Source organism: Ricinus communis, chromosome 3 (genome assembly GCF_019578655.1).
Source record: "Ricinus communis isolate WT05 ecotype wild-type chromosome 3, ASM1957865v1, whole genome shotgun sequence".
NCBI lineage: Eukaryota > Viridiplantae > Streptophyta > Magnoliopsida > Malpighiales > Euphorbiaceae > Ricinus > Ricinus communis.
The window spans coordinates 30,716,409-30,955,276 of NC_063258.1; the positions used below are offsets into that span (position 1 = coordinate 30,716,409).

The window sequence follows — 238,868 nt, forward strand, 5'->3', positions numbered from 1 at the left end:
AAAAGAATTAGAAATTAAAAAATAAATAAAATCCATGCGCATGCTATTAGTTAAGGTAAGGATACATTGTTGCTACACATAAATGGAAAATGACATCCTGAAAGTAATTTCGTCTGCTGCACCTCAGTTTTCTCTTTATTGAATTTTGCTTCATTGGCCAACACTTTTTTTCTTGATTCAAAGTAATTCAGGTACCTGTCTAATCTCTCAACATAAACTTTGCACTCGTAACACTAGTTCTTGTTCCATTCTTGCATCTACTTTTTCAACTTCAGGCAATATCATGGTCCCACTTAACTCCCAAAATCAAACTGCAGCTGCTAACTATGATATAAAAACAAGTATCGGATGCCATTTCTTTTAACTTTAATTTTGTTATGGCTTTTGGCAACATCGGTCTTTCCTAATGCTTTTCCTTAATTAAAATGCACCCTTTTTTGGATTACTTTTCTGAACCATGAACTATGCACTATCAAGTATTCAATTGCTGTGTTCCCCAGTGAATTACCAATCTCATAATGTACTCTACTAAGTGGGTCAGGTCATATCTTTTAGGATAAATGTCTGAAAAAAAAAAAGGTTCTATTATTTATCATGCATTAATCAGAAAATAAATAAACAAAATCTTAAAATTAATAAAATAAACTAAAGGGGAAGATTTATGAAGATCTTGATCCAATGGCAATGTTCTAATAGTTGCTACGATCTGTTTCTGGTGTAATCCAAAAGAGCTAACTCAGCTAATTTAAAGATCCAAAAGAGTAGAAAGACCCCCATGGCAAGATGCCGCTTGTGTCTTAACTTGAGGATCTGTCCATGCTTTGAGTTTACAGCATGAGGATTATGCCATGAACAGCTCTCGGCTCCCATTTGGTATTGCTGTGGAGGAAATTATGATAATATTATTGACTGTCCAAAACTATTCAAAATGGGTAAAAAGAAATTATATAGGTAGAAGATTTACTCTCTCGAGCCAGCAGTAAGCTTCAAAAAATCATTCCTTTTTTTCCCAAGTCAAGAAATGAGTAGTTAGTGTTGCGAAGCCATTGCTAATGGCCGATTGCTGTAAACTTTTTAGCCCCAAGTGCCTGCAGCTCTGTTGTTTCCCTTACTTTCCTGGTACTGGAAAGTAATTCTCACATGTAATTAATTTCTATGCTTTTATTTTAAAATTATATCTTTATCATTATTTTAAGTAAAAGAAATAATAAAAAGGTAAAGATGAAATTATTTAATTCACTTATAAAGTAGTATTAAATTGGAAGTGAAAGAGTATTAAATATTTCCAGATATTATCATGCAATTACTCAGTTGTCAAATCCTCTTTTTGGTCAATCCGAATGAACCAGATATTAATGAAAAGATTTTCTTCATTTTTTGTTTCATCAAATTACTATCATTTCCAAGAGTATTTTTTTTGTTTATAGGAAGAAATAATTAATATTATCACTGTCAGTCGATATAAATTTGCAATCTCGAACAAAGTCATGAATCAGCCAATCGCAATATGATTTTTGCTCATATCAAAGGAAATAAATATACTTATGTGGACGTTTCATCTGGAAAAAAGAAAAAAGAAAAAGAAAGTATATAATTATATGGACGTGGTGCAATATAAGACCATATACTATCCCCACTTTGCCAAGCTAAGATTTCCACAGTAGGTTTTAACTGTATATAATTAATATATAGTATTTTGACTAATTTTTTATTTATATATTATTTTATTAAATTTATATATAATTTTTCTAATTATTTATATAAATTTTATAATTGTTAGTTACCACTAATTAAATTTTAAAAATAAAATAAAAAGTTATTAAATGCTTAAACACGTTTCTCTTCTAGCCTTTATTGCATTATGAAATGTAACACTTATTAAGTTCAATTATTGTGAATGGATGCACCTACTAAATTGAGCTAATAAGTAAAACGTATGGAAGCAAATAAGCTAAAAAAGTGAATAGTAATTTAAAGAGTGGAGAATAATAATACAAACTACCTCCTTAATTAATTAATTAAACTACCTGTATATATATGGGTTAAAAGATTTATTGCTAGAGAAAGCAGTGGCTACTTCTTACCTTCCTAATTCTAAATTTGATTACACTATGAAATTGTGTCTTATAATATACCAAATTTTTTAAAAGGTTAGAAAGGCCAATTGGTTCATTCATTATTTAATTAAAAAATAACTTTATAATAAAAAATATTTCCAAAATACTTTACTATATAACAAGCTAAGATTTTTAATCAGAATCATAAATGATTAGTAACTTAGAAAAATGTAGTACAAATATTGCTCATCGTATGACATTGTAAGACAATAATTTAATTATATTTTAGATATATAGCTTGGTCATTAAATATTCGGATATGGAAAAAGTGTAGATGCTAAATAATATACATTTTCTTTCCTTTTGTTTTTTGGGTGGAATAGAGAAGATAAGAGGCGTATAAATTTATTTTTCTTCTAATGCATAGAGGAGTATGATTAGTAACCAATCAACTTTAAGCGATAGAATAAAAGTCAAAATAGTAGGCAAGAAAATTGAAAATTGATGAAGATGGTCACCCTCAAGTTTTAGACGTAATAACCGATGTCGTTTTGTGGGGACTGAAAGCAACGTGCAATTTAAATTAAATGGATAATTACAAATTTGGTGTATGACTTTTTAATTTTTTTTTATTTTGGTTTTATATAAATTTTTTTATTCAATTAAATGCTTAAATGAGATAAATATATATTAATATGGTATATCTCTCCGGTTTTTAGTTGTCTCAGTGCTGACCTGGCTCTATACGAGTGTATCTCTCATAATGGAATAATAATGTAAACAATGTGTTTAACAAAGGCCTAGATAAAATTTAGTTTTCTTGATGGCGGTGCTTTTGTTGGATTTTATTATTCATGTTGTTAGGTTTTGTTATTGTTATTGTTGTTGCTATTGATAGTATTGTTGTTGTTGATGATGCTATTGTTAGTAGGGTAATGATAGTGTTAACCGGATAATGCATTATTAAATATGGAGGTGTTAATTGGCATAACGTGATGGTATTGGTGAGTGATGTTTTATTATTTATTTATTTATAATGAAGACACATTTACTAGTTTGTTAAATTTAATTAATCTTTGTTGTTTTTTTTGTTGTATACCAAGAAAATAAAAAAAGAACTAAATGAGTCAAACTTATAAAGTTGTGTGCTAAATTAGTCTAAAAAGGTCAAAACGGGTGATTTAAACTTTGGCGATAAGTTTTGGGGGCAAATTGAATCTTATTCCCAATAATTATTATGATGTATATTTTTGCGCTTTGTCTTAAAATGCCGGATAGGGACGCACCTTTTTGACGATTGCATCAAAGCTTGCATTGATTCGTCTTTTCCTTTATGTACTTGGCTTGGCTCAGCTTAGAATAAGAAAAAAAGTGTGCGCCATTTATATTTATTAGTTATTTTCCTAGCTACGAAAGAAATGTCCCTCAACATTTAAATGGGTCTTGGAGATGTACTCTACCCTATTCTTATACGAATTCCACTTTGTATTTTATATAAAATCAGTACATTATCAAATTGTTAGACATATTCCATCAAGATTTCTATAAAACATAGTTTTCAGAGAATGATAACACTTGTATTCAATTAAAAGAAGAAATTATCTTGATATGTGTTGATAGTATATATATACAAAAATATACTATCTAAGAATCATGCCTAGTCACTATCAGTATACACCTTAAGCTGTAAAGTTGACTTAGTAGATATAAATATACTTTGTCTAGGTGTTGTCTTCAAATATCTTAGGACTCTCATAGTTGCTTCCATGTGACTCTCAGCTAGTTTATCCATTGTGTTAACACATGTACTACGTAACATATGTCACGCGTGGTAAGTGTAAGATAAACCAATCTTCCAACTAGTTGTCTATAATCATGAGCATCTTTAAGCTTATTTTGTTCTGTATGAACAAGTTTATGCTTCACTTCTATGGGAATTGAATAAGGTTTTGATCCAATTGAACCATACTCTTCTAGCATATCAAGTGTGTACCTTCTCTGACATATAGAAATTCCTCATGAATTTCTTTCTATCTCAAGCCCTATGAAATACTCCAAAACTCCCAAATCCCTAAGCTTGAATCTGTTACTTAGCAATTCTTCAAATTTTTTTATAGCCTGATGATATGAACTTGCAATTAGAATATCATTAACATATACAACTAATGCAATAAAGACTTGTACAGATTATTTTGTGAATAAAGAATAATCTGCCTTAGTAATCATAACTTCTGTAAATTTTGCATTCCATTACTTTGATGCTTGCTTTAGTCCATATAAAGACTTTTGCAGCTCATATACCATTTTCTGCGCTTGATGATTAAAAGCTTCAATATCTTGCATCTTCCCCTGAAGCTTGTAACCTTGAGGAAGCTCCATATATTCTAACAGATCTTTATTTAAAAAGGCATTGCTCTCATCTAATTGTATTAATTCCCATCCTTGAATAACAGCCAAAAAGAGGAAGAGCCTTTCTGTAGTATGTTTTGCTACAAGACTGAAGGTATCCTAATAATCAAATCCAGCCTTCTGACTGCACCCATTGACCATAAGTTTAGACTTATTTCTATGGAACCATCAGACATAAATTTAACCTTAAAAATCCATTTGGATCCTGTAATATGCTGAGCTAGAGGAAGTGGAATAACTTTCCAAGTCTTGTTTGCAACTAAAGAATCAAGTTCAATCCTCATAGAATCTTTCTAGTAATCAATATCAATAGCTTGAGCAAAATGAGTTGGTTCGAAAGTAGTAGAAATAGAAAAGGCAAATTTTTTATGAGGTGAAAGGAAGTTTGTTATAGGATAGATAATGTTGAATAGGGTAAGAAGTAGAACAAAAGAATAATACATTAGAAGCATGAGATAGTGTTTTAAGAGAATGATGATAGTCTCTGAGATATCGAGGTAATCTAGTAACTCTTGTACTTGTTCTTATAGGGATAAATGTTTGTGAATGGGGATGTGATGATATATGATGCAATGATGCAGAATCTTGAAAAGTATTGCTTGCATGAGGGGAAGAAATAGGCGAAGGTGGGTCATTAGAAGGTAATGATAAAATAGAATCAGAGGAAGGTTAAGGAAATGAAATGTTTGGAATAGAAAAATCAGAAAATGAAGGAAGAATAAGAGAAAAAGATCTAGAAGTATGTCCATTATGATAAGGAAAAATTGACACACAAAACTTGACATGTCTAGCAATGAAAGTTGAGTGATTATATAAATCATACAACTTAAACCTTTAGTAGCAGTAGGATATCCAAGAAATATACAAGCTTTAGACCTAGGAACAAATTTCTTCTTATGAGGAGTAGTGTTAACAACATAACAAAGAATGTCGAAGATTCGAAGATGAGTGTAATCAGGTGGACGATGAAAAAGTTTCTCATAAGGTGTAAGGTTATCAAGAAGGGGTGTTAGAGTTCTATTAATTAAAAATGTGGCAGTTAAGATAGCATCACCCCAGAATTTTATTGGAAGTTCAGCTTGGAAAAATAAAGTTCGAGCAACATCAATTAAATGTTAATGCTTTCTCTCCATAATATGTCATCAGTTGTGGAGTATGGGAGCAAGTAGTTTGATGAATGTTACCAAACTTAGCATAAAAGGAAGGCATAAGAAACTCAAGATTATTATCTGATCTAATGATTTTGATGTTGAAATGAAACTGATTTAAAATGAGCTGATAGAACTGTTGGAGTAATTGGGAAGTCTGAGATTTATTATGCATCAAAAATACCCAAGTTACTCTAGTGAAATCATCAACTATAGAAAGAAAGTATCTATGGCCTGCACGATCAAATTGAGAATAAGGCCCTCAAATATCAACATGGATCAAATTAAAAGGTGCTTGTATTGATAGTGCTTTGGAAATACAAGTCTTTTTTGTTTTGCTCTTTGACAAACATCACAAGTAGAAAAATTACAATTGTCTAGAACAGTAGACAAAAGAGGAATGTGTTTCAACTTTCCAATTGATGGATGACCTAATTTTGAATGCCAAATGTTTGCATCAATGGCACAAACAATAGTAGCTTTATTTTGAAGAAAGTCAGAATTAAACATGAAAGAAGAGACATAATCATTTTTAACATCTTTTTATAAATAAAAGAGTCCAACACATTGTTTAGCCAGTCCAATCATCATTTAGGAGAACATACCCTGGATAAAGCAATGATTATGAATAAAAGTGAGTGATAATTGGTGAGAGGAGATCAACTTATTAACTAAGAGTAAATTGAAAGCAAATGATGGCACAAGCAATACATTTTGGATAAGAAGAGAGGGCAAGATTCTGACATTGCCAATATGAGATTGGTGCTTTAATCCTATTAGGTAACATGACAAATGAATTCTTAACAGCAATACAATGTTGAAAGTGTACTGGTGAATAGATAATATGATATGTTACACCAATGTCAATAATCCAAGAATGTAGATGTTTAATAGAGGATTCACTAAAAAGTTGCACATAAGCATTAAAAACAATAGGAGTAAAGTGTGTACCAGATATATAAGAAAAGTTTGGAGTTGAATTGTATTAAGAATAGGTAATTAAGTTTACAGAAGGCATGACAAGCTCATGAGATCAATTTTGATCACTGATAAGCTGCAACAACTTTTGAACCTGATTGGTAGTTAACAAACTTAACTATGAAAGAGTTATACCTACCTCTGCAGTAGCAATGTCATTAGAATCTAGATGAGATACTTGATTAGCATACGGAGTCTTAGGTTGTATAGAATATGCATAAGTATTTGGTATTCCAAAGTTTGAGTAAGATGTAGTAGCTTGCTGAAAATTGGATGCTCTTGGCTTTATAAACTTGAAATCTAGAGGATATCCGATGAGTTTATAACATTTATCTTTGGTATGTCCTGGCTTCTTGCAATAAGCACATATCATATCAGGTGAAGGTCCTTATTTTAACAGCCTTAGCTGCTGTAGAGGTAAAATTGACAGTGTGAAGCTAAATGTTTCTTTATGTTTCTTCATGGAGAATCATGTTGTAGGCTTGACCAGTTGAAGGAAAAGGTTTGTGCATAATGATTTGTGATCTTACAGACTGAAAGTTTTCATTAAGCCATTAAGAAAATGAAACACCATATCCTTCTACTGAATGTTAGAAAAGTATTGAAAACACTCAGTCTTGCATAAACCACACAAGCAATATGGTAATGGTCTAAAATTACGCAGTTCGAGTTAAGCTCTATAAAATAAGCATCCACACTATTGGTTCCTTGTGAAACGGAGCAAAGCAAATGTTGCAACTGACAGATGCGTGAATCATCAGGTTGTAAAAATCTTCTACTCAATGTTGACCAAATCTTAGCTGCTGAATCCAAGTAAAAAATTGTTCATGCAATCGGTTGAGAAATTGATCGTAACAACTATGAAACAATTAAATCATTGCATATGGACCAAGTAGAAAAAAGAGGATCGTTGATATATGGTTTGTTAATTGTTCCATCAAGAAAACCTTTCTTATTTCTAATAAACACAGCAAGAAAAAAAGATTTTTGCTAGGAAGCATAATTTGTAAGATGCCAGTTCAGGAAATACAATAACAGAACCATGATTTTTTAAGTGATGGAGATAATAAGGAGAAGTTAGATCTTCATAAGGAAGAACTCTAGAAGAAACTCATGAAACTGTCATGGTTAAAAAAAAGAGGATTTTTTAACTCGAAAAATATAAATTTAGAAATAAAGAAAGCTCTTAGGAAATGGTATAATTGTTTGGCTAATGAGAAAGTTTAAGAAAGATCTAATACCATTCTATAAAACATAAATTTCAAAGAATGATAAAACTTATATTCAACCAAAAAAAAAGAAATTATCTTGACACCTGCACTGTATGTGTTGATAGTATATATATACTAACATAGCTAACTAATTAACAAGTACATTTACTAAGCTACCCTTATATAAACATCAACTAGTTTCACAAAGATTGTGTTAGTTAGGTTGGTTCACCCTAATTTAGTTAACATAATTTATATTTTAAAAGTTCAATGCAATCTATATGATATGACATGCTTACTAAATAAAATTTTAAAAATTTTATATATAGTTTGAGTAAATCAAAACACGATAAAATCAACTCTTAAGTATTATAATTAAAATTATTTATTATATTAAAACTTTAATTTAATATGCAAAAATATATTAAAAACTATGTTTAATTTGAGTTTATTTTCATCATTTTTTTTTTCTTTTTGATCCAAAGTTTATTTTCATCGTTTATCTTTCAAAATAAGTGATATTCTATTATTAAAGAAGAAATCAATTATTTTATTTAATTCAATTTTGAACCTTTTCACATTGCTTCCGATGCTTAAATATTTTAGTTGGTCAATGCATACTCTGTCCAAGCGAAGCTGTCTATCTCGCTCAACCACAGCCCTCACCTTCCAACGCCTTTCTTAGCCACCAATTACCCTGTAACAATCCCATGCAGGTGAACCTACACTGCAACCCATACAATCCCATCATCACCGTCCTACCAAAAAAGCTCCAACCAATAACGTTCAGCAATTAAAATCACGTCACTTCATCAACCGTCATTCAGTTAACACTTTACTGTATCAGCATCTCAGCTACCATATATGTTAATCTTCTTAGTCCGTTATCTCTCTCTCTCTCCATTCCTATAAATACCCTCCCTCGCTAATCGCCCCGAATCTCTCTCCTCCATTTCTCTCTCTCTCTCTTTTCTTTTTTCCTATTTCGCTTCTCAGTTTCATTTCTCAAATTTGTTTTCCATCTAAGCCGCCGATTATATCATCGGCGGACATGGAGCCGTTAACATCAGGAGCGAGCAATCGGATAATTCCGATACTCAAAACCCTAAGAACATTCATTGTTTTTCTCCAAACTATTTTTCTGTCTCTAATTTTACTTCTCCTCCCTCGCCGCTCTCAGCCGTCTACGTCGGTGGAGTCGGCGCCACCTATGAAGAGGCGGTCTTTGTGGAGACTTGAAGAGGAGGATACGTTGAGAAGAAGAGCACTTGCTGAGGATATTGATATGTTGACCGGCGACGTGGACTATCAGTGTGAATGGAATACTTATTTGTTCTTTGGTGTCAGACGTAACGCTCTCTTTTGTCGGTCTTGGGTACCGGTCGACGGGAAATTGAAGTAAGTTCTTTGTTGTTTATTTATTTATTCATTGGAAAATTTTTCTGCAATATTTTAGTTAATTTATTCTCCATTTTGCAAAAGAATATTCGAAAGAATGGACTTTAGACTGGCCTTTTATTATTTGATTAAGTTTTTTTTTTTTGAATTTTTTTTTCTGTGGGTTAATTTGAGCTAAATGATTATCTGTGTATTCGTGAACATATTTTAAATCGCACAATTTGATTATGTAGGTGTGCAGAGAGGATTATTTAAGCGCAAAGTGTTATTGTTGTTTGTTTAAATAGTGAATATGTTTTTAATTTGGTAATGGAAGAGGATTATATTGTTTTTTAATAATGGTTTGCACACAAGCAATACATTATTAAACCAAAACATAGAGTGATTATCCGGAAGAAATCAAGTGAATGAATTGAATTTTTGCAAAATCATGTCAACTCTTTTGTCATGATTTCATCTGTTTCATGATGCTTTGTTTCGTTTAGCTGCTATAGACTGTTCAAGCATGAGATTGGACTATTGAATTATTGCATTTTTAGACTATCCAAATAAGGGGGTATAGTTTTGCTTTCTTCATAGTTTCTTGACTAAATTCATTACTGAAACCTGAGGATAATTGATTTGTGATTTCAGGGGCATTTTGATTATCATTCATGGGCTTAATGAGCACAGGTAACATTTGAGTGCTTTCATTTTCGTATTTCATCTTTTTTTTGTTTGTGATCATATAAGGGGAATACCCAAAGTTAGTTTAGTTTAGTAATAATGTTTTCTTCGCTATCTGAAGTCTTTCATGTTTAACTTTATTGTAAGATAAAGATTTTTGACATTTCCTTTGCTTGTTTTGATTTTTTAGTGGAAGATATGCTCAGTTTGCAAAACAATTGACCTCATGCAACTTTGGAGTCTATGCAATGGATTGGATAGGTACCTAAATTTTATAAAATATATATAGTTTTATGGCCTCTTAACTTATTGGTGGATCATGTTTGTTATTGATCCTGACACCACTAAGTCAAGAGTTTATGATTTTTAATTCTTTTTGACATTTATTATATGCTATTAATTTCTCTCCCATCTTTACGGTATAGGCCATGGTGGGAGTGATGGATTGCATGGATATGTTCCTTCACTAGACCATGTTGTTGCGGACACTGTAAGTACAGTTGTGCTTTTCATTTTCTTCCGTTGCTGTGCCACTTAATACCAAGTTTAAGTTCATACAATGTCTTGCTTGTGAAACAACATTAGTATGCTATATGAAACAGGGGGCTCTTAGCTTTCTTCTTCAATCGTGTTATATTTTTCCAATAAAGCTGGTAGGATGAACTTATAGCTGCTATTTGAAACAGGGGGCCTTCTTGGAAAAGATAAAGTCAGAACACCCTGGGGTTCCCTGCTTCCTTTTTGGTCACTCCACAGGAGGGGCTGTAGTTTTAAAGGTAAGACACGGGTATGCAAAAAGTAGCATGTTTTTGCAGTTCACTATTTTATATATATATATGAAGATTTTAAATCATAGGTCACATCATTATGCAGGCAGCCACACATCCTCGCATAGAAGACATGCTGGAGGGAATTGTATTAACCTCACCAGCTTTGCGTGTTAAGCCAGCACATCCTATTGTAGGGGTAAGTGTTTTTAGTCATAGATCATACACGCAGCATGGTGATAAAGATACTGAACTATAGTAGATTGTGCTCCTTGCTCTTTCTTTTTGTTAGATTTGTTGAACTTAGAAATTGCTTTAAACACTAAATAAGGTTAGCCTATCAGGAGATCGTCAATATTTGAAGCATTTTGTTCTTAATGCTCTGTTGTATGGAGACATGACCAGAATTATATTTTAAGTCTGTAATGATAACTTTTCCATTTGGATTCTTTTTGAATATTTCACCGGCTCTAGTGCTTTTATTAAAGGAATATCTTAATGTCCTTATGCAGGCTGTGGCTCCTATTTTTTCTCTGGTTGTCCCAAGGTTCCAATTTAAAGGAGCAAACAAACGGGGCATTCCAGTTTCCAGGGATCCTGCAGCACTTATGGCCAAGTACTCTGATCCATTGGTCTATACAGGGCCTATAAGGGTTCGAACAGGCCATGAGATACTGCGTATATCCTCTTACTTGATACGTAACTTCAAGTCTGTGACTGTACCATTCTTTGTTCTTCATGGAACTGCGGATAAAGTGACAGACCCGCTAGCATCTCAGGATTTGTACTGTCAGGCAGCCTCAAAGTTCAAAGACATAAAGCTATACAACGGATTCTTGCATGACCTCCTCTTTGAGCCTGAACGTGAAGAGATCGGGCAGGATATCATCAGCTGGATGGAGAAGAGACTAGGTGCCTAGTCTGAAATTGCCTACAGTCAGTGGTAGATTATCTGTGGCAGGGAATATCTGATGGACAGGGAAGGGATTAAGTGCCAAGTCTGAAGATGTCTATAGTTGCTTGTAGGTTATCAAGTAAAATAGGAATCTCAGGGTTCAATTATTCACCCACGTTCTGCATTGCATACATGCAGCTTGTAATTATACGATAATGCTCTTAAGTATAGGTTTTCTTTTTATGTGTTCGTACGTTATTTTATCTATTTTTTTAAAATTTTACGAGTAAAGATCCATTTTCATTATCTGAAGAAATATATATGTGATGAGGCATCCGAAGCCACTAGGGTCGGAATAGAGCTAGGCACAAAAGTGGACCACTTGCAGTTAATACCAGATATTTTAGTAAATTTGGCCACGCAATAGCTACTTTATTTGCCTGCCAGAGACCAAACAAGAACAACAAAAGGTCATCCTGAACTAGCAAGTTGGCTGATTTCTAAAGCGACAACCTCGATTTTCCCAAGGAATTTTAATATCACCATTGGTTACTTGAATCCTGGGAATCTGATTCTGCGTTCTCCTTACCAAGGCTACTGCAAAAGCTTCTGCTGGTAAGAGGGATAGGAAGTACCTCAAAAAGGAACAGTAATTCAATCCCTTCTATTACGACAAATATATAATATGGATTGGAGAATGCAGAAAGCAACGGCTGTGTCGAAGCCTCGTTAATCGTGAATCTCTTTAGGTATGTGTTGAGAACTTGAGATGTCAGTCTTTTAACAGAAATCTGAAAATGGGTTCTGTTGAATTATTACTGTTTCTCATTTTAGGTTCGAAAAGTGTGCCAAAGACCTGGCTCAGTTATACATGTACTTCCCCATATCGAGTTCCGCCAACTCTAGTCCAGTATCAATGTGTTACATGAACTGTATGTACAGTAGTTGTAATTCTCTATCAGGATGGGAGAAGTACTGCAGACATGTATTAATCACCGAGCTCTCTCAATAAACAAAACCTCTGTACTCATCTAGTTTTTTCGATTGAACATAATTAGATTAGCATTTACTAAATAGGCAATAACAAAGTTGCAAGAGCAAACCATGACTCAGGCTAAGCAAACAAAATAACAGCCAAACTACGACACAACAGTAAGTTTCAGGCAGAGACAGAGGAGACAGCATCTTCAATCTTCTTTGCCATGAACTGAAGACATGAATTAGCATATGTTACAAAATCCTGAAAACTCCACGCTTCAACCGGATCCGAAACAAATGACCATTCAATCTTGCACCCATGTTGAGCATCGCCATTCACTTGCAAGAGTCTGAAAGTTGCCGCATATGATTCGAATCCCATACTACTGTCAACGACCTCATAGCTCAAACATCGTTCGTCGGGATTAATCATTACAAGCTTCTCCTTAACCCAGCTAAACGTGGTCTCACCCGAACCATCCGAGGATGGTTGCGGCACAGATGCACAGTATCGGACCAGGCCAGGCTGGCCTAGTTGACCCTCCACTTGGTAACAAGTATCAAGATTTGGGAACCACTTGTGTAGATTGCAGAAGTCCGCTACAAAAGGCCATACTTGATCTGCTGTTAGGCCTTTCAGCTCCACTGTGGCCTTGCCGTCCCATTTGCGCTCTGATATTTCTGCCATGTAAGAGAGAGGAGGGAGGGAGAGAATATTTCAGTTTCTTTTCTTTTCTCTGGTTTGTGTTTGGATTCTCTTACTTCACTGAACTATGCTACTTTATCATTATTGTTTATGTTTCATTTTTATTTCAATACCTCACAGATGTCTTTAAATAAAAGGCTAACAGAAAAATATTTTAATTTATTAATAACGGAATTTGTCTTTATATAAAAAATTGTATCCATAAAATTTAAATTCAAAGTTTGGAAGATATTATATTTTAATTGATTAATATATTAAATCAACAGAGCTAATTTTGGAATGCTGAATGTAATTTATACTTTTTTTTTAATGTTTGTAGAACTAATAAAATATTTTTTAAAAAATAATGACTGTTAATAAAATACATAAATAAAAGAATTGATGGAGAAAAATATAAAATAAAGACGAACATAAATAGATTAATAAAAGTTCAATATGTTTATAAAGAAAAAAAGAGATTCTAAAATTATAAGAATATCATGAAATTGCCATTTTATATATCATATTTAATAAATATAAATTACTTGTAAAGTATTTTATCCGTTAGAAAAATAGGCAAAATTTTAATTTACAAACGAATAACAAAATGTAAGTTTTTCTTTAGTTAACGTTATCAAATTTTTATCATTATTAAGATTTTTAAAACAGTTGTAATATTAAAAAATAAAATGTGAAAATTAATTATATATGATAATATCTAATAAGAAATATTAAATCAATAATTGAAAATAAATTATAAATTAGAAGAGACAAACAAAAATCTTTTAAAATGAAAAGGTGTAATCTGATATCTTATTTTAAAGAGAAGCTAATAAAGAAAGGTTCTCAACAGGCTTGGCAGAGATAGAGAGTATTATTTTGTGGGGGTGGTATTGCCGGCAAGAGTTTGCATAATCAAGTGAAACACTTCATTCATTAGTCCTAAATCAACCCAGTAGTCAATTTTATAGTGGAAATGTGTACCCTCAATCTTCCAAAGTGGCCTCTTTCATGATTTATTGGGCATGAAGTACAGAACAGAGTAGTCATTTTACACTTGCTTTAGAGACAAAACTATATGTAATATGAGAAAAAAAAAAATCTAAACTTAAAACCTATTATTTCTGAGAGCATTTGCTCTTACCACATAACTAAAATTCAAGAGTAAAAGTGGACCCTTTTAATTTGTTGAAATGAGGATATGGAAATGCTTTAATGATGTTTTTCTGCCAAATGGTCGCTGAAAACACGAATTACTAAAGTTTTAAGACAAACCTGTCAGCAGGAGTGGCTTTGAAACATCAAAACTATCCTCCATCCTCTTACCAATAACCTGTAAAGCCCGTTCATACTTCTTGATCAAATCATCCAAAACGTACCCTTTTACAGGATCAACCTGAAACGACCACTCAATAACACATCCATTGCCCACACCGGCGGGAACGATCTTGACCGTTGAAACATACGACTTAAACCCAATATTGCTATCGACAATCTCGTATGTCAGACAGCGTTCAACGTGATCAACGGCTACTAATCTCTCCTTAGACCAGCTACTATTATGATTAAGGTGGCTCTTGTCCGTAACTTCGGGCGGGATTGAGAAGCCTGCGCAGTAGCGTACGCAGCCGCGCTCACCGTTGGTGCCGCAGATGCCATAACAGGTGCGTAAAGTAGGCAACCATTTATGGATGTTAAAGAAGTCGGTGAATAGAGGCCATATTTGTTCTGCTTTGGCTTTTGGCAGTCCTGTGCTCACCTTTCCTTCCCATTTTTGCTGCTGCTGTTGAGTTTGGTGTTGGTCCATCGGAAATTGGTGGGAGGAGGAATGGAATTTTCCTTGTTGGGTTTGTGGGCTCGAATATTTAGTGCTCACAGCTGTATGCTTTTTGGACACATTACTAGATTCTTACAATTCGTGTGTTGCCCTTTCACATGTCTAATGTGCTATTCTTTCTCCGAATGGAATGGAAGTGCAATGAGCTCAACGAGTAATCATCTTTTGCATTTGTTTTGAAAATAATTATTTACTGAAGAATAATTAATTTTTTTTATTTCTTAAGAGCAAACATTTTTATTACTTATAATAGATTTCAGTTGTAATAATATATAATACTTGATTTACATACCATAGAACAAATAAAATTACAACCAATCCTATTAATTAAATATAAAAAGAAAAGAATTATAAGTATATGCATGAATTTAATTTTTCTTTTTAATAATAAAATGAATCAGCTTAAAGTGCTCAATGGAATTGTAAATACACATATAATATTAATTAAAATATTAGAATTTAATTTTTTTGACAAACTCGTGCTTGTCAAAAGTTTTATAAAACAAACACATATGTGAATATTTACAAAAAATATAAAATATTTAATAAAATTATTCCCATTAAATGCATTTTCAATGAACCATGCCATGTAATTCTTGGGGAAAATATAGTGATGTCTTGCTATCTTCATATATTAAGTTATAATAATTCACTTTTAGCATATGAGAAATTATCCTGGAAATGAATTATATCAGTAAGCTTTAATATTCGAAAATACATAAATTATATGAATAACATAAATTTCTAAGCCAAGAGAATGTAAAATACAATAACATGCCAAGCAAATGGTGCTTGAGAAGCAAGTAGTAACGACAGTGATTTTATTCAGGCAGAGGCAAAGATAACAGCTTCTTCATTCTTCAGAAGATGATTGGGTCTGGTGTTGGGACTTTTGGCTCCACCATGGCCTTGCCGTCCCCTACAGGTTTTGAATTTTCTGTCATGTGAAAGTGAATAGATAAGCAGAAATTTGAGGGAGAGATATGAAATAAGCAGTAAACCGTTCACTATCGACAAAGATGGTCAGGGGTGATATGAAATAATTAAGGACAAATACTTAGGCTCATATTATTTCTAAGAAATAATTTGTTTTAAAACTTTTTTTTTTCTAAAATAACAGCTTCTTTTTTTATTGTTTAGTTATATATTAAAAATTCACTTGAAAGCTATTTATATAATATTCAAAATATTTTAAAAAATATTAGTTAACATGTTATTTAAAACTTATCAAATTTTTATATTCCATTTTGATACTACAAGGAGAAAAAAAAAAAAATAGGTCATCCAAGGTGATTATCCGCGATTAATATATTAATATATATATATTTATGTTATTTTTAATGAATCGTTTTCCAAGTTGTTAAAAGTTTTATGACTGAAAAATGGTTTTCTATTTAAAATGAAATGTTGTTTTTCTTAAAAACTGTTTCATTTTCTCTTTAATTAGTAAACTATTTAAAAAAAATTACGAAAAGTTATTATGATGTGTTTAAAAGCGAACCTTAAGTTCTTTTGTGGTTCTTTAAATTCTTTAATAGTATCATTTCGCAGAGTTTTTCAAAGAAAAAAATTAAAATTAAATGAATATTCTTTTTCGAATAATGCTACAAGTCTACCATTTTTTTTATCTTAGATCGTTCCTACCTAATATGATATTTATTTCTTTTACAAAAATGTAATTTAATATTTTAAAATTAAAAAATAATTTTATAGAAATAATAAATATCAAGTTAGGGAGACGAGAATGTTATAACAAATGATAAGATATTTATTTGTAGAGAAAACTTTTTATTTTTATTTTTTAAATTTTTAAGAAAATAAAAGTTTGTTATTTTCATAAAAAAAGTTTGTTAAAATTGAAAATACTTTTATTTTACAAAAAATTTCTTTTCTATTTAAGTAATATTTTAAATATAAATAGTAGATTTGAAATAAATGAAGTGAAAATTCATAGGTTTTTATTTGAAAACAAAATGACTTTTTATATAAATAGTATATAAAACAATAGTATATTAATTATACTTTAATAGTATATTAATTAATAAATAGCTTTTTAATCAGATAATGATATTAATTTTATTATAAAAAATAGTATATTAATTATATTTTAATATTATATTAACTAATAAATTAATTTTATAATTAGATAACAATTCTAATTTTAAAAAATAACATCTTAAACTATATTTTAATATTATATTCAATAATAAATTAATTCTTAATTCTAAAAAAAATTATAATATCAGTTATATTGATATATTAATTTATATAATATTAAAACTAATCAATAAATTATATTAAAATAACTCTTATATCATTACATTAATAAAGCTTTAAAATTTTATAAAAATTAAAAATATTTAAAAATAGTTAGTTTGCTATATTTATCAATTAATATAAAATTTTAAATTTTTTATTAAATAATAATAATAATAATAATAATAACGACCAACGGTTAAATTATGATTTTAAGAACATAAAAACCTATTTTATATTTATAACATAATTAAACATAAAATTATATTTTTTTATTTTTATTTGGGAAATTTTCTATAAAACTAACATACTTTTCAGTAAATAAACAGTTCCTTAGCATTTTCATTTTCTTTAATAGTTAAAACTTAGTATTTGCAAAAAAATAGGGAAGTAATCGAAAGGAGAAACATGTATGGAGCTAGGTAGCTAGTTGAAATAAATAAGATAAGATAAGATGAACACGCATGCATGCATGCATGCATGGAGAAGTATATAATTGTTGGACACAAACCATGGGAAAGTGGTTGTTGTTCTGAAACCTTTTTAGCTTCGTCCTCCATCCTGTCTGCTACAATCTGTATAGCCATATCCCACGTACTCACAATATCATCGAACACGCACCCTTCTACAGGATTAACCGTAAATGACCATTCAATCACACAGCCGCCGCCCTCCTCTTCTTTTGCGGGAACAATCTTGACCACCGCAACATATGACTTGTACCCGATGTTGCTGTCGATAATCTCATAACTGAGACACCGTTCAGCGTGTTCAATGGCGATCAGTTTCTCCTTGGACCAGCTAACAACAGGGAGATTGCTGTCGTTCTGGTGTTGTTCGGTGGGGTCTGATGGGATTGAGAAGCCACCGCAGTAGCGTATGCAACCCAGTTCCCCATTAGTGCCGTGGATGCCGTAGCAAGTTGGTATGCTGGGAAACCATCTGTTTAGGTTGAAGAAGTCTGTGAATAAAGGCCATATTTGCTCTGCTTTGGCTTTTGTTAATCTTTTTGTGAATTTTGCTTCCCATTTTGGCTGTTGATTTTGCTCCATTTTAAGTAAAACCAAGAAGTTTTTCTTTTCCTTTTTCAAACAAGAAATCTGTGAAAGCTTAATAATTTGTTTGTCGATCAACCAGATGTATATAGAGGTTTTTGAACATGCATATTATAGATTTCTCGCGTTTGACGAGTAAACAATATCATTTAATTAAAGCATCCATATTTAGTTAGAAGACTTCCGTCCCAAATTCAAATTTTGTATAGCCATCACAATGAAAAGAAAAGAAAACATGCAGCCATCAAATAAAAAATAACAAAAAGAAAAAATCCTCATTCAATTCTTCATTTTTTAGTTTTTTTTTTTTTTATATATATATACTTTTAATTCAACTGTCATCTATGAGTATTATTCGCATAATTTAAAAATGTAACTTTTCCTTCCTAATTTCCTCAATTTTTAGGCACACGTATAATATTAGAAAATGAAGTCAATTCAACAAAAAAGTAATGAGAATAAATAGAGTGTTTATAGTTATAATTCCCACTTATAAGCATAGATATCATTCCTACAAACAAAAAAAAAAAAAAACAAATGGTACTTCAGCAGAATATTGTTAATTATAAACTAATTGCAATGTTAATGTCAATAATTATAAGAGGTGAAGAAGAACATTCAACTACACTTGCAAAAATCAGAAGGATTTTATCTAATACTAATTCCCATTAATTTAAATCTCAAAGTCAAATCAACTTTTTCTTTGCATGACTATTTTATACATAGCGTAACGTAAATGAATGCAAGAAGATATGAATAAAATTAATTATATAAAGTCCAAAATGAGTTTATTTTTATTTTTATTTTATTTTTTGAAGTGAATTCAATAACACATATTATTTTGTTTTTTCAGTTCATACGATATAGGCTGCCAGGCTAATGGCACTGCTCACTATCACATGGCCTAGCTTACATGATTTGTCTCAAAGTCAAGATTGAGCTCCATGGTGTGACAGCTGGCTCTCAACCAACGCCACATCCTTTGTTTAATTTTCTTTTTAATTTCTTGCTTTACTAAATTTGGTAGCTCTACTGCTGATTGAGGATGCTTCTGCCACTTCATAGTAATGAATTTGTTCCTTACACTGTTTAGAAAGAAAAAAAAAAATAAAGAGAGAGAAGAAAATCAACATATCTGTTATTTATTATTATTTCTTTTGAAAGTTTAATTGATCAACGTGGGGACGTGACGTCAAGTCAAAATTTGAAATATTTACGCGACAATATATTATTTACACACTTAAATTTTAATTATTTATTCATTTTAACACTTTAATTTTTAATTTAATTTAACAAACATTTAATTTTTATTTTAAAATCTATTAACACTTTTAGTTTTTATTTTGACCTAACAGACGACTGAACTTAATTTAATAGTAATATTTATGTATAATATATATGAACATCAAAAATATTTAATTATTATTACAAATATAAAATTAAGATATTAAATTAAATTAAAATATTAAAATAAATAATTCGTTGAAATCAGTGTCTAAGTATACATTTGACCAAATATTTATATTGTAAATACCAACCCTATGAAAATAATGGCAATAACAATATTATGTAGTTGGAATAAGTAATAAAAACATATTTATTATTCAATTGTTTGGTTTGACTATAACAGTAGCATTAAATTTCCATGATTTCACTGAAATTTGGAATTAAAAATCGCAGGACATATTTGAATATCAATAAAACATTTTACTAAAACTTTTAATAAGTAACGCGTTTTTTTTTTCTTTTATAGATAACTTAAAAATTTACATAAATTAAAATGTATATCTATGTAAAACTAAATCCGAAATTATAGATTTATACTTTTTCCTTTATTTTATTATTTCTTTTATCAAAGTCTTATTATTGTTAATCCACTCCATATTTTCTTTTAGATTGATAATGATATCATTCTATTTAAATTTTGATAAATACATATTCTTTAAATTGGATTTTTTAAATATTACAGATTTATTAATATTTTATAGAATTTATGATAATAACTTTTATAGTACATGATATTTCTTTATAGATGTATTTAAAGAACTTAATAAATCTGAAACATTAATAGTGAGATATATTTTTAATTTGATAATATCTTTTTAATTAATTCATTTAAAAATTAAAAAAATAATTTATAAAAATAACGAATAAATAAAATGCACTAATTAACGTAATTAGAAAAATGAGTATATATTAATTTTATATGCTTTTTATTTATATCTATATATATTTAATTATTAATTAAAGTACAAAACTATTTCTATTGAATAAAAGATCCATAATTCAGCATAGGAAAAAAGACATATAAGAAATTGAAAAAAACCTCTGAGAAACTACTGAGAAATGTTAACCGATGCAAATATTTTGGCCATCCGAAAGTGGTAATCACATCCCATTTTGCCTTCTAGAATCAAGGAACCATCCGTTACAGGTCAATCATCGTTCATTAGTCTTAAGATTTTTCAGTTGCCTTTATCTACGGACAACTCATTTGTCAGCGCCTGTTCATAGAATATTATATAAAATATAATAGAATATAGAATATTTTTAAAAATATATTAATTAAAAAATTAAATTATTTATTTAAAAATTTATTCTTAATAATTTTTTAATAGTCTAATTAAAAATTCAACACCGCATATGTATTTTCTATCTTTCTATTATTAATACTATTATTATATTATAATATTATATAAATTTTCTCTCCTTTTTTCCTTTCTAGAAAATTTTACTTAAACCACCTTATTTAATAGAAACGCGATATTTTTTAATTTAAATATTAAATAATTAATATATATTTTATTATCTAAAATTATTAAATATATATAATATATACTTTTTTCTAATATTAATATATAATTTTCTTTACATTTATAATAATTTAAACTTTTTATAAAAAAAATTAATTTTTACGAGCGTTTTTAATTGTCTCATACCTTTAAGAATATAAAAACTTTCTTATATATATAAAATATAGTAAGACCTCATATATATATACACATAATCCTACAAAATGAATAGAAAAATTAAATATATAAAAAAATTATTTATACCGGTTGCAAAAATAATCTCTTATATACGTAATAAATATATTTTATTATTTATGTATACATAAGGCCTAAAAAAATAAACAGGAGCATCTTTTCTTTTTCTATAAAAAAAAAAAGATCACAAATGTGTCATTAATCGTTAAAAAGAGATGGATGAGAGTCGTTGATAGCAAGGGATTCCAAATTTAGGAGCAAAGAGTACATTCAATCCAGAGGACAAGAGAGATTTAAAGTAGCTTTTGCAATCCGATTCCAGCCTCTTTGTGAAAACTGAAAGAGAAGGAATAAGGGTGCTGTAAGCGAAGACACTTCTAAACAACAACATTAATTTCCCACGGAGAAATTATTATATGAATTGCAATTTTCCTTGGAGACAATATTGGATCAAGATCCAGGAATCTAACTCGATAGAGCAGTGAACCATGTCCGGAGAAATGGGTAGCAAACACCGCTTCTATAATGGCAAAGGCTTCAGCACTTAGGGCGAGGAGCAACTCACAATGCAACTTTTACGAGCAAAAAATTTTCTCAGATACATACCTGCCAACAACCCTTAAACCTTGCTCTACCACCCTTTAAGCCCTAAAAATGACCAGTCATTACACGTATATATAATAAGTAATTTACACAAATGCACTAAAAGATAATAATTACTTTAGTGCATCTTTTCACAAATAAAACTGTTTCCATTGGCAGATAGTATAATTACACTCTTTAGTAGGTATTTTGCGACAAATTGTCGTGCTCTCGTTTCTCCCTCTTCGTTATCACAGATCAGGCCTTATTGCAATAAGATGATCACCATTTTCGTGCTTCCTTTCAACTTTGAAATGGTGGCCATAAATCTATAACTAGCTTATTCAATCTTTTTGTTGATAGCATTAGCAGCAAAAGAACAAGCCAGGATCCACATTCGTCTGTAAAAAGATAAAAGTCGGCTGAACGGATCAAAGTCGCAACATCCATAGGCCGAAGTTCCAAGAGTCCAAATCCCATTTATTTTTTTCTCAAATTCAATAAAAGGGCTTTGCTTCAAATTCCTGTTACATTGGCGGTACACCTAATAAGTCATTCCAAAATTCAATAGATACCCAAACCCAAACCCATGACCAGGTTTAGTTAGCTTACAAAAAAATAGGACATAAGCAATTATTTATGACTTAGGACGTGGGGTTGCACTCAAAACAGTCCTACAGAAGGTTAAATCTTTCTAAACAACAGCCAAAGGGAAAAACAGTGATATCTTGCTTAATCAGCAGCACTTATTTAAAGTATGGAAAGGGAAGAAAGCATAATAATATGGAGATTGATGATGAAAAAATTCGATAAATAGTCGCAATTTCTCAGCTAACTAACAGTTGTTTTAGTTATCTTACAACTGACCGTGGCAGCTGGGACCTTAATAAAAGTGAATGGCACGGCAACTATATATTACCGGTGTTTACATATGACCGTCAGGCATCATCAATCTCCCATACAACAAGACATCATGCAATACAATAGTTAAACAAAACAATATTGATACAATGGCAGATGATTTCAGCTGAAAAATTAACAATAATTTTGGCTTTAGACCTAATAGAAACCAACACTGAGGATGACCATTCATCTTTAAAGAAAAAAAAAAAAAACTTTGGATCCAATAGAAAATCAAAATAGGCCCCACTAACATGTCTAAATTAACAGTTGAGGATCATGATCCAGAATTTTAGGAATCACATAGGACATCCCTTCCTCCCTTGAATAGGTATATAATGATGATGATGACAAAGTCTTTTTTTCTCTTTTTATTACTACAATGGCTGCTTAGTTTACCATGAATATGAGGAGGAAGTTCCATCAATTCCTCTTTCAAATAAGCAAAGAACCTGCGGAAGGTGCAATGTAAAATAAATATTAAGCTTTAGTTCTTAACTGATGTTGACTTGATGACCAAATTAAGCATAGAGCTGGGAACCCCATCCCAATTTTTTTTTTTCTCTCTTATAAATATTAGCAGACTAGGTCGATCACTTCTGTACCAAACAGCAATTTTCGAGCATTTTCAATATTTCTAGCTGGTCTCAAATATTAACAAGATACAGTCTTCTCAAGTCAAGCACTAAAATCTGTTTTCCCTTCTCCCCACTTAAAATATTCAAAATTTTGGCAATCTTGAATTTAATTTTCTAAGAATTGAGAATGAAAATTATGGTGGAGAAATATGAAAAGAAAAAGTATTTGAAGAATGTGTAGGACAAGGATAAGTTTGAATCGAGTACTCTTGTACCTTTTCTTTTCTCTTTTTTCTAATTGGGCAATTGAACTTCTTTAAACATTTTCTAGACACTGATACTTGAAATTTTTGGTATGATTAATTAATCTCTCCACTCATCTGACATTAGTCCACTAATTATGGGTTAAAACGACTTTGGATTCGAGATTCTGTCATAATTACGAAATCCACTACATATATAAACTAACAATTTCTTTTTAGCTGTGTGTATTTTTCAGTTTGAAAAGCGTTGGCTAATGTAGGGCTAAAGGAAGGGTTATACCTAACATAAGCAAGCAAAAAATACCCTTTGTAATTTCTTAAAAATTTCTTTACTAATGGCTCCACCATATGTTTAGTTAATCATTTAATAGCTTTTTCTTGCTTTATACTTGATTAATCTTCTAGTTCAATCCTTTAAAACAAAACCAAACCCCTTTACTGCTTGCAAGCAATTTTAAGTGGGGTCATGAACTTAATATGTTCACTAATTAACCCTTTGGACGGCTGAGATTTGAAGCCACTAGATTGGGATTCAAATCTACGGTCAGAGATTTGTGGGCAGCCACGTGGCGGTGGGTTGTTGGTTAAATTCATTGCCGCCAACCTTATCAAGCTGGCCTAAACGGTTCATATATCTATGTCAACTAAACAAAGGTGCACTTAATTTTTCAAATTTTATGAAGGAAAAAGTGAGGACATAAAAGATGAAAGAGAATTGACATATGTTATGTAATATCCAAATGGCAAAATCATCCCTTCATTATTGCTAATGTTTGAAAAGGAGAAAAAGAAAAAAGGAAATAACCCAAGTTAGTCATTAGAGGGGGGTTATCGTTTTCATTAACAAATTACTATATGATGTTGATACTAATTAACAAATAATGCAATAACAAATGAAAAGAGATATGATTACAAATGCAAAAGTGGTCATTCCAGCCAAAGCAAACACCGCGCTTTAAAAATTTTGAGTTAATATTATGTAAGTTTTGAAAAGGATGGATGGGGTGATTAATAAATTTGGTAGAGTATATAGTACATTAATAATAATAATACATATTAATGAGAAATTGTGTCATATTAGGTTTAATTTAACTATTCAAAATTATTATAATTAATTATTTTGGCAGTAGGCCTTTACTATAACTCTTTTACAAAACTAAACTATAGACTTTATATGATTTTATATTAAGTTGTAAAGAAAGTAATGATATAGTTAGAATGTAGATTTAGCTTATATTGAATTTGAATTTAATTATTGTCAAAATAACTAAAACTAATTATTTTAGTGGTTGGCATTTACCATTTGTAATTCTTTTTAACATTTCAGCAATATATAATTCCTTAAATGTAAACTTTATTATACATAAAGACTTTTAGATTGAGACCTTCTAAATTCATATGAATATGATGGATCATTCTTTATTATCTCTATTCTTGATTCTTAATTGAAATTTTACTAAAAAAAATCATATATAATAAATATTTATTCATTAAATAATAAAATCTCAATAAATAAATTAAATTATTAAAGTTGTACCAATATAAACTATGGCTTCTTTTAGAGCATGAAAGGATATCAACCTTATTTCTTATATTATTAGATAAGTGTTTTTCTCTCCATTACGAATCTCTTAACTTCTACAGGAAGACTTTGTCTTTCACCAAAGAAAGAGATTAACTTGGTATGACACTTGAAATCTGATCCATCACATATCCACTAACTGTTAAATAAATAAAATATAAGATTAAAATACATTTAAAAAATAAAAGAAAGATGAGAAATACATAATAATAAAAAAATAATAATAACAAACAAAAAGAAAATGTTAACCCCAGTCTCTTTTTTCTGTTTTTCTTCTTCTATTATACCCCACAGTCAGTCTTCTTTAAGAAAAGGCACACAGCACAAAACAAAACAATGATTAAAGGAGTTTGTTGTTCTTAATCAGAAACAGTAAAATAGAATTAAAAAGTTTGTTTTTATTCCTCCATTGGTCGACCTTATCCTCCCTTTAAATACCCTCTTATCTCCCTCTTTAGAGAGAACCAGTGACCATTTATAGTTTCTGCTTATCTCCTTCCATCTCTGAAGAAGATCAAAACACCCTTAGTTTCCTTATAGTCATATAGAGAAAACATTAATGGAACCAAGTCCGACACCATTGTTAACCAAGAAACTATGTAACATGATACGCATAGCTTTCTTCACAGTTCAAAAAGGTGTTTCCAAGAGTAAGTTCATGGTTGATCTTCACCTCATGATGAAACGAGGCAAGATCTTAAAAAAAGCCATGAACGACCTCATGCTCGAACACCAAGCCTCTCTGAGTTGTCGGTCAGACAACATGGACATGTCATTTGTGTCCCCAATGAGTTGTCGGTCACATGACGTGCATCTGTCGTTTGTATCACCCCATGAGTACGAGTTCAGCTGCAGTAGCAGCTGTTCGAGCTACAGACCCTATAACCCACGTCTCCACTCCAACAGACGCAGAAGTACTAGACATTATTTGCGGAAACACCAAGTGAGCTACCAGCGGACGACGCCATACATATGGGCCGATGATGATATGGCGTCAGAGGGTAGTGGCGGCGAGAGTCAGGGGTTCGGGTGGAGCCCACTAGTGAGACAGGTGAGGATAACAGACTCACCATTCACAGTGAGGGACGGTGGTGATAATGAAGATAGCATGAAGGTAGATATGGAGGCAGAGAAATTTATAGATAGGTTTTATAGAGAATTGAGGTTGCAGAAATGGATGGCTGCACATGAAGCAGCAGACAACTATGGCTGGCGAGCATGAACATTAACTATGTCTGTCTGTCTGAATTGCCTTATAATTTTTCTTTTTCTTCTCTTTTGTAACTCGAAGGTTTTCTTTTTCCTTTCTTTTTTTTCCTTTTCAAATGGTGTGTGTTATTTAGCTACTTATTATATGTGCATATTCAACAATGAAGAAGATGAGACTATAAATGCTTATGTTAAATTAATGGGGTGGTTTACAGTATTAACCTAGCTACATATATAAAAGAAACTATTAAGCCTGTCAAGTTATAAAAATTAGGCTTACAAAGAAAAGAAAAAAAAAAAACAACTTTTAGTTATATCCTGTTAGATGCATATTCATTACTCATCATGGCTTTGCATTTCCACAGTTTTGTTCTCTACTTAACAATTCTTTTTCTATGAAAATTATTAACTTTTTTAATAATCGTTATTAATAAAATAAAAAAAAATGAGTAAAATACTCTCGGTACTGTGCAAAGCGATCACTTTAAGGCCTGCGAAATAAAATCATATATTAGCCAAATTAATTAATTAACATGATTGCCGAGGGTTACCAACTTTAGCTTATTTAGTTATTTGTTTATTAATTGATAATCTATATTTTCATTGATTTCCGATTGGCCAACAAAAAATTTCGAGTCAGGCAATTAATATTTATACTTAGACCAAAATTCTTCGGCTCTCCCAAAAAGTCACAGAGGTTTGATTTGGACTTTTCTGAATAATTGAATTATTGTGTGTGCCATATAATTATATGTTTTGGTATTGTTTCAATCAAGTAAATATAGGTTATCAACAAAAAAACACAAACCATATTTTCTTTGGAAATCATTCAATACAATTTGACATATACAATACAACCCTATCAATGGGGTTTTTAGATGAAATGTCCATATCCTTTGCCGCTTAGACGTAACTTTACTTAAATGAATCAATGGATAATATATATATAGTTCAAAATGATATTTTGATTACGTGTTACCTATAATATGAGATGAGATAATTGAAATCAGAAGCAAATAGAAAAGTCATTTCTTATTTTTGGTACACATTATAGCTGGGAATAATTCATATTTATACATATTAAATGTTAATTCCACCAAATAGGATGCTGAATTACATTTTCTATATGTAGAACTTACAACTTTATAAAGGTACAATTCCCGCACTTAACATCTATTTTTTGAGATAAAAATTGTTCTTCTAAGACTGCACTTATATATGCAGTCTCAAGTCAAAATCTCAAATTAGATGTTAGAGTACGTATATATCACATTGAGAATAAATATATTTTTTTTTTTTTTAAAAAAAAGAACATTGAAAAACTGATATTATCTCAAAAAATTATTTTACCCAAAAGCTTAAATTATTAAGGGAATATTTTTATTTTTAACGTGCGAATACCCGTTAGGTTTAAACTATTAAGGGTATTTCATAATAGTTTTTATCTCCAACAATATCCAAATTTTAGACCTGCATACCAAAAATGAACTTGAAACAAAAGTGAAAAAATCAGCATCATACTAAATTGGCATGGACCCATTGTATATGAATTATTTGCACATACAATGGAACATCGGGTCCTGGCCGGCCACAAAACCTGGTAATTAAAAGTGAATGGACATTGTATATCAGTGAGAGACAAAAGTAAACCTCGAAAATAACCTAATTGAATGCGAAAGAACAAGGGAAAGAAACTCTAAGATTAATTTGCTTGATAAACAAGTAACTTACTCGAGTGAAACGAGCTTGTTCCTCATCATTTTGACTATATTTCGACTCCTGAATCAAACTACAAGGACTAAATTTTTATTTCTTTATGTGGATTCTTCATTTCTGTGTAAAATAATCATTTGGCTTTACCATATAAAAAGTAAATAAAAAAAGGGGTAAATAGAGAAAAGACAATGATGCATGGTTAGTTATGGAACGTCCCCACATTATTGACATATATGCTTCTGATCGAGACCCAGCAGTGAGATGCTTTCATTCGAATTGCACTTTAATTGAGTTCAAGTTTATCCTATTTTATTATCTAAATCACCTAACCACTGTGTGGCCTTCCTCACCCGTGACCCTTTTATTTTATTTTATTTTATTATTTTTGCTTCTTTCTTTTGGCCTTCCACATTGATGATTGATGATTTGGTTCGAACCATTATCTAGAATTCGATTTTTAGTTGGTTATGCCCCTTAGTAAAAGATGTTATTTTGTGCAAGTAATCATTATCCCAGAGTGCGATAGTCTCCCATGTTATTTCGTGTATGTTACCCATAATAAGAAGTGATTGTTATGTATTAATATAATGGATGTCGGACTATTTTTTTTAACGACAATCATTGCATTAAATATATTTTTCAATTTTTATTATTTTTCATGTTAAAAGCTCACAACTAACTATAATTATTACGGTATGATGTTTTCCAATCAGTTTATGTAAAAAAAATCAATTGTGTCATGTGATCCAATGAGCAAAACCATTCATGAGCTATTTAAAAATCAATTAGATATCAATTTATTTAATAAAATTATATAATAAAACGAGGTGATTATAAATAAGTAAAACTTACATAATAGTATGTAAGTAAATTAACTTGTATATATGTAAGCTTGTAAACTAATTTGAAAATTAATATATCAATAACTTAAAATTAATACATTTTCCATCATATTCAAATTCTCCTCAAAAAGAGCATAGCAAAGCGAGAATACTTATCGTCAATACAAATAAAATGTCAGAATCGGCGACTAAGCAAACCATGCCAGGAAACAAAAGCCTTTCGGCCTTTTTCCTGTAGCAAAATATCAATGGGCCCCGAAACTAAAACTTCTCCAAAATTCCAGGCTGAAATCGATACAAACAGTGCCCTGAAGCCCAAAACAAATTGTCGTTTTATTTGGTTTAGACATTTCATAGACTGGGTTGCCACAATAAGAACCATGAACTGGGCCAGGCTGATTAAGACGTAAATTGGCAGTTTTGTTATCATATTCAACACCCTCCCATCCCCTGAGCATTTATTTGTGAGCCATAATACACCCACAAATAAATGCTGTCCTTGCTCATTATAAAATTTGAAAAGTTCAAATTTAAAATAAAAAATATTTCCCATACTAGCTGAGTTTTGACCTGCGGGGGAGTACCAAGAAAAAAGGCTAAAGACACAGATGTGGGAAATTCTCATAGATTGTTGATTCTGATTCTTGCTTGCTTGATTCAGGATATTGCTCAGGCTCTTTTAAATTCAATGGTCCAGCAACCTCACTTCATTCATTCTATTACTTTTCTGTTTTTTTTCTTCTTCTTATATATTGTGAAAAATAAACCCGTTTGAAAATTCAAACATTAGCCCCAACCTCCTCCTTTAGCAAAAAAAGAAAAAAAGTCTATTTTCGTGCATATATTAGTCGATTTTTACAAACAGTTCATAACTAGTTCGAACCTAGACTTTAAATCATTAAGCATCTTGTGAGCTATTCAGAGCTCGGATCGATAAAAAGCTTGTCGATGTCGTTTATTAATTTAAGCAAACCGAGCTCAAATTCAATAATTTTATTAAAGTCAGCCTCTGTTAATTTATAAAAAAAAATAAACAGCTTCGGTTCCATTACAATTCAAGCATGTGATGTGGAAGTGTCCGGGCTCTGAAACTATTTCCTTTGCTTGGTACTTTTTTCTCTTTTTCTTTTGGTTTTCAGTTTAGAAAGAAAGAAAGGAGAAAAGGGGTAAAATGAAGTTTGCATTATACAACCAAGAGACAACTACTCATCCTACAATCATGCGATTTATTTGTCTGCTCTTTTCATGCAACGCACGTGGATTACATGTTTCCTCAATCCCACCCTCCACACTGCTTTCATATTATTTTTAGTCCAATGTTCTTCCTAATAATTAAGGGAAAATACGTAAGATCAAGTTTTCCAGTTTTTTCTTCTCTTTTTCTTTTTCCAACTATAAATTTCATTGCATTAGTACAAGGAAATCGCGGGAATACGAATTTTTTCTTTTTCATTATGTAAGTTCTATATATCATGAAATAAATATTATAAATAGTTATTAATATATATATGTTTTTAATTATTGAATGTTTAATGGATAACTAATTATACAAAATAGACAATCATCTTATTATATATCACCCGCTTTATTAATAATTGAAAAATATGAGCCTCAAACTCAAAAATTTTAAATTTTTATAAATAAAAATATTCTAAGCCATTATTTCTTCTTTAATTTACTGCATTTTAAGAAGCGATTCAATAGTTGAACATTTATTTATTAACTTTTTAAAATGTCGTATTCATTAATTTAATAGATAGTTAGATTTTATTTCTCATGTCTCTCTCTATTTATATTAAATCAAAAAACTAAAACATTATATTAAAAATATTTTTGATAAAAGGTAGCACAATGAAAATATTCACGAGCCTTCTCCTTTATTTGATTATTTAGGTCTAATGCATATATTGACACCTATAATAAATTCACTCAAATGATAAAGGACTTTTTTTTGGTAACAAATGTTAAAGGATTTAAATTAAAAAAATTATTTGAGTTGGAATAAACATATTGTCAGACTGAATATATGGATGCAATTTTATTACAATTTAAATAATAAATTTGTATATTTATCACTCAATTATTTTACAGTAATTAAATTTGTTTTTCCTGTACATGTTTTATTGTTGCCCAATTTAGAAAAGTTAAATTTGTAGAATACTGTAGTTTTTAGAATTTTTATAAACTTTTTAATACCTCCACTTTTTCTTAGTATTGCAATTTCTACAAAAAATAAAATAAAATTACACCTTTGGAATTAATAAATTTATTTAGATCCATAATAGTTAAATAAATTTATAAATGATTTTGTTATAAATCTTAAAACTCTGTAATTTAAAACGCATGCTAACATTTATTTATCTATAAATAAAATAAATGTGTTATTCTATGAATTTAATCTGACCCTCCGGACCGTATATTATTATTTATAATTATAATTTATCATATTATTATATTTTAGTGGTATTATTTCATAATTACTCATGGCCTAATAATTTAATTTATAAAATATCTACTGTAACATAAGATGTTAAACAATATCACTATTGGTAAAAGAAATTATTAGACATTGTAAATATATAAAATTTCTGATACATTATAATAATTACGATTATATGAAATTTTAATTTATTATACTATTTTATTTTGAGTAATAACAATTAAAGACTTTAAAAAAAAGTAAAATAATTTGTTTATATAAATTAAGCCGAAGAGAATGTTTTACATTTTTGTGTAAATATGATATAGAGGTGGGTCGATTACTGGCTATCTAAGATGCTTTCCTTCACTTAAAAAGAATCAGATAAAATTGAAATCATAATAAGTTAATACATTATTTTGCTTAATTAATTAAAAAAAACTCTTATATAGACTTTGTAATTATTTAACAATAATCCTGCAGTGAACAACTTGAGCTAATCAGCAAGTAATGTTATATCTTTAATATTTATGAGAAATTAAGAAGGAAAATATGTGAATTAAGTATTGTTAAAGACAAAGCTGTTCTCTTTGATTAATCAGCAATAACCCAATACTCAACATAAGTTCTCCAAAGAGCTAAACAAATAAAAAAATAATAATTAAATCTCTTTTTCTTTCTATTAACAATAGGGCTTAAACTGAGACACTTTAAAAAGATATTAATATATTTTCTGGAGAAAACTTTTTAGGGTCTAATATGACTTTTGAATAAACACTCTGGTCAAAATCTAGTCATTTTCTTATATAGCAATTTAGTATACCCATGTTAATTAAGAAAAATTATTATCTATAATTGATGTATATATTATAATAAATAGGAAAGTGACACATATTATAAGTATTTTACACTTTGATATTGAATGTTTGACATATATTCTATCATTTAAATTGATAAATATGCGTGGAATCATTTATCAATTTGCCAAGCATTGAAAAAGATTTTTACATTAATAAATTTTAATAATTGCAAAAAACTTTTTTTTTTTAGTTATGAAAGAATTTAAATCTCAGACTTATAAGTTTATTTGTTATTTCATATAATTTTAATTTATCTAGTTTTTATCTTTTCTTAACATGCTATTAAGTAATTTTAAAAATAACTTTAAAAAATAGTGTGATTGATAAGCATATTATTTGATGGTTTTGTTTTGTTTCTTCTTTTACTAAGGTTAGACTATTAAGATGCATACTTCATCTATACAATAATTCTATAACTCATTTGGTTTTTTATTTTTTGAAAACTACTCATTTGGAGTTAATTCACGAGTTTTAAGTTAATCAGGAAGATCATAATCTATAATATTTATAAAAGGAAGATCATATTTTTCTTCGAAACTCTACTTGGTAACATTTTATAGAACCACGTTGCGGAATTTCAATAAAAAAAATTGACTTTTATGTGGCCATAAAATAATTTATTATATTATTAAATATTTTTCAAATAAAATAAAAATATTAAACGCATTCAAATAAAATAAAATAATTAAATATTCATTAAAATAAAATAATAGCTAAATATAATATAAAAAATTACTGATTATATCACACCACTAATTTACTTATATATATACTTTTTATTAAATTTAAATTTATTAAAAAATAGTTGTAATATCAAATATTTATTAAAATAAAATATAGTTGATTACATCTTATAATATAATATATTTATAGTTAAAATATTTAAACTAAAAATTTAAATCTCTGTGCATTACAATAAATAAATAAAATGATAATACTAAATACTTATTAAAATAGAATGGTAGCTAAATATAATAACAAATTAGTGATTATATAGTGGCGTTAATTTACTATATATTTATTATAATTTTTTCAATTATTTTTTGACTTAATTGCTAAAAAAAATTTAAATTTTGCACTTGTTATCAAATATAGCATGTAATTTTTAAGTTTTTAATTTCAATACCACATTTTAATATTAATTTCAATTTTAGCATTTAAATTATCTATTAAATATGCTAGCTTGACGTGGACTCTGACAACAACAAAAAGAAATCGAGTCAACATTAAAATTGTTGATTTTTCCCATTACTAAAATATTATCATTTAAGTAAAAAAATTAAATTTTTCATATTTTCTTAACTTTAGAGTTTTATTAATTTTATGTGCTTAAATGACAACATTTTAATAGTGAGAGTACTGACTGAATTCCTCATTTTTATTATTGTTGTCGGAATTCAGGCAATGTCAATAAATTTTATTGATAATTTCACCGAAAGTTAAAATAAAATAATAACTAAATAAAATTATTTTTTATAATGTAATATCTTTTATTAAAATGAGATATTTCAAACTAAAATTTATATCACTGCAAAATCTACATATAAATTTCACTTTGTAATTAAATTAAACTCGGTTCCCTCGTAATTAGATTTAATCACTTAAATAGTTGAGGATGGAATTTGATTATAAAAAGAGAACTATATTTTCTTTGTCACGAGATTTGATTATATTAAATTTTTATTTATTTATTTGAAAATCAAATATTCCTAAACGTTGATTATGGTCTATTAAATTAGGGGTTTGTCAACAGTTGAAGAATTTAATTGATAAAATAAAAATTATTTTGATTATTCACAACAATTTTAATTTTTTATCAAAATATTATATAAAATAAAAATATTTTTTATTTATATAAAACTCAATGGACGGTGAATTAGATAACATGAATTATAGTAGGCCTAAAATATAATAGAAAAAATAATTTACAATCCAAAACCAAACTATTTTGATAATAAAATTCTAGCTCTGAGCTACGAGAGAATTCCAAGTTTTTCAGGCGGGAAAAAAAAGAACTTTCTGGTGTTGTATTTTTCCTTTATGGTACATTATAACACTAATACGCAGGGCAGAAATTGGTCATTATTAACAAATTTTCTATATTTTTCCTTAATCGGTAATTGTTATTTGATTGCTAATTTTTTCAAATTAAGTAATTTTCTATTAATATTATATATTATATATATTTAACACTACCGAAGTTCATTGCAGAATGATGGTAAAATAAATGGAAACAAACGCAAAACGGGGTGGATTGGATCAGCTTCAGTACAGGAATCTTAGTTAATCTAGTCCAGGATTTTAAAATCACAGCTAATCTATTTACTACTTTATATATATTATATACAGCATTTTATTGAAATCAAACTATATCATAAAACAAAAGTTCAATATATTACTTATTTTATAAATCTAAAATAAAAATTAATTTAGCTCTTTATACCATCTTTGTCTTTTTAATTAATTTTAACATCTTCAATTAATATGCTTTTTTTTTATATATATACATATATAATATTTTTTTATATTTTTAAATAATAAAACTACCATTGAGGTGCTTTAAATTGTTAACTATTAGTTCAAATGTCTTAAATATATTATTTTTATTAAAGTTGTTGCATATCTTTTCAATGCGTCGCTATATCTTATTTTACAGCTTTTTTCTTCTCTTTTTATTTTTATTTTTATGATAAATGGAATAAGACATTAATATTGTCTTTCCTTTTATAAATAGCGCACATCAAGCCGACTTACATATAACATTTAAAATTTTAAATCAAATAAAAGAGACATCAAAATATTTAAATTTTAAAATCACATTTCTTTTTATAGATAAAAACACCTAGCAACAATTATATAATAATAAAATTTAAATTATTTCATTAGAGAAGTAGTATAATATAATAATTAGTAAGTTTGAATCCTAAAGATATTTTTACTATATTATTAGAATAAAGTACTGAATTATTTAATTTTATTTATCGATTAAATCAAATAAAGTAGGAGAGTAATTAAAATAAAATAGAATAAACACATAAAAAACTAATTGCTAGGTCAGAGTGAAAATCTTTTACATTTTTTTGAAAAAATGAGAAACTAATATTTTTATAATGTATGAAACGGGTGAAATTAAAGGTATTTGCGGTAGTGTCTGAAATGGAATTTGGAGGCTGACCACTCTTATCCAAAGACTCGATTTATTATCACTCAGTTATTTTATTTATTAGCAGCAAATTAAATAATTAAGTTTAAGAAATTTTAACCCTTTTGCCTATGGATTAGATCCAAAAAAATAAAAAAATAATATTGTTGATTAACTTTGGTTCTGCTGATATTAATAATAGAATTACAGTTTAATTGTAAAAAGAAAAAAATAAGAGAGAGACAGAAAAAAGAAAAAAATCAGGAAGCAACAAAAGCTCTATTTCTCTCTCTCTGAGTACTAAATAGAAGAGAAGAGAAGAGAAGAGAATCCTTTTCTTTCCATTTACGTCCACAGATCTCCATATTCCTACACACCAAACCCTAGTTTTCTCTCTCTACAGCTATCTATTCCTTTCTTTATCTCTCTGAATTTTTAAAAGCCTTTCGATCGAATTTTTTAATATATAAGAATATATATTTTTTTAAAATTTGTATTTGATGATTCTAGAAGAACCTCAATGAATCTATCCACCTTCATGGACCGCCACCGCCACCGCCGCCGCCGCCGTCCATCTTACGATGCCTGAGCTGCGCCAGAGAAGAAATCGGACGCTTAAGAAACCTAGCCTGAACCCGAATCAGAATCCGATTAAGCGCACTGTACAGACTCGACAACAAAGAAAAGAGAAATCGGTCGCTGTTGATGATAAAAACAAAATTAACAATAATATTCTGAAACTTGATACAACGACACCGTTTAAGGATTTTAAAGAGGAGGTTGCAGAGAAGTCCATGGATGAGTACGATAGCGGCGGTCGCAGCGGCGATAAAGGCGCCGGCGCTGAAGATGAAGGAAGTACCGCTCCACTTCCTGAGAAGGTGAGAGAATACTTTTTTTTTTTTTTGTTATCTTTATGGTTTTCTGTGTGGATGATGAGAAATGTTTACTACGAGGAAGGGAGAAATGAAAGGAAGTACGAAAAATTCTGTTGGAAGTTTTTGGATTTTGGTGTCATTTGAGGTATTTCAATGGAAGTCTTTTCTGGTTTGATGTTAGAATGTGTTGAAGGAAAACGAAATGGAATTTAGTTCGTTTTTTCATTTATCAGCTAACTTGTAATTTAGACTGAGAATAACTGGTGGTGGTGTGATTACTGCCAAAGGAAATGCAACATTTACCTGTTTTGGTTTGTTTAAACAGGTTCAAGTTGGGGGCTCCCCGTTATACAAAATAGACAGAAAACTGGGTAAAGGAGGTTTTGGACAAGTATATGTTGGCCGCCGCATTAGTCCCACAGCTTCTGGAGCTGCTTTGGTCTGTCTTCTCATATTGTGCCACTGCTTGATAACCTATAATGCTTGATCATATTATATAAATGCTAACTGGGCAATGCATATAGGTAGCACTGAAATTTGAGCACAGAAGTAGCAAAGGATGCAATTATGGACCACCCTATGAGTGGCAAGTTTACAAGTGAGAATCCTTTATTGTTGTGTGTTATAAATTAATTTCATATTGGTACTGCATGTTCATGAAATAAGCGTCTTTGTGAAGTTATGACCTTAGGCTTTATGATTGTTTATATAGTGCACTTGGAGGAAGCCATGGTGTACCACGAGTTCATTACAAAGGCCGACAAGGTGACTACTATGTCATGGTATGCATTGTTAGATTTGGCACCTTTTTTTTTTGGGTCTTATGGTCGTTAATTTAGTCACATTTTTTTTTTTTTAAAGTTATTGTCTTAGTTGCATGACGAAGTGATACTATTAATGCAGGTAATGGATATGCTTGGACCTAGTTTATGGGATGTTTGGAATAACAATTCCCACACGTAAGTTCCTTAAATTTGGCTGTTAATTAACCGTATCAATATTTATGCGCACATCTGGCATTAACTTGTTATTTTGCAATTTCAGGATGTCCATTGAAATGGTTGCTTGCATTGCCATTGAAGCAATATCTATACTTGAGAAGATGCACTCGAAAGGGTATTTCATTTAATGATATTTATGCTGTTAATGCTATATATATGAAACTTTTTTGATTGCTGGTCTGAATGTACTTATTTACTCATATATCGCTAAGATTTCAGATTCTGAGAGTGCTCATATGATTAAATGTTTTGATGCACTGCTTGAGGTTCTTTTGTCCATATCAGCCTTATGCTTTGTTAATTACCGTGTAATTGGTGGCCTAATAACATGCAGTCCTTGATTTTTCTTGCGCTTTAAGATAGAAAGTCCTATTACCATTAGCTGGATGAATGACTTTTAGTCATTAATTCTAGATTAACTACATTGGTTCTTCCTCTCTCTCTCTCTCTCTCTCTCTCTCTGTCTCTGTCTCTCCCTCCTTGTTTCCCCATTTAGGGAGTGTGCTGTAATATAGCTGCTCATTTTCTCACAGATATGTACATGGGGATGTAAAACCTGAAAATTTTTTGCTTGGCCCCCCTGGAACTCCAGAAGAAAAAAAGCTGTTTCTTGTTGATCTTGGATTAGGTAAATTGTTAAGTGTCTTTTTACTCGTATTTTTGTCCTGAGTGATGAAAGATGACTGATATTTACTAGTTTTATCACCTGTTTGGATCTGCAGCAACCAGATGGCGAGATAGTTCAACTGGCCTGCACGTGGAATATGATCAACGTCCAGATGTTTTTAGGTAAAATGAATGTTGTGTATTTGTTCGGATGTCAGCTTGAGATTCTGTTAAGAAACTTGTATGCCCTTGTTCTCTTTTTCAATTTTAACTTACTGGTCTTGCTGCGATGAATAAACTGCGGTGCAGGGGAACAGTGCGGTATGCCAGTGTTCATGCTCATCTTGGTAGAACTGGTAGCAGGAGAGATGACTTAGAGTCTCTTGCCTACACACTCATTTTTCTTCTCCGTGGTCGACTGCCCTGGCAAGGATATCAGGTTCGCAGATTGTTTAATCCGTGGATTTGTCATTATATTTAATTCTTTAGCCAGCCTGAAAATTTTTTTTGAATAAAATTCTAGGGGGAAAATAAAGGATTCCTAGTTTGTAAGAAGAAGATGGCCACTTCCCCAGAAACTTTGTGTTGCTTCTGTCCTCAACCTTTCCGACAGTTTGTTGAGTACGTGGTAAATTTGAAGTTCGACGAGGAACCGAATTATGCAAAATATATATCTCTTTTTGACGGGATTGTAGGTCCAAATCCAGATATTCGGCCAATAAACACTGATGGGGCTCAGAAGGTAGCTTTGGTTTATGCATCTAGAAATTATTGTCGATCCAAGCCAAACATTTCTCTGCCTCATCATCTGGAGGTTGTGTTAACTCTTACATCTTTTGTTATGAAGCTCATATATCAGGTTGGACATAAGAGGGGACGATTGACAATGGAGGAGGAAGAAGATGAACAACCAAAGAAAAAGGTACGGATGGGAATGCCTGCAACTCAATGGATCAGTGTTTACAATGCTCGTCGTCCAATGAAGCAGAGGTATGCATTTAAAGTTACACACTGAGCTCTGTCTTTTTTTTTTTTTTAAAGGGTAGAAGATTTATCTTTTGACTTTCCATTGTAGATATCACTACAATGTGGCTGATATGAGGCTCTCACAACACATAGAGAAAGGAAACGAAGATGGGTTATTTATCAGCAGTGTGGCTTCTTGCTCAAACTTATGGGCCTTAATTATGGATGCGGGAACTGGCTTCACTGCTCAAGTGTATGAGCTTTCACCTTACTTCCTGCACAAGGTTGGTTTTGTTCCTCGAATAATTGACAGTTATTTACCATCAGCCTGTGAAATGGAAAATCGCACTTCGTTAAATATGAACTTCAAAATTATATTTCATCATCTCTTCTGGATGTTTAAAGCCATGTTTTTATCCTTTAATTTGTGAGTCAACAAAGTTAATTGGGCCTGTTTTCTTCTCTATGTTTGAAGGAATGGATAATGGAACAGTGGGAGAAGAATTTCTACATCAGTGCTATAGCTGGAGCTAATAATGGGAGCTCATTAGTTGTGATGTCTAAAGGTTAAATTGCATTTCCTTAGGGATTAGAGAAGCGGTTTTGTGGTATTTACTTAGTGCAATAACTTTTTGCTTTATTGGATTTCAGGAACCCAGTATCTACAGCAGTCCTATAAAGTTAGTGACTCATTCCCTTTCAAGTGGATTAATAAGAAATGGAGAGAGGGTTTTTATGTCACTGCTATGGCCACTGCTGGAAGTAGATGGGCAATTGTTATGTCTCGTGGGGCTGGATTTTCTGACCAGGTATCATTGACTTTTAATTCTTTTTTCAATTTTTTTTCTGGTAACCTAGATACTTTGTATAACATGTATCTCTGGTTAAACCACCAATTTAGGTTGTGGAGCTTGATTTCTTATATCCTAGTGAAGGAATTCATAGAAGGTGGGATAGTGGTTACCGCATTACTTCAACTGCTGCAACTTGGGATCAGGCTGCTTTTGTTCTTAGCGTGCCCCGAAGAAAACCGGCAGATGAAACCCAAGAGACACTTCGAACTTCTGCTTTTCCTAGCACACATGTCAAGGTTCATTTTTCAGTTTCTGTTTTTGATTTATATGTCCATATCTTCCTTTTATAAACATAAGTATAGCATCTCTCTTTTTTTTTTGACATTTATTTTTGTTTCCCCAGGAGAAATGGGCAAAGAATCTTTACATTGCATCTGTTTGCTATGGTCGAACTGTCTCATGAACAGCTGAAATTTTGGACGGCCTTGGTGCTATCATGACCATGCCTGTGTACTGCTTAGAAGAGAATTCTCTCCACTTATGGCCCTTCTCTGAGAGTCAAGCATCTGCACAAGTCAAATTGATGCATCACGGCATTTTGGAGTCTATGTATGAAAAATTCTTCTTTATGATCGTCAACACATAGCACCTGTTACAAATAACTGTGCACTGTCTTTCAATTGCATTGGAAATGCTTATGAACCAACTGAGATCTTTTGTCACTAGGATGGGTTTATTTACCCTTTTGCAAAAGAACATTGTATAGTTATGAATAGTGGTCATTTGGTTGAAGGTCTGTGCAGAGGTCGTGTTGTCATTGTTATTGGTACTCTCAACTCTCAAGAGTGTGCTATCATGATTTTGCGATGGCGCTAGGCATTCAATCATTGAGTCTGTACTTATCTTTTTCTTATCCTTTTTTTTTTAGACTTACTGATCCTTATGATCTTTCACCCACGTACTCAAGAAATGTCTGAATTTGACCTAAAAGTCGGGGGATGTGTACCTATTTTGTATACTTGGAAGTAACAGTTTGTAATTTCTTTTCTTTATTATATTAATATTCTTATGCTTATAATCCTATGTTAGGGTCTGTAAGTGTACTTTATCATTGTTAATTTGAGCTGCACTACCCATACCTTCTTTTCTGTCTGTTTCATGTTTTAGGTTTGGTTTCTCCTATTGAATGTATCTGACAATCTGCTAGATATGACCAGACTGGGCCTTATATTTTTGGCATTGTAACTGAATACAGCCAAAAAGTAGATTAACTTTTGAAATTTAGCAAGTCTTACGAGTTAACATCTTCATTTTCAGGATATAGTGTTATGCCTACTGATTAATCACATAGTTATTATGTTTGAATGGTGGGAGCATACGACTATTTGCTGGTGGCATAATCGGCTGCTATGATGATTATGAGATTATTCTAAATTGTCCCCTTAGCTTAATCCATTCATCATTAGTCAGTGTTGCCACATTGTTTTCGAGAACTCATTCTGCTTTTGGATGCATATCGCTCGATAAGATGAGCATATTAGAAGTTGGTGTATGACAGAGATCCACTGTTAAATTGTTAGTATTTGTGATCAAGATTGAGGCTGAAATTTTGTTGGCATGCCTCTTTGGTCGACAACTTTGTCAATACCAAGGAACCAAGGTATTTCTTTTACTCTGCAAGTCCTCCTGCATGAAGTTGTTCAATTCTTTTTCTTGTGCTGTTTTCATCCAGAGTCACCGGTTCATTGAATTGATTATCTATTTCTTATACTTTCAGGACCGTTTCACATTCAGCCTGTGTTTCTAGTTTCTAGAGCATTTAACCGGTAACGTTGCTAATTTTTCTTTGTTGGCTTGGTATTTGTACTTGGCCTGCTTGGTATTAATTTTGGATCTGATATGCAATTTAATTGCTTAACTGTCGAGTTATATGTGTTGAAACTGCGTGCTTGGTTTAGTGAGTAGTCTTCATACTGATGGTATCACATTCTTTATCTTTCATTCTGTTGGGAAGATCTGATGGCATGATGGCCACTGGTTTTGGTTTCTGTGCAGTCATGAAGGTCCCAATTAGCTGTAATATGAGCCATTCAACGAGCCTTAAAAATAATATGAGCATTTGTGGGTTTGGAGCAATGATTGCACAAACTGAGACATCCACTTTCTTAAGATTAGCACTTTGGTCATTGAAAAGGCTGGTGCATTTGACGTCACAAAGCTCATACTGTAATGCTCATACTACAACTGCTTGGGAGCTTTGTAGCTTTGCAGAAACCATAACTAATCACCATTAGTTTTTTAATTTTTAATTTTAATTTTTTTTTAAAGACCTTAAGCAATTAAGGAGTTCTGGTATAAAAATGGTTTATCAGGTGAGCCATGGACTGATATTATGAGTGAGCCATCTTGTTAAATGCTTTCCTGAGTGGCTAGTGTGGTTCTCTTAACAGTATTTTACCTTTATTTGCTTGCTTACGCCACTGGAGTATGTATTATTGTCATGCTGTAGAGACAGAATAGAGGTGGATGTGGGGTGTGGTCTCAGTTTTGGTCTGCAAAGATGTGGACTTCATTAAGCTTGCAGCTATTGCTCACATGCTCAGGTTCGTCAGGCCTTGGGGTTATGTATCAATACAGGTGCAAGCCTAGCTTTGCTGAGTAAAAGTAATGGTACTTGCAGAAATGAAGGGGCTGAGATGGATCTCTAGTCGGTTCACTCAAAAAGCAGCAATAAATTTTTTAAAGTTGGTCTGGTTTTATTAGCAGTTATCTAGTTTCAAAATTTGTAAAGTTGGCCTATGTGAGCACTAACTATCCTGTAATCTGTCATTTCACAGGGTTTCTCCCTCCCCCACCCCCTTATCATTTGGCTCATTTTGGCCAAATGGCTTCTGGTTCTACTTATCAAATAAATCGAACTCAGAAATTTGAATTTAAACTTAAACGTTTGAGGATAAGCTGATTTTAAGTTCTAAGCAAGTTTAAGTTTCAATTTTAGCTAATTTGGCAATGATTCTGGAGTTACTATGTTGCATTCACCGGCTCCTAAGCTATGCGCAAATTATAAGATGTATTTTATTCCATATATCTTTGTGGATTCAGGGGTCTATCAGGTGAAAATTTGGGTCAGACGCTAACGCAATATGTTTTTTTAAATAATAATTTATATGGTGTTAGATGTTGGACGCAAGGCGTTAACGTAATATTTTTTTTAAATAATTTATGTTCATTGATTTTATAATAAATATTTATTAATTTATGTTCATTTAATACGTGTTGAATGTTTATTGTTATAATATAACTATTTGCAGTATAATTTTAGTTTGATAAATATCTAGTGACTAATTAATAAATATTATATTTATAAATAATAAATAATTATTATTTAATCGTAAATTGTTTTAATATTTATTATAAAAATAATAATAAAAATTATAAATAATTAATATTTTTATTTGAGAATATTGATGAATATTATATATATAGACAATGAACATTGATGAATAATATAGTAAACAAGATGAACATAAACATTAATCATAATGAATAAAAAAATTAATAATTATAGAATGTTACATCTAATGGATATTATACATATAGAAAAAAATATTTTAGTATATGTAAATGAACAAAAAATATTCATATATATATATATATATTAATCTAGTAAAGTTTTTTTGACATGTGTTATTATATTTTAATATATATGAATTTTAATTTTAACATATATACTTATTATTGACACGTAAAATTTTAGTTTATGAATAATTTCTAATATAATATTAACTTTTATAAGTTTATTTTATTATAATTTAAAAAATAATGAAAAATGAAAACAAAAAATTCTTGTGTTATACACTTTAAAAGTAGAATGCACCATACATCTTAGAATGAAAATGCATCACACGTGTGTTATGGACCTCGGTCCATGAATTTATATGGACCAGGATCCATATTATAATACTTAAATTTGTATGCAAATTATAAGTTGGACTCCCGTCCATGTAGTACTATGAACCTAGAGGTCCATTTGGCATCATTTTACTTATACAAAATTCTACGTTTTTAAATTTTACATGTGTGTCAGATACTGACGCGACTCTTTTTTGAAAAATAATTTATATTCATTTTATTAATTTAATTTTGTTGAAAACATTAAATGCTCATTATTTATTAACTTAATTTTATTGAAATAATATATACCACTATAAATATTGGTAGTATAACTTTAGTCTGATATTTTTTTGATTTACCAATTATGTAAGAATGATTTATGTTATGTTTATATTATATATGTTCATTTGAATGAATTAGTGGGTATGATTTTCATCAATGACGATATCCATTGATAAACTAATAAATATTATTGCCTATAAATAATAAATATTTATATCAATCATAAAATATTTTCAATATGCATCACAAAAACAATAAGAACTTTTATAATTAATCAATATTTTTATTTGAGAATATTGACAAATATTATATATATAGACAATGTACATTGTAGTAGCAGATAATAAACAACAATATTAACATTGATAAATAATACATCAAACAAAATGAATATGAACATTAATCATAACGAATATTAAATTCACATATATGAATATTTTAATACAAAAAAAATAATTTTTATAAAATATTACATCTAATGGACGTTATACATATAGAAAATAAATATTTTAATACATGTAAATGAACAAAAAATATTAATATGGAAGTGGTCTAATAAGATTATTTTGACATTTTGGGACAATTCAGCACGGAATCTTACTTTTTATTTAGTTCAAATAATTTCATTTGAATGATAGAATGTGCAACTCACCTTTCATAAAAGATAATATAATATAAAATTTAGTTATTAAGTTGAATAAAAAATAATTATAATAATTTTTAAAATTATTTATTCAATTTATAAGATAGTTTTTTTTTTATAAAATTAGTAAATTATTTTTTTATTTTATTTCAAAAAATATTTATCACTTTTTATTTCGCATTGAAAGTGACTCTTACTCTCATATATAAAGACTAATTTAAACTATAATAGCAAAGTTTTAGTTAAAATTGACCTAAAAAGTCAAAAGAGCCAAATTAATATATATATTAATTTAATATCGTTATAACATATAACAAAACTTTTTTTAAGTTTAATATAAATTAATTAATAAAAATATTTATACTTCTATTTTATAAATTAATTATTTTTTAATTATATATATGATAAATATCTAAAATATATGACTTTATATAAATATTGATAATAATGCATATATTAATAATTATAAATTAATTTAGGTATAATATTTCAATAATTTAAACATTAAGCTCGGTTAGAGTCGAACATTGAAAGTACTCAAGCTTGTTAATTTGACTCAAAGTCGAGTTTGAGTTTTTCTAAAACTCAACTTGAGCACAGACTTGTCTATTTGAATTTGAGCTCGAATTCCTTAAAACTCAACTTGACTCAACTTATTTATACTCTATATCATGATAAAAAAAAGAAAAAAGAAAAAAAATACTTTACAATTTTTTATTATTTCAATATCTTATGTTTAGCTTCAAACTATTATTCAAGTCTCCATTGCCTAATTAGATGTCAGTAATTTGTGTCTAAAATATGCTAGAAAGGAAAAAAAGAAAAAGCAAGAGCAAATTGAAGTTCTTATTTTGGTGATGGTGGATGCTCATGTGCGAAGGGACATCTATGTAGTGGTGCCGACGCTCGAAACACGAATAATCCCAACCACCTTGATTAGAGCAGTTTAGGCATAGTTTCATAATCAAAATCAAGTCATTAAACTTCATTCGACTTCAACGAAAACCAAGTCACTAAAGTTGGTTATTTGAGAAGTTTGTAAATGGACAATTCCAACGTATTATCCTACAGATACTTCACAAAGTTGACAAATAAAATTTAAAGCTACATCAAAAAATAGATACCCACATATATATATATATATTAGTAGAAGATTTAACAAAAGGATACAAGGTCCTTGCCTTTCTTTTAAGAAATATGGAAGTCATAGCCACAGAGCTTAGAAAAATACTTCTGCTGTCCAGTGGTCGCAATACGTTGCCCCTTTAAGAGCTGAATTCATTAAAAGAATTTTTATCACTAACAATTTCAATTTTGAATCTTGAGGGGTTGAGTTAAAAGAAGAAAAGAAAAATTGTATCAGGAAAATTGCCTTAATGAGTCTGACATATCAACGATGAACATCAACACGTGTTTAACAAAGTAAACCGGCCGATGCTTCTTACTGTATCCTTGTGTTGAATGCCCCTTTAGGTTATCAATTCAAAACCACCACAGCCTAGAATATCTATGGTTTGAAGGTAAGGAAAACAATAATTGGACTATCAGAAGATCGAACTAATATGTCGGTCTGCGACATAATCTCCTCAATCGGACTCTTTCCTGGCAGAGATAACCAATAAATAACAGAGAAGAATTCATTTCAGTACCAAGCAGGAGAACAAAGAAAAATAAATGTGCCATGTTGCTGATATGCAAATGATACTTGCCTCAGTATTGTCGTGATCATATCGAATCAAGAAAAGACACCTGCAGCCTCTTATGTCATGCATTTTCTTTTGAATACCTATGACATGAGCATCATAGTATATAGCCTGATCTCTCCTCTCCTAATTAAATAAAAAAGCAGCTAAGATAAGCTCTACTCTCAAACATATAGATAATTTCTAGGACGGGCATGGAATTAAATTCACCTGGAAGCAGCATAAGAGATCTCCAACTTGCACCTTATGGCATTCTGAATGCTCAAGCGGGACAGAGCGCTCGCGCACATCTTTTTTTATGTTGACCCACTCGTCCTCCTCAGCTCCAAATCCAACAAATCTTACAAGAACTTCCTTTAATAAATGACACAAAAATCAAATGATTTATCAGGCAATAATGCAAGATAATTGGCTTCTAAACATATTCTCATTTTAAGAATTCAAGTGCTTTTCTGCTTTAAAATATCGTGATTGTATCACTGTATTCAAATGACTTTAGTGAGTTATATATCTGTTTAATATGCAGCATTATTTAAATACTTACAGCTTCACCAGATGGAAGATATCTGTGGCATAGGAACATATCAACATCATACCTGCAGAGCCAGAAGAAAATGCTAGACATGAGCTTTGGACATCCACTTACAGTTGATGAAGCAATAAATCTATCGAAGACATTGGCATTAAAGGTGATTATATAATGCATACTCCAATAATCTTAAAACATAAGCCAAACCAGAACAAAGTCCATCATCTCTGGGACTGATTGCAGTTCTTATATACTTTTAACACTAACAACACTAGAACTGAAAGCATACGGTACAAGCCAGGTGTTCAAAAGTTTCTTAGGCTTTATTTAATTTGGATTTTCCATGATATCAAAACATTAAATAGCAGGGTCCAACAATACTAGTATGTATGTTTACCATGCCCCATCTTTTGATGACCTAGCTTCGAATTCCATCTCAGATAAATTGAAGGCTTTCTCTCCTGTTTTGAAGAAACAATGTTTGTTAGCAAAAGATCACTGTTTCTGAAAAATGACTCCTGAACATTAAATAATGAGCAGCTTTTCAGGGTTTGCAGCAGTAATTTCATATGAAAATTTTGGAGAGAAAAGAACACCTTTAGGCATTTGAGAACTTTCTTTTGCCTCATCTGAAGGAGCACTTTTTGGGCAAGGAACACCTTTTGAAGCATCAGTTGTAGAAGCCACCCTGGATGGGCAATCCCTTTGCCTATTTTGGAACCAACTTTCTACCTAACAAAAAATTACAAGAGTAGATGAGTTATAAGATGGATACAAACTACAAAGGACATCTTGCAGGACTGAATTGAAAATAACAGCAAAGACCATAGTATAAAGAAGGAAAGAGTAATGTGAAAATGCAAAACCTCGGTCCATTTAACAATAGGTTTCCCAGCACGGGCAGAAGAGTAACTGCAAGGCAATGACACGTAAATAATAAGACAACTTAAAGCCCAAAACAGTGGTTTTCATTCAAGAGTGTACATGTCTAAGTTGTGCAGCATGTTCTACAATTTGATCCAAAGAACAGAAGGAAATTGATGCAAACTGGTGGTAGGTTTTGTACTTTCCTGATGTGAATCTATATATACATATAGCTGCCCATATACACAAAGACATATTAAAACTAAGTGGTCCAAGTGTTATAAAGTATAGCAAACAATGCCGTGCACTTGGGATTTGGGAGATAATGAGAGTCTGTGCACTGGCGAATTTGAATCCTAAGTTTGCCTAGAATAATGCAAGACAACTGCAACTGGAATTTTCTTCTTAGTTTTGGATAGAAACTGTAACTTATGTTCGAAATTTATTAAGAGCAGCACCCCAAATTTCATAACATGACTAATATAATAAAACTAATATAAGTAAGATAAGATTGCAAAACTTAGTATGGTAAATCAAAATACCATAAAACAGATAGCATGATCCAGAGAAAGCCAAATGACCTATTTATAATTACATAAGATGCAGATGAAAGCGACTCACTTAAAACTTCTTGCAATTTTTTGGAAAAATTCCTTGTTGATAGGTTGCCTTGATTCTTTATGCATTTGCTCCATCTTTTCAATCTGGCTTGGATGAAGGAAGAATAAAGCATGATTCCATAGCATGAAAATGAAATATTAGCAAAAATGTCAAAGGCAATCATGTCAGCAGAATAGATTGTCAGAGCTCCCAGAAGAAACATGTAACCTTGCCAATAGCAGAGTGAACAGACTTTGCATCACCCAAAGAGAACATTTACAATGTTACAAAGTCCAACAAACTAAGTTTCTTCAATCAGTATATAGTGCATCATAGAAACAACAAAATAAATTAATCTAACATGTACTCTCCACTCACAATTAGGAAGAACTCAAAGAAGTGAACCAACACTATGCAAACATTTCATGTTTGGAAACAGTTATAGAATCCCCAGTTTTTCTGTTGATCAGGATGTTCAGTTTCTGGAACTACAATCGACAAACCAAGAAAAACTTTCCACATTAAATGCCTTACAATCTGATAATCCTATTGAATACTACCAAAACGTGGCTGAAATTAACATCTCAACTTTCAATTTCTATACCATAAAATTGTTTTAAGTGTCCTATCAGAACCAAACACAAAACCACATCATCAAAAAAAAGACAGACAAAAGAGGAAATATAAATGTAAAAATCAGAACATTACAATAGACAATGCAAAAACCTAATAGTATCGGATGCAAAATTAAGTGCTATATCATCTATCACAGTTGTGTATTGATTGGAAAAGTTAATAAAATACCGGCATAAAGAAACGAAATATAGATAAGAAAAAGAAAAAAGCTTTGTTGTTTACCTCAGTCTTGGAGAAGCCAGAGAACACCTGTCTCTGTCTAGGACGGAGACGATCCATGAAATTAAACACACGCCTTCTATATGTACATAAAAGAAGAACTGATTTACCCTTTTACAGTTTTAAATTGAGTAACTGAAATCTGATTGGATTTTAGAAACCATATGACCAAACCGATAATAGAGAAACAAGCAAGAAAAGAGCTTTGTGGGTTAGCTTCACAGGTAACAATGCCTCTTTTAGCTTTTGTGCTTGTTGAGCGCCTTTTTTTTTTTTTAGTTTCTTTTTTTAATTTTTTTTCTTCTATATGTTTATTTTACATATATTAAAAAAAACCCCTAAAATAGGGAAAATAGATTACAACTGACAACATGCTGTTTGGTTGGACCCAGTTCCAATGTTCTTGATAAAAAACATGCCTGCATTTCTAATGGCTGTTTACAACTGCTGCTTCTGCTCAGTTGCAACTTCACTTCCCATATCTTCTCAGGAAAAAGAACTTGATTTCAAATATGAAAGGTTAACTGATTCTCTTCTTTTTTTTTTTTGGTTTGATTTTATTTTTTATTTTTGTTAAAATATTAGATTTTTAAATTTTAATAATCTCATTGTCTTGATGCAAATGATTTGTCTTTCACTGAAACCATGCCATTAGAAACTATGGAGTTAAAATTCTTGCTTCAATTTGATAAAAGAACGCAACTTTTGTTAAGTTTGATATTTAATATTTGAATTGTTCGTTTTTTTTCTAAAATCAAATCTTTTTAAGTAGATTGACTAACAGCAGAATGTAGTAACAGAAAAATAAAAGTGTTGATGGAATCAAAATTTACTGATATTATAATTCAGTTTTTTTTTTAAATTAAAAAAACAAAAAATATTTATATAATCAAAACTCAAGAGATTAGAGTAACTCATGTCATTTATAAAATTTACTTATAGATAGTTCAAAAAGAAGATAAACAAAATCAGCCTTATAAAAAGAACGTCATTTAATTTGTAATACAGAGATATACCTTCGAATAATCTGGCTTGATACTTTTCTTTTGAGCTAATGCTAAATGTTAATCTTGCAATCTCAAAAGACAATGAAGGTGCTTACTTGTTCTGAAAGAGTTTAGCTGAACCAGAAGCAAAGCTGCTGCTGCAACTGGCATTTATCGCCTCATGACAGAAACTGATAGCCTGTGAAACCGGTGTGGCAAGAGAGTCCAGCAACCGTTCGCTCAAGATTTACTGGCAAGTGTAATTATCGTTACCAATGTTTATAGAAAGGCTAATTTTGTTGCCGAAGGATTATCCTCTTTTCTGAACTGCTGCTCGATAAACAAGACATTTCATAGCAAGAAAACAATGTTTAAGAGAACCAATCATTATATATATATATATAGGCTAATTATATGTATAATTAAGAACTAATTATCCCATTATATATGATTTGTTGACTATATGCCTATATATATATATATGTAGGCTAATTATTGGGTGACTGCAGACCCAACCTGTATTAACAAACTTAAATTCCATTCTATCATATCAAATCACAATCCCGCGAGTGTCAATGTCATTCCCACCCAAAAAACATTCCCTTCAATAACTAAGCGCATGTGTCACATTTTATTATGCTAAAACCAGAAACCAAAGAAACATTATAAAGCTGGAAAATTGTAAAAGTCAAGCGTAAATGAATTCATCTTACTGCTAACGAGGCCAGTCTACATTCCTTTACATATAGATGATCTAAGGTTTCTTAATCTCCTTCCAAATCCAAATCATATACATGTTATGACTATGATATCTTACACAGCTACTAGTTTCTTTATTTTAAAAGAAGGAAATTAAACACCATCTAAAGCATCTAAGACCAAATTAATAGAATGCACCATCAAAAGGTTAATAATAAATATACTATAATTTCCACAATTCGCAATCCTCACATAGTCATGCAACCATGTAATAAGTGCTTAAGAAAGCATCAACGGTCTCGGTTCAGGAATTTATTTAATATATTTTGATCCAACACACCAGGAGCATAATTCAGAGTGTCCCTCCCAGAACTCCACATTCATTTGCATTAATTCTTAATGTAAGCATGCTGCAGCACAATCAATTGATAACATTAAATTTTCCAAGGCACATGGTCATGGGAAATATTCAGAAAAAATTACTATTGTCCCTTGAGGGTTGCCATAATTTACAAGTTCAACCCTGCATTTTTCAAAAGTGAATTAATAACCCCTTGATGTTTGTTTTCGTCAATTATTATTCAGTCGAAGGACTTATTTGATAACTAAAACTTTCAAGTTAGTCCTTAAACTTATTATTAAATATTAATTTTATTCAAAGTTTAATTTTAACCAATTAAGTTTATTTTTAAAATGATTAAATTTTAGTTTCTAGAAAAATAATTAAGATTTATATTTTTAGGCTCTTTAATTTAATTACAAAAAAAATCAAATCTACTAAAATCTAATGCTATTAGTGATGGAAACTGAGTGACGTTGTTGTTGACAATCGAACGACCTTATTTGATTTGCATTTTATAGAATGATGTAGTTTTATTGTTGTCATAATTATTGTGTTCTTTTTTGTTTAGTTGTATTTTTTTTCACTAAGAAAATATGAGAAAATAATTATAAAAAATAACGTAAGAAAAAGAAAATGAATTAAACAATAAGTTGGGAAATTCTTTTTTTCCTTAAACACAAATAAAATATTAGAGAGTCTTTACTTAGTAACTAGAGTTAAAAAATTGGAAATTTTTTTTAAACACCAAATAAAATATTAGAAAGTTTTACTTAGTAACTAGAGTTAAAAATTTTAATTTAATTATTTTTTATTAAAAACTACGATGAAACTATTCTAGAACTAAATTTATTTTTATTCAAATTTGACAAAAGTTTAATTTTAGATGAACTTAATACTTAATAATAAATTTAAGGACTAAATTGAGGTTTTTTATTATAAATTAAATCCTTTGACTGTTAAGGGTTATTAATTTATTTTAAAAAATACAGAATTAGACTTATAAATTATGGAAATTCTTAGGGAATAATAGTAATTTTCTCAAATATTTATTTCAAACTTTCTCAAAAAATTTCAACAATTTAATTCATTTGCATTTGCACTTTAACAAATAGAAGTAATTTAGATATCCATAGGCATATAATTAAACTATCAACAAGACATTCTTCAAGATAGATTTGATGCCTGCAGAATGGCCTCCATCAAATTCAATATCCACATTGTACACCTAGTACTATAATTCAAAACTTTCTTAGACCCCAAGAGAAACTAATTAAATAGTGCATTGTTGATAGGTCTAAATTATATATATATATATAAATATTTAAGATATTTTAAAGTTTTAATAATATGATGTATGTGTTTTTACTTTATTTAAGCCTAATTGTCTATTTTCAGATAATATTAGCCAAGAGAGAAAAATATGGAGCTAAATATTCAAAAAGAAGCTGAATTAGACATTTTCGTATCAATGCCTAAAATTAAGACGCATAAATTGCTATTTGCAAGGCCTGGAAAAAAATTACAAGGCACAAGGGACATTTTAGTTATTTTGTATAATTATTATGATTTATATTAAGAGTTATTTATGAGATAGTATTTGGTGGATATAAGAATACCTATATTCTTATCTATCATATAGACTTATATTAGTATACTTATTTTTAGGAAGACTTACTTAGAGGAAGACTCTTCTCTATATATATCTCTACAAACCTAGTTCTAGGAGGAGGATGAGAGTTTTCTTCTATATGCTTTCTGTATCTGTCCACCATTATTTTCTCCACAGTTCTTCCATAAACATTTTAGTTTAATTTTTATTACTCTTTTTTTTAAGATCTAAAGAGCTTTTCAAGAAGTGGAGAGTGAAGATCGATCATCTTCCTACTTGAAGAAATTATGGATCTAGAGGAAGTTTTACTTTATTGTTTTATGTCTTTCTATTTAATACCATGATCATTGGGTTAAATTTGTTAGGTTAGTTTCCATAAGTGTTTAATTTAGAATTTTTACTTTTATATGAATCTTGTCATTTATTTATTTAATGAATAATTTCTTTACCTTCATATCTTTATTAGTTTTAGTTATTATTGTTAGTTAACCATCATATTGATTTAGCAATAGTAATTGTTATGAACATAGTTAGATTGAATGTATTAGAGATACCAACTTTGCTTCAATCTATATAGGTATAAGAAACTTTAATTGTATAATTAGTTTGAGTGACTAAAGAAAAAGGTACATCATCATCTCATTCATTAGATCCAGACTTAAAGTAAAATAAAAGGATTACTAAGTAAATGACTAGGCTAAATACTGTATTTAGCATATAGTTTTCATGCATCACATTATTATATATTTACTTTATAGTTTATTTAATTTGTTTTATGAATAATATTCTTTCAAAAATACTGGTTTAGAGCTTTTAAATTTACTTTTATTGTTTTGTGATGATAATTAGTTTTTATAATAAGTGGCCTTATATTTCCTTGAGAGATCGACCTCTAGGTATATTTACCGCTTTACTATAGGAATAGTTTGTGCACTTGCGAGTACTAACTTAGACACATTAATTGCCTGATCATATATGAATTTTAAACTAAATTTTCAAAGAATCAGAAAAACAAACCGAAACCAAACAATTAAACTAACAGATCATCTAATGATTACCTGCCAATTACTCATCAGAAATCTAAATATATTAATAGAATTGGACAAGTAGACAGCTGAATTAATTTGGAAACATCAAGTGGTATCAACTTTTACAATACTTTTCATGTATTGGCAGTTGCTATTAGAAAAGGCTTTCGATACAACAATACCAAACGCCATAACTCATAAAATCAGAACTACAAACAAGAGTCGTTGCAATTCGCATTAGAGGACCCAACCCCTATTTCATACTAGCCTCTCATGAGCCATCCAGATCTCTCGACTATCATCATTCTCTCTTAAACATTAGCCCCAACAGAGAAAATAGTAAGAAGTTGTAGTACAAACTAAAAGATAAGAAGTCAGTCCCTAAAAACCGAAGCAACACCATCATCATTTGTGGGGTAAAGACATAAATACAGAGTGTAACTTAAAGAGTTCATAAGATAAAAATCATTTAAGCATTTTAAATTGAAACCATAATACTCAGGAATCCAGAGAGGTATGCTATGCATACTCGAATTGTAGCAAAAAGCATACAAAGGAGGAAAAAACTACATATAAATAATTTCCTACATGTAAAATACATTACAGAGGATTAAAAAATAACAGCAATCAAACACGAAATTATGGCTTATATAAATCAATAATCCATATTTACTGAATAAACTAATTGCAAAAACATTAGAAGAATAGGCAAAGAGTGAAATAGTATGATCCAATACAAATAATAGCAACTTTGCCAAAATTTATATTTCAGACAGGAAGTATTCATCTTCAAGACGTATAAAAGAGAGGGAGAACAATCAGGCTTCAAAGGAACTAATTACCATCTTTTGCGGCTCTGGCCTAAACAAGTACACTTTACCAGCATCCGAATAATAAAATCGTGTTTGATAAGGTTTGATTTCTCCTTCAAAATAATTGCAAATACCCGATATATTTGCCATTACAATTTCTACAAATTCCAGTTGTTCAAGAGAGATATGTAAATATAATAATTAATTGAGTATGACGTACTAATTCAGTTAAAATATGCAGTGTAGCTCAATTTGGCCTTTTCTTAACGTTTTGGGACAATTTAGCCCAAAACCTTACTCTCTTTTTTAAGTTCAAATCACTCCATTTGAATGATATAAAAGATAATATAATATAAAACTTAGCTATTAAATAATTGAGTAAACGAAGAAGAAGTAAGTAGCATATCGAGTATTTGACTCTTTTTAAATTCTATTTCTGTAGAATGTTTATTTTTTTATAATCTTTTAAATATTTCACACATTTCTCACTTTAAATTTATATTTTTGACATAATAATTATAAATAAGTTCCATTTTTTTTATATCAAAAGAATAAATAATAGCGAGAAAATTGAAAAATATATTGTTTACTTTTTTGTCTTATAGTCTCAAAAGTTTATCTTTTATATAAATAAAAAAAAGATCTTCAAAAGAAAATAATATTGGATTATTACTTCAATAGTAATCCAATTTTACATTTTATTTTAAATTATTAAATTTTAATTTAAATACTAAATTAATAAAAATTAAATCTGATATTAAAATAATTATTTAAGCAATTAATTTAATAATAAATGTTTTACAATGTAAAATGCAGTATAATGTTTTATTCAGTTTATGAAAGAAGGGTGGACGTTAAAGAAGAGCTTTTGAAAGATTGCATGGGGACTTGATCTCGGAAGTCTTAAAAAGTCCTTTCTTCAAAGCTTCGAGAAAGACGCCCAAAGACTCGTCCTCGTAGAGTCGCCGCGTATGTGTGAACAAAGATTTCAAAATTGAAAGATTAAGTGAGAACAGTGTTATAATATAAACTATACCTGCTACCAACTACTAACTCACAATCTCTGTTTCTTACCAAACTCTACTATTCACATGTAATTATTTGTAATCTTTTCATTAAAATCCACGTAGAAATCAAAATTTGACCAACTCAAATAGCAAACATATCAATTACCCTTAATTGACTCCCTATTTTGCTGGCCGTCCAAGTAAAAGATTATTAAAAATGTTTTTTTTTTTTCTCTTTTTTCAAAACAATACAATACAATACAAGCACCTCGAAACTCATGTATATACATATTAAAAATCTATGGAGTAGTATAATAAAAGTAATTAATCTATTTTTTAAATTAAATAAATTTTAATTAAGATTAAAACTTGATAAGCCATCGCATTATATATATATATATATATATGTGAAACTCTTATTATAAATAAAATTATTTATATCCTAAAAGGTTTTTTTTTAATAGAAAAGCTTTTAATTAAATTCACCAGATATCGTTTCTAATTATGCGATAATGGTGCAAAGTTGAATCTTTAATTAATCCTAATTTTGTTGTTGATTACTTGTAAAAGAGATTAGTGTGTTTTGAAGTCAGTGCATGGGTTCAAAATTAATCCAGTTAAAAGACGCGTGGATTCCACAATCTTGCTGCCGTTAATGACCTGAGCGTTGTGCTATCTTATTCAAACGAACGCCATTATTCTTGCTTTTAGCAACAATACTTTGGCAACACATCCCTTTCACCACTCTTTTTTATTATTATTATTTTTTAGCATATCTTAGTGAAAATATTACTAATCCATCTTTTTATTTCAAAAGAAAAGTATGTGCATATTATGAATAGAGATGTGAGAAGAAAAGAAATATAATTAATTATTATTTGTATATGTATATTTTTTAATTAATAGACATAATTAATGCACCGAGTGATGTCATAATTTGTCATTTCAACATTAATATCAAGTCATAAAATGAGGTTAATTTCTGTCCATTTCATATTCATTGATGAAGTGACATTATTTTGTCAAGGCCTTTGATGTGAAAAGACAATTCCATATGAACTGTATGCAACGTTTGATTATATTTCCTTAAGATTTTTCTTAATATCAATGTCTTGTCCATGTTATTACACGACTGACAATTGAGGGTTTGGAATTGGTCTTTTTCAAATTACAATGCAATGCCATCTTTTACTTCTCAAGTTTGATAGGAAACACTTCAAGGTGGTGCCAGAATATAGACAATTCATAATTTATATTTGATATTCGATTTGTGTTTTTTAAGTCATTTTTAAGATGCCTTAAGCTTCTGTTAATTAAATATTCAATTAATTATAATAATTAATTTATCGGAATAATATTAAAATAGATGTTTAGCTAACACAATTAATTTGTGATATCGTTCTAAATTAAAAGTACATAAGTAATGTGAAACAATGAATCAGAAGCACTTTAAATGAAGGCCAAAAGGTATAAATACACTTTTAAATTTTGGACCAAAACTGAATTAAGTTCTTAAATTTAAAATTGGAACAATTAAGCCCTTAAACTATATAGAATATAATTAAGCTCCTTCTTGTAATCCTTAACTATTTTAGTAAAAGGTATGGATAACTCTTAAAATTTTAAATAAATATTCAATAGCCCTTAAACTATAAATTAAAATAATTACGCCTTCAAACTAAATAATACGTAACAATTAAATCCCTCTATGTAATTTCATTATCACTCCAGATAAATTATCTTTATTGATAATGACAAATAAAATGACCAGCAATAGCTTAAATATACCTAGATTATCAATTTTATTCTTTATATTTTTAAAATATAATATAAAATTAAAATAATACAAAAATTAAAATAATTATTTAAAAGAAAGAAGATAAAACATCGTGTGAAAAAATAAAAAGAGTTAAGATGAAATTTAGGAGTGAAAAATAAAAAGGATTTTTTTGTTGAAATAATAATCTTTGAGTTTAAGAGCTTAATTGTCCTATCTTATAGTTTAAGAGTTTAATTGAGATTTAATTAAAAATTTAAGAGGTTATTCTTATTTTTTACCAAAATAGTTAATACTAAAAGTAACAAAATTGTATAAAAAGTACTTAATTATTTCATATTATTTAGTTTAAGAGTTTAACTATTCTAATTTAAAATTCAAAGACTTAATTGAAATTCCACTACAAATTTGAGGGATGATCCGTATCTTTTCCCTTAAATGAATAAATAAAGCAGTAAATTTAACGAACAAAACTAACACTTTCATCTCTATATGTTCCTTTCTTTCTCTTCCTTTCTGTACCAAAACGCGCAATAAAGACTCTCTCTCTACAGAAAACGCGCAGAAGAATTATCTCACACACATACACACCCTCTCTCTCTCTCTCCCTCTAAACATTTCCCAGTTCCTTGCACGTTCCTGCAATATGATTGCACTAAAGAGACATGCTTTTCTGGTACACATTATTCATTAATTTAATCATAAAAGCCCGTTCATAATACTAATACTTATATTAATGGCATTTTTCAACTCTATAATGGAAATTTTGAAAATTAAAATAAAAATACAAAAGTTTCATTTTCTTTTTTGAATCAAATTGTCCACGTGGGTTCTTTATTTAGTCTACGTTCTTCCATTTGACATTGAAAGTTGACACCAACCAGCCTACCTTAATATTCAATTTTCGTAAATAATAATTATTTCAAACTTGTAATAAGGAAATCTTGTGTTTTAGTTGCCTATAAAAAGTGGGCTCTTGCTGTTTTCTTACATCAAACAAAGTGCGTGTCTCGTGTCTTGTTGCGTTGTTTCTGTTTCAGCTTTCTTTAGTACCTGCAGAGAGTTTTTCTGGGCAGAGGAGTAAGAGAAAGAAAGGCTTTTGCTTTAATGGAAAGCACAATGATGAATGGTGGTGATTCATTGCTCGAGAAAAAGAATGTTGCTGTTGGTGGTGGTGTTGAGGACGTGTACGGTGAGGATTTTGCCACGGAGGATCAGCTTATCACTCCATGGGCTGCCTCTATCGCTAGGTGAGAGGATTATAACTAATTCTGATTATTAAAATTTAAGTAAACTCAACCTGTCTTTTAATTTCTGTTGTGTTTTGTTTATGTTTCTTTTTAGACACATTCTGTGTCTTTTAGATTTTCTTGACGTGGGTTTGTTTGGTCTTGTCTAAAGTTCTGATCATTTTGCTCTTAACGTTTCTAATTTTGCTCTAATTTATTGTTTTATTTCAAATTTACTTAATGTTAATTTTCTGCGTTTATGTTTGAGCATTATGTAGATCCTGAATCTAATTTATTTTTACCATATTGTTTTTAAGTTAAAAAAAGGCAAGTCACTAAAACTGAAATAACTATACTACTTGCATTGCTTATGCCTGCTTTTGATGATTTAAGTTTTTCATTCAGGCTCATTTCTGTTAGATCTCTGGTTAGTCCACGCCACAACAAAGGTCTTATAAATCTAAGAATTTGTATTTGTTACTAAGCCTCATAAATTTTTCTTCTGTTACAGTGGATACACTTTGTTGAGGGATCCACGCCACAACAAAGGGCTTGCTTTCAATGAGAAAGAGAGGGATGCTCATTACTTGCGAGGCCTTTTGCCCCCAGCTATCCTGTCTCAGGAGCACCAGGTTAGCTTAAATGGCATTGTTTTTTGTTCAAAGGCTATAAATCTAATGTTCTTATTCCCGAGATTAGATGTTTTCCTTCCTTATTTCTGTATGACATGGATTATCAGGAGAAGAGGTTGATGCACAATCTTCGCCAATACCAAGTACCCCTGCAACGATACATGGCCATGATGGATCTTCAGGTACTTTTACATTGAGCACTGTTATTTACCGTAGTTCAGTTGTTCTTTTTTCTTTTCCTTATCAGTGGAAGTGAATGAAATGATATGTGACTGAGCCTTTGTATGTTTTACAGGAAAGGAATGAACGACTATTTTATAAACTTTTGATTGATAATGTTGAGGAACTTCTGCCAGTTGTATACACTCCCACCGTTGGTGAGGCTTGCCAGAAATATGGAAGCATTTTCAGGCGACCTCAGGGTCTATACATCAGCTTGAAAGAGAAGTATGGCTATTTAACGGTTTCTATTTTTCATGTTTTAGATTGCATTATATACAGGAAGATACTGAGTATTGGTATTTCTTTTAGGGGCAAGATTCTTGAAGTATTGAAGAATTGGCCAGAGAGAAACATACAAGTTATTGTTGTTACTGATGGTGAGCGTATTTTGGGACTTGGAGATCTTGGCTGCCAGGTAATGATGCCCCGAGGCCTGATCCTTTCACTTTGTCTTGATCAATTTGCAATTCATTCATGAATTAAATGCAGAAGCCTCTCTCTGTATCTCATAAGAGCTGAATTTGGTGTCATAATTTTAACTTATAATTTTTCTCACTTTTTCAGGGAATGGGGATTCCTGTAGGAAAACTCTCTTTATACACTGCATTGGGAGGAATACGTCCCTCGGCAGTAAGCTTTACTATATTTATAAAAACTTACTATTGTTATATTCTTCTTGTTAAGAAAAAATCCATGAGTTTGCTAAATTGCACCCATTTGTTAACAACTATTCCTAACTTATTGATTGATTTCCTAAAAATTGATGCCTCAAATAGTTGAAACCACATTGGACTTTAATGAGTTTGTTACATTCTGCAATTGCAGCATAGAATTTTTTTTCTTCCCCATTTTAATCATTGAAATGTACCACTTATTCAATGTTTGCAGTGTTTACCTGTCACCATTGATGTGGGCACAAACAATGAGCAGTTGTTGAACGATGAGTTCTATATTGGTCTTAGACAAAGGAGGGCAACTGGACAGGTTTGCCAATATTACTTTTTTCATCTCTCTGAACTTGTGTTATTTTCTCTTAGTGCGTAATGTTTAATTCTGAAAGGTTCTTGGGGATTCTTTTCTGTGGTTCAGGAATACGCTGAACTTCTAGAAGAATTCATGACTGCAGCTAAGCAGAACTATGGGGAGAAAGTCCTTGTTCAGGTAAGTTACCAATAGTAATTTTCTAGTTCTAAGTTAGCTTTTATGTTTTGAGAATCTGAATCTGATCTTTGCACAATGTAACTGTTCTTTTCAGTTTGAAGATTTTGCAAATCACAATGCTTTTGAGCTACTAGCAAAATATAGCTCAAGTCATCTTGTTTTTAATGATGATATTCAGGTAAAGTGATGTAAAAGCTATGTCTTTTTTTCTTCAGGAATCCACTCTACCCTCAATGAAATTTATCTTACTCAAATGATCTCATATATTGCAGGGTACAGCATCCGTTGTATTAGCAGGACTTCTCGCAGCTTTGAAATTAGTTGGCGGAACCTTGTCTAATCATAAATTCTTGTTCCTGGGTGCTGGAGAGGTGATCTTCAAACACCATATTCCCCGACAGTTTTCTGCTCCTTCAATCTTTCATTTATTATGTCCTTGTTAACCTATCAAATATTTGGTTCTCTTGTTTCTCATTTTCATCATTTTGGTGTTGCAGGCTGGAACAGGTATAGCTGAGCTTATAGCACGCGAGATATCAAAACAGGTAATTGAGTTACTAGTTTCATCTAAACATGTTGCAATTCTTTTCTTTATGCTAGTATTGATGACTAATTCCATATTGTTTCTTCAGACAAAAGCTCCAATTGAAGAGACCCGAAAGAAGATTTGGCTTGTGGATTCCAAGGTAGCATAGATGTGGTCTAAAGTCCTTGCTAATTTGACAAGTATTTACATTTTGCTGAACATTCAAAGGAAAATGCTAAAATATGATGTTTTTGCTGCAGGGATTGATTGTTAGCTCTCGTAAAGAGTCACTTCAACACTTCAAGAAGCCATGGGCTCATGAGCATGAACCTGTCAAGGGGCTCTTGGATGCTGTTAAGGTGTGAAAGTTGTCTTATGCTATGAATTACCTATTTGGCATCATGGAAAAATTATTTCAAAGGATTTTCTAAAAATCTTGCATTATGGTTCTGAATTCACAGGCACTCAAGCCAACAGTTTTGATTGGATCATCTGGAGTAGGAAAAACATTCACAAAGGAGGTGGTTCAGGCGATGGCGTCCTTCAACGAGGTGTTTTCTCCCTCCCTCTCTCTCTCTCTCTCTCTCTCTCTTTCTCTCTCTCTCTCTCATTAACCTAAATAAAGTCAATTTTATCTGACCATCTTGTGATTGGTCTGATTATGCAGAAACCACTAATTCTTGCTCTCTCCAATCCTACTTCACAATCTGAGTGTACAGCTGAAGAAGCTTATACATGGAGTGAGGTAAAACAATTTCTTTTCCTTAAATCTTTCTTAAGCTGAGATGTCGAGGATCATGTGTGCTCCATTAAGCCAATCTTGCTCGACAAGCTGGCTAGCTTTTTCCATCACCTTGATCTTATTCTTTCAATCTGCAGGGCCGTGCTATCTATGCTAGTGGAAGTCCATTTGACCCTGTTGAATATAATGGGAAAGTTTTTGTGTCCGGCCAGGTATTTACCATTTCCTGGAACAAATATGTACATGAAATTCACTGCATTCAGTGGCTTACTGCATATATTATATTATTCAGGCAAACAACGCTTACATATTCCCTGGATTTGGTTTGGGTTTGATTATGTCGGGTGCAATTCGGGTGCACGAGGACATGCTTTTGGCAGCCTGTAAGTACAAAGTTTATTGAAACTACTTCTTATGTTCTCAGAATATCAAATGCTATTGTGGAATTCATCTGATCTCCAAGTCATTATTGGATTTGTCCAATTTCCTTGAATCATATCTCCATAACTAATGAGTTAATAAGCTGGTGATAACACCAAAACACTAAAACTGATACACCACATTGGCCCCTCCCAAACATTTGCACAACTACATTGTTATTACTAGAAACGAAATGATCTTTACTTTACATTTCTTCTGTCTCCCCAACTACGATATTGACGACTTCAATTTCTTCTTACAACAGCGGAAGCATTAGCTGAACAAGTAAAGCAAGAACACTTTGACAAGGGACTGATCTACCCTCCGTTTTCCAACATCCGGAAGATATCAGCCCACATTGCTGCTAAAGTTGCTGCTAAAGCATATGAACTTGGTGAGCTTATTTACTTATTTAATATGTTTCTCTAGTTTCTGTCTGTCTATATGATATGGTTTATTCAATTTGCTAACCTTTACCCTGCTTAATGCCTTTACAGGTCTGGCATCTCGCCTCCCACGTCCTAAGGATCTTGTCCAGCATGCAGAGAGCTGCATGTACAGTCCAATCTACCGAAGTTATCGGTAAACTTGCCGTGTAGTTATGCACACTTTGTAGCCACTAATGGCCATAAGCCTTTATTACACTTTTCATTCTGTTTGTATTTCTTTCTTTCTTTTTTCCCTTTTTTCTTTAAAAAGGAAAATTCTTTTCTTTGTAATGACTGGGTTGTGTTTATCCAGTCTTCTACCAATTATTAGTTTCTCAGCCAGTGCCAGTATGGTCTCTAGTATTCCTATCAGAGCTTGCGGCTTCCATTCCCTAATCACTTATTTCTGAGAATGTATTTTAATTATTTTTCCACATTTAATGAATTACAATTTTTTTCTATCAGAAGATTGTTGTAGTGAGATGTGATTAAAGACTCTGTTTAGAGTATACTTGGGTTTCTGGGCTCTTCATAGTCATTCCTAATTGAATTACAATATTACAGCCATCACCTTCTCCAACATCATCAGTATCCTTGTATCTGTTACTGGCATTTCTCATCAGTGGTAAATTCAAGCTTATGTGAACTAAATTTACATATACAGACGCATGAGACATGTCGGGCAGATTCACCAAAAATCCACTATCCATATATGTAACAATGAACCACTTATCTCTCTCTCTAAAATTTCTCTACCTTCTCTCTAGAACCTCATCAATTCCAAACCCCCCCTTTTTTTTGCTACCGTCGCTGGCTTCTTTAGCCGGTGACAGTGACGGCAGCCTCTATGTTTTCTTTGTAAAGATTTTGCTGATAGCACCTGTCTCCAGCCTCTTGATTTTCTCTGTAAAGATTTCGCTATCGGTGCCCGTCTCTGGGCTCTTGACCTTCTCTATTCCTATGGTTCTGTTGTATTTTTGGCTCAGTAGCTGGGTTTTGTCTTGCATTTTTAAGGCAGACTCTTGGATTTTCTATTGGTCTTGTGTTCTTAGCCACCCTTCTCCAATATTTTCTTGAATCTTTCATGGTAGCTTAAAGTTCGAGAGTCCCTTTCTGTTTTTATGATTAATGTCCAGATCTTTCCATGATTAGTCTCCGAATATTTCTAGAGCTCAAATCCATAATAGTGGTGCTTATCTCTGTGAAAAGACTGAATAATTTTGATCTCTTCGTTAATTGTCTTCCATCCTGACCTTGCAATTTGAGTTCTTCATATGACAATCTTAACAGAAATGAAAGGAAGCTAGCTTTGGTGGAGAAGAAAGGCGGCAGCCATGGAAAAAATGGCTGCAGCCCCTCTTCTTTTTGTTAGGCTGTGATCTTGATTTTATATTTGGGCTTAAATTGTAAGGTCTTAGTTTGTTGTGTACTTTATTTGCATATATATATATATATTGAATCTGCAGTCTCCCAATTATGGGTCCAGATTTGTTTGACCCTATGAACTAATTGGCTGCAACAGATTAGATAACGATTTAATTACTTATATTTTTTATCAATTTTATTAAATTATTTTAAAATTTTAAAGTAAATATTATTATTTTTAATTTAATTTTAAAAACACTTTTCAATAATAATTTTAAAATTTTAAAATAAAAAACAACCGATAAATTAATTCTACTTTCTAGTTAAAAATTAATAAATAAATAAAAATATTTTATATTTAAATATAAATTATATAAAAAATACACTTTAAAATTTTTAATACTCATATTATTAAATCTAAAATAAATTATTTTTATTAATTTATAATTATTTTTTTAATAAACTCAATCGACTTTCCAGGTCATTAAAATTTTTACTAAAAAATATTTTTAAAATTAAATTAAAAAATAAATATTTATTTTAAAATCTTAAAATAATTAAATAAAATTACTAAAAAATATAAAATATAGAATTTAATTTGTAATTAGAATTTAATTTATAATGAAGCCTTAGATAAATCGTAAGTTATACTCAAAATGACTATCACACTCAGATCCTACATACAATAAATGTTAGAAGCTGACAAATCCCATTATCATGTGTCCCGCAATTTCTTGCATGTCCAGCATTTTATAGCTTCCTAGAGTACTACTAATGCTTTGAAATGCTAGCAAATACACCACACGCGGAAGAAATACTAGTCTACGGCCAGAGTAGGAAATTTCACCCTTTCTTTTCAGAAGCTCACACAAACAGAAAAAAGAAAAGGGCTAGTACTATATACAGATTAGACTCATTACTTTGACAAAAACATAATTTGGAACAGTAAGGAAAAAACTTATTAGGGAGTATCATCAGCAACCTGGGCACTTCGGATTGCCCAAAATGATCGAGGCTGCAACTTCTTCTTCGTGGCCGTAAAAAGCCACCCCATCTGCGATTCACAGTTTGCGCAGCTTGTTATCGTCCACGCATACCTGCAAAATATGGCAAATTACCAAACTTAACCTCAGATAATGACTACATTAACATATCAAGTTTATCATTAACATTAAATTAGAAAAGAGCAGCAAAAGTGCGAGATCCAGGAAAAATACCACATTGAAATCTAGTACACATTAAAAGCTAGTTTGATTTCTCTTCACTAAGTCCATATTACCTATGTGTTATCCTTCTCATCCTTAGTTATCAACTTCCAAAGTCACTAATCTCAAGAAAAGACCTAGTTAGACTCTCTTCCCCAGTGGCTGTAAAGCTAGCCAAATTATAACACATTGATACAAACAAATTTATTCATGCTATTTCACATACATTATTTAAGTGACAGAAAGAGGCTTCAACAATAGAGAAAAAATTTGTGCAATAGACTCTTCAACAGAACTAGTTCCTGGAATCAGAAAATAAGAAACAGCGCAATGGTAAGGTTGCTTCATTGCTGACTAATGGTTTGGTTATCGGTTCAACTCATTGAAATAGCCTCCATGCAATTAGGGAGAAGGATGTACAACCCTCCCCCATCTAGACAAGGCAGAAAGCGGTTGTGTACTTAGGACACTTTATAAAATCAGAATATGAATTTCATACCCAGGAAACCAACTGTATTCTTTAACTGCTCGGCCATGGAGTGCTAAGTCATTTGCTTTATAGAAGGTCATTATTTCGTGAACAAAACCATGAGGATTCACATAAGCTCCAAGAGGACCTTCACTAGACATTACCAACATATCACTCCGCCTGGCAATCACAGACTGCATGGAGAAAAGAACATAAATTAACAAGAGCATGTGCAATATGCCAATATGCTAACAGCTTCAAGTCTAATAAAAAACCCCCCTTTTACTTGTATTTTGCTAGGTGCAGTCGGATTGGAGGAGGCATGCATGTGAGTCTATTACTGCAGTTACCAATAGATAAAGATACAGGTATGCACATGCGCACTCATCTATAAAGCTTTGGGTTTAGAAGACTGCTTAGTACCTGACATTTTTTACATCGAACAAGATCAAAACTCTTTAATAAATCAATTTCGCGGTGCAGGCGGTATGAAATGCCATCAATCTCCAGAAGCTCCTGCCTTGTGGATTCAGAAACAGGGATTTTACTGGCAATATAAAATGATAAAAGATCAGGTTTTTTCACAAGACTGTCTACATTCGGTGCCCCAACTATCTGTCTCCACATATCTGCAAAATGTTCAAAATAAGACCATTTATGACATTGGAGATGAAAGACAATTGCTGATTAAGTCTATACATAATTAAGCCATAAGATGAAGTGGAAACTCGAAAGTGAGAATCTCAATCCCTTATAAATAACAACATAAAAACTAAATACTGAAGAATATGATCTAAGTAAATTTCTCCAACTGTATGTTTTTGTAGGTGATACTCCATAGATCCACTAAACTAACTCTGGATTCTCTGAAATGTTTAAATCGTTTCTACATACACAAACTTGCTTTATGAGAATTTAAGATTTATGCTGACAACTGGATCAAACATCACAAGTGAAATTACAAAACATAATAGATCCTTTTCAACTACTTTCACATCATTATTCTTGTTTTTGATGAGCAAAGCACAAGTGAGTGATTTAGACCAGCATCATAAACTGAAGAGTTTGCAAGTGAGTAAGTTTATGGTGAATACTACGTCAGCCATGAAGTAAAAACCGCCAGGGATCAAAAGTACCTGCAGCCCTTTCAGCAAGGCAATAGGAGTCATACATACGGTACACCCAGAAGGGCCAGAATGCTGTTGGAACTCTACGAAACTGGCTTAAGTCTGTATTTTTCCAGCAGCTTTTGGACCCTTCCCCTTTGTGACATTGCTTTTTTGGTGTGAAATACACAGTTGCTAAGACGGTCTTGTCCATTTCTCGTTCATGGTTCAAATGCAATGACTCATTGGAGTCAGAATCAGCTAAATGGGATCTGGTGACTTTGATTTGTGAGTCGAACTTCCCATCATCACTGCTTGCTAAGTCATCCATCATATCATGGCTACAACATGAACTGATTGCAGATTGATGGATTCTCCTTTCAGCTGGCGAAAGCTCACTTTCAAAGCTTTCCTCTGAATTTGCCTCTGAATCATTGTCATCATCTCCATGTGCATCTGATGATATATTTGAAGGCACCGTGTACGAGGCACTTGAAGGCACTGCATCTGAGACATTACGGCTATCAAGAGTACGTAATGGTTTTATTTTTCCAAATGCACCCTGTGGTGACCTTAATGGAAGGTCTTCTTGGATAATTTGAACCTTCCCGCATGGCTAAACAGATGAAAAATTTAGACTCGATTAGTCATTAATTATAAAGGTAACTAATAGAAAGCGGGAACAACATGATAGCATAACATAGTCTAACCACTCCTTCCACATCAATCCAGCGGCGTCTTAAACGGAAGCGCTGCTGGCCACGAGTAACCACATTCAGTGACCCATCCTCTAATCTCCTATATTGTCGAATCTGTAAGTTGAACATAATAAGTTTCATAAGCTATTTTATTAACATGATACCACATAAAGTAAAGCAATTACCATTAAATCTAAAAAACAAGCCAAAAATCATTGGTTCCCTGATTGGAAAAATAGCAGAACAAAGAGCCTATAAAGCAATTTGGTTAGCAAGAAAATAATGGACAAATACATTAACAATACAACACAATAATATTGTTATAACTGTTAGTTGAACAATATCATCATATCCTTTTCTTTAAAGCAAGTCCATTATATAAAATTACTTGACAACTGCTTGACAAGTTTGCTAGTTGGGAAATCTCAGAGAGAATTTTCCATTGCTTACATTAGGAATGCATTTTGTCAGAGACCTAGGTAATTACATAGAGATCATTCATCACACCTTGACATCCATTGCTAAATAAAATAGGTTTGCTGTACGAAATGACGATTAAAGAAAAAATTCATTCATCCAGCTTTGCACTTATTCTGGTCATCCATCAATGTACAAAGCCACATGTTTGTCGACATGCATCTTTAACATATGATTGCACTTAGTCTTTGACACTTTCTAACAGTATAAATGTTCAAAGAGAAGGCATAATTGCACACAAATCATAAGTAGTCCTACTAACTACTAAGAGACATGGTAGAATCCTAATATCATAAATATGAATAAGCAAATGTAGGATTCAGTTATACCTCCGCAGTCGTGCCAATTGTGGCAAACCTTAATCTTCCGTTATCACGATCCCTATAAGCACGAACCTGTACAAAGTTATAAATATGTTAGATAAGCTCGTAAGGAAAAAGTTTTATAGAGAGACGTCCCACATACAGAATAAGCCTAATAACAAGTTTCAGATTGCATTCACCTACCACACCTATAGTATGAGGAGCATCAACTTGGGTCAATGCCCTCTCAACAGCAGATATAAAATTCGGTTGAATGACTCTAAGAGGAAGGATGGCCCCTGGGAAAAGAACAACTCCTGAAAGATATCAAGCATCAAGATTAGGATACTCTAATTCAGGAAAAGTAATGAAAATGGAACAAGGCATCCGTAAGAGCTCCAACACCAATACAGCTGAACATAACATTCTGAATCTCACTGATGCTCGTCTATATGCAAGGTCATTGGGCCTCAAAACTTGCAAGGTTATGGAATACTTACTACATCAAAATGTTTTAAAGCTCAGTTATTGCATCTTTTTGGGAAACATTTGATATAAGATAATTGCATAGATAAATACAATTTCAATCACCAGTTGCAAGCGTCCACAATGAAACAAAACATAAAAATTAATGCCTGTACCTTCAAGATAGAATAATGGGAGAGTTAACACAGCACCACCCTCTAAGAAAGAAAATCTACGGTGAGTGTCTTCAACCTCTGCAATATGCAAGTGCTATTGTAAGTGTCTCACATAAGGTGAATGCAACAAACTTCTTAACTACCTGCCCACACACATCAGAAAGAAAAGAAAAACAAGTGCATCAATATGTGTGCTTACCACCAAGATAGGTGTGTAATGGAGCCAGGCAAGTGTTAAATGCAAATTCACCAGATGAAGTTGCACCACTGTACTCAGGGAGACCAAAAGTAACAAAGTCAGACTATAATAATAACATAGATTGTAGTATCATAAAAATCATAAGCATGAAATAAAACTGATAAGCAGTTAAAGAATTGATGGCATTTGATTCAATGATTCATTTCTCTTTTCACTTTTTGCTAATATCATCCTTTATTTCAATCCCAATTAACCTTGATGCTAGAAAAAGATAATGAGTGAACTTATTAAGTTTGTTCTGTTCTACAAAATAACATATTTCCTTAATTAGAAAATTTCAATAGTTAACTGATTATATTCCCAGGAAATTTATTATGGGATAAAAGCAATGCAAATACCATCTAATATGACTTTTACATGTTAATAGTCCGTCCCAAGCTATACATGGGATCCCTCTCTTGGCAGCCAAAACCCAGTATTAAGTGAAATCAGATATCATTATCAGCCAATTAACTAACATTTGACTCCTCCATCATCATCCTGACTAGTTAACAGGTAGTCAAGTAGTACATTAGGTGACCAAAACTCATTGTTAAATGGAAAAGCTTATGATATCAACAGTTTCTTTTAAAAATTAATGAAAATGGAACAAGGCTTTCATTCAAATTAAAAATATAACATTCCAAAAACACTTCAGAGTCGCTCGTAACTAATTATTTCTCATCAACTTTATATTTCCCATCAAAATTAAAACCATATCGATCTAACAATTCCGGTAGTAATCATGAACTATAAATGGCTCGGTCACTACTGCTACTACTACTACTACTAGGAGCTCGAGTTCCAAACCCAAAGGTCCAAAAACCCTAACCCCCTAAACTACAAAGAGAGAGTGACTAAAATCATGAAGTCGATTTCATAATAAAATTAAAACCCGAAACAACTATTAAACAAAAAGAAAAAGGAAAAAACAAAGACATGAAGGTAATTGATATACATGGCGTTAAGTTCATCGTCTGATGACGAGTTGTCGTCATCCTCGACTTCCTCGACCTGTAATTCTTCGAATTCAAGCTCTCTAATCTGAGCGATCTGGTACCTCTCTGCCTCCATCATTCCGTCTTCGTCCATTTTTAGAGTGCTTTTTGTAGTATTTGTTAGGGTTTGTGTTCGATACTGGAGATTGGAATTATTTGACTTTTCTTAATAATTTACCTGAGGATATACTCGCCATTGTATTGAGCTCCGCAGCAAAGTTTTCAGACAAAATTTTCACCGTCTCATTCTCCCCTCTCTGCTCTCTTTAGAAAATAAAAATTGATTTTGGTCAGCTAGATCTTCAGAAATAAAAAAAGATAAAATAAATTCTTTTTGGCTCTAATGTCAAATTGCCGCCTAATTTTGTGAGTAATGGACAATTAACTCCAACTTTCGCTCTGTCAAAATTACTCCCTGAAAAACAATGCTCAATTAAATCGAGTTGTTTTCTTTAGGGAATTAAATTATACGTGTTCCAACAAAATTAAGCCTAAACTAACGTGGCCAACTTTTGGATTAATGTCCATCGATAATTAAAAAATGGTAATATTTTATTAGCTACTATTAAGATGGGACAACTGGGAATTAATATTTAAAAATATTGCTTCAAATTTTAATTCAAATATAATAAAAATGAAAGTGAACTATTACCCTTTTTACCTATTATTTTTCTGTCTTACCAAATCATGAAGCATAATATAGAAAAGCTTAAATAGCTTTACATTCATTAACATTACTCTTTTTAAAACTATTATATGAGATAAATGATATTTAACTCAAGAAAAAGTCAATACTATGTTTGGTTAAAATTTATTAAAAAATTTATTTTATTTAAAAAAATGTAAAAAAATAAAATTGAAGGACATAATTTGTTGTTATTAAATACATTGATAAATAAATGTAGAATTTATTTGAGAATTTTTATATACTTATTAAAATTTAATTTAGTTAATCAATTCTATACAAATTTAAATATGTAGAATTATAAATTAATTTTCACTTCATTTAAAGCACATAAATTTTAAATTTATAAATAAATTTTATAAATTTTAACCAAATACAATCTAGAATATAATTTTAGTTAAATCTACTTAAATCTTACTTTTACGTTTATTTACTACTTTTTCCATTCATTATTGTAAGTTTATTGTGCAATGCACAAATCAATTGATAATTATCCACTTACTTATAAATAATTAGCTATATAATTTTGTTTTGAATAAAAAGAAAAATAACATAATATTTAATTCATGATTACTATGTTTACAGTAATTTTTTTTATCCATTCAATTCATGCTCTATTATCTTATATAATCCTTACTACTGATTATGATTAAAAGCATAATTACATTATGAAAAAGGAAATATTATTCCAATTAACTTAATGGAACATTTCATCAATTCAAATTTTCAAGTTCTTAATAATGATGGGCACCTCTTTATATATATATATTTGTAAATTGTTTTAGTCTAAAATATAAGGACTAAAATTATATACATAATCAATATTATTTTAAAAGAAATTTATTGTTTATTTATAATTGGTATCTTTGTCAAGCATATAAAATGGCTTTTAAATGTCTAATTGGAGATGAACTTGTAGGCAATGTCAGTAACTCTAAAATAAAACTTTGTGGTCCAACAACAAATTGAGCCCAATTGATGTAATTAGCCCTGTCATGGAAGTTGTGAGCTAATTGGGAAAAAAACATTAAGTTTTGAGCAAATTGTATATCTGTCACAAACTCAAGGGGTAAAAAGAAAATTGTTACTTTAACACCATATGCAAATACAAAATTAACGGAATCAACGGCTGTATCTGTTAGCCGCTAAATCTGTTCTAATGTACTAGCGACGCCGCAATGAAACAAATCTGAGTTATCAGTTTCTCAACAGCCTCCTCAAAAAAGCTAACCTCCTCAAAATCTCTTATCCAATTAAGCCTCTTTCAACAGCCGACAACAAAAACGACGACAATGGGACGCGCACTCCTTTCTCAGTTTCTCCTCTCCAATTCCCCTACATGCCTTGCGTCCACTTCACTGTAACTATCTCTCTCGCAACTCAGTTAATCTCTTAGCTAGTCAATTGTTAATTTCAGTTCAAAAAATTCACATTCTATTTATTTTGCTAAATATCTCGAGCAGGTCACTCAATGGACTTCGACGACAGTATCTTAAAAGTCCGAGGCTAATTAGTCAGAATGCACGGCACGCCGCTGCTTTCCGTTGCCATTGCAGTGTCTCCGCTGCTCAACCTGACGCTCCGGCGAGCTCTTCTAGCGCTGTGAAGTAATTTTTCTCTATTATTATGTTTGAGATTGATTGTATATGAGAATGAGATTAGAGTTTACTGCCGTAAAATTTTGATTCAATTATTTTACTGGATGATTTAATTTACAGGAAGAGGATAGTGTCAGGAGTCCAGCCAACAGGATCTATTCACCTTGGAAATTATCTCGGTGCTATAAAAAATTGGATAGCTCTGCAGGTATTTTTTTGGTTGCGATATTTCAGGATTAATTGCTTTAAAAATTGTCAGAAATAATATTACTGTTATGTTCCTATAGGTGATTGGTTAAGATATGTTGCTTTGCAATTTTTTGCAGAATACATATGAGACTTTATTCTTCATTGTGGACCTCCATGCGGTATGTTTTTCAATTTTTAGGATATTCAATACCTTTTTAGATTACATGTATTGCTTTGAGACCAAATAAAGACCACTCTCCTGTGGTCCATGTATTGGATTTTTTTTTATTTGAACTTCATTTTATCTGTCAATATAATTTGAATCTTTCGTCATTGTTGTTCTGAAATCTCAAATTTTTGGTCATCTTTTCGGTTTCAATAACATGTCAACTAAATTTGTTTCGATATGTAGCAGTTATAATGTTTAGTTTTATGAGAAACTAAAAAGAGTCTGGGGAATAACGAGGCAATATGCAGTAAAACTCAAAGTTGATCGAATATTGTTGCCTAACTCAAAGTTGTTTTTCTGGCCGCTTTAGTCAAAGAAATATGTGATTTATGATGAGCCTTAGTCGAAATGCATTAAGCAACAACTTCTTGAAAATATACCAAGGGAAGGAGATTATTCACTTAACGAATGTCAAAATAAATATCCATTTCCTCGACCTAAAAATCATAGGAAAAGATGGTGATTTGATTTCAGGCTTTCAGCATCAGGCTGTTGTTAGTGCTTGTTGTTGTTGATTTATGCATCAGTTTAGTCTTTTCTCCTGAAATTTGGTTTAACTTGCTTTGCAAAGTAGTTCCGTGTTGTCAACTTTAAGCAAGAACTCTTGCTAACTCTTGCTATTTTAAAGAATTTAATGCTAGTAAATTTCTGGATGACCAACTTAGCAATCTTAAGTAACTCTTATTCGAAGGACTAGAATAAGCAGTTCAATGCATTCATAGTTCTTGTTAGGAACTGCGGAACAAGTATGACTGTCATTGGAGCATATTTTCTAATCTTTGGACTGCAAATGACAACTATCTTCAGTTTAAGAAGCAGGATGAATGTGAGTTTAAAATCAATTGTCTTGTTTAGTTAGCTATTGCTTCTGGATCAAAGCAAGGGAAAAGAAGAGTAGATGGAGGCTGTAATTTCTTGTTGATCTCTTTTACACTAAAATACTATCTTATTGCAATTTTTTCTTGTTTTCTCAGGCTATCTTAATCACTGCAGTTCTTCTTCTTTTTTTTTTCAACTTACAGATTACATTACCATATGATACACCACAATTATCTAAGGCTACAAGGAATACGGCTGCAATTTATTTGGCCTGTGGTGTTGACAATTCCAGGGTCATGCAGCTTTTGGTTATTTTTTTATTCTGCTTAGAATTATGCATCTACATGAACCTTTGGTTGGTGTTATTATATATCTAATCGTTTGATTACACTGATTTGTACATCCAGGCCTCTGTATTTGTGCAGTCTCACGTACGTGCACATGTAGAACTAATGTGGCTTCTAAGTTCTGCCACACCAATTGGTTGGTTGAATAGAATGATTCAGTTCAAAGAGAAATCTCGCAAGGCGGTATGTTCATAGTGTGTGACACTCAAAATCAACCACTCAGATGGATTTGTATTGTGACTTGTGTCTCTTTTAATGCTCTGCAATTTTGATGCTTGAGAATCTTGTTGATGCTGCATTTGCTTTATGTATTATTCTATCTTCTCATCAGCTTATTTCAATTGTATGCCTTGGTTTTCTACTTCTTGCAGGGGGATGAAAATGTTGGGGTTGCTCTTTTGACTTATCCTGTTCTAATGGCTTCTGATATTCTTTTGTATCAGGTGGGTTTTTTCAAAATATGCAAAATGTTTGTAATGCTAATGAGAAGAATTTTCATATCTCTTGGAAGTTGTTATATTAAAACGTAGATTTTTAATATGATTAATGTCTGTCTGCAAAAAATTAAAAAAGCTGGGTTTTCCATTGGGTTGGGGAAAGGTTGGGGGTGGGGATGCAGATTTCTGAAATTTTTCAGCCGGGGTCATTGTGATTAAAAGTTGACTCTAACTAGATTGAGATTAAATCTAGCTGAGTTGAGTAACAGTAATTATTAGTGATTTGATCACAAAAGCACACACGTTCCTTTCCGCATAGTCCTGTGTATTGATAAATGATGATAAAATGGTAATCAAATATGCACAATCCTTATAATTTGCAGCATGCCTCTGTAGTCCGACTTTGTCCCAGTTGGTGAGGATCAAAAGCAGCATCTGGAGCTGACCCGTGAGTTGGCTGAGCGTGTTAATTATTTATATGGAGGAAGAAAGTGGAAAAAGTTAGGCGGGTAAGAATTTTAAATATTTTGTTGAACATGATACAAATTTCGTTGCAAATATTTTCTGTTATCCATGAGTTCAACTTTTTTGGCTGTTGTATTGAGATTTTTGTACACATGATCACAGGCGAGGAGGTGCTATATTTAAGGTGGATTATTCTTCCTGATTTTTGACAGTCTTCACATGGGATGATAAAGTAGCAAGTGATAGGAATTACTATATCCTTAATGCTTGTCCTGATGTAGGTTCCTGAGCCCCTTATACCACCAGCTGGTGCCCGAGTTATGTCTCTCACTGATGGTCTTGCCAAGGTGATCGGCATTAATGGTTTTTTATTTTTCAATTCAATCTAAATTGGATAATACTTTCTTTGTGAATCTCACCTCATTGGCCATTTGTTTGTAATCTTGACTTTATTCTTTAGTTCATGTGTGTAGTATTCTTCTTGTATCTGCTGACAATTTCCTATCATTTAATCTTATTTAGATGTCAAAATCTGCACCTTCTGACCAATCTCGGATCAATCTTCTTGACCCAAAGGATGTGAGTTGTCACCATTTGCCTTTCTTTTATTTAGAGCTTTGTTTTGTTAAATGTAATTAACCATTAGTAAGATTCACGCTGTCCAATTTGATATTTGCTTCCTGGGAGAGTTGAAGTAATAGTGGTCTGTTTGTCTAGTTGGGTAAAATTTGCTGAACTTAATGGTTGAGTTATAAGTTACTTGGCCAGTTGTTGTAGCTTTCATTTCTGATATGATGCAAATCTCGACGTCGGCTGCATAATTCTTCAAGTAATTTCTGTGTACTTTATTAGTGAAGATTGTATGTCGATAGAAGGTAGACTATGATTTTCTAAATCTATGGCTATCTGAAAGTGTGTTTGAAGGTCTCATTGTGTGGTTGTACAATAAAATACAAAGTGAACTTGAAAGGAATTGTTAGGCAGCACTAAAACCTCACGCCTTTTGATCTTTTGCAGGTGATTGCAAACAAGATAAAGCGATGCAAAACTGATTCATTTCCAGGGTTAGTTCTTCCTTTCTCTTGTAAATGAGAAGAATGCTTTCCTCTTCTCAAGTTGTTCATTCCAAAGATGTTTCTACTGCATAGTATCTTACAAGTTACATTGTGGTGTGTGCGTGTGCAATTTTCCTGTAACTCATACAGCCTTGAATTTGACAACCCTGAAAGACCTGAATGCAACAATCTCCTTTCAGTGTATCAACTTGTTTCTGGCAAGACAAAAGAGGTAACTCCATGTCTAGTTTACTTTGGTCGGGAGCCCCACTATGATACCCCAGTTATCAGCTTTGATAGTCCAGTGATTACTCTAGTTGATACTTTGATTACTGTTGCAGGAGGTTGCGCAGGAATGTCAAGATATGAATTGGGGCACGTTCAAACCTCTCCTAACAGATGCCTTGATTGGTCATCTACATCCCATCCAGGTTTCTACCTATGCATATTTGTTCTGCTTTACTAGGCACAATATATTTACTAGCCATGCTCAACTGCATTCAGCTTTTATTTTTTCCTAGTGCTTTTATTTTATAGTTTTCAACCTCTATTCATTCATAATATATATAAATATATATATTCAATCATAGACTATACATATATATATATATATATATATATAGAGAGAGAGAGAGAGAGAGAGAGAGAGAGGACCCTCCATTGTTATGTAGGTCAACTGTTGTCCATTAGAAAGAGTTTCCTGTAGCCAATTTGGAAGGGTGATGACCTGCTCATAACTGGCCATATTTGTTTTTTATCCTGGAATATATGGGACCTGTTTTTCTTTGTGCTTCACCCATCAATTAAGGTCTTAAGGAGAACATTTTGTGCTTCCCCCAGCAGTTATGGCCGTCAGGAGATTTCTCTGTCCATATACCAGTATGGTGCAAGCACACCATTTTAACCATCTGACTTAATTGACTGCTAAATACATTCTGCCTATGTAATTAATGGAGTAACCTCTGCATATATGTAGACATTTTGCTTGTAATTGCCATATCTACTCTTTCGTTACAGGGGCTGCCCTCTTTTGCTGACACATGTGAAGACTGTTGTTTTTTCTGTTAAAAGATATCACTTTTCATTCCATTGTTCTTGAAATTGACTTATATGATGTCCCTATTATTTCTTCTAATTTCCAGGTTCAATATGAGGAAATAATATCTGATTCAGCTTATTTGGATAGAGTCTTGGAGGAAGGTGCAGCTAATGCTGCAGAGATAGCGGATGCTACTCTCAATAATGTATACCAGGCAATGGGATTTTTGCGGAGATGAGTAGAATCAATGCTTGGGGAAGAATTGTGGGAAAAGACCTGTCAGACAGCAACCTTAAAGTTAACTTTCTGATGATCTATCATTGCCCACAATTATTTGGATTAGACCCATGAGCATATATTTGGTGAGTGAATGAGATAATTTATTGGGATTGCCCCACAATTTTGTTTTAATGCAGCTAGCTCTACCTCTATCATCAAGACAGGTGCCTCTTTTATTCTCTGTTAATTTGGGAACTCTATGTGACATGTTTTTCTTCACAATGTTTAAGCGCATTTGATCTACTGGTAATCTTATGTTGATTTTTGGTTTTCTCCTGTGTCCTTGATGTGGCCATATTGAGTTATTAATGAAATATTTACCATTTTGCTTTATTTATTTTCTCCAACTTCACTCTAAATAGAACTAATTTGTTAATTGTTATAAACCAAAATGAATGTCAGAAAATAAGGGAAATTTGGATGATCGAGAAGGTGCACGAATAAGAATTTGATAAATTTGTATCCTTTGACATGGTTTTAGTAACAATATGTCTGTATACATGGGTAGAATACTTGAGATTATCATGCTTGAAGCATTAGATTTTTAATTCCATGCCCATCCTCTGATCTTTATATGTTATTGTACTTGACCTTCTTGAAAGCTAATCTATCTGTAATAGAAGCCAAACATGATATTTCATGTAGCATCTATCCTGTTTCTGGTGGCATTCTTATCGGCATAAGGGAGTGATGGCAAGAGGGAATATTGATTCTCCAATCAAAGCAAAAAACACCAACCTTATTCCCTTCCCATTCCATCCACTCACAGCTTGTCCTTCTTTTTGCAAAGGAGAGGATGTGACCACGCATAGAGAGGTACATAGATGTCAATTACATTGCAAAACTTCCTCTTTCTTTCTCTCTTTAGTGGGTACCAAGCGAATAAAGGGAGCATGCCTGGCTCCTCTCTAACTCCTTTCTACTTTAATATTTTTGTGGAGAACTGCATATAGGAAATGATTCGCTTGTTTGCTTATCATTGAGTTTCATCACTGAATGTCCTCCGTTTTGTTATTCGTTGATTTTGACAGTCTGCTGATTGCTAATATTAATTGCCCATTTAAATGCGATTATGAAACATGTGTAGACATCATTTATCATGCAGCATAACGTTTAATTACCACAAAGAAAAGGCATTAGGTGCCATAGAAGAATGTGTTATAGCTTTTCTCAACTGTTGAATTTCTGGTGCTGGATAAAATCAGAGTCTAACCTATCAATTGCCCCTTTGTAATTTTCTATTAGTATTATCCTGTGTATAAATTCTGATATGTTTTTCTTTACTGCTGATGTATATCAAGCAAAAGAAAGTACCCGAAAAGGAAATCTTTTATCACATAACTGTATTTTTCTTGTAGCTGCACAGAAAGTGTGCCTCTATTGGAAATCTGTGTTGGTTATGCGCCATACTCTCAATTTTAGAAGGCAAATTAGAAGGAAAAGGAGATGCCAAGGGAACTAATTTTTTTTCTTTTTTGTTGGATTCTGAGAATGAGATAATGTGTACTTGTTAACACGCGTAGCAACCTGGAACGCTTAGCGAGCAATGCTTAAAAAAGGCAAAGATATTTGAGGAATTTGCTCCACGAGTAAGATTCATTGGTCATTTCCAGGGACTCTAGCCGTATGTGCGCCCTTGTTGGGCTATCGTCTGTCTGCCACATGCCGGCAGGTGCTTATCAAAAGAACTAACTTCATTTTTATCACTAATTTCAGAGATTTTATATACGAGTTCTAGATTCTTACTCTTTTACATAGAATTTACAGAAATCTACTGGTGTTCTCGTAAAAGTTAGTTCTAAAGCCGAGAGAAATCATTTATAGAAAAAAAAAAAAATCACTAATTCTATTGCTCTTCCTCTGTTCAGAGCTATCAAACAGCAAAGTTAAATTCTTTTCTAGAACATGATGTGTGCTTGGTTCCTTGTGAAGTCAGGGTTCCGTAAACTATACCATTTTCTAGTTCCTAAATTTATCCAGCTATTTTCATATATTTAACCGTTTTCTGAGAGTAGCTATAAATAATCTAGTAAATAAAATAAACTTGACCTATGTTTGATGTTGAAACATTTTTCTCTTGCAACTATGATTAATTAATAATTCATAGACTCTCTCATATATGGTTGTCCAAAAAATGATCTTACTTAATAATGCCAGCAACGAGGACATTGACTTGTCAAACAAATAAAATTCGTGAAGATATATTGAGAAGTGAAAATATGATATAACTCATGAGCTACACAAATGGAACTCATTTATTTTACTTAGGGCAGCTTATGGTATTACATCACAACTGTGAATATTCTGGGATTTCAGAAGTTAAATTCCAATGACTGTGGAGATGAGAATCATCAGGGTCTGATTTACTAAACTACTAAAACAAGCAAAAGCAGGAAACCACATAAAACCCACATACGTGGACCAATGGTGTTAGGAGTACTGTGACCATAACGATTCACTTTTTTTTACCTTAACGATCAAAGTAACACGTGTCCCTCCTGATATTTTTTTTCTCACTTCTTTCCAATCATTTTTCTCTCTCTAGGGTACACTATATATAGATGGTAGAACTTAGCTTTGTCCATTAAACCACATCAATTATTTTCTCTGTTGTTGTAGTAGCACGAGAGTTCTCCCTTTAAAGTTTGTACATCCCATTTAATTTTGCTGCTACTGAAAAAAAAAAAATGGATAGAAAGCACTTGCATCACCAGATTGGCTACATGAGGAAATCCCTCTTTGATCAGGTTCCCCACATAATTTCTAACATTTTTATACACTCTTGTTATAATTTTATTTTTTATTTTTTATTTTTTGGTTTTTTAGGTGCTAGAAATCATCTTGAGAATCCATAAAAATTGGGTTATGTTTGAAATTTAAATTTTTTTACCGTAGGACTCGAGCTACAAACCGCTTTTTTTTTTTTTTATCTCTTATTTTATACATCATTAAAAGTACTTTAAAAAATAGGAAAAAGGAAAACGATGCCAACAAAATTGTTGCCATTATAGTTCCTTGACAATGAAATTAAATTTTAAAGCTTATTGCTCTACTATTTGCTCGAATATTCAATACAAAAAGCCGATTATGATTTTTGAAAGGGAACAAAAATTTAAAACGATGAAGTGAATCGATGCTCATGCGGCTACTATAAAGCAAGAAAAGACTGACAGAGTTAGTCACCTTTTCTTCTTTCCTTTTTTTTTTTTAAAAAAAAAAAATTTGGAATTTAATGTTCTCATCTTTTCAACATTACATGTGGTTTATTTTTAAGAACGCCAAAAGTTACTTATGGTTGTTTAACATAACAAAAATTAAGGTGATCTAAATGATGGGTTTTTATAGGGCTACCTTGATGATCAATTCATGCAACTTGAGGATTTGCAAGATGATGCAAACCCTAATTTTGTTGAAGAAATTGTGACGTCCTTTTATGGTGATTCAGCTAGACTAATTCAGAACATAGAACAGGCACTGTAAGTAATGTCTTTTGCAGCGATCATTATATGCAAATGTGATACTGGCTGAGACAGTACCATATGAATAAAAATAACTTTTGTTGTAACTATTTTCTTTTACCTGCATTGGTCAATTTGCAGAGTCAACAGGCCTGTTGATTTTGGTAAGCTAGATGATTACATGCACCAGTTCAAAGGCAGCAGCTCAAGGTAATCTGCAGTTTAAACAAATTTTATATATGCTCCATTATCTATCAAAACCAGGGTTCAGTCAAGAAAAAATATGCCATCTGCCACACATCAATTTTAACTTTATTTAGCCATATACTGTAATTTGTTTTCTTACTAAAAAAAAAATGTTCCTTTTTCTCTGACAGCATTGGAGCTAAAAAGGTGAAGATGGAATGCACGCAGTTTAGGGAATACTGTTGCGCTGGAAATATTGAAGGGTAATCAACCTTTTACACATTTAACAATATTTTGAAAATTCTTAGGAAGGGAACTGTTAGGACCCTGGACTTGATCACTGGACATCACTACCCATTAATTATTATTTAGGTTGATTAATTTTGATAGAGGCAAATTAATTAATAATGGTTGATTTTGCAGATGCATTAGGACTTTCAAACAACTGAAGCAAGAACATGCTACTTTGAGGAGGAAGCTTGAAACATATTTTCAGGTTATTGTGTGTTCCTTCTCAGTGGTTACGAAACGTGCTGAAGTTTTCTGCACTAACTTCTTTCCGATTGTACTTACAGATCATGCATGTTTTTTTTTTTTTTTAATGATATTTTCAGTTGGTAAGACAAGCTGGATATGCTAAGACTGCCTGAAGTGGCTAACTAACTAAGCCAAATATATGATTGTGACATGCATAAGGAATCCTGACTAGCATTTTCTGGACTTTCACTGTATAATGTACAGTGTCACCCACTACCCATCAAAATTATATATGTATACATATGGAGGGTTTCAAGAATTTGTCTTTGGCTGTCTAATGAGATATATATATATGTTGTATATGTTGCTCGTATTAAACTAATCTTATTACTAGAGAGTTAAATACTTTATTTCTATGGGTATTATACAGGTTTCTTTATCTTCCAGTTAATCACATTATTAACATATATGGAGTATGGTTGCAACTTACTACAGGATAACCAGTCATGTCTAATATATAACATACGCCTTCATGGGTGTTCTTAAACACCAGAATGACCTTGTTTGGGCTTCCATTTCTGAGGAGATTTGCTGTCTATTTGAACATGCTAACAAAGAAATCCAATTTCATTTCTTCACATCACAGCCCATTTACAAAAAGAAAGATTTGCTTCATGCACCGAACAGATCAAATCAAAATGATGGGTAGACGTCCACTTGTGTATTTGTTAGGTTAAAACTTAGCCACAAAATTGTTATTGCTTATAGATAATTATATAAAAATATAGTAAATTGCCATGTTAAGCTAATTAATAATTCATTAATTCAATATACACGATAAAATTCTGATAAAGTATCCTTTTATTTTTTCTATAAAATTCTGATATAAAATTAAATGTGTCGTACTGAATAATTAGATGAGGGTTAGATTTTTTTCCTGTTAACTAAGAAAAGAATTTGTCAAGCAAATACAACACATGATTATCAAGAACATGATTAGGATGTGAGGCCAGATGGATTCATGGAACAACCCTATTTATGGGTGACTTATGATGTGAATTTACATAGGCAGCATAAACAAAATCATATCAAACTAAAGCTCTATTAAATTAGTACAAATCAATGTTGGGTGTGATTTGATGCTTGAAAATTATGCTTTTCACAGGCTCATGCTAATCACAGTTATCATAAGCCGCTAATTATCACCATCACCAACGTATCTTTCTGCTCTTTTTAAAAGATATTTCCTTGTAACTTTAGAAAAACAGGTACATGAACAAGAGATAACACCAGCTTAATTAATTTCTTGTTATTTTAAACTATAATCATAGCCGCCAAAATCAAGCATGCCATTGATATGAGTGATTGGAGATTGCCCCGGCTGGTTAGCAGGCAAATGTATAATGATAAAACCATTCACCAAGTGATAGGAAACAGAAAAAAAAAAAAAAAGGATAAAAGCGTAAGAAAAAGCTTAGAAAAAGAAAAGGGTCCAAAAGCGCAAACCCTAAAGTGAAGTTGGAAATCATTATGAATGCAGCTTTGTATCATATCATATCATAATAAGTGGAATGTAGGGGTCCGCCACTAGTAGGTACAGAGATGTTAATTTGGGTGTGTAAAAAGTGTTTCTGAACCTAATGATGAAGAGAATGACTTGGGTTGTTTTTTTGTTCCAGTATTCATTGAACACTTCCATTGCCTCCTTTGAAAAGAACAAATCATATATATATGATATATCACAACTTAGGAAAGCAGGCTTTGCCTTTCCCTCTCCACTTACTTACCCCACGAAAACTTTGGTTGTTTTGGCATCCTAGCACATGATAAGTGTCACATTTTCTTTTACTAAATATTTAGTTTCTATTTCATAATTCAAAGGGTTATTTTAAGAAACAGATAGTTACGGTAATCTATTACTTTATAAAAATAGACCTTCAATCAATCACTGAACTGTTACTACAAAATCAACAACGGACATGAAAGGAAAAGGAAATAGCTCAAAATTTTTGGCACTGATAAGTGGGAAATGTGTAGCATACATGTGAAGATAGTGAATGTGCCGAGACATTTTTAGTAGTAATAGCTACCTGCAGCCAAGTGGGTTTTACTTGGTAGTCTAGTGGTCCATTAACAGTTTAAGTCGTCGCTGAAGGAGTCAAATAAGTAAAACCCTACACGTTTCCTATATTTGTCTGAATCAAACTCAATCAGGTTAAAGCCAATTTGATACTTATACTCATTTTTCGATCTCTCTAATCCTCTATTCCCGTAATTAATAACAAAAAATAGAAATTTTTCACATTTAATGTATATACCATAATAAATAGATGAATAACACATAGTATAAATATTTTATATTTTGATATCAGATACATACGCTATTATTTAAAATTAATAAACACGTATCAATCATTTACCGGTTTCGTATATAGCAAGTGCGTCACCTATATTTCCTATATATACATGGTTGGTTTAATCTTATCTTATATCTGCAACTTTTGAAGTATCGTCATTACATGAGGAGATTTGACTTTAATTTGTAGTTGGAGAAATAATATAATGAAAATGCTTTCCATATAAAGTGCCTGACTCAGAATAATAAGTCAATAATAATATAATTTATTAAAATAAATAAGAAATATAAGAAAAAAGAAAGTCGCAGCCAAACACCCGAAATACAGTATTTTCTTCCTTCACATGTCATTTTCACATTGGATTATGGCTTCATATATAATATTTACATGGGATAGTAGATTCAGAACCTGAATTTCTCATGTAGAGAGACTTGTTTCCTTCAACATTTTGCCTCAAAAAACCGAGCTCATCAATACCTTAAACAAAGGCACAGACCAGACCAGTGAGTTTTGAGTTATAGAACAGTGTTAGTTTCACAGTTGTTAAGTTTTTAATTCGATAAGTTGTTGAACTCGGCGAATTATAAACAAAATATTATGGTGGAATTGGCTTAATTTTTGATATTATAATACGAAATTTAAATTAAAAAATGTATTATAAGAATAAAACCTAAAGAAAAAGAAAGATTTTCTTTAATTTAGGTGACTTCTTATCTTATAAATAAATAAAAACGAATCATCTGTTTTATCCACTACACATTTAAAAAATAATTTGAACAATTAGAATTAATATTAAAAAACAAGTGAACTTAAACATGGTTATACCTCATTTGGAAACCCCATGCCAATTTTTTCAATAATAATTTTGTTTCTGAAAGCAAAATTACGTAGGAAGACAATTAGGAAATGCACAGGTTCTTGCAACATCTGTCTCAACTATGAGGATACTATGTAGAGAAACCTTGAAGAAGTTTTTTATTCTGAAGGGAATATATATAGTTGATTAGTTGACCTAGCTAAATGGATAGACTCAAGCTAAAAAATAATGGAAAAGTAAGTATATATTAATACAATATATGATTGATATATATTTATTAATTTTAAAAATAATCGGTCCGGATTCGAAACATAGGCAATTAGCTTGTACATATTGAATAAAATAGCAACAATTGATTAAATGTTATTATATTAGGGCGTGTGTCATGTGTATGTCAAGTCTGTAGTGGTAGTGACCACAGGTCTCATATATTGTATGGTTGCTTGCGCGAGTAAGTGTGTAACCTCTGCATTTTCCCTTTTGTAGTGAAGTTAGGAGCCCAGGAATCTTATATAGAATTTCACCTCTTGCTTCTTTATACATACATATCGTTCCTTTTTGTTGAAACTAATTGTTAAACAAAGTCAAAAACCCACTTCTTTTATAACCCCACTATCCATTTTTGCCATATGATCTATACTGTGTTTCTTTTAGTATTGCTGATATTTCGTGTTTAATTTTTAATTTCTTTTCTCCCTCCAAGGAAACCAACTACTGGCAGAGGAAGATGGAGGAATATACTGAGTTTTCCAATCTGATACCTGAGGAAGGAAAATGGCAAAATAGCCACAAGGCAACAGAGGAGAAAAAGCTTGAGCTGAGGCTAGGTCCTCCAGGAGAATTCCTCGGTTTTCACAAAGTCACTAGCCTTACTAGTGGAAGCAAAAGAGTTCTTGATGATCAAGACAGTTTTGAAGGAAAGACAGGAGAGAAAAACTGGTTGAGTAATAGGCATGAAATGCAATGCAAGAAGTTTTCATGGTCGTCGTCGTCGTCGTCATCATCATGTGCCTGCTCTTTACGTTCTTCAACTTTCCAAAGAGAGGGAAAGAATAAGGAGATACAAGAACAACCAAAGGGTACTTCTTCTTCTTCTTCTTCTTATCTTCAATGCTCTACAGTTGTAGAGTTACACTGCCCAGATAAGAAGAAGGCATGTTCTGGTCATCCTAGTGCTTCATTTCCTGCTGCTGCTGCTGCTTCTACCAGAGATGGGACCAGTGGCTCCCATGAAAGGTTATCTTGCCTTTTCTTTTCTTCTTTTTTCTTGCTTTTCTTGCTTTTGGCAGGAAATCATCATGATCGTTTTCTTGAAGTGTTGCTTTCTGTTTCTTGTAAATAAAAACAAACTAGGGATAGGACATGCCTTCTTATCTTGATCTTTGAAATTCAAAGGATTAAAAGAGAGGAGGAAAGGAAGAAGGAAAACATGGTAGACATGTATTTTCCAAAATAAATAAGACCCAAGTTAGTTTCAGGGTGGTAAAAATTATTCCTAAGATCACCTATAGGTTAAACTGTTTTAAGTAAATGTAAAATAAAGATTTTCAAAGATTAATTGCAGTCCAGGATTCAATTACTCACTAATTAACCATCCATTTGGACTTCAAATTTTTTGGATTTTATATGGATGTGAAACCAATCATATTCTTTTCTTTATCAATTAGTTATCGATATTGTTCAAACTTTCTTCTACCCCCATATTTAATTTTGTTTATTAGACTCTATAGAAGAAATTAGCATAATGTCCCCAGATTAGCGTGGATCCTTGTCTATTCTCTCTGTACGGCCAATTGGTCCCCCTTTTGTCAAAATTTTTCTCCTGTACTATTAACCATGTTGCCTGTAAATCTTCTCCTGTATATAAAATCTGCAAATTGACTCTTTGATGCTATACACAATAAAAAGAAAGAAGAAATTAAAGTTTCTCCAAGTTCACAAATCTTAAATCTTAAAATGTTGAATTCTATCTTTCTGATTCTGCAATTTTTGCTCTAAAACAAAGCAGAGTTGCACCTTCAGCTGCACCATTGGTTGGATGGCCTCCAATCCGGTCATTCAGGAAACACCTTGGAAGCAGTAACAACTCGAAGCTGGCATCTGATTTACCAGATAAAAATCCAACAGGAGGGTTCAATTTAAAACCTGAAAGTTTCAGAAATGGTTTATTTGTAAAGATTAATATGGAAGGAATCCCCATTGGAAGAAAAATAAATCTCAATGCCTACGACAGCTATGAAAAACTATCCATTGCTATTGATGAGCTCTTCAGTGGACTGCTTGCAGGTTATTAAAGGAACTCGTTTCCACTTTTTTTTTTTTTGTTGCAATATAATTTGCTATAGTTATTTATTTGTGGGTGTTTTTTTTTTCTTTTTTGGTTTCAATTTTAGCTCAAAGGGAAACTTCTGCTGCTAGAAATATAAACAGGATTGATGAAGCAAAAGCAGCTGCAGGTTCATCATCAGGAGTTGGAAATGGAGAATATACGCTAGTGTACGAGGATAGTGAAGGCGACAGGATACTTGTTGGAGATGTCCCCTGGCAGTAAGCTTCTGTTCTCGTTTTCTTTTCTTCTTTCTTTCTGAAGTATTTCTGAAAGAACATTCAGTCTGTTGTCAGCATTGCACTCAATTATGAGATAACATTGAGTAACTGTGAGCCTGACAAGTACATGAAGCAAAAAAAATGTACCAACTTAATTATTACAGTGAATATTACTGTAATTACTAATTAGATGATCATTTATCTATATAATGTCTTATCGTTTCAGGTATATCAGTTTCTATGAATACTATTCACGTACCATTTATTTATTTATTTATTTTTATTTGCTACAGCATGTTTGTATCAACAGCAAAGAGGCTGCGCGTGCTGAAGAGCTCTGAACTTTCCAGTTCAAGAAGTGAGTGTACTTTCTTGTCGTAAAGTTGATAAGATTCCAGTTTGAGCTTGACAAGTAATGATAATGAATTTTAAAACATAATTAATCAATCACAGTTGCAGTTGGCAGCGGAGAGGAAGACAAGGCAGACAAGACACCACTTAACTCTGTAGTGGAGATTGAAAGAAGAAGAAGAAGAAGAAGAGGATGAAGTGGAGAATAAAGTTCTTCATTGAGTGGATTGATGTCTACATAGCATAAAGCCCCCTATCCTCCACTTATTAATTAATTAGTTTTCCTAATCCTTCTTCTTTTTCTTTCATGACAACAAAATTTCTTCATGGTGAAGAAGAAGCAGAAAAACTTCGTCTTCTTTTTGTCTCTGTTTTTCTTTTTGAGTTTGTAAAATAAGTTTCTTGATGCGTAAATGCATCTTCGATTTGGCCTGCCAATGTGCATGCCTAATCACTATTTCCTCGTTCTACCATCGCTAAATAAAAAAATAAAAAAATAAATAAAATTTCAAACAATTAATCAGAAATATATATTTTCCGAATTAGTCTCAACATAAATAAATATATATTTCAATTTCAACTGTATCTTATATTAATTTTTATTTAAATTTATAATTTAAAAAGACAACTAATTAATATTTTTATCACAAATTTAATCTAAGATAAAAAATAATTTCTTTTAAGTATTACCTTTATTTACTTTATTATTTTTTTTTTGTAAATTTTTTTATTTTTATTTTAATAATTATCTTTTTGTTAAATCTTTATCTCTATTTTGTATCTCAATAATATTTTTTTTATATTTTTTTTTCTTTCTTTTTCGTCTCTACTGCCGTGTGAACTTGATTATGCTTATTAAAAGAATAATAGTTATGAATAAATAAAAATATTTTATTTTAGAATTAATAATATGACATTAAAAATCTCACCTATACGTATTCTTTCACATATTTTATATCTAAATATAAAAAAAATTATTAACTCACTAATTTTAATGTTAGTAAGCAGAATATATTTGTAATGTTGATTTTCTCATTATAAAATTTTAAAAATCGTTATTCAAAAATACTTTTGAAAACAAATTAAAAATATGAATATTTATTTCAAAATTTTAAAATAATTAGATAAATTATTAAAAAAATACAAAATTTAGGATTTAATTAATAACTAGAATTTTAAAATAAAATAAATTTATTATATATAATATTAAAATAAAAAATATTATAATAATATATCATTTAAAATAGTAAATTTTGGATTTGAAAATTCTAAAAAATGAGAGATTCATAGAATGTTTACTTTTGAAAGGATAGGTAAATCAATAAAATCCCAAATCTGCAATCTTTCAATTCAAACCATCCTATATATATTTGCACCATCCTAATTAATAAAATAAATAGTAATTAATTTTTCACCTCAAACGTTAAATTAATACATTTTGTTCCCCGTCTTCTTATGTTTGTAAAAAAAACTTTTGGTCCTTTCAAATTATGCAATTTGTCATCCGTATAGTGAGATCAATAATGCTAATTTTGAAGTAATAGTTACCGAAATACATATTATTTTTATTACATATTAGAATTACATAATGCTAATTAACTTTAAACTTTACTGTAAGTTAAAGATATGTTATTATCGATAAGTTATATAATATATAATAAAAAATACTGTATTTTTTATTTTTTTTCAAAAATATGGTGTGATAATTTTTTAGTTATTTTATTAAAAAACAACTAAAACTGTAATTTTTTATAAGAAAAATAAAAAATTGTATTTTTATATTTTCATACAGTGAAAATAAAAAGAATTATATACAATATTTTTTATAAAAGATAAGAAAAACATGAATATTTTTATTATTTTTTCAAAGAAAAAGGTTACTGGGCCTGAGCCATACAACATAGAGCAGGCTGAAGGAGGCCCATTTGACGGAGCAAAAGCTTCATAGGTATCTTATTCTGTATTGAGAAGATAAGAAAAAACGGTTTCATTTCCATTTATCAATTTGATATTCAGCATAAGCCCCCATAATTATTCAAGATTGAAAAACTTGAGTTTTATTTGAGCATTTCCTTCTCTCTTTTTTCTATTCATTAGCCGCGGCTCAATGAATTGTAGCTATAAAAGAGATATTTTCTTTAATGTTTACCATAAAAATAATAAAATTTTATTATTATAGATAGAAAGTAGCCGTAAAATAGAGTTTAGGTGTTTATTAGATTAAATTGAAAATTAAGATGTTCAAATGACTAACGCTATGTTGGTTGAAACCCATAAAAAAATTAATTTTATTTGGAAAAAAAAACATGAGAAAGAAAATAAAATAGAAATAATAAAATTAAAAGAGATATTTTGATGTTATAGAATGTAGTGATTTAATAATGTGGAATTTATTTAAAAATTTTATTTATTTTGTTATGATTTAGTTTAATTATAATTAATTCTATATAAATTTGATTATGTAGAATCTTAAATTAATTTTCAAATTATTCAAAGCATATAAATTTTTTATTTATAAATAAATTTTAAAAATTTTATGAATTTCAACTAAATATAATATAAGTGTTTAAAACTTAGGTGTTTACATATGTATTTTGCTAAAACAAATGTATATATAAGTGAATTAAAAGATAATGTTTTTTCTTAAATGCAAAAAAAAAAAAAAGATAATGCTGCTCTCATTTAAGAAATAAAAGAAAGACGTCCGACAACAATGCATAGAGTTTTGTTATTCATAATTAAATTGGGAGATTGCGATCCCTCATAGCATTTCATATTCCTATCTTTATTAATTACTACATATTCGCTCTGTACTTTATCTCGTGTTTTGGAGGATTTAGCAATCTTTGCAGAATCCAAAAGATTGATGTTTCTTTATGCCCTTTTTCTTGGCATCTTGATATATAATTATATATATATTTTACATTCATTTTATTTGGCTTTGGCATCTTATTAATATATTACATTATGCTTTTGGATTTGGCACCAGTCTTATAGCCACCTTCGGTTTCCTTCTGACACTCCATACTCTATGATATGCATAATTAGATTTATTAAGGAATAAAGAGCCGAGCCTCTCTTTGAGACTACATTTTTCAATATTTATAAATATAATAAGAACATTTATTCTAAAAAAAGAAACAAAAACGAAGAATGTTATGAGCTTTTCTAAGTATCATAACTATTCTTTTGCAAGATATGATCAATAATATCATTACCTCAGTAAGGTTTAACCAATAACTTAATTACCCTCCATCACTCTCTCCTTCACACCCCTCTCTTCTCTTTAGTAGCTAGGGCAGCTTTACAAAACACAACCATGTGCTTACATCTAGTATGGTAATTGAAATTGTTATAAGTTATCTCACATCTAAAAAGGAGCATATTAAAATGACATGTAAGATATGAAAATCACCCAAATGATTAATTTTAGTTATTATAGTTGAACAATAGTTTAAAAAAGAGTCAAATTTCTGCTTATATTATTGACTTTTCTACGCTCTACCTATTATTATCCCACTTTTTTTTTTTAATTCAATTAAACCAAGTTTCTAATATAATAATTAAGAAAAACAAGCATATTGCATGGCCTAAAATTAAAGGTGCTTAGAATTTAATGCAATGCAGTAATAAATAATGTTTCCGAGCAAAGGAGAGTCCCATTTGGATATATAATGGAGAAGACTACGTGCTTTAAGGGCATCTTTGAATCATTTCCAATCATGTTAAGCCACGTATTAACTAAAAACAATTAGAGAGGCATATATAACAGTGTTCTTACATTTATAGACCACTATCTGCTCATGCATATATCATTCTCTACTTGCATGTTAATTTCTTTGTAAAATAGAATTTGATTCTTGGAAAGGGAGAGAGAGAGAGAGAGAGAGAGAGAGAGAGAGAGAGAGAGAATGGTGAGTTTGGTAGAGGAGGGATTTGAAGGAGAGTTTTGTGAGGGTGTTGGTAGTACTCTTGCTTCTGGCAAACTCAGTGATAATGGCGAGCTGGATGATGATGGCAAACCCAGACGGACTGGTAACTATACATACATATCCTATATTTCTTGCTTCCACAACAGTTCTCCAATTAAATTCTGCAACCATTTTTTAAATTTAAAGCATCTTAAATTGTGAAGATATTCGTTTGAAGAGCCACATTTTGACAATCAAACTCTTTAAAATTCTTAACCACGTTTTCTTAAATTTCAAAAAGAAATTCTATTTATTTTTATTTAATTTAAAACTTTTAGAATATATATTATTTACTTCTTATTTTTCTTATATGGATATAGAAGTAAATTCTTTTTATTTTTTTATTTTAATTTATAATGAATAATTTTATTTGTTTATTTTTATTTTCATTCAAAGACATTATTGATAATGATCAGTTTATCAGTTATATCATGTTGTTAATAAAATATTTATAGAATTAATATTTATAATATAATTTATGTCTGTAAATATAAAATTCATAAATATTTTTTTCAATGTTTTCTTGTCCTATCTTTTAAGAAATTCTGAATTCATACCGTATTACATGTCGTCTTGTTTTTCCTTTATGTTGTCATGCAATCTAAGAAGCATCATCTATTTAGATTCGAAGTAGTATAACTATTTTAAGCTTTGAATATTATTAACTTAATAAACCAATACTTTCGATTGACGTTTAATAATTTTTCAATCAATTAAGAATATATTACTTATTAGAGAATCAACTATAATTATATTTATACTATTTAAACATAATTCAAAGAGAAAATTTAAGATTTAGAATTATATTTTTTATTCTTTCCCATGTAAAAGAAAATAGTTACTAACAATAAGAACTGATGTTCAACTTCTATTCATACCATAAATGGAAGATCCTATTATTTCCAAAAATTATTTAAATTAACTCATTGATTTTTCCATTACCATTCTTTTTATCACAAAAATAAAGGAACTAAAACAAAGTAGAAATGTGCGGTAAATGGTAATTTTTTAAGCTATGCATTTACTAATTAAAAGGGTGTAGTTAGAAGCAGGGTTAACTGCGAGGTCAAGTAAAAAACGGTGTCGCTTCAGACGCGTCCTTCAATATCATTACAACCTGGCCTCTATTTAGATTTTAAGAATAAAACTTTGTCAACCTCAGCCAAATGCTTGCACGATAGCTTTGGACAATCCTCTGTTAATGTTTAGGTACTAAGTAGAGCTCATTAATGAGATTTTTGTAGTGTTTTTCTGGTAGATTTGGTGAATTAGTGAGTCTAAAAAATACGGAAAGCTGTTATAAACCAATTAAAAAAAGAAAGATGCAAAAAATTTAAAGATGGTGAGAGCTAATATAAAAATAGGGTGATGAAACTAATGCAGGGACTGTGTGGACTGCGAGTGCACATATAATAACAGCAATCATTGGGTCTGGAGTTCTTTCACTTGCCTGGGCAATGGCACAAATGGGATGGATTGCTGGCATCGCCACCCTCTTAATTTTCTCATTCATTACGCTTTATACTTCTGGCTTCTTAGCCGACTCCTACAGGTCTCCTGATCCAGTAACTGGCAAGAGAAATTATACATACATGGAAGCTGTCAAAGCCAATCTAGGTAATATCAAATTCGTTTTAGCATGCAGACTTTGTAAGTTTTAGAATTAAGCAGCCATTTTTCGGGGTAAATAATTTTATTTACACTTACATTACTGGAAAATGAATCAGGTGGAAATATGTATAAGCTTTGTGGTTTAGTCCAGTATACTTACATGGGTGGATTGGCAGTGGGCTACACTATCACTTCTGCTATATGCATTGTGTAAGTCTACAGCTATATGTTTGTTTTTTTTTTTTTTTTTCAAAAAAGAGAAAAAAGAAAGATTGTATATGCAGGTGTTACTGACTAATACTGGATTCATTCAGGACATTTTTGTTTAATCTGTGTGCTATCTTAAATAGGGCCTTGCTTAAATCAAATTGTTTCTACAAGAGAGGTCATGGAGCTCCATGCAAGTATTCCAGTAATCCGTACATGATTGGAATGGGAGTTGTAGAGATTGTACTGTCTCAAATCCCTAACCTCCATGAGATGTCATGGCTCTCCTTTCTTGCATCACTCATGTCCTTTGGGTATGCATCCATTGGAATAGGACTCGCCCTTGCAAAGATCATTTCAGGTAATTAGCTTCTTTATATGAATAAAATCACCCATAGTAGCACACAATTTCTTTTTCCATTGATGATATTGATCGATTAGTCCGCGTTTGGATGTAATGGATAGAGGTTTTGCACAGGGAAACGAGAAAGAAGTACGCTGACTGGAGTGGAAATTGGGGTGGACTTGAGCCAGGCTGATAAAATTTGGACGATGTTGAGAGCAATCGGTGATATGGCATTTGCTTGCTCATATGCTGGGGTCCTGATAGAAATCCAAGTATCATTCAAATCTCGTTAAGAAACATTCAATAAGAGATTTCATTCTTATCTGACACCCCAGTTAAGTAATAATCCGTCTCACTTGTCTCATCCAATTATTGCTTGGAATTGAATTTCAGGACACACTAAAATCATCACCGCCTGAAAACAAAGTGATGAAGAAGGCTAACACGATAGCGATTCTAACTTCAACAGCTTTCTATGTAATGTGCGGTTGCCTTGGCTATGCTGCATTAGGGAACCGTGCACCCGGCAACTTGCTGACGGACTTCGGCTTTTCTGAACCCTTTTGGTTAATTGACATTGCTAATATTTTCGTGGTGCTGCATCTAATAGGAGCATATCAGGTATAGGCTATAGCTAGACTGGATTTTCCTCTTACATAGAACAATCTAATCAGTGACTGTCTACCTCGTAGCATTTAGCTGTTACATTTTTAGATTCTCTTTCTTAATTCATTTTCAATTACACTGCTAGAGCCCATTTAAGTAATCCAAATCAATCTTAATATGGACAGGTATTATCCCAACCAGTCTTAAATGTCGTTGAGACATGGGCTATCGCAAGGTGGCCAAAATCAAAGTTCGTAACTAATGAGTACCCAATAAGTATTGGCAAGCAGAAGTTGAACATCAGTGTGAACCTGTTGAGATTAACCTGGAGATCAGCGTACGTTGTGATAGTAACTGTCATTGCCATGGTATTGCCCTTCTTCAACGACATACTTGCGCTGCTGGGAGCCATCGGATATTGGCCAATGGCGGTATATTTCCCGGTGGAGATGCACATTGCTCAAAAGAAGATTCAGAGGCAAACGGTCAAGTGGTTCTGTCTCCAGCTAATGAACTTGATTTGCTTAATTGTTTCCATTGCTGCAGCTTGTGGTGCCATTCAAGGACTTGATCATTCTCTCCAGACTCATAAACTTTTCAAGTTTTAAGCCCTATCCAAATTCAACACAAGTATATAGAAAATGATCATCTCACTTATTAGCTTACTTTCCATTCTCTATGCAAGCAAGTGTAAACATAGATAATGTTTTTTTTTCCCTTATTAATGAAATTTTTAGAGTTTCTTTTTTAAAGGAATTGTTATTTATAGTGAACAAAAAAGTTGAAGTTTTATTCCAAACGATCACTTAATTCTACAGTTATTTAAGTTTAATCACTAAATCTTAATTTTCTCCGCTTCAATTGGATAATAATTTAATCATCTATTTAATTAAACATTGACACATTACAACAACAATACTATAAAAAATGACTAGGAGAAAATGTTAATTTTTTAATTTAAGATGATTAAACTACAATAAAAATAAAAATTAAATGATTAAAATTTATCTATGAATAAATTAAAATTAAGTTCGAAAGTTAATATCATAAATATAATCTTAAATTTTCAGGAAAAATTTCAAATTTGAAATTTACAAAAAATTAAAACTATTGAGAGATCATATAAAAGATTCAATCCAGATAAAGTTTTCATGGTAAATTTAGTTTTCCTTTTGTTAATAAGAGAAAAAGAAAAGAAGGATATGTTTAGACTTTAAACCGATATATTTATTTAACTAGCTAAACATTAAGAAGCAAATATATAAAGAACAGAGGTAGAATCAAATCCATAAAGTTGGAAGATGTACCCATCCCATGTACTTATTCATAGATTGCATTTCTTTATGTTTAATGCAGAATCCATCTCACTTATTACCCATTAGTTATTATAAAGACAAAAGAAAGCTTCATGCTTAATATTTGACCTTTGTGAGTGGACTAACTGAATAAAAACCTGTGGTTTTTCAATAAGAGGTCTCCCCACTTTTGATATTTTATGTAAGAAGGGGAGTTTGGCCTCATGGGTTGAGAAGGGACACCCTATAAGGACTGCCCAAAGAATCAATGGGTGGATTTTTTTTATTTTTTTTTTACCAACTTCCTTCTACTTCTCCAACTTGTGGCTTTGTTTATGATTCTTTTCAGAACAAAATTCTTGTAAATAATGATTAATTTCAAGTTGGATATGTTTAGAATGATTTGTTTGACTAAATGTTAAAAAGTAACCAATCATTGATCTCTATCACATTCTTCTTCTTCTTAGTTATGCTAAGTATTCCTAGGAAAATATTTTACATCAGCCAACTTACTGAAATCCCAAATGGGATTAATGTTAGGTGCATGTCATCACATTCTCATCAGAATAAATGGGAAAAAGGACTCAGCATTCTACCATTCTACATATCAGGCTTTCTTTTGCTCTCTCATATATATATATATATAATCATTTTACATCTGCCGTTAATTTAAATATGATGATGCGTACCGAAATGTCATAAATATTATCACGCATTTGACTATAGCAAGAAAAATTAAAATCAAAATCTTTTTCCGAGCAAACCTCTCTATCAATGCTTTTGGCATCTCCCAGGCAAGAATTTGATCCTATTATTAACTGAGGAAACTCATTTTTATTAAATGAAAATATGGTAAGTAGAGTTTATTTAAGAAATTTATAGGGTAATAAGTTATTATAGAGTTAATGATAATTAATTATGCAAGTGATAATGTTTTATATTTTATTTCAATTGATTGCAACTTGTAACCTGGTAGTAGTGAATCGATCATAATGCAATTGATTAAACTTGGTAAATAATTGCATTTCCTGTGAGAATCCAAAGCTATCTTTCTTTGTTCTGTAGCCTTCAGCTACCTCCACTTACAGTTACACCAACCCACCCAACAAAATTTATATATATATAAAATAAAAAAAGTGAAAGGGAAAACAGTTTTAATTTTTAAAGAACAAAAGAAGAAAAGAAACCTCCCCACCAAATATAAAAGAGCAAGAAAAAGCTAGCCAAATGCAAATAAACAAAACAAAGAAAAAAAATTAAATGCATATTTGTATTACATAAAGATATATAAATATTATAAAAAATATGTTAAATCAAATTAAAACTTATAGATATTTAATTATTAAAAAAATAAAATTAATATGTCTATTAAATTAAATCAGAAATTAAAATATTAAATTTACTAATTGATACAAATTGAATGCTATAAATATGTATTTAATAAGAAAAAAAAATTGCAAGAACCTCAGCACGAAGGACCACTGAAATCAGTAAAGAGAAAGACTACACAGACAAACATCTCGCCTATTTATAGATGAAGTTGCTTATCATTGAGCCTCGTGCAAATTAAACACACACTTCGATTCATTTTAGCAAACTTTTTTTTTTTTAAAAAAAAAGTGAGAAGAATGAGGGGAAGTGTGATGGATCAAGAATTCCAAGTTCAAGAAATTTGCGAATCTATTATTGTTACTTGCAATGATGCAGGTGAAGAGCTAGATGATGATGGCAAACCCAGAAGAACCGGTATTATAAAATGATACCCCTTTATTCTCTCTCTCCCTCTCTCTCTCTCTCTCTATATATATATATATATATATATATATATTATAGCTAGGACTCTGGAATGTTTATAAGGTTCATGCACAGATGATAACCCACAATGTTGAATTAGTGAAACCCCAATTAAATTCTGAATTAGTTAGTGTTCAAATGCAGGGAATAAGTGGACTGCAAGTGCACATATAATAACAGCAATAATAGGGTCAGGAGTACTGTCACTAGCTTGGAGTATGGCACAACTTGGATGGATCATTGGAGTAGGCACTCTCTTATCTTTCTCTTGCATTACCTATTACACCTCCGCTCTCCTCGCAGATTGTTACAGATGCCCAAATTCCCTAACCGGGAAAAGAAACTACACTTACAAGGACTCTGTTCGCTCCTACTTGGGTAATTAATTTACAACTTTTTCCTAAAAGATACTTCTTGTCTAAGAATAAAATGATTAATTATCGATTGATCTTCAATAATCATTCAGGTGAAAATATGCACAAGGCTTGTGGGTTTGTTCAATGTATATTCCTAAGTGGGTCTACAATTGGTTATACAATTACAGCATCTATAAGTATGGTGTAAGTTGGCACCTTATGAATTCTTTTAATTTAAGTTCAGATTTGTTACTTATGTTAGGGTTTCTTTTTCTGCAGGGCTATAAGGGAATCAAATTGTTATCATAAGCAAGGACATGAAGCTTCTTGCAAGTATTCAAGTAACTGGTACATACTTGGAGTGGGGATTGCTGAGATATTCGTGTCTCAAATCCCAAATTTTCACAAGCTTTCGTGGCTTTCCATGGTTGCTGCTCTTATGTCTTTTACTTATGCATCTATTGGGCTTGCACTTGCATTCACCAAGGTTATCTCAGGTAAAGTAAATTTAAATATTATATATATATATATATATATGTATTAAATTTAGATTCGTCTGAATTCAAATCAGAAAAGAAAAATTATTTTTCTAATGCAGTGTCAAATACTCCCTAGCACAAATTATAAGAAAAGAATGTTATCCAAAAAAAAAAGAAAAAGAAAAGAAAATAGTATTACCAAAAGAATTTTGGGTATTAGAATAATGTTGGATTCTGAAACTGCTAGTTGGAACTTGGAATCCAGTCATGGGATGAGATTATACGTTTGAAATTAAACTTCATTTGTGTAGCCCAAGTCTGTCTACTCCAACCATTTAAGGACAATACAACTTGTAGTAAGTGAATATAATATGGGAGTTTATGATTTTTTTTATCTTTTTTTATTTTTACTGTTTTAAAATATCAAAATTACGGTTTCTTAAATTTACGGTTTTAGTTAATTTTTGGCTTTCATTTGATTGTTTTTAGATAAAACAACTAAAAAATAATTGACAACAACTACATTATAAATTTTAAAATAAAAAATAGAAAATATATCTTTTTTTTTAAAAAATTATGTAGTAAAAATAATTTTTTTTTATATTGATTTTAGGATATTTTTGAAAATTTTTATTATCTAGGCTGACATTTTTGGATGATTACTTTCACTAACCTTGTTGCTTTTATTTTTACTATTTGTTTTTAGTTTCTGTATTTCAAATTCAAACGTTTTTTTTTTTTCAAATAAGAAAAAAACATTAACTTCTATGATTTTTCTGAGTTGGAAGAACCTATTTTCCTGTCTTAAAGAAAGTAAAATAGTAAAAACAAGAATATCTTTAATATATTTTACTTGAAAAGTAACTGAAAAGTAAAAAAAGTAGACAGAAAACTAATACTAATGGATAATCATAGAAAAAGCTTGCCGATTTATTTTTAACGCAATTATAAAGAATGAGCCTCCACAAATACATATTTCAACTTCAATAAAACCTAGAATTCGAGTTTTCATCTCATGTTTATATTATTTGTAAATTGAAACTGTAAAGAAACTGATATTTGTATGGTGTGGCAGGAGAAGGAGGAAGAACAAGTTTGACAGGAACAGAAATCGGGTTGGATTTAACAAAAACAGATAAGATTTGGAGCATGTTTAGAGCAATCGGTGATATGGCATTTGCCTGTGCATACTCTCCCATTCTGATTGAAATCCAAGTAAGAAAACTAATTAATATAATGTTCTATAAACTTTTTTTTAATATAAAAAAAAAAAATGCTTCTGATACTGGTAAGTGTTTCAAAAATTATAAGGATACACTAAGGTCGTCACCACCAGAAAATAAAGTGATGAAGAAAGCTAATGGAATAGCTGTATTGACATCAACAAGTTTCTATTTGATGTGCGGTTGCTTTGGCTATGCTGCTTTTGGTAACAATGCACCAGGCAACTTGCTTACTGGCTTTGGATTTTACGAACCCTTCTGGTTGATTGACTTGGCCAATCTTTGCATTGTGGTTCACCTTTTGGGTGCCTACCAGGTACTTCCTCCCTCCCTACCGCACATCTCCATTATCTTTCTCGACACCCAATTCTTTAATGCACTTTCATACACTGAATATATAATAGTACAAACCTGTGTTGCGCTGGATGTAATTTGATTCAGTTAATATTAAGTTTTATTCTTTTCAAATGGTATGTAAAATAATTATATTGAGATATCCTATTATATAGATGCAAATTTTTGAAGTCCCTAAATCTCAAATATCATAAAAGAAAAAACCACTTTAAATTTTGTATGGGTCAACAAAATTATTAATAAATAACAAAATAATTAAGAATTTTGATAAAGTTTATGCACATTGAATAAATATAATAATTAAGAATCTAATACCTCCGTAAAAATATTTGTATAATGAATATGGAGGTAATATAAAATGAGATAAAAAGCTAATACTTATAGATAGATATGTAAGAAGAATACTAAAAAAATCTAAAGAAACACGACATAAAATTTATCAAATTGTCATTCTTTAAATGGGGGAGTCACGGCATAAGAGCATTCTAATATAATATAATATAATATAATTAGATCACATTGTAATTGTCCCAAAAAATACTTATGAAATCTTTTCATAAAGAAAAAATTTAGTTTAAAATAATTTATATAGATTTCTTTTGACAGGTACTATCCCAGCCTGTATTCAGCACAGTCGAGACATGGATCAGAACAAAGTGGCCCAAATCCAAATTTGTAATGGAGGAGTACCCACTAAGTATTGGGAAGAGAAATCTCAATTTCAAAGTCAACTTGTTAAGGGTATGTTGGAGAACAGGATTTGTAGTGGTGGCAACTCTGCTTGCAATGGCATTACCTTTCTTCAATGACATACTAGCACTCCTTGGAGCCCTTGCCTACTGGCCCATGACTGTTTTCTTCCCTTTAGAGATGTACATTTCTCAAAACCAAATTAAACGACATAGCGTTAGGTGGTTCTGGCTTGAGCTTTTGAATTTGGTTTGCTTCCTTGTTACTATAGGTGTGGCATGTAGTGCTATCCAAGGTCTAAATCAAGGTCTCAGAACCTACAAGCCTTTCAAGTTTTAAAATTTGCAACCCATATCCTTGCTATTAGTTGTATAACTAAATTTGTAATCTCTATCTCTTTAAAAGGTTGGAAGAGATTAATAAGTAGAGGCTATAGCAAATGCCAGGCACACACCCTTTTTTGTTTTCCTTCTCCTGTGTCTTCTGATTATATGATATCATGATGCATGTTTCCCTATCTCTCAATTCTTTTATATCTTTAACAGGGGCCAACATGTTGTTTTCATCACCTTAGACTTCTCTTTCTCTCCGTCCTTTCATTTTTCCTTTTTTAATTTTACAGCAGTTAAGTTTTGAACCAAAATCCAACTTTAACGTAACTTTAAGCATAAAAAACGTGTGCACACACTCATGTTTTTCATAATGTTCATCTTTTTGTCTTCTATTGCTGCTTTGTGATTCTAACTTCCTTGTAAGACAACACAAAGCTGCTTTTATAGTGTCTATGGGTTTGATTAAATAACATGAGCATATTTTTCAAGCAAAAGGTCCACAACTAGGAAAAGGGGCTTTTGGTTTTAAATCTTAAAATTAAAAACACTTTAATTTTTCTTAAAATATATATATAAACCAAAACTGTGAAAGCCTAAAAATATATATATCCAATTGAGATGTGATATGATTATATCGCGATGCCTCAAGACTAGAGGCATTTTCTCTACCCCTTCTTGCCCTGAAAAAGCAGGGACACCGTGCGTCAAAGAAGTTGGTGACCTAATGACAGGGGAGCCGGCGACCGAAGCCCCGGTGAACGGCCGGTTAATCGAAACAACAATTTATTTTGATTCAATCACCCAGTTTTCTCGATTCCTCTTTTTGCTTTTCAGCCTACGGGGTATTAGCAGCCATTTCCAGCTATTGTTACCTAGCGATAAACTCCTATCTTCCTTTCATTACAGTATTTCTAAACAAGTTCATAGATAACAAGCCAAACCAGGGAGAAAAGATAGAATGAGCATGAGGTAATAATTCCATATTGATTCGAACAAATCTATACGCCCCCATTTTTAATAAGATTTCAGCTAGAAGCATACAAGTACTGTAATGTGCTTTCCTATGGGTGCCTGGTAACCATATATGTAAGAGTATAATCGGTAATTTGACAGCAAAAACAATAAGAAATCCAATATAAAAAAATATTTCGAGCGCCACAAAATATGATTGATTGGCTGATGTTTCAAAATTGAATCTTGGTTCATTGGAACCATATAAAGTAATATATATATATATATATATATATATATATATATATATATATATATATATATATATATATATATATATATATATATATATATATATACTTGAGAAATTTTTAATAAATAAATGATTGGATGGACTAAACATTATTCAAATTTAGTAATTTAAAAGCATGTGTACTTAGTATGTGCATTTAGATTGTGTAAAGAGTCATTTTCTTCTGGATTATAGATTGGTCCGAGACACGATGGCTTTCCAAGTCTTCTCTTGCTTTCGAATTGTCTTGTAGTAGACAAGTAACAAGATCTGGTAAAGTTGGTAAGTGATCAGATTGCCTACCATTTTCAAGCTAAAATAGATTATGGACTCTTACTAGTCCACTTCTGCTTCTCCTATTATTTACCCTATAATATATAGGTGCAAGTTAGACTAGCAATGCAACATCCATAACTTTTTCTCTAGATATACATATATTTAGAGCGAGTTCGGTAAATACTTTAAGGTAGTAAAAATATTATTTTAAAAATTTTAACGTATATATATATTTAAAATTTAAATTTAAAATTTTAGTTAAACTAGAAGAGTCAGTAATTTAATTTTACCCTCAATTTAATATTTTCTCTTTTTATATATTATTTAATGGATACAAACTATTTATTCATGGCAACATGTTCCCCGCATTTCTAATTAAAATTATTTAATGCATCGCAACATTCTTTCTTTTTTATTTCTGACGACCACGCATAGTAATTAGCTAGAATTATTTAATAACATCAAAAGTAATTTTTATTTATATTATATGTATATGTAGCAATGAATAAGAGAATGTGATTTATATTTTGAGATAGGATGGTTAATATATTCAATTATTTAAAACCAATATATTTATATCAATCATTTATCAGTTTGATCTGTAAGTGAAATATACACCATAATTTACCAAGAATTTTCTATACATTACATAGTGTCAAAAAGCACTTGGACAAAGAACCATTAATCTAGCCTTAACCTAAATAGAGATTAATAAGCGATTTAGTTAGTATTTTTATTTGATGGGAATTGCCGAGATTTTTAGGTTAGATTTTTTTGATAAAAAATCCTTTTTTATTATTATTAAATTCAAACGGAAAAAAAAAAAACATGTTATTGGAAGGTAAACCACTCGAGCTAGTAGACTTCCTAATGCGCCCAAAACTGAAATCCTAAGCATCCCAACAATGAGTGAAAATCCCCACAACAACAACAACACTACGAAGAAACAAAATCAAAATTAGTATTTCAACGTAGCAGCCTAAGCATATATATATATATATATATAAGTACCACAAAAACTTCTGCACGGCAACTTCATATGCAACACATATATTTATAACCTAATATCAACGGTTTGTTTATCTTAATTCTCATTTTTTGTTCCATTCTTGAATTTATTTCTTCCTTCGTATATAAATAAATTTTCTATCTTTTTCTTCTTAGTTTATACTAATTAGTTTTAATAAATAAGTATTAATTTATTTTGTACAGTAGTTTTATGATTTTTTGTTATAAAATTTTTAAATTCTCTTTTATGAAAGTAATGAAAAAAAAAAAATCAAATCTGACGTTTAAATAATCGAATTTATCAAGAAACATTTATAAAATCGATATATGACTCAATACCATCGAGTGGAGCTTCCTACAATATTACAATCTGATTTTCCATCAACACGATTTTAATAATTATTATGAGTATATTTTTTTTAATAACTATTTTTATTTTTATATTTTATATTTTATATCAAAGTATACTTATTAGTCTTTATTAATACAATACCCATATTCCTTCGGAAAAAAAGAAGAAGTAAAGTTAGATATTCATGTTACCCATTTTCTCCTTTCCTTGCACTCAACCTTGCATTTGTTTCAATATAAAGGAAGTATAGCTTACTCACGCTATCCCCTTATCGATGTTGATCGGTCAGAATTTCTTAATACATATTAGAAAATGATGGTGATTAGGTTGTTCTCTTGGGCAGCCAATGGACATATACAAATCACAAATTAATTATCAACATACAACTATATACTTATTCTGAAAAAAAAAAATATTATTCATATGACTAATGCAATTGATTATCTAATGACAAGGATAATTTCTCAATAAACATATTAATGTGGTCAACTGCATTACATTATAATTATTCATAATTCATTAGAGATTTAATAAATCACAGACTATACAATAAAGATTAGACATTCTTGTATTTATTATAAATGGGATAAATACCCATTTAATAAATCGTAATAAGAAAACTCAAATTCAAAATTTTCTCAATTTTTATGATATATTTTTGCCGTGCACAATTGAAAGTATAAGATAGCAAAAGGCCAGCAAACAATATGAAGATATATAAATAGCGAAGGAATAACATTTATTAGGCACGTGATCAAAATCCAGATGTCGACCATTTTCCCTACAGAAAAATATATATACAGTATCAGTGTTCTTCAAATAATTATCATTTTCCAAATATATATGACATCATCAGCATAGATAAAAAGAAAAGAATAAGTTAAATACAGTTTGGAAAATAATTAATATGCTATATATTTTGGTAAATTTACCATATTAGACTTTGGGGTTCAGTATATTTTTAACCAAGAAAAAGCATATGATTAATTAGCTTTGTGATATTAAATTTATTGGTAATAATTATTTTAAATAATTTAGATTTACAATGTAATGATATTAAAATGAAGCAAAAGAATTCTTAATTATTTAGATAATCAAATAGGGGAAAATTCAACTGTGAAGCAACATGCAATTGGGTGGGTTGAGAGGAAAAAGAGGGAAACAAGCAAGAAAAGTCAAAGGTGCAATGAATGAAAAGTAGCCTCTTTCTACTTCTAGATGAAGAAAAAAAGAACAAATAATAAGAAAAAGATAAGGCAGCCATTGGATGTAATAGAGAGAGAGGAAAAATCTTTTTGAAGTTTGACCATAGAATTTTATATGGAATAGTCAAAATTGAACAACTATAATGAAGTGGATGGTAGAATGTGTGGGAAAATGAAGCTTCCTTTGATGGGGACTCAAGAAAACAAAAGTTAATGACTCAATCTTGGGGTATTTATACATTTTTATATTGTATTTTGTAATTTTCAGAGCTAATTCTTTTTCTTTTTTTTTTTTAAATTAAGTATATGAGACTAAATTTAATTAAGAATGTGGTGATTAAAACTAAAATATAAGAAATGTAATAATTAAAAAAGATATAAAGTAACATGGAGACTGAGATTATAATATAAAGAGTTTTATGAAAAAAGCCCCCTGCTACACTGTGTTCAAGCCTAAGTGAGGGGCTTTGGGTAATATCCTTCCACTTCAGTCAACATTACCTCTTTCTTTGCAATGTGATGTGATATGTCTATTTCACGTCTGTCGTAATTAGGTGTCACCACTACACTTCACAAAGTGCTTTTACACTTGGAATCCCAACTAATTGGCTGCTCAATTGTTTTTCTATGGAAAATCTATAATCTTTCTTATTAGCTCATGATTATAGTGAAAACTACATATTTGCCCTTAAAGATTGCAAGAAATTAAGAAAGTAGTAAAAAGAAAGAAAAAGAAGCAGCAAGAGTAGGTCTATTAGGGTCAAGACGAGATGATTAATGGTAATAGTAGAACATCATTTACCATCAGCACTAAGGTAATGGTTAGACCTAAATGGTTGAATTTAGAGGAATCAACGAACCCATAATTAGTTATCTTATTGTTGCGTAGAGTCCGGTTTTCAAAACAAAACCCACAACATCACAAAACATGGGATATATAAGTCCATAGAATTGACCCCTATTATACCTTGTGAAGAATATGTACTTCATCATTACAAATGAAAAGGGAATTTGTTGGATTAGCTTAATGGTTAAATCTACAAGTTTAAATGGAGTCACTGATGGAATCTTTTGTTCAAAATGTATAAAGTGAATGAAATGGTAGAATTTAGTTGGTTTTTTGTGTTGGAACAAACAAATTTCTAGCCGTGGACTCACTCACTCACTCACTCACTTACCCAAAGACTTTGAGCAGTGGGTAATGTAATAATTGCCACTGTTGGTGTCATTTTGCCCAACTTGAAACATACATATACCCCATCCCCACTCCTTAACCCAACTAAAACTGGTTTCCCCCCTCCTCCTCCTGGAAAAACGAAACCCAAAACGGACCGACTAACATAAAATAACTAAAACCCTTCTAAAATGTCCAAACTACCCCTCCCGTTTCAAAAATTCTCGCTCTACCTCTCCTTACTCTTCCTGACATCCACACCCTTCAATGTAATTTCACAGATCACCAACACCCAAGAGCAATCCATTCTCTTGAACATCAAGCAGCAACTAGGCAATCCACCTTCCCTCCAATCCTGGACCACCTCAACTTCGCCTTGCACTTGGCCGGAGATTAGCTGCAGCGACGACGGTTCGGTCACAGCACTTGGCCTTCGTGACAAGAATATCACAGTTGCAATTCCAGCAAGAATCTGTGACCTCAAGAACCTCACTGTTCTCGACTTGGCATACAACTACATTCCTGGTGGATTCCCAACCTTTCTCTACAATTGCTCATCTCTCGAAAGATTAGATCTTTCTCAAAATTATTTTGTGGGTACGGTCCCTGATGATATTGATCGACTTTCAAATCTCAAGTCCATTGACCTTAGTGCTAATAACTTCTCCGGTGACATTCCTCCGGCGATTGGCAACTTGCGAGAGTTGCAAACATTGTTTCTTCATCAAAACGAGTTCAATGGAACGTTTCCTAAGGAGATCGGTAACTTGGCTAATCTTGAACAATTAAGATTGGCCTTTAATGGTTTTGTACCTTCAAGAATTCCTGTGGAGTTTGGTAATCTTACCAAGTTGACATTTTTGTGGATCAGAGATGCAAATTTGATCGGTTCAATACCGGAAAGTTTAGCTAATCTTTCAAGTCTTGAGACGTTGGATTTATCAATAAATAAACTTGAAGGTAGTATTCCGGATGGGTTGTTTTTGTTAAAGAATCTGACATATTTGTATTTGTTTCACAATCAATTGTCTGGAGATATGCCTAAGAAAGTAGAAGCATTGAATTTGGTTGAAGTTGATCTTGGTATAAACAACTTGATCGGTTCGATATCGGAAGACTTCGGCAAGTTAAAGAATTTGGAACGTCTGCATCTATATAGTAATCAATTATCTGGTGAGTTACCCCAAACTATAGGCCTTCTTCCTGCACTAAAGTCTTTTCGGGTGTTTACCAACAACTTGAGTGGAGTCCTGCCAACAGAAATAGGCTTGCATTCGAAGCTCCAATATTTTGAGGTTTCAACAAATCATTTCAGTGGCAAACTACCTGAAAATCTCTGTGCTGGAGGTGTTCTGGAGGGTGTTGTTGCATTTTCAAACAACCTGACAGGAGAGGTGCCTCAATCGCTTGGAAAATGCAATAGTTTGAAGACGGTTCAGCTTTATAATAACAGGTTTTCTGGTGAGATCCCTTCAGGTATTTGGACAGTCATCAATATGACATACTTGATGCTAAGTAACAATTCTTTTTCAGGCAAACTTCCAAGCTCGCTGGCTTGGAATTTGTCAAGGTTGGAGCTTAGCAACAATAAATTTTCAGGTCCAATCCCCACTGGGATCTCTAGCTGGGTGAATTTAGTTGTTTTTGAGGCAAGCAATAATCTTTTATCAGGTGAAATTCCCGTGGAAGTGACCAGCCTCTCTCATCTTAACACTCTCTTGCTTGATGGAAATCAACTTTTAGGTCAACTTCCATCCAAGATAATCTCCTGGAAGACTTTGAATACCCTAAATCTTTCAAGAAATGCACTTTCTGGCCAAATCCCAGCAGCGATAGGATCTTTACCTGACCTTCTTTATTTAGATTTATCTCAAAACCATCTCTCCGGCCAAATCCCATCTGAGTTTGGCCAATTGAACCTTATATCCCTCAACTTGTCATCCAATCAATTTTCTGGTCAAATCCCAGATAAGTTTGATAACCTTGCCTATGAGAACAGCTTTCTCAACAACTCTAATCTCTGTGCTGTGAATCCTATTCTAGACCTTCCTAATTGCTACACCAGATCTCGCAATTCAGATAAACTGTCCTCTAAATTTCTTGCCATGATTCTCATTTTCACCGTAACTGCCTTCATAATTACTATCGTATTAACCTTGTTTGCTGTTAGAGACTACTTGAGAAAGAAGCATAAGCGCGAGCTAGCAGCATGGAAATTGACATCATTTCAAAGAGTAGATTTCACACAAGCAAACATTTTGGCAAGTTTGACAGAAAGTAATCTGATTGGAAGTGGAGGGTCAGGGAAAGTATACCGAGTTGCTGTAAACCGTGCAGGAGAATTGGTTGCTGTTAAAAGAATTTGGACTAACAGACAATTTGATGAGAAGCTTGAAAAGGAATTCCTCGCAGAGGTTGAAATTCTCGGGGCGATTAGGCATTCAAATATAGTGAAGCTGTTATGCTGCATTTCGAGTGAGGAGTCGAAGCTTCTCGTCTACGAGTACATGGAGAACCAAAGTCTCGATAGGTGGCTTCATGGGAAGAAGAGAAACTCGTCATTGGCCGGGACAAACTCCGTCCAGGATATCGTCTTGAATTGGCCTAGGAGATTGCAGATTGCTGTTGGAGCTGCACAGGGGCTATGCTATATGCACCATGATTGCTCCCCACCTATCATCCATCGAGACGTGAAGTCTAGTAATATCTTGTTGGATTCTGAATTTAAAGCAAGAATTGCAGATTTTGGACTAGCCAAAATCTTGGTCAAGGAAGGAGAAGCTCGCACAATGTCTGCTGTAGCAGGCTCATTTGGTTACATAGCCCCAGGTAAGAGCATAAGCCACCTTTAAAATGCTTTATTAAGTCATTGGATCAGAAAGCTCTGTGACTAAAAGATAAAGAAAATACGATCTTGATTTAACATGTTTTTGTTGCTTTGCATTGCAGAGTATGCTTATACAATAAAAGTGAATGAGAAGATTGACGTTTACAGCTTCGGAGTTGTTCTACTGGAACTGGTGACAGGAAGGGAACCCAACAATGGAGATGAAAATTCCAGCCTTGCAGAATGGGCATGGAGGCAAAATGCAGAGGGAACGCCTATTATTGATTGCTTCGACGAGGAAATTAGACAACCATGTTATCTGGAAGAGATGACCGCTGTGTTTAATCTAGGGCTCTTTTGTACTAGCAATATGCCTAATCAAAGGCCTTCCATGAAGGATGTTTTGCAGGTTCTACGCCGATATTCTCCCACATCTTACAAAGAGAATATGGGAAGTGAATTTGACGTTGCCCCTCTTCTGGCCAGTGCAACTTATCTTTCTAGCTACAAACACAGCAAAAGAGTATCGGATGAATATGATTGCAGCTTGGTTTACAGCGTATGATGTCCGACAGTTTCTTTTTCTTCTTCCCATTTTTTTTTTCCTCTTCTCCCCTTTGTGGGGTGTAATATATGCTGTAGTGATGAAAATTAATCCAAATGGCCTACTTACAGAGTGGAAACTACATTTTGTAGCCGAAGTCCCAAAGGCTGAATCACCCTGTTAAGGTCCTCTGTTTTTCAATCCTCTTATGCTTCTTCCTGAGCAGTTGGAAGCATTACTTCTATTCACTTTCAGGCAAGTAGCCCAAAAGCAGTCGCAGCCAGAAGTTGCAGAAAATTATACTCATGCATCAATTTGTTTGCTTTTTCACACATTCAGAGGAAAAGAAAAAGCTCATCATACTTATATTACAAGGGTAGTGTACAGTGGCCTAAAAAGACGCAGAAAAGGCCTAAACACACGGAAGTATGCAAATCCCCTTTAAAACAAGAAGCTGAACTTGATCTTGTTTCATTTACACATCCTTTGATTTAAAGGACGGGAATTACCCATAACCGCAAGAAAGATGAAAAAGGGCCCTAAGAAATACCCCAGACCAACAAGGACAAGTGAATCATCTAAAACAGCAGAGAATGTCGTCAAGCACCAGTGAGTTCAATGGCTCCTTCAGAAATCAAGCTTTCGCTTTCGGCAGCACAACATAAAACACCAAGCCCCACGCAGTTGATGCCCTCGCCCACTCCATAAGATAGAGCCCGCGCAGAAACCTGGTATACTGATGGGAAACCAGCAATAAATGTTTGCACTTACCAAATTGCTGGTTCTCTCCCTCTGACAACAGTGAATCTTCGAATAATTGATCCCAAGTGTTGAGCTGTTGACTTCACATCAGGCCCAACCTGCTAAACCAGAGCCATACAAACAAACAAACAGGACAGCATAAAGATACCTTAATTTAGAACAAAAAACTTAGGGTCAAAATGCATGCCTTATCACTGGCTTCTGCAAAGATTCTGACCTAGCACCATCTTGAGAATTTACAACCTTCACCATTTCAGTATTTGGCTAGACAATAAAAAAGAGCAAAACGAAAAAAAACGAAAAAAAAGTTAGCTTTGATACAAGGTACTCGAGGTGAAATTCAAGGAAAGGTCATGTGTGAAGGTATCTTTCTGAGCCTTAGACATAAAAACATGGACAGGTTCTTAAGCACATTTACTGGAAACAAAGCACGTATAGTGGTGCAGGACCTGTTACCACATATGCACCAGTTAGGAAATCATCTATGCAAAACAATTAGTATGGTAAATCAACAAACTGAGTTCCAAAATAAAAAATTTACTGAAATTGAACAAAAAATAGAAACCTAGGAAATGAAGTAGAAAATACATGTTCAAATCCAATTGCTAATTTTAATCTTTCAATATACAGATCTTAACCCATCAAAGCTCCTAATATTCAGCCCCATCTTACTTGAAAGTTTTGTAGCATTGAAGTTTATAGTAGAGCCCAAAACCAAAGCTCTCCACCAGCAGATTTACAGACAAGCTGGATCACCACTATGACCCAAACTCCATACAGAGAGCACAATAAAATAAATAAATAAACGAGTAGGCCAAGAAAAAATGTGACTGGATAACATGAAGTAGTTGAGCAAAAATAAACTGAGATCAGCAATTTAGATATGAAACCTCTAAATTTTCGAGCAAGCCACTTTGCGATAATCTGCTCACATCTAAACAATCAGTCTCCAGCAGTGAATCTGAATCAGCAGCAAGTATATCACCCTGCAAACATTCCCACTCTCACTATTTCCTCCAGAACTTCGAGTATTGTCACTGCCATCTGCTACAATCTTTAACCCAAAATCTTCAAACAGAATAACTCACCTCACAATTGAGGTTCTGACTGCTGGAATTTGAACCTTTAACACTTTCAGCAAGTTCTACAACCGCAGTCTGATTACATGGTTTGACTAGCTCTCCATCAACCTCCATAGCACCCCTTCCCCAACTTAACAATCTCTTGGAAGATCCATTATCCTCATTCTGCAAGGAAGCTGACACCAGATCCCCAATTCTGTCTTCACCCATGGTCTTAGGTGCTTCCCCATTTATAGAATTTGATGTTGCATATGGATCAAGCAACTCTTGCTTGGGGTCTGGGTTCATGATTTTGCATTCAGCTTCTTCTACCTTACTCAGATATATTGGAATATCATCCAAATCCATAGAAGTCTGTGCACTTATCCTAGGATCATGATTAATAGTTTCAGTCACCTGCACAACACCCCTGAAGGTAACTTTTCCATTGTCTGAATGCCCTCTATCTAATTTTCCCTCAGAATTGCTATCAACATCTGCAACGGTTGAAGACTCTAGTGGCACCCCTTCACAAAAGCTAACCAGTGATGTTCTGCCAGAGCTAATAGTATTACTTTCTGGAGAAACAGACTGCAGCCTTTGTGGGCTTACAGAAGCCCGTTTCTCTGGTTTATCTGGTCTCACGTCAACCACTTCATGATCATTTTTTCTCTTAAGATGTCCCTCAACAGACCCAGCCCGGGATGTTGCAGAAACATCACTAGGTTTGCCAGCCTGCTGGTTCGGATGCCTCGATGTGCGAGACCTTTTATACCCATCAGGGAAAACAAACGCCGGAAGCTGCCTCCTACGAGCATGGGAAACATAAACATCCATTCCTGGTTTCCAAAACATATACATGTTTATCTCTTGCCTAAACTCCTCAACTGTTCCGCGTATATCAAATTGCTGGCCTTCTTGACCGCTTACTCCCTTTCTCCTCTGTAAGCCCATGAAGAAAGCACAATGAGGACATTGCTTGGATGTGTCTATGTACTCATTTGGATAAGGATGGCACTGCAGCATCCCAATTGTATCTCTTTCTATCTGCATATTGACATACAAGAGCACAGTAAAAGAAAAAAATAACCATACTTGAATTATCTTGGCAAATCATAACAAATAAGGGACAGGGAACACACAACTAGAAAACAAAGCAGGCAAAGCCCTTGCCTTCAAGGTAAGTTGTCTAAGCCGAGACTCCACCCAGCCTTTCCAAGCCAGCAAATCATCAGCGTCTGCGGCAATAATGTCTATCTGAAGGTAGTTTTTGTATGCCTCAAAGAAAAGATAAGGCTCAAACAGAGCACTCCATTGAGCCTTGTTCAGCTCAATCTCCTGCATGGGAGAGAAAATGATCAAAGAGAATGCATCAATAGTACAATGTAGGCAGCTAAAGCAAAAGGTTAAAACTTATGCTCTCACCTCACAGATCTTATTACCATACTGAAATTGCTCCATCATTACTCGAAGAGTACTTATTGAAACATTATAGCTAGAATTCATGCAAGGATATGCAGGTGTTATTATTGGCATATGATGAAATCGGTCCCGTGGGTTTCTACGAGGATCCCATACAGGAAAGCCAAGTTCATCTTCTTCAATTGCACATAACATCACAGGGTTTGGCCAGCGCCATTGCGTATAGACTCTGAAAAATCGAGAAACTAGCATACTAGGAATTGCATTGGGATAAAGCTGGCACAACCGTGCAACTAAAAGAGCCCAATTTACACCACCGAGAAATCCAGTAACCTACACACAGTTTCAGAACAAATGAAAGACTCTGATATTGAGGGAAAATGTCAATGACACAGAGACTGTGCTCATCTTACATTTGAATACACTCCACGTCTTTTAGCCCAGAACTTCAAACATCTAAGCGTTGTTCGAAAGTGCTACAATTTTGTCAAGGATTAAAGGACTGTTAAATAAAAAAAAAAAAAGATTAAATAAGCCAGGAAAGAGCACACAATATGTTCACCTCAACATTTGGCACAAGTTTAAGAATTTGGTCAGCAACCCTACACCCATTAAGACTTCGAACAGTTTGCTCATCAACGTCATACAGCACAGACCCATGGGAGATGTCCAGGTCCTGTTGATAAGTTAGCTCCAGATCAACTTCGAGAAGAAAAGTTCTAATTTCAATTTGCAATAAATATAATTCAAATCATAAAAGCACTAACTTTATAGTACAGATTTGGCTACTCAAGTTGGTGAAAAAGAGCAGAAAATTCTAAAAACTACCAGGACCTAATCAAGTAACTAACATTATTGCACACTGACATGACTTAAATTGTTCAATAAAGCAAAAGATTCCAAACATCAAAGCATCAAATGCACAAACAAAATTTTATATGAAATCAAATGGTCTATCTAAAAAAACAAAAGAAGAAATTCAACAAAGATTGCATCTGACTCTTGTAATAGTTAGTCTCATACATGGCTTAAAAGAATTTGCTCCAACTGATTAAAAGAATAGGTGGTCTAGGTTTCAGGTTCAAAACTTAACCATGAAAAGAGAAAGGGCGGTGTTTCTGTGTGTGAGTGAGAGAAAGAATCTTTATTTTTTCAAAGACCAGCAGCCTAAGACAATTAGAAAGATCTCAAATCATAAGGGCATACACTTTCTTCCCAGACAAGCTACTGAGCTTACAATAGCAAAAGACAATTAACTCATAAAAATAAAATATATATTTGACCTAATCAACTAAGAAATACTTGACATACCTACATCTGAATCCTACTGACCTACATGCTTCCGAAAGAGGGACATATTCAAGAATATATAAGAGTACAGAATACTTACTTCAGGAACAACCGGAAGTGAAATACTTGCATAAAGAAGATCAATTGATATTCCCTGGAACTTGAATTTCATAACTGGGACATGAGCATCTGGAACTGGTTGAAGCTCAGTAATTTCATCCATTTCAGCCAGAATGTCATGCAAAAGAATGAAGAAATCTTCCTGACAAAATACACTCAGTAATGTTAGTCAAAGCCCTACAAAGAACTCCCTCCAGATTCCTGATACAAATAAGTCATGTTTACAAGTTACCTCTCGATTCACATAAGATGGTCCAACACATAAGGTGTCTATGTCAGCTCCAGGACCATGTACCTGTTAAAATAGCAATTTATTGTTACATCACCATAAAGAGGATGTACAACATAATAAACTGCATAACATGACTAAAACTGTACACCCTTGTTAAAAAATAAAACAGGTAAAAAATCCATCTACTTTTGACTGCAAACTAACTGAGTTCACAAATTATCTATCAAGTCAGACCCAGAATGGAGTGAGGCAGGACAAACACTTCTCCGCTAGATCACCCATAAGGAGATCACTGAGGATTTATTTTCAGCAAAATGAGTGCTACTGTCAGGCATGTGTGTGATAATGTTAAACTTCTAGGTTATTAAGTATGAGCCCAAGGATCACCAAATTTAGGATCAAAAAATTTTCCAACTTCAACTTCAATCCATTCTTAAAACTACTCCAAGAAAGAATGACAGTGCAAAATGACGAAAACAGAAACTGGTAGTAAGTGCAATTTGGTTTCTAACCCTCCAAAAGCACCAACTACTTAAAACACATTAAACAATAATTCAGAACGCTAGCTTGCAGTAAAGCTCAATTGTGCAATTGACAAAAATAAGCAGTAAGATAAAAGAGAAGAGAGTGGTCTCATACGTCACAGCATGGGAAAACATATTAAAAATTACAGCGAGGGGCAGTGGTGCGTGAACGTAGGATAACATAATAAAGAGATACACTTACCCCCAGACGGTAAGACCCAAAAGTAAAAATGACAGCATTTGCTTCGTCCACCATCTGATCTGAGTAGCCTCTTTGGCGTGTCAATTGCTTAATCCAATCTTTTACAATCTACAACCAAAGTTGATTTCATCATAATCACTAGATCAACATAATAAAAACTGCTTGATCCAATAAGAGACAAAATGGGAAGTGCATGACACACTGGTGCTGATAGTTGAGAAGCAGTAATGAAAATCTAGAGTCTAGATACATAAAATCAGTTAAACAATTGAGCTAAAGGAAAATAAACTACAAAATTATCTTTCAGTTTCTTGTTGAGTTAAAATGCATCTACTAATACACTGAAGTGGTGGCAGTAGAGCATATGCGTATAAGGAAATTTGAACAGTTACCTGATCGATACGGCAAAGAACTTCTTCTCTCTTCAAATTCTCTTCTTTGCTCTCGTATAGCCCCGAATCAACCAAAAACTTGCAATACAAAAAAGCAGTAAAATTAAACAATATCACTTGCTGCTAAAATCAACAACAATTTATTAAAATTTTAAAATAAGAAAAATGAGAATATTACCTTGACCAAATCAGCATTTCGAAGAAGATCAGCCTCAGAAGGGCCTGCAAGTGATATTGGTTTAGTGATACCGTACCTCTTATTAGTAGTAGAAGTAGTAGTTTGCGATTGTAGCGGAGACGTAGCTCCATTTGGACTCGGAGAATCCACCATCTCCCAATAACAAAACAAACCCACCAAAAACCTAATAAAAATGATTCGAGAAACTGAAAAATAGAGAGTATCAAATCAACATGACAAAAGAAACAAAAAGTGTGAAAGCACGCCAATTGAAGGTAAAATCGGCGGATCGAAGAGGAGAGGAGTCAAAAAATTTAAATAAGGTCAAAACACCGGTTTTCTTTTAAAGAAGAGAAATCTAGATTTGGAATATCAGCAAAATATTAAAAATTTATGAAATATAAAATTAGAATTAAAAAAAAAAAAGAGAAAAAAGAAGAAGGGAAAGATCGAGCAAAGAGAGATATTGGAGGAATTGGGAGGTTTCTCGTTCCGGTGGGTTTAACGGAGTGTGTTTGGGAATGAGGAGGAGATTAACGGAGTTGATGCAGAGTTAACAGCTTGGCACGCGCTTTCTCCGTCTGTCTTTGCAAATAAGAGACCGGATCTTAATTACCTGGCACAATCTGCTGATGTGGCATACGATATGTTTGCATATGCCAGCTGGCGCTATAATTGCCACGTGACGAAGATAGTTAGGTACGTGGCACTTTTTGTAGACGTAGTATGTACGATATGTCATACAATGTGCCTACTGGCTCTGTGATTGACAATTTCTTAAGAGGATCAGATAATTGGCAGGATTGAGCTGCTTTTATGGTCTAGGCATGATAATTTGTCCTGTTATGCTATTTTTATTTTTAAATTTTATTGAAATTTTTATATGCAATAAATAATATTTTATTAAATAAAAAATCAATTATTACATTTAAATTTAATAGTTAAAATTGAACCAATATGATTTATTATTTAATAAAAATATTTGAACATATTTATTCAATTTAATTGTCATGTGTGATGTGATAATTATAGAATAATTTTAAATAAATTCAGTCTATTTTATTGATAAAATTATTTTATCTTAATATGGATCTTATTTAATATATTATTAAAATTAATAATATATTTTTATATATTAATTAGATAAATTACTTGCAACGTTGTTGCGAGTTTAACTAATAATAATTTTTATTTTTATTACTATCTAGTGATATTAGAATATCATAATCTAGGACCAATTCATATAAATCAAAGGTTATTCGATAAAAGAAATTAAGAATAAAAATAAAAAAAATAAATCAGAATTAAAGGTTCATTCAACAAAAAATATTAATAATAAAAAAAATCATATTGTATGAAATTATAATAAGAAAAACTTAGTAATAGTTACAGTTTGACAATAAGAGAACAAAAGACAGTTACAATACACCTTTGGTGAATATCGAAAGAGGCGTATCAAAATGAATGGGTCGATAAAAAATTAGCGGTACAATAATAGTTTTTGTGAAATAAAGAGTAAATGGTATATATATTTATATCGGTATTCTTTTGAAATGACTGTTTTTTATAAAATGTGATATAAAATATGGATTTAAGTAATTGTATACTTCTAAGCATGAAATGACTATAAAGCCACTTAAAATCCCACAAATTTGTTTTATATCCTGGCATACACAAAAGGCACAATCGTAATTGTAGAAAAATGAAAAATGAGCCCATTACATGTGCTATCATTTGCTAAGGATTGTACATACAATGTTAAACTATCATAAGCTGTGTTTTCTATACTATAGTTATAATGTAAACAGAGAGGGCGTTAAAGTAATTTATGCGCCTCTTTTGTGTGAAAAGACGAAAACGTCTACAGGAATACTACGCCGTTTTTAACGCGATTATGGACAGGATAAACGGTGCAACGGTAATTCCAGACTTGACAGATTCCATAACAATTGAATACTTTTCTAAATTAAACTGTTTTAGTGAGTTAACGAAGAGGACGAGATCCGAATTTCATAACTATAAAATCAATTTAAAGTTACCGTTATTAAGACTTTATAATTATACAATTGATATGCAATTGATTTTTTTACTTATAAATATTTATAAATTAATATTTTACAAATATATGCCATATGTCGTTTTTTCATTGAAAATATTATGATATAGCTTTATAAAATTTTATTACATAGAAACTCACGAAAGATTTAATATTTTTTTATAATATATCTTATAAATTTTATTTTTTTAATTCTTATTTTCATATTTTATTTATTAATTTTTATTTTTTTACTATTTATTTTATTTTATTTATAAGCTATCGTCATCTTTTTTAACTTAATTTCTTCGTTATTATGTTTATCATTGATTTTTTAAATTTATTTATTATTAATTTTTATTTTTCTATAATAAATTCATTAAATTCAAATCATAGTTTGTTTATATAAAAGAGTATTTTATTTTTTTAAATATATTTTCTATTTTTTAAAGTTATTTTTATATATTTTAATATATTTTTAAAATTTCTTATTACATATTTTAATATAATTTTTTTTAATCTGGCACTTTTTCTTTTGAGAATATTTGTGTACTTTTTAATTTTAAATTTTAAATTTTTATTTAATAATTTAATTAAAATTTTTATCTGTTTATTATTATTATTATATTTTAACTTATATTTTTAATTTTTTCAAATATTTTATCTAAAAAATATAATACTGAAACATGAATTATTAAATACCAAAATTTATAATAATTCATAGAATATTAGTTATAATAAAACTTAGTAATTAATAATTTATGATATATAATTTATTTAATATTTTAATATTTTATTATAATTTATTAATATTTATGTAAATAAATTATAAAATTATTTAATATTATTTTATTAATATTTTAACCCGCCCACGGACATTCATCTAGTTAAAAGTGGAATCTGCAATAAAACTAATGATTATTTTTCTTCAATTTTTTTTTAATTTTTTTTTTTGATTTCGGACGGATTCCACACACCGTCTGATCTTTTTACTGCATTATTATAATTTTCACTAGAATGAATAAATTTATAAGAAAAGGAATAAAAAAAAGAACTCGAATGCTACAGCAAAGTGGCTCAACTTGTTTACCTGCGCGTTCACCTGCATTTCTGCCGCAGTCGCAAAGTAAATACTCCTCCTATATGCTCCCTCGCCTTTCTCCTCTGCTCCGCTCCTCAACACCAATGGCGCGTGTCTTATTACGCGCCACCTCTCTCCCTTTCACTACTGCAATTTCTTCTTTTTCAACCCTGTCCTTCCCTAAAACCCATTTCTCTTCCTTTCCTAAACAATTTCACGCTTTCTCGGAGAGAAATAAAGAAATAAGAGTTTGGGCGGCACATAGAGGTTACCGAAAATTACGGAGACGAGCAGTGCCCAGAACTAAAGAAAACGAATTACAAATCGATGTCTCCATTTGCATTGAAGATGACCTTCCCGATGATCCCGAAATCTTGGTAACGTTACCCTGACCTTATATGGTTGTTTATTTTGCATTCTTAATTTCATGAATTACTTCTAATCTTTCCGCGTATTTGTGTGCAGAGTATATCAGAGTTGCTTAGACTTAATGTACCAATGGCAATGAAATTAGCATTTGATGGATTAAAGGATTCAAATTACAAGACTAGAGATACTGCTATCAGTGATATTGGAGGATTTCAAAGTGTTGAGTTATCTGTTTTACTTTGTAATGATGATTTTATTCGTAAACTTAATAAAGATTGGAGAGATGAGGATCATGCTACTGATGTTCTTTCTATGTCTCAACACGTTCCTGGTCTTAAGCTTCCTGTTGTAAGCAGCTTCTTTTGTTAATTTTGTTATATATCTCTTTAACTTTTAATGAAGTGGCATTTTTTTGACCCAATGACACCTTTTATTTATTTATTTTTTGTTATATTGTTTGCAGCTTATGTTGGGCGATATAGTTATTTCTGTTGAGACTGCTGCTCGGCAAGCAGAGGAAAGAGGGCTTTCTCTTATTGATGAAATTCGCATCCTCTTGGTTGGTTGTTAGATTTAATATTTGTTTTTCTTTTCTCAAGTTACGTGCTTTCAATATTGGCATGTTTTTGTTTTGCTGTATGTTTGATGAGTATCGTTACAGGAGTCGGTTGCCTACAATTTTAACTTCACTAATTGACACAAGGTTCAAGGTGGTATTACGATAATAGTGAAATTTTAAAAAACAGACTTGGGGAACCTTTGACTTTGACTTTGAAACATTTCCATTCCTGAAGAAGAGTGATGAATTTTCCTCTTTTTTATGAGAAAGCAACCACATAGATATGCTTGTTCTAGTGTTTTTCTTCCAATCTTGGCAAAGCTATGAATTGGATGAGATATTTTCAGTGATTAGGCAGAATGAAGAGAGAATGGTCAGATAGGAGGAGATAAAGGCTGTTTCTTGCTACTGAATCTTTCAAGGATGCAACCAAGACAGATTGGAAAAGAAGGGCATAATGTCTACAAAATATGTATTTACGATGTACAATTTCAATTTTAACTCCGTTCTTAAATCCCTTATTTTCATCACATACATGCAGGTTCATGGCTTGTTGCATCTGTTAGGATTTGACCATGAGATTTGTGAAGAAGCTGAAACTGAAATGGAGAAGGAGGAGGAACTGCTTTTAAAGAGTCTTGGGTGGAAAGGAAAAGGTCTAATTCAAAGTGCATATGATGCTGATACTAAAGTGAAACTTCAAACAGAAAATTCAGATGGTAGTCGCAATGTGCTTTTTTTTTTTAATCTATTAAGCTATGCTTTATTTATTTATTTATTTTTTAAAACTATAGTATGCTAAAAGTGAAAAATTTGGCAATGAGATAATTTTACAACATACTGTGTTAATAGACAGGAAGAAAGAAGGCAGTCTTCGATTCTACAAACCAAAATTCAGATATATCTTTTGTGATATGGATGGTGAGATCAGCTTGATATTTCTTAGAGAATGTTTAATGGGCTTAGCTATTAACTTTCTAATCTTTTTTGCCCTGTTTCTTTCTGAATGGAAGGAACATTGCTTAACAGCAAAAGCCAAATTTCCTCAACAAATGCAAAAGCTCTGAAAGAAGCTTTGTCAAGGGATGTGAAGGTGGTGATAGCAACTGGAAAAGTAAGAAACTATGGAATCTTACCCTTTCATTTCTAGTTTCAGGGCGTCTCTTTTAAAGCGCATGTTCAATCATTGCATTGTTAGGCCAGCTGCCATTATTTTCCTGTTCAATCATACTTTTGGAATTTAATTTTCATCTTGCTTTAAACTAAGCTGGATAATACATTCTGTGTTTATTTTTCATTGGTCCAATCGCTGGGGATTCTCTTTGTTACTTTTCTCCTTCACTGGATATGCAGTGTGTTTATGAAGCTTCTAGTTGGTGGTTGTTGATTTGAACTTTGGAACAGGCTCGTCCTGCTGTTATAAGTATTCTGAAGATGGTAGATTTAGCCGGCAAAGATGGTGTTATATCAGAGTTCTCTCCTGGAGTTTTCTTGCAGGTTTTTCTTTTTGATTCTATTTGTTCTCATCTTCATGCAGTTATTTTATTTTATGTGGTTATTGCAAGTTCCACATATTTTGCATGTGCATCTTTAATAACAATATATTGGCAGAAACATAATCAAATTTGCTCGTAAAGCTTTTATTGCTATATAAATGACTACGTCATTTTTATATAAATAAAATGGAATAAGGGCCAATTTAGCCACTGAGCTTTACATGAAAGGCCAATTTGGCCCTTTTGAACTTTTTGGGTGCCCATCAATTTATATAAATAGGTCAATTTGGCCCTTTCTAAAGCAAATCTTAAAGCGTGAAATACACACATATTTAATAAATTGGATACAAACAAAAGATCAAACCCTTCAATTGAATAAAAAGAAAAGATAAAACCCATCAATTGAATAGAGATTTATGATTAAACCAGTATCCATAGATCAATTAAAAAGAAGAAAAGAATAACCCGTTATTAAACCCACCATTGTTGTCAGCAAACATACCACCGCTGCTGTCATTAAATCACTCACTGTTGTTTCTGCCATTAAACTCACCTACCACCACTGCCATCAGATCCACACGCCGCCACTACTACCATTAAAACAATTTCCATAGTTGCTCTTTGTTACTTCATCAAGGAAAAGGAAAAGAAGAAAAAGTTGATGTGATTTATAGTTAGATGGTGAAGGGGATGAGGATAATGATGGGTAAAAGTTGCAAGGGGAAAGGAAATAAGTGAGCTTTCTTTATCATGAAAGAAAGAGGCTTTCAATTGTTTCTGAGTATGTGCCTGAGAGAGAGAGAGAGAGAGAGAGAGAGAGAGTAAATATTATATTTGATACATTCTCTTTTAGGAGGAAATGTATCCCACGCTCTAGGTTTTGCCCACAAAAGGGATAAATAGACCCATCTATATAAATTGATGCGACCCAAAAGAGAAGGTCAAAATGGCCAAACTGGCCTTTCACGTATAGTTCAATGGTCAAACTGGTCCTTGTTCCAAATAAAATCATATGCATAAACAATTTTGTGAAAATCAACTTATATTGAGCATAGTTTCGTTATACAAATTGGTCTATATGTCTTTGCATTCAGGTTCTTCAAGAGCACAATGTGATAATTACTCTTTCTTTCGCTCCTTTTCCACTATAAGGGAGAGACATTTTATTTTACCAGTCTTGAGGCTACTCCATATCCCTTTTAAGTAAATCAATCTTAATTTTTTGTTAAAAGAGGAATTTGAGACCCTTTAACATTATCTAGTGGAATTTATGAATATTGATGTTTTAAACCATGAATGGAATAGTTAGTTAGAATACTTCCTTAACAGTCTCTACTTCTTAGAAGGTTTGACATACAAAATACTATATTTAGATCTCTTGCTGATATTTTCATCTCTGTTTTATCAACAAATCTGACAGTTCTAACTTGGCTTGAGGCCTTGAGAGATGAATTATATAAAAGAGTAGATGAGCGACAGGTAGGATCCCTGCTAAACTATCTTGAAATCCTGGAAGCCATAACAAACACCTTGTTTTAAGAGGCTACTTTTAAAACTTTTCTGTATGCACTTGCCTCCTGTTATTCTCTTTCTTGTAGTATTTGCTATCCTGTGCGTTCCTTTCCATTTGTATTTTCCTCCTTATGGCAATGATAATTTTATACGAAAATACGTTAATCTACTGTTTTCCAAATACCATAAAGCTCTACTAGTTAGCATACTTCTGCTTGCATGTAATACTCTTTGCCTATGATTCAGGGGTTGCTCGTTTATGGCAGACAGGGTCGGGAAATTTTTAGAAGCAATTTAGATCAAAGTGTCTGCAGAGAGGTAAAAGTTTGAAAGCAATTTCTTCTCAACTTTGTTTGATATTTGAGAATATTAAAAAAAATATTTTTACGTACATTCAAGTACACATATAAGGATAAACTGCTTCTACAATTGGTTTTTAAGTGTCAATGTCTTGTGGCACTTACTACTAAGTTGTATTGTGCTTTTATTTGCAGTTATATAAGAGGTTAGTAGCAGGCTACAGCTAATGGCCTTGTTTTGTATGAGTAGGTTTCGGCTTTCTTGCTGTATGCACCTTGTGCAGTGTGGCGATTTCATTTTTGTGGGGGTTGCGGGGGAGATTGCTCTTGGCATTGCGGGTTAGAGATCAAATTGTTTGACTCTAAAAGTTTCATCTGATTTGCAGCTTCTGCCTAATACTTTCACCTGTGAAAGTCTTACTATAAATGACCTGTATTTTGATTGAGCAGCAGGCTTTACTATCAATGATAACTGAATCTGGATGACCCTATTTTGTCCAGAAATTCACTTGTATTTGTTCCCTCATCCCTTCTTAATGGCATTTCAGAGCTATCAAATATCTGTTTTGAGTATCTTCTCTTTTGAATTGACATGGTTGTAATCCAGAGATGCAATGGTTAATGGTATATTATTATTATAGTTATTCGTGTTGTTGCCATTGACCAGGTTGTGATTCATGATTGCAGGCATGCCTCTACTCTTGGGAGCATAAGGTTCCTCTCATTGCATTCAGCAATGACCGCTGCTTAACGCTATTTGATCACCCGCTTGTTGACTCACTGCATACCATTTATCGCGAACCAAAGGTGCACAAATGACAACACTTCATATTGTTTGAGCAACTTTTGTCTAAATCATGATTAATGAAGGGAATCTTTACAGGCAGAGATCATGCCTTCAGTTGAACATCTCTTGGCAGCTTCTGACATACAGGTATCATCACAAACTTGGTCTTCTGCTCATTCTAAGAAAAAGTATAAATGTGTTATACTTGAAACTTGAAAGAGCACATTGTAATAATCACATTTATAATATAACTCCAGAAAAGAAAACAAAGAAGCCCAAACAATTAGGAGAGGCCGTGCTCTAGATGATTCAAGCCATCGTATTTATATACTGGTGATAACTGAGTCCACCTTTTAGTTTGAATTTTATTAAGCTGTCAATCTTTAATATGATTGTAGTCATCGGAAAATGTCATGTTCATGTTCTTGCTTAAATGCAAGTGTCAATCTTTAATATGATTTGAGTTCATATCATGTTCTTGCTTAAATGCAAATTATTTACTTTTCCCTTTTGATTTAATTATAATCAGGTTTAAGAACTAGTAGGAGCCGTAGGATGTCTTTGTGCTATTTGCATTTATGCACATACATTCATTTTCTTATGTATGTGCAGAATAGAAAATTAGATACTTCAGGTGCTTTCCTCTTTTCTGTAACTATTTCTATCTCCCGAATTTACAGAAGATGATCTTTTTAGACACTGCTGAGGGAGTGGCTACTTCATTGCGTCCATACTGGTCAGAAGCAATGGGGGATCGTGCTAATGTTGTCCAAGCTGTTCCAGACATGCTTGAAATTGTTCCACGTGGAACCTCGAAAGGGACTGGAGTGAAAATGCTGCTTGATCATCTGGGTATCACTGCAAAGGAGGTATAGTGGAATATAATATGTGCCTCTATATTCTTCTTCATTTTCTGAATAATGAAACTCTATGAGAGTGCAGGTCTTATCTCACCATTGTGCACTGCCTTGTCCATTCTGTTGAATTGAAATTTTATAGCCTTCCTTTTTGGCTTCAGTAGTAAAAGATATCAATAGGAAAAGTAACCATTGTCAAGAAATGTAAATGTTCTGGCAAGGACAATGGTAAAATCATTATTAAGAAAGATTAAGGTAGTATCTGATGTTATAGGTGTAGTGGCCTTTACATATAATGTAAAAATGATGAATTTGGGGAAAGAAAATAAATTAAAACGATGGAAATATAGTGAAGTTAACTGGGCAAATCGGTGACGAAACCTTGTATCTGTAACTCTCAGAACTGAAAACATGTCTATTTACTGTTTAGAATTTACGCCTGTTGGTTCTAATTTTCTACTTTTCAGATCATGGCTATTGGTGATGGGGAAAATGATATTGAGATGCTTGAATTGGCCTCTCTAGGCATTGCTCTTAGCAATGGAGCAGAGAAGACGAAAGCTGTGGCTGATGTAGTTGGTGTCAGCAATGATGAAGATGGTGTAGCCGATGCCATTTTCCGGTATGCATTTTGAGCTTCAAGGGTGAAAAACTGGGACAAAGATGACATGGCGTGATATCTATGGTGCAGTGCTCAGACCTGCCAGTTTCAATAGTAGTATATTATTATTTCTGAAGAATGATTAGGTGAGCCTACCAAAATAGAACAGAAAATTTTCTCCTTCCCTTGCTGATTGAATGCATAACTAAGGGAATAGACAATAGCCAGTACTGATCCTTCTGAAGTAGGGTCCCTGAGTGGGTTCGTCTTCGGTTAATATTCACCCCAAATTCATTGAGATTCTTATGGGGCTTATGTATACGAAAAGCCATGCTATTCTTTATCTATACGAGATTTCGTACATATTTTACTTGTTATAATTGTTACTTGTTTAATTCAGAAATGGACAATGCCCAAACTATTGGCAATTTATCATTAGCGTGGTTCTCATAATCAGGCATGTCAGCTTAACAATTTTGTCTTTCCTATGGTCGCTCATTACTCGCAGAAATTTAAAAGCAACTCTCGGATCTCTTTTCTTCCCGTCTTCTTTGGACGGTAGTATTTTGTCTTTTACATTCGTATTCAGAACATACGTTCTGTGACATGTTTCAACAAGAGGCAGTAGATCTGTTCAACGTTTGAGACGTTGCACCTAATAGGCGAACTGAACTCCACATTTTCATTTTTAGTATATTAGATACTTTTAAAGGGTATGCACCTTCAATCTGGATCAGTTAGGCCATGCTCTCAAGTACTGAAGGAAAAACCTAAAACAAAGTTCTGTGGTCAAGGCAAAAACGTTTATCTATTTGCCGTCTGAGCCTGGCAAGGAAACCGTAGTTGATCGCAATCCTATACTTGGAACCAAAAAAGAAAAAAAGAGAATCCTAATCTACCCAGCATGCAGTCAACTCAATGGTGGTTGGGAGAATATAATTGTTTAAAAATCGGACGGACAAAATCGACAAACTAGAAGAGCTTCTTCTTTTGAGGACCCATTTGGCCAAATAAAAAGAAAAGAAGAAACACCGCTACCCATCTCAGTCTTGAAAAAAGAAATAGAAAAATTGTCCATCTTATGTCATAGATTTATAGAGATTCTCTTTACAAGAAGCATTCCTGACAGAATGTTAATTAGACAGAAGAAGAAGAAACATAAGCCTTATACTCTCTGATGAGTCAGTTAGGAGTGCTTCTGATAATTCTTTGCTTATTATTCTTCCCTGTCAAAGCCCAAAACATATCGGATTCTGATCAATCAGGTGTGCTCAGGCCGCTCCAGCCAAGCCTTGCAGTAGTCATTGGCATCATATCAGTTATGCTCTCTGTAACATTTCTCATACTTGCCTACGCAAAATTCTGCCGCAGAAACCTAACTGACAATCACTTATCCCATGATACCAATCACCAAGGTTTCACACTTGTTCGATCAAGATCAAGATTATCAGGCATTGATAGGGAAGTCATTGATTCACTTCCCTTCTTCAGGTTTTCTTCACTCAAGGGCTCCAAAGAAGGATTAGAGTGTGCAGTTTGCTTATCGAGATTCGAAGACATCGAAATTCTTCGATTGTTGCCAAAGTGCAAGCATGCTTTTCACAAAAACTGCATTGACCAGTGGCTAGAAAGTCACTCTAGCTGTCCTCTTTGCAGGTACAAATTCGACCCTAACGAACTCAAAAGCTTCAGATATTCCAACAGCTTAAGATACTCACAAACCCCTTCGAATCTGGCGGATGATCCCAATCTTGAGCTCTTTATCCACAGAGAGCAAGATTATCAAGGGTCGTCAACATTTAACCTTGGCAAAGGCAAGAAGGAAGAGTTGCTTTCTCAAGAAGGTCATAACAAGAAATTCTTGCATAAATTCAAGCACAAGATTATTGTTTCTGATGTTATTATCAAGAACAGATGGAGTGATTTCAACTCCTCAGATTTATTATCCATGAGTTCTGAGATGCTTAATGTCATGTCAAGCAACATGTTCTCGCACTCGGATTCAACTAATGGAAGATCCTATAATAATTTGTCTATGAATGAACACATAGAAAAGATTAAAGAGGATATAGAGAGGAAGAGATTGTGTGAATCCAAGCTTACCAAAGCTGAAGGAAGTGATTCGTTTTCAGCTTCTTGTTTTCCATCTACCTCGTATAAGGGTGAAAGTTCATTGAAAATGATCAATCCTGGAGAGAAAAGATCAATATCTGAGATTACAGTCTGCTCAAGGTTCAATGGCTCAAGTCTGAAGAACAAAATCAGAGAGTCTGCATCACCAAGGAGCAGTGAAAGAGAAGACAGGACAAGGAGGCTTTGGTTCCCGATAGCACAAAGAACGGTTCAATGGTTTGCAGATGGACAAGAGCTAGAGTGCAGAAGGCAAAGATCAAGTGTTTGAGATTTATCTCGATTAGCTGCAACTTCTCAAGATTGATAAATTTCATTTGTGTTATGGTTTAGAAATCAAGGTGACCCTTTTCACATATATACTCAGATGTACTTGTGTTAACTATGTGAATTCAAGAAAATTTTGATCTGGGGCCGCACAAGCGCTAATGTTAAGCTTTGCTCTTCAGCGTCTTGTCTAAATTGCGTGCTTAGATCATTTTTTCCCTTTAATATTTCCTGCTTTCGGAATTAAGGATATGTGCTATTGTAACAATACAAATATATATATATAATAACAAATATATATATATATATATATATATATATATATATATATGTAATGCAGTACATATTCTTATTCCATTTGAAGCAAAATTACAAATTTTGATTTAATATTAAAGGCAGTCATTAGGGAAGTTTTCTTTTTATTGTTATATTTGATTTAATGTTTTAGTGCTTAAGTAGCTTTCATTATATTAATATGGATAGCATTTGTCCTAAATGATGATCATGACATTCAGCCTAATCCTTGTTTTTTTCAGCAAAAGAATCCATCAGTTGCCTTCAGAAACCCAGCCCCACTGCCTAAACTGACTTATCCATTTATATAAGATTAACCAGCTTTTTCTTTCTCATCGTGCCTTCACCACCCACCCATGCACATACTTATGGCTTTGGAGAGTTGATTTTAAGAAAAAGAAATGACTGTACGTTCTGCTAAATGCCGAGATTTACTATAACTTAGTTACATACAAAGTTATGAATTAGGATAGAGACAACAAATATACTAATGGATGAATTAGGTGCTAAATCCCACCATAACTTACTGTGTCATAGCTATCTTAACCAAGATAATCTGAGAAAAAGAATGGCCTAAAACTAGAAAATGATTAACCTAGTACAAGTGGTAACCCCCTTGATCAGAGCTATCAACATCTGAATTACTAGTAGAATCACAATCTCCTCTCTTAATGGTTTTCAACTCTTCAATTCTACTAATACTACTACTTGGGCTTGCATCTTTTCGCTTGTCCTTATTTTTCCTCCATTCCGATTTCCTAATCCAATGCTGAGCCAACAAAAACCCTAAACCCATAAAGATTCCCACTGTGCATCCTCCCCCTATAGCCGCAATTGCCACCAAAACCCACACTCCGCCCCACCCTTGCCCATGTGGCAAAACCGTCCACATGGCCGCAATGTAAGCAGCCGCCATGAATGACATGGACACCCACATGATCTTATGTGTCACTACCAGCAATTTCATCATGGATTTTCGCCGAAAAGGGATAATGCTGACTAAGACAATAACTATACCAAGTGACGTAAATAATGCCACTACGTTACAGACAGCAAAAACCTTGAAAGAAGTGTGCTTGCCCATTATTGTTCTGCCACTAAGTTGGTTGAACCCACCAGGAGGGTTTATGCCAGCAGCAAATGTAACAGTGGCAATTAGAACTGACACAACAGTGATCGTATTGCGTGCATTGCGTAGACCTTCACTCTGGTCCTCTAGCTGCTTTTCGCGGCGACGGCGGTGCTTACGGCGGTGGTGATGATTCGGAGAATCTAGTACCTTCTTTGGAGGTGAAGATGGCAAACTGGGATTATATTCCTGTACTATTTGGTGAATTTCAGTGGAACCTGGTGGCAATTGGTCACCTCTCTTGCCTCCTGCATCTTGTATTGCAGGTAAAATCAAGAGGGCACCTGAATTGCTTACGTCTGACTCCACTACGTCCAGTACTGTCTGTCCCTTGCGGTTTATAACATTGACATCCCCATTAAGCTTGAGTAGGTAGATCACCATCTAATCAAAAACAAAATGCAAATTAGTAGGCCATAGACTAAGAATTTAATGCTTTATAGGGCTATCTTCAAATTCAAACTCTTGAGTAATTACAGCGCTAAGTTTTACTGTGAGCTAATCGATGAAAGGATTAAGGGTCTTACAGCGCTAAGTTTTCCTGCAGTTGCTAGATGCAAAGCTGTATTGCCATCTTTATCAGGCCTATTAATAAGATTGGTGATGTTGAGAGTTTCCATTAGATACTTTACCGCATCAAACTGATTGTTCTTCACACCAAGATGAAGAACAGTCTCTCCATTTTTAGTTATCATCTCAGCAGGTTCAAGACTCACAGAGAGGACCTCGTCGATGACGTTTACTCTGCCTTTAATTGCCGCCCAATGGAGTGGCGTTCTACCATCATTATCCTGTAAAGAAGAGAGATCGGCATCGTATTTTAGCAGCTCCCTTGTTGTCTCAAGATGGCCTTTGCTGCAGGCTAAGTGCAACGGAGTGCAACCATTAATGTCTCTTTTCCATGCAAAATCCTGACGTATCTTCATGATTTCCCTGACAATTTCTGCAATGTGAGAGCATTCAACGGGTGTTTAAATTCGAGATCTCATAAAGCAGGGCACGATTCAATTCTATTGAACCAGAGCTGATTCTAACACCACCGAATAAAAACTTGTTAGGGTTATTATAATTAATGTTCTTTTTAAGATACCTTTTGTTTTCTTTCATTTTCTTTTTGCAATTTGTGACCCATTTTTTTCGTTATCACGATTAATTTGTTTCCACATAGTAAATTGCAACTATGAAATAATTAGTTCAATACATAATTTTAGATTTTTGATAAAATTATCATTTTTAAATTTTTATGTGATGTCTTGGTGTTAGATATATAAAATTAGATATCTAAATACTTATAAATCATTTTATTTTATTGAAACAGAATTTTGATAAATCATTTTATTAGTTAAGTACTACTTTGTGTTTTAAATTAAAAGCCAATTCTTCAAAAAATAAAAATTAAAAGCCAATTAATCGAATAATTCATATATGAATTTCTATAGCGACATATAATATATAGTCATTTCATACTCAATTAATTTATCACCTATCTATACCAATCTCAAATCTTATTAAATGATAGATGATACGTATATATCTCAATTTCAATATTCCTTCTTTATTTGTAATACCATATTTCATAAATTAATTAAGAAGTGTAAAATAAAACAAAATTCATAAAAAGACACGTCCATAATATATATATATATATATATATATATATATATATATATTTAAATCCTAAAAGGAAAAATGAAGAACAAACTTTTAAACTTTCACCCACAAATGAATTATTGATTGCAAGTCTTACAATTGCATGGTTCTTGTACACAAAAATTTAGAAATAATATTAAGAATCAAGCAAATAATATGGTGGGATAATTTAATAGATTTAGGCTATTTTTCCATGACACATGTTGTGTGCGAATTATACTTGTGATATTATTTTAATTGCATAGCTATTTAAGTGGTCTCTAACTCATAAAACACCTATAGAATAGTAACTCATTTTTTAAAAAAAAATAAAAACTAAATACATCGTACTCCATCAGTTGTATGTCGCCTTTCTGGTAGTATAGATATAAGTTTTGTAGATTAAAATCGATAAACAATAATCCTACTAAAATGGGTTCATAAATTTAGTAGGATAGCTTTACAATTTGATATCCTCCAATTAAAAAGGTGATTGATTTCAAATTAGAAAGTGTTAATTTCAAATATATCTGTTTATATTAATCATAAGCTATTGTTTTTTGGCAAAAATTATGTGAAAAAAGTATAATTACCATGGCTATGGACATGATGAAGTTTATGAGGTACAGGAATTAAGGAAAGTGATAGCCGAGGGGGAAATTTTGCTGGTGCCCAAAAAATTAGTGTGAAAGCAAGTAGTCATGACAGCAGCACTAAACAGAAACTTGATGTTAAGACATTGACCAACCAGCAATTGTAGTGGCTGTAATTCTCTCTATTATATTCTATCCAAAAAGACAATTCTCTAATCTATCCCCTTTGTTAGTGCCGGCTATTATACTCAGAATCTATTTCTTTCTTTATTTTTTTTAATTCTTTTTTATTAAAACATCACAAATTAGAATTTACCATTTTTCTCATTTTTTTTTAAAAACTTATTCAGAAATTAATAAGTTATGAACTACATGACAAGATAGTCATTCTATTACAAACGCTTTTGTTAGTGTCGGCTATTATACTGGAGATCACTTTTCTCATTTTGTTTGTTCCTAATTAGTCTAATAAGTATTAGTCTCAATCATATGATAAATTAAACTTAGCCAGTCTACCAAACCAAAATAAAATAAACTAAAAAGACTATTTTCAAGTATATAATTAAGTGTTAAGTAGACTGCAAATGAGTCTAGCAATTCATAAGGTTATTCCGAACTCAATTTGATAAAAATTCATTCTAAATAAACTGACCTCAAGTTAGAAAGTTTCTTAATTCATAAGCTCATATGCTACTTTATAAATTAAAATACTAATTAGCTGCATTCTCGGGTATGAGGTTTAATATATATGTGTTTTATTATATCATAATTATAAAAATATATACTTAAATTTATTTAATAGAGTTAATTTGTAACTTTCATAATATTTATAATAACTCCTAATAGATTAATAAATAGCTTAATTTGTAATTTGTAATAATTAATCTCAGTTTAATTGAAATTATTTAGGTTTCTGCAATTTAAAAAATTCAACAGACTTAATTTCAAACTCATCTCTATAATAAACAAGTTAGCCAAAAATCAGGTTGGCTTAGTTCGATTACCCTATCATATTCTAATTACATTTTTAAAAAGATTGGAAATGATATAGTTAGTTTAAGTTAGCTTTTTTTTTTTTTTCAAAAAAAAAAAACACAAAACTTATGTATCTAATAATATTATCTGTATATATTAATTTTTGAGATCTTAATTCTTTTTTGATATGTATGTTTAATTTTTGACATATAAATTTTTTATTTTGAGATGTATATTTACTTTTGACATACGAAATTCAAATTTATATGTAATTTTATATTTTTTTCTATTAATTTAATTCCTAATTAAATACTGATAAATAACATATTAATTATATTCAAATATTATATTAACTAATAAATACTTTTTTAATCAGATAATGATATTAATTCTATTTTAAAATATATCATATTAATTATATTTTAATATTATAATAATTAATATATTAGTTTTATAATTTAAAAATATTTTTAATTTAGAAAATAACATCTTAAATTATATTTTTAATATTATATTCAATAATGAGTTAATTTTTTAATTATATAACAAACATTTACTCCTAAAAATAGTAATATCAATTATATTGATATGTTAACTTATATAATATTAAAATTAATTAACAAGCAATTGTTATATTATTCCATTAATAAAATTTTAAAATTTTAAAAAATTAAAGAAATTTAAAAATAGTTAATTTAATATTATTTTTTAAAAATTTATAAATTAATATAAATATTAAAAATCTCATTAAAAGTTGTATCTATTAATTTGATTTTATATTCAAAATAATAATAACGGCCGTAAAATGTACGGATAAACGACTAGTTTTGAGTAATTTTTATAAAAATAGGTGTATATATTTCAATAAATATGTCATAAATATTTTATATTTTAATATTGGATAGTTAATATTGTAATCAACTAAAATTAATAAATATGTATCATTTATTTATCAATTTAGTGTATAATTAAGAATATATGTCTAAAATAGGCAAAAATATTTTTATTAGTTATAGATAGATTTGATGATTATTAGAGACCAATAAAATTTATCAAAAAAATGCTAAACATCTTATTTTAATTTATTTCAATTTTTACTCACTGTATGACATATAATTTTATATAAAATTATTTTATTAATAAAAAGATTAACCTCATAATATTAAGAATAGTTTTATAAATCTTATATTATAGCCCAATTGCTAAATGAATATATATTTTACATTTAATATCAAATTTATGATGTAATTTTTAAATTTTTAGATTTCAATGTTATATTTTAATATTAATATCAATTTTAACCTTAATATGCGTAAATTTCAAAAACAATAAAAAAAATTAAAAATATTGGCTCGTTCCATTATTAAAATCTTATTATTTAAGTGTATATAATTAATTCTTTATTTTTAGCTTGAAATTTCATTAATCTTAAAGTATTTAAAAGGCTATATTTTAGTAACGTGATCGTTTTTTCTTCTTTTTTATTTTGTTCGGCACAATTCGTATTAGGTTAATAAATTTAATTAATATTTCATTGGATGATAAAACTAAAATTAAAATATAATATTAAAAAAATAAAAAAAATAACATACTAACATTAAACCAATTATTATATAATTCCACCAAATAACTCAATCAAGTACTTATTTGTTAATCAAAGATCTATGAAAAATTATTATAAAAGGTAGGTAATTATTTTCGTTGTGTACACGAATACTTACAGAAAATTACTTACCTTAAAGTTATCTTTGAAAATTGTGAGTTTACTGAGTTGGAACTGGACCTGATTAAATAATAATAAAATAACAAAACTAAATTGTAAAAATTGTATAGCAGGAAGTACCTGCGTATCCCCCTAAAGCTGCAACATGAAGAGATGTAGCATACCCATCAACCTCCGACGTTAGTAGCCATTGAAAGTTCAAAAGATAATTCACAACCTCAACCTTCCCTCTTTGACAAGCAACAAATAAAGCATTCTCATTCTCTTGGTTCAGCTTATAAAGAACCCATGGATCACTCTCCACCAACAATTTTACCAGCTCCATCTTCCCTTGTCTGCATGCCTCATGCAGCGGAGTCTCCATCTTCTTGTTCACTTCGGACACCATCTCCGGCCTCAGCTTCACAATCTCCTCCGCCAAATTAAGATGACCAAGCCGCGCCGCCAGATGCAGAATGGTGTTTCTTGAACCTGAAGGTACTTCTTGGCTCATTATGTCTTCGTTTTCTTGAATTAAGCTAAGGAAAGTCGGTACATCGCCTTTCAGAATAGTTTCTTGGAGCCGGTGGTCCATCTTTAGTTGTAGTTTAGGAAGAGACAGAGAGATGAGTAAGGAAATTAGTTAAAGGAAACCCAAAACAAATATGGAGTTGGAGGATTGATATGGAGGGAAAAGAGAGAAGTAAGTAGGAGATTTAATAAGGGAGGCTGAGACATATCATTTTTCCACAAGTGTAAAAACCATGAAGTTTCTCTGCAGTTGCTATGCGGTTGAAGAGTTTTATTTTATTTATTTTCTCAATTGGCTGAGATAAGAGGGCCAGTTTTGAGTCGTCTGCAAGGTCAATGGATTATCAGATCCTTCCTTCTTTTCTTTTTGAGCAAATTGCATGCTCGTGCGTGGGTCAGTCGTCATCAACTTGCAAAAGATGTCGGTCTTTTTCATTTATTTATTTATTAATGTATCAAATTCCAAACTGATTAAGTGATTCACAATAAAGGTTTGATTATTAAGTATTTTTGTTTATACCAAGGTGAGGAATAGCAAAGAGAAAATAATTGGACTACATAACAGGGTTAGTCATTCTTTTACACTTACACTCGTCGTAAAAATGAAAACTCAATTAGTGTATATGAGAGATCTCAAAACTTCTCACTAGAACAACTGTTTTTGCGACTTGATATAAACCTCGAGTTAATTATTATGTATATTTAAGCATAAAAATCAATATTTTTAATAATAGCATCACTTATTTTTGCATACGGGTTGTCCCTTTCTTATCAAACCATATACAAAGCAATTTCTGCAGCAACACTTACTATATATATACATATGTAGAGTAATATATATATAATAACTAATTATGAAAAGCTTGTTGATGTTAATTAAATAATCATGCCTTTGTAGAATTTACTGTCATTTTAGTTCGTTTTCATAATTAATTAATTATTACAACATTGTGGAATGATCTATTACGCCAATGATTATCAACATAAATCATATATGAAATTAAAAGAATGAAGTAAATTTTCCAATGAAGATTTCTTTTAGGGGGCAAATATATATATTAAATTAATGGAAGTAAAATTGGAAAGAGCAACTATAGGAGAAAAGCCTGAAATTCATGCGGTGGCTAGCTCTTCAACCCAAAAAGTAAAAAGGAATGAGGTTCATCTTAGCCTCTGAACTTATAGCTCGAGTTTAAATATCTCTTTTTGATCTTTTTAGATCATTTTAATCCAATACTTAGCAGAATAAGCTCAAATTACCTCTTATTTTTTTTACAATAAATAGAAAGTAAATCGTATTTTCTATTATAAACGCGTGACTGCAATAAAAAAAGAAATATTAATTGTACTTCTTAAACTGAATCTAATAAATCCATAATTACTTTTATAATTAATTATGAATATTGCATATCAAAAACTTTATTAATATTACCTTCATATTCAAACTCACTGCCCTTTTAACACTATCAACACCGCCATTACTGTCAATACCGAAAAGTAGTAACAATCCACACCGCTGTTAATACCACCATCAACAATAACAAAACCCCCACTCCAAAAGTAACAATGTCATCAAATAACAAGCCCATCAGTAAAAAGAAAACAACCATTATTAACTAGAAAAATACAAATCGTAAGGAAATAAAAAAATAAAAAACTGCCACCATCATCAAAGCCATAACTATATCCACCGCTATTTCGGTTTATTTTCCAACACAAATTACAAAGAAAAAAAAAACAAAAAATGGGAGAATCAATGTTGCTTCAGTCACCGTTGCACAGTGCTTAAGTCGTTGAGGTCGCTGGCAAATAAGCAAGGGTATTTCACTCTTTTTATTTGTCCAAAAAAGGGTTAAATGAGCCAAACTGGCTAAGTTTTGGGCTAAATTGACCAGAAAAGGTCAAAAGGGGTGATTTGAACTTTTTTCAATAAGTTCAATGACCAAATTGAACCTTATTCGGAAAATAGCCATGTATGAACCAAACTTGATTTAGCAATGTTCTAGAAGATAACTTGTCAAGCAATAGACAAACAAACAATTATGTTGCAAGAATAGACATTAAATTCAATTAAAAGTGAGCCGGCACATGTTTTTCTTTTTTCTGTATATAAATTGGTGCTTCAAATATTAAAAGAAGTGGGTTTTTAGTTTAATTTTCTTCTAAATTAATTCTCAACTAACGGAGTAAAATATTGATACACCATTATTATAAGAATTTGATAATTTAATTATTTTAAAATAATGTTAATACATTGTGGATAAGATTTACCGATGGTGGGTAAATCACTAATAAAATTATTGACTATTTCTCAATTAGTAAATTATCAATAGAATTTTCAAAATTATAATTTACTAATTAAGTTTTCATCAGTAATTAATTTTAAATTATTGTTCCACCAAAAAGAAACTGGAGAAAACAAATTTACCGACCAGAAAAATTGCCGGTACAGTTAAGAAATAAACAAACAAACTTATGTTAATAATGATTATTGTTTCTATTATCTTTAATTATATTGATAAATCAATTTGCAATCTATATTTCAACTCAGAAGCACACTTTACTAAGAGACTATTGTAAATCACAAGTGGGCCATTAAATCTTTAAATGAATTCTATGAAATCAGTGACAAACTTGTTACTGTTAACTTATTTTCATAATTAAAGAAAGACCAAAAATATCACATGAAGAAAATAAACAACATTTACTTTTAGTAAAGAAAAACTTACAAATCACAATTAAAACAAAACAGAAACATAGAAACTTGATATAAGAATAAAAAACTAGAAAAGAAGGGACCAACCGGCCTAAAAGAAAAAGTAAGACAGCAACCAAAATGGAAAAAATTGGTGAAGCACGAAAATAGAGGATGGGAGATAGCTATTTTTCGTGAACGATATTTTTATTTAAATTTTAAATTTGGTATATACACATCAATGTGTGGATTTTAATAATTTAATATAAAAGTCAAAAGTAATAAAGATTAAATAATATATATAATAATTTTTAATTTCTTATTAGAGAGTTGTGTTATGCTTTAACTCCATTTAACACAGTAGTGTACGTGGAAAATTCCATGTCACAATAAAAGGGGGAAATTTATTTTCTTAATTTGTGGCACATGACAAAAGAAAAATAAACCCCACGCCTTCTTTATAGCTGAATACTGTTTTTCTCTTACAGGAAATTTGAGATATCTTCTTCTAATTATCAGTATCGTTGAAATGAAGGTGGAAGGCACATAAATTGGGCATATTTAAGAATATTATTATTATTATTATTAAGCTCCCTATTTATACACATATTGAAGTCACTGAAAAGAACCTTCGAAGAAATTATACTCAACAATTATGCAGTATGCTTACGACATCTCTGACCTCATCATTAATTTTTCTTTTCTTATTTTAATTATTGAGGGTGTACTTTATCCTCATTATTTATTTTTACTTTTCCGTGAATTGAAGAAAAACAAAAGAGGGAAGAAAATAACAGAAAAAAAATATATATATATTTTTTTATGTTTGAAGAGAAGAAAAAAAAGTCATTATTTCCTACTCTACATTTTTGTCTATTTCTGAAAAAAAATAAGAGAAGTCAATTCGTGATTCTAGATTGACTAAAATCTATACAACATGTATGGTGGGAGGATATTTTTATCCTTATACATATTTCATTTACTTTTTAAATTGTATGATGTGGAATTTTCATTTATGTTTATTTATTTATTATTTTATCTTTTTTCAAAATTATAATAAAAAATTTATAAAGATTAATATTATATTAAATATTATATATTAAATAAATATTTATATATTTAAAAAATTAGTTGTTTACTCTAATGTTGTACGATTATTTTATAAATATTTTATTATTTCTATTTTAAAAAATTTACTTTGGTATGTGTATTTATTTTACACATTATATTTTTATTTCTAAATTAGGATAAATAAATTTAAAATTAATATATATTAAAATAATATTTTAAATAAATTTTTTATATATTTATGAAAGCTAGTCGTTTATCCGTTTGTTATCTGCCGTTGTAATTATTTTGATTATAAACAATAATATATACTGAATTTATATATATAACCAAATAGATTTCTTAATATATCTAAAAATAATAATAAATTAAATATTTTTAACACTTTTTTTATTTTTTATCTTTTAAGATCTTATTAATATAATAATAAAAATTATTAATAAATTAATAGAAAAAATAAATAATTATATATAAACTTGAACTATAGGTGTCAATAATAAATATACGTGTCAAAATAAAAATTTTATGTGTCAAAATTTTTTTATTAGACCAGATACATATTAATATTTTTTTATTTACATATACTAAAATATTTATTTTCTATATGTATAATGTCCATTAAATCTAATGTTCTATAGTAATTAATTCTTTTTATATTTAAATATTTATTATTTGTAAACTTAATTCATTACGGTTGATGTTCATATTCATTTTATTTCATATATTATTCATCGGTATTAATATTAATATTCGTTATCTGATACTGCAATATTCATTGTCTATATATATATAATATTGATAGATATTTTCAAATGAAAATATTAATTATTTATGAAAGTTTTTATTGATTTTGTGATGCATATTGAAAAAACTTTTTTGAGTGATATAAATACTTATCATTTATATAGACATTATGGCAGTCTAACCTAAAGAGCAGTTTGATGAGGATGGAAAGTTAAACATGCTTGGTTCAGAAAAATTTCCGGATAGATGATCTCTTGGGAAGTTCTCGAATCCGCTAATAGAATAAAACTGTGAAACCAGTAGGGGCCAAAGTAGACAGTATTTCATGTGATATGGTTTTAGATCGTTACTTTTGTTAGTAAATATTCGTTATTAAAAAAAAAACATATTCACTAATTTATTCAAACGAACATAAATAATATAAGCATAACATAAATCAATCTTATATAGTTGGTAAATAATAAAAAATATCAAGCTAAAATTATACTATAAATATTTATATTTTAATGTACATATTTTTTTCAATAAAACTAAATTAATTAACGACCAATATTTAACAGTCAAACAATAAAAATTCAATATCTGTTCAATAAATATTTAGTATAAATTTAATGGATATAAAATATATTTTTTAAAAAATTTACATTAATATCTGAGGCACGTCACATCACATCAATGTCTATACACATGTATATATGGATTAGAACACATAACTTTATAATTTACCGCATTAATAATAGAGTTAATTCTTAAGCTTAATAGTTTTATTATGTTTTATATTTAGGCGTATGGGTTAAAAATAACTTTTACTGTTATATCTAGTTCCTCTGATTTAATAATTTATTATCATTTTGATTAATTAAATTTATCGTGAAAATTGAGTGAGGTATTTCATATATCATGACATGAAATATTTGTTGTCGTTAATATTTAAAATACACAAACCTCACAAAATACTTCATTTGCCAGTAAATCTAATTAATTTTAATTAGTATTTTTAATCTAAATTAATGAAATAATTATATTGATATAATAAATCAACAAAACTAAAATGGTTCTTTGTAAATAAACTGGAACTGGATAAACTTTAATTTCACTTATATTTATTGTATAGTATTTAAATTTCTATTTATCTATCGTCAAAAATGATAACTTTAAATTTAATTGTTGAGATGAAAATTAAAAATAATAACTTTAATTTGTAAATAACGTTTAGTTGATGTTTTTGAATATCTCCTATCACTGTCACTAATATTAGTAGGAGTTTATTATCTTATACAGTAAGAAGAAAATGTTAACTATATTTTATTACACTGCTTACAGTATATTGAGTCTCAAATGAATTTAAAAAATTACTAAACAGAATATTTATTAATAAACAAGATATTTATTAATTTCTCATTATTTAAATACTAATACTATTCGCAATATTAAAAATCTAAATTATTTCCAATCATTCAGATTTTTTAATTAATTAGATTTTAATTATGACTCCATCATATATAATCTCACAACCTTGAGACTTTTTGTTTGTTTTTCCTCGAACCAAGTCATACTAATTGGATTAAACCCAAAAATGAATTTGAAATAACTTTAAGAAAATAAAGGCGAGCATCAATTTGGTTGGTCAATTCCAACTAATCATCAATACAGACATTATGTTATATATATATGTCCAAAACCTACACTGGTCCAGGCTTTAATAATCATAACCATAGTATTAACACGCCACGCTAATGATATAATATAAAGCTGGGTCAGCTTGTAGGGTCGTTGCGGTCCTGTCCTGTCCTTCATATATTTTAGGGTTGACAGTCACTGCGCCATTACTTGTCCAAGTTTGGTCACATGTGGCTCTGTCTCTAGGAAATGATAATTTCTGGGTTAGCCACTGACTCGGCCATGGCTCTTCCAGTTTTTCGTCTTTCAATCGCTGTAATGATTAGTTGACAACCTTAATGATTCCCGAGCAGACAAAAGCCTAGACTAACTCATACCATATGTATTGCGTGCCCTATTATTTCAAATGGAGAATGAGAAAACAATAATGTTTTGCTATTTAGTATTAAAATTTTCTATTATTGAATTTTTGAATAAGTTTTATTATTATTTTTTTCATTTTATCGTGGTCATAAATGGTTAAATTATTCATTTCTTATATATCTCATTGAATTGTGAAAATATAAAATAAATCTCTTATTTTTGTAAAATTTATAATTTTGATTGCAATAATGATTATTGTTTTTCAGGATTTAAACAAAAAGATACTATTAATTAAGCTGATAGCATATCCATAAAATGTTTCATAAAAATTAAGAGTCCAAAATTTAATTTAATGATATTTCCAAACAAAAAAGTTTTCTTACATAGAAAAGATTAAATAACAAAAGGAAACTTTAATGCTGCATAATAACATTATAAATTGAGAATGAATGATTAAATTAATGAAGAATGAGCCCTAAACTTTCCCTAAAACTACAAGTAAATTAATGTGGTTGGTTTGGCCTCATTCATTAGGTTCTTCAATAGTTCACCCATCCGATCTTTTTTATATGTTCAAGTAGCTAATGCCCACTCCTATCCCACCCATTACACCTTCACTTCTGGTATTCCATGGAATTTTACGGCAAGAAAACTCTCGTTAGCTTCATGGCTGATCAAGATACAAATGCAGTGCTATCTCCTCCTCCTCCTCCTCCTCCTCCCATTAGGATGTATCAAGAAATGAGTGATCAAGAGCTCCAAATTAGCCCTCCAAGGCCTTCCAGCACCCACTCCACCGCCACCATGCCTACCTATATCTCACCATCTAGTCCTGAATCACCCTGGACACTCTCTCCTCTCCATACTCCTTCAGCATCTCTTCTCCACCATTGCATTGCGTCCCTTCATCGGAATGAAGGTAACATCTTCTCCATTGCTGTTTCCAAAGGAGTAGTCTTCACTGGCTCTGAAAGTAGGCGTATTCGCGCATGGAGGCAACCGGATTGTGCTGAACGAGGCTATCTTAAAGCGAGCTCAGGAGAAGTACGAGCTGTTCTAGCTAATAATAACATGCTTTTCTCCTCTCACAAAGATCATAAAATTCGAATATGGAACTTTACAGTTTCGGAGAATTTTCGAATAAGGAAGGTTTGTACATTGCCTAAAAGAAACTCATTTCTTTTATTTTCTAGATCAGACACACAACAACAGCATAAAGATTGTGTTTCTTGCATGGCTTATTATCATGCAGAAGGGCTATTATACACAGGATCATATGATAAAACTGTTAAAGTTTGGAGGGTTTTAGATAAAAAATGTGTTGATTCATTTATAGCACATGAAGATAATGTAAATGCTATACTGGTGAATCAAGATGATGGGTGTGTTTTTACATGCTCATCAGATGGATCAGTAAAATTATGGAGAAGACTATATAGAGAAAATTCACATACTCTTACTATGAGACTGAAGTTCCAACAATCGCCGGTTAACGCCTTAGCATTAAGTTCAACATTCAGCAATTGCTTTCTCTATTCAGGATCCTCAGATGGCACTATAAATTTTTGGGAGAAAGATAAATTTTCTGGTAGGTTTAACCATGGTGGATTCTTGCAAGGTCATCGTTTCGCAGTTCTTTGCCTAGTGGCTATAGAAAAGTTGATATTTAGCGGTTCGGAGGATACAACAATCAGGGTATGGAGAAGAGAGGAAGGAAGCTATTTCCATGAATGTCTAGCAGTGTTAGATGCGCATAGAGGGCCAGTCAGATGCTTGGCTGCTTGTTTGGAAATGGAGAAAGTTATGATGGGGTTTTTGGTATATAGTGCAAGTTTAGATCACACTTTCAAGGTATGGAGAATTAAGGTTTTGCCTGAAGAAAAAGTGTGCTTGGATTATACAGATCAAAGCGATCCGAAGATAAAAGCTACGGAATATGAGATGAGCCCTGTGTTGTCTCCTTCATGGGTAGAGAGGAAACTTAGAGCGAGTCCTTTTCAATAGATAAAATTTAATTAACCACTAAAATTTCTTTCATGTTATAGTGCTCAAAAGCTATACATCTTATTGCCTTTTGCTTGAATCTTATTTGTCAAATATAGTGAGCACCAAACAAAATCATATATATGTTGTTCGTATATGTCATTAGCATAAATTGAAGGGAAAGGAAAACGAAAGGAAGAAACGAGTATCTAAGAGTTTGCAGGTGCTACTTGAGTGTTGTCGTTACAATTAGGTTTGACAGTAAGTTGAAGACTATTATGGTTGGCCTGGTTTTATTTACTTGCATCTGTATATCTCCTGTTCCCAAACTATATCTACATTAATCATTAGTTATTAGAGGTGATAAATAAACCAATAAAAATACAAAAATTAAAAAATGAAGTCAGTTGATATTGCTGAAGCAATGGCTGTGAAGGAAGGCATTACTTGAGCTGCTCATCTTAACTGCTATTCAGCGATTGTTGCATCTGATTCATCTGAGGTCGTTAGGCTGATAAATTCGGACGTTCCGATACTGGCTGAAATAGTACCTATTATCGCTGAAGGAGTTACTGGGTGGCCACCCAAACTTTGTTGTTGTTCATACTTATTCGTACGTGAGGAAAATTCTGTTGCTCACCACCTAGCCAAGATGGGCCTATCCTAAGCTTCAAACAGAACCTGGATTGGTAGCGGTCCTGCTTGCATTCAATACGCTGGGCAACTTGATTGCCTGTACTGCTTGTAATTTCTCTTTGGAATAAATAAATAAATGAAGGCATGTATTACCATAAAACTAATTTAATTTATGAATAATGTGAGTTTATATAAAAATTTCTCCTAACTAAGAAACAAATTTTATATATATGTATGAAAAAAATATTAATATATCACGCGTAAATGAGATTGTAAGAATTTTTTGCTATTTAACTAACCGGAAAGGACATATTTAGTGCAATATACGGTAAGAGTAAATATGTATACCAGAGAAAAAGAGAATGTTAATCTTGCTTTCAAAGTTCACCTAAGTTGTACCGCAATTTGTTATAGCACATGCCAACGTACCTATTGCTGAGCTGTTGTTGCACTGTTTTTTTGTTTTTGTTTTTTTCCCTTCTTTTCTATTAGTTTGTTTCTTTGTTTTGAAACAATTAACGGAGAAATTCAATCATATCAAATAAGAAAACCTAGAAAAGAAATAACTGCAATCCATTACAATTGATATTGGAAGGAAATATAAAAATGCTAGAGATAACACCATGAATTATTAATCCTATATATGTGCTATTGCTTCCAAGCTTAATTACAATCAGAAGAAGAGTTCGACTTCTAAAAACTGAAAAATGAACAAGTGCCAGAGTTTTGATGATAAAAGGCATACATAATTCCTGATCAATTCACATGGATAAACTAAAGCAAAGATGAGCTTTACATATCAAACCAAAAGTACCACATAATTAATCTTAGGCTGAACACAGAAACTTTATTAGTACATTAAGAGAAAAAGATAAAAAAGAGTGGGCAAAGTACAAGTACAACTAGATGCTACTAGTTTAGTAGTTTTCTTCATCATTTGGAAGAGGACGATGAGATCTTATGATGAAGAAATTCTCATAGATAAATCCAGCCAGCCCACCACCAATAAGGGGTCCAACCCAGTAAACCCAGTGATCAGTCCAGTCCCAGCTCACCAAAGCCGGTCCAAAAGATCTTGCCGGGTTCATAGAGGCTCCGGAGAATGGTCCGCCGGCTAAGATATTAGCCCCAACTACGAACCCAGTCAGTGTTGGACCCAGCCCATCAATGGAACCTTTCTTGGGGTCAACAATCGTGGCATATACGGTGAACAGTAAGGAGAATGTCAGTACAATCTCCCACACTATGCCTTGAACATATCCCACCCCACTTGCCAGAGTATGTACTGGAGTTGCCTGCATAAGACAGAAAGATATTATATATTATATATATACAAAATATTTAAGATGTAATAAGGATTAGAGGGGTAACAAAAAATAAAAGCATTACAGTACCATTCCTCCTGTGAGATAATTGAGAAGGAAACAAGCAGCTGAAGATGCTAGCAATTGATCAATCCAGTAAAGGATGGATCGGACAACGGTGATGTGCCCACCGGCAAGGAGGCCAAGAGTGACAGCTGGGTTGAGATGACCACCAGAAATGTGGCCGGCTGATATCATCACAGCCACAACTAGTGTATGTGCCATAGCCACGAAAAACAAACCCACAAGAGAATCTCCCAATAATTTATCTGTTCATGGACACACATATATAAGATTGCAATAATATGATGCATGCTTAAGATTTACGATACCATATGTAGGAGGAAAAAGAAGAATTAAATAGAGATCAAAACTTTGAAACGAGATTTGTGGTACATGTATATGCAAGTTGTTTTATCATGTTAATGTTTGAATAGACGTACTAGCAGCCATGGCAGACCCTACTCCAGCGAAGACAAAGAGGAAGGTAGTGATAAACTCGACAATAAGGGCTTTGATGCAGTCAGACTGGGTGGCCTCTCGGCGAGTTCCTAAAGCGATTTTCGCCATTTCTGGAGAGCGTAGGTGAAGGATTTATGGGTTTGATGAGCAAAAGGACAATGACTTAGATATGTATATATAGAAGCCTTGCCTTGTGACTGATGCAATATGCTCACTCATTCATTTACTTGCCACGGCAAGCTCTATAATGCACATTACAATTATTTTGTAAGCCAAATTACGTGGATACCCATTAGCCGTTGACTTTCTTTTCAGAAAGTTATGGTTGAATTGAAAAACATTGTAGGGTAAAGTTGCTTTTGCCCTTGATTCTTTCATGTGTCAGTCCATTCTTTTACCTACTAATTTGCATTTAGCCTCGTGCATGCATACCAAAGTAATTGGAAGAACATTAATGGGATAAAAGACATGAGGCATCTTGGCCTTCATTTTCCAAGTATGTCCAATTCCACTTTGTACAGTTAATTATAGCAATTGGACCCTACTAACTTATTATTATACTGGAAAGCAAATGGTGCATCATTACTGATCCACCACTAAACTCAAAAAAAGACAAGATCCTGAGTCCTTGACGATGATTCATTGCTATTGCTTGCCACACCCATTTATAAATATAAAAAGGCATGTTCGTATATTCCACCAACAGTTTTCTTTTTTCTTCTTTTATTATTCCCCCCTTTCTATTTGGCATCCCTTTTGCTTACGATAACTTTATATTTGGAAACTCAAATTGCTTGCCTTTTTTCAAATACATACGTAATGGCAACTATGCTAGCTTAAAGGTGGAAGATATTTGGGATCAATCAAAAACTAATAAATTTTTAATAATTCAAATTCGGATGAAAAGATTTTGAAATTAATGAAAGACTAACATATGTTTTGGCTGAAATTCATATAAAAAGTTATTTTATTTGAGAAAAAAAAACATGAAAGAAAAAATAAAATAAAAATATGATAAAATTGAAAGAAATATAGAATAATATTGATTTATTAATATAGAATTTATTTGAAAATTCTATCTATTTTATTAGAATTTAGTTTGACTATATCTAATTTCACACAAATTTAATTATATAGAATACAAAATTAATTTTTACTCTATCTAAAATAAATAAATTCTAGATTCATAGACGAGTTTCATAAATTTTATATAAATTTTATAAATTTTAATAAAATACTATGTAATAAGCTTTTATAACTTACCATAAACTCTAACTTTCATTAATAAAATAGGAGCAAAGCAATTAGCCTAGGAGAAGGGTTTCAATAATGAAAATACATTTATAACAAAAGCACCTTAAATATATAAATACAATCAAGAAAATAGTCATTATAAGAAAATCATCTAGCAGATAAGTCAAATGTTTGTTTGTTAAGCAATAGGTAAACTAAGCTAAAGATCTTCTAGTTCTGGTTTTATTTGTCTATCCAAGAATTAAATACCCTTAAATATGGCTGTAGTTTAGCAGATCTGAAAGAAAAGTGAGACATTACTCCACAAAACTAAACACCAAATATGAAAGTTAAGCCCTTGAATCATCTTCTTCCACAGAAATTCCATTATGGGAGTACAAAAGTTTTATATACTACAGACCCATCAAACCAATTGGAGGATCCATTCTCAAATTAATCTAAGAAAATACATTTAAACAAGGAAAACACAAAGAAAAATCATAGAAAAATGGGATGAAGGAGGTGCTTTTTAACTTTTTGGGCAAAAAAAGATAAAAACAAAGCACCTGGATTTACTTGAGAGAATATGTGAGAAATTTTAATATATAAATATTTAACTCTTTATAAACCTATTATTTGGACATTAGCAGTTCTCCCATCACAGGGTATCGGTTCAACGGTTTAATATAATATTCACAGATCATATTGCCAAAGATGTCTTCAAGAACGTTAAAAATATTAATCCCACAGATTAAACTATGCTAAGAATCTATATTAAGGTAGAATTAAATATATGGTCAGATTTAAGCTGGTTGTCGTCAGAAATAATAGGAAAATGTCATGTTCGAAGGAGTATGTTCTGTCTGGTGTAGTGTTTATGTGTTGTCTCCTTCATTACTTTTTTCATCATTATCCAACACTATTATATAAATTTAACTCATCTCAACAGCTGTTACTACATTCCTGCAAAAATTCAAACTTCCATCCATCCATCCATTCGTTCATCATGTTACTACAATCAATATCAAGACATTCAACGATAATAATTTTTTATTTTTGAGAGAAATAAATATCTCATTAAGAAAAAGTTTTGCAAAGGAAAATCTATTAGGATAAAATCTTAGCAAGAAAAAAAAGTGCAACCCGGCCAGATATGTTACAATCTCCTAGTCACGACTACGGCAATCGACCGTAAGGGGGCTTCGAACTCCTGCCAAGTACTAAAGTTCTTAATTCTTACTATCCTCCTTAGCTAGAATATGTACCACCCATATTGCCCTTTTTAGAAATATTAAAAGCAACGAACTTGAAGAATGTCAGTAAAAGCCTGAACACCCAAAACCAAATTTCCTAACTCAGTTAAAGAAGAGCTTCCATGGATTATGGCAATAACATTACTCGCATCAGATTCGGCCTCAAGGCTCCAATAGTCTATAATTAGTTGAAGTCCTTTCCTATCAATAATTACTTCCCCACCTCTGCGGATGGGTAATTCGAATCTATCATAGCCAGTCCTGACACACTTCCCTTGATTATTTATTCCGAAGTGTTGCTCCAATATCAATGCACCCAGTACTCTCATAAAAAACAACATCAGTGTTGAGCTTAAAAAGCTCTTTCGCTAGGGCAAATCCATCTACCAAGCACTCCATTCGGCATATGATGCTTAATGATCAGTGAGGATCACTGCATGAAAATCCTGAACCATGGCATTACACTAATCATAGACCAAAGTAAGAGGCAGTAATGGCTTACCATGAAAATTGCACTTGTACCTTGATAAGCCCAGAAGATCTCAACGTGTTCCAATTTCCAATTCCAAGTTTATTGACTGATAATTGTTGATTTGGTCCAAGTAGTTAGATAGTTATTTGCATTTAGTTGAGTTAGCAATAGTTGGCTAAAATAGTGGCACTAGCCATTGTTGCCTACTAGAATATGAAAAGTTGTTGAGTTTCTTTATATTTATACTCTGTCAATTGACAGTAGTAAGCAGTTCAAAAAAAAAGTTATCAAGTCTTTGAGGTTCATTATTACCTTACGGATAATATTGTTTTTTTATTTGTTTTCCTTGAGGCTTTGACTGGGACCTATCATTGGTATCAGAGCCATGACAACAAAGAGAGAATTGAAAATCTGGAATCCAGCATTGGCGAACTGAGGGATAATTTCTCTCTCATGGAGCAGGGGATGATCGACAAATTCAAGCAATTGGAGGCCACCATCAGCAAACTGGCTGACGCCTTGCAGGGACAATCAGTCACCAACAACAATGATCGACAAGGAAACTCTTCCACTAGGCGACTTCATATTGGCAGAGAAGAGTATCGAGACGGAAATGATGAAGGCCGACCAATATTTTCATCCAAATTGGCTAAAATTGAATTTCCTCGATTCTCAGGAGATGATCCCACAGAATGGTTCTCGCGAGTTGAACAATTTTTTGAGTATCAAAACACCAGTGAGGCGTAAAAGGTGTCTTTGGCCTCTTTTCACCTCGAAGGAGAAGCTAACTAATGGTGGCAATGGTTGCGTAGATCCTTTAAGGAAGAAAATCAGGAAGTGACATGGTTAGTATTTCAAGAAGAACTATGGGCACGGTTTGGACCTACAGAATGCGAGAATTTTGATGAAGCGTTATCACGAGTAACGCAAAGGGGCTCATTAAGGGATTATCAGAAGGAATTTGAAAAGCTAGGCAACAAGGTGCAAGGATGGACTCAGAGAGCGCTGGTGGGGACATTCATAGGAGGGCTTAAACCAGAAATTGCAGAGGGCATAAGGATGTTCAAACTGCAATCCTTGAAAGAAGCCATTAGCTTGGCACGTATGCGAGACGAACAATTAATTCGTACGTGGAGGCTAACACGACCACTCAACAAACCAACAGTAGAAACCATTACATCAGATGCAGCCAAGATAACACCAGCAACTAAACGGCTTTCATGGGAAGAAATGCAAAAACGAAGAGCTCAAGGTCTTTGCTTCAATTGCGATGAATGATTTACACCAGTCTGAGTGTCATGAACCACGGTATTCTTTGTTAGAAGGGGGAAGCAATGATGGTGACACTGATGACGAATCAAATGAGAACATTGTGCGCCATGACCCAGAAATATCCATTCATGCTCTCACCGGATGGTCTCCTACTCGAACCATGCGAGTAATGGCCAAAATAGGCCCATGTGAGCTGGTCGTGCTCATTGACAGTGGGTCTATCCATAATTTCATCCATCATAAGATAGCAGATCTACTGCAACTGCCAGTGATTCCGACCAAGCCATTCAAGGTGACAGTAGCTAATGGGGATCCTTTACCATGTCAAGGAAAGTTTAAAGATGTCCAAGTCTTGGTACAAGGTATACCATTTACCCTTACTCTTTATTCCTTACCACTGGTTGGATTGGATTTGGTGTTAGGAGTCCAATGATTAAAAGAATTGGGAACGATCTTATGCAATTGAAAGACAATGACAATGGAATTTCAGTGGGGGAACCAACATCATAAAATACGCGGCATCCGTAATCATCCCATTGAGGCCACATCTGCAAAATCTATTTCTAAGGAAATTCAGCAAGGTCATTCCTTATTTGCACTATATCTTCAAACAACAGTGGAAAAGCCACCACGACAAAGTCAAGCAGACATGCAACACTTGCTGAATCAATTTGAAGAACTCTTTGACGAACCCACACAATTACCACCAACACGAGAAATTGAGCACCACATCAATCTCAAAGAAGGAGCAGAACCTGTTAATGTCAGGCCATACAGGTATGCCCATTTTCAGAATACTGAAATAGAAAAGCAAGTTCACGACATGTTACAAATAGGGCTTATAGAAAAGCAAGGTATACCATTTACCCTTACTCTTTATTCCTTACCACTGGTTGGATTGGATTTGGTGTTAGGAGTCCAATGATTAAAAGAATTGGGAACGATCTTATGCAATTGAAAGACAATGACAATGGAATTTCAGTGGGGGAACCAACATCATAAAATACGCGGCATCCGTAATCATCCCATTGAGGCCACATCTGCAAAATCTATTTCTAAGGAAATTCAGCAAGGTCATTCCTTATTTGCACTATATCTTCAAACAACAGTGGAAAAGCCACCACGACAAAGTCAAGCAGACATGCAACACTTGCTGAATCAATTTGAAGAACTCTTTGACGAACCCACACAATTACCACCAACACGAGAAATTGAGCACCACATCAATCTCAAAGAAGGAGCAGAACCTGTTAATGTCAGGCCATACAGGTATGCCCATTTTCAGAATACTGAAATAGAAAAGCAAGTTCACGACATGTTACAAATAGGGCTTATATGGTCTAGCACGAGTCTTTTTTCATCTCCTGTACTCTTAATGAAAAAGAAAGATGGCTCTTGGCAATTCTGTACCGACTATAGAGCCTTGAATGCAGTCACAATTAAGGATAGATTTCCCATTCCTACTATTGATGACATGTTGGATGAACTCTATGGGGCTGCTTACTTTACTAAACTAGATTTAAGGGCAGGATATCATCAGGTACGGGTCCATCCACTAGATATCCATAAGACTGCATTTCGTACACACAATGGTCAGTATGAATATCTAGTCATGCCTTTTGGGCTTTGTAATGCACCCTCCACTTTTCAAGCCATTATGAACTCCATTTTTCGCCCTTACCTTCGAAAATTCGTGCTTGTTTTCTTTGATGACATTCTCATTTATAGCCCCGATTGGAACACACATCTTGAACATGTAGCGAAGGTGCTTGACATATTAAAGCAACATAAATTCTATGTCAAACTGAGCAAATGTGCATTCGGCCAGCAAGAAATCGAATACGTGGGTCATAATGTGACTTCTGAAGGAGTAAAAGTGGATAAAAAAAATTGCAGCAGTACTTAATTGGCCACGGCCTACTAATGTTTCTGAGTTACATGGATTTTTAGGACTCACAGGGTACTATCGGAAGTTTGTCCGCAGTTATGGGCGCATTGCCCGTCCACTTACCGATCTGTTAAAAAAGGGGAAATTCAAATGGAGTGAGGAGGCAGAATCAACATTTAAAGCACTTTAGCATGCAATGACCTCCACACCAACACTGGCCATGCCTAACTTTAATGAAACATTTGTTATTGAATCTGATGCTTCAGATGGTGGGATCGGAGCTGTACTTACACAATAAGGACGACCAATTGCATTCATGAGTAGAGCCTTTTGAGTTACTAAACAATCCTGGTCCATCTATGCTAAAGAAATGCTTGCAATCATTCAAGCAATCAGAACTTGGATGCCTTACTTGTTGGGTCGCAAGTTTATCATTCGGACAGATCAGAGAAGCCTCAAATACTTCTTAGAGCAACACATTACCATTCCGGAGCAACAAAAATGGGTGGCTAAATTGTTGGGCTACGATTATGAGATTACCTATAGACCGGGCCGTGATAATTCAGCTGCAGATGCTCTGTCTCGAGTGGCTAGTAGTCCTACACTACATGCTTTATCATTTCCGCAAACATCCTTATGGCAAGCCATAAAAAAGGAAGCTGTTGTTGATCCTTACATGTAGAAAATTGGTGAATATGCACATAAGAGTCCAAGTGCACCTTACTCGTGGCGCAATGGTTTACTTTATTATAAGTAGCGAGTTCTCCTTCCTCCGCATTCTCCTATAGTTCTGCACCTACTCCGAGAATTTCATGACTCTCTAGTTGGTGGACACTCGGGGGTCTTAAGGACCTACAAACGGATAGCACAACAGTTTTATTGGCCTTCTATGTATAAGAGCATTCAAGAATATATTTCATCTTGTGATGTGTGCCAAAGAAATAAATCTGAAACATTATCACCAGCAGGACTGCTTCAGCCATTACCAATTCCATGTCAGGTTTGGGACGATATTACCATGGATTTCATAGAAGGGCTTCCGCCATCTCATGGTAAAAACACAATTTTTGTTGTGGTGGACCGTTTAGGCAAGTCGGCACACTTCATGACATTATTCCATCCATACACAGCGAAGGTGGTTGCTGAAAAATTCATTGATGGCGTTGTCAAACTGCATGGCATGCCGAGATCAATTATTAGTGATAGGGATCCTATTTTTGTCAATCACTTTTAGCAAGAATTCTTCAAGTTGTCTAGTACCCAACTCAACATGAGCTCAGCATACCATCCCCAGACCGACGACCAATCGGAGGTGACCAATAGATGTGTCGAGCAATACCTTCGATGCTTTGCTTCTCAACAACCAAAGAAATGGAGTACACTGCTTCCATGGGCTGAATATTGGTATAATACAACATATCATGTATCTGCTGGGATGACACCATTCCAAGCATTATATGGGCGGTTGCCTCTGGAAATTCCTTGCTATGATGTAGGTACTTTTTCCGTTAATGAAGTTGACCAGGCATTAACATCTAGGGACAAAGTGCTCAAGCAACTCAAAGCTAATTTATGTGCTGCATCTAATCGCATGAAGCAAGTGGCAGATTCCAAAAGACGAGATGTACACTTTCAGGTTGGTGATATGGTTTATCTTAAACTACATCCATATCGACAACAATCAGTTTTTCGGAGAGCACATCAAAAGCTGGCCAGTCGATTTTATGGACCATAGATGGTTGAAGCCAAGGTTGGGCAGGTGGCCTACAAACTCAGACTTCTGGGGGAATCCCGAATCCACCCTGTTTTTCATCTATCATTGCTTAAAAAGAAAATCGGTGATGCTGATGTCACCAACACTGAATTACCTCCTTTGACGAATGATGGAGTACTTATAGTAGAGCCGGAAGCAATCTTGGACACTAGGTAGGTAAAGCAAGGATCTCGCTTTGTGGAAGAAAAGCTTGTTAAATGGAAGAAACTATCTGCTGACGATGCTACCTGGGAGAATGCAAGGGAACTGGCCGACAGGTTTTTTAACATAAACCTTGAGGACAAGGTTCCAGTCCAAGAGGAGGGTATTGATAAGCCCAGAAGATCTCAACGTGTCCCAATTTCCAATTCCAAGTTTATTGACTGATAATGGTTGATTTGGTCCAAGTAGTTAGATAGTTATTTGCATTTAGTTGAGTTAGTAATAGTTGGCTAAAATAGTGGCACTAGCCATTGTTCCCCACTAGAATAGGAAAAGTTGTTGAGTTTCTTTGTATTTATACTCTGTCAATTGACAGTAGTAAGCAGTTCAAAAAAAAAGTTAATCAAGTCTTTGAGGTTCATTATCACCTTACGGATAATACTGTTTTCTTATTTGTTTTCCTTGAGGCTTTGATTGGGACCTATCATACCTAGCCGCCCAATAGTAGGTGATCAAAGTTTTAACCCAATAATAGGCAAAAGATCTTTAACAGGCATCATCCCATCAAAAAGCACAAACATATGACTAGAGTTAACTTAGTCCATAAAAGGTGTGCAAGACCAAAAGCTATGCGAGAAAGGGCAATAATAAAACATGCATGGAGCATTCAAAACTAAAACCATAATGAGCAAACATAGACTCATAAGGTATATGTTAGTTGAGAATATTAATTTGAGTTGGAATAATATTTAAGCAGGCTCTAAGTAAGAAAAAAAAAAAGGAACTTTAGAAGGTATGAAAAGATTCCAAATAAACTTCCATTAGCTCGAGAGCACAATACACTAGCGCTTTGAACATATGAGCTCACAACAAATAAGGCAACATGATCGGCACTTTAATAGAGTAATTACCTCTCTTATCAAAGTGCTAAGATTAGCTACCGGGTTATGTTGACATAGTTCCTGGAATAAACATGATGGTTTCACTTAAAAAGGATGAAAAATAAGCATTTAAAACATGCTTATTCCAAAGCACTAGAAGGAAAGAGCAAACCCAATTCTTAGGAAGAGATCTAGGCGATAAAACTCAAAAACTATAAGGCACTGGAATTCAGGATTCCAAATAAATATTAGTATTCTGACCATTGCCAACTTTAACACACATGCCTTTGCAAACAAGTTCACTACCTCACATAACACTTCTGCAAACATATGAAGGATTATTTCCATTAGCTATTAGAAAGAATAGTGCCATTAGGAAAGTACCTGCCTCTCAAGACCCTAGCCATAAGAGACTTGGGATTATTTAGAATTCTCTCATACTTGCTTGCCAACCGTTGCTTGATTAAAAAGTTAAAGATTCTAAAAGCCCATGTCATTATGTTCTTAGAATTACAGAGCTCATGCCAATTGCCCACTCACCAAAAGCGAGCATAAATCCATTCAATATCCTTCAGGATGCCATTGAGAATGCAAAAATATGTCATAGCATAGGTTGGCATAGATTGAATAACAACTTTGATTAAGAAGTCTTAGGTTCCCATGAAAAGAGCTTATGACTCCATCCATTCGAATGCTTCACAATCCGATTTCTGAGATAGTCAAACTGAAATTGCTTATCCCGCTTGATTAAAATAGGCAAGACTATATATAATTAATGTCTATGAACCACTAAAATTTTAAACATTGAACGATGATCAACTTTATATATTTTGACATTTAGGTCATGATGGCTTCATCATTTGGTCCCCTTGACATCAATCATTACATAAGACAAAATTACATTCATTATGTTTTGTGAAGTTGCAAGTTCAATATTTGTATATGTATTTTAAATCATAACTATTGTGATAATGTTTATTTTTTGTTCCTTAACATTAATACTATTTTCCTTTCTCTCACAATACAGAAAAGAAAAATAATGAAAAGATAATTATCCTTTCTTATTAGAAGATCATCTCACCCTGCTAACGACATTTCATTCTCTTTAGCCGCAGGTGCTTGATCTATTTTAATTTTTTCATGTTTTTTTGAACGAACATTCTATTTTGATATGAATGGGCTAGGTTGGAGAATATATCTCATATGTATTAATATGTGAACAATTATTGAGCCCAATGCTTGGATCATAGGTCATAGGAGCCAATGGGCTAATACTACTCCTACAATTTGAATCCATACGAACGTAGATAATATTCATATATACTATATGCCGAAAATAAGAAACGCAGAGCCAGAGAGAGAAGCAGGAAAAGGAAACGAAGATGCTAACAACAGTCCCACTGCCATCTTCTGCTTCTTCTACATGTACTCTTCTCAGTGTTCCAAAGCAAAAGAATTATAAAGCTTCTTTTCACTCACTTTCCTTGAAGCTCTCTTCTTTGCACAATGGAAACAATACTAATAGTGATAATACTGATAATGTTGCCACCACTTCCATTCACAATAATCCTTCTCGAAGACTCGCTCTCTTTCAACTTGGGGCTGGTATACATTTTATTGTTCCTCCCTTCCTATTATTTATTTATTTATTTATTTATTTATTTTTGTTTTCTTTTCTGGGTTTGTGTTCAAGTTTGCTGCTTTCTTACTTGCTGAAAACCAATGGTCTTTTATGGACCTCTGCTATGTAATCGAGTCAATTGGGAATTACTCATCCCTAAGAATTTAATATATAATTAGCTCTTTTAGTAACCTTTTTCTTATTCTTATGATTGATTTTGGTGGAAAAGGTTTTTTTTTTTCTGATTTTGGATGTTATGTTGGGGTTGGTTGCAGTAGTTTTTAGCAATTTGAAATTGACTTTGTAGAATTATAACTTTTATCCTGCTTTAGACTCTTGTTAAGCAAGTATGAAGTTGATTTTTCTCTTCTTCTGTGATAATGGACTTGGATTGGTTATGCAGCTCTCCCTGAGTCCCACTTGTTAGGTGGGAGAGCATCTAAATTGTTAAGAGTGGATGGAAATACTTCAGAGGCTAGCACATCTTCAAAAATGGCATCAATGAGTACTGCACTTGCTGAGCAAAATGTATTAGAGTGGGTTAGTAATGATAAAAGAAGAATGCTCCATGTTGTTTATCGTGTTGGAGACTTGGACAAGACAATAAAGTACAGATATTTGCTTCTTCATTCATGCCACTGTCCATACTTCTAATTTAGTGCTATTGAATCTACAAATGATGCTAATTAGCCTTTGGAAATGTTCAGATTTTACACTGAATGTCTGGGAATGAAGCTGTTAAGAAAACGTAACATACCGGAAGAGAGATATTCAAATGCTTTTCTTGGATATGGACCTGAAGAATCTAATTTTACTGTTGAACTTACTTATAGTAAGTAGTTATCCTCTTTTTATGTGCTTATATATTCAACTTGTGTCATAATTATAATATGTGGTTGTAATTCTTATAATAGTGGATCTTACCCATTTTCTCATGCGGATTAAAATTTTGCAATATATGCAGATTACGGAATTGACAAGTATAACATCGGAAATGGATTCGGCCATTTTGGCATTGCAGTAGAGGATGTATGTTCCTCTATCTCGAAACACTTAAGTCTTCTTCATTATTTTATATGGCATATGCTCCATATGATTTAAAGTAACAGTTTTACAAGGGGACCATATAGAATTGAAGAGCGAACTGATAAACTTCCTTATCAGGCAGACTTTCTTTTCAATCATCTCTTGCAATAGATTCTTCCATTGTGTTGAGAGTTCAAACATCCATTGGAAGTAATTTTCTAAGAATAGCTATGCATCCAGGATTATAGTATACAGCTAAAATTGGCATATGAATTCATATTTAAATTTATGATCAAATGATGCTTATGCGCTTCACACTAGATTCTTTCCAACTTAGGTTGTCAAGACAGTAAATCTTGTAAAGGCAAAAGGGGGCAGAATTACTAGAGACTCTGGTCCTGTTAAAGGTGGAGGTTCAATAATTGCTTATGTTCAAGATCCAGATGGTTATACTTTTGAGCTTTTGGAGAGGGGACCCACACCTGAGCCCCTATGCCAAGTGATGCTTAGAGTGGGGGATCTTGAGCGCTCCGTGAATTTCTATAAGAAGGTAAGCTTGAATACATGTGGTCAGAAGCTGCTACTTTCTTCTTCAGCTGTCATCAACATAAACTAACTGGAGTTCTGGCTTTCCTAATTCCTGAATTTGAAGGCCTTTGGCTTGCAGCTTCTCCGCAAAAGGGATGACCCAGAGTCAAAGGTTAACTTACGCCAAAAATTCCATGACTCTTTTCAAGTTTTCTGATCTTCTATTTATGCTTTTTAAAAACTTATCCATATTGCGGATTTTTCTTTCCAAGAGTTAATGTATTTTCAACAACTCTGCCGTTTATTTAATGTGACTTTGATCTGACTAATTCTTCTTTATGAATTCTCCCTGACCTCTTGGTTATTTGAACCTTTTCAGTATTCAGTAGCCATAATGGGGTATGGCCCAGAAGATAAAAATGCAGTGCTGGAACTTACATATAACTATGGAATCACAGAATATGAAAAAGGAGATGGTTACGCACAGGTGAATTATATACCTTTACTCCCTGCATAGTTCAATAATCTAGTTTGTATGACTTCTATGTTACTCGTGCCTCCTGTGCATGTGGTAAGACCTTTGCTCCTCATCTCTATTTTTTCTATGTTAGGCTGTTAGTAATTTAGTACTATGTTTAGTATTTACCAGATTGCAATTGGCACAAATGATGTGTACAAGAGTGCAGAAGCAATTAAACTGTGTGGAGGAGAAATTATTCGTGAACCTGGACCCCTACCAGGAATTAATACCAAGATCACTGCATGCTTGGATCCTGATGGTTGGAAATCAGTATGGCTTCTACTTTTCACGGGGGTTCATCTGGGACTTTTGTGGTGTTTTTCCTGTTGGGTTTATCACTTTTGCTGCATTGCCTTCATGTTTTCTAAGCAATTGAATACAACTAGATAATCAGAAGACTCGAGATGAAAAGGCATTTAATGGGGTGACCATTACTCTTTTTAGCCTGTGAACTCAGAGTAGGTTTCAACAGCTTCAGCCTGAACTGGAATTGATATAATGCTTTGAGTTTGGCCATAGAGTTGACATAATGCTGTATCTGTTCCCTCACAATCCCATGGAGCATGTTTTATGGTGAAATTAGTTTTGGAAAAATGATGATTTTAATATTAGCAGAAGGGCCTAGATCTTAATAGGGAACAATAGATCAACCCATATATTTCAAAAACAGTTATCTTTTGTAGAGTTCAATATGAATATGTCAGCTTGATATCAGTTTCTCTCCCTTGTCTTTGTGTGTGTGTTCAGTAGTGAACTCTTCTTTTAATCCTTGGTATGATCTTTGACCACATAAATTTTGCCCTTCTTGCAGGTCTTTGTTGATAATGTCGATTTTCTCAGGGAATTGGAGTGATCAAAGTATATCATGATAGCTGCTTCATTGATTCAATGGGAAGATTACTTGACAATTTTTTCACATAGAGAGCTGCCTTTTTTTTTTCTTTCTTTTAAATTCACAAATAGCACCTGCTAGAATGTCCCCCCAATCCCCATGCCAGTATATTCCTCCCCCCATGTGGCTCTGTATGTGACGTTATGACTACCAATTATTATAAGTGCATTTACAATTTGCTTAATACATGCCAAAGAAAATTGAAGATTGAGATGTACATTTCATGCTAATCACTTTGGAAAAATCAAAGACTAGTTTTGAAGCAATTGGAAGTTGTCTCATATTTTAAATTGGCACGGCAACTCAACATTTGCTGAATTCCCTCAGTCCATATGAGTTTTTCACCTTTACTTCTGCATTCAAACTCTATAACTCTCTCAGCTGTTTTGATCCCAAAGTAAGCTCTTTGCTCGTTGCAGTCTTCTCTCTCCCTTCCAGGCCACGCTGGGATGTCACTGTATACTCCAGAGACTACACCTGTGATCACAGCATGGCTTGACTCAGTAGAATGGGCTGAGAGAAAGGTATTTATGAGTTCTGGGTTTGAGATTTTGCTTACACTTCTTCTTTTTTGTGAATGTTCCTGCCATATGCTTGCTTTTCAATTTAGCTACCACCTGTTTTTGTTAAAATTTAGTAGGTGCTTGATTTTTCTGAGAACAAAAATATATGAATACTACTTCTATTTTTATTATGCAGCTGGACTGCCTGAAAGTCTTTATCATTTTAAGTTAGCTTCTAAGTTGTTTCCTCTTGAACTTTAGAAGTGCTCAAATTCATTGCTAATAAGTTATTTAGTTGCATGGTTTGAGTATTTCCTGCTTTACCTGCCAGGTTGAGTTGATGTTAAAAGAAACTTGCTTCCAATGGAGAGCTCCTGCCATCAACATGTACATGATAATCAGTGCCAGTTGCATCTCTTTTATGGAGTCTGTCAATGTGATTTCACTGTATTTATAAATGCTTCTAGTATTGAAGTGAAATATATATATACCTTTCCTTGTACGCTTGAGAAGTTCTCCCCCTCTGGTCACAAAGTTCAATGCTGCCAAGATGTTAGATTCTTTGCCCTCTTCACTTTTTTCTTCCACCAGGGCAAAAGCCGTAGTTATGTAACCCTTTTGGAAACTCGCTTTTAAAGTGTTAGCACCTCGTAATGCTACTCATGGAAAATGTAATAAATTTAGACATCGTCTTGTAATTGAGAACATATCAGGGGAAAAAAATGGTTTTATTGCATTCATTTCTTCCTGCCATCTCATATTTATATATATAATTAAATGTGTCTGCTTCAAGCATGACTCTTATTTTATACTAGATTGTAAGTCTACCTAAAAGGACGTTTAATAATCTGTTCATCGTTTTCGCCAGTAGCATTTATTGAAGTTGCTAAATCTGGTTAAGTTAAATGCACATTTAAATCATAGACAACTGAGTTCTAGAAGCGATTGAAGAAGTTTTCTAGTACCTGTAGCTGCTCCAGCTGTTAGGGTCATGATATCTCCACTACTCCTTGCATTAACGGCAGAGTTGACAACTGTTAAGATTTGATCATGATTGGCTCCCATATCTTCCGCAAGCTCAATGCAGTGAGATGCTACTAGAGCTGCTGCTGAGGCCATTGCAGCTGATGTTTTGGAAGATGTCTTCTGGCAGGTTGCTGCCATTTCTGCTGACATGGCATTGGAGGCGGCTAGTGCAGCAATGGCCGCAGCAAGCCCTGCTACAGAGACAGCTGCATGCAGTTGAGCATTATGAGTTCTGATCTCCTGCTTCTTCCTCTCCTTTTGATCCTTCAACCATCTTCCCATTGTTCTCCCTTTCAATATGCTTCTGTATAGCTGCACGGCAGTAATGTTAAATGGGGATGACCATACGAATGTTGACTATCTCGATAAGTTTCAATAATTTAGATACCCCAGTTTTTAGCAGTTGTTGACTGGAAAGGAATTCTGGATTGAGTACTTGATGAAGTAAAAACAATTCCTGCATAGATTAAGTGGCTATGAGAAATACAATTATCCTCGCTTATCAGAAGCAGTTTATTCTGGATTGAATGCTTCATTCTGATAAAGGCAGTTCAGCAAGAAATTTCTAAGGATCCCATTGTATTGATTCAGATCTATGGACCAGTAAGCACATTTTTATTTCCTGCTTTGTGAGTTTAATTTACTTTCAAGAATTGGCTATTCTTAGTGTGTTACAATCACTTTTTAGTACAGAGGATATAAAGTTGCAAATATCGACAAATTAGACAGCGTTTCCAGTTTCTTGATAACTTTAGGAGCATGCCTGCCCGTTTCAAAGCAGCATATTGAAACGGAGAGAAGACAAGAAGTACCTTCATTTCTTCACTATCTCTTGGGGATATTGGAGGGCTACCAGCACTGTAATTCGGAAACTGCTGAAGCAACTTTTAACATTCAGATCGCAATTGACGTATATGAAAACAACACGAGAGAAGGACATGGGAAAAACAAAAAAACAAGGGCACCTTGTAGTAGAGCTAAGGAAACTTACGGAGTCTTTGGGAGCTGCAACAGTTTCAGAAGAAGAAAAAGGTAGCTTGTCGGCGTTGTCACAAGTAGCATGAGTATTGGAAAGAGCTTTAGAGAGCTCTACGGCAGAAACACTCCATGATCTAGCAAGAAACTCCATGGACTCGGTAGGAGTTTCAGGAGCATCACATGGCACTGGCTGCCAAAGAGCAGGACCATTTTCATCAATGTTCTCAAGCTTCTTCGATAAGCTCTTTGTGCTGCTAGAGCTCACTGAATCACACGAAGACATTAGAAAGAACATCATACTTAAAGCTCCAATAATTATAGTTAGAAAGCTTAGCTAGCTTTATAATCATGAAAAATAAACTTACTTCTGAGCTTGCTATTCCCACTTGGTTCAGACTCCTCCGCACTGTGGTTTTGGTTGAAAGTTCTCATGCTTAGAAAGAAAGAAAGCTATTGAAGAAAGGAACAAAGAACAGTTGATATTTAACATGGGAAGTGAAGTGAAATTGCATGTTTCTTTATTGAAGAAAATGAAAGTAAAGAAAAAAGTGGAGAGATACCACAGAAAAGGCCCCCCACCCCACCCCAATCAAAGGATATTCATCTTTGTCCTCGACTTCCACTATATATATTCTCCACTTCTTTGTGTTCTAAACAATTTTTTTTAACATCTTGAGCGGCGGGATCATTATAGCTAGGGTTCTTCTTTGTCACCGTTATCCACTATTAAAGAAAGAAATGGGGTTCCTCTTGTGCTCTCCAAATCATTTGAATTGTGATTGATTACAGGCTATTGTAAGACAAAAAGAAAAGGCTATTAGATTTTCTCCATTCGTTATTAAATTTTCTCCTTTCTTCAAGTGGAAAAGATATACCATTTTATTAACTTATTTCAATTAAAAGACACAATACTTACTGGACTAAAAGTTTCATTTTCTTATTTGGATTGCAAAGACATATTATCCATGACAAGACTAGGGTTTGCAAGGAGCTTCCTGTTTGCTTTGTCCTCAATGATAATACATACAAGACAAAAGGAGGAGGAAAAGAACTTGATAAAAATTTTGCATAGGAAGAATTCTTTAAGACAGGCACTTCAAAGCTTTTATCTTTGGCTTTTTAAGCACTCGTATATGTATGCATATTCCTACTTTTCACCTTGACTTGTCTGATTGATCCCTTTCTTGACTAGAAAACGCCAACATTTTGTCAGTATATTCTATTCTCAACCAGAAAAAGAGAAAAGGAAAGGACAAAGTCAGGAACATTTCTGAGTTTCAGGTTTAAGCTAAGACTCAGAACAAAACATGGAGGAAAAAGATAATGTCTGTTAACTTAATTTCCTTTGGATGGTTTAATGAGATAGATAGCATATTCATGGACAATCAAAGGGAACCTTTATATTAAAATCTAGGCCTGTTAAATAGAAGGCTTAAACATTAAGCATGACTGGGGAAAGGAGTGTTTTCTTCTTTCTTTCTTTCTTTCTTTCTTTTTGTTGGGAATTGAAGGCAAAAGAAAGAAGAATACCTCACTGCAAAAGCTTTGTTCATGATTGATTTAAGTCTCATCATGTCTAACACATTAAGCCTTTAACTTCTTTACAAAGGTCCCACTTTCCATTAACATGTTAAAAATAGAACCATCTCCGCCCATTCTCTTTTCAAATAATAATAATATCAAATTCAAGAGCATTGTTTATTTGGAGGTGGCCACCACAACCGTGTGCAGGCCGGGTAGGTTATGATGACCATCAATGCACCAATTAAGTCTTATTTTAGATCACCTTCCAATTCTAAATTTTTACATTATCAACAAATTTTCTTCAATATGTCATGAGAAAACATTTAAATTTTATTCCATATATAATCAGTTGTACATTAGTCTTAGTTTACTTTCTCTCTTTATTCAAATTACTTTTAGAATTTTTTAGCTACCTTTTCTAGATTGAAGTGAGCATAGGCTTTTTTTGTACAACATTTCTACAGAAGCCAAACTGATGAGATTAAAAAAATAAATCAAAAGGCAAACCAAGGAGATGAAAAAAAAAAAGAATAAATACATATTTTTATAATTTTATTATTTTACAATTTTCAGTATGTAGTCCTTTTTAGACAGAAAGAGGCATATGGTTAAAAATTATAATAAAAAAATAGTTCAATATCAAAAGTCTCGATTTGTAATGATTTAATCATCTTCGCTTCAATCAGCTATTAATATTATATTTCTCGTATTTGATAATATGGATTTAGAGCTTGACAAATCAAAACGTCATTGTTTGACCGTTAAATCGATATCATCGGATAAATAACTTCTTAAATCGCGATTTAACAGTCAAATAATAAAATTATGAGTTGTTAAACTTCAAACTCACACTATCAAATACAAACAACATGATAATAATGGTCGATCAACATAAAAGTGGCTGCATCCTTACAAATTGAGATTTTTTAACAATGGGATCTTTTTTTATCACGCTTTATAACCATATATTTCTTTTTTTTAAAAAAAAAATTATATATTAAAAATTATAAAATGATAAAATCAAAAGGTATTTTTATATACTTATTTCAAGAAAAAAAACTTGATACCTGCGAAACAAAATGCATTTATACGCTGTGTTGCCATGGATAAAAAGAAAGCAAGTTAAAAAATTATTTATGAGTTGACATATTAAATATTATTTTTATTTCCTATTCTCAAAAAAAAAAAAAAATTCGTTTGCTGTTGGATATTTATGCAAACATAAAATTAATGAGCAAAGCAAAGATAAAAAGAAAAAGTAGTCATTAATAAAAATGAATAGTTTGCGTAGAAACACTTTAGTTGGAATTACTATTACACATTATTGTCTATGGTTTTATCTATAATATGTCACAATATTTTTCATGATCAAATTCAAAATCCCCTCAACATTAGATACTTATAAAGATTTTATTACAGATAAATTTTTGGAACCGTAGGATTTGAGTAACGGTAAAATGGAAAAAATCCAAACAAAAGATTGATAATCTGAGAAATATAATATATTTGTTTAGGCAGTTTCTGGTTTAAGAAGCTGTTTTAGCTTCGGTAATACGCGCACTTAACTTCCTGTTTGGGCTACAGATATTTCTTTTCCTTTTTTTAGAAATACGGATTTAATAATCGTTTTATTTCCTTTAAAGAGAAAATTAATATTAGTGTTTTCCGTACGGCCATTTCAATATTTTGATTATATATATATATATATTTTTTTAAAACATAAAATCAATTAAATTTAATAAATGTCCATACACAAAAGGAAACATAAAATATGAAAAGAATACTGCCACCTTCACTTTTATTGACAGTGTTCCTCATAAAATTATCTATTGGGGGATTGCTATCACTGAAGTAAAACCCCACCTGTAAAGATTTTAAAAATAACTTTTTGAGTAGAGGTCACTATTTGAACAAGGATTTTTGAGTATGAGAATTGTCTGAGGACTTCCTTAGCTGTTCCTTCGTCCAGAGAAGCCGTTGCCATTGTTGCTGATCAATCAAATGAAAGCTCTGCTTTTAGGAGGCTATTGTTAAGAGAGGGAGCAGACAAGAGGGGCTTAGTTTTAGCTTTTCTACGCGGTTCACAAGCTTTAAGTTGTGACTGCAAGTTTAACGTTTAGAGCGGTCCAGGGGCTGTGTCCGTACCTTGGCGTCTTTCCATGCCAAATATACGGATGATAGTCCATAATGCTATTTTAGGTGCACCAAACTGAGTTTGGCTAGACATTGGAGTAAACTATGCAACCCTACTAATTAATTATATTACTTTTTTTCGAAATCATGATTGTATTCTTAAAAGTCATTTTATTTAATTATTAAGTTGAGGCATCATTCATTCTTAAAAAAGAAAAAGAATAAATTTCAAATAATTTAAAATATATGTGATGATGAAAAAGTAGCAAAACACCGAGTATCAGATATCTTATTTGATATATGATGGCGGGTTATAAAGAAATATAACTGTTTCATCTCATGTTTATTCAGAAAAACAATATTGATAAATCTCAAGTCATTTACGGTACATATGTAAAAACACCATTTCATTTCATACCATTAATTAAGCGGAGTGAGAAAATAAAAGAGCAATTACAATTCAAGATTATTACCTTTCACTTACAAAAAAGAAAACAGGATGGATTTTAGAACTTGCTTTTGTTGTAAAGTAACCTTTTTTTTTTCTTTCTGTTGCTCGTTTCTTTTAAATAGAAAATGAAGAAGAAAAATAATTTAGAAAGTCACAAACAAGAGCCGTTAACTTTTATATGTACTAGTAAAAATTGGCTCCTCTGGATCTTGACCCTCTAAATAAATGTTCTTCAATCAGACTCCAGATGATTCTGTGTCAGAATTTACAGACGTAACATATATGTTTCCACAGTCCGATCAGCCTCCTCTGCAAGAAGAAACAGACGCTTAAGCCCTCAATGTAGTCTAAAATTGCACCATTATTTGGCTTACCATAAAATAATTAAATAAAATCCAGAGGCTGGAAACTCAATACACAAAAATATATATATATATAATAATAGAATATTCCTAGGAACGATTAAGATTCTTAGGCATCCTCCCCTCGTCTTCTCTTCTCGTACTTCTCTTCTCTTCTTCAAGAGGGCAGAATGAAGTGCAGCTGCACGACAAAGTGACCCATTTGGATTTTTTATCATCTTCACAAACGGAAATATATATATATATATATAATAATGGAATATTCCTAACAGGCTCTATAGGGATAACATTATAAAGCCTGATCTTCAATCTGGAATTTCTAAAGCATCGATTTCAAACACTGACTTGTCCTCTTGTGACTATTTTAAGGAAAAAATCCCGAGATATAATTTTCCTTCAGAATAGACACAACATAACCAGTTCTCAGTTGTATGATTATCTCAGGGTGTTAAAAGACCTATTGGCAATAGAGAAAATGAATGTGGAATGATTATTTCAATCTAATTCAGCACAAATTCAATATCAAAAGATAGGCATAACAAAGAGCTTTCAAATTATTAATTACCTTGGCAAGGAACCCAAAAAACTTCCAGAATCCAGACTACAATTGTAAGATGGGGATCTAAGAAACCGTCATTCTTCTGCATCAACACTTCCAATGACTCTTTGCACTCACCAACTAAATCCATTTCATATCAAGACCACAAGTATTGAAAATCTGGCAAGGAAAAAAAAAATATATATATATATGGTCAATCACAAAAAGTTCCATAAAGTTTTGATACATGGAGAAAAGAAAAAAACAACTGATAAAAGCTCCATGAGAACAAATGATGTAACTAGGTACCTGAAACACTAGATTACCATACTTTTTTTCGGATTCTGAAGGACGCAGGTACCTAGATTCAAATTGATCCAGGTAAAAATCCAAAGCCAAGAATATAATGCAATAAAAATGGGCAGCAACTTTATCATGAATAAAATACATAGTCAAAATACCCGTACAACATCCAAGAAACTTTGTGATCTATTAATGGAGGATGGATGAGACACTATACATATCATTCATCAACAACTGAACATTTAACAGGCTTAATCTTTTTCCATCCATGCACACAGTAAAAAATCCAAGCTGCCATGGGCTAGGGCCCAGCATCATCCAATGTGTCTGTACTTTGCAGTTGCCTTGTGAATGATAAATTGAGCAAACCAAGATTCTCGGGTTGAAGAGATCAAGCCAAACTTTTATGATAGCGACACCATAGTACCTGGATTTTGTCCCTCGAATCTGCATCTGGAATTACAAACAAAAATTAAAAAGAAAAGCTTAGCAGCTGCTCAAGATGGCACTGTTTATAGCAATAATGGTGGTGCTGTATATAACGACGAATTTAACCAAAAATACAAGGATAATAAACAAATGACTTCAAATAAAGTTATCATACTTATTACTTAGCAGAAGAAATTCTCATCAAGCTGCTGGCACCATTTCTATTCCCTATTCTAGGACCAATATTTGAATCTTCAGTTGTAGCTTCTACTTTCTTTATATATCTCCCAAAAGAGTTGGGCATAGCAAATGAAGTAGATGCTGTTGGTGCATTTGTAACAATCTGCAAGCATAAAATTTTTAAACGGTCATTATTCAACTAAATATCAATCCAGAGTGCAGCACAATGATGTATATAACCACCAATTAGGACAAAGCTGTCTTCAAATTAGAAGACAAACAAAAAAAAGGTTGCATCAAGTGCAACATTTGATTCTAGGCGCACAGAGGCAAATTCCAGATCAGATAAAGACGGCCAGTAAAGATGTCAGAGTTTACTTCAAGAGATGACTCACGTGTTTGTCAACTGGATTATCAGTGCCTAACTTCTGAGACCTTCGTAATTGTGAATGAACATCAGGATGAACGGCATTGCTTGATATCCTATGTTCTGCAATTTCACCTGAGCAAGAATTGCCACTGAGCCCTGGAAATCAAAAAGAACAAAACCAAACATGAGCAATTTCTAACATTAACATTCTTATGGCTCCTAAGTCCAACAAGCAAAACAAAAGCTTAGTATAAGAACATTAATATGCATTGTCTTGATCAATACAAATCCTTACCTTTTTGCTTATCCAGATCCATAGCGATAGCTTGACTGCTTGTTATTCCAGAACCTGGCTGAAAACTCTGAAGAATCCCATGTGAAATAAATAAATCAAGATCAGATACAAGCAAACCAGAAGAAATGCAAATGATATCTTAAGTACAAGCTAATATTAAGTTATCCATTTAACAATTAAATTAAGCATCTAATCAGAATAAACAGACATCACAGTTTAACAAAAAGCAAAGGCTGAGGGGAGGCCAATTAACAGGCTCTCATAGAAGCCTTCAGTAACTCATTGGAATTAACTTAAGGACCAGAAAAGAAAAAGAAAGAAAGAAAGAAGGTAGGGGAGCTAACCGATGTTTGAGCTTGGGCCTTCCTCTTTTGTGTCCATTGGTACTTTAGAATTGTCCAGTCAAAAACAAAATCAAATTCATATCCTGCCAGATACGGAACATTTTGGGATAAGAAAATAATTGAAACTACAATCATTTTAGCAAAAAAAATATGGATGGTACAATAAAAACAATGTGGAAGTTGATTCATTATCTTCCCAGATTTACATGTACCATATCCAAGAAAACCAAAAGAAACAATATAAGCATAAGGCAATCCATCTATTGATAAGGGTGTTGCAATCCTCAGTATGCAAAGAAAGGGAACTTACCCTTGTTTATTGGCTCCACAAGCCAATGGAACTATGAAGAAAAAGAAAGTAAAAATTTAAATAATCAATTACCTTCGCGAGCAAACAAGTCACGAAAAAGGCGCTTCAGAAAACCATAATCAGGTCGCTGATCAAATGTTAAGGAGTGGCAATAATGAAAGTAGGAAGCAAACTCCACAGGATGTGACTTGCATAAGACCTTTCAGAAACAAATATTAACAGATCATTAACTGCAAAGGAGCATATTTAAACTGAAACAGGTAGCTACAAGAACACACATAGAATTTTGCGAACGGACAGCATCCAATTTTTTTTCCCCCAACCCCATTTTCAGCATCAACCTCTTATAAAGCACTCCTACAATCAGCTTCAAGTCTTCAATAACTTCAAATAATATGTTTTTTAATAGTATGTACATAGAATAATTTCATCAACCCAAGCCCATAAGCATGCTAGCCACCTTTTCTGGAATAATAATGTAAACTTAGGGTTCCCGTCGCTGCATTTGTTTCAGACTTCCGTTTTATAGAATTTAATGTGTAAGCACGATTGTCTAATATAATGAATATGGTTAATTTAGAAAACTAAAGCTGAATGAAAAGCAGACATAACTTCAAAGTCTATAACATTCGGGCACGCACCTCAATTGGAGTTGATAACTTCTTTTCACATATTTTATCATACTTTTGCTTCTTTGTTGCTGCTTTCAGACCCTGCCACGGAAGGCTAAATAAAGAAACAAATTGATCAAATAGTTGTGACCAGTTTCTCACATCACCTAATAGAAACAGCAGTAATGCCTAAAGAGCATACCTTCCTCTCAAGAAGTACAAGAGAACATAACCAAGAGACTCCAGATCATCCCGGCGGCTTTGCTCTGAATAGATTATTCAACAATGAGTGCAGCTCCTAGGTCCCATCTTGCGAAAACATATTAACAAACATTTTTAACTTACCAATTCCAAGATGAGTATTGCAACTTGCATAGCGTGCAGTCCCAGTTAAGTTTTTGTTCTCTCTGTATGAGTTTATCAAAGTAGGGAAAACACTTATTTAGCCAATCAAGGTACATAAAAGAAGGTAAAGGGAGAAAATGGCATACAGATAAAAAAGACCAAAGGAGTCAGGAAAGGAATGTATAAACACATGCAAGTACAAAGTACAAACAGATAACAGGTTATTTCTTTACAGCTTTTAGCATAACAGGGATTTTCTAAGAGCTAATATACCATAATGCACAGTAATTCACGTTTCAGGGTTCTAAAAAGAATCAAACATCTTTAGATGCCAAAAATATAGACGTTAATCTTCATAAGCAGAGAGCAGAAATAACCAGTATCTCTCTGTTTGTAACAATAATCCCCTCCATATGATGCTATGCATCATTTCACGGATCAAAAGCCAAGTCTACACTCTAACACGCTCGTCTAAAAATGACAAATGATTTTATCCTCTATCTTCACAATGAAATTGCATTACCATTTATTTTCATTGCTATTACATGGAAAACCAGACAACTTATAGATATGCCACCATACTGTCAAAAATCAGAGTCCATATCCCATCAGATATCAAGCAAGGAAATACTCATAGAAATATTACCTGTAAGGAATATGGCGATTTGTTGTTGAGTCCCTATATCTTTTCGCTAGTCCAAAATCAATGATGTACACCTGATAAAGATGGTAAAATAGGAACAAACCCAGTAAAGAAGAAGGGAAGGAAATTAACAACCAGAGAACAAAATTATTCACATATGTAACACGTTGAAGACAAGCACATAACAGGAATTTATACCTGATTAGCTTTCTTCCCAAGACCCATAAGAAAGTTATCTGGTTTGATATCTCTATGCAAAAACCCTTTAGAATGTAAGTATTCTATTCTTGAAATCTGCATTTCGAATTAAAGATAATAAAACAAAATGAAGTCAATCAGAAATTAAATATTTTCCCCTCGTATGTGAACCACAAAAATCTCCATGCCGCTAATTGATATTATGTTCATATTCAGCACTAAATCTAATAAAATAAATATAAGCTACTAGAAACAGCTATCACAGCCAAAAATTTAATAAACGAGTTCGGCGATTACCATCTGATCAGCCACCATCAACACTGTTTTAAGTGAAAATTTCCTTCCACAATAGACAATCAAATCTTCCAAACTTGGTCCTAGCAAATCAAGGACGAGCGCATTATCATCCCCATCCACACCACACCATCTTATGCTCGCCACACCACCTGAAAAAGTTAAATTAATTCATTAAATTAAATTAAACACATCATCCATCAAGAAAAAAGAAACAGCTAAACAGCATATGAAACTAAATAAATCAGAATTATTATCTGATACTCACTTGCCCCTTGAAGAATACTATACAACTTAGCTTCATATAACAATTGTGGATGCTTTGTCTTGCTATTTTCCTATAAACCAAAACGAATTAAAAAACAAAACAACATAGAAGGACAAATTAAACCCTAAACAAATCAAAATCACTTCAGCTATTTCAGAAACAAACATAACTAAAATGCTTACAATCTTGACAGCGACAATTTCACCACTGTTAATATGGCTAGCTGAAATCAATTTCCACAAAAGACGCAATCAGTAACTTCCATTGAACCAAAACAGTAAAGCTAAAAACCAATACAAAGAAATAGAACTTTTATTTCAGAAAAAAACCTAGATAGACTTCACCGAACGATCCACTTCCAAGTTTGCGACCTAGCTTGTACTTGTTTCCTATAACTCTCTCCATCCAAAAAGAAATTTTTAAGAAGAAAAAAAAGGGTTTGTAGAGGGATTAGGGGATTTAAGCTTGAAGCATACACGAGGAAATCGCGAATAAGAAATGGAGAGGAGTATTGAGATTTGAGAGAAATGTTCGGGGAGGAAATTTGGAATTTGTAAAAAGTGAGGGGGTGGGAAATTAAATTTATGAAATGAAGAAAAACATGTTTAAGATACGATGACGATGTGATTAAATAGGGAGAAATGAAAGGATTAAATTACAGTAAAGCTGTTGGATAGACCAATTTCATGGGAAATATTTTAGCGTGCGACTTGTTTTGGTTATTAAATTGGTTGAGCCACCTCATTTTATAGTTTTTCTTTTTATATATTATTATATTCTTTCTGTAAATTATTGATAAATACGCACCTTTTTTTTTGTTTTTTCGTCTGTTAGCCATACCCACTTCTGTTACTATTTGTTCTCTCATCACTTCCTGCATTCTTTTAACAATTAAACTTCATTTATAAAAGTTTTAGATCTTATTCATTCATGATATGATATGAAGGCTTAATTATTAAAATTTATAAAATTGATATTTTTATTTTTATTATATTAGATTTATACACCGTAGTAAATAAATATGTAGTGTATATATATATTATTTTAATATTAAATAATAAATATGTATTTAATAATTTCTAAATTAAATAAAATAAATTTTTTAATTATAAATTCATTTTAAAATTTAAAAGTTGAGATATATTCAGCCAATATTAAATACATAAATAACATTTCGAAAAGAAATTTTACATCATATCTTAATATTAAAGATATTTATTTATTTTGATAATTATCAAACTGAAAATTGTCCTCAAATATCCTGCTGAACGAGGGATATAATAGAGTGAGGAACGTCCTCAATAAGAAAAGAATCTGAAATAAAATCGAAACCTAAAGAGGCCAAGGCATGAGCCACTTTTTTGTTGTTCCTGGAGGTCCAAGAGAGAGATGCAGAAGGCATTTGTGTTCAAAAGGAGCTTTATATGCTGAGCAATCAGACCTGAATAAGAGAATGAACTCGAGGCTGCTGTGCAGTCTCCAACAACTGCACCAAATTTACTCCTCATCACTAATGCATCAACGTTAACTTTGAACAAACCCGGCAGAGGAGCCTGCCATCGATGAATTCCGTTACTATGAGGTCGTTGATGCATCTCCAACGTTACAAATACAGCACAGGATCATCACATAGTTTGCAACTGAATCCATAGTCAAGATTTGACATCCAACATGGGCTCAGTAGTATGAGCTAACTCCCAAATATTGAAGACATTACGTAGCTAAAGAACTCACTTTTTTTTATCTTCAATCATATTATTCATGCTTCCGTTTTATATTAAGTATTTATCTTTTTTCATGCATGCTTTTGCTAAATCTTTTGTGAATCTTCCCTTCTTTGTGATCAATAATTTAGGGAAATGCGTGTCCGAGTCCTCAGTTATTGTTTGTATATACATGTGAACAAAATTGTTTTCCCTTTGATTAAAAGCCTTTTATACTCATGGACTATTGTTTTTTTGTTTATTTGAACAGTTTGGAGCTTTTTCTTTTTAGGGGAAGAAGCTTGTATGTCTATGGTTTTATACTTTCTTCTATTTATTATATGTATATTAAGGTTAAATGATCCTAATTAGATTATATAATATGAGATAATTATATTTTATCTTTTTCATAAATTATATAATCTTCTTTTTAATATAAGCTTCTATTAATATTTATTATATTAATAAATAATGGAGAAAAGATTCAAATTTGATATTTTCTTAATTTTCAAAAATAGCACTCAATTTTAACTCATTTTTAAACTGTAATCCCTACCAACTAACGTTAATATTTTCTGTATTAAAACCTGAATATAACAATAAATTTTAATAATAAATATATTAACTGTCAAGACGTTGTCACTATAAATATTTATATATATATATATATTTGTCAGAATAAAGATGAAAGCCTCACTCGAAACGCTTCCAGGCTGAGAGTTGCAAATTGCCGGTGAACAAGTTTTATTTTCCTTGAATTCATGCGTACGTGTCCATCTTTACGAATGCATGACACTCTCCATCAGCTTTCTCTCAACACCTGCCTTTTATTTCTTTTTAATTTTTTCCGAGTTCCCTCTGGAACTTGGAATCAACCTTCCCTTCCTTTCTCATTGCAGAGTTCGATCAAAAACACTTCTGTTTACATAAATAATAATATTTTTTATATCTAATATTTAGTATACAATTAATAAATTTAACAAATTAACTTCATTTTTCAGATAATTAAATTTAATAAATTAATAAAAAACCATATTTTTTAATTTGTTTAATGGGTAAATTAATTTAGATATGCACATTGAATTGAAAAAGAAAAAAAGAAAAAGTAGATATGCACACAACAAAAATTGAATGCCGTTACAGTTGCAGTTCATTTTGACTGTTGCACCAAGATTTTGATAGTTTTACTAAGATGAATGCAGCTTATTTTGGCAACGGAGAAAACAACACTTGGTCTCCATGCAACCATTGCGTATTAATTATTTCTTTTAAATATAAAGGTACATAAATTTGGATTTTCTTTATAGATTAATTTTGAAACATTTTGGTGGGTTCATTAGATTTTGCATTTTCTTTAACATTATATGTGTTTTTTCTTTTTCTTTTTTTATTAATGGGTCGTTTCAGTAAAATATCGTTGAGAAGTTTTTATATTTTAATTATATTTGTTTTTTTGTTATTCGTTCCACTCAAATGCGAGTGGGTCTTCCCTGAGTACTTTTATACATATCTGAGTATGTGTGTCTAAGTTATTTAAGAAATATTGAATGAGAGATTTTATAAAATTTATGAATTTAGTTTAACTTTATTTGAATTTAATGTTTATAGATTTTTAATTAAATTTATAAATTTAAAAATTTAAAATTTTTGATGTAAATAAAAATTATAATATTAATATATTAGATAAATAAGAATTTATATATATATATATTTATAAATTTATTTATTAATAAGTGATTTTCTAATTAAACACCGACTCTAATATTTATAAATAGATATTAAATTAATTTTAATATTATATTTAAATAATATATAATTTTTTATAGGATAATAATACTAATTTTTTCTAAAAATAGCATATTAATTTTAATTTAATATTATATTTGATAATTTTTTATTAATTTATTAATTAATAAATTATATTTTCAATTAAATATTGACTCTAATCTAATAAATAGCATATTAATTATATTTTAATATTATATTAACTAATAAATAATTTTCTTATAATAATATTAATTTTATTTTAAAAATAACATATTAATAATATTTTAATATTATATCAATTAATAAATTAATATTTTAATCAGATAGTAATTTTAATTTTAAAAAATAATATTTTAAATTTTATATTTAATAATAAATTAATTTTTAATTATTTAATAATATTAATATTAATTATAATAAATTATATAATATTAGAAATAATTAATAAATATTTTTATATTATTATAATAATAATTAAAAAAATTAAAAAATATTTAAAATAATTAGATTGTTATTAATTTTTTAAAATATTATAAATTATATTAAATATTAAATTATTTATAATCAAAATAATAATAACAATTATGTAACATATGATTAATTATGTAATCTCAGGAAAGATTGAGATCCATTTATATTTGGTAAAACATAATTTTAGAGAGTATTTGGGAGATTCTTTCATGTTTTGGCAAACAACTAAAATTCATTGTATTTGTATAATTTTGAATTAAAAAATAAAAAATTAATCAACGTATTTTATTATATCCATAAAGTCTGGAGCAATTGAATTCAAACAGAATCTATTAAATAGAATAATATTTAAGTAATCATCTAATTATGTTTTCATACACATTATAGTTAGTATGTGCCTTTATAAGGCAGAAAAATCATATCATAAGTCATCTTGCCCATTTATTTTGAAAGTTCTACAATTAGTTGAAGACTTTTTTCATGGAGAAGTCCCTATAAATATTCACATAAATTTATCTGCCGTATCAACCCCCCATCTCTCCCTCTGTCTCTCTTTTATCTCTTTCTCTCAGCAGGAAAAAGAAGTCAAATTTGTACCACAGTAAAATCAAGTAAAATGGGGACTGGTGATCCATCAGAAAACAATACGATTTCAGAGGCACTGATATCGAGCAACCAAAAGGGTGGATTCAGAGTCCTGCCTTTCATCGTAGGTATATACATATCCCTGCAAAAAAGGAGGAAAAGAAAGAAGGCCAGCATGCATATGCTGGTGATCCTTCATATGTCTTCCGACTGTTCTCTTTTTTCTTTTTGATTGAACTTGGGTTGGGTTTGAAATTTGAATTCGCAACAAAACTTGGAAATGACTCTAGTAATACTGCAGTTCCAGTTGCTCTTAATCCTAACAAAGCTGAGGTCATTCGTTTATTTTATTTATTTTGGTTTCATGGTTAACTCATAATTTTTATTTATTTTTTTCAATTTATTTATGTTCTTACAGTAAATATGGCATTTGAGAAGGTGGCAAGTTTCGGGCTGACGCCAAACATGATACTGTACTTGACAAGAGAGTATAGAATAGAGGCAGCAAAAGGAGCCAACATAATCTTTTTTTGGTCAGCTGCCACCAATTTCACGCCAATTCTTGGAGCTTTTATTGCTGATTCTTATGTGGGTCGGTTTCGGATGATTGGGTTTGGATCTATAGCTAGCCTTCTGGTAATTATCTTTCTTAATCCCTTGAAAGAGAGAACTGTTGTTTGTAGCGTCCTTCTACGTGCCCACTCTTATCGGCTCGACAACTGCCTTCCAAGTTTGCTAAGCGGTTGTTTTTGTTACCTTGCTATTACATGAACACGAGTTCCCTGTGCACTTGCCAATGTTATTCACACCTGTCGTTACTTTTGTCTTGTAGCATACATGAACGTTGAGAATCTCATTTCCTTTAAAATATATAAAAAAATAATTCATTTCACTTATATATGTATATTCTATTAATTTGAAATCTGTAAGTGGTAATTTTAGTTCGCCCATCTCAAATCACTTTAATATTTGTCAAATTATAATTTTCCTTAATTTCTATTTGAATACGTAATTAAGAAATTCGAATTGAAAGGACTATGTCCAATTTATAATGACAATGCCTCGTAATAAAATTTGAACTATATCAGCTTTCTTTTTTGATCTTCATGGTACAGGGGATAATTCTATTATGGCTGACCGCTGTGATTCCACAAGCAAGGCCGTTGCCTTGCGATCAATTTACTAGTGACAGTTGCCAATCGCCGACGACATTACAACTTCTACTTTTATATTCATCATTTGGTCTGCTCTCCATTGGCGCTGGCGGCATAAGGTCGTCTTCTTTAGCCTTTGGCGCCGATCAGCTAGGCATGGGACAGAGTCTTAAAAGAGCAGGGATTTTAGAGCGCTTCATCAGCTGGTACTATGTTCTGGTGTCGGTTTCAGCAGTTGTTGCAATGACTTGTATTGTGTATATTCAAGATGCGATGGGTTGGAAAGTGGGTTTTGGAGTTCCCGTAGTGCTTATGGCCATTGCTGTTCTATCTTTCTTCTCGGCTTCTTCCTTCTATGTCAAGTCTAAACCTACGGCAAGCTCCTTTACTGGGTTTGCTCAAGTTCTTGCGGCTGCCTATCACAATAGAAGCATTCCTTTTTCATCCCAAGACAGTAATGATGGGTACCATAATAGAAAGGGTGCAACTGTTGTAGCTCCAAGCGAAATGCTAAGGTATTTGCATGTATTGTCCTGTTTACATTTGCAATTTTATCGTAGGCATCTGCACACCATGATTTAATTTGTTCAACTCTTGAAAGGATTTGTATTACTCATATCTTAGGTTTCTGAACAAGGCTTGCATAATTGAAAACCCTGAAGAAGACCTGACCCCAGATGGAAGAGCGTCAAATCCATGGAGTCTTTGTACAGTAAATCAAGTAGAAGAGCTAAAGGCACTAATCAAGATTATTCCAATATGGTTATCAGGAATGATAATGTCTGTGAATGTAGCCCAAAGCTCTTTTCCAGTACTCCAGGCATCCACAATGGATAGACACATTATTTCGAAATTTGAGATTCCTGCAGGCTCCATGAATGTTTTCATGGTTATATCTCTAGCAATATGGGTTAGTCTCTATGACCGTGTAATTGTCCCTTTAGCATCAAAACTAAGAGGAAAACCCGTTCGTCTCAGCTTGAAACAAAGAATGGGAATTGGGATTCTTTTGTCATCTGCATCCATGTTAGCTTTCGCAATCGCAGAAAAGAATAGGCGAGAAAGAGCAATCAGAGAAGGATTTTCAGATGACCCGAATGCGGTGGTGAACATGTCTGTACTGTGGTTATTACCATACCTCGTCTTGTGTGGATTGGCAGAGACATTCAGTGCCATTGGACAGAACGAATTCTACTATACTGAGTTGCCTAAAAGCATGTCAAGCATAGCTGCGACCCTTTTTGACATGGGACTGTCAGCTGCAAACTTGTTAGCAAGTTTTATAATGAGTACAATTGATAGTTTCAGTAAAAGAGGCGGAGAGGAGAGTTGGGTGTCGAGCAACATTAATAAGGGCCATTACGATTACTATTACTGGCTTCTTGCTAGTCTGAGCTTGCTTAACTTTGTATATTATCTTGCTTGTAGCAAGGGTTATGGCCCTTGCAGAGCAAAAGAAGGTAATGCCCCAGACGATGATGGTGATTACTAGTTGTTAAGGTTTTATGATCTCTGAAATTTAGCATTTATCCATTTTACCTACAGGAGCAGAGTTTTTTCTTTTCTTTTCTCTTTTCTCTGTGAATTGCACCTAATGGGACTCCAACTTACAGCCTCGCACCCTTGAAGTTTATCAGTTTTTTTCATTAGAGTCCCTACATTTCCATTATACTAAATTAAGCCTCTGAAGGACCTTTTTCTTTTCTAATGTTTTTGTTATCAATTTCTTTTTTAACGTTATTAAGCTCTTATTGACAGATTTAATATTTTTATTATATAGTATCCTGTTGTTAGAAAATATCTTATAAATTACTATTAATATTTGTTTATATGGGGATTAATCCACCATATATGGAGGACGAGGGCGAAATTGTAATGGGATAAGGGCCAAGTAGATGAAATGCTATTTCCAAATAAATAGCTATAGATATAGCTTTTATCAAAATAAAATTATTAATTATTTTAATTATTATTAAAGTCAATATAAACTATTAAAATACAATATTGTACTACTATCAGTGCTCCCTGGGCGATTAATCAAACCGATCAATAATTTTACGAAACTAACTATAGAAGCTAACCGTTTTAATGCTTAATCATTTGTCCAATTTTTTCAACCTTTAAATATTTTGAAGGTGTTTTATAGAGTGACTTTGTTTAATTTGTTCTATATTAAATATCATTAATTTTTAATTAATTTAAATTTTATAACTAAAAATTACTTACGATCTGTTGAATTTCCTATAATTTTATAATTATAAAAATAATTAATATTTTATAGAAAATGATAATCTTTTTCAAATTTCTTATAAATTATACTAATTTCTTTTGTAAGTATTACTAATTGTGAAAAAATAATTACTCTTGAGAAATTTAATAATTTAGAAAATAATTGACAAAATTATAAAAAATATTAAATTTTTCATAATTGCCAAATATATTGTTAAATTACAAACAATGGCAATCATCTTTAATTTTTTTATAAATTAAACTAACTTTTTCGTGAGTGTTACTAATTGTAAAAAGATTTATTTAATATTATAAAAAAATGATTACTTTTACGAAATTTAAGTAATTTATGAAAAAGTTGATAAATTAAGTAATCGTGAAATATATTATTAAATTACAAAAAATAATAATCTCTTCGTATCTTTTGTAAATCACACTAAATTTTTGTAAGTGAAACTAGTTGTAAGAAAATAAATGATATTATAAAAGATTTTAAATTTTTTGTAGCAGCAAAATATATTGCTAAATTACAGAAAATGACAATCTCTTCATATTTTTTCGTAAAGTACACTAATTTTTCATAAGTGAAATTAATTGCGAAAATAAAATGATAATACAAAAAAATAATAACTTTTACGAAATTTAATGATTTACGGAAAATTTGGCAAATTTACAAAAGATACTAAATTTTTTTGTCATCGCAAGATTTGTTATTGAATTACAAAAACTGATAATAATCTTCATATTCTTTCGCAAATTAAGCTAATTTTTCATAAGTGAAACTAGTTGCAAAAAATTGAATGATATTACGAAAAGATAATAATGTTTGTGATATTTAATGATTTATGAAAAGATTAACAACTTTACGAAAAATACTAATTTTTTCATAATCATAAAATTTATTGCTGAATTACGAAAACTGACAATAATATTTATATTTTTCATAAATTAAGCTAATTTTTCGTACATCTTAAAGGTATATAAATTTTTAGAATTACTCTATATTACTTTAGCAAAGGTTATTTTAATTGGTAACCTATAATTGTAGGTTACCAATTTCTTCTTTTGTTAAAAAATTATATAAATTATTGTTATTTTATTAGTGTTTAAAATAAAATATGGTTACTTTATTTTTAAACAAACAAACCATAAAATTTTCCATATTTAAATATTTTATAATTGTCATAACATTTATAAAATTATATATAATAATTATCATGTAGCCAAAGCCCACACCACAACAATATTGGTGACTCAATTGCTGGTTATATATTATGTTTATATAGACAGAAGAGACATCAACTTGTAGGAGAATTTAAGAAAAAACAAAAGGAAAAGGATGAAGTCACATTGTTAATTTAAAATAAATGGTGGAGAGCTAAGCAAAATCTCTCATTAATTTCAATCCATCAATAATTAACCCACTAATTGCATAACATTAAATAAGTCTGACTTGATATTGACATTTCATAATTAAAATGTGCAAAACTAAAAATCATAAAATATTAAATAATAATAATATCTTACGCGTGTGGGAAACAAAACAAAACAACCTCCAAAATCTCCTAAATGTATCCGTCTCATCATCCACCCACTCTGCCATCCTCCTAGCTTATTGCTCCCACACACTCTCTCTCTCTCTCTCTCAAATAGAAAATCGGTCAGAGTCACAGCATCACAGAACCAAATGGAAAGTGATCCGTCAGGAAACAAGAAGATGATCTCAGAGCCATTGATCTCGAGGAGCCCAAAGTCAAAGGGCGGATTCAGAGCCTTGCCTTTTATCGTAGGTATTACAGAAATGGTGGTGATTTTCTTTTTTCTTTTTTTTGCTTGATATCACATAGCCAATGTCGCAGTTTCTACAGATGACGACTTCTTCCTCATTAGTTTGAGCTTCTTCTGATTTACTATTCTTGGTTACAGCAAATTCAGCATTTGAGAAGGTGGCGAGTTTTGGACTGGTGCCGAACATGATTTTGTATTTGACAAGAGAGTATAGACTGGAGGCAGCTGAAGGAACAAACGTGATTTTCCTGTGGTCAGCTGCCACCAATTTCATGCCAATTCTCGGAGCTTTTCTTGTTGATTCTTACGTGGGTCGATTTCGGATGATTGGTTTTGGATCTGTGGCTAGCCTTCTGGTAAATTCTCTTTTCTTTTCAATTCCTTCAAATTTTGTTATTGGCAGGATATTTTCTTTTGGGAGTGTTCGTATAATCTACTCTTTTCTCTCCACAACTTTCTCCAAGTGCATCCCAAAACACAAAAAAAGAAAAGAAAAATAAAAATTTACAGAGTCGCCAATTACGTATAATATAAAAGATACATGATAACGTGCATGCTTTTCCTTTTTATTTTATTTTTTTCTTAATGAATTAAATTATTTTCTACATTGTAAAATTAACATATCTACTCCTCATATTAATTCTAAGAGACCAAACTGTCATCATAAAATATAAAATTTAAGGCTGAAATATTATCATTACATGATTCAAATATAGTTATTTTTAATTGTTTGGACTAAAATACAGTGAAAATATTATGCTTTCATAAAAAGGATCAGAAGTATGGCGGGGGAGTCGATAACAAATTTCAAGGATTGTTAGTTATGGAAGAATATTGATTAAAATACATGTTAAGAAGATCAAGAAATTTGTTGAAAGATTGAAACATGAAGAATTACAAGATGGTAAGTTTTAGAGTGATTCTAATATATTATAGGTGTACGGTATTATATAAACTTAAAAATATTAATATAATTTTAATTTTAATAATTTGTTAATATAATTAAATATTAAATTAATTAATTATATATAGTATTTAATTATTGATTAATTAAATTTTTATATTTATTTTTAAAATTTAATTAATAGTACTTAACAACGATAAAATTCATCTATACAATTTTGACTCATATAAATAATTAAAAATTATATATGAGTTCATTAACAATTTATATAAGAAAATAACATATAAAATAAATAATTTATTTAGAATTATATTTGATTAATAGTCTATAATTAAAAAAATAGCCTTATCATAAGGTTGTCATAATGGTATTCTAACAAAAATTTAAATTTTATAAAAAGTTATTTATAATTATTTATTTTTTTAATTCCTCATCTTTTAAAGTAAATTTTTTTTTTTTTTAAATTAGTGTCTATTTTTTCGTCTCGTCCAAGATGCCTTTCCAAGTTCCTATCAAAGAAAAAAGAAAAGCCTTTCGAAGTCGCAATCTAAATAGCGTAGGAGACAGGGCTATTCCTTTCATTTATTGTATTTTAGATTCTGGCCAGCAAAGTTAATGTTTTTAATGTGAATAATATATGGTTCTTTTGATATAAAATTTCATGTCTGACGTCTATTTTTATTCATATTTCAAAATCTTCTTTCTTCCTAAAAATATATTCACAAAATCTTCTCGCTTTTGTGAATTGCCGAGACGATGGATACATATCGAATTAAAAATTGAAAGATATAATTATTTTCAAAATAAATGTATTGTCTTTTTTTATGTATGAAATTGTTTAAGTTGGATGTCTTCAAATATATTAATTGATAAATTATTAACATATATTTATTAATTTTAAATAATAAAATATATGTTAATTATCTAATACTAAAATTTAAAATATTTATATATATATCACTTTCATATTAATTATGATATATATATTAAATATAAATAAAAAATTATCCGTGTATAAAATATTTTTGGTAGAAATCTAATAGTAATTAAAGTAGTTCGACACATGACTATTTAGCTGTTGGGTGGAATCTGTTACTAATGGGCATTCCACTAGCAGTGCTTCTTTTTTCTTCGTATGGCTGCACAATAGCAGCCGGCCAATTCTTTACAATAGATGATGTATTCACTGCTTGCATAATAAATTAATAAATAGGTAATATATATTTATTAAATTTTAAATAATAAAAAATTATTTTATATATTTAATTTATTAATTATACGTAGATATCTAATAAAAATAACCACATCAATACGGTTGAATCTATTTAAAAATGTATCACTTTTCTATTCTTTGCTGCATGCATCCTTAGTAAAAGAAGAATTAATCTTATTATTAAGAAATTATAATAGATTTAAAGATTTAATTATCTGAAATAAATATTTCAATGTGAAAAAGAAATTAGGGTTTCATTTAAAAAGCAAGATTTCTTATAAGAAGAACCATAGAAATGGACAATAAATAAAAATATAATCAGGACAATACTGATTGACACAAATTTTTTTTATTTTTTTATTTGTTTTTGGTTTTTGGTTTTTGGTCAAACTTTCATGCGCCCATGTAGTTCATGATCAATTTCAACTTCACCCAGAGATCGACAGTTTAGAAACTGAATTTAATTACAACTTCTAACGATTTAGATAATCTTATTTTGTGACAGTTAGCCTGTGGAAAAAAGAAAATTATTAGTGACAGTTAGCTCCTAAAATGTACTAAATCAACTTCCCTTTAATCTTCATGGTACAGGGGATGATTCTGTTATGGTTAACAACTATGATTCCACAAGCAAGGCCATCCCCTTGTGTTCCATTTAGTGACAATTGCCAGTCCGCCACGACATCACAGCTTCTGCTATTATATTCATCATTTGGCCTCATGTCTCTTGGAGCTGGTGGTGTAAGGTCATCATCTTTAGCCTTTTGTGCTGATCAAATAGCTACAGGCAAGCGACAAAACATTAGAAATTCAGGAATTCTAGAGAGCTTCTTCAGCTGGTACTATGTTATACTCTCGGTTTCAATAGTTGTTGCAATGACTTGTGTTGTGTACATTCAGAAGTGATGGGTTGGAAAGTGGGTTTTGGAGTTCCTGTTATGCTCATGATTGTATCTGCTCTTACTTTCTTCCTGGCTTCTCCTTTTTACGTCAAATCTAAACCAAAGGCAAGCTTGCTTACTAGGTTCGCTCAAGTTTTTGCAGCTGCTTATAGAAAACGAAGCATTCCATTATCATCTGAAGCCACTCATGAAGAGTACTATTGTAATAAGGGTACAACACTTCTTGCTCCAAGCGACAAATTAAGGTATTTTCTTGTAATTTTTTCTATCAACAAAGGAGCACTTATCTTGTAATACGGGAGCGGACGCAAAGATTTTGTATTTCTACACCAACATTTTATCATTATTTATGGCTCCGAATTTTAAGGATTCTCTATCCTGTTTTAGGTTTCTAAATAAAGCCTGCACTATCAGAAACCCTGAGGAAGACCTGACTCCTGAAGGAAAAGCATCAGATCCATGGAATCTTTGTACAGTAGATCAAGTAGAAGAACTCAAGGCAGTAATCAAGATATTTCCATTATGGTCAACAGGAATGATAATGTCACTGACTATATGCCAAAGCTCGTTTTTAGTGCTCCAGGCATCTACCATGGACAGACACTTTAGTTCAAATCTTGAAATCCCTGCAGGCTCCTTCGTTGTTTTCATGGTTATCTCTCTATCAATATGGATTACTCTTTACGACCGCATAATTATCCCTCTAGCATCAAAACTAAAGGGAAAACAAATTCGCCTCAGTTTGAAACAAAGAATGGGAATTGGGATTCTTTTGTCATCTGCATCCATGGCAGCTTTAGCAATCACTGAGAGAATTCGTCGAGAAACTGCAATCAGAGAAGGATTTTCAGATTATCCCAATGCTGTAGTGCACATGTCCGCATTGTGGTTATTGCCACATCATGCATTGGGTGGAGTGGCAGAGGCATTCGCTGCAATCGGACAGAATGAGTTCTACTATACTGAGTTGCCCAAATGCATGTCTAGCGTAGCCGCAACTCTTTTTGAGATGGGATTATCTGCTGCAAACTTGTTATCAAGTCTTATAATGACTGCCGTTGATAGTTTTAGTAAAAGAGGAGGAGAGGAGAGTTGGGTTTCAAGCAACATTAATAAGGGTCATTATGATTATTATTACTGGCTTCTTGCCAGTTTGAGCTTACTTAATTTTGTATATTATCTGGCTTGTAGCAAGAGTTATGGTCCTTGTAGAGGAGAAGGGGACAATGCCTCACATGACCAGGGCATAAGAGATGACTAATAGTTGTTAAGGTTCATAATATCTGCTATATATTGACAAATACAGGTTCTGTTTCTATAAATTTTTGAGGAGGTAGAAATTCTTATAATATGGTTAATCATTATGGGCTCTGCTTAATTGCCTACATATGTCATTCTTGACAAATTGCATTTTATTGATTAGTATATTAATGGCAATGATGGTTTTGCTGGGAAAATCTCCAGGAGAAAACCGTAAATCAATGTCTTGCTTCTTAGCAATAAACAAGAGAGAGCTTATTTAAGAACTGACTCCATATTGTATAATCCACCTCTCCTGGAAATGAAGCTAGCGGTATCCCAATGGCAAACGCTTGATGAATTCCAAAACAACAGCAACTGAATTATCGGCAACTAGGGAGGTGAATATGTCAGCCTCACTATTGGACTGCGCAGCAGAATTACGTCCGCCTGATAAAGCCCTAATAGCGATAAAAGGCATCTTTTGCTGCAGACATATTAAAGCAACTGCTGCAGTTTCCATGTCAACCGTGCTAATGTTGAGTTTATCATATAAGAAGCTACGATAAGCAGAATTGTCCAGGAATATGCTGGCACTTGTTCCTCTTTCCACTGTCACCACCTTCGGAGTCGAGGATAAACATGTTGTTGAATTCAAGCAGCCTTCCAGTTTCATGTCCTAATCAGTACAAGAAAATCAGTTATAATTAATCATATAACTGTAACTGTTAAAAGTTGGAGAGTTAGATTCAGAAAACTTGTGCTTACTGTATATTTGATGGGTAGAATTTGTATTTTCGGTAATGTTACTAAATTTTATATTGTTCTCCTAATTTTAGATATATCTTTTGTAGAATTTCAGCAAAAATCTAATTAAGTATGGAGATTTTAGTATGAAAGAGTCGATGGATAATCATGAAAACGTGAATTTATCTTTTCTTTTTTCTTTTTTTTTTTTTAAGAAAAAAAATCAAATTCATATACAATTTTATAAAATGTCAGGAACTATTTATGAATGTGAACATGAAAAATGAAATTAACAATTTTAGATTTATCTTTTGCCACCCTTTGTAGTCCCAAAAAATAAAATAAAAAATGAAATTGAAGATTATAAAGATAAGTAGAAAAACAATTCAAATTAAAGGTTTAGTTGCAATAAATTGTCATTTGTACAATGTGAATGTGAACATGCTTGCCTAATTTCATCATCTGTGTTTATAATACATTAACATCTTTATTGAGATTAAATTAATTTTATTATTATTTTTTTTTACTTTTTCTTTTGAATTCATTGTAAAAGTAATAATATTTTTACAAATATTAATAGATAACGATATAAAAGTTTAAACTCAAAATTACTTTAAATTTCATATATTAAAATACTAATTAAATAATATTTTGATTGGTACAGAAGTCGAATCTTTTAAATTTTGACTCGAGAATATAAAAAATATATATATTAAAATAAAAACGTTTTGAGTGGACTTAAGCTAATACCTGAATTCCTAAACAGATTTATCCTCATGAGATGATGATCTCAGCATTAAATTTTATATTTCTGTTTTTGTTTTCTTCTCTTAATTAATCAATTTAGGCTAGGGTTTGAACTTCAAATCTATGGAAACCATTCTAGAACACCCAGTTACAGCATCAAACTCTATTCCATAGTTGAATTAAATATAAATATGTTTAGGCTTTGAAATTTGGCGGTTCATCAATGAACTGGACCTCCCTCTATTCATAATTAAGTACTCACCTACCTAACACTTCCCCCTATAAATCCATTATGTCTAAAGGTTGCTTTTATATATATACATATATATATATATATATATATATATATATATATATATATATATATATATATATATATATATATATATATATATATATATGTGTGTATATATATATATATATGTGTATATATAAAGGAAAATTTAAGGAAAGCTATAAATTGTATGAGATAATTTTTTAGAAAATTTTATTTAATTTTAATATATGTATTTATATTTATAAATCAAACTGATAAATAATAAATATATATTTATTAATTTTAAATAATAAAATATGTATTCATATTAAAGAGTAAAATATTTTTAATTGAGTGAAAAACTGACAGGAGTTTTTTTTTCTTCAAATTTGTCTTTTGACAAAAATGTAGGAAGATAGGTTACCAGAAGACTTAGAGAAACTTGGAAGTAATAGGGATCAACAGAAACCCAAAAGACATGTTCCCTTTCCTCAGGTGTTCCATCTACTGGAAATACTTCTTCTGGCTGGTACCAAACATTGTTCAATAAGTTATCATAGGAGCTGCATCCTGTTACGTTTACTGTGTAGTTAGCAAATTTTATATACCCAAACTCCCTTGTATAGTCACCATTTGCTTCCAGGCGTAGCTCATCTTCTGGACCCTTTCCATACCTCTGCAAAATATATTTAATACTACCGCATATATACATATCCAAAATCAAATTTATGAACCCAAAAAAAGAAAAAGGAAAAGAAGAAAGAAAAGAAATGTACCTGCCAGTTCCAAAGACCTGTATGTGCCCAATATCTTGGAATAGTGACATCTCCTATATTAAGAGATGGATTTGCATTTCCAGCTATTCCATAGTGCACTACTCCTTCTATGTTGAAAAAGCTTATCAAAAGTTGTGTAGTTATGCCTGCATTTATCTACAATAAAAAGCAGAATCAGTAGAAAAGAGGATGGTGACAAATTCATGATCCAACATGTTGTAAATATTTCTGAAGAATAGGGTCAAGCAAAAGAAAAAAGAAGATCTGAAGAAAGATAGGGATACCAAGCTTAGTCCTGTCATGACCAAAATCACTTTTCTTTCACCAATGGTTCCAAAACGAAATCTCCTCCCTATATCAAACGCAAAGAAAGAAAGAAAGAAAGAAAGAAAGAAACTGGTATCAGGCCAGAGGAAAGGAAGAAATGAAGAGTTCATAATATGCTCGGGAACTGTGAGTCTTTTATTGTACATATATACCAGAAAAATCAATGGTGAGATTGGTAGCAGTGAAGTTTGGAGATTGAAGAAGAGGGTTCATCTCATAAGGGTTTGGAATGACCAAACCAAGATAAGGGCCGTCGTCGTTCACTTCACTTATCAGTTTTAGCGTGTCAACTGATAATGCCCCGATTGCTCGATGCTCTTTAAGCATAATCATCATAGCGTAAATAAAAAACAAAACAACTTTGAGAGCAGCCATTGATCTGAATTGTCTTGTGATAGGAAGAGAGAAACTATAGAATTTATAGAACATAAAGAATGCATATATATATTTACATCAATAACTTAACTTGATTGGGTTTGGATCTGTAGCTAGCCTTCTGGTAATTATCTTTCTTAATCCCTTGAAAGAGAAAACTATTGTTTGTAGCGTCCTTTTACGTGCCCACTCTTATCGGCTCGACAACTGCCTTCCAAGTTTGCTAAGCGGTTGTTTTTGTTACCTTGCTATTACATGAACACGAGTTCCCTGTGCACTTGCCAATGTTATTCACACCTGTCGTTACTTTTGTCTTGTAGCATACATGAGCGTTGAGAATCTCATTTCCTTCAATTACATTTGATGTTACAACACTAAATATTGCATTAGTTTTTTCTTTCTTCCCTCATAATTTATTTTCTCTTTTTACATTTACAAAAGATATTCTCTTATTTATATATATATATTAAAAAAAATCTTACTTAAACTAGATATGTACGTCAAAATAAATACAAAAATAAGATTGATATTATATTTTTTTTATTAACTGAAACTAAGACCCAACATTCAAAGAAAATCCCAATAAAATGCCAATACCAATTGAGATACAATCAATTGTAATAAGTTTAGTGTGCTTTTCCTAACGTGGAATTCTATTTGCTTCATGAAAGTTGTTCTTCATTGTCTATATAAAATAATGAAAAAGGAAAAAGACGGAAAAGAGTTGACTATGGAACCAAACCTAACTCATTCCCATTATTTGCAACTTGCATATATAACTTTTTCAATAATTGCACTTCCAGTGGACCAATATAAATGTCGTGACATAAAAGTTGTCATAGATGTTTTTTTTTTTTAATATATATAGAGATTAATATTAATATATAATTTTTATTTGAATTATTTATTAATATATTATTATTCTTATTAAAATAATAATCTTAATTCTAAAAACAGCATATTGTGGTTCTTGATACTAAAAATATTACTTATGTTTTTAATATCATTTTATATGGATATAATTAATTCTTTTGGTTATTAAATTAATAATATTTTTCTTATTTTATATGACATATAATTAATTATTAAATTGTTACTATATTCAATTTAATATTATTTAAATAAAAAATATAATTTAGATTTATGAATTCTAAATATTTATAATCAAAATTATATGAATAGCATCAATAGGTGAATAGACAATTAATTAGTGGTAAATAAGAATAATTTTAATTATCTTGATAAATAGGTTTATAACTTCTATTTAAAGGTTAAATAGATCTAGATTTTGAAAAATTTATGAACATACCTATCATACTCATTATTTAATTAAATAAATAAAATTTAAATAAATATTAAAAGTAAAATTTAAATTCAAATGTTTAAATTTTATATATTAAATGTTTTTATATTTTATTAAAAAAATAAAAATAATAATTATTGTCTCTATTTCACTATCATCGTCGACTTTGTCAAATTATTATCAATACCGTTACCATTAATTTTATTAGTTTTAGTTAAAATTTAGATTTATTTTACCTTTAAATAGAAGTTATGGGTCTATTTATTAAAATAATTAAAATTAAACTTATTTGGCCCCGAAGTACAAGTTCAGGAAGGTATTCAAAAAATAAAAAAAGTTATTCTGGTTTTTGGATTTTTAGATTTTTCTTTTTTAGATTGAATTTTTAAAGTATACATTTTATTAGACCGTTGGAGTATTAAAATGTACCAACATAAAATAAAATATTTTTAGCCTAGTGCCGACTATTTATGGAAATTCAAGATAAATGGGATCAACAAGAACCGAAAAGTCACTTTCCCTTCTTCTGACCGGTGGCAAACCTTGTGTAGTGGTATGTTATCATATGTTACGAATAGCAGCTGCCATTCCCGTTTACAGGTAGTTAGCAAGTTTTTAATGTACCCACCAAATTTCCTCGTCTGGTCACTATTTGATTCGAGCTGTAGCTGCTTTGCACAGTACTTCTACCCATCAAATGAAAAATTATACATTCCTTTCAATTGTATATTTAAACAGGTTGGTAAAATTCTGTCGGTTAGCAAACTATAAACGGAGCAAGTGGTAGGACAAGAACGGAGCATGGATGACCATTAATACTAAATAGAAAACGATTTTGGTACTCCAACTTTTCAAGTAACAGAGATAATGAAATACATTAAAAATATATCCAAAGGTAAGCAAACCAAGATTAAGGATCAAAACATCGACAATCAACCACTTATATGATGCGGTGTATACGCTAAAAGTAAAATTCCAAGACCATTATAGGTTGCCAAGTCCCATGTGTAATGTGTTATTACTAATGCCACTCTTTTTCCACGAGCAAGACTCTCTCCTTATTCATGCCTGGAAAGTGGAAAGTGATAACCAGAAAAATCAATGGCGACGAGATTGGTAAGGGGGCAAATTTGGAGAACGAAGAAGAGGCTTCATGTGAGACAAGTGTGAAGAAAACTTATTTTTCCAAATTCAACAAGTACCAAACTCTGCCCTTAATATGAAGGTTGTAAAAGCTGGTGCAGCCTTTGAAATAGTTCATCATATGTATTTAAGATACAATCCACGCAAATCAGAATATATAATTTCTTTTTACAAAAAAAGTATATTAACATTTATAACCAATTTTACATTAAAATCATTCTAAACTTTCTATTTTTTTATTTTTTTTTTAAAAAGGGCTATTTCCAATAAGGAAAGCCATCATGACAACCTCGTCCTAGTATTTGCTTGGAAGTGTATATCAAACCGAGTCAAGTTCAACCGGTTGCCCCTGCAGATAGTACAGGGAAGATAATCTTAATTCACCAGTTTGAATTTCTTAATGATTAATGTTCAAAATATGAACAAGGTCCGTCAATTACATGTTGCCATGAAATATTTACCAGAAGATACAGACAGGGCATGGAAATTGCACAGTTCACTGAAAGCGTCAGCTAGTTAGGCTGTGCTTCGATGATGAGCAGACCGTGCCACATTTATGCTTCATGTTGAAATTCCAGAGAGAGAACTGCCTATAAGCCAGGGGGTTTGAATAGTGGAAGAAAACTCAAAATCTCATCCATATCTACCGGAACTTGAAGAGCACGGCTGAGAAGCTCTGGTGTACTTGTCTTCCCTTTCCAGGTGTTAAACCACGGTCCTCCTCCAACTTCTACTGCTGCCATGTCACTTGTAACATCCAAAATTAACTGCCCTTAACAAAATTCAAAGTACAAGAACATCAATGAACAGACAGAACTGGAGCACTGCAATTCTGAAATTGTCCATCTCATCTCATTACAACTTATACTAGTAAAACATAAACTTTAGCCTAATTGTTTTTAAATGTGGCTAAAGATTATGCTGGCATGAAACCCAATCAATAGTTCAAAACTGACAAGGATTGAGAAGTGAACTATATAGATTTCTCCACTATATAATTCACTATTAAAAGTTCACTACACTGTTGCACACTAACTCACTTACTAACTCTGTTCGCGTTTATTTCATACTTCACATTCATGTACTACACTTACACTTTTGCTTGCCGCTTCTTGTAATACACTCACACTCGCACCAATGGAAATTACATGGCCTTAAATAGCCTAAGGAAATGGCGTGCAAAATATGAGGAAGTGAATCAGTGAAAGAGTGTAGTACAAGAAGCCAAGAGTGGCTAGCAAAGAGTAGTGCGTGTGCATGAAAGTTTACCAATCTGAAGTAAGGGAACAAAAAAATAGACTGGCAGTGTGCAAGTGTGTTGTGAGTTATAATATCTATGAGCTGTAATAGTGAATTATACTAGTCAAACTATCATTATAGTTCACTTCTAATGTTTACCCTTCTCCATGTGCTAGAGTATTATTATTTTATTCTCTACATGCCAAGAATTGAGACTACTTAATGGTATGAAGCAAGCTGATAAGAAAATTATGGAAGTGTGAACATGCAAAATAAAATATGCACCTTCCCCTTAGAGCCATCATATCTTCGTTCCCACATTTGCAATTTTAGATCAGCAAAACAAGTATCTCTGCAAGCTGGAGCAAGGCCAACTTCTGCTGTTGGAGCAAGCAAAGGCGTTCCTGGATCCTTTGTTGTTGCCTCCAATTCAACCTGCCAGAAACAATAAATTAAACCTCTAACTGATAACTCTAATTCAAAATTTCTGTAGGATTCATGCTTCCTGCTTTTAAATTGTGCTTCACATCTTTACTTGAGAACCATACCAAGTTTACAGTGAATTTCTTACAACTAGCATGGAGAAAGGCAGGCACTAAGAGATTAATTATTACCAAATGCGTCTCATTCTCTGCAGTGAAAAACCAGTGACCCCATGGAGAAACTTCCCAATTTACAACACCATTCCATGGGACAAATTCATAAAAATTTCCATCATAGTGAACTCCAACCTGAACCAGCAGAAATCAAGCGTCATATAAGAGTACTTTCAAGTCTCAACTTGTTAAAAGCGAGCACATTTGAGGTTTTTAAAAGTCTTAAACACGTCGAGGCATATTCAGAATAAGGGAGACAGTGAGGTACAAAATCCAAAAGTACAAGGATATCACAGAGACGCCCTAACAACTATAAAGCACATATGTAGGAGATTCAATGGAAAAATACCAATGCAGCATTTTCAAAGTTCTCAGTCAGTCCAGGCAATTGCCTCAGCCCACCACCTACAGTCAAAGCAATTTCTCCAGTTGCACCTTCAAAGACATTACATTGAACCTACAGTCAAACATCAACAACTGAATAGGCAGGCAATTAACTTCTATTTTCTTCAAAAGGGCAAGGTCTATCCGGAAAATTACCCAAAACCATTTCCTTGGGAAGCCTCCACCCCAGTTCTTTTCCGAGTAAGAAGGTGCATCTTGGAATTCATATCTTTCACCATCCCACTCTATCCAGCCTGCAATCCAAAAAGAAAAGGCATCATTCCCCATTAAACATACAGCCTCCAGAGTAATACACTCTACTCTACTGAAAAGTGAAGACAGCACCAAAGATGAGTCTGATAATTTCTTCAAATCTATAAATTCTTCATCACGCACATTCACTACTTCATGGTCTCCAATGCAGCATAAGCACCACATACAATGTCCACACTTAAGCTATGGTGCTACTATAAAGTTCGATTTAACAACTTAAAGCAGATCATGTGCATCACTTAGTAATAGCAAATTTATGTATCACGCTAGAGAAGCTGGATCCAGTGTCCTTTGTTTTATATTAACAGGTAGCCAAAAGATTTTAATGTCTGTAATTGCCAATGAGTGGCAAGTGATAAGGAGAATAGTTAATGCCTGTTGAAAGTCCTCCTGCCATGCATATTTGCCAGTGGGGTTCAAATACAGGTAATGCAGCAAGCCAGCCTGCAGTGGACTTTTGCTTGGATTCAACATCACCCCATCCATAAATAGGACGAGTGCTGTACTCCCAACTTGCAGTTTTCACAGTTTCCACATAATCTGACCTGCAATTGAAAGCTACTCTTGTCAAATACAGGTCAACTTAACGAAACAACTGACGGTATTACAAACTATTTAGATATTCAACTACCAAAGGGAAACATCTAGCATGCACCCTCTGTCTAAGTAGCTCGATTAATACAGTATTTGAAGGTTTAATCCATAATCTTTAAAGAGGAACAAAAAGACATGGCGGACTTCCCTCCACCAATATTGGCGCAGGATCATCTTAAAGCCCAAAGCTCAAGTAACCTGTTGCCGCATGAATTTTATTTTCCACCATATACATTCATAAACATAGAAAATGTGGCCAGCCAGCTCCAAGAGAATGTCTTAGTGTATCTTTCGACAAGTAATATTGAAAGTTGAAGGATAACTTCCAGAATTCAATCTTTGAGCAATGGCTACAAGTAGTAATATAAGTGCCAGATACCTGCCATCATCACGAATAAAACCTTGATGCCAAAGTGGGGTAACTTGAAAACCTTCTGAAACTCTTTTATTGAACTCCTGCATAAATCAGTCCATAAGAAAACTACAGGCGATGACTTGGGCTCATTTCATGATATTGAAATAGATTAATCATCCACCGACCCCAAAGAAAAATTAAAAACAGATACACAGAGAAAAAGAATAAGAAGAATTCTACTTATCTTGGATTGGAACATTTAAAAAATAGCAAAAAAGGTTACTAGAATAAACAGAAAAAAAAAAAAAAAAAGAAGCAATGGGTAATTAGTAAATGGTCCCTGAAATTTTGCATTAATAGCATTTAAGCCATTGATATTAGATAAAATGGGTTAATCCTCGCACTACGACTAATGGCAAAACTTAATTTGAGATCAGCAAGTATTTATAATATTAAGATTCCAGGATAATAGTGTAATCATATTTTCAAATTGAGGGACCAAGGGTAGTAAGAGTTTTATTTTATTATATTTCAAGGACTAGATATATTATCAAATTAGAGGGACCAGCTAAAAACTGTCGAGATAGTGGGAATACAAATCCATTTCATGCAAAATCTTAAGATTCACAATTTTCCTTTTCCAATTGTCAGTAATCAGTAAAATTAGACATTGCTAACAAGAGCTACATGATAACATAAATAAAATCTTTTGGCCAACTTAGAAATTAAAAGTGATGTTACAACTATTGCAACTAAAAGTTAATATCCATGACTAAACCTACAAAAAAGGTAGTGAAACCTAGGAAGCTGCAAACTTAATTCATTATAAGCTGAAGAAACTCGAACTTAATAGAAAAAAAGAAAAATCAACACAAAGCTTTTCAATCATTGTAACTCAAAATGATAAAATTCAAAGAATATATCAACCTCAGGAGGAACCTCCTTGGTTGGAGGCTGCATCCCTTTCTCAGGTACAAAAGTACTCCCCAACACTAGTTCATGTCTACCTATGCATTAACAAATTATTAGTTAGATCATCAACAAAGAAATTCATCCATTTCAAGCATTAGATTACAGTGCGGAATCAAGACGGGCACAAATCCATGCATGCGAGTAAACTGTTTAGGTAGCATTGACTATCTAGACAACATGATTGCTTTGCAAATAAAAGCTTGAAACTTTTGAAACTTACTTCCCCAGAAGTTTTGAGATTCTTCGGAGCATTGGCATATATACTTATCATCAGCACCAAGAATTTGGGCCATAACTCCAGTTGATCTAGGTCCATGCTGTGCGATTTCTAAAGGAGTCATTTTGCTACGAAATGCTGGATTCTCTACAGCATACATGAAACAAAAGCTCTGTTTCCTTTCAGGAATTGAGACCCTGAAGTACCAACCCTCAAAAAATTTCCGTGCAGTCCCATCAAAATGGTACCTAATTGGGGAAAAAAAGACATTCTAAAACTGCAGAATACAGCTAATTAAATCAAATAATTCCCAATTTGTTTATATTACCTAGGATTCTCGTACCAGAACACGATTCAAAACTAGTGGAACTTTTTTCTTTAATTCAAAACTCAAAAGAATCAAATTCCAACATTTAAATACTTATTAAACATGAAATTTGTTGTTTGGAATAATTCATGTGCAAGTTCTGAATTCTCGCAAAATTGTGTTACTTGGTACGTGATTTTATTTTTTTTCAAAATACATGTTTCTTTTTTCCAATTGAAATCAATCGAATTCCAGACGTTTCTAACATCATGAAGGTGAAATACTGTGAAAAAAGAAGGGATTTCCACCGAGTTCTTACAAAATTTGACTTTCCAAACAGACCCGTCACAGAGAGAAGAAAGAAAGAAAAGAAAAGAAATATACCCACTATGAGGAGTTCGAAGCTGACGATTGCTAGGAGTGGGAACATAAAGGGGACTAACAGAACTTGCACTCTCAATCATTCTACCTCTTTCAGCACTAGTAGAAGTGTCGCTGTTAGTTAGCGAATTTGAAAGGGATAATCTTGATGATGGCGCCCCTGCAGCTTTGTTCAGCGGTCGAAAATGAGAACAGCGAAAGGGTTTAAAGGTGGAACTAGGGTTTATATTAGCTCGAAACCCCAAATTTGAAGAGAACGGATGAAGGTCGTGGAGTGAGCAGCGGACGTTTGTTTCCATAGAGTTGTTAATTTCTATCAAACACTGGAGTCGTTAAGTTCGAAGTTAATGGAGTGAATGAGGTATACATATATATGTGGAAATAGCGAGAGAGAGAGACGGTGGAAGGTGAGGCTGAAACTAAAACAACAGGTGGCTGCAAGGTGGCGCCAAAAGGAGACAGACCTCTGTTTCGAATTAGAGATAGAAATGTCTTAAACGGAATTTAACATTTTCACACGTCTTTTAAGAGCTTTTTGTTTTCCAAGAGAAACCTTTTTTTTTTTTTTTTTTCTTTCCTCAAATGGTTGTTATAACAAAAACATGAAATTTACTAAGTTTAAATTCAAGTATAATAAAAAGTTTTAAAGATTAAATTTTAATCGGATTCTATCTAAAAATTTGACTCAATCTAAAATTTTAATATATGATTAAAAAGACTAATTCTATTAGAAATGAGATACTTTACATTCATAAAGTTATACTCTTTGTGGAACTAAAAGACTTTCAATTTTTATATAAAGAACTATGACATAACATGTCAAAGACATTTATTATTCTAAAATTATTGTATACTTTATAATTCAAAATTATTACTGTCTATCCAGGGCTTTATAACTATTATTTTAGATACACCGGAGCTCGAATTAAACTTGATAGCTTATATTTTTTAATTAAGTTATCAAATGACACTGTCTGTAGAAAAAAGAATTGAGAGTCTTTTTTTACAAAACAAATCACAAACTAATGACGACAAGTAAGGACACCCATGTTCTTCACTCACAAGTTCATCCAACATCAAGAAGTAATATATTTATCTCACCTATTTATCTTTGGCAATTAGCTCCAACAGAAATCATAATGTGATACAATAAAGATGATCAAAATAAAGAATACGAGCACATAGACACACGAGGCGCCAATCCAAATAAGAAAAGAGAGAATCTAAAGATGATACTAGCAGTAAAAGAATATTAAAGTATCGATCTTCAAAGCTCATGAGAGAATATCAAAGCACATAAAAAAAGTGTCAATCTTCAAAGCCCATGAGAGAGCACGAAAGCACATAATTAAAGTGTCGATCTTCAAATCCCATGAGAGAGCATCAAAGCACATAACAAAAGTGTCGATCTTCAAAACTCATAAAAGAGCACAAAAGCACATAAAAAAGCTTTGATCTCCAAAACTCATGACAGAGCACCAAAGCATATAAAAAAGTGTCAATCTCCAAAGCTCGTAAAAGAGCACCAAAGCACATAAAAAAGTGTCGATCTCCAAAAACTCATGAGAGAGTACCAAAACACATAACAAAGTGCCGATCTTCAAAACTCATGATAGAGCATCAAAGCACATAACAAAGTATTGATCTCCAATGCTCTTGAGAGAGTACCAAAGCACATAACAAGCTTCTTGGATAGCAACAATACATGAGCTTAAAGGAGAGCAAAAGTAAATGAGCTCATTGGAGAGTAGAAGTACATGAGCTCATTGGATAACAACAATTCATGAGCTCAAAGAAGAGCATCTCAATAAATAATATCCTTTCGAGCTCTCTAACCGATCTACTGAATATTAAAATCATTCAAAAAGCTATCAAATACCGAGCATAACTATTTTTCTCAATAAAGGGTGGAGTTGATGATAACTGACCAAAATATAAACCGAATATGAAGAATTGGCCAAGTATGAGAGAATAGGCCGACTATAAGAGAATAAGCCAAACATAAGAGAATAGGCCGACAAGACAAAAGTAGGCCGACCATGAAAAAATAGGCCAACCAGACAAAAGTAAGCAAACTATAAAGAGTAAGCCAACCATAAAAGAATAGGCCGAACAGACAAGAGTAGGCCGAGCATGGCATATCGAGTTGTCATAACTAAGAAACACATAATTGACTAAATCCAAATTCAAGTATAACAAGAAGTCTTGAAGACTAAGTCTTAGTCGGACTCTAGTTAGAAATCCGACTCGATCTAAGATTCTGTTGTATGGCCAAGACGACTAATCCTATTAGGATTAGGAGACTTTACATTCACAAAATCATACCTCTTATAGGACTAGAAGACCTTCAGTCTTTATATAAAAGACTGTAACACAACATGTCAGGGACATTTATTATTCTATAATTAGTATATATTTTACAACTCAATACCATTACTGACTTAACCATTGGAGTGAGTGACCGAACAATCTCGTCTGGCGCTTTCTAACTATTGCTATAGGTATATCAGAGCTCGAGTCAGACTTGAAAACCTTGTTGATAGCTTACCTTTCTTGACTAAATTATCACTTATCAAAAGACTTAAGTAATAGTTACTTGTAGTAATTAGTTTTAAAATTCTCAAAAAATCCTGATGGGAACTCTACCCCTCTTGGTGCTGAGATTAGCAGAGTTTGGTCACGAAGAGTTCATAAAAGGCCTTTTTTTTTTTTTTCTTTCTGTAGTTTCTCATCAGTTCAAATGTTCTAATCTTTACTTTAGTCCTTCTGCTTTTCTTATCTTTATGTAAAAGCCTTTTTTGTTCAACCTGTTTCCTTGTACTCTATCCATGTTTCCAATCTGCTCAGCAATCTCCTACACAATTGGTGGGGAGTTGATGATTACATGCAAAGTTAGGGTATAGTTATTAAGTTAAATTTTGGAAGAGAAGAGAGTATTCTTTTATCATATATATTTGAGGGTAATGCTCAAATTTGTTTTCTGAGACAGTTGAACTGAGTATTATCACCTGGTGAATAATTTCTCAGGCAAACAAGAGAGATATGCCTTGACATCTTGAAGAATGCTCCGCTTGGATCCCAGAACACAAGGCATAATATTGTTGTATATTGCAGCAACGACCTAAATTATTTCAACCATCTAATTGGGCAATACGTCTCATTTCTTTCCTGCTATATTTTTTTTTTATTCTTCTTGATTATGGATTGTACACAGATGCCACTAGTTTTTTAACTGGTGAAATTCTTTTGAGAAATAATAGCTTAAATTCGCAGATGATAATGAAGGACAAATCGAGTACAAGAGTTGAATGCATTCTCACATGGCCTTGGACAATTTAGGCAAGAGCTCCTTGGTTTTGCAACTGATAATAATATACAACAAAATTATTCCCACATAAAATAGACAAAGAAATAACGCAGCAGCATTCACTTCTTCAGGAACTTGTCAAGCCAATCGCTTGCTTCTTTCACCATTAATGGTGTCATTTGATGCCCAACGCCAGGTTCCGCAATTAGCTTCATGTTATGGAACCAATGCCATAAAGGCACACAAAATGAAAAAGCAATTAGTATTTTCGTATATTAGAATATCAAATCAGCTATATTAATCAACAGAAAGTAATAGTGTATGCATCTGCACAGACTGCAATATCTATCAAATGAATAATCCTACAACTTTTTCCTTTTTGTAGGGGAACATGGGAGGACGGCAGGTGCGGTGTTTGGCAGATGGAAGGAAGAAAGAAATTCATAAATAAATTGTGCTACTGAGGAGGAAACAAAGTAGGAGTCTTTATAACATGAATTGTTATAGTGCTTTCCCATGATAAACAATTTTGAACAAGATAAAGGAAAGGTAGACAGTAAAAACAATTGAAGGCATCAATTATTTTTGTAGTCTAGTATATGCAATCCGTGGAACACCACAACTTCATACCTTGAACTTATCTTGACTATGGGCTTCTTCATATGCCTTTTGTGCTCTTAATTTTGGAATTTCTATACCTGCAAGTGGGCAACGGGGATCTTCTGCACCTGCAATTTCCAAATCGAAACAAATATTAAATTTTAAACTAACCTTCAAAAGCGGCAGTAAGGTATCATCCTTGGAATTTGATGAACTTGCATGGCAGCTATACCAAAGATCAATGAAAAATCAACATGGACAAAAAGAATTAAGAAAACGTAAAAAGATGAGAGAGAGAGAGAGATGACAATGGGCTGGGAAATGCAAGAATGCTTGAACATTTCATAAATAATTGAATCTTGAAGAGAAAGCAAACTTGAATTGCATAACTCAGGATCAATTCAAAAAATCCAAATAATTGCCATACATAACTTTGTCAGCCAATTGCCAACATCCAATAGAAATGGTTAGAGTTTGCTTTGGCTGATTTGATGATATTGGAATTAACTTTTGATGATTCCACAAGCATTTGAATTGTTCTTGATCTTTGCTCCTTTATTAGAGTGAATCTTCTGGTTATTGGAAAGAGACCAAAGTATCTTACCATTAACAATCAGTAGTGGTCGTGGCGCAATGGTTGGAATTGTATATGGCGAATCCAAGCTAGAAGCCAAACCTGGTGCAATCCTATCCCAGACCTAGTAAAGAATGTAAAGTAGTAAAACATTATCCAATTTCGTAAAAGAAACTATAGAATATTTGAAGAAAATGTAGCACTATTACTTGCTGAATGTGCTAGTCCTAAAGTGTTATTGAAAGCTTGCTTAATGTGTTGATAATTTCTGGTGATGAAAAGACCAGCATAAAAGATAATGAAGTAAAGAAGTCCTAGAGCCTGATAGTTAATGGACAATGAGAATAAAAAAAAAGGCAGTTATCTGAACATGGATACCTACATCTAAAAGTGAAATTGTAACTGACCTTCTCCACCACTTCTTTATCAATAGCACTCTTGCCTAAGTCTTTTCGAGCTTCTGCAATTAAAAAACTTCTGACAGTCAGAGCAGTAAAAGCTGTTGGAACTATAGTCAAATTTCAGAAAAGGTGCCACAAGTAATTCCATGCTAAATTTTAATAATCTTATGTGGAAACAAAATAACATTATATGTCAACCCCGTATGAAAGGATACAAATGCCTTTTATCATATCTTGTTTTCCACATATCATACCTTCAAATAAAGGCCTTATACTGTCAACTCGACCTTGCCACTTATCATTGTCAATGGCCCAACGAAATCCCTAGAATTGCAATGGATACAAAGTCAGCTAGTTATTCAATATGCATTTATCAACTCTTTAACCAAATTTGTTGTTTCAATAGACTTACCTGCACGCCAATTATAGGGACAACCACTGAATATCTGGTGTCAGCAGCAGCAGCCAACCACGCATGCATACCTGCAATAAGCAATCATAGGCAATTTGCTATATGGAATAGAATGTGAGCTTAGACTAGTCATCTTCTTCAATTTAAATTGACCAACCTCCAAGTGATTCACCAGTAATTCCTATTCTGGTCGAGTCTATATCTTCCCTCTGTGTAAGATAATCTGCCAGTTTTATCAAGTCCCAAACCTGCCATAATCAGAAGTTGAAACCAGCATGTTAACTAATGTGATGAAAGAATAAAATCATATTATAATTTCCCAAAACGTCAAACCTAGAGACTAAAAAGCATTAGGTTTTCATTTCTTTATAGTCTCTACTACTTGGAAAACTAAACTAGAAGAATCCCACTAATTACTAGTTTATAACTCAATCCATCGAGTATCCTAAACTAAAAGCAAGCGACAATTCAGGTCAACCATATGGAATGGACAAAAATATATAGAGAAATTACCGTATCATATATGAATGGCATTGTATCACCTTTCTTCCACGCTGATATAAGGGCCTGCATTTGAATAATGTAAAACAGTGTGTCAAAAATCATTCTTTTAAGGTAGTCACTTTGCACCAGCTCATTCCAGTTATAAGCTGCACACTTAAATCTTGTACAGATGCCTCAGAAGTTTCACAAATATAATAAACCCAGATCCATCCAAGTTACATATAAGGATAGGCATTATCTATCACTCACATCTCGATAAGTGGATTTATTGGTGGCACGTTCACCATGGTAGCGAGAATCAATTGCAATGGCTACATATCCGCGCGAAGCATAGGCCTAATCAGAAACAAGCAAACCGTAAACAAAAAGTGTCTTATTACAAACAACAAAAAGAGAATCGATATGAGCAGGCACCTCAAGCAATGGGCGCAACCATTCTTTGCACTTGTTTGTGCTGTGCAAGAAAACAACAGCAGGCCTTTTCTCTTTGCTATCATGTTTCATGCTCAGAATTAGCATAGGCAAACGCCCTTGATCTCCTGCCTATTAATTAATCAATTAATCAACATTCACATCACAATCATAACCACAAAAATTTTCTCATTTTACCTCAGTAATCAAATAGAGATTCTCCTCTTTAATTAAATCTTTAAAATTCTTTATATCTGCTTTTGGACAAGACTCCATCGCCTGCAAAAACAAATAAATAAATAAATAAATATTTTCTTTAGAAAATAAAACAAGAAGATTAATAAATAATAAGAAATTAACCACCTCACTCTTCATCGTGGGCAGCGTATTATCTTGAAACAATGGATCCACAACTGGTTTTCCATGTTCAACTGATAATAAAACTGTAACAAAATCACCAATCCCCAAAAAATCAGCATAAAACTAAAACAAACGGAACAAATTGCAGGGATTGTGAAGTGAACTGACCTTGAACAGATCGTCTGCTGCGAAGGACTTGAATGAAGTGAGATCTGAGTTTCTCAGATTCTTTTTCCATTTCAGCGATTGAAAATAAAGAATCAGTAAGTTGACTAACTCCTGATTTCTTGATAGTTGTCGTTCGGTATTTAAAGGAAACGGAATTTGGCGGGTGATTTATCGACGTGGCGAGTTTGAGGGAATTAATGGAGTTGGAGGAGAGGTTGTAGGTCCCACCACCTACTAAGAGGGGTTGAGCTACTACTACTACTCCTACTGTCATTCGGGCAATTTGGGAAATTACCATTTTTCTTCTTCTCTTCTTCCTTTTCCTTTTTCTCTTTTACAATTTTGGGTTTATCTTTTCTCATTTCTCTGACAACAACACGTGTAGGTGTGGTGGAGCTGCTTTACTATGAGTTTCGTGCAATAATGTTCTGTATTAGCTAAATTCATAATTGCACGACTAAACTCGATGTCCGGTCATTTTAACTTTTTAATTTTTGATATAATTTAATATAATGTTTTAATTTGTTTATTTATAATTAATTTAATTATATAAATTGGGTGAAAATATTTAAATATTATTAAAAATAAAATTCAAATATGTATTAAACTAAAAATATTAAAATAACTAAATATGTATTGCGTCTTTTTCTTTTTAATTCACAAATTGGTGTTAGTATTTAGATCATATTTACTTGGTATGATTCGAAGAAATTGTACGCTATAAAGAAACTTCTATAAAAAGGTATTGTTTTTGTTTTGGCATTAAATTTTAACAATATGGAAATTATGAAATGAAGGGCAAAGGGAAGCTTCACGAACTACAACAATCAAAACGGCCTGATAAAGAAAATGATAAGAGAAAGAAGTAACGAGGAAGATCTCTATTTTAAGCCCCAGTTGCATTAAATGTATGGATTTTGGTCATCTGTCCTTTTACTTACCTTTTGCAATTAACTTGAAAGGATTTCATTTGAGGCTGGAAGACTTTTAGCCTGTCATAACTTATTAAAAGTAATTTGAGATTTATTATTTATTTTATTTTTGAGTATTATCAATTGATTACAGAATTGCTGTTGTTATAACGATGCTTTGACAAAGTATCATTTCAGTATTATTAAATTTAAAATATATTATTTTGACTCATAGCATAATAGAAAATGACTTGTAAAAGAAAAAATTTCAGATCAGTACCCATGACACCAGAAATAATTGGAGTTATGTTGTGCATTCTTTAAAAGAAAATAAGTGTGCTCATTTAAAAGAGCAGTTTTTAGGGGGTTTGGATCTGTTAATTACAAAATAAAAGAAAGCATTAAATCTCCACTCGCCGAAAGCTGAAAAGCTACTGATTGCTTTGTCAATATCATAGCTAAACATGCATCCGCATTTACCTTTGATTAAATAGCAGATAGAGGAATTCGGAAACAAGGAAGAAGAGCATATTAGAAAAGAAATTAACAAGAACGTCTTTTCCGTCAGATATCTGTTTATTAATTGATCAAACTTTAGGTTAAAGAAGATGATTGAGCTATGTTTCAATTAGCCAAAGTGGGATATGTAAAATGTTCCATCTACTTAAACAAAACTGCTTAGACATTTACAGGCATTTACAGTCTTAATAAAATATGACTACACCGTATACATGCTCAGCTAGCATGAAACAATCTTGAAATATCATTTCTGTAGCGAGTAATTCCGCAAGCGGAACATTCCGAATGATCAGACTTCTGACTGAATCGAGATCTGCAGAAAATCTTGACTATGTTGCGTTGGCACATCAGTTTATTTTGAACTATTTTCTCCATAATTTAGATCTTATTCTCTGGATTAACCTCTCCATTTCCAATGGGTAATAAAGCCTTTATTGGTAGATCAACATTTGAAGCAGAAGTTGCTAGAACAGGAGATTTCACAATGCCACTAGCGTAAGCATTCTTGTCATTTAGCGTCTCAATTCCAGCTTTAATCATCTCTCCATCTGCAGGTTCTTGATGGCTTCCTGTTTTACTCCTCGCTAATGGAGAACACGTGGTTTCTGCAATTTGAAAGAGGAAGGATCCTTTTTAGCACATATAAGTATCTAAGACTGGGAGTCCGTCATATCTTGAAACAAAGACGGAATACCTGCTGTCATGCTTAATGTTTTGAAGAATCATAAATACATCTTCTGTTTTTATTTCATTTCAATTGCATGTCAAAGTTTAGGTTCAGAATTTTGACCATCACTGCTACAGCATAAACAAAACAAGACAAATAAAAAGAGAGAGAGAGGCGAGCAAGAGAGATTAGGACGCCCTACCTTTCTGAGAATCTTGGCTAAAAGGATCTATACTCTATACCCTCCCACCTCAAAGAGCTATAATTTAACGGTACTAGCAAGTAAAGACCTTCATGTCTGAATTTTCTGGACTGCACGCAGCAAATCTAAGCAGGGAAAAGCCTCTTTCATGGCAAAGTTATCTAATTAATCTAGTGTGAAAGAAATATTTCATTAAGAATGTAATGAATCCAAAGTAATTGAATCATTTTGCAGGATGACATTTGAAGTCCGGATATCCCTAATTGACTTTAGTATAACCAACCATGGAAATTTGAACATAAAAAAGTTTCAGACCATAATAACTTGCCTTTTATGCTCCCACAAGTGATAAGCCTGTTAAGGAAATCCCGGAACCCAGTCAAAATGAGCTTCTCTTGTTCTGCATAAGCCTCTGAGCACTCCTGTGCACTAGATGATTTTTGAATTTCGTTTTGACTAAGCCCTGCCATCCCAGTTGCTGACTCACCTTCCCTAAAAACCATCTCTTGCTCATGGCACATTAAATCAATTTCTGGTGACAGCGGTCTTCCATTTTCCAGACCACCTCCATCCTTTCCAGAATCACTACTATCCTTTTCTGCTGTGTTCCCATTTACATGATCATTGGGTACAGTTTTATGGACATTGTTACCCATAAGACCATCTTCCCTTTCGCGTATGGATGACGAAGAAGAAGATTCAAGTTTGCGATTATCATCTCCCCCAGGTTGCATATCCATTTTTCCTAATCAAGTATAGCAACAGGTTTTAGAAAGAATATAAAATGTTTTATGGACAAAGGATCATAGTTAAGACCTTCTACAGTAACTCAATGCATAGAAGTGAATCATACAGCCCATCACACAAATATATAGACAGCAAAACTAGAAAATTCAGACATTTAGACTGTTCATTCCTAAAACTATCAAAACTTATTGGATTTTATACATGAGGATTTAAGAAAAACAATCTTGAAAATAATTTCAACTTATGGGCAACAAAATGGTGGTGTCTTCAAAGATAATTGCTCAATCTTGGGTCAACACCTCAATGACGATCTAGATTTATACAATGCCATATTATCTAACAAAGCACTATTGAAACTGTAGGGAAGTACTAAAGGATAAGGGGCGATTTTCCCCGGACACTAAGTCTTGTATCTACCACCCCAGTGGCATTTCCCTTGTCTTCCTCCAACAAAAACTATCTGGCAGTTACTTCCTGGTAACTGAATCTCTATGCAACAATAAGAAATGCAGTTATGCTACATCTTATAATAGAATTTGAAATAAGATCTTTTATTATATGGATACAATCAAGGTGAAATGTTTGGCAAGTTTCAAGATAAAAAGATACATTTGCATCTTGCTTCAAAGAAGAGAGTTAATGTCTCTAAAGTCCATATGTATAAAAACCAATAAAGTAACCTGTTAATAGATAGATTTCCTAGAAAGTTCCTTTGCATGTTTCTACTGATGTGACACAAGACACAAAAGAACATCTGAAAATACAATAGTTAAAATCCACTGCAGTCATGTAAATTCACAATGACTTAAGAAATGTTCAAAAGATAACATATTTCTGGACAATAATTAAAACCTGCATATGCCTTTCTAGCTTCTTGCGAAAGTACAACCAGGAGTGAGCACATTTTTTTCACGTCTTGAGGTTGAAGTATACCTGCCAATGGAGATCTTCATTCACATGAATTAATATTGATCAGTTTTGAATAAGAAAAAAACAAAAAGAAAACAAAAAATTTGCAAGAAAAGCTATGAGGAAAATGACACAAAAAACAAAGAAAAAGCTTACTTGTATGTGAATTTTGAAGATCCTAAAGCAGTTGCATTATGAGGAACAGGGACAGACAAGGGAGAAGCAGAAGCTGCAGGATTCCTTTGATGATTTTCCTGAATGAAAGTAAGAAGAAAAAAGAAAAGAGCAAAATGAAAATTTTTCACAGTTTTAACCAGAGAAGATACAAGACTAAAACAATATGGGGATAGATCTAATTCTGAAAAGAAAACCAAAAAGCAAAAGAATTTTCTGTCAGTCAAAGATTATTAAGAGAATTAGTACAGTAAATCATGAAGTCTAAAGTAGTACAAAATCACAGTTTATTTGGATGGAAAAGAAGGATCAGCCAACAGCTTACCTGGAAAAAAAATATATGTTGATGAAAGCATCATCCACACCAAAAAAAAATAAAAATTCAGCCTATTGCTGCTGGGTTTATTATGACGTTATCCAAGTTTATTGGAAAGTAATAATAGTAGGGGATTTTATTCTGTCCACAAATGCAATAAAGACACACCTGTTGGGTTTTTGCAACACGACGGCCCAATTGATCTCTGTTTGTACTGCCAAACAGTTCCTCACTTTTTCTTTTATTGGATGTCAAAGGGGTCCCATAGCCGGATGACCCAATAGCCCCACAAATGGCTGCATTTGCTGCTTGTTGCATGTAAACTATGCCATTATGATTATCATGAAATAAAGCTCTCCTTTCTTCACTCCCTTCAAAATTCTTACAGTCCATGCACTTGCAGTTTTCAGAACACAAGATATTGGCTTGGAAGCACTCGCAATACTTCTTAAGGCACCCTGATTTCTTGCAGTGACATCCTTTATTGTGTTTGCCAACTAACTGAACTTCCATTGCATCTTCCTGGGTTTATTTTTGTGACATTAATTGCATGCAAGTCATAAGCAGAGTACAGAAATTGTTAAATAAGAGTTGACAATTCAAAATTAAGTTGCTTAGGTTCATATTACCAGGAGTTAATACATCTCTCTGCTCTTTTATTCTAGCTCATGCAGTGATGCAAAAGATTATTTTATCCAGAATGTTACTTCAGCAAGAAAGGATAAGAAAATTTTGCAGATAAGAGGAAGAATCACTTAATGTTCTCAGTCTTAAGTTTGAATCTAATGCTACGCCACTTATTGAATTTGGGGCCATATGCCAAAAGACCAAGAAAAAAACAGTAAATGACATTTATAATAAATATGAAGTTCCTTTTTCTATCTTTTAAAGAAAGTCATACTTATAACAAGGCTTAGTCCATGACATGAAGTTAACCAAAAGAGTATATTCACTATCTAGTTAGATCATGAAAATAGCATATTATCAACTGTTTAACTTTTATCGTTTCATATTCCAACGAGATTGACACATACCTTAGCATCCCTAGATCCATGTGGGCTGCTAGCAATCTTAGGTTTAAAAGCTTCTGGATTGCGCTCTAAGACTGCCCCAACAGCCTCTTGCCTGGAAGCCTCATTTTCAACATTGTTATGACAATTTGTGCAGTTGCAACCAGTACAATGAACTCCAGCGGCAAAGCACTCACAATACCTAAAATTTCAAAAACTTGCTTCTAGTGATGGTGAAAAGAAATGTATAGGAAAAACATGATGTGTCCTATAATGATCAACTAAAGTTAAAGAAACTCAAAGTGAGAAATATACAAGCGGAGGAGAAAGAAAAGATTACTGCACATTGTATTAAGAGTTCTTCAAAGAAAAATTTATTTATACCAGTGGTTTACAAAGTAATAAGCCGGGAAAAGTTGTATCACAGGGAAGAGAGGATAAACAACATGTTACAGACCACTAGCTCTGTGATTTTTACATAGGGACAACTCTGGCAGTCAGGTCAATTTAATTATGTTAATTCAACATATTCTATTTTACTTGTCTTGTGTAGTGGAGGTGTTAAACATCTTATTATCCTTTTATTTCTAGTAGAATAGCCCCATAACTAGCTATCAAACCTGGGACAGTAATACAACATGAGAACTGTAAGACTATAAGGAGAGAGAGGATAGTAGGGAGGAAAAATGCAGTATAGTAAATGTCTCACATACTTGAAAGGCAGTTCTGAAATTTAAAATGCAATAGATACGGACTATCTATATCATTCTACATAAGATTTTCTCAAGAATAAGTCCTTGAGAGAAAAGGTAGATTGAAGATTTTTTTTTTTTTAAAAAGAAGGAGATGGCAGAACACTTCCTTTGGAATAAATCATGTGCAATCAATCGAATTTTTGCAAAATCATGTCATTTTTTGCATACGGTTCATTTCTTTTAAAATGCCTTCTTTTATTCTAAGTCAAAAATTAAATTCTAGCAATTGCCAGCTTTCCAAACATAAGAATCTAATCAAACTGAATTCTTGCGCACTTTCCAAACAAGGGAAACAAATTAAACTTCAATAACCATATCTACGGCGAGAACAATTTCAAAAATTAGAATTACAAAAAAAAAAAATAAGAGACTTGCATCAACATCTAGGCTGGCATCACTTTCAAATTCTCAATACAAAGAACAGAAACAAACAAATTACAAATGGAGATGAATATACTTACAACTTCAAGCACCGAGAATTCTTGCAATTACAATGCTTTGCTTTCTTAGGAGTACCACTATTATCTTTTGCTTCAATATTATTTCTTGGTCTCGAACTAGGAGACTGTTGTTTGCTGAAAGAAACAAAATAGTGAACTCTTAAATTATATTTTAAAATTCGTAACAGATTTAACTTTTAAATATGAATCTACAGTAAAAAATATAAAAAGCAAAGAATGCTTACATCAGCTGCAGTGTATGCAAAGAAAGTTTTTGTACCGGATGAGGTATCCGTCGCATCGCCGGCGGCACCATCACATGCTGCGGCCGTGCTTGCGTTGCCTGGGGCTGCTGCTTTGGCGGCGTTTCTAGCTTTAATTGCAGTACAGGCTGCGGCTGCTGTTGTAACTTCAAATGTAACTGTGGCTGTGACATCGGCGGTGGTGGCGGAGGCGGTAGTGGTGGAGGCTGCTGCTGCTGCAATCTTGAGGAGTGCTCCGACAAAGCTACATTCACTGACGCTCTACAAACCGCCGTAAAATCTAACTGTCGCGCCAATTTCTTTGGCGCAAAATCGGAAATCGCTTCACTCTGACTTTGTTCCATCAAATCTCTAAATAAATCACACAAACATAAAATCTATACATATAAAAACACAAATCAACCGCCGGTAAATCTCTTCACCTTTTAACTACATTACAATTAACATTCAAATCCGAACAATAACCAAAAACACAAAATGATAAACTGGAGAGAGCTCAGCTAAGGGATTTTTCTATTTAAAAATAAAAGTTCAATTAATCTGTTGTATATTTATATCTCCCTCGTCAGTTTTTGAAATTTTAATTTTTTAAAAGTATTATTGATGAGAAGAAGTGAGTGATCTGACGAATGAAATTGAAAGTGCTAACCAACGGTATTTGATCGAGTAAAAGAGTACGGTGAGTCAAGAGCCGTAGGATTAGCTTAAGAAACTTTAGGGGCCTTTAGGTAATTTGGTAGGAAACAGATGCGAGGGAAATTTGGCGCTAATAGAGTCTGAAAGCGATTAGGGATGTTGTTTCTGTTATACACGTGGACGGTGGCAATTAATTCGACTTGACTCCGGATTTTAATCGACGGATAATATTTGAAATTTTGAGATGAGTACATGTATATCTGGTAGGAACTTTTCTTTTTTGTTTCTTTTGAAATCGTATCTGGTAGGAGTTTGAAATGCGATATTGTTGTGGGGGGGTAAACTAAACGACATCGTTTGGATGTCTTGGAATGTTAAATTATAGGGTACAATTATTATGACTGGGTAGTAGGACCCTTGGCCAGGATTGTTTTTACCATCAACATTCTGACATAACCCAAACACAATTGAATTTTGGCCTTCTTCTGTAATGTTTTGATTTCAGTGTATCATTATGCAGAATACTACATTTATTTATTTCAGTATTTTTTTATAAGAAAAAGAAAAACTTAACGAAATTTAAATATTTGACACTTAATATTTTATCTTTTTTAGAACATAGTTTTCTCTTTTATTTTTCTATTTCTCCGTTGAATCACTTATAGTTACTGCCATTACTAGCAAATTGTAACTTTTTCTAATCTTACTGTTAATTCTTTTTTAAAAAGAAAAATATCATCTGAGTAACTCGAATTGAATTGAAAAGGGAATAGGCTCATTTATTTATCAGAACATATTTTATTTTGTAGAATAATTTAAATAATTTCTCTTATATATATATGTGTGTCAGTAAAAGAGAATAGTTAAATCAAGAAAATACCTTGACATTTGAGAGTTTAGTTAACTAGTAACAGTTTTTTCTTCAGAAACTCTAAAATAATTTTTACTGGTTTTGGTTTTGAGAGAGAAAGGTTAAGAAGATCCTGATCATAATATTTATGCTAATTTTAATTATAAACTTTTATTTCAATTAATTGCAGTCTACAATAGCTCACTCAGAAACATATAATTCTATAGAAAAGAAAATTCTTTTTCAAACAGATAAAAATGTCTATGACCCAGTTTACATTTTTCTAAGAACACTTTTTTAAATCAGAGTTCTTAGAAAAGATATCTCAATTATGTTTAGAGGAGATGTGTTTGTGTTGAGGGTAAAGATGAAATTCATATTGACTGACACAATGGTAAATGAGAGTATATATAGATTACAGTTGCACGCATCAACTCCCATGAGCCCACGCACGCTCCACAGCGCTCTCATCCCTGCTTGCTGTCTCCGAAGCTATAGTTGGCCAACTGCTCAAGCTCACTCAAAAGGGTATATGTATACCTTCATTAAGGCACCAGTCTTTTCTTTTATCTTCCTTTCCACAACCATTCACATTGGTACTCGTATACACAACTTCCAACTCCTCCCCCACCACAATCCATTCCACCGTCACCACCACCACCACCCATATCGATATTCACTATCACCACCACCTTGAACTTTGCTAATAAATAATAGTATATATAAACCCAAGATATTAATTATTGACGACGCCCTCTCTCTCTCTCTCTCTCTATATATATATATATGCTTCTGTTGATTTGTGGGCAGTACGAAATCATCATCATGCATCATGTCTGTTAGGTTTGGTCAAGTGCTAGGTAGCTAGCTAGTTGTTGCAATGGAAAGGTGGGAAAAAGTTCTTAAGAAAGCCCATAAATGATTGGCTGTGTGTTTTGTGGGAAGGAGATCAATGCATGAATAATAACAGCTTTTTGGATTATATATTGGTTCTTAGGAACACAACCTAAAAGAGATCAAACAATCCCCAAATTGGATTCTGAAAACTCTGTGAATCAAATACGTATAACTCGTAGTAGAATCTCTCTCTCCTTTCTTTTTGCTTATATAGTGCAGATCGAGATTTTCAAACATTTAAATGATGGATGTACCGGATTGACTGCAGATAAATAGAAAGATTGAATGGCGAAGGTAGTAATTTGGGTTGGCCGCCCCTCTCTAGAGTATGGTCTGGTCACAATTCTATGCCAATTAGGTATAGGTGGAGCATGGCGTGCTATTTGTAGCCCCACTCCTCTCCCTCTCTCTCTAGATTATATAAGACTACTGTAATATTAACTGGTCTTTTACCGCCACATTATCTGATTTGTTGATATTATTTTTATTTATAAATACTATTTATATTTAAGTTTTTAGTATAATTTGATTTCTGTCATTTTATTTCAAGCGGATCTTTTAATAAGTTCGAAATAGTAATAATCTAAAATAAATTAATAAAATAAAATATTTAGTCTAATTAAATTTTTAATGTTTTAAATTTCTTTTCATTGTCCAAATAATAATAATAATAATTTAAAATAAATTAATAACAAATCTGTTAACCGAACTGAATTTGTACTCTTTTTTAGATTCCATAATTATAATTACAATAAAATAAAATTATTTTATATACGCATAGAAGTTAATCCTTTGATCCATCAATAAGATTAGCATACATTAATAAATTATGTTACATTATTAAAATTTATACTCTAGTGATAATTGAATTTATTGTTTAATTAAATTCATACCAACTAAGAATTCCAAGTGACTAAGGAAAGGGATAATTTATATAATAATTTAAACGCGGTTAAAATAAAAATAATAAATTGAGATTCTTTTATGTTTATTGAATAATGCCTATTATATTATAGAATTTTATTAAAAGCAAAATTCAAATTTTATGACAGTAATTAGTTATTCATTAATTTTAAACTTAATAATTAAAATTGGAGTACAACTCATGTTATCTAAAAAAAATAAAAAGATTCCGGCCTACGATCAGAAAGCTAATTAATGTACATGCTATTCCATGCCCTAATTGATGGAATGATTTAATTCTTTCTTATTTTTCATTCCAAAAATAGGATTATGGATATGGCAAGGGTTTTATTTTTTAAAAATTGGAACAACTATCTGATATTAATTTTATTTAATTAATAAGACTTTATGTGTTTTTTATTAATTTTATATTAATATTCGGACCAGACGAGTCTAAAAATTATTTTAATCTACATATTAAATGTTAATAATGAAATCAAGTTAAAAAGGGGATAGATCCAACACTCCAAATAACCCCTCAAATAGATATAAAATATTTAAACTGCAAAACAAAAGGCTTAAAAGTCTAAGAAATAAAAAGGAACAAGATCGGATTAGTAATATGTTCGATGGATTGAAATTAATTAGAATAACATAATTGTTAATAAGGTTGAATATGCAGCTAGGAATTCAAATAGAAATTTTTTGCTTAATTTTATCAATTTGAATTCAAGACGAGCTATCTTAGTTTTATTTCAAAATTTAAAAATTTAATTTAATAAAATATAAAAGTAAAGTTATTAAATGTTTGTTTGATACCCCTCTAATATTTTAATTTAAAATCGTTTGTTAAAAAATTAAAAATGAAATTTAATGGATTTGTTATTAATTTATAAATAAATTATGTATTTTTTGCAATTATTTTGAAATTAAACATTCAGTTTTGACTTTACAAATTTAGCAACATATTTTAAAACTAATTTCAATTTTAGTCTCTAATTAAATTAATATTAAAATATACTGATGCGATTGTAATTTAAGTGATAAAATAAGAGAGATAAAGTCAAAATTTAAATTATTAACTCAATTCATAATAAAAACTGACACTATTTAAATAAATAAATAGATGATTTGATAACATATTTTCTCTAAGTCTTGCTTATTTTTATTAGGTTCAGAAAGAGATTTAAAAATCTAATTCCTATACTCATCTCGAACATGTCTTTTAAATTTTTTTATTATTTATTGCAACAGCAAAACATGTTTTAATTTAACATGTATGGAATCTCAAATTATAAATAACATAAAAGAAATTCTCTAAAAATAACTATATATATATATATATATATAGCAATAACTTAAGAGAGGGTGATTAGAGTTTGACAGCATAATCAAGAAATGGTAAATAGGTGGAACAGAAGAAAGCTAATTACACCTATAATTTTAAGTTGGTGTCTGCTCTCACTATTGCATCTTCCACGTTGAGAGAGAGAGGGAGATTAATATATGACATTCAAGCATTTTGCATGCAATATAGCAATTATCCATTGCTCTCTATTATATTATCAGAACACTGTATCTTCGTACGTCTGTACAAACAAGAACATGAATTTTAGTGGGGTTATCTTTCTGTTTATCAATGTTGCCCAACATGTACTTTCTCTTTTCTCTTTAATAATTTCATACACCAATTCTGATTTCTCTGTGGATGTTAGCATTATTTGGAATAATTCATGTTTAATAATACAGTATACACATATATAAAGAATGGAAATCTAGCAACCATACGCTTTTTAAAGTATTAGAACTGCATGCATATTGTAATATGTATATCTCTCTTGCTTTTTACATATGGATGTTCAGTCTCTTCTTTGATCTGCAACTTTGCAAGTCATTTTTTTTGGAGAAAATTAATCTGAACCAACATGATGATGAAGACATGTATGGAATTATTTGCTTCTTGGAATATCAAATACTTGATTGTTTACTCAGTAGTCAAGAATGTGATCCAGCAGCGGTTAGATTTGAATCTCAATTAAAAAAAAAAAATAGTTTTTTTTTTTCAAATTACTGTGTCGTGAGTTATACAATGAAAACTATTAAACTTTTATAATTATTATATAACAATAAATAGGATCTATCTTCTTTTCTCACTAGTAAGAATATTGAAATTATTTAAAATAAAATTAGTTTTAAATCATTATAATTTTTTTTTTTTGAATTATCTCTATATAAAATCATCATGTTTAATAACTAATTATCTCGTTTATCTTAAAAGAAGTATATGTTAGAAAACAGAAAATTCAACAACTCTCCTAATACAACCATGATAATTGAGACTATTTCACTAATCAAATTGACAATTTCCTCTGATCATTTATAAAAGAGGAAGAATTTCGTGCATGAAACTTTAAAAAGAAAAAAGAGAGAAAAAATTTCCATGACTTTTTTTTTTTTTTTTAACTAAGTTGAATGACTGATTTGTATCTTTTCTTTCCCTCAAAGTAAAGCATCATTTTTAATTAATTATTATTATCATCAAGTTAATTAGCATTTAAACACTCTGCTTACAAAATAAATTAAAGTTACGCACATCATATAACAATCAAAGCAAAGGAATCTCTCCCTGTTTAAGGAAAAAAGAAAAGAAAAAGAAAACCTAGAAGGTAAAAAGTAAAATTACATATGGGCACCATGAAAATGTCATCATTCGTACTTAAATTAGTATGTATGTATGATTTGGCGAAGAACCCAATAAAGCTGATCAACTAAGAACCAGAAAAAATTCATGGGGCCACCTCATCAGATGCTCAGCTTCCCCTCCTCAAACCCCACCACACAGTCAGACACTGTCACCACCACCACCTGCAGCCCCGACGGCACCACCACCACCACCATTCTTGAATCCCATGAAGCTGTAAACCACCACCTGCAAATACGATCTGTAAATCAGGCTGTTGGGTTTCCAAGATTTCACAAAATTTCAACATATTTTACCAAATACATGAACTTTGAGCTCTTTTTATCTGTTTTTCTCCTTACCCATATGCACAAAAAAAGAAAGATAGATTCTCTCTCTACACGGATAGTTAAGATCATCTTTACAAACTAAGCTAGAGTTTACTCTAACATATCTATATATATGCATTTTAAGCCCCCTCTTTTGATGTGTAAAAAGTTAAGCATACCGTAATCTTAAAAAAAGAAAAAAAAAGAAAAAAAAAAGAAAAGATTATTAGCATATACCATACCTAAATATTCTTTCCATTTTTCTTTCCTGGGTCTGTACTGTACGTACATTTTATCAGTTGGGTGGAGGAGCTGTCTTTTAATTATTTGGTGGAATAGAGATTAAGAAGAGAGGGAAAGAAAAGGACCCTTTTGAAGTTGAGGAAGCAATTTGCATCTGAAACATTATTTTAGTGGATGTTTATGCTGGACCTATATATATACACACATCATTACTGGTGATAGTAAGAAGAGGGCCCTTTTTACAATTTTCATATATATATAAATATAAGAATGGTGAGGTATCATTTCCCTGTCAAGTTTCAATCAAAATAGACCATTTGATTATTATGTGTTCATGTACGAGTTAAACCATAATTCATTCTTGTATAATTAAGTTTTTAACACGGATTTCAATGAATATATATATATATATATATATATACTTGTACTGATGCAGAGCTCCGGTGGAAAATACAAAGCTAGCTGTAACGATCCAACAGCTAGCTACCTGGGTCTGTTTCTTTAAGATGATCATGATATATAATCTACCTCTTTGTGTGTTTTCATCACAGCTTTTGTATCCTAATTATCTCCAAACTGAAACTATGGTTTCTTGTTTCCCTTTCGAATGGTGCCAATCAATATACAGATCTGGGCTTAGGTATAATTTATCTTACCATATCACTTTCTCTTAATAAATTATTATTAGTAACACTAACACAGTTTATTGCTGCGCCGGCGGCATTATGATTTGTTATTAACTCAGAAAATAAAATTTCTAAAAATTATTTATATTAAAAAAAATTATTTTCAAAATTAAACTTCAATCGATTATAAGAACAAATATTTTAGTGGAATATTATAAGAATATAAAATAATTAACTTTAATATAAAAAAAATGCTAAGGAGTCAACGGGATTTTTAAATTTAAAGGATGTATTAGGACAACCACTTTAGTGTAATGACAACAAATGTTATAATATTAATTCATTCTCATACTTTATGTGATGTAAAAAAAAAACTTATTTTTTTGGTTTGTTGTGTGCATAGGTGAAATTTAAGAGACCAAAGTATTTGAATTATTTATAGATATGCAAGAAAGATTGCAAATGGTGAACCAAACTTAAAATATAACTAACATATAGTAAGAATATAAAAACAGATTAAGAATAAACATAAAAATAAAAATTCAATGAAGTATATCAAATAATACAGTGTAATTAACATATAGAGTTTCTTTTGAAACAAAACCTAATTAAGAAGCACTTATGGTCGTCTTTTAGGACATTAAATAAGAAATTCTGATTAAATGTAAATTATCAGAATGATTTTATTGGCAAGTTATTTAGCTCCTCGTACTTATTTAAGATGTACTAATTAATATTGTTGCACGCCAACAAGGATTCAAATAATAATAAAACATAGATGCCATTTGTCAATGAGACAACCATGTTATTTAGTTCTTATAAGAGCCAATTGATCATTATAAGTTAATGCATACTTTAGTTGTAATTTAAACAATGATTAGAGGAAAATCAATGTTAAAATGGAGGAAGGCTTTAATTACTTGGATGTAATTCATCCTATATATATAAGGAACAAAAAAGAAAAAACAATTAAAATGGCTTGTGTTATTAATTACTATATGATAGTATTATATAGTAAAATAAAAGATAATAGTAATTGAGTAGCAATAAACCAAATCAATTATATATGCATGTTCTTCTTTGTTCTTGTCATGCACATGGCTCTAGTAATCAATGCCACGTACAAACTTACCTGTGCTCGCATTTTCATGGTCCATCAAACTGTTCTTCTTTTAGATATTTTGATTTTCACATATCATGTTGCACCAACTAATGCTTTTTATCCCTTTCTCTTTGCACGTATACACATGAATAATTGCCCCCAAGATTTTTAAGTTTAACTATTTATATATGTTTCACAAACAAAAGCATACAATTTTTTATTTGCCACCCTTGATTTAATTACTCCTTTCTTTTAATTATATAAAGCAAAATAACACGTTTCAGCAGAAAAGAAAAAACTCTAAAATTTTTTATTAATATCTAGTAATAGAAGTAAAACTTTCTATTTATAATACCATTCAAAAATGTTTATATATATATATATATATATATATATATATATATATATATATATATATTAAGATTATGAATTCGAACTTTAGAACATTTATTAGAATAAGTGATGTTATTTGCTTTTTAATTTTAGAATTTTTTAGTAGAAATTATTAATATATAAAGATATACTTTCTATAAAAGGAAAAGGAAAACTAAAAACATATAAAACATATACATATTTAATTTGTTCATTTAAGTGACAAAAGACACACACATAAGTGAACTATACCAACCCACCCCCCCCCTCCTTTTATAGGCCAAGCTTAGGGTTAGATATTCACATGTATTTTGTGCACACTAATGGACTAGGGTTACATCTGCCCCTGCCCCAAAACAAAGAAAAAATATATATATATATATATATATATATATATATATGAAAAGGAAAAACTTAGGGTTTTTAAGCTTAAAAAAGATCCCCACTCTCCCAAAACTGAAGCACGCAACACGCACCAACTGAAATCCACATATGTGGAAAGGGCATCTTTAGACTAAGATGACATGACAAGTAACTTATTTTAATTCATCTTATTTAACAGTGCGTGTAAGTTACGCGTGGTAGAAGCAGTAACTTCCACTATTTGCATCTAGGGTTTTCCCTTTTTTATTAAGCTTCACAAAAGATGTTAAAAGAAAAAAAAGAAGCATAATGGATTGTGATAAGACCCGCACCTTCCTTCCACGTTGTGTTCTCCTGTTGGTTATCTTTCTTTTTTAGTATTCTCTCTCTCTACCTTTCTCCCTTTCTCTCTCTAGAAGTAAATACAGAATGTTATTTTATTTAATAAAAATAATGACATGGCATGGGCATGTGTAATGGATGATTTTTTTTTTTTTAATAATACAACAAAAACCTGCTTTCGAAGTCACAAACATAAGTTTTCATCTCTCTCTCTCTCTCTCTCTCTCTCTCTCTTTCTCTTAAGAATCGAAAACCTTTTTTTTTTCTTAGGGTTTTCGCAACCATCGCACTCTAATTCTACTCCACTGCTTTCGAATCTATACTGATAGCTTGTACCTTCTTCTTTGCCTTCAAATGCTCTATCTTTTAGTACAATTTTTTTGGCTAGCCGTGAAGGATCGAACTCAAATGTGTTCGAGATCGGCACTTTTGATGTTTAGCTAAAATAAGGTCCGGTTTTTCTTTGTTTAGCTCTAATTACTGATTGTGTATTTGTTTGTTTGGTTTGTGTTGGTTTTTCTGTCATTTCCTTTGGTTTTAGCTTTGTTTCAGCTGGTTTTTTCGAGGTATTTAGGTCATTTCACTGTGTTTACTACGTTAAGTTTGGTCAGTTTTTTGTACTTTAGCTTTTGGGTTTTGTCTGAGTGATTAATCTATGTGTTTATGCGATATTTCATGTGGAGGTTTGCTGTGTATTCTGGGGGTTCAAAGTGTGTACTGTTCATTTGTCCTCAATTTATAAGTAGGAAACCCTAAAGTTTCGCTTTTATTTGCGGATTGATGGATATGATTGTGATGTTTAAGTTGGAGCTTCTTAGTGGTTGTATTGAAGTGGGCTTGTGTTTATTTGTTGTTGCTAAGAGATTAAGAAGTACTATTCTTGTGTGGATACACTGTTTAGTTTATGTAACCCTAATTTTATGTATTGTCTTACTGGCTGATTAAGTATGCAATTGAAAAGAATGGGTCTATTTTCAAGTTTGAATACGTTGTTTGTAAATCATCAGTGTGGTGTGTGGTTGACTTATCATGGCAGTCTAGGGTTTCTAATTAATTTTTTTTTTTTTTTTAAAAAAAAAAAGATTTTTGAACCTTATAGTATGTTATATTTACTGAAAGATGTTATTTTATGTGCTAAATTTCTCTAAATGGAGATGTTGTAGTTCAATACTTTCTTTGAATGATATTCCCATGGAATAGTTTGTTTCACTTAATTATCCTAACAATAGAGAACAAACCCTAGCATGTTGTTTGGGGCTTTTTTTTTTTTGGACCATTTGATCTACTGTGGAACTTGAATGGTTTGCTTTCCTTGCCTCCATACTTATCTTCTTTTTCAACTGAACTATGTTATAAGTTGCATATGATAATGCTGTTACTTAATATTCTGGTTGCATTATTTGAAGATTGGGGCATTTGTTGCTTGTATCATAGGAAATTCATTATTTAAAGATTGGGGTATTGGTTGCTTCTATCATGAAGAAGAATGTTGTGGTGGAGGAGAATCAACAATGTACCAATTCTAAACTTGTCTCCAAGTCCATGGAGTCATCCATTAAGATTGACTCGATATCTATAGATCTCATCAATGCTAATGAGAAAAGTGATGCTGAAAACTGTGATCATTTTTCCATACGGTAAGCCTTGATCCTAATAGTTCTATAGTTCTGTAAGCTTTGTATTAGCAGGCTGATGCTATATGGTTTAGCTGAACATATACACTAATATATATGTCTGTGTGTGTGTGTCTGTGTGATGGAGTGGGTGAAATAGAGCACTTTGACCTTCCTTGCTAGAATCTTGTGATCACTGTGTAGATTAGGTTTGGCTTCACCATTGTAATAAGTAACAAAGCTGCTTGTTGTGTCGGGCGAAGTGAACTAGCTAAATTTTCAGTTTTAAAATTGAGGAATTATACAGTGAGATTGGGTGTGTTGGGTTATTTTTTAGGTACTGGGAGCTACCTTGTCAAGAATTATCTTTTCACTCTTCTGCCCTTTTTATAAAACTATGCCTGTGTTCTGAATGCAGTGGATATGTATCTGAAATTCGCAAAAAAGACTTGAAGAAGTGTTGGCCATTTGTTTCAGAATCAGATTGTGACAGTAACAAGTATGATGAACTAGCATGTCGCCTTCCTTCTTTACATATTCCAAAGTTTAGATATTGGCGTTGCCAGAAATGCCTATGGGAGATTGATACCAAAGGCGTCGGAAATGATTATGGTCCTATGCTTAAATCTTATGTTAGTGGATTCAAACCCAACGGCATTTGTTGCCATGCATCAACGTTTGATGATGTTACCATGCTAGTATCTGACTTTCAACAAGCTCAAAGGCTAGACATTATCAAGGAGAAAAAGGTGGACGGTGATGCTTCAGCTAATTTGGACAACACCACTGGAGATTATTCTTTGCCATACTTTGGTAAAGGTGACAAGACATCTGTAGTGGCACATGGTCTGACCGGAGGTATATATATAATCCAATTATTGCAGAAACAGAATTGCAGTCATCCTATTAAATTATTTGCTTCATCTTTTGTCTTGTTTCTAGAAAAAAATGTGGAGTCTGGTGATAATATGAATCAAGAAATGCTTAAATTGGCAACAGGCATTTCAATCCTGAGTCAGAAAACATATCAAACAGATGATATTGGTAAATTTTCTGACCATAACATAAACTTGGTTGCCCAGAATCTGCAGCTATTTAAAACCATATTTGTTCTAGTTTTGTTGCATCTGCAGTCATCCTAATAACAACTATCCCTGTATCTGCCACAGAAGATCCAAACCTAAAGTCCAATGGATCTAGTGACCTATGCAAGCCAGGCCGTGGACATCATGATGTTGCTGATGCTGAATTGGCTAGAAATTTGGTTAAAAGTGATGCTAAGAACCATGAAACAGGGAAAGTAGTTCCTGTGGTTGATCCACAGAAAGAGTTAACACCTTCTGGAATGTCAGGAGAAGCTGGTAATATTGAGGAGGCATGTAGTGCTGGCAAGGGCAGTGGACATCCTTCCCTGGAACTGGATGAGTGTTCATCTGAAAGTGCTGAGATCATGGTTGTAAATAATGTTCAGTATCAAGATAATTCAAGTGGGTTGCATCATAGAAAAACACGAAAAGTACGCCTGCTAACAGAGTTGCTGTGTGAAAATGCTGATGGAGACACAGAGAACATCAGGAATGATGATTCACTATCCAATGCCATTCATGGTGCATCAGCAGAAGATGATAAGCTTCCTGTTCGCCAAGGTCAGGTAGCCATGCAAGGACATCTTAGAAGGCTTTTGGGTCAACAGAGGAAAAGAAAGTCAGATCAGGATGAAGATTGGAGACCCACACAAACAGGCTCTCCTAACAAGGTGTGTAAAGAAGGGAGGGTCTTAAAGAGAGAGGCGGAATCCGCTGATGCAATTGCAAAAGCATTTGCTAGGATGCAGTTACAAACTGGTAGGAAGAACCATTGCATTAAACGTAGCATTGATAGAAGTCTGAGTGTAGGTAAGAAGAAAAACAAAAGAACACTGAATTTTGATGAAAGTTCATCCTTAGTTCCTGCAGAAGAAAATGTGCCAAATGAAACTGGGAACGAAACTGGAGATGCTTCTAACAGTAATGTTGCTGATGGACTTCTGTTCAAAGCCATGCATGATGAAATTAAAGGTGGAGAGGCAGATATTTTCCCTTTGTCTGCTCAAAGAATGGATAGGAAACATACCTTTAGGAAGAAATCAAAGACACCTCAAGTTTATGATCAGCAGGCTTCCTTAATTCCTCGGAATCATGGCATGCTCAGAGAAGATATTATGAGCAGGAAAGATGTAGAGTTCTTGCATACTAGGCCTGTAAGAGTTCCATTTCATACAGCACATGATGCAACCAGTGAAAATGGACGAAATCTTTCTCTTAATAGCTACTTAACTGTACAGAGATATGATATGCAGCGAAATCCACAGCTTGAAGATGGGCGAGCTTGTTTACTGACTTGGAAAGAGGGCACTGCTGGAGATGATCTTGTCAGCAGGAAATCTGCAGAAAGCAAGTATCTTGGAAATTTCAATTTTGGTTCAAAATCTGCATCGGATATGACTTTTGGAAAAGGAGCATATAGTGACATCAGTGGCAAGAGAATTTCCATTGGAATGCCCTTACTTAATGAGGAGCAGAACTATGCATCTCAAGTTGAAACTGGCGGATGTTCTCATATGCAGCAAAAGGTAAGGATTCTTTTTTTCTTTTTTTCTGCAATGGCTAGAACAGCGTGGTCTTTTACATTTTCTATATGATATAAGTACAAAAAGGGGAATGCACTTTTCCCTGATTTCTGTAGAAGTTTTGATAGTTTCTTGTTTTAAATAAACTTTTTGTGTAATTATCAATCAGAGCTGATATGTAAAATTGATGTTGGCATAATCTGTTTTTAGGACTTGCAAGTTGTTAACACTTGCTACAGTCTTTTATGACTTTCAGAATAGATTAGGAAACATCTCTATAGCCACCGTTTTTATTGTACAAGTTTGACTCATCTAATAGATTAAGAAAGATCTGTATTTGGGCAGCATTATATCATTTCTTCTATGTAATGTTGCTGGTGTTTGTTTTAATTTATCAGTTATATAGGTACACATTACTGCACTATAAATAAAGGAACATTAACTTTGAGTCTTTGATGCTTGATCTGAAGTCGGAAAGATATAATTTTCTGATAAATTATCATATCTCTGATAATGATGAAACTCTCTCCCTCCCTCCCTCCCTCCCTCCATTTTGATTAGAGCTTGAATGTTATGGCAGAATTCTCAATTTCTCATGTGTGGCTTTCAAAATTAGTTATGTTATATATGCGTCATTGTTGGTGCACTGGTGCATTGAAGCAAATTATATGTCTTCCATAAGTGATGGTACACAATTTAGCTAATGTACCGGTCATCTTCATGATACACCTTTGTTTATTAATAGCAAGGAACTTATATGAGCATTGGTGGTGCTTATTGGAGTTATGGGGTTTTCTTTTTTAACCATGTGGAATTAAAATGTTTAAGTGCTCCTTAGTATGTTTTGATTTGGAAACAACATTTTTTTCTCTTTTTATTTCAGAATTTTTGCAGTACAAGTGGCAAGAAGAAAGCAATTGGAATTCTGGAATGTTCAGCAGTTACTAGGAAAGACGGTGATCAGAGAGCTAATAAGGTGGTTGAACAGGTAATTTCAGATGATATTCCCATGGAAATTGTTGAACTCATGGCAAAGCATCAGTATGAGAGGTGTCTTCCTGATGCTGAATACGACAGATGCAAATTAGAAGTGACTAACAACACCAAGAGTACAAGGAGTATGGATTTTGACAGAGCATATGGGAATGGAGATATGAGCTTATTTCAGCAGGAAACTGCTCATAAACGAAATTCTCATGTTAAAAATGGCAGAAATAGAATCGTCAAGACTGGTGAAAATTTGGGACCTGCCAAACAGAAGTCAGTTGATTACTTTTCTCAATCTGATCTAAATCAATTCAATATGAGCCAACTAAAACACATTCCTACTGCTTCAAGGTTTGGGGCATTTTTTCAGCATCAAGAGAAGCCATCATATGGAATCCAACATTCTGCTTCTAGTTCTGGCAGGCAAAATACTGCTCAAGATTGCAAATGGATTGGGGATTTGGTGGGGAAGAGGTCCTCTCATAGCTGTTTGCAGACCTCAGGAACATGTAATACATGCCAGGGCATTCCACAGAAAAGTAAAGAAACAAATCATCTTTGGTCCTCCGTGATGCCAAATCACATGCCTTTTGTTTATAGCATTTCTCAGAACTGCTCCACTCTACCTACCAGTATGGATGTCCTATCTAATTCTCCAAGCAGTATGAATAAGGAAAATGTGAATGGTCATCGTGAATTCAAGTTTTTAAATCAGAGTGCTGCCAACTTTGGAAAGCAAAATAGGGCCTTTGGTTCTGATGTTCTCAAGACATGTGCAGACCCGTTTGCTTGCAAACATAATGGGATTGATCTTACTCAAAAGCCAATGGGGTCTTTTGATCTTTATTCTAATGAAACCATACCAGCGATGCATTTGCTCAGCCTCATGGATGCAGGATTGCAATCCGGTGCACCAATAAATCTGGATATGACCCCGAAGTTCTTTAAAAGACCGTCTGCAACTCATGATCAAGATCCTAAGGAATTTTCTAGGTTGGATTCTGGGGCCTATAAAGTCACCAACACCATGAAGCATACACCATATGAATGCCATGGTAAAAATCAAGCTGCAGAAGATTCCCATGGACGCCTTTCGACAATTCCAGTAGTAGTTGGTCCATCTGCTTCTTCATTTTCACATGATACTTGCTTCAAGAAGGCTACTGATTTTACCTGTCAAGTTTCTCAAGAGAAAGTAAAGGGAAAAGGCTCTGATTCACGCACACAGAATAGTGGCTATAGATCACAAAAGTCAGTATCTCCAAGTGGTAATTTTGGCACCAACTGTGGCTCCATCCCAGTTCATAGGATGCAGACCATGTTTTTTGGTGCATCAGATTCTAGGATGTTTCCTTTACAGTTCCGTGGCTTGGAGACTTCAACCAAGCACAAGTTCAAGGTCCCCAGTGGCACTAGACCTGTTCACTCGCATAAAAGCAGTTCTGATGGAATTTGCAGTGTGAACAGAAACCCTGCCGATTTCAGCACGCCAGGACCTGGGAACTTATATATGATTTCAGGTGAAGATCTAAAAGTTGGAGAGTTGGTTCCTTTGATGAATGGGTCTGTCTCGACTAGATTGTTTGGGCAGAAGCGACAGAAAAAACTTCCTACTACGAAAGAACATCGACAGCATCCAATTTCCTGATCATTTCTAGCTTCAGTGCAGGTATCTCCTTAAATTATATATCATCCAGTTGGTTAACATTAACTTCTATTAGCTGAGTTTATATATGGCTTTTCTTTCTGTTGTCTTTGTGCATGCTTGAAATTTTTCTCACTTTACTTTCTCTTTTCTCAACAGGTTCACTTAATTATTTAAACAGCTTCAAAATATTTTAGAAGCTTTATGATGGGACGGTCAATGCCAAACTAATATTTGGCACACAAGCCAATCTTTAATTCTGAAACCATGACATGGAAACCATACTAGGTGAAGGCTCAGGCTTGTATATACCTACATATGCCTTGACCCTCCACAAATAACTACATATGTATGTACTTTTGTATGTTTATCTGTTGCAGTGTGTTTATTATACAAGGTTTTGTTGATTTTGATAAAAGGTTCTGTAGAAGCCTAATGCTGCCCGTTGTCTCCCGAAAGGGCTGCCTTGTACTTCAGTGAGAGTGCACACTCCATTGTTGAGCAGAAATTTTGGAGTGCCAAACAAGGATCAGGACATTAGCTATAGCTAGTATGTTGTATTTCAATCCCTGTGCCCAAAGATTGGTAACAGGTTCATCAATAAATCAGCATTCAAAGAATTCACTTACTATTATTATTCTGTTGTTCTTTTCATTATAACTCTTTAGTATTTAATTTTATTTTGTAAAAAATATTTCTTCATAGAGTATGAAAGGGATGATGCATTTTTATTTGTGGGCATAGTTTGACAAAACGCATTTAGCTTGTCATGCCAAGATGCCCTACATTAATATGGTGATCTTTTTCTTTATGTATTTTTGAAGAAATCTGCGTGACGACACCTTGAATTTCTTCTAAAATAATACCCCCCGCATTTGGGGAGAAGATTAAGGATTGAGATGCTCACTGTCCTGTCCGTGCCGGCCCCCACTTTGTGCATCCAAGGCTTTCTCTAATCAGCAATTGATGGTTGGTTAGAAAGCATACTGAAACCAGCACTGACTGTCACTGGTGCTCTACTGTTCTTTGAGCTGTCTACGATTTTTCCATTGCTGTTTGTTTCAATTCCATTAGATTTTTGAATAAAGCTACTTTTCCTTTTAATTTAATCATCTAATCCAAGTTCAGAAGAGATATCATCTCTTTGTTTCTGCAATAATCACAGTAGAAGCACTGGCTATTAAACAAAATTTAAGTGATATGGGATTGATATTGGCACACAGAGGCCTTAATGGTTTTGAATGTGATGATGCTTATATACCTACCTTTTGGCAAGGCGGTGTTAGAGAAGCCAAAAGCTTGAGCTGAACCAAATCCTCCTCTCTCAGTAAAGCTTGTCGCTTAGTACTAGTAGAAGTTTCAGCGCAAGCTTTTCTATGTGCTTTTTTAGAGGATCAAATGTACTTTCATTCCTCCTTAGATCACAAAGAAGTAATTTTCAAGATCTAATTTTTACCCTAAAAGTGATTTTATTCACATATAAATGTAAAATTAATGTAAATATGTATATATTTTGAAATATTCATAATAATTTTTTTACTTATATTTTTTAAAGGGAGTTTAAGCAATAATGTCAAAGCCATACATTGTTGGAGTTGAGCTTACCATGTTAACTCGAAGATATACTCGAGCTTGATTCAATTATTTATAAATTATAATTGTTTTTAAAATTTAAATTTAATTCAATAATATCCAATTATTATTTAAAGTATACAGCATATAAATTTGATTAAACTCAGAGTTAAAATTTGACTCGTTTCACATTGATTGATTATCAATATTTTTTTTAAATCAAATCCCAAATGGCACTACTAAATTATATTCGTATGCAGAAATTCTTGAAAATTTTATATGTAGCAGTATGGGACATAATATGCAATCCTACTTAAAGGTGTTCCGCATAAAGAGTGAGATGCTATCCTTAGCTTGTGTTATTCTATAAAGCATTCAAATTTAAAATTAATTCATACTTTTAGTTTTCATGTTTCTCCATCTCAAGAAAAGGCTGTGCGTTTATTAACTTTAACAATAATTTTATAAGCTTATAAATTTAGAGAAATAATAAAAATACAGTTTTTTTAATTTTTTTTTTAAATTACGGTTTTCAGCCAAAAAAACTAGAAAACAACAAAAAGAACTAAAAGAATAATCACATTGTAATTCAAAAAAAATAAAAATAATATTTTTTATTAATTTTAAATTATTTCTAAAAAGTTCCTATTAATTAAGTATGTTCATAATTTAATAAGCCTCAAATAGAATTAAGGACAAACAGAAACATCCACATACTTTTATTGAAACAAAGATCAAAAAGAAAAGAAAAAATGTCACTTTTCCCATTGAAAATGTCAGACCAATTAATGAGGTGGAAGGATATGTAAAAAATCTGTAGTTTGATTAAACAACCTTTCAAGTGTATTACTTATACTTTGTTATCATGCTATTCTTCTTAAATTAAATTAGAGAATACTATATATTTGACGTTTAATTAATTCCATTTGGTTCATCAATATCTATATTTTTTGAAGCTATTAGTAAATAATTTAAATAGAATAATTAATTAAAATCTCAGTTACTTAAAATAAGAGCATGTAAAGTAAAATACTCGATTTACCAAAAAATAAAAAGAGAGGATAAATACTGTGTAGTATAAATGTTTTGTTCTTAAAAGAAATAAATAAAAGTCTAAATTTACTTGGAAATTATTTAAACTTACTAAAATTTGCATCCAAATGTGCAAATACGCTTTATATAGATAGGAAATAATTATTCCTCTACCCTGTTGAAAAACATATTTGTGAATTTGCATTTTAATAAGTAAGATTTGCTTTGGAGAATGAATGAGGAATAAAAATGGAAATAAGTTATAATAATTATTATACTTAATCTCATCATCTAACAGGCATTTCTTCTGCTAATATAATTATATTTCTGGTAAGTGTCGCACGCTGATATATAATTATATATGACATATCTTTGTTGACATCACAACCAGATTGCCATAAATCTTGTAAACGCCACCTGAAAGAACATGCACGCGCCACCTTCTTCCGTATGCGGAGGCCGGATTAAGGTGATAGTAAGAAACCATAATATTGGTAAGAACACCAGCCAGCAGCGCCAGTGGCATTTTTATCCGATCCCCAAGAAGAATTTATTTGCTTATGATAATACAAGAACAATACTTTTTTTTTTCCTTCTCAATATGCATGTATTCTATACAAGCATACGCGCCACCCCATATGCCACATATGCGATGTTATTTTAGGAAATAGGTTGATGGCGACTGGCAAGTTAGCAGCTGCAAAAGGGTCCATATGATACATTCATTGGTGGAGGGGCAGAGCCACAGGGGGCTGTTAATATTGCCATTGGCCCTTTGGAGGACTAGCTATTTGTTTTCTTTTTAGTACCCACAACTGAGGGTCGTTTCTTTCCTCATTCTCCAAAGAAAGAAGTGTGGTTTGTTCTATGCAGTGGTGCGATACTGCTTAAACATAATAAAATGTAGGTTTTCTTGTTGGAAAAAAGAATATAGGTTTAATAAATAAAAAAAAAAGATATATATGGATATGATAAAACTAGCTCTTTCTTTTCTAAAGAAAGTAAAATTAAATCTTTCTTTTAATTTATGAAGGAAATCGAAAAGGGATGAACTAAGTAATATAGTGAAGTAAAACAGGATATATGACCATTGAAGCTTTGGAGAAGGAGGAATAAGAAAAAGGGAATAAGTTAAGAGTAATGAGTGGTAGAAGTATGATTACTAATGTAGAAGAAGCAGTAGTGATGATGGCTTCTCATAAATGTATTACAACATATCGGCTGTCTTCTTCTTTGTCGGTTACCCATGAACATACCCATCCTCATATTGTGGAGCATATACTTTCCACGGGATTGTTATATCCTGCAGCCGGTGACATGATGTATCATGTACCCAAGACTAAATATACGTCTGTGTTAATACTCAATTTTATAATTATACAGTTGGGTTTGTAATATAATTAAATATCTAATTAATTAAAAAGATATAATAAATTAATACTACAAATTTAAATTCATTACAAGATATATAAATTATTATACTCTAAAATAACTCTTTTATTATATTCCAACTTCTTATTTTATATTAAATACTACAAGTAATTTTATTATTATTTCAATTTTTATATTTTAGTATATTTTATTGTTATTTTCATATAAATTTATTCTTTTTAATAATATGCTAGTATGAAAATACTACATATAAAATTAAAAGTAATTAAAAATAGATATAGAAAAAGTAATTTTATATTTCTAAAAATGTAAATAATTTCATTTTTATCATTGTTGTCCCTTTTTAATTTAATTCCAAATATCATCATATTATAATTTAAATTTATAAAATAATTTTTAGATTCAGATATTATAAATTATAGGTTCTCATATGTATACCTGAAATTTATAGATTATAGATTATAGGTTTATGTATTACCTGTAAAGATATGTTCATCAGTAAAAATTAATGAATATACAGTTTATATTTAATGAACATAACACTAATAAAAGATGAATATATATTTTAATAAATCTAAAAGTTATATTTAATAAATCTGACACTAATAATATATGAATATAATGAACCTGAACTAATAACATATGAATATACATTTTATAAGTAATAAATCTGAAGTTTATGTTTAATGAACTTGACATTAATAATGGATGAATATACAATTTATAGATAATAAACCTAAAAGTTATGTTTAATAAATCTAACACTAATAATACATAAATAATGAACCTGAAGTTTACGTTTAATGAAATAAAATATCAATATACATTTTATAAATAATGAATTTGAAATTTATATTTAATGAACGCAACACTAATAATAGATAAAAACTAACTTTCCAAAACAATTTTAAGATAAGGGAGGAACATGGCAGCTAAAAGATTAGCACAAAACTCTATTTACAGTCTGGTATAACAACTTTAATTAGGTGGGAAAACTTCAAAATGAGAGACAATGGCTTTCGCATAACTACAAACTACAATGTAAATAAATTTATAGGTCCTGTAAAATATTATTTAAAAATGGTAAGATTTGAATGGATGACGTTTAGATGATGGATAACCCACCATTAACCACTAGGCTAAAAACTCAACAGCGAGAATAATGTTGTATGCCAGCTCAGAGTTCTATTATCATCCCTTTTGTCACAAGACACAAATATATTAACTGATTTTATAATCTTTGCCTAATTTTGATTAACCTTCTTATCAGCCAAATCAGAGAGATGAATAATTGTTAGTCTATCCTGGACTTGTTTCTACACATAAAATATAGAAGTCATGTTGCGTTATGTCCAATTCATAAATTTTATGATTTGTAATTATTACATTTGTTTCATAACACAAGTTAAAAGGTTCAGATTAGCTCATAAAATCTCTCCGACTGTTGATGCTGAACCTCAGTATTTCATTTCCAGCATTAATGTGCGGTGACAAGTTTGCTGTTTCAGGAAAGAATTGCTTACTTGCAAGCAAGTTGTCTACTGACCAACAAGACACATGTAAAAGAATCATGTTTTGACAATGCCTCAAGTAGATGAGAATGATGAATCTCTGCAGACTCTAGCTTCTTCATAAACAAGACCTGGTTTGCAGAAGTACCCTTTATTTGGGCTGCAATGCCTGTCTTCTGAGCATATACATTGCCCCTCCAAGGCGCAACCGTCGCCTTTCGCGGCTTCTCTTCCGAGAAATATCTCATCTGACCATTCACTGGAGAACATGTTTTGAGGGTCTAATTGCTTCTTTGCTGCAAGAAACTTGCTATAGTTCGGATACTTACTCTGCACATTCAAGAATGCCGAGTTCCTATTCTTAGCCCAATGCGGTTTAGCCCCATATTTAAAGAACGCCATTTGCTCGACTTCTTCCCAAATGTCTTGGTTTAATCTTGGCACTGAAGGATCATCGGAGCGATAATAGTTAAAATCAAGAACTACTGAATCCTCAGATTGACCCAGATAAGCTTGAGAAGCCTTGATGAATCGTATCAGGAATCCATTATAGATATCAACCCCACAAAAATTCTCAGGGTTAAGGTCTCTCAACTTTTTCACGTCTCTGACAAAATCTCCAAACTGTGAAGCACGAAATATTGCTGTTGATTCATAAAAGAAAAGCCCTTTAATTCTTGGATCCCAGGCGCAGGACGTATCGATTCTTGCTGCAGGTGAATATATACAAGAACCCGAAGTCTGCATTTTTCCCTGATGACCTATTACGGGATAGCCTGTAAAGATTAGTCCATTCTTCAATCCATTGGCTACTAACTTCTTAAACCCTACAAACGTACTTGCCAATAAGCACTTCCCTTTTACATTTCTTGCATTCTCCAACGCTTTTTCTGCGTAAACATTACATTTTGTTATTAATAACTTCTTGTTTAAACTTGTATTTTTTCCTGAAAACTGGAAACAAGAATGTTCAGGAGTCAAAAACAGTTGCGTACCTGCTTTTCTAGTTGATAGGGATACGACAATAGAGTTGGGCTGAAAGCCAAGAAAATCGAATACTCCGTCACCGGAGGCGTTCAGGGGAACCCTGTAGTCATATCTGTACACAGCAGTATGCCTGGATGGATACCAAGTAACATCACCAAATTCGTATTTTCTACCATGATCAATAAACAGTTCTTCAATATGATCATCATTTGTGAAATTGTACGTTATGCTTCTTTTGAATGCCGGTTCCAATGACAACTTCACCTATTGATGTTTAATTTAGTGAAACCCACCAATAAAAACTTCAAAGAATGGGACCAAATAAAGATTCAAGAACAAAAGATTAACTTTAGGACTAACCTTGGAAATGACACCCAACATTCCTAGTGATACTTTGGCTGCCCTAAGAAGTTGATCTTGGGCTCCAATTCTGATAATTTTTGCATATCCCTCAGATTCTGATGCTGGAACAATAAGACTAAGCCCGATAACATGATCATGAACAGCTCCACCTTTTCCCCACCATGAGCTTCCATGTGCACCAGTACTAATAAGTCCTCCTATACTCACACCTTCCCAATATGGTGCTGCCACTAAGCTTAATCCAGTTTCTTCAACTCGATCAATCAGCTCGCGCAGACTAACTCCAGCATCTGCTGTTACAGCTAAATTAGCCGTGTCAATTTCAATCCCGGAGTTATAGTTCAATGTGCTTATTAGCATCGAGTTGGCATAATTTTCTGAACCAGGACAAGCTAACTTTGGGATTGTGTGAGAAAATTTGCTAACAACTTTAATCTTGAGCTTATTTTTATTAGCATATGCAACAGCTCTTCGTAGCTCTTCTTCAGTTGCAGGGTATGTAACATTAAGAACATGACATTCCTTGCGATCATTCCATGCACCATAGGAGTTGTAGAGGATGCAGCCGGCATCGTTGCATCTAATCGGTGGCGGTGGTGGCATGGCACGGACAGCGAGCAGGGCTGGACCCCGATGAACAAGGTAGATGACACAAAGGAGACACCATGACAAGTTGATCATTTGGCCCTGGATGATTTTAGACACCGCGAGCTTAAATTGGGTAGGCAAAATTAATCAGGGTGCAGGATTCCTTGGGATGAATAAATCGGAGGAGAAGTAGTCAATGCTTGAAAGGGAAATCATGACAGTGTTACCTAAATTGTACGCCAAGATAGACATGTACACAAGATATATGAGAAAGAGTGTGAATGGGAATTTGGTTAGTGGAAGGAATGAGTTTGGGTAATTTTAGTTGATAATAGCTGTCATTGTCAAGTTTGGATTGTCTTATATTTGAGTAAATTTTGAAGTTGCATTACATGGCTGCCGCATGTATTTGGAGGTCCACAGCCTCTTCGGCCGTCTTTAAAAACGGATGGGGGAGTCAGTGGGACAATTGCACTGATTGGCTTTCACATTTATTTGGAGGGGGCAGTGGGTGGTCACCAACCCCTTGGGCAGCCTTTATACGGACGGTTAAAATTCTTTTCTTTATACTAATCAACTACTCTGAGAGTATCTAAAAGGAATTTATATAAAACTATATTACTATCCGCCGTACGGTGGATCTAATAATACAAAACTAAAAAATTAAAATTCATACTATATATTATATAAATACAGATAAAAATTAAAGGAAATGTATTAGATTAAGAGAAGTAAAAAATTTTAATGGATATATATATATATATATGTTTTAAAATATTTTTTTATATTTTGGTGAGTTACAAAAGGTATTTAAATAAGTAAAAAGATTTTATTAAGTATAATAGTTTTTTAATTAGATATTCAATAATTTAAACGGTATTGGTAAGTTACAAATTTTTTTATTAATAACCATTCAATATTTATAATCATCACTTATTAAATATTTTTATATTTTTTAAATAAGTAGTTAATTAGTCAAAAATTTACTTCATCTATTTATAATCAACAAAATTCTGAAAAACATATATAAAAGATTTCTATTTGATATGAATTATAATTTTTAATTTAAAAAATTTATTTTCTTATGATATAATTCTTTTAATAAAATAATTAAGATTATCATATAAGAATACATCAATATTTTTTAAAATAACTGTTTATTTAAATGCACCATAATATTTCGCGAAAAGCATAGTAATGCTATTAATAAATACTCTCAATATAAAATTATCTAGGCTTGTCAATTTATAAGTTTCTTTTATGAGTAAATTGTGATTAAATATTTATTATATTAATACAAGTTGTGAGCATCGATTAAATAATGACATTATACTGCTAATTTAATATATAAAAATTAAAAATTAAAAATATATAAATCCTATATATGTAAAATTAAAATATGAATACCATTAAAGCTAATTTTCATTTTAGTTATTTGCTGAGTAAAAAATTAGAACAGTATTCATATAAATAACTAATGAAATTTGATGACTCAGTTTGGATAAAATCAAATGGTAGAAGTTAACAGATATTTTTTTTTATTTTTAATATTTGTGATTTAGTATTTTTTAAAATTTAGAATCTCTCATGAGTAAATTACAAATTGGAGTAGTGAATAAATTCAACAAATTTAGTAAAACAAGAGGAAAAGAAAATATAACAAAATGGGCAAGATAGTTTAGTATGCGTATTCAAGTCTTATTCAAAACGAGTATATCCAAAATATTTATTATTCCATTTCAATGCATTCTTTTAAAGAAGCTCTCCGAAGACAAATACAAATAATATTTATGCAAGTACACGGCGCATGGCAAGTAGTGGAGCACATTCAGGATTAGTTATACAATATGCATTACTCCTGCATTAGCAGAGACTATTGGACCTCTTGCCTCTACTTTTACATGTATGTTTGCAATCATATTTTTTTATCATAATAGCATTCATACTACTACTTAGGCCACTCTTACAAATTATTTATAAATTAAATTTTATTTTTGATATATGTATGTCTATGCTCGGATTAATGCATGCAAACCTAAAAATAAAGTTATTCATAATACTACAAAATAAAAGGCAGAGATCAGTACTTACATGTTGGTTGTGATATTTGTTTTCTCCCTTCATATATGTTTCTTGATTTGTATGTTGCTAATGCTATTCACTTTCTCTGTATTTATAAATAACAAAATAATTATGCTTATGTAATATTACCAAATTGAAGTAGATCTTATTACCTTAAAATAATTATTGTCATTAAGAGATTGACTAAATTGGAATTGGAGATATAATATTACTAAATAAAAGTATATCTAATTACCTTAAAATCATTTAAGAGCCATAAAAAGGTTAGCTAAATTGATTCATGAGTTACTATATATTGTTAAAATAGATATTTAAAAAAAATAAAAATAGAATTATTTTTTAGAGAAAAATTAATAAATTTATTAAAGATTTAAAGACAAAAAGACTTTATAAAAGTAAATGCATATTCAATACTAATGACTTAAAAAATTCTATGAAAATCAAGGGTTATTTAAATAGAATTTTTATAAAGTCTATACAAATAAATCAATATTCAAAAAAGTTATTTCTTTCAGAAAAAAATTCATTGACTTTTATAAAGATATTTATGTACTTTAGATAATTCTTTATGTAGTAAAATATATACAGAATTCTAAAAGAGTTGCTTCAATTTCTTTCAATATTTTAAGCGGCATTTTTTTTAATTTCTATTTTTCTTCTTCTTAAATTCTTTTGCAATATTATTTCATCCATTTTTACTATATTTTTTATTTTAAAGTGAAATAGGAAAAAAAATCTAAAAGCTCAAATTATTCAGAACTAATATTTTTTAAAATTCATAAATAAATAATCGATTAACTAGAATTTTATTAATTTAATTTTGAAATGATCCTAATTAAAAAGAGTCTTCAATGAAAAGTTTAATATTAATTTTTAAATTAATTTATTATCTATTTAGAAAATATAAGAAAGGTTTAATAATTGATGGTAAACTTATTTATATCGGACTTATACGGTATAATAAAGAATGGAGTTTTATATATATATATATATATATATTTTGATGATGTATACTATTTAATTATTTAAAATTAATAGATAGATATTAATTATTTATTAGTTTAATACATACAAAAATATACTCTTAAATCAGATAAAATTTTATAATTTAATGTAAATAATATATTTATATATTCATTCTCGAAATATGATCTACTTTCAAATTACATGTAAATAATTAATATTTATTATTTTTATTTTAACGTATTTTTATTTCACTTTTGATTTTAAAATATAAAATATGAAATTAGTTACATGTAATATATCTATACTAAATAATGATGAGATAATGTAAGTTAATAATCTTTTGTCAAGAGTAGAAAATTCACCTGCATGACTCAATTTAAAAATATTAGATAAAGTTTAGAATAACAATCATATAGCTTAGCATTTTTATATTTAATTTATTTTATGCAATGCCATTTACTTTTATAAAATGTTTCTATGTGTTTAATATTATTATTATTTAATTATATAAATGACAGGCATCATAAAATTTATGAATATCTATTACAATTTTACTCTAAAATTACTTTTTAAATTAACTAAAAACATAAAACATATAACATATATCTAATAAATAATTGGAATTATAAAATATCTGATTGGACAATAAATTATCTCAAAAGAATATCCTGTGGAAGATTTATCTTTAGTAATAATATTTAATGAGATGATGTATTTATATTATTAGATGGCCCGCAACTTCATAAGTGGAGGTAGCAATCTAGCATCATCCACATTCTTGGGTCTTCGGAAGAAAGTGATTCATGGAAGATAAGTTTTTGATGCCAGCTGACAAATGACATGTTTGACTGAGCATGGATGCCTAGAAAATCTGGGAATTGAAAAAATTAAAAATTTTTATAATCGAATTGAACCGATTCGAATTTTTCTACTATTACGGTATAGTACTGGTTCTTTAGTAAAAACCGTACCGTAACCGTACCAGAACCGATTCGTCTTGTACTGATCCAGACCAAACCGTAGAACCGAATTTTTTACATATATTTATAAATAATTATTTATATTATATAAAAAATACATATATTAAAAAAAATAATACATATACTCTATAAAAAATTATTTTATATTTATCATTTATATAGTATACATTAAAAATAACTATAATATTATAATATACTTTATACTCTATAAAAAATATAAGTTATATATATTAATATGTCACATAGTATATTGATAGTAGTAATATAGTATACATACTATAATACTAGATTTAAAATTTATTTACTATCTAGAAATTTTTGACAAGTTAATTAAAAAATTACTTAATTTAATAAAAAGTTATATAAATTAGTAAAAATTATAAAAGATATTGTTATATAAATATAATATTATTTACACTATATTTATTAATAAATTAATTTTTAATAATATAATATTTTTATTTTAAGAATAATAATATTAATTATACTAAAAGTATTAATTTATATAAATATTAAAATTAAGAAATAAATATTTTAAAAATAATTTTTATATTATTATACTAATAAAACTTAAAAAATTAAATATTTAGAAATAATTAATTTATTAACTTTTAAAATATTATAAATTAATATTAAAATATAAAAAAATATATTAAATTATATTTTATAAATTTAATTTTTTTTTGAAAATGATCAAACAAAACTTGAGAAAAAATTGTCAAAATATCTTTTAACAATATAGAAGTTCTTTACTTCCTACAACAGCGGAAGTCTTCATTTGTTGTCAAGATTAGCTTAGAAGTTCAAATAAACCTATCCAACTAGAAGAATCAATAGAGGATATTGAAAGTATAGAGTCAAGTAAAATTTATTTACTTCTTACATATATTTATTTATTGTTAATGCTGTTAAGTCTTATTGACGTAATTTTTTACTTTTATTGTAGGAATTATTCAAGATCCTGATATTGGTGAGTCCCTTATGCCAAGATTAAATGTGGAGTGCTAATTTTGAGGGGAAGTAATAACATTCTTTTGCTAATTTTGGACATGTATTTTAGTGCTACATAAAGTTTGTAAATTTATTTATTTTAATGATTGCCATCTGTAAAATATTTTTATGCTTGCAGTAATATATATTTTAATGGTTTGTATTTGAATATTGAATGAATTATTTTATTTGCAAGTGACTGAATTGCGAAACAGGTTGTTCAAGAATGTGATTGCAATTTTAATTTAGATTTTCATGCTACTTTGTTTAAGTTGGTAATCATATTTTCTCTAAATGTATTTGATTAAATATGAGATTAAAGTTATATTTTTAAAATTTTTTAGAACCAAAAATAGCACCGAACCGAACTGTATTGAACCGTAAAATTGGTACAATATGGTATTGGATCCTTTTATATTTAGTGCATTTGATACCTTGATTTTAAAATAACCAAGGGTTTGGTATGGTCGGTAATTTATAAATAGCAAATTCCCTATCTTTGACCCATCTTCACTGCCCTCAGTTTGTTTCTAAACTTATATTAGGGGCGTATTTCGTATGTGTTCGTCGTATTGAAATTTTTTATAATTTTTATTTTTATCGATATAACACAAACATAAACCCAAACACAAACAAAAACATATTTGGATTGAAATTAC

At 31.9% G+C, this 238,868-nt stretch overlaps 30 protein-coding genes, 1 long non-coding RNA gene and 1 pseudogene across 60 annotated transcripts; 17 read left to right on the top strand and 15 right to left on the bottom strand.

The window, feature by feature from the left end:
- The first annotated feature begins 8,728 nt into the window (after positions 1-8,728).
- On the top strand, positions 8,729-11,835 carry LOC8275673 (monoacylglycerol lipase). Its single transcript, XM_048371922.1, has 7 exons — positions 8,729-9,201; positions 9,835-9,873; positions 10,058-10,128; positions 10,293-10,357; positions 10,554-10,643; positions 10,741-10,833; positions 11,147-11,835. Exons 1-7 carry the CDS (start codon positions 8,855-8,857, stop codon positions 11,552-11,554), a joined length of 1,113 nt encoding a protein of 370 aa, XP_048227879.1. The 5' UTR covers positions 8,729-8,854; the 3' UTR covers positions 11,555-11,835.
- A 658-nt stretch (positions 11,836-12,493) lies between these two features.
- Positions 12,494-15,147, bottom strand: LOC8275674. Its single transcript, XM_002516475.4, has 2 exons — positions 14,468-15,147; positions 12,494-13,188 (listed from the first exon to the last, which is right to left on the bottom strand). The coding sequence occupies exons 1-2, from the start codon at positions 14,997-14,999 to the stop codon at positions 12,689-12,691; spliced, it is 1,032 nt and encodes a 343-aa protein (XP_002516521.1). The 5' UTR covers positions 15,000-15,147; the 3' UTR covers positions 12,494-12,688.
- A 543-nt stretch (positions 15,148-15,690) lies between these two features.
- On the bottom strand, positions 15,691-18,476 carry LOC8275675 (lachrymatory-factor synthase). The gene is made up of 2 exons (XM_015717596.3): positions 17,797-18,476; positions 15,691-15,966 (listed from the first exon to the last, which is right to left on the bottom strand). The coding sequence occupies exons 1-2, from the start codon at positions 18,335-18,337 to the stop codon at positions 15,890-15,892; spliced, it is 618 nt and encodes a 205-aa protein (XP_015573082.1). The 5' UTR covers positions 18,338-18,476; the 3' UTR covers positions 15,691-15,889.
- A 6,751-nt stretch (positions 18,477-25,227) lies between these two features.
- LOC8275676 lies at positions 25,228-26,637 on the top strand. The gene has a single exon (XM_015717597.3). The coding sequence runs from the start codon at positions 25,792-25,794 to the stop codon at positions 26,452-26,454; it is 663 nt and encodes a 220-aa protein (XP_015573083.2). The 5' UTR covers positions 25,228-25,791; the 3' UTR covers positions 26,455-26,637.
- A 9,014-nt stretch (positions 26,638-35,651) lies between these two features.
- On the top strand, positions 35,652-42,603 carry LOC8275677 (casein kinase 1-like protein HD16). Of its 8 annotated transcripts, none has more exons than XR_007215080.1 (20): positions 35,652-36,301; positions 36,624-36,737; positions 36,823-36,896; positions 37,011-37,080; positions 37,202-37,257; positions 37,343-37,414; positions 37,833-37,927; positions 38,022-38,088; positions 38,215-38,344; positions 38,429-38,647; positions 38,753-38,895; positions 38,981-39,155; positions 39,347-39,437; positions 39,523-39,680; positions 39,773-39,961; positions 40,069-40,274; positions 40,983-41,325; positions 41,443-41,491; positions 42,175-42,268; positions 42,346-42,603. XR_007215080.1 is itself a non-coding variant. In XM_048371741.1 (16 exons), exons 1-16 carry the CDS (start codon positions 36,002-36,004, stop codon positions 40,126-40,128), a joined length of 2,013 nt encoding a protein of 670 aa, XP_048227698.1. In that variant the 5' UTR covers positions 35,652-36,001; the 3' UTR covers positions 40,129-40,748. The 8 variants fall into 8 exon arrangements, 1 of the variants encoding a protein (XP_048227698.1); XR_007215081.1 differs by having other exon boundaries at positions 42,181-42,268; XR_007215079.1 differs by having other exon boundaries at positions 41,443-42,268.
- Positions 42,604-45,478: 2,875 nt separating this feature from the next.
- On the bottom strand, positions 45,479-49,777 carry LOC8271165 (protein SAWADEE HOMEODOMAIN HOMOLOG 1). 3 transcript variants are annotated; one of them, XR_001535028.3, is made up of 9 exons: positions 49,039-49,777; positions 48,202-48,284; positions 47,583-47,628; positions 47,313-47,448; positions 47,114-47,177; positions 46,732-46,783; positions 46,398-46,541; positions 46,194-46,270; positions 45,479-46,086 (listed from the first exon to the last, which is right to left on the bottom strand). XR_001535028.3 is itself a non-coding variant. In XM_025156884.2 (9 exons), exons 2-9 carry the CDS (start codon positions 48,273-48,275, stop codon positions 46,042-46,044), a joined length of 681 nt encoding a protein of 226 aa, XP_025012652.1. In that variant the 5' UTR covers positions 48,276-48,288; positions 49,039-49,766; the 3' UTR covers positions 45,479-46,041. The 3 variants fall into 3 exon arrangements, 2 of the variants coding, with proteins under 2 accessions (XP_025012652.1, XP_015573104.1); XM_025156884.2 differs by having other exon boundaries at positions 46,194-46,313; positions 48,202-48,288; positions 49,039-49,766; XM_015717618.3 differs by having other exon boundaries at positions 46,194-46,313; positions 49,039-49,764.
- Positions 49,778-58,260: 8,483 nt separating this feature from the next.
- Positions 58,261-63,120, top strand: LOC8271166 (NADP-dependent malic enzyme). The gene is made up of 19 exons (XM_025156895.2): positions 58,261-58,546; positions 59,037-59,157; positions 59,265-59,339; positions 59,453-59,604; positions 59,689-59,794; positions 59,944-60,009; positions 60,268-60,363; positions 60,469-60,540; positions 60,635-60,718; positions 60,813-60,911; positions 61,038-61,085; positions 61,173-61,226; positions 61,327-61,425; positions 61,528-61,617; positions 61,734-61,811; positions 61,946-62,020; positions 62,101-62,191; positions 62,494-62,622; positions 62,726-63,120. Exons 1-19 carry the CDS (start codon positions 58,404-58,406, stop codon positions 62,812-62,814), a joined length of 1,767 nt encoding a protein of 588 aa, XP_025012663.1. The 5' UTR covers positions 58,261-58,403; the 3' UTR covers positions 62,815-63,120.
- Positions 63,121-64,711: 1,591 nt separating this feature from the next.
- On the bottom strand, positions 64,712-70,458 carry LOC8271167 (protein cereblon). Of its 2 annotated transcripts, XM_002516481.4 has the most exons (10): positions 70,116-70,455; positions 69,119-69,186; positions 68,920-68,997; positions 68,483-68,595; positions 68,306-68,371; positions 67,512-67,613; positions 66,832-67,417; positions 66,119-66,324; positions 65,726-65,889; positions 64,712-65,118 (listed from the first exon to the last, which is right to left on the bottom strand). In XM_002516481.4, the coding sequence occupies exons 1-10, from the start codon at positions 70,247-70,249 to the stop codon at positions 64,983-64,985; spliced, it is 1,653 nt and encodes a 550-aa protein (XP_002516527.1). In that variant the 5' UTR covers positions 70,250-70,455; the 3' UTR covers positions 64,712-64,982. The 2 variants fall into 2 exon arrangements, with proteins under 2 accessions (XP_002516527.1, XP_048228044.1); XM_048372087.1 differs by lacking the exon at positions 65,726-65,889 and having other exon boundaries at positions 70,116-70,458.
- A 1,527-nt stretch (positions 70,459-71,985) lies between these two features.
- LOC8271168 (tryptophan--tRNA ligase, chloroplastic/mitochondrial) lies at positions 71,986-77,630 on the top strand. The gene is made up of 15 exons (XM_002516482.4): positions 71,986-72,200; positions 72,304-72,447; positions 72,559-72,646; positions 72,765-72,806; positions 73,879-73,968; positions 74,083-74,205; positions 74,394-74,465; positions 74,856-74,968; positions 75,087-75,108; positions 75,206-75,271; positions 75,447-75,503; positions 75,942-75,988; positions 76,130-76,211; positions 76,321-76,410; positions 77,122-77,630. The coding sequence occupies exons 1-15, from the start codon at positions 72,133-72,135 to the stop codon at positions 77,254-77,256; spliced, it is 1,239 nt and encodes a 412-aa protein (XP_002516528.1). The 5' UTR covers positions 71,986-72,132; the 3' UTR covers positions 77,257-77,630.
- A 2,088-nt stretch (positions 77,631-79,718) lies between these two features.
- Positions 79,719-81,834, top strand: LOC8271169 (histidine-containing phosphotransfer protein 4). The gene is made up of 6 exons (XM_015717629.3): positions 79,719-80,044; positions 80,643-80,773; positions 80,897-80,965; positions 81,133-81,204; positions 81,365-81,437; positions 81,556-81,834. The coding sequence occupies exons 1-6, from the start codon at positions 79,985-79,987 to the stop codon at positions 81,589-81,591; spliced, it is 441 nt and encodes a 146-aa protein (XP_015573115.1). The 5' UTR covers positions 79,719-79,984; the 3' UTR covers positions 81,592-81,834.
- A 3,070-nt stretch (positions 81,835-84,904) lies between these two features.
- On the top strand, positions 84,905-88,006 carry LOC8271170 (auxin-responsive protein IAA2). 4 transcript variants are annotated; one of them, XM_048371544.1, is made up of 6 exons: positions 84,905-85,043; positions 85,296-85,828; positions 86,598-86,878; positions 86,986-87,139; positions 87,433-87,497; positions 87,593-88,006. In XM_048371544.1, exons 2-6 carry the CDS (start codon positions 85,320-85,322, stop codon positions 87,685-87,687), a joined length of 1,104 nt encoding a protein of 367 aa, XP_048227501.1. In that variant the 5' UTR covers positions 84,905-85,043; positions 85,296-85,319; the 3' UTR covers positions 87,688-88,006. The 4 variants fall into 4 exon arrangements, with proteins under 4 accessions (XP_048227501.1, XP_048227500.1, XP_048227502.1 ...); XM_048371543.1 differs by lacking the exon at positions 84,905-85,043 and having other exon boundaries at positions 85,051-85,828; XM_048371545.1 differs by lacking the exon at positions 84,905-85,043 and having other exon boundaries at positions 85,051-85,828; positions 87,599-88,006.
- Positions 88,007-91,292: 3,286 nt separating this feature from the next.
- On the top strand, positions 91,293-94,983 carry LOC8271171 (amino acid permease 8). Its single transcript, XM_002516485.4, has 7 exons — positions 91,293-91,525; positions 92,845-93,078; positions 93,189-93,282; positions 93,423-93,640; positions 93,758-93,897; positions 94,019-94,246; positions 94,417-94,983. The coding sequence occupies exons 1-7, from the start codon at positions 91,402-91,404 to the stop codon at positions 94,837-94,839; spliced, it is 1,461 nt and encodes a 486-aa protein (XP_002516531.1). The 5' UTR covers positions 91,293-91,401; the 3' UTR covers positions 94,840-94,983.
- A 1,893-nt stretch (positions 94,984-96,876) lies between these two features.
- On the top strand, positions 96,877-100,939 carry LOC8271172 (amino acid permease 8). Of its 2 annotated transcripts, none has more exons than XM_002516486.4 (7): positions 96,877-97,272; positions 97,465-97,698; positions 97,787-97,880; positions 97,956-98,173; positions 99,231-99,370; positions 99,467-99,694; positions 100,339-100,939. In XM_002516486.4, exons 1-7 carry the CDS (start codon positions 97,155-97,157, stop codon positions 100,759-100,761), a joined length of 1,455 nt encoding a protein of 484 aa, XP_002516532.2. In that variant the 5' UTR covers positions 96,877-97,154; the 3' UTR covers positions 100,762-100,939. The 2 variants fall into 2 exon arrangements, with proteins under 2 accessions (XP_002516532.2, XP_015573105.1); XM_015717619.3 differs by having other exon boundaries at positions 100,325-100,667.
- Positions 100,940-105,960: 5,021 nt separating this feature from the next.
- LOC8271173 (receptor-like protein kinase HSL1) lies at positions 105,961-109,584 on the top strand. Its single transcript, XM_002516487.4, has 2 exons — positions 105,961-108,841; positions 108,962-109,584. The coding sequence occupies exons 1-2, from the start codon at positions 106,204-106,206 to the stop codon at positions 109,402-109,404; spliced, it is 3,081 nt and encodes a 1,026-aa protein (XP_002516533.1). The 5' UTR covers positions 105,961-106,203; the 3' UTR covers positions 109,405-109,584.
- A 139-nt stretch (positions 109,585-109,723) lies between these two features.
- On the bottom strand, positions 109,724-116,151 carry LOC8271174 (nuclear poly(A) polymerase 4). 2 transcript variants are annotated; one of them, XM_048372396.1, is made up of 13 exons: positions 115,567-116,151; positions 115,389-115,466; positions 114,997-115,104; positions 114,271-114,333; positions 114,019-114,180; positions 113,191-113,304; positions 113,042-113,104; positions 112,632-112,961; positions 112,380-112,544; positions 111,234-112,253; positions 111,036-111,131; positions 110,333-110,409; positions 109,724-110,246 (listed from the first exon to the last, which is right to left on the bottom strand). In XM_048372396.1, exons 1-13 carry the CDS (start codon positions 115,717-115,719, stop codon positions 110,228-110,230), a joined length of 2,448 nt encoding a protein of 815 aa, XP_048228353.1. In that variant the 5' UTR covers positions 115,720-116,151; the 3' UTR covers positions 109,724-110,227. The 2 variants fall into 2 exon arrangements, with proteins under 2 accessions (XP_048228353.1, XP_048228354.1); XM_048372397.1 differs by lacking the exons at positions 115,389-115,466; positions 115,567-116,151 and having other exon boundaries at positions 114,019-114,176.
- Positions 116,152-118,640: 2,489 nt separating this feature from the next.
- Positions 118,641-125,539, top strand: LOC8271175 (endoribonuclease YBEY, chloroplastic). The gene is made up of 12 exons (XM_002516489.3): positions 118,641-119,059; positions 119,148-119,399; positions 119,515-119,610; positions 120,152-120,329; positions 120,463-120,531; positions 120,624-120,724; positions 121,015-121,107; positions 122,865-122,936; positions 123,605-123,724; positions 123,801-123,851; positions 124,385-124,573; positions 125,029-125,539. Exons 1-12 carry the CDS (start codon positions 118,661-118,663, stop codon positions 125,194-125,196), a joined length of 1,788 nt encoding a protein of 595 aa, XP_002516535.1. The 5' UTR covers positions 118,641-118,660; the 3' UTR covers positions 125,197-125,539.
- Positions 125,540-125,728: 189 nt separating this feature from the next.
- Positions 125,729-127,806, top strand: LOC8271176 (E3 ubiquitin-protein ligase ATL42). Its single transcript, XM_002516490.4, has one exon. The coding sequence runs from the start codon at positions 126,340-126,342 to the stop codon at positions 127,561-127,563; it is 1,224 nt and encodes a 407-aa protein (XP_002516536.1). The 5' UTR covers positions 125,729-126,339; the 3' UTR covers positions 127,564-127,806.
- Positions 127,807-128,239: 433 nt separating this feature from the next.
- LOC8271177 (ankyrin repeat-containing protein ITN1) lies at positions 128,240-134,704 on the bottom strand. Its single transcript, XM_002516491.4, has 3 exons — positions 134,023-134,704; positions 129,510-129,925; positions 128,240-129,366 (listed from the first exon to the last, which is right to left on the bottom strand). Exons 1-3 carry the CDS (start codon positions 134,474-134,476, stop codon positions 128,449-128,451), a joined length of 1,788 nt encoding a protein of 595 aa, XP_002516537.1. The 5' UTR covers positions 134,477-134,704; the 3' UTR covers positions 128,240-128,448.
- Positions 134,705-141,328: 6,624 nt separating this feature from the next.
- Positions 141,329-143,662, top strand: LOC8271178 (protein JINGUBANG). Its single transcript, XM_015717599.3, has one exon. The coding sequence runs from the start codon at positions 141,533-141,535 to the stop codon at positions 142,904-142,906; it is 1,374 nt and encodes a 457-aa protein (XP_015573085.2). The 5' UTR covers positions 141,329-141,532; the 3' UTR covers positions 142,907-143,662.
- Positions 143,663-144,222: 560 nt separating this feature from the next.
- LOC8271179 (aquaporin TIP4-1) lies at positions 144,223-145,536 on the bottom strand. The gene is made up of 3 exons (XM_002516493.4): positions 145,329-145,536; positions 144,916-145,154; positions 144,223-144,816 (listed from the first exon to the last, which is right to left on the bottom strand). The coding sequence occupies exons 1-3, from the start codon at positions 145,453-145,455 to the stop codon at positions 144,439-144,441; spliced, it is 744 nt and encodes a 247-aa protein (XP_002516539.1). The 5' UTR covers positions 145,456-145,536; the 3' UTR covers positions 144,223-144,438.
- Positions 145,537-155,576: 10,040 nt separating this feature from the next.
- On the top strand, positions 155,577-160,091 carry LOC8271181 (lactoylglutathione lyase GLX1). Of its 3 annotated transcripts, none has more exons than XM_015717692.3 (10): positions 155,577-155,866; positions 156,286-156,490; positions 156,590-156,714; positions 156,847-156,911; positions 157,246-157,458; positions 157,561-157,608; positions 157,816-157,923; positions 158,076-158,226; positions 158,768-159,372; positions 159,683-160,091. In XM_015717692.3, exons 1-8 carry the CDS (start codon positions 155,644-155,646, stop codon positions 158,103-158,105), a joined length of 1,017 nt encoding a protein of 338 aa, XP_015573178.1. In that variant the 5' UTR covers positions 155,577-155,643; the 3' UTR covers positions 158,106-158,226; positions 158,768-159,372; positions 159,683-160,091. The 3 variants fall into 3 exon arrangements, with proteins under 3 accessions (XP_015573178.1, XP_002516541.1, XP_015573177.1); XM_002516495.4 differs by having other exon boundaries at positions 158,086-158,226; XM_015717691.3 differs by lacking the exon at positions 158,076-158,226.
- LOC8271182 (VAN3-binding protein) lies at positions 159,044-162,751 on the bottom strand. Of its 4 annotated transcripts, XM_025156908.2 has the most exons (10): positions 162,272-162,751; positions 161,721-162,145; positions 161,369-161,619; positions 161,190-161,252; positions 160,766-160,834; positions 160,317-160,689; positions 159,843-160,007; positions 159,676-159,725; positions 159,408-159,465; positions 159,044-159,325 (listed from the first exon to the last, which is right to left on the bottom strand). In XM_025156908.2, exons 2-10 carry the CDS (start codon positions 161,785-161,787, stop codon positions 159,093-159,095), a joined length of 1,329 nt encoding a protein of 442 aa, XP_025012676.1. In that variant the 5' UTR covers positions 161,788-162,145; positions 162,272-162,751; the 3' UTR covers positions 159,044-159,092. The 4 variants fall into 4 exon arrangements, with proteins under 4 accessions (XP_025012676.1, XP_048228157.1, XP_025012675.1 ...); XM_048372200.1 differs by having other exon boundaries at positions 159,676-160,007; positions 162,272-162,662; XM_025156907.2 differs by having other exon boundaries at positions 159,676-160,007; positions 161,190-161,249; positions 162,272-162,654.
- A 4,016-nt stretch (positions 162,752-166,767) lies between these two features.
- On the bottom strand, positions 166,768-171,800 carry LOC8271183 (casein kinase 1-like protein 3). The gene is made up of 15 exons (XM_048371819.1): positions 171,283-171,800; positions 171,136-171,176; positions 170,954-171,023; positions 170,689-170,837; positions 170,392-170,487; positions 170,197-170,267; positions 169,551-169,612; positions 169,408-169,471; positions 169,236-169,320; positions 168,667-168,793; positions 168,285-168,367; positions 167,941-168,007; positions 167,671-167,801; positions 167,271-167,438; positions 166,768-167,119 (listed from the first exon to the last, which is right to left on the bottom strand). Exons 1-14 carry the CDS (start codon positions 171,356-171,358, stop codon positions 167,274-167,276), a joined length of 1,287 nt encoding a protein of 428 aa, XP_048227776.1. The 5' UTR covers positions 171,359-171,800; the 3' UTR covers positions 166,768-167,119; positions 167,271-167,273.
- Positions 171,801-175,322: 3,522 nt separating this feature from the next.
- LOC8271184 (protein NRT1/ PTR FAMILY 1.2) lies at positions 175,323-178,177 on the top strand. Of its 2 annotated transcripts, none has more exons than XM_002516498.3 (4): positions 175,323-175,607; positions 175,898-176,115; positions 176,595-177,148; positions 177,258-178,177. In XM_002516498.3, exons 1-4 carry the CDS (start codon positions 175,511-175,513, stop codon positions 178,123-178,125), a joined length of 1,737 nt encoding a protein of 578 aa, XP_002516544.1. In that variant the 5' UTR covers positions 175,323-175,510; the 3' UTR covers positions 178,126-178,177. The 2 variants fall into 2 exon arrangements, with proteins under 2 accessions (XP_002516544.1, XP_015573060.1); XM_015717574.2 differs by lacking the exon at positions 175,323-175,607 and adding an exon at positions 175,614-175,812.
- Positions 178,178-180,410: 2,233 nt separating this feature from the next.
- Positions 180,411-185,056, top strand: LOC8271185 (annotated as a pseudogene).
- A 7-nt stretch (positions 185,057-185,063) lies between these two features.
- Positions 185,064-190,538, bottom strand: LOC8271187 (bark storage protein A). Of its 3 annotated transcripts, XM_048371783.1 has the most exons (6): positions 188,228-188,413; positions 187,914-188,078; positions 187,719-187,786; positions 187,435-187,590; positions 187,083-187,334; positions 185,064-185,587 (listed from the first exon to the last, which is right to left on the bottom strand). In XM_048371783.1, the coding sequence occupies exons 2-6, from the start codon at positions 187,972-187,974 to the stop codon at positions 185,237-185,239; spliced, it is 888 nt and encodes a 295-aa protein (XP_048227740.1). In that variant the 5' UTR covers positions 187,975-188,078; positions 188,228-188,413; the 3' UTR covers positions 185,064-185,236. The 3 variants fall into 3 exon arrangements, with proteins under 3 accessions (XP_048227740.1, XP_025012659.1, XP_002516547.2); XM_025156891.2 differs by lacking the exons at positions 187,914-188,078; positions 188,228-188,413 and adding an exon at positions 190,530-190,538; XM_002516501.4 differs by having other exon boundaries at positions 187,914-188,424.
- A 184-nt stretch (positions 190,539-190,722) lies between these two features.
- On the bottom strand, positions 190,723-196,361 carry LOC8271188 (tocopherol cyclase, chloroplastic). Of its 3 annotated transcripts, XR_001535036.3 has the most exons (11): positions 195,904-196,356; positions 195,216-195,460; positions 194,951-195,030; positions 194,048-194,124; positions 193,450-193,619; positions 192,958-193,055; positions 192,767-192,874; positions 192,436-192,552; positions 192,107-192,256; positions 191,044-191,349; positions 190,723-190,931 (listed from the first exon to the last, which is right to left on the bottom strand). XR_001535036.3 is itself a non-coding variant. In XM_002516502.4 (10 exons), exons 1-10 carry the CDS (start codon positions 196,197-196,199, stop codon positions 191,173-191,175), a joined length of 1,518 nt encoding a protein of 505 aa, XP_002516548.1. In that variant the 5' UTR covers positions 196,200-196,356; the 3' UTR covers positions 190,953-191,172. The 3 variants fall into 3 exon arrangements, 2 of the variants coding, with proteins under 2 accessions (XP_002516548.1, XP_015573129.1); XM_002516502.4 differs by lacking the exon at positions 190,723-190,931 and having other exon boundaries at positions 190,953-191,349; XM_015717643.3 differs by lacking the exon at positions 190,723-190,931 and having other exon boundaries at positions 191,110-191,354; positions 195,904-196,361.
- Positions 196,362-199,191: 2,830 nt separating this feature from the next.
- On the bottom strand, positions 199,192-203,004 carry LOC8271189 (putative esterase YitV). 2 transcript variants are annotated; one of them, XM_002516503.4, is made up of 13 exons: positions 202,638-202,999; positions 202,473-202,552; positions 202,308-202,388; positions 202,113-202,241; positions 201,948-202,034; positions 201,708-201,761; positions 201,352-201,442; positions 201,195-201,265; positions 201,037-201,106; positions 200,789-200,841; positions 200,412-200,505; positions 199,838-199,935; positions 199,192-199,416 (listed from the first exon to the last, which is right to left on the bottom strand). In XM_002516503.4, exons 1-13 carry the CDS (start codon positions 202,933-202,935, stop codon positions 199,327-199,329), a joined length of 1,296 nt encoding a protein of 431 aa, XP_002516549.1. In that variant the 5' UTR covers positions 202,936-202,999; the 3' UTR covers positions 199,192-199,326. The 2 variants fall into 2 exon arrangements, with proteins under 2 accessions (XP_002516549.1, XP_048227972.1); XM_048372015.1 differs by having other exon boundaries at positions 202,308-202,552; positions 202,638-203,004.
- A 1,087-nt stretch (positions 203,005-204,091) lies between these two features.
- LOC8271190 (protein tesmin/TSO1-like CXC 7) lies at positions 204,092-210,122 on the bottom strand. Its single transcript, XM_015717576.3, has 8 exons — positions 209,533-210,122; positions 209,309-209,422; positions 208,117-208,294; positions 207,251-207,604; positions 206,749-206,846; positions 206,536-206,630; positions 205,265-205,681; positions 204,092-204,672 (listed from the first exon to the last, which is right to left on the bottom strand). The coding sequence occupies exons 1-8, from the start codon at positions 209,892-209,894 to the stop codon at positions 204,446-204,448; spliced, it is 1,845 nt and encodes a 614-aa protein (XP_015573062.1). The 5' UTR covers positions 209,895-210,122; the 3' UTR covers positions 204,092-204,445.
- Positions 210,123-215,341: 5,219 nt separating this feature from the next.
- Positions 215,342-216,557, bottom strand: LOC107261051. The gene is made up of 2 exons (XR_001535030.2): positions 216,088-216,557; positions 215,342-215,765 (listed from the first exon to the last, which is right to left on the bottom strand). It is a non-coding gene; the product is annotated as an uncharacterized LOC107261051 (long non-coding RNA).
- A 2,290-nt stretch (positions 216,558-218,847) lies between these two features.
- On the top strand, positions 218,848-226,366 carry LOC8271193 (protein EMBRYONIC FLOWER 1). Of its 4 annotated transcripts, none has more exons than XM_015717650.3 (7): positions 218,848-219,343; positions 220,328-220,530; positions 220,925-221,364; positions 221,449-221,550; positions 221,679-223,117; positions 223,998-225,770; positions 225,906-226,366. In XM_015717650.3, exons 2-6 carry the CDS (start codon positions 220,370-220,372, stop codon positions 225,747-225,749), a joined length of 3,894 nt encoding a protein of 1,297 aa, XP_015573136.1. In that variant the 5' UTR covers positions 218,848-219,343; positions 220,328-220,369; the 3' UTR covers positions 225,750-225,770; positions 225,906-226,366. The 4 variants fall into 4 exon arrangements, with proteins under 4 accessions (XP_015573136.1, XP_015573135.1, XP_015573137.1 ...); XM_015717649.3 differs by having other exon boundaries at positions 218,849-219,343; positions 221,676-223,117; XM_015717651.3 differs by lacking the exon at positions 221,449-221,550 and having other exon boundaries at positions 218,849-219,343; positions 221,676-223,117.
- A 4,704-nt stretch (positions 226,367-231,070) lies between these two features.
- On the bottom strand, positions 231,071-233,686 carry LOC8271194 (L-gulonolactone oxidase 3). The gene is made up of 3 exons (XM_002516508.4): positions 232,601-233,686; positions 232,249-232,504; positions 231,071-232,143 (listed from the first exon to the last, which is right to left on the bottom strand). The coding sequence occupies exons 1-3, from the start codon at positions 233,282-233,284 to the stop codon at positions 231,329-231,331; spliced, it is 1,755 nt and encodes a 584-aa protein (XP_002516554.1). The 5' UTR covers positions 233,285-233,686; the 3' UTR covers positions 231,071-231,328.
- Between the last annotated feature and the right edge of the window lie 5,182 nt (positions 233,687-238,868).

Coding starts and splice junctions, on each gene's coding strand:
- LOC8271166 (XM_025156895.2), top strand. CDS start 58,404: ATGGAAAGCACAATGATGAATGGTGGTGATTCATTGCTCGAGAAAAAG. Junction 60,010..60,267: donor GAGGAATACGTCCCTCGGCA/GTAAGCTTTACT, acceptor CAATGTTTGCAG/TGTTTACCTGTCACCATTGA. Junction 61,086..61,172: donor CACGCGAGATATCAAAACAG/GTAATTGAGTTA, acceptor TTGTTTCTTCAG/ACAAAAGCTCCAATTGAAGA.
- LOC8271177 (XM_002516491.4), bottom strand. CDS start 134,476: ATGGACCACCGGCTCCAAGAAACTATTCTGAAAGGCGATGTACCGACT. Junction 129,926..134,022: donor AGCTTTAGGGGGATACGCAG/GTACTTCCTGCT, acceptor CTCACATTGCAG/AAATTGTCAGGGAAATCATG. Junction 129,367..129,509: donor CTGCAGGAAAACTTAGCGCT/GTAAGACCCTTA, acceptor GTTTTTGATTAG/ATGGTGATCTACCTACTCAA.
- LOC8275673 (XM_048371922.1), top strand. CDS start 8,855: ATGGAGCCGTTAACATCAGGAGCGAGCAATCGGATAATTCCGATACTC. Junction 9,874..10,057: donor CATGGGCTTAATGAGCACAG/GTAACATTTGAG, acceptor TTGATTTTTTAG/TGGAAGATATGCTCAGTTTG. Junction 10,129..10,292: donor CTATGCAATGGATTGGATAG/GTACCTAAATTT, acceptor TTTACGGTATAG/GCCATGGTGGGAGTGATGGA.
- LOC8271171 (XM_002516485.4), top strand. CDS start 91,402: ATGGTGAGTTTGGTAGAGGAGGGATTTGAAGGAGAGTTTTGTGAGGGT. Junction 93,079..93,188: donor AGCTGTCAAAGCCAATCTAG/GTAATATCAAAT, acceptor AAAATGAATCAG/GTGGAAATATGTATAAGCTT. Junction 93,641..93,757: donor CCTTGCAAAGATCATTTCAG/GTAATTAGCTTC, acceptor GGTTTTGCACAG/GGAAACGAGAAAGAAGTACG.
- LOC8271167 (XM_002516481.4), bottom strand. CDS start 70,249: ATGGACGAAGACGGAATGATGGAGGCAGAGAGGTACCAGATCGCTCAG. Junction 67,418..67,511: donor GGATTGATGTGGAAGGAGTG/GTTAGACTATGT, acceptor TCATCTGTTTAG/CCATGCGGGAAGGTTCAAAT. Junction 65,119..65,725: donor GAATACAGTTGGTTTCCTGG/GTATGAAATTCA, acceptor CATATTTTGCAG/GTATGCGTGGACGATAACAA.
- LOC8271176 (XM_002516490.4), top strand. CDS start 126,340: ATGAGTCAGTTAGGAGTGCTTCTGATAATTCTTTGCTTATTATTCTTC.
- LOC8271190 (XM_015717576.3), bottom strand. CDS start 209,894: ATGGAACAAAGTCAGAGTGAAGCGATTTCCGATTTTGCGCCAAAGAAA. Junction 206,631..206,748: donor TCTTCAAAATTCACATACAA/GTAAGCTTTTTC, acceptor ATGTGAATGAAG/ATCTCCATTGGCAGGTATAC. Junction 205,682..206,535: donor AGCTAGAAAGGCATATGCAG/GTTTTAATTATT, acceptor ATACTTGATTAG/GAAAAATGGATATGCAACCT.
- LOC8271189 (XM_048372015.1), bottom strand. CDS start 202,935: ATGGTAATTTCCCAAATTGCCCGAATGACAGTAGGAGTAGTAGTAGTA. Junction 202,242..202,307: donor ATCTCTATTTGATTACTGAG/GTAAAATGAGAA, acceptor ATTAATTAATAG/GCAGGAGATCAAGGGCGTTT. Junction 201,266..201,351: donor TACTGGTGAATCACTTGGAG/GTTGGTCAATTT, acceptor TGCTTATTGCAG/GTATGCATGCGTGGTTGGCT.
- LOC8271175 (XM_002516489.3), top strand. CDS start 118,661: ATGCTACAGCAAAGTGGCTCAACTTGTTTACCTGCGCGTTCACCTGCA. Junction 120,725..121,014: donor TGGTGATAGCAACTGGAAAA/GTAAGAAACTAT, acceptor ACTTTGGAACAG/GCTCGTCCTGCTGTTATAAG. Junction 122,937..123,604: donor ATCAAAGTGTCTGCAGAGAG/GTAAAAGTTTGA, acceptor TCATGATTGCAG/GCATGCCTCTACTCTTGGGA.
- LOC8271170 (XM_048371544.1), top strand. CDS start 85,320: ATGGAGGAATATACTGAGTTTTCCAATCTGATACCTGAGGAAGGAAAA. Junction 87,140..87,432: donor GTTGGAGATGTCCCCTGGCA/GTAAGCTTCTGT, acceptor TATTTGCTACAG/CATGTTTGTATCAACAGCAA. Junction 87,498..87,592: donor TGAACTTTCCAGTTCAAGAA/GTGAGTGTACTT, acceptor AATCAATCACAG/TTGCAGTTGGCAGCGGAGAG.
- LOC8271172 (XM_002516486.4), top strand. CDS start 97,155: ATGAGGGGAAGTGTGATGGATCAAGAATTCCAAGTTCAAGAAATTTGC. Junction 97,699..97,786: donor CTCTGTTCGCTCCTACTTGG/GTAATTAATTTA, acceptor ATAATCATTCAG/GTGAAAATATGCACAAGGCT. Junction 98,174..99,230: donor ATTCACCAAGGTTATCTCAG/GTAAAGTAAATT, acceptor ATGGTGTGGCAG/GAGAAGGAGGAAGAACAAGT.
- LOC8271165 (XM_015717618.3), bottom strand. CDS start 49,095: ATGGATCGTCTCCGTCCTAGACAGAGACAGGTGTTCTCTGGCTTCTCC. Junction 48,285..49,038: donor CTGGCTTCTCCAAGACTGAG/GTAAACAACAAA, acceptor CATCCAAGCCAG/ATTGAAAAGATGGAGCAAAT. Junction 46,087..46,193: donor ATGATCACGACAATACTGAG/GCAAGTATCATT, acceptor TATCTCTGCCAG/GAAAGAGTCCGATTGAGGAG.
- LOC8271174 (XM_048372396.1), bottom strand. CDS start 115,719: ATGGTGGATTCTCCGAGTCCAAATGGAGCTACGTCTCCGCTACAATCG. Junction 114,181..114,270: donor CATCTTATGTGAATCGAGAG/GTAACTTGTAAA, acceptor GTATTTTGTCAG/GAAGATTTCTTCATTCTTTT. Junction 110,410..111,035: donor GCTTGCTCGAAAATTTAGAG/GTTTCATATCTA, acceptor TTTATTGTCTAG/CCAAATACTGAAATGGTGAA.
- LOC8271178 (XM_015717599.3), top strand. CDS start 141,533: ATGGAATTTTACGGCAAGAAAACTCTCGTTAGCTTCATGGCTGATCAA.
- LOC8275676 (XM_015717597.3), top strand. CDS start 25,792: ATGGAACCAAGTCCGACACCATTGTTAACCAAGAAACTATGTAACATG.
- LOC8275674 (XM_002516475.4), bottom strand. CDS start 14,999: ATGGACCAACACCAAACTCAACAGCAGCAGCAAAAATGGGAAGGAAAG. Junction 13,189..14,467: donor AAAGCCACTCCTGCTGACAG/GTTTGTCTTAAA, acceptor CTTACATGGCAG/AAATATCAGAGCGCAAATGG.
- LOC8271183 (XM_048371819.1), bottom strand. CDS start 171,358: ATGGAGAGAGTTATAGGAAACAAGTACAAGCTAGGTCGCAAACTTGGA. Junction 171,177..171,282: donor GTTCGGTGAAGTCTATCTAG/GTTTTTTTCTGA, acceptor AATTGATTTCAG/CTAGCCATATTAACAGTGGT. Junction 169,472..169,550: donor CAATACTCATCTTGGAATTG/GTAAGTTAAAAA, acceptor TAATCTATTCAG/AGCAAAGCCGCCGGGATGAT.
- LOC8271193 (XM_015717649.3), top strand. CDS start 220,370: ATGAAGAAGAATGTTGTGGTGGAGGAGAATCAACAATGTACCAATTCT. Junction 220,531..220,924: donor TGTGATCATTTTTCCATACG/GTAAGCCTTGAT, acceptor TTCTGAATGCAG/TGGATATGTATCTGAAATTC. Junction 221,551..221,675: donor ATATCAAACAGATGATATTG/GTAAATTTTCTG, acceptor TATCTGCCACAG/AAGATCCAAACCTAAAGTCC.
- LOC8271181 (XM_002516495.4), top strand. CDS start 155,644: ATGCTAACAACAGTCCCACTGCCATCTTCTGCTTCTTCTACATGTACT. Junction 156,491..156,589: donor GACTTGGACAAGACAATAAA/GTACAGATATTT, acceptor GGAAATGTTCAG/ATTTTACACTGAATGTCTGG. Junction 156,912..157,245: donor TTGGCATTGCAGTAGAGGAT/GTATGTTCCTCT, acceptor TTTCCAACTTAG/GTTGTCAAGACAGTAAATCT.
- LOC8271168 (XM_002516482.4), top strand. CDS start 72,133: ATGGGACGCGCACTCCTTTCTCAGTTTCTCCTCTCCAATTCCCCTACA. Junction 74,206..74,393: donor AAGAGAAATCTCGCAAGGCG/GTATGTTCATAG, acceptor TACTTCTTGCAG/GGGGATGAAAATGTTGGGGT. Junction 75,109..75,205: donor GAGGAGGTGCTATATTTAAG/GTGGATTATTCT, acceptor GTCCTGATGTAG/GTTCCTGAGCCCCTTATACC.
- LOC8271187 (XM_002516501.4), bottom strand. CDS start 188,190: ATGTTCTATAAATTCTATAGTTTCTCTCTTCCTATCACAAGACAATTC. Junction 187,335..187,434: donor CAGGTCTTTGGAACTGGCAG/GTACATTTCTTT, acceptor TATATTTTGCAG/AGGTATGGAAAGGGTCCAGA. Junction 185,588..187,082: donor AAGTTTCTCTAAGTCTTCTG/GTAACCTATCTT, acceptor TGTACTGATTAG/GACATGAAACTGGAAGGCTG.
- LOC8271184 (XM_002516498.3), top strand. CDS start 175,511: ATGGGGACTGGTGATCCATCAGAAAACAATACGATTTCAGAGGCACTG. Junction 175,608..175,897: donor AGTCCTGCCTTTCATCGTAG/GTATATACATAT, acceptor ATGTTCTTACAG/TAAATATGGCATTTGAGAAG. Junction 177,149..177,257: donor GCTCCAAGCGAAATGCTAAG/GTATTTGCATGT, acceptor CTCATATCTTAG/GTTTCTGAACAAGGCTTGCA.
- LOC8271188 (XM_002516502.4), bottom strand. CDS start 196,199: ATGGAAACAAACGTCCGCTGCTCACTCCACGACCTTCATCCGTTCTCT. Junction 193,620..194,047: donor TTTATTCGTGATGATGGCAG/GTATCTGGCACT, acceptor TTTCAATTGCAG/GTCAGATTATGTGGAAACTG. Junction 192,257..192,435: donor CAGAGAATGAGACGCATTTG/GTAATAATTAAT, acceptor TGTTTCTGGCAG/GTTGAATTGGAGGCAACAAC.
- LOC8271179 (XM_002516493.4), bottom strand. CDS start 145,455: ATGGCGAAAATCGCTTTAGGAACTCGCCGAGAGGCCACCCAGTCTGAC. Junction 145,155..145,328: donor AGGGTCTGCCATGGCTGCTA/GTACGTCTATTC, acceptor GTCCATGAACAG/ATAAATTATTGGGAGATTCT. Junction 144,817..144,915: donor ATTATCTCACAGGAGGAATG/GTACTGTAATGC, acceptor TGTCTTATGCAG/GCAACTCCAGTACATACTCT.
- LOC8271169 (XM_015717629.3), top strand. CDS start 79,985: ATGGATAGAAAGCACTTGCATCACCAGATTGGCTACATGAGGAAATCC. Junction 80,774..80,896: donor CAGAACATAGAACAGGCACT/GTAAGTAATGTC, acceptor GTCAATTTGCAG/AGTCAACAGGCCTGTTGATT. Junction 81,205..81,364: donor TGCGCTGGAAATATTGAAGG/GTAATCAACCTT, acceptor TTGATTTTGCAG/ATGCATTAGGACTTTCAAAC.
- LOC8275675 (XM_015717596.3), bottom strand. CDS start 18,337: ATGGAGCAAAATCAACAGCCAAAATGGGAAGCAAAATTCACAAAAAGA. Junction 15,967..17,796: donor ACAACAACCACTTTCCCATG/GTTTGTGTCCAA, acceptor TTCACATGACAG/AAAATTCAAAACCTGTAGGG.
- LOC8271182 (XM_048372200.1), bottom strand. CDS start 161,787: ATGAGAACTTTCAACCAAAACCACAGTGCGGAGGAGTCTGAACCAAGT. Junction 160,835..161,189: donor GAGATAGTGAAGAAATGAAG/GTACTTCTTGTC, acceptor TAATCTATGCAG/GAATTGTTTTTACTTCATCA. Junction 159,326..159,407: donor ATTCACAAAAAAGAAGAAGT/GTAAGCAAAATC, acceptor CTGTGATCACAG/GTGTAGTCTCTGGAGTATAC.
- LOC8275677 (XM_048371741.1), top strand. CDS start 36,002: ATGCCTGAGCTGCGCCAGAGAAGAAATCGGACGCTTAAGAAACCTAGC. Junction 38,896..38,980: donor CGTCGTCCAATGAAGCAGAG/GTATGCATTTAA, acceptor TTTCCATTGTAG/ATATCACTACAATGTGGCTG. Junction 39,962..40,068: donor TTCCTAGCACACATGTCAAG/GTTCATTTTTCA, acceptor TTGTTTCCCCAG/GAGAAATGGGCAAAGAATCT.
- LOC8271173 (XM_002516487.4), top strand. CDS start 106,204: ATGTCCAAACTACCCCTCCCGTTTCAAAAATTCTCGCTCTACCTCTCC. Junction 108,842..108,961: donor ATTTGGTTACATAGCCCCAG/GTAAGAGCATAA, acceptor TTTGCATTGCAG/AGTATGCTTATACAATAAAA.
- LOC8271194 (XM_002516508.4), bottom strand. CDS start 233,284: ATGATCAACTTGTCATGGTGTCTCCTTTGTGTCATCTACCTTGTTCAT. Junction 232,505..232,600: donor TGTTGGGTGTCATTTCCAAG/GTTAGTCCTAAA, acceptor AAACATCAATAG/GTGAAGTTGTCATTGGAACC. Junction 232,144..232,248: donor CCTATCAACTAGAAAAGCAG/GTACGCAACTGT, acceptor ATGTTTACGCAG/AAAAAGCGTTGGAGAATGCA.